The 207,880-nt window shown below is 48.0% G+C and overlaps 12 protein-coding genes across 28 annotated transcripts; 7 read left to right on the forward strand and 5 right to left on the reverse strand.

Moving 5' to 3' along the window:
* The first annotated feature begins 298 nt into the window (after positions 1 to 298).
* LOC125323519 (epoxide hydrolase 1-like) lies at positions 299 to 9,721 on the forward strand. Its single transcript, XM_048298575.1, has 10 exons — positions 299 to 447; positions 1,780 to 1,803; positions 2,674 to 2,887; positions 3,685 to 3,865; positions 4,670 to 4,900; positions 5,266 to 5,395; positions 5,720 to 5,934; positions 7,792 to 7,900; positions 8,235 to 8,360; positions 9,325 to 9,721. Exons 1-10 carry the CDS (start codon positions 419 to 421, stop codon positions 9,524 to 9,526), a joined length of 1,461 nt encoding a protein of 486 aa, XP_048154532.1. The 5' UTR covers positions 299 to 418; the 3' UTR covers positions 9,527 to 9,721.
* Positions 9,722 to 11,356: 1,635 nt separating this feature from the next.
* On the reverse strand, positions 11,357 to 12,981 carry LOC125323520 (MAD2L1 binding protein). Its single transcript, XM_048298576.1, has 2 exons — positions 12,634 to 12,981; positions 11,357 to 11,979 (listed from the first exon to the last, which is right to left on the reverse strand). The coding sequence occupies exons 1-2, from the start codon at positions 12,817 to 12,819 to the stop codon at positions 11,449 to 11,451; spliced, it is 717 nt and encodes a 238-aa protein (XP_048154533.1). The 5' UTR covers positions 12,820 to 12,981; the 3' UTR covers positions 11,357 to 11,448.
* Positions 12,982 to 14,026: 1,045 nt separating this feature from the next.
* On the forward strand, positions 14,027 to 24,916 carry GTPBP2 (GTP binding protein 2). Its single transcript, XM_048298573.1, has 12 exons — positions 14,027 to 14,286; positions 16,512 to 16,538; positions 17,144 to 17,328; positions 17,631 to 17,739; positions 18,287 to 18,484; positions 18,766 to 18,940; positions 19,573 to 19,792; positions 20,220 to 20,355; positions 20,767 to 20,825; positions 21,565 to 21,736; positions 22,015 to 22,179; positions 22,686 to 24,916. Exons 1-12 carry the CDS (start codon positions 14,104 to 14,106, stop codon positions 22,881 to 22,883), a joined length of 1,827 nt encoding a protein of 608 aa, XP_048154530.1. The 5' UTR covers positions 14,027 to 14,103; the 3' UTR covers positions 22,884 to 24,916.
* Positions 24,917 to 26,989: 2,073 nt separating this feature from the next.
* POLH (DNA polymerase eta) lies at positions 26,990 to 36,533 on the reverse strand. 2 transcript variants are annotated; one of them, XM_048298571.1, is made up of 10 exons: positions 36,314 to 36,533; positions 36,081 to 36,215; positions 35,750 to 35,991; positions 35,317 to 35,486; positions 31,984 to 32,087; positions 30,995 to 31,114; positions 30,253 to 30,376; positions 29,542 to 29,607; positions 28,758 to 28,921; positions 26,990 to 27,984 (listed from the first exon to the last, which is right to left on the reverse strand). In XM_048298571.1, the coding sequence occupies exons 1-10, from the start codon at positions 36,448 to 36,450 to the stop codon at positions 27,129 to 27,131; spliced, it is 2,118 nt and encodes a 705-aa protein (XP_048154528.1). In that variant the 5' UTR covers positions 36,451 to 36,533; the 3' UTR covers positions 26,990 to 27,128. The 2 variants fall into 2 exon arrangements, with proteins under 2 accessions (XP_048154528.1, XP_048154529.1); XM_048298572.1 differs by having other exon boundaries at positions 35,679 to 35,991; positions 36,081 to 36,406.
* Positions 36,534 to 36,679: 146 nt separating this feature from the next.
* XPO5 (exportin 5) lies at positions 36,680 to 65,656 on the forward strand. Of its 7 annotated transcripts, none has more exons than XM_048298563.1 (33): positions 36,680 to 36,861; positions 37,131 to 37,252; positions 37,870 to 37,942; positions 38,516 to 38,653; positions 38,971 to 39,153; positions 40,179 to 40,220; positions 41,063 to 41,089; positions 41,384 to 41,569; positions 42,238 to 42,314; positions 42,758 to 42,857; positions 44,290 to 44,373; positions 44,771 to 44,896; positions 45,142 to 45,232; positions 46,615 to 46,743; positions 47,475 to 47,590; positions 48,379 to 48,534; positions 48,953 to 48,994; positions 49,607 to 49,714; positions 50,182 to 50,381; positions 51,021 to 51,120; positions 52,028 to 52,209; positions 57,030 to 57,130; positions 58,218 to 58,314; positions 58,846 to 58,982; positions 59,575 to 59,672; positions 60,120 to 60,166; positions 60,362 to 60,456; positions 61,311 to 61,373; positions 61,860 to 61,942; positions 62,670 to 62,777; positions 62,958 to 63,095; positions 63,260 to 63,424; positions 63,978 to 65,656. In XM_048298563.1, the coding sequence occupies exons 1-33, from the start codon at positions 36,757 to 36,759 to the stop codon at positions 64,116 to 64,118; spliced, it is 3,660 nt and encodes a 1,219-aa protein (XP_048154520.1). In that variant the 5' UTR covers positions 36,680 to 36,756; the 3' UTR covers positions 64,119 to 65,656. The 7 variants fall into 7 exon arrangements, with proteins under 7 accessions (XP_048154520.1, XP_048154523.1, XP_048154522.1 ...); XM_048298566.1 differs by having other exon boundaries at positions 49,625 to 49,714; XM_048298565.1 differs by having other exon boundaries at positions 41,066 to 41,089.
* Positions 65,657 to 66,848: 1,192 nt separating this feature from the next.
* POLR1C (RNA polymerase I and III subunit C) lies at positions 66,849 to 70,155 on the reverse strand. 2 transcript variants are annotated; one of them, XM_048298822.1, is made up of 9 exons: positions 70,046 to 70,155; positions 69,892 to 69,963; positions 69,695 to 69,802; positions 69,029 to 69,161; positions 68,814 to 68,933; positions 68,452 to 68,547; positions 68,132 to 68,281; positions 67,482 to 67,598; positions 66,849 to 67,169 (listed from the first exon to the last, which is right to left on the reverse strand). In XM_048298822.1, the coding sequence occupies exons 1-9, from the start codon at positions 70,112 to 70,114 to the stop codon at positions 67,051 to 67,053; spliced, it is 984 nt and encodes a 327-aa protein (XP_048154779.1). In that variant the 5' UTR covers positions 70,115 to 70,155; the 3' UTR covers positions 66,849 to 67,050. The 2 variants fall into 2 exon arrangements, with proteins under 2 accessions (XP_048154779.1, XP_048154778.1); XM_048298821.1 differs by having other exon boundaries at positions 68,452 to 68,604.
* Positions 70,156 to 70,189: 34 nt separating this feature from the next.
* On the forward strand, positions 70,190 to 75,424 carry YIPF3 (Yip1 domain family member 3). The gene is made up of 9 exons (XM_048298823.1): positions 70,190 to 70,300; positions 70,449 to 70,655; positions 70,738 to 70,844; positions 71,454 to 71,499; positions 71,794 to 71,886; positions 72,224 to 72,355; positions 72,874 to 72,987; positions 73,384 to 73,507; positions 74,919 to 75,424. The coding sequence occupies exons 1-9, from the start codon at positions 70,220 to 70,222 to the stop codon at positions 75,038 to 75,040; spliced, it is 1,026 nt and encodes a 341-aa protein (XP_048154780.1). The 5' UTR covers positions 70,190 to 70,219; the 3' UTR covers positions 75,041 to 75,424.
* A 5,366-nt stretch (positions 75,425 to 80,790) lies between these two features.
* LRRC73 (leucine rich repeat containing 73) lies at positions 80,791 to 86,971 on the forward strand. The gene is made up of 6 exons (XM_048299483.1): positions 80,791 to 81,142; positions 81,613 to 81,773; positions 82,811 to 82,933; positions 84,147 to 84,247; positions 84,793 to 84,976; positions 86,532 to 86,971. The coding sequence occupies exons 1-6, from the start codon at positions 80,871 to 80,873 to the stop codon at positions 86,600 to 86,602; spliced, it is 912 nt and encodes a 303-aa protein (XP_048155440.1). The 5' UTR covers positions 80,791 to 80,870; the 3' UTR covers positions 86,603 to 86,971.
* A 1,337-nt stretch (positions 86,972 to 88,308) lies between these two features.
* TJAP1 (tight junction associated protein 1) lies at positions 88,309 to 128,753 on the reverse strand. 5 transcript variants are annotated; one of them, XM_048298281.1, is made up of 12 exons: positions 128,655 to 128,753; positions 127,530 to 127,604; positions 105,522 to 105,616; positions 103,394 to 103,447; positions 99,832 to 101,316; positions 98,069 to 98,097; positions 97,234 to 97,395; positions 96,559 to 96,625; positions 96,060 to 96,089; positions 94,749 to 94,856; positions 93,972 to 94,055; positions 88,309 to 92,279 (listed from the first exon to the last, which is right to left on the reverse strand). In XM_048298281.1, exons 5-12 carry the CDS (start codon positions 101,281 to 101,283, stop codon positions 90,963 to 90,965), a joined length of 3,249 nt encoding a protein of 1,082 aa, XP_048154238.1. In that variant the 5' UTR covers positions 101,284 to 101,316; positions 103,394 to 103,447; positions 105,522 to 105,616; positions 127,530 to 127,604; positions 128,655 to 128,753; the 3' UTR covers positions 88,309 to 90,962. The 5 variants fall into 5 exon arrangements, with proteins under 5 accessions (XP_048154238.1, XP_048154241.1, XP_048154240.1 ...); XM_048298284.1 differs by having other exon boundaries at positions 101,158 to 101,316; positions 128,655 to 128,751; XM_048298283.1 differs by lacking the exon at positions 96,060 to 96,089.
* Positions 128,754 to 139,892: 11,139 nt separating this feature from the next.
* Positions 139,893 to 149,297, forward strand: DLK2 (delta like non-canonical Notch ligand 2). 3 transcript variants are annotated; one of them, XM_048298876.1, is made up of 6 exons: positions 139,893 to 139,909; positions 142,359 to 142,460; positions 144,027 to 144,090; positions 146,453 to 146,583; positions 147,180 to 147,324; positions 147,896 to 149,297. In XM_048298876.1, the coding sequence occupies exons 2-6, from the start codon at positions 142,388 to 142,390 to the stop codon at positions 148,656 to 148,658; spliced, it is 1,176 nt and encodes a 391-aa protein (XP_048154833.1). In that variant the 5' UTR covers positions 139,893 to 139,909; positions 142,359 to 142,387; the 3' UTR covers positions 148,659 to 149,297. The 3 variants fall into 3 exon arrangements, with proteins under 3 accessions (XP_048154833.1, XP_048154831.1, XP_048154830.1); XM_048298874.1 differs by lacking the exon at positions 139,893 to 139,909 and adding an exon at positions 140,154 to 140,207; XM_048298873.1 differs by lacking the exon at positions 139,893 to 139,909 and adding an exon at positions 141,949 to 142,018.
* A 1,514-nt stretch (positions 149,298 to 150,811) lies between these two features.
* On the reverse strand, positions 150,812 to 172,324 carry ABCC10 (ATP binding cassette subfamily C member 10). 2 transcript variants are annotated; one of them, XM_048298871.1, is made up of 22 exons: positions 172,248 to 172,324; positions 165,651 to 165,847; positions 163,330 to 164,698; positions 162,924 to 163,151; positions 162,571 to 162,727; positions 161,720 to 161,859; positions 161,167 to 161,246; positions 160,848 to 161,019; positions 159,748 to 159,846; positions 159,330 to 159,519; positions 158,891 to 158,968; positions 158,315 to 158,506; positions 157,756 to 157,891; positions 157,182 to 157,377; positions 156,101 to 156,444; positions 155,773 to 155,942; positions 155,309 to 155,469; positions 154,637 to 154,890; positions 154,181 to 154,326; positions 153,613 to 153,710; positions 153,302 to 153,414; positions 150,812 to 151,323 (listed from the first exon to the last, which is right to left on the reverse strand). In XM_048298871.1, exons 2-22 carry the CDS (start codon positions 165,809 to 165,811, stop codon positions 151,188 to 151,190), a joined length of 4,620 nt encoding a protein of 1,539 aa, XP_048154828.1. In that variant the 5' UTR covers positions 165,812 to 165,847; positions 172,248 to 172,324; the 3' UTR covers positions 150,812 to 151,187. The 2 variants fall into 2 exon arrangements, with proteins under 2 accessions (XP_048154828.1, XP_048154829.1); XM_048298872.1 differs by lacking the exon at positions 172,248 to 172,324 and adding an exon at positions 166,401 to 166,561.
* Positions 171,808 to 199,262, forward strand: ZNF318 (zinc finger protein 318). Of its 2 annotated transcripts, XR_007202618.1 has the most exons (11): positions 171,808 to 172,841; positions 177,831 to 177,976; positions 182,824 to 183,457; positions 184,631 to 186,055; positions 188,893 to 188,992; positions 189,758 to 190,044; positions 193,205 to 193,408; positions 193,880 to 193,979; positions 194,998 to 195,116; positions 195,485 to 198,901; positions 199,018 to 199,262. XR_007202618.1 is itself a non-coding variant. In XM_048298870.1 (10 exons), exons 1-10 carry the CDS (start codon positions 172,113 to 172,115, stop codon positions 198,230 to 198,232), a joined length of 6,492 nt encoding a protein of 2,163 aa, XP_048154827.1. In that variant the 5' UTR covers positions 171,808 to 172,112; the 3' UTR covers positions 198,233 to 199,262. The 2 variants fall into 2 exon arrangements, 1 of the variants encoding a protein (XP_048154827.1); XM_048298870.1 differs by having other exon boundaries at positions 195,485 to 199,262.
* The last annotated feature ends 8,618 nt before the right edge of the window (positions 199,263 to 207,880 follow it).

The following is a 207,880-nucleotide window of genomic DNA, read 5'->3' on the forward strand; positions in this document are numbered from 1 at the left end:
TCTGTGAATACCGAGTTTTTTAACGATTCAAAGAGAGTGAAGAATCCCTTCCCTCAGGCTGCTGGCTGAGGTTCCCGCTATAGGGCCCTGTATGGGCTGTATAACCCAGCTGGCCTCTGCTGTAAGGACACGGTGTTGTCACAGCCTGACCTCAGGCCAGCCCCTGCAGGGTTGTTTTCTGTGCATTTGGCATCCAGTCTCTGCTGGTGCACAGGGCTATTCCTGCTGCACGCAGGACTTTGCCCTTGCCTCTGTCGAGCTCCGTTTGCAGCTGCACACTCAGGCAATAGGTGGCACTGATGGACGATGTAGTTTGCGTTGTCCCCGGGAAAACGTCACTGCGAAAGAGAAAGCCAGCAGAGGAGAAACTGGGATTGTGTCCTCACTCGGAGCAGCGGCCAGGCAAGGACAAGCAGACATGTGGCGAGAGATGCTTCCAAACGCATGGTGAGATCTCTTCGGCACAGGGAGGAGGGACTCCAGACTGGGCTCCCTGGGGTTGGGGGTGGGAGAAAGCCTCGGGAGGGTCAGCAGGCCACTGGAGAGTGGGAGCAGGCAGCTGAGTTCTCCTGAGCATGAGTGCGGAGGAGGTGCTGATCGACTGAGCCTTGTTTTGTGTCGCTCAGAGAGCTGCTTCTGGGACAGGCTTGCTTTGTTAGCAGTGCAGAGTTTGTGCTATTGCTTTGATGACTGGTTTCATTCCTCTGAGCTCCAGGATGTAAGTGCAGGGGGATATTCCTACCTGTTTAATAAGCTATTTGTTCTTAGGAGGCCTGTTCTTCCATGGCTGGAAGTGATTCAAGGAAAAAAATCCAACATAGGCTGTCTCAGCAATTGTTACCAAATTGCCTTGGAGGCTACTGGGATACCCAGCACAGGCTCCAGGTTTTGCATTTCAGACAGCACAGGGAAACAATTCTAGGTGATAACAAACACCCTGTGGAGTTGATTTTTCATGGATTATCAAGTCTTTTTCTTTTTTGGCATTTGTTTTGTTTGTTTTGTCAAAGTACTGTAATTACGACACCAAAGAGCTCCCTAATGTCGCTGCGTTCCACAAGGCAGAGTAACAAGACTTTCTCTTGTTGCTTCTATTGTTGCTAGATTTTAGACTGCGTTGTTGTACCGGACTCTGCTAGTCTTAAAGGGAGCCTAGGAGGATACTTTCTTTTCCTAGCACGAAGGGGAGACCTAAAGGCTTGATATCCAGTCAGGAGTAGCTAGAAGTGTCAAAGGTACAGCAGCTCATTAAACTCTGAACACGGAAGGGTCCCACAATACTCTTCTGGTGCCAGCCCTGCGGCATGATGGACACAGCGTGGCTGGCAGCAGCATAACCCTGGAGCTCGGAATTGCCCTGCCATGGCTGTGCACCTATTGCAACACAGCAGTCAAAATAAACAATTTTCCTGGCTGAAGTTACACAGCTGGTCACGGGATGAAACACTGCAAGAACACCTATGCAGTTGTTTGCTGCCTTTTATCTAAATTGTTCGGAAGGACGGAATATTATGGCAACAAATTATCTAGCTGAAGCACAGCCCAGGAACACTGTCTCTTTGTACAGAGGCAGTGCTTTGTGAGCACCTCTCTGTCCATCGTATGCAAAGAGTCGGAGAAATAATGGCAGATGTTGCCAGGTGGCTAAACAGCCTGTGATCACATGCGTGGGCAATGAGTGGTACTGGCAGGGGACATTCTTTGCACCATCAACATGGCTTGGTATGGGACAACACTTTCAGACTGTTAAGGATCTTTCTGGTTTTTCCCCTTTTGTAGGGAGACCGTCTTGTCCCAGATCAGGTGAGTGAAAGAGCTGTTCTGTGCTGAGACCTCCTCTTTTGGTGAGCGCCCTGGCTGGGGCACAGCATCGTCCCTTCCATACTCTGGATGATGACAGCAACGAAATTTTCACTCACAGCCCCCTTGCAGCCCCATGCAGGAGCCCCAGACACCTCTACTAATCCGCAGGGGAAACTGGAGAACTTGAAGCACAGGTCAGAGGGGTGGGAAGGTACACTACATTTAGGACTGCATGTCTGTCAAATCCAGCTCTGGTAACTTAGTTCCCACACCTCAAGTCTGAACTTGCTGTTTAGAACAGAAACAGGGGCATCAACAGACATACCTTACTGGAAAGCTATGGGGGAGAGCCAGGATTGCCCTAAGAGATGATTGAATCTGTAGGGGAGCTATCGATAAAGCACTGGCAAGAGGAGCATGTCCAGCACATCCAGCTCTCTTCAGCAGCTGAAGACTTTTGTCTCTCTTCCTGTTCCTCAGCCCACTCTGCCCATGCACTTTTTGTTGCTGGACAAGTTCAGCTGCTATTGTCTCATTCACTGCAGTACCTGCCTCAAAGTAGATTGGCCCATATCCTATTGAACCTTGTCTCCCTGGGCACCCTGGTTCACAAGGAAAGGGACAAGGAAGCCTTGTGATTAGCAAGTCCTGATCAGCAAGGACTTGAGAGCCCTAAGAAGCCTTGGTAGATAGAACCCTGACCCAAATCTTGCCCATGATCTTAAAAAAATTATAGAAGTGCCCAGTCCCTGCTGACTGCCTTGGATTTATAGGCATTTGTCCCTTCTCAGTCCCAGTGCATGTGAATACAAGCCTCAGCACAGTCCCTTTGACACTGCTGTCATTGAACACAATTTCATGCCTCCCCAGGTCTTTTGAATATTCTCAGAAGAATGCGGTGCTGGTCCCTGCGGCCGCCCTGGGGGTTGGAGGGATGCTGCTTTACTGGCTCAGATCTGGACGCAAGTTCAAGACTATTGACATGGGCGATGGGTGGTGGGGCTCAGGTGAAAGACCCCTCCGAGGGAAAGAAGATGAAAGCATCCGTCCCTTCAAGATTGAAACATCTGACAAAGAAATCGAGGTACCACTCACTGGGTGGTAAGGAGGGGCAGAAATTTGCAAGGGGTGAGTCCATCACCCACCTCACTGCTTCAAGGGGATGTCTTGGGGATGACAGCAGGGCACTTCCATGTGCCAGGGCAGCTACCCAGCTCCTTGGATGATGCTCTGGTTCACCATTCTTTATGAAGGGGATTTGAGCTCTGGGCCATTGCAATGTCCCCTGAAGACTTTCTGAGACAACAGCCCCTCTGTGCAAGCTGAGGCTTCTGCAGAAAGGCCACACTTTGAGCAGCAGACTTTGACAGTGGTCTGTAGATGCCAGAGCAGGGCGGGAGGGCATTGGAACAGCAGTGGCACCAGTAGGGCAGTACTGAGGAGCTTCCACAGAGGAAAGGGCTGTAAGGCTGAAGAGGGATGGGGCCTGGCTTGAGTCATAGCTCCTCTGTCCCTGCATGCCTGTCCCTAGTTATCTGGCCAAGTAGCAGCCAGCAGCTCAAGGTGAGATTCTTATTCTCCCCACCAGCAGTGCTGCCAAGCTCCTAGTGCCAAAGACCCTGAAGTGAGTTAGTAGCAAGCCAAGAGTAGGACCCAGTACTCCTGGGTGCCCATGGGGGACTCGTAACCTTTAGAAAATTGTATTCCCCACATAAAAATTCAGGCAGTCATGCAGCGTATGGCACTTCTTCAGGAGGGCTTGTGGTGTCCCAGAGAGCAATACAAAAGCCAGCAGAGCCAGGAGAGCCTGTCTGTGCCTGCCCTGGCATAGGGGACATGCCAGCAGCTGGCCAGCCTGGCAAGAAGGGCTCCCTTCCACAGGATCTACACCGGCGCCTGGATAACTTCCGCTTCACACCACATGTGGAAGGGGCCGCCTTCCACTATGGCTTCAACTCCAGCTACCTGCAGAAGGTGGTGGCCTACTGGAGGAATCAGTTTGACTGGCGCAAGCAAGTGGAAGTGCTGAACAAATACCCCCACTTCCACACCACCATTGAAGGTGAGGGGGCCTCTGTGGCTTGAGCAGGTCTCACTTGGAATCGCACAGCAAGAAGGGGGAGATGTAAGAAGTGACAATATTTGAGATAACTGTATGTGTAACAGCTTAGTGATATGAGTGAAATCACTGGTGGAGGCTCTATTATTAATAACCTTATAGGGATTAAGACCATTACACAGTGTCAATAATATGAGGTCTGCTTCAAGATGCGCTTCATCTGGCTCTGAACCCGTGCTAACTAACAATGAGGTGCTCTTCAGCAATTGCCTTGAAGCCGCCTTTGAAAACTGCGAAATTTAGCCAGACTGAGGCTGGAATATTCCTCCCCACCACCCAGTAGTTTAGCCAGGTGAGCTTAGCCAGACTTTACATAAATGATGTCTTGATGGGTTAGCCAGACTTTACATAAGTGATCTCTAGGTTAGACTTCTATAATGCCTTTTTTCATGTTTCTCTTTTAATTATTGTAATGTTTTTGCATGTGTCTTACCCACATTATGCTATTCATTCAAGTGCAGCTCTACTTATATACTCTGAGACCAGTTTCTCAGGAGATGGATGCTAATCTCCATGTGACCCCCGTATCTGGAGCTGGGGTCAATATCTCTGTCTTTGTGTAAAAGACAAGACACAGATACAATACCAGACATCCCCTTTCAGCCAGGCATGTTCTTGCAGTAGGCCGATTGTAGAACTTCTGCTCCAGATGCTAATTACAATTTTGCCACCCTCCTTCTTCAGAATCCAGAGCAGAAACTGTGACGGTACCAGAGCTTTAATTTTATTTTCTTGGATCTGTGGCAGGGATTGATATCCATTTTATCCATGTGAAGCCATCCTATGTTCCTCATGGTCGAGCTGTTCAACCTCTGCTGATGGTCCATGGCTGGCCTGGCTCCTTCTACGAGTTCTACAAGATCATCCCTCTGCTCACAGAGCCAGCCAGGCATGGCCTGAATGAGGGTGATGTGGTGTTTGAGGTCATCTGCCCCTCCATCCCAGGTTATGGCTTCTCAGAGGCCCCTCACCAGAAAGGTAAGCTATGAAAAGGCTCTGTTGGAATTGCAGATTTTGGAGTAAGACCTCAACCATCCCTGGCACCCCTGGGCACTGCAGTTTGTGAATGCAGATGCCTGGCTCTTCACTCAGGCCCATGCGGCTGAGGCTTTTGGGCTGGCTGTGGAGATTTGGAACACAATAGTAACTGGACGTCAGCTCTTCACTTTTCACTGAATTTCTTTCATCTTGTGTTCACTTTCTTTCCAAGCAGTGAGGCAGAGCAGCATTGCACACTGTGCCTTCCCACATCCCTACACACACGTGCCTCGGTCAGGTCACAGTCTTTGGCCAGGGGAGGAACACTAGGACAAACAGATCTCCTTTGTTTCTTTTACCTACAGGCTTTGACTCCATTGCAACTGCTCGGATATTTCATAAGCTGATGAACAGACTGGGCTTCAAGGAATACTACCTACAGGGAGGAGACTGGGGATCTCGTATTACCACAAACATGGCCCAGATGCTGCCACAGTAAGTAGCAAAGGAAATCAGTGCAGAAAACCTGCCTCCAGTTCCCACCCTGCCTTCTTGCTCCATAGTCCTACCTTCTGTTTGCCTTGCCTCTCATCCCCTTCTGCTTTATTTCCTTTGGGGATAACCCAACCCTCCATATTCAATTGCATTTATATGCTTTGAATTGAAAAGATTTTTTTTGAATCATGATGAACCTGAAGGGCTTTGTGTATTTGATTCAGTCCAGTGCTTCTCTCACAGTTGCAGTCAGACTTGTTTTCTAGAAAACTTGGAGACAGAAAATTGCTTGATTTAACCTTCTATTCCTTAACTTACTTTTAGATCTGTGAAAGGGCTTCATCTGAATTGTGTTTTCATCAGCAAACAAGGTTTGGGAAGGTTGATTAGTATAATGCTTGGGGCTTATGTACCATGGCTCGTAGGCCTCAGTAGGGAAGATGCTCGACGTTTCTACCCTTTCATGCAGAAGAATGTATACGATGTCCTGCGAGAGTCTGGATACTTACACATCCAAGGCACCAAACCAGACACTGCAGGTAATGCACCTTCTCTGTATCCCTGTGAACACAGTATTCAAATACCATGAGTGATCAGTGTACAAAGGCCAGCCAAATTTGAGAAGCAATGAGTTCTGGTGACTGAGTGCAAGACCCATGTGGGCAATGAGTTCATGGGGACAAGAACTATGTAAAAGGCAGTTAAAAGGAACCACTCAAAAATAGATGGAGATTTCAAGTACCACTTTTCAAGGTCTTTTACATAGCATGCCACTTCTCTTGGGCAAGAACCCCTTTCCAAAAACTCTCTTAAAATAAAACACAGGGTCCTGAAATTGAAGCTTTGAGAAGTAAATGGGGCTGAAAACAAGAAAAGTATCACAAGCAAGTAAGCGCAATGTGAAAGTTGCAGAGAGGTAGACACAGCTCAAACACCTGAAAACATCCTGGGGCCAGTGGATAAGGAATATGAAGAAACATATGGCCATTTCATAATGCTTAAAGGAATTCTTTGTATCAGTCCCCACTAGAGAGGATTCTGGGGTATTATTTTATTGAAATAATGCCTCATCAGGAAAGACAGCTGGGCTGTATGAGGCTGGTGTCAGATGTGGAGACCAGAGAACAAACAACCCCCCATCCTGGCAATTCACTGAAGGAGAAGAAGCTCAAACTGGAATGTCAGCTAATGCCTAGCCTATTGCTTGAAGTGATCACAAACCCAAAGAAATAAAAGGAGATAGACAATATACCAGGTGGGAGGGAGTTATGGTGGTGGTGGTGTTTCTGATTGTCTTGGTCTTTTTAAGGGTCAAAAGGTGAAGGCATCCACAGAAAAATGAAGATTAGTATGTCTAGTCTGTGATGATAAATCTGACAGAATTGTTTAAACAAGGAGAATTGATTTACAGGGGATAATGTCACAGGGAAATCATGCTTCAAAAATCAGAGCTCAGGCAGAATCAAACAGCTGTAGACCCCCTAACAGAATTTATATAATTTCCAAAAATATTTTGTTGAGACTCCTCCCCCAGCACTCATAAGAAATTGAACTGCCTTAAGAAAAGAATTAATACTAGTTAACATGAGAATCCGAGCATAAGAATAAATAAGCAGGTTCCAGAGGAGGGAGAGTATCACAAAAATCTGTGCTGACACCTATACACTTCAACAAGATCCTAACTTCTCTATGAATAAAAGTTAATGTTTAGGTGTAAAATTGACAGCTATCCAAGCTTTGGTTTATAAGTAACTGGTTGATAAAACTAGCCAAGAAAAACTGATATCAACAAAGTTCAAAGCAATTTAAGTGGAGGAAGAAAATCACAGTGGGCTCAAGTTTTGCTGCTGCCATACGAGCGAATCCATGAATCAAGGACAGTGCTTTCAAACACCAGCCAACTCAGAGATAAAAGCACTTTTGCAAACTCTTAAAAAAGTGAAAAGAAAAAGCACAGATTCCATTATATTCATGACATTCTGAATCAGTTGCATTCCTGTTAGCCCTGTTTCATAAATATATTTTAGTTTCAGAAGAATATGTCCCATCCTAAGCAGGGCAGAGCTTCCAAATATTTTATCTCAAATTTCTTTTCAGAGTGTCATCTCTTTATTTGCTCCTTCTGCCACACATCACCAAGAATCCAGTGGGACTTCCTTAGGTCTCAGCTTCTTTTGTATAGGAATTACCTAAGTTTGTCGTGCCCTCAGTTACAGTCAGAATTCCTTTGCAGGGAATTTATCACAAATAAAAGTACTATCAGGGGTAGATGAATACAGACTCTCTACTGAATTCTCCTGGAAAACTCTGAACTCTTCATGAAAGTCCAGTTTAACTTGCACTGAAGTATTGCAATGCCAGGCAGCTGCAACAGCTCTTCTCTTCTCCTGAGTTAGGTTGTGGACTGAATGACTCCCCGGTGGGGCTTGCTGCATATATCTTGGAGAAATTCTCAACCTGGACAAACAAATCATTTCTGTATAAAGATGATGGAGGCTTGGAAAGGTAAGAAAACAGATGTTATTCCATGAGAAGTCTCATTAAAAGACTGACAGGTGGGAACTAATAGGAGGATACAGGTAAAACACTGGCCAGTCAAAGCTGGAATTTAAGGATGAACAGTTGCACATGACAAGCAGTAGTTTAAACTTACAGCAGACTGCCTGCACACTACTGCTTCAGCACCAGGCAGTTTTGCTCTAGGCACACAGGTGCCACTTAATTTGCTGCTTGAAAACAAGTGGAGATTAAGAGGAACAGCAGTTCTCCAGGACATGAGCCCAGTATGGACCACTGCGGAACAGCTTCCAGTTAAATTTCTTCCTCTCTCTCTCAACAGCAAATACTCTCTTGATGAGCTTTTGACCAATGTGATGATTTATTGGGTGACATCCTCCATTGTATCTTCAATGCGATACTACAAGGAAAACCTTTCCAAGGACCCTAGTCTAAATGCTTATAGCAGGTAATTATGTGGCTAGTTGCAAGGCAGATTTGCAAATGAGGTTGAAACATTAGTCTGTATAAACATTTAGATCACTTAAACCAGCAAATTTATTAGTTCTAAGAAAAATAAAAGTCCAAATTCTTATTTGCTTTTGATAAATATAGTTAAAGGTCACTTTTCTTTTGAACCTGTAACTCACACAAGGTAGCTTGCAGCCAAAACAATGCAGAAGACTTACCAAAGCACCAAACTCAGCCTTGTGTTCAAAATACAGGTCTATATACTTATTCACCAAACAAATGTGACTTGTAACTCAGTTCAGTGAAAACATAACAGAAGATCATGGGCACATCTAAGAGAGAAGTTTAAACTGAATTAGGAAGGCTATGGCTTGCTGGAGGATAAGCTAAGAACTACAACAGTTAAGCACAAACTTGGGCTAGCAATTTGGAGAGCAGTACTTGAAACCCAGCACCTTGTGACAGCTAGTGCATTAAGATGATTCTAAGAGAGGCTGAGCATAATGTTGCTGAGCAGACTTCTCCAAGCAACTGATCATCCAAACAAATGGGAAGTCTTTTCCTATACGGACTGAACCAGCCCACCTTTTCTCTCCAGAGGTGTTTGTTATGCATTTGGTACCAAATTCTAAAGCAAGCAGGAACCAGCCCATTTCTCAGAGGTGTGGTATCTTGTCATGTAGCACAACACTGCAGCTTACAAAAGTTAAACTCAAAGATGGAAAACGTTTCAATATCAAGCTGTGTGCAAAGTTGGCTCTACTTTACACCTCTACGGGTGTAATGTTCTTAAACTCGAGGATACCTAATTAGAAATGAAGTTCCTCAGCGGAGTGCAGACCACAAAGTGCACTGCACAGAGCGGGGAAACTTCTCCAGCTGAATGTGTTACCAAAGTCAGAGGTTTTTATAGACTTCCCCCACGACTTGTTTCATCAATGCAATTAACTTATGTCTTCTAGGTATGGCATATATGTTCCCACAGGGATTGCAGATTTTCCTCAGGAAATTTTACACACACCACGTGTCTGGGCAAAGGACGTCTACAAGAACATCATCACTTACTCTTACATGCCACGTGGAGGGCATTTTGCTGCCTTTGAGGAACCAAAGCTTCTGGCACAAGACATCATCCAGTTTGTCAGGAAAGTGGAACAGCTGTGAGACTGCAGTTGAAATACATGCATAGAATGGAAGCAAGTTGTTCTACCAGAGGCAGAACCTGTAGATTGGATTTGTTTAATCCCTCAGAGTAATCACATATAGAAACCAGCATATTATTTTGATAATAATTACAGTACAGAATTTTTAAATCAAGCTCTATATGTTTTCATAAGAAAAAAAACAAATTTAAAAATCCCCAAAGCATCTTGTGTTCTTTTCATTACTAGCACCCTATCATTGCTGCATTCATAGTTCAAGTATAACAGAAAATGTAAACAGTTTATTGCAGTAACATTGCACTCATCTGAGGAAGAGAGGCGAAAGGAACTGGCCCAGGCTTCTGTTCAAATGCTTCTTTAAACACTAGGACAATCTTAAACGTGTTACAAGCAGCTTTGGTGGAAGCATAAAGGGTTTTGATCTCCTGAGCACAAACACTCCTACATTCAAGTTATATTTCCTTCAAGAGACCTGGGATTTCATATTCAAGTGTGAAGCTGCACATAAGGCAGCTTTCTTCACTTTAACAGTTTTTCCCCTAGAGCAAGTTTAAGAATCAGCTGCAGCACATTGTAAACAGATATTAACGGATAATACAGCAGAGAGAGCACTCTAGTGCTCTCCAAGCTCAACAACATCAAATTAAGTTCCTGCTACTTCTGTCATCTCATTCCATTCCAAAAGGACAAAGTTAAAATAGGCGCCAAGTGTAGAGGGTTACTTCAACCTTTACCCTCTTGTACAAATGATTTTTTACCACCCCATTCTGCATTTTTGACTAGTAACAGCAAGTACCCTCACTACCAGTAGGCTCAAGTTTCTCTTCAAATGGGAGGGACTTCTATGCATTTCAGAAAGGTTTAAGTCTAAGAGTAAGTTTCTTCCTCAAGTGAGGATAATCTACCATTATTAGAGCACCACTCCTAACTTTCTCTGAAGAGGGTTAGAGAAGAAACTGCTTACTTTTAATCTTATAGCTAACTGATTGTCAGGGCTGTTAGATAAAGATCAGTAAAAAAATAATAAATTGCTTATTGCTACCCTGCCTCCACCAAACTGGTCTCTTTCCATCTTGAGGACAGCATTAGCTACAAGACTTTCCAGTTGCTGAGAAGTCTTACTTTGGCATGTTAAGGAACAGAAAGTGAGTTAGGGGGATGTCTGATTTTATAAAATAGATGGGCAAACACTTGAGTACTCAAGTGGGACACTACCACTGCAACTGAGGCAGTGCCAGGAGCTCTGGCTGCTGCTTGCTGGGATAGCAGGGGGCCCCTGGAAGCAGTTCTGCTGTCTCCACCAGCTCCCCAGCACCCCTGGCGGCTGCAGCCCTTTGTAGAGGAGCTGCCTTCACGCTGGTAGCATTCTTTATCAGCCAGAAATAAATCCCTCCTCTGCAACAATATTACCTCGTGTCCTGCTCCCGTTTTGCTCTCTGGTTTTCTTGCTAGGGGGAGCCTTTTAAGGACTGCACAACGTCTTCCTCCCAGAGAGTTATTTTGCAGGAAGTAATTTCACTTAAGATAGCCTATGGGTAACCTGGCAAAGGCAGGGTCAGAAAATGGCCACATTAGAACTCAGGAGAAGACTGTATGTATCCAGCATTTGCCAGTTCGCCAAGCACACAGCAGGGGAGTTTTACCCCCAACAGATTAATTAATCCCATTTCACAGATCAGTCCCCTAAGGAATCACTGAACCTGTGTGCAACTGTGCCTTAAAGTGGATTTGCCTTTGACAACTCGGGAAATAAGGACAACAGACGAGCACAGCCAAGGTACAGGAAAGCAGTAGATGCCATGGAGGAAAAAAAAAATTCATACAGACATGGTTCAAAAATACATGGTTACATTTGCTGAAATTATTAACACTTGAAGAAAAAAAAAGTAATCAATATTCCAGTTAAATTTTTACAGAAACCATTCATTCACTAAATCCTTTGAGGGTCACTGGTGCTTGGAACCAGACATAGTCCTCCCAGGTGGGTGCTGTGTGCTGTGGAGGTGAGGCACTAAGGTGGAGGTCTCCATCACAGGACAACGTAACAGTCAGCTTCCTCCCTCGGGCTGGAACTTGGTAGTTGAGCTTGGGCCGGAACCATTCAACACCACAGTCACGGTGTCCCTGGACCAGGACAAGGGTGCCTGTGACAGGGAGAGCCTTAAGTTCACTGAAGACATCAGCAACAAACAGGCGGTGAAAGAGCTGGCGAACACAGGGCGCAGTCTGGAGGCTCTCCTCAGCAGTGCCCTCACAGAACCCTTCCAAGTTCAGCTCATAGAGCTCCTTGGGGTTCATGACATTGCCTCCAAGTAGGAAAAGAACCCGAGGAACCAGTGTCAGACTAAACATGACCTCCAGGTGCTGGAACAAACCCTCCAGCTCCATCAGCACCTGCTGGCACTTTTTGCTTGCCAGACCCAGGGAGAGTGGCTTCTCAATTCCATCTCCATCCTGGAAAACAAAAATTCAGATTAGTACATTCAGTTATGAAGATATATTTGTTCTAATGTACTCTGCAGAAAGCATGGCCCACCCCATCTCAGAGAGTCAAGGAACAAGAGGTTTGTGTTCGTTTTGAGAGCTATAGGTACCCACATCGAGAAGATGTACATCTCTCCATATCAAGCGATGAGAGAGGAACACAAAAGCACAATCCATAGCTATTCGGTTTGAATCACACTACTGATGAATTCCAATAGGAATTAGAAGTCCATCTTTCAAAGATCAGCCACCACTCTGAAATTACTTATTAGAATTTTTTTTTTTTTTTTTTTTTTTGCTTAGAGGTATTCCAGTAACAAACAAAGCAGTGACACTCTTTGAGCGTAAAGTAGGAAACAATCAATTAAGAGCAATTTGTCGAGACCTTCAGCAGCCTGAACGTCACGTTGCCTTTGCCTCGTTTTTAAAGGAAGAGGTAACATTTAGGGATGCAGCTACAACACGCGCTTTACTTTAAAAGCGGCAACACATTGTTGTGCGAGTCACCGAGCGAGAACACGAGCTCACAAGCGAAAACCTCAAACACCACAGCCCCCCCTAAGCTCCCCGTCCCGGGGGCCGCCTCCGAGCACGGGGGTGCCCCCCGCGGCCACCGCCCCTCACCTGGGCCGCCCGCCGGCAGAAGTAGGCGAGCTGCTCGTAGGGCAGCGGGAGCTGGTTCCGCTGGTGCAGGACGTGCTTCAGGAGCTCGCAGGCGAAACGGTAGCCGCTGCCCCGGCACACGGCTCCTGGGAACTCCACGGCCACGGCGGGGCTGCCCGATACCGACCTGTTCCCCTGGGACCTCATCCCGTCGCCGCCACCAGCACGATGCAGACCCGCCAGCAGCTGGGAAGGAAGGAGCAGTGACGCAGTCCCAACGGCCGCCGCGGGTTTAAATGCCGCCCCGCCGCGGAGCCTCACGGGAGTGGCGCACGAGCCGCACCGCACGCCCTCCGGCGGCGGAGACCCCGCGGTTGGTGGGCGCGGTGGGAGGCGGGGCCTCGGTGTAGCCCCGCCCGCGGAGGCGTGGTCACAAGAGCTGGGCCCGCCCCTCCGCTCCCGATCCCCTCGCGGCACCGCCCGGCTGAGGCGATGCCGCGAGCTGTGGCTGCTTTTTGCAGAGCTATCCGGGGAAGGCCGCAGGAAGCGGCTCCGCTGGCCTCGGCCCCGCTCCCGGCAGCCCTGGCGGCTCCGGTGTCTTGCGGAGGAACTGCCTTCGCGCCGCCGCGGGGAGGCGGAGAGCGTGCAGGGAGTGCCGTGTTTGGAAACATTGCGCTCGCCGCCCCATTGGGTGCCGCTTCCAGCGCACGGCGAGGGGAGGGCGGGACGGCGAGAGAAGTCGCGCCGAGGCTGCTTTACAGGAACAGCGGCCGCCTGTGCGTAGCGTCACAAAGGGTGTCAGTTGTACACAAACACTGATCCAGCGCCGCCCTCCCCAGGGGATGCGGCGGGGAAGGAGAAGGCGCAGTGGCCGTAGAACTGGAGACTGGGAAGACACTGAGTGAGGGGATGCGGCGCACAGCTGGAGGATGTTTTGCTGTTCCCGCCGCCTCCCCCCCGTAGGAGCTTAATGCGTCCTATGGGATCGCTCTGTACCGGGCTGCTGTTTCTGCGTAGTCGTGAAGTACCTCCAATGCCAAACAGCTTCGAAAGTGCCCCAGTTTGCCGAAGCCAGTCGGACTGATCGCTCAGTGTCAATAACCAGGGAATCCGGGGCTGTGAACTGCCAAAGGGGCAACCCGCGGGCGCCCACAGATCCCGGCGAGCAGGGCCCAGGGAGCGGCGGCATCCTGCGCGTTGTCCGCCGCTGCCGATAGGCGACGCCCCTCCCTCGGACTCCAACTCCCATCCGCCCCCGCGGATGGAACCCGCACGGGAGCGAGCGGATCGCCCTGCGGGGCACGCCGGGAGGTGTAGTTTTGAGCGGGAGGCGCGCGGTGCGTTCTCGGCGTTGTAGGCGGGCGGGACTCGCTTTCCCGGGGCGCCGCGCGGCGGTCGGTGACGCCGGGGCCGGAGCCGGGCCGGCGGGGCCGGGCCGAGCGGGGAACGGAGCGGGTGCTGCAGCGGGGCGGCGGAGCCGCGCTGTCCGCCATGGACTCGCGGGTGTCAGAGCTGTTCGGGGGCTGCTGTCGGCCGGCGGGCGGCGGGGCAGGCGCAGCGCTGCGCGGGCGCGGAGGGGCCGCGCCCGGCGGCGGCGGTGGCTCGAAGGCGAAGAAGAAGAACGGGCGGAGCCGCGGAGGAAAGGCCAACAATCCTCCGTACCTGCCGCCCGAGGTGAGCTCTACGGCCGTCGCGTCCCGTCAGCCGCGGAGGCAGCGGGGCCAGGCCCCGGGGCGGGGGGCGCCGCCGCTGAGGGGCGGGAGGGGCGGAGGGCCGGTGTCCCCCCCAGAGCGGGTCGGTGCCACGCCCGGACCCCGCAGGTTGGGTGGCGGGTCCGGCTGGAGGTGCCGGCGGTGCTGCTGCGGGGCCGTGCCGGGGTCGCGCTGACAGCAGCCGTAGGAGCGGTCCTGCAGCCCCGGCCCCGCGAGCCGTGTGCCCGCCTGCCCCGGTCTCTCCTCCGGCTGTGCTCCTGTCCCCGGTGCCAGCGAGTTCCTTGTGGGGTCCACCGGAGTAGTATCGCACTGCCTGGCGTCTGTCTGTGGGCGCTTTGCCGCCTGCGATCGAAATAGCTTCGGAAATAAAGCTTTGCTCGCCTCGTAGTCCCAAAGATCCCGTTCGCATCTCTCTCCCCGAGAGATGATCTGGTGGGTCTGAGCCACTTTGCAGTTGCCAAGCTCAGCAGGTTCTAGTGACTCCCTTCCCAGCTAATTTGACAGCTGTTTTCTTACATGGGGCTGCAGGTGATATGGACAGAGTGTGAGGCACTTGTCCCTTGCAGCAGGGAGAAGTGGCATTGGTAGTACGTGTGTGTGTGGTCAGCTGGGGCAGTTGTCACTGCTCTTATAGAACTGTCACTGTGGGGAGAGTTGAGGTGGCCCGGACTCAATTGCTCAGCCCCAGTAAGGGAGCTTTCTGTAAAATATATAATAGCCTGTCCTGGGAGGGAGCAGTTCCTCCACAAGGCAGGGCTGGGACTCTTGGCAAGATGGGAAGACAGCGCTTCGCTACTGATAGATCTTCTCCACAGGCAGGACTGTGCCCTGCAGCCGTAGTTTAGTTCTTGTTCCTTTCAGCTGGAGGCTGGACAGACCCCTGTAGTTTCAACACAGCTTCCTGTCCCTGGCTACCCTGTGCAGTGTGTGCCCCAGCAAGTCTAGGCTTGTTGCTTTTCTGGTCTCAAGTGCCTTGAAGGGGACCCACTCCCTTATTTAGATGACAGTGCCGTAGGTGAATGGTTTTTTCTTAAAATTGGAAAGCTGGTAGATGGCAGGAGAGGAAAGCCTTCCACAAGTTCCCTTTTCTCACTGTATATCTCTGCTGCCAAAGAACTGAGCTGACAATTGAGAACTTCTCTTGGCCTTCTGCCACTGTAAGCACCGCTGTGGTTAAGAGCTGAGCTGGAAGGCAAGGAGAGGGCTGTTGCCTCTCCTGACATGCAAATAGGTGTCCAGAGGAAAAAGAAGTGCTTACTGTTGCCAGCCCCATTTAGTCTGACAGAGTATGTGGCTTCCTGCAGGCTCCAGCCCTTTCTCAGTGGTCCTTATACTGAATCAATGGGAAAAATTACTTCAGTGTTGTCTAGATATTCTATATGGAAAGCTGGAGCCTGTTGTGGTTGAAGTGAGCTTGATGAATACCTGGGCCTTTCTGTTACAACCCCGTATGGCTTCAGCCCTTGCTGAGGAAGCTCTTCTGAGCACATTGTGTACAGACAGTCCCAATCAGGTCTGGTTCTCCAGAACTGTCTGGCCAGTGACTAGCTGGCAAAGGAGTCATTGCCTTGCTTCCTTATGTCTGTAGTCCTTCCTTGTTGAGAGAAGATACATAAGGATATAGAAAGGAGTCAATGAAAAACTAGTTGAGTGAGGGAGAGTATCACTGAGCAGGAGAGGAGGCAGAAGCTTTTGATCTCAGGCCCCTGTTTCTGTGCACATTGGATGGATGGAAGCTGCTGGATAGGGTGGGAGTGGGATGCTGTGGGTGGCATTTTGTGGGTCATGGATGGGTGAGGGGGGAGACTGTAAATCATACGCTGGCCTGTGCCTTTTTGAAACTGGAACTCTCTGTCTCTCTCTCTGTGACTGTTAGGCTGGCCCTATTCTTTACTGTCAAGAAAAAAACTCCCCCCTGGACAATATTACCCTTGTGTCCCACTCTAGTTTTGTCCTCTGGTGTTCATGATGTGGGATGCAAACAGCACAAACAAACCATAAGGAGAGTTCTAGTTGAGTGTAGGAAAGAATGGCAGAAGGCTGGGACTTAACACAGTCTCTTTCTGCCCCTTTCCCTCTCTCTGAAATCCTCAGCACCAGCTTCAGAATATCTAGGCATCAGGTGCCTGTAGAAGTCCCTGTGGGCACAGCATCTAACTCTTCTGTCTTGTTTCATTCTCTGACCAGGCAGAAGATGGAAACATCGAGTACAAGGTGAGTCTTTTGAGGTTGCAGAAGGAGGTCTTCCTCCCAGAGGGTTAGAGGGTTATTTTGCAGTAAGTAACTTTACCAAAGACAGCCTATGGGTAACATGGCCAAGGAAAGGACAGAAAAGTGGACACTGCCCTAAGGAACTACCATTCATCTTCAGTGTCTCTGTGCCAAGCATTACCCAGTATGCAGAGCTGGAAAACTTGCTCTCAGTACTCATTTTTAGGAATCTTTTTTAGTATATGATACCCACTGTGTTTTTCTTGAGAGAGAGATGCAGATATCCCTGAAAACGATTTGCCACTTTCTTGTGGCTGCTCTGCCATTTGCACTTACTGGCTCCTGGATCACAGATTGGTCCCAGAGTGCTGTCTTTAACCCTGCAGCAGGCAGGGTACGGATCCCTTTGTCACGAGGTGGGAAAGTTCTTCTACCTTTGTGAAACCCTTTCTCACCTGTCCCATGGCTTCTGTTCAGACACTAATACAGGCTGTACTTTCTAGAGGTGGGTCAGAGTTGGGAGCATTGCTTCACAGGAGTTGCTGGCTTGGGCAATGGGATTGCCTCTGCATGCAGGCTGTGACTAGAACTACCCCTCTGTTAAACAGCTAAAGCTGGTGAACCCCTCGCAATACCGCTTTGAGCACCTGGTGACACAGATGAAGTGGCGACTACAGGAGGGCCGAGGTGAGGCTGTCTATCAGATCGGCGTGGAGGACAATGGGCTGCTGGTGGGCCTCTCGGAGGAGGAGATGCGAGCCTCGCTCAAGACACTGCGCCGTATGGCGGAGAAGTAAGTGCTCCTCTTCGTCTGCAGGGCCCACGAGCATCAACAGCCTCTGGTACAGAGGCTCCCTCCCTGGACTCCCCTGAGCAGCTGGCTTCATCCTACAAAGCCCCTGTATGACTGACATCCCTTCAGTCCTGAGGCTCTAGAAACATGAGGAAAGTTACAGGGCTTTTGTCTGGAAGCGCGAGGATCCTTCCTTGCTATCCCCAGCTTTCATCCCCTTCACTTTGTCAGCTGTTATTGTAGAGGTGCAAGAGCTGTCAAGTACAAGTGTGTCTCACGCCTTCCTTTTGTCTTTGTGGCAGGGTTGGGGCTGACATTACAGTGCTGCGGGAGAGGGAGGTCGATTACGACAGTGATGTTCCAAGGAAGATAACGGAGGTGCTTGTCCGAAAGGTGCCTGACAACCAGCAGGTAGGGACCTGTGATTTGGCAGTCTTCTCCTGCTGGAGACTTAGAGGCTTCATACAAGCAGCTTCCTTTTGGGTTGGGAGCCCACACCCTAGAGGCACTTTGTCATACATTGGCCCATAGCAGATGTTTTAAAGGGCTGCCAGAGGGAGGCTTGATGATAACGCTTCTTATCTCCAAGACTGTGATTGAGGCAGATGTCAGTGTGGGAGATTGCCTGGATCAGAGGTGAAAAATTATTTCGCTTCTATGGCAGCAGTTCTGATGCAGACCAGTGTGCAAACAAGGAAGGATTTAGAGGTCTGCTGCAGCAAATGGCCTGTTTTGTGATACCAAAGCCTAATGTGTCACATCTCAACTCTAGAGAGCGTATCACGACTGCTCGGCAGTGGTTTGCTGGGAGCAGGAGCAGAATCTGAGCAAGATTAAACTGCACAGTGTCCCTGATGCAGGGAAGCTCTCTGAGCTGCATCTCCACTGCCCAATAGTGCTCATGCACTCAGCACAGTAGTGCTTAAGTTTAATGATTTCTTTGTTCTTTTTCCTGTAGTTCTTAGACCTTCGAGTAGCTGTCCTAGGGAATGTGGACTCAGGGAAGTCAACGCTGTTGGGTGTCCTAACGCAAGGAGAGCTGGACAACGGGCGGGGCAGAGCACGCCTTAACCTCTTCCGGCATCTCCATGAAATCCAGTCAGGAAGAACATCAAGCATCAGCTTTGAGATCCTTGGCTTCAACAGCAAAGGAGAGGTAAGAGAGTGGGTTGCTGAACTCAGAAAGCTGGAGGAGAATAGGACTACCCTTCTGTTAGAACTGTGAGTGGGACAGGAGGGAAGAGAGGTGGCACAGTTCTGTGTCCTTTTAGGTGAACCTGAGTGCTGCTTGTCTGTTTGCAACAGACACTGTTTCCTGCACCCATGGTGGATGATCTCTACTTACTAATTCTGAGATCAAAGTGGATAGATAAGAGCTGGGTTTTCTTTACTTGCCTGCTGGGGCTGCCTCTCTCACAAGCTCCTTATGTTCCTTAGGTGGTAAATTATAGTGACTCCCGGACAGCAGAAGAGATCTGTGAGAGTTCTTCCAAAATGATCACTTTCATTGACCTGGCTGGCCACCACAAGTATCTGAAAACAACCATCTTTGGCCTCACCAGCTACTGCCCAGACTTTGCCATGCTGGTGGTTAGTGCCAACACTGGCATTGGTGAGTGTTGCCCTGCCTGCATGGATTGACTGCAACATGTGAAGAGAAATGGAGAGTGGGGGAATGGGTCCTTATCAGCTGTGAATGGTTGTCAGAAGAGTTTATTAACCTGTAACCTTCTACTGATATCTTGTAAGCCAGTGCCTATGAGTGCCTGGGAGGGGAGTAGAGCTGGGATCCTCTTACCAGCTGTAGACCGCATTAAAGTACCCTGGACAGAGAGGCTTTGTTTGGGATTTGGGGCTGTGTTTGTCAGAAAAGAAAACAACTTTGACGTATTCTTAGGGCTGCTGAATCCCAAAGCCTTGTAAAAAGGCATCTGGAGTTCTCCCACATCTATCTCTGACATTTTTGTGGCTGTTCTCTGGCAAACTTTAGCCAAAGTATGAAAACTACTGCATCTTTCTGAAGCAGACAGATCAGTCACAAAAATTCTTGGTGGTTTTTATTTTTCTGGACTGATGTTTGGTTTTGTTTAAAAGAATAATTTTGCTTTTTCATTGTATGATGAACTAAGCAGTTACGGTGAAATCTCTAGAGTGGGCCTGTGGGATAGCCAGGAGACACAGCTGTCGGCATAAACAAGCTACAGTGGTGACTGCTGCACCTACACTCTCACTTGTCTCCTGCAGCGGGCACAACACGAGAGCACTTGGGCTTGGCCATGGCCCTCAAGGTCCCCTTCTTCATTGTCATCAGCAAAGTTGATTTGTGTTCAAAAGCCACCGTGGAACGGACAGTGAAGCAGCTGGAGCGAATCCTGAAGCAGCCAGGCTGCAACAAGCTCCCCCTGCTTGTGAATTCAGACGACGATGCTGTTACAGCAGCACAACAGTTTGCACAATCTCCCAAGTAAGGAACCATTCCTTTCTTCTGTTGGGAGCAGCAGGCAGTTCAGGCTGGGCTGGCATGCAGAGCTGGGGAAGGGTAATCACAGGGGAGGTGACCACGTGTTGAACATCTCTGCTCCTCATCAAGTTTCCTATCTCTCTGCATTCTCCAAGAGGGCATTTTCCCCTCCCAAACTTTTCTGGGCTATGGGAGCAAAAGGCTGCATTAGTTACTTCTCCATGAGAAAAATGTATGTGGACAAGGGATTGGTGCCTTGACCAAACATTGAGGCAAGGGTTACTGTGGCGTTGTACCTAGCCTTCCTGCTTTAGCCACTTACTGGTGTAGGATCCATCTTCCTGCAGGTCTCAGTAGATTCAGAATCCCAGAAACCTTCTGGAGCTGCACTCAGGCCTTCTGCTTATTTCTGTCTGTTTGTGTCTGACAGCATCACCCCAATCTTCACACTGTCCAGTGTTTCTGGGGAGAACCTGGATCTCTTGAAAGTCTTCCTCAACATCCTCCCTCCACTGACCAACAGTAAAGAGCAGGAAGAATTAATGCAGCAACTTACAGAATTTCAGGTGCATAAGGGTAGTTTGTTTCCAGTTCTGATACCGGACTCATTGCTGTGCCATGGGAGGGACGTTTGGGGAATTTGGACACCACAGGTAGAGACATGGTGAATTCCTGGACTACTGAGAGACATTAAAAAAAGGACTTGGTCCTTGAGAAAAGCCTGATAGGCTGGATATGTCCTAACCATGAGATGTCTGTCTTGGGGATAAGATCATTTCTCTGGTTGCTATTTAAAAGGCAGAGATTCGTTCCTCTAATGGGAAGGTAGTGGGAGCTGGTGAAGCTCTGACATGGTGTCTGATGACCACCAGAGAGCTCACCTCCTTCCTCACAAGGGGCGGGCTCTTTGTCCTCATTCTGGAGTGCTGTTTCACAGCTGTCTGTCTGAGCAGCTTATTCTTGTTGACTTGCTGCAGGTTGATGAAATTTATACGGTGCCAGAGGTGGGGACTGTTGTGGGAGGAACTCTGTCAAGGTAAGTGATGCCAGGCAGATGAGTGTGGATGTGAATGGTTGCTGGAGCTCCCACGAGGTTAGAGTCACCTGCTGCAGAAGTGTAAGCTGTGTGAGGCTCAGTCCTGACTGCTGCCAGATGACTGAGCCAAGTGAGAGTAGAGCCCTACAGGGTGTTGGGAGGTGACGTGAGCAGACCATTGGTCATATGGTGGCAAGCAGACAGTCTGCTCTAAAGTTGCTGGATTAGGAATGTGTCCTGAAGCATGCTGAAAGAAGGCATGCTGGAATCTAGAGTTGGCAGTTGTTAGGCATGATCCCAAGGAGTTGCTTTCTTCCTTCCTCAAGTAGGGGGAGGCAATGTAAAAGGTAGATCCTCTGATTCCAGCAGGGGTTAACTGCACACTACCCCATGAAAAGGCAGCTGTCCCTCCGTGTTCAGGAGCGATCAGAGCAGTTTGACCATCAGCACATCCACACTGAACGAGCATCATCTGAGGTCTCTCCACCAGAAACAATGCAGTGTGGCAGAGCACTGGTGGTGCAATGGCCCCTGTCTGTACCTGGGATTCTTAAGAGTGATAGTGTGGCTTTCACTCCTGCTGTAAGAAATCCGGTTCTCAGCAGCTTTGTATCCCTGTCAGTTGGTCCAGGGTAAGAGTCCGAAGACTTGGCCCTGCAGAATTTGTTCAGGTTAATCTTGGAGGGTGAAATGTCTTTGTCTCCTTATGAACTGTGTCCTGCTCTTCTACCCTGGGCAGTGGGATCTGCCGAGAAGGGGAGAACTTGGTGGTTGGTCCCACTGACGATGGGAAGTTCCTCCGGCTGAAAGTGTGCAGTATTCAACGGAACCGCTCTGCCTGCCGCGTGCTGCGGGCTGGGCAGGCAGCCACCCTGGCCCTTGGACCCTTCGACCGCTCCCTGCTGCGCAAGGTTGGTCCCGCTGTTGCCTGGTTGTTCACTGGTCCAGTGAGCAGGGCTGGAGGCCTCCCTGGAGATCCCCCATTGATAGGGTGGGAATGAAATAGAGATGTTTGCAGGAAACTTGCTGGAAGGGGAGGAAATGGCCAAGTTACAAAGTACAATGAGGGCAAGGCTGAGAATGAGATGCAAGCCCAAGTCATGGAGTGGAGGTGTATTTGTGGTTTTGGGGGCTGTTCAGAAGCAAGGGGACTGGCCCTAACTGGTCTGAACCTTGGGTTGTTCTGCAGGGCATGGTCATGGTGAGCCCAGAAATGAACCCCACCATCTGCTCAGTGTTTGAAGCCGAGATCGTGCTGTTATTCCATGCCACAACTTTCCGGAAGGGGTTTCAGGTGACAGTGCACGTGGGGAATGTGCGACAGACAGCTATCGTAGAGAAGATCCATGGAAAGGTAGGCCATGGAAAGAAAGGGGAGGAAGATGGACCTCCCTGTGGGGTTTGTTGGGATTCCACCATGCCCTCTAGTAAAGCTGGGGGCTGATGGTATTTTGAGTAGCCGTGTCCCTTCCTAGGAGCAGACTCCATCCCTTTATCCTGCCCAATGGTTGCTTTTCCTCCAAACATGTTAAAGAAGAGAGGTGAACTCTCCATTCTTCAGAGCTTGTGTCTTCCTGTCTCTTCTTATGTATACAATAATGGGAAGGGCTCAAGCCATGCGGTCTGAAGAATGCTGCTTATTTGCCTCATCTTGTTACTATCTTGTTGCTATCCACATGTTGATAACAATGTTATCTCAAGTCATTCTGCAGCACATCCTTCTGGGCAGAGGATGGAAGAGGCCATGCTACCCACAGCAGGGGCTTGGCTGAACCTCTCAGAATGCATTCAGGACACTTTTTAACCTCTTCATGCATCAGCTTGGGAGATGGGTCTAAGCTCTCCCATTTTTCTTTTCAGGACAAGCTGCGGACAGGAGAGAAGGCGGTTGTCTGTTTCAGGTTCATCAAGCATCCTGAATACTTGAAGATTGGAGCCAAACTGCTTTTCCGTGAAGGAGTCACCAAAGGCATTGGGCATGTCACTGACCTCCAAGCCATCACCACCAAAGAAAACGGCCTGGAGGAGTCCCTGGGGCCTGGACAGCTGAGCTTCTGACTACCAGTAGGTCAGAGAAATCTCCACTCACCAGCACCTGGGGAGAAGGATGGAAGCTCCTGTGGCTTTCTGAGCAATGCCTGGAGCTGCTGCTGTCCCGTTCCAGTGTGGATGTCCCTCCTTTGCACTGTGAGATGGAGCCTGGGAGAATTTCTTGCATTCAGTGCCGTACGTGGGACAAGTTAAGCATGTCTCCACATCGCCTGCAGCTTTCATTATCCTGCCCTCCTTCAGAATAGATCAGAGGTACCTGCAGACCTGGGCAGGCAAGTTCTGGCTTTGTTTACTGTTTGAAAATTGCTGGTTGGGAGGCACAGAGCCCTTGAAGACAAGCAGTGAAGGGATGTTTTTCCATCTCTGACACAAGATCTGGTCCCATTTCTGCTCTCTGAGCACTGGGTTGATAACAATGTTCTCTCAAGTCATCCTGCAGCACATCCTTCTGGGCAGGGGATGGAAGAGGCCATGCTACCCACAGCAGGGGCTTGGCTGAACCTCTCAGAATGCATTCAGGACACTTTCTAACTGTTTGAATCTTGGTTGGCTTTAATCTGCTGTGTGTCCATTTGTGCACTGGTTTTGCGTTACTCCAATCTGAGTGTCTTACTGTTGGACAGATATCCTGTTCCCCACTCACATGTACGCATTTCTTCAGCATCCTGCTTTCTGACTCCCAGGAAGCTGTGGCTGCTGTGAGTGGCACAGCCTCCTGACATAACATCATGAAGACAGAGTTTGTACTTGCATCTGTTCCTTGCAGCAGCTGGACAGGAGGCCATTCTGTGGAGCAGAGCAGGGCCCGGGCCTGTGCTGGTGTGAGCAGGTTGTTTCCATGGATGTTCACCTGGTGTTCAATCTGCACATTGGTAGCAGTGGTTTCCAGTGGGCTCCCTGGTGTGGCCGTTCCCAGCCCACCTTGTTCCTCACACGCTTGCCTTAATGCGTGAGGAGAACAGGCTGTGTTACCTATACACGACCAAGTAACTTCTGTTTTGACAATGGCATGATTTTATTTGTTTCTCTTGGAGAAAGAATTCCTTTCTTTCCATTGCCACTGGGGTTTGTTGTCAGAGGAAAGCTGATGTTGCCAGCAAGGACTCTGTACATAGAGTGGAGCACTCTCTCACACTCTGTCATGCAGCTCTGCTGTGTAGCCTGGAGGGTGCAGCAGGGTCTGTAAAGCTGTACATAGGCTTTTGGTTTTATTGTTGACTGTTAGACCAAATGTGTCTGCCATGAGCAAAAGGCCTTCAGCAAGCCCTGCTGGTTGGATTGGTGGCCTGCTAGCCCTGACTGAAGAGAGAAGGGCGAGGGCCTGTGATAGCACTTGGACACGCAAATGGCCCTTCTGCCATCCTGAGAGCAGGTTCTGCTGCTGGGCCACTGGCACACGTGGTGCTGCGGGGCTGTGGCTCTCTGTGCTAGGCTGGGCCCTTGTGGGGCAGGAAGGTGGGGGCTGCAGCCTGCCAAGAGCGTGCTGAGGCGGGCGGAAGCCTGTGAAGTGGCATAACTGAAGAGAAGGCAGCTCAAGAGTGGCAGGAGTGACCTGTCCCTTGGAGGGAGCACTGATCCGGCTGAAAACTGCTGCATCCCCATCAGCCCAGCAGTGAGAAAGGAGCTGCTGGCTCAGGGTCACTGCTCAAGCAGGATCCCTTTGACTCCCATTCTGGCAGTGGGCTGGGTATTCCAATGACACAGTCTTTTCACCAATGCCTGCAAGAAGGACAGGCCCCAGCTGCCAACAGGCTCTTCCCTTTGGTGCTAGTGGGTCACAAAGAAAGCTGCCTGGGGGTGGGGGACTCCAGCTCTTTGCAGCAGCACTGGTGTTTTCTGCCCCAAATGGGGGTGCTGTGACCTCTTCTGAAACAGCCAGTGGCTGGTCTCACCTCATCCCTGCCATCTGTGGCATGACTGTTCTTGGTGCCATTCTCTTCATAATTGCTGTTTTGTTGTCTTGAATTTTTCTAATGCTGGGGATTGTCCCTGTTCCCCAAGCACATATATAAATGTACAGAATAAAGATGTTTTATTGAGCTTGCTGGCTGAATTGTACAATGAGCGAGGGTGGAGCTGGGCTCTTCCCCTGCTGCCCTTGGAGCTGGGTCATGGGTGGAGATAGCTACCCTTCACCCGTTCCTAAGCTTCCTGCATTCAGCCCTATAAATACCACGCCGTGGTGTGGAAAGAATGTACGCACTGCTGTTTACAACCTCGAGCTCCCAGCTTATCTGAGTAAGCCTGGGTGTGCAGCCTCAGGTGACAGGCAGCCACGTCACCCTGAGCACAGCATTTTCAGCTGTTGTGGGCGGAACAGGCTGCGGCGAGAGCTTCCTCAGTCATAAATTCCCCCAGAGTGTAATTAAAGAGACGCTTTCTAGGGCACACATCTAACCGGTAGTTTGTTTTTAAAATAGCTTCAACCTTATCAAGGGGTTTGTGACTGCCTTGTCTCCAAGAGAACGGGTTGTTGCCTTTGGACAAGCAGAGTCAGAAAGGTTTCCCTGTGGAGATGACTTATGACCAAAAGGATTTGCCTCTTCTAAACTTGTTTTTGTGTCAGATAGTGGCATCTGCAGAGTCCAGTCCTGCCAGACACTTAGGAAGTGAGTGAGATGTGCCACTGTCACAGGAGATGAGGCTAATCCTGACAAACTGGTTGTGTTTCTCTTTGCGTGAGGACTTTGGGAGACTTGTCACTTTGCAATGTTAGGATTGTCATTATTGGGAGTGACTCCATAATTCCTTCCTCTGGTGATTACCAGAGCTGCATGCACCAGAATGAGCTTCTTGTGCTTCTTGAAATCTCACAACTGTGTTGTCAAGTATTAGACTCCACTGACAGTAATGTAGCAGTTTCCCAGCACAGGCTGTCTGCTGGAAGGAGAAAGCAGCTCAATAGCTGCAATTAGGATGGTGCAGTTCAGAAAGTAGCACATACAAATAAGAGCTGCCTTTTGCATCATTATCTGCTGCCTGAAAGGCTCTCTCCCCTCCTGCCCACAGAAGGGAAGCCTGCAGCTGATGAAATTCCCTGCAATGCGTTTCCTTAACCCCACCCAGTGCTGCCTTGACGTGGCACATTCCTTCCCCCTGCCCTAAGAGCCAAGCTCCAATTATTGGCAGCAGGGCTTCTGGCAGGTTCCGGGCAGCTCGCAGTGTAGCAGAGCTGAGCCCTGCCAGGCAGCTCAGGGCAAGCACTTCTCTTGTCCTGGAGCCAGTCTCACCCTCTCTCAGTGCCTGCTTGTCCCCTCCATGGTATTCTGCTTTGTTGGCTGTTGTAATCTGTGGAGCTCTGGAGTGGCCACTTTACTGTGGCCCAAAGAGCTGAACAAGTCATTGGCAGAGCACACTCAGAACAGCTACCTGTCAGCAAGTTGTATCTAGTATCACTCAAGAGTCTGGGAGAGAGGAAAAATGTGGTTATGCACTCTACAACAGACAAAAGCTTTCAGAGTGGGCTTTGTGACTCTTGGCATGTTTTCCATCCCTTCCATAGACTAGCAGTACACTATTTATGTGTCAATAGCAATTATTATGGATTAATGCCAAGATTTCAAAAAGCCCACCAAAAAGTATGCCCATGCAGCTACTGCTTCCTCAAATATTATATGACAGGAGCAGTCTTGTGTGCTCCTGAGCTGCTGATAAGCATCATGCAATGGACTGCTACACAGAGGGAACTGGCAAACCATCTGTAACAAAAATCCTGGGGAGCGGGAGGGTGGGAATAAAAATCAGTGTCTTCCAGGTGGAGAGGAGAGAAGGAACAACAGGGATAAGCTACCACATACAAATTACACTAAGGGCAAGGCCTGCAACTGCAGCCAGAGTAGAACCACGAGTTGAAGGTTTCATACTGAGTAACTGGACAGCGGTTCAAGTCAAGGCTTAGTTGGAGATTCCCTGGGATGAGCTGCTGCACTTGCAGTGGCTGCTTTTATAGGAGGCACAGAACTACTGAGTAGTGATGCCATGGAAATACCTATGGCAAGATGTGTAGGTGACAGTACTGTGCAGCTTCTAGTAAGACCAGGCAGGCAGAGGCAGGCCTAGCTGCCACCAGCTAAACTGGCTACATCTACACAATTCATGAGTTCCAGTTCCTCTTAAACTTGGGGTGGAGATAATTTATTAGACTTTTCAGCATTAAAACCTGACAGGCACTATAAAAACTTTTAACTGTATTTAAAAACAGTGATTCTTTAAAAACACCAATTCTTTAAAAACACCCAGTGTGGCTGGGAGTTAAGGAGGTAAGGGCTTAAAGAAAAAATCTAAAGTTCTTGTCACACCTTCTTTGGGTCGTTTTGCACTAGATCCTGCTGGAGTCTTGGGCTTGTTCTTTGCCTTGGCAGGAGACCTGGAAGCCACAGCCTTTGCATTGGGAGCTGCTTCTGGAGCCATGGGAGCACTGGGCTCCAGGAAAGAGCTTTGCAGCTCCAGAGCAAAGTGATAGTCCATGTGCTCTGGGAACTCCCACACCAGCACGAGCTGGCCACACTTCTCACAGTGCTGCTGGTCCCCTGGAGAGGCAGGAGGCAGCAGGGTGAGCTCAGGAGAGGGTGGCAAATTCTGCTCATTTCCCTCCATAGCTGGTTGTAACTTCAGAAGGGTCCTGGAGCTGGGTGGAGTTGAGGATGTTTGTGTAGCATCTGATGGCAACTTCTCCCAGGAACTGCTCTTGTAAGGAGAAGTAGGGCTGGCATTGCTGGGACTCCGCTTCACAGGGGACTCCAGGTCACACTGCACAGAGGCAAGTCCAACGCCAGCTCTCTCTCGGTGCTCTGGGGAGCTGGGCACAGGAGACTCTGCAGTGGCAGCAGTGGGCAGGCTGGTTGCTGCCGCTGCCTGTGACGGCTGCCGTTCTACTGCCTTTTGGAAGAATGACTCAATGGCATTAGCTGGCTTCTGCCGAAGCTCTTTGCTTGGGCTCCTAAAGAACTTGACCCTGGCCCTCCCACAAGATGTGGCATTTTGACTAGTGGTGGCTGTGCCATCAGGCTGGGTTTCACCTGTCAGGAAGGTGGCAATGCCTGTAGAGAGGGTGACAGGCTCTGAGAACTTGCTTGCCAAGAGTTGCACCGAAGTCAGTGGTGGAGACCTGCAAAGGACAGACCAACATCAGCTCAGACACCAGCCTGGAAAGCAAGAAATCTTCTGAGGTAAGACTTCAGACAAAACATTCACAGACAAGGGAACTGCAGTATCTGGCAAGGGGTGGGAGGAATGTTTGCTCTGACAAAGTTAGTATTGCTACCTCCAGAACAGACATAGCAGGCTCTGTTGGGAAAAGCAGAACCCCTCTTTCCAAAGCAGCAATTCCCAAAGGAAGGGCACTGGAGCAGGAGCAGCCTACTGCCAGCCTGGACTTTCAGTCACTAGAGGCTGAAGCTGCTGTGAGATGAGAGAGCCCTAAGGGAGCAGTAGCCTTGTCAGAGTTTAACAGACAGGACCTTCTTGCCTTCACTGCAGAGCAAAAGGAAGGAGGGAAGGAAATGCTGAAGACAGGAGCTGTACACTCATTTTTCCTCCTGCCCCAAAGGCTTCCTCCCAAAAAATTTTGTCCCTAGGGTAGGACAACAAGGCTTAGCTAGCTTCTCCAGCCCAGCAGGGCCAGGACAGCCTCGCTCCACCTGGGCACACCCCAGCCAGTAGCAAACCTCAGCTCCAAGTACAGAAGTGTCTCAGGGCTCAGAAGAGACCAGGCTATCCTAGTGCGAGAATGTCACTGCACTCTACTTTGAGGGTGCTGGGAATCACTTCTTCTGCCACTCAGCATCAACTTGAGTTTCTTTCCAACAGACCTCTGGCTCATCCAGTACCTCCCACATTAGAACGAGTTCTGACAGATGATCCACCTTGTCCCACACTCACCATGCTGCCTGGTGGGCCCCAGCCACGTTGCAGTTTTGGATGAGGGTGAAGGCATCGTTGCACATTTTCTGTGCGTCATAGCGGGACAGGGCGCACAGACGTGACACGCGGGTGTCCCCTTGCTGGCGGATCACCACCATCAGCTGCCGGGCCACGCGGTGGTTCTGCCGGGAGAGTAGAGCTGTGCTTCCAGCGACTCCTGCAGGAAGGGGCAGGAACAGCCAAGGGGACCGTTCCCTGCCCGGAGCCCTCCCCAGCCCACCACCCCCCTGCCATCTCCCAATAGTGGGGTGGGATACACAACACCAAAGTGCTTGCACAGCTGTGCCACACAGGATGGGATGCACTTAATCTTTGCTTTCCCTCAAAGGCAGCTCCACACATTTTCTGGCCCCGCTGCAGTGCCAAAGCTGGTGGTTTGCTCCCAACCCTGGCCTGGAGACTACCATCCAGATAGGAGCACAGCACTTCCTCTCACAGCCCACGGGCACCACGCCTGTGTCAGCAGAGGGCTTTTGCAAGGGAGCAGCAGTGGCTTTCAGGTCCCTGCATCCTAAAGCATGGGACAAGGATCGTTCTAAACCCTGCCATGTTCTGGGGCAAAACCATCCTTCCTGGCCGTGCTCCTGCACACCTCTCTGCTTGGGACACCTCAGCACACAGGCACACCCCTGTGGTCAGCAGACTTCCTCCCATGCCACACACCACCCTCAGCCTCCTGCAAACCACTCATGGTGCAAATGCACTATGTGCCTCCTCGTGTCCCTGTGCCTTCCCTCCTTACCTGGCTCCTGTCCTTGTTCAGTCTGGATTCCAGCTCCAAGGCCATCTGCAGGAGCCAGTGTTGCACCTGGACAAAGCAGGGATAACAGGTTGAACCTCTGCTCACAGCAATACCACAGCACAAGAGCAGTGCTCTGCACACTGGGGAATGCTGGTGGGGGATCAGACTGGAATGGACAGGCTATTGTAAGGCCCCATATCTGTAGCAGTCCTGGAGAAATCAGTCCAGCTGAGGATTCAACAAGGACATTGTAGATACCACACAAGCCCTGCAGCATTACTACTACACTTTGCCAAGTAATCTAGGTTTCCTGTCATGGACTTCTCTTTCCATCTTCCTACAGCTCACCGGGAACCTCGCCCCAGCTAATAGCTAAAGCGCATCCTCCCTCTTTCTTTGGGCTAGTTACCTTCTTTCTAGCAACCATGCTCTTGAAGCTTGGCACTGTGAATAACTTTCAAACAGCACAGGCCCACAGTTTTGCTCATGGAAATTACAACAAGGTTGGACATATTTGTGCATGAGTTTGTAAATGCATTTCTGACAAATGGGGATTTCTAGGGCTCAAATCACCTCCCACTGAGCCCCTAGTCTGAGTTTCAGGGCTTAACTGTGCAGAAAAGAAGCAGTTCTGCAAGCTAGTCTCAGGTTTTAGTATTATCTTCTCCACAGTGAAAGCCAAGCCTTATGCTAGATATAGGCTTCTCCTACCGCCTTCTGTGTGGCCAGGGCTGTCTTCCCAGGGAAGTTCTTGCTGCAGCCAATAGACTGGGGCAGGTACCGGTTTTTGACAGGTTCCTCTTCAATTCCTCTGCACAAGTCATAGAGCCAAGACCTGAAAATCACAGGGAAAGCTTGAGGTTAAGGCAGCTACAGACAGGCAGGCATCACTGGACAGCACGTCAGTGTCCTGCTGAGCCCTGCTTTCAACTCAGTGCAAGCTGTGACTGTCTCATCTCCAGTTCTGCAGTTGCTGAACAGGTAGGATTCCTTCAGGACACAACTGCCTGTCAGCACAACTCTTCCGCCTCTTCTCCTTAAGTGGCAACAGTTCATCAGTCTGCAGGGCACTCCAACCGCTATTCTGGCCCCAGTTGTGTTTCAGGCTCCAGTCCAGCCTTGTCATTTCTTCTGTGATGAGACTGTCAAGACTGCCCTCTTCCCAGCCTGCAGAGAACCAGCCCTTCCACAGCTTGGCCCCATCCTTGGATGCTGTAGAGAAAGGCTGAGGCACTGGCTGACAAGCAAAATACTATTCTGGGGAGGGTACCTGGGAGCAGGCAAGACTGGAAACCTGTTGTGGGCCCGATAGATCAATGCTTCCCAAAGATGTCACTGAAGTTTTACCTTCCAACCTTCCTAATCACAGCAGAACAACCTAAAAGGTTCTGTGACTGAAAGGAAGTCTCAGTTCCTGCCAAGGGCCAAGTTGTGGTGAATGGTTTATCATTACCCAGTTTTGTCTCCAAAGTGAGTCTGGAGCTCAGTCTCGCTGAACTGTGTCAGCTCCCCAATGTACTCTACTCCCAGGATGTCTGTGATAGCAGTGCCAAGCTTGCCTCCCAGGTTACGGCTACGGCAGAGAAATGAAGAAAAAGAGAAAACACAAATGAAGCATCATGTGGAGACTATGACAAGTCTTGTTGCAGCAGCTGTTCCTAGATGAGGACAGCTAGAAGCTGCTAGGGACTAGCAGGACAAAAGGAACACTTGGCACATAAAGCTCTTCTGCTCATAGTACAAGGACACAGAGGAGTTGATGTAAAACTGCTCCTTGGGTCCCCCAATTTTAGCACTTCTCCCTCAGCTCCATCTAATCCCAAACCACGCTCTGAAGAATGCCTCACACATGCCCTGCTTCCTCCTACTTAGGACCCTTTCCCACACACATCCCTCTCCATTCCTTGCAAGACACTGAAGGGAGAGAACAGCAGTGCAGGTCTGGAGAGCAGGATTAGGGATTCATTCCTCTGGAGCAGCGGTGCTGGTAAACACTTCCCTATATAAGGAAAAGTACTTATGCACAGTGTGGATGCTCAAAACCAAACCACATCTGCTCTCTGTGAGCACAGCTGTCACTCACACTGGGGAACAGCTATGGCCTCCCTGCCCACAGTTGCTCCTGGCTTACACCTGTACACCCCAGCAGTCATCCTGAGCACAGCCTTACCCAGGGAAAGGATGCCCACAGGCTGCTAGTGGGCTTTTGGATTGTGGTCCCTTCACCAGCAGGGCTGCAACTCCCAAGCACAGTCCTCCTCAAGTGTGCTCACAGCTGCAAGGGATCACTGGCAGGATTGCCTCTATTTAGGAGCATTAAGGAGCAGTTACTGTGGAGCTGAGAGCCTCTGCTGCCTGCTATCAGTGAGCATCAAATTGCTGTGCTGAGGTGGCCAGGAACAGCCCCAGGCTGCACTGAAGCAGCAGCTCCCTGGTACTTACATGCTGCTGACGGGCAGTTGGCTGAAGAGCTGCGGCACAAATCGTGCAGATACCAGTGTCTGGCGGTTGGGCTTGTTCAACCCACAGGCCAGTTTTGCCAGTGTCTGTAACACAGAAGAGGGTGGAAACCCTGTTATTACACACCGTGCACTGGCCTAATGGGACTCTACCTAACAGCTTGTGCTGCATCACCTCTAAAAGCTGCCTTTGGAATAGTTGCTAGGAAGATGTGCAAGGTGCACCACTGGTTGTTCCTAGGCAGTATCCACCTCAGGACTTTACATGCACTAGCCAGGTACTCTGAAAGCAAAGCTGTTTCCAGACTTTAGTTCTGTGAAGTGCTGGACTCCTACTCCAGGCAGCTTAGGGGATCTCAGTCTATCATCGGTTGTGGTTGCCATAGTTTTCCACCAGGCAAGCATGCTAGAGCTTCCACTGCATGCCCATAGTCCTCCCCAGGCTATGTCTCTCACTACGTCTTCCTCTTTCATTGTCTGTATTTGTCTTGCATTTTCTTAGTGTCATTATTTTAATCTTCTGTGAGGTCTGCAGCAGCATAGTGCTGCAAAAGGAAACCTGCAAAATGCAGACTGGCTAGCCTGGAAGGCACGTTCTCCTGTACAGCTTCCCTTCCCACTCTAAGCTACCACAGGGTCAAGAACACACAGACCAGTTTGAAATACGTTTAGCTGGGTGTTTGAGGTTTTTTTGAACAAGTCTGATAACTTCCTCTTTCACTGCTTTGCCACACATCCTGTAACTAAGCAAAATTTCTTGCCTGCCTATTGAGCTAAGACCTTTATTAACAGCTCATTTTACAGGCTTACATACATTTGGACTCTTTTCTAGACAAAGTAGATCCCTTTTCAGATGTCCAGTTACTGTTTTTTCTTGTTTGGCTGGAGACTTCCAAGTTTATCCACCTCATAAAGTGACATGCTGCAAGCGAAACAAATCACTGAGACTTCATGGGGAGAAATCATTTACTTTTTCTGACACCTTCTGTAAACTGCACATGCTGAAACAGGATTTGGCATTTCTACAAGAGCATTTTTATTACTGACTCATCCTGCTGCTTCTCCACAACAACTCCAGGCTACTTCCTGACTTACTGTGACTTAGCCAAAATCCTGCTGGTTGGTTTTTTTTCTATAAACCACAGAAACAATTGGTGAGCATAGGAGAAGCAGAAGAAGCGCTGGTTGGTGATTTCAGACTGATTCTAGGCTTTTTCAAGCTTAGAATTTTCAACTCTAATTTCATCTCAGAACTTTCAGAGCCCAGGCTCTGAGCCCCATCTATGCTTAGCAACACCTGAATTCATACAGCTGTTCCCTCTCTGTAGGTTTCAGTGAAAATATTGGCTCTTAGCAGACCTCAGACAGATCCCCCCAGGATCCCACTCTAAACATCCCAATTTGAGTGCAACTGACTGAACAAAATCATTATGGGAAACAGTAATATTTTCTTCAGCTAGATGCATGCCCTTCAGACAGCCTCAGTCATGTTGTCCACTACCATGTCATCATCAGGTTATTCAGCTCAGGGTGAGTTGTGTTAGAAACCTGAAGGCTGACACCTTGCAACTGTAGTCTTCCCTGCACATTTGGCCACTTGTGCTGTCAAAGAGGGCATGTAAATGTGTGGTTCTTGAGAAAACTATGCTGTTATTCTCCAGGCGCTTCCAAATTGTTTGGTCTCATTCATCATCTGTGTTCTTGGTGTACTCTAACAAGGTACTTCATTGGGAAGAACAGTTCCTTGGGAGAGTTTTCTGTAGAAAAAATACAAGCATAAAGCAGGTAATCTTCACCTTGAGTTTCAGGCAACAGCCACTGTAGCCAGAGAATGGTTTTTACTGACACAAATTCCCAGCGACTCAGAGGCAGAACAACACCAGATTGGGGCACTGAGGTGAACTGGGTTGCTTTTCCTCTTTCTGGTGAGTCAGTGTTTAGGCTGCCAGCTGCACTTCGGGTGATGTTCAGCCAGCTGCTGAGATCAGCTACAGGAGCACTTGGTGCATGACAGCAGCTGCAGAAACAAACGGACTTTGATGACGTTGATGCTGCAGCTACAGAGGGTTTCCTGCCAGGTGAAAGGGGGGGTGGTTTATTGAGAGCACCCCTTTTATTCTGCAGAAAAGGTTTGTACCCACAGAGGTGAGATGGCTGTGGAAGCACAGTACAGTGTTCTGCACAGCCACAAGTAGGCTGTGGTGATCTCTGCACTGTGCTTACTGCTACAGATACACAGTTCTTCAGGGATAGTACAGTACATCATAATGTCCTTACTCCCTCAAAAAAAAAAATGCTGGCATAGAAAATGGAAGCTGGGAGAACCTGCTAGGAATATCAGGGAAGTTCTCTGTTATTCTTGATTAAAGAAAACAAAAAGGCAAATTGAACATCCCTTCCACTGGAAATTTTTACAGTGACCTTTCTCAGCTAGCTCATTTCTGCCTCACAGCCTGCTCTAGCTTTAAACTGAGCCAGTGCAGAACCAGCTCCAGTCCCTGAGTACAGCTAGCAATAGTTCCAGCTGTTTCTGCAGCAGTCTAAGATGAAATTCATCTTCCTTGAACTCCAAAGCATCCACTTAGTCTTCAGTCTTCTTTTTTCTTTTTTTTTTTCACTCAGAAACTGCCTTTATGAAGTCATACCTGTATAAATAAGCCCCTCTTCTGCAAAACGGAAGGGGTGCTCTCAGTAAACCACCCTGCATTTCATCTGGCAGGAAACCCTCTGTAGCTGCAGTACCAAAGTCATCAGAGTCTGTTTGTTTCTGCAGCTGCTGTCATGCACCAAATGCTCCTGTGGATGCTCTCAGCAGCTGGCTGAGCATCACCCAAATCCCTGCAGCCAGCAGCCTAAACACTGACTCACCAGAAAGAGGAAAAGCAACCCAGTTCACCTCAGTGCCCCAGCCTGGTGTTCTTCTGCCTCCGAGTCACTGGGAATTTGTGTCAGTAGAACTGGCTACAGTGGCTGTTGCCTGAAACTCAAGGTGAAGATTACCTGGTTTATGTTTGTGGTTTTTCTACAGAACACGCTTCTGGTGGACTGAAACCCCTTTTGTTCCTAGTGAGCTCACTCATTAGGGTATACCAGGAATCCAGGCAGTAAATTGCTGACTGCCCAGGCCACAGCTCTGGGGAAACAACTCTCATTTCCAGATGTTTTGTAATTTCTCTGAAGGTGTGATCACACATGGCTGCATTCCCACCTCGGTTCATCTTCTCCAGGAGACTTGTAAGTATGTATAGGAGAGCATCTACAGCATATTCTGACTCTGCTACTCAGAAGAAATCAGGCTGATGCATTATGCACGTACCTTGTTGTGCGAGATGCCAGCTGAACACCTGAATCCAGTGGCTGCTTCCACAGCCACCCTGATTTCTTCCACAATTACTGCGCCCATGGTCAACTGCAGATCAGGACAATCGGGGTTATCGAAAGACAGCGATGCCAGCCACTCGTCCAAACCACGTTGCCGCAGCTCCTCTAGAAAAGGGACACAAAGGGGGTCACAAGGGGATATGATGTGGCACTTCTTGCTGAGCCCAGCAAAGGGACCCGCAGCATCAGCCAGATCCAGCCAGCAGCCACAGGCTTCTGTAGGCGCATTCCAGCCACACGGAGGAGAAGCAGGCACCTTAAAAGCCATTCACTGCGGAAAACACAGACCCCATTTACCACGCTCTTGATTCAGGGGAGACAAAGCCGGCGGGGCGGACCCTTCCCGGGGGTCGGGGGTCGGTGCGTACCCTTCCCGCCGGGCTCGGCTCGGTGCGTGCCCTTCCCGCCGGGCTCGGGGCCGGGCTCTGCGGGCAGTCCCTGCACGAAGGTGCTGGGCAGCAGCGCAGCCGGCAGGGGGCGGCCGCGCAACTCGCGCAGCCGGTGGCGCGCGCTGCCCGTCAGGTCCAGGTACGCCTCGTCGATGCTCGCGCGCTCGATGGCGGCGAAGCGCGACAGCACCTGCATCACCTCCGCGCTGGCCTCCCGGTACCTGCCGGGCGGCGGGCACGGGCTCAGCCCCCGCCCCGCGACAAGGGGAGGGCCCGCGCTGCCGCCGCCACCCTCGGCCCCCGCTCTCACCGTGTGAGGTCCGCCTTGCCCCGCGCCTGCGGCACCCGGGCCAGCGCCAGCTCGGGGCACAGCGCCCGCGCCTCCGACGCCCACATCCCGCGGGACACGCCGAAGGCGCGCGCCTCGTAGCTCACAGCGATGATCCTGCCAAGACATGAAGGTGAAGTGCAGGGCGGGCCAGGCCCCGCGGGGAGCGGGGTGGGACGAGGAGCCGGGATCGCCAAGCCGGCTCGCCTACCTACCCTCCGCCCTGCCACTCGGTGTACTGCACCACGGCGCAGGGGCGGCCGCGCAGCTGCGGGTCGAGGCGCTGCTCCACCTGCATGAAGAAGCAGTCCATGTCTACCAGGGCCACCACCCGCTCCCGGCCCCGCGACATTCCGCCGCCGCCACCGGCTACCGCCCGACTGAGTGAATGATTGAATAACCGCCCGCTCGGTGGGGCGGAGAGCCCCGCCTTGCTCCGCCGCTTTGCGGCACCCGTAGTTTCCGCGTGGGGCACGTCGGGAGTCGTAGTTCGCCGGGGTGTGGTGGGGCGTGCGCGTGTCCCCGCCGCGGCGGTGCGCGGCGCCCGCGTTCTCCCCGTGTCCCCGTCCCCCCCAAGGCGCATGCGCGGAGCTGCGTCCCGGCCGCCCCGCTCGTCCCGCCCGTGGGTGGCCGGTGGCGCGCGCCCGCCGCCGCCGCCATGTCCGCCGAGCAGGTGAGCGGCCTCTGCGAGCAGCTGGTGAAGGCGGTGACCGTCATCATGGACCCGGCGTCCACACAGCGGTACCGCCTGGAGGCCCTCAAGGTACCGCCCGGCGGGGGAGGAAGGGAGAGAGGGACGGAGGGAGGGAGGGCGCCGGGCTCCGGCCACGCGGCGCCCCGTCCGCATGGCCCCGGGTGGGGCGAGAGCCCGGTGGGCAGGTCCCGGGCGTCCCCTGGGGTGCTGGGAGCCGTCAGCAGGCGGGGGGGTTCGGGCGGCCGCGTGTCCCCCGGCGTGCTTCGCCAGGGATGGGGCTGCCACCTCCCGTCCCAGCGTGTAACTGCGTGTGCGTGTCCCGGCCCTCCCTCCCCTAGTTCTGCGAGGAGTTCAAGGAGAAGTGCCCCATCTGCGTGCCCTGCGGGCTGAAGCTGGCGGAGAAGACGCAGACGGCCATCGTCCGGCACTTCGGCCTGCAGATCCTGGAGCATGTGGTCAAGTAAGGCAGCTCGTCCCGAGCCGGGGAAGGGTCCCGGCCTGCCGCCACCCAGCGTTGGCGTGAGACCTGCGCCCATTCCAGCGCTTCCCGCCCCAGGGAGGCACTTTCAGGACGCAGGGAGTTTGTTCTGCAGCAGAGGGCAGTTGCAGTCCTGCTCTGGATTTTTTTCGTTCTCTGTAAAAGAAGGAGAGAAGAGAATGGCTTTCAGGCAGGTTGGGAAGGTGAATACACTGAGCTCTAAGACACGTTGACATCACAAGATGAAAATAAGTACAGTGGGTTACCAGTAGGTCTTTGCAGTGTTCTGTCCTTGGCCCCCTGCTAACAAAGAGGCTTTGTATTAGTTCAGTTCTGAGATTCCTTTCTCTGCCGCCTCTACAGACCTGATGCTTTGTGCTTTTGCTGCTACTTCTGGTGTCTGTTGACTTCGGTGGGGCACATCCATTTGCCAGCAAGAGTTTTAACTCAGCCTTTTCTTTCTGGGATTGGGTGCTGGCAGAGGCAGGAACTGTAGTGTGTCTAGGTAAAGAAGTGATGGATCGTTGAGGATCAAGTCAGAGATCTTTACAAATGTTTTGACTTGGTGTCCTTTTTGTTTGTTTGTTTATTTTTAACAGATACCGCTGGAACAATATGCCTCGCCTAGAAAAAGTTTACCTAAAGAACAATGTTATGGGCCTCATATCCAGTGTAAGTACCTCCTGCGCCAGGCTATTCTCTGAAATGTGAGAGCAAAAGGAAAAATACTCCAGTTAATTAGCACGGAGGATCCAAATTCAGTTTTGCATTTCATTGCTTTCTCACTTTGCGTCTCTGGTTGTTTCAGTGCTTTTCTCTGTCTTGTCAGGTGAATAGCCATGTTACCTCACATGGCAGGAAGTTGTGAGGCTTGTATAACATATATAAGGTACTTTTTCTTGTCTTAGGAGGCAATTCAGTAACTATGGATGTTCTTATCCTTTGCAAAAACACTAAAGTCATTATCTTAGTTGTGTTTTCTCTGTTGTTGTGATTGCTCTCATGACCAAGTGACCTTCTTTTGAGAAGAATCCTTGTCGTTCCCAGAGTTTATTAGCTATGGATGCTTGGGAGTGTAGGAGTGTCATCTAAGGTAGCTGCAATGAAGAGCTGCCCAATGTTGTGTTTTGTTTTGGTTTTAGTTTCTGTGGTTTAGAATGTTTGCAAACACTGCGTTTCCCAGGTCAGAGTTACAAATGCCTGAGGCTTGCTGTTTTGTGTAACTCTGCCCCCTTCCTGTTACAGGGAACTCAAAGTATCCTGGAGGAGGAAAGTCACATTAAGGATGTGCTGTCTCGCATTGTGGTAGAGATGATCAAGCGTGAGTGGCCTCAGCACTGGCCTGACATGCTAAAGGAGCTGGATACCCTCTCCAAGCAAGGGGTATGAAACACAGCTGTCTGTTCTCTTTTGCTTGCTTGTAGTATGGGGTTCAGTCAGTCTTCTGTCATCCCGCAGAAAATCTAACTCCCTCATGGTCAGGTGAGACAGGCTGGTGATGGACTCAAAAATCCCTGTAAGATTAAGGTATTCTGAGATGGCTCTATCAGAGAGAGAGGGCCATCCTCCTGTCTTATTTTCCCAACATGTGACCTATGTCTTCATGCATGGTTGCTTTCTCTCCACATCTTTGAGCTAGTCTCTAGAGATTTTAGTGTTTGGACTATGCTGATGGAGTGTATTTCGCTTTGGGACATCAGGAAACTCAGACAGAACTGGTGATGTTCATCCTCCTACGTTTGGCAGAGGATGTGGTGACTTTTCAAACTCTGCCTACCCAGCGGCGACGAGATATCCAGCAAACCCTCACCCAGAACATGGAAAAAATCTTCAGCTTCCTACTGACTGCCCTGCAGCAGAATGTCAGCACGTACAGACGCATGGTGAGAGTCTCCTTCCCTTGGGTTTAGTCTGTTTAGTCCTAAATGCCGGAGGCATTTAGGAATTGGGATGCAGCTCCCAAATTGTTGGGGAAGCAAGTGCAGAAACTGAAATCTCTGTTGCTGCCGCTCTGAGGTAGGGATCTGCTGCGGCCTGGGAAGCTGGTGCTGATCAGAGAGACTGAATGCACAAGGCTGACAGTGTTAGTGTTGATACTTTGATTTTGCTAGTGTAAATGGCTTGAGTGGGTGCGTGCTTCATCCGTACTGTTGGAGTGCCTGCTGGCACGAGGGGTGTACAGTTTAGCAAAATGTAGGTGTGGTTGTGGCAGAAACAGGTAATTTGGGGTAGTTTATGTAACACACAGTGGTTAAGAGATGCCATCCAGGAGTCGTGTCTGCTCTCTCATGCTGCAGAGCTACATTTGAGGTGATGCACCAAAATGTGTGAGTTTCTGATGTGTCAACATGCATCTGGACCTCTGGTCCTTTTCTCCAAGAGCTCAAGTCAGGAAGCCCTTTTTTTGTCAAGTTTTAGTGAAGAATGTGCTTCTGTTTTTGTGTAATGAGACTTTTTTCCTGAACTATTACTTAGAAGCAGAGATGTGCAGGTCAGTCACAATGGATGGTGAAGGGGAGTCTACCCCAGTCTGTTCCTGTGAAAAGGAAGTGGATTTGAGAGTGAAGCACAGTTGAGAAACAAAACTAGAAACAAGTTGCTTAGTTATATCTCATATTCTTTTTTTCCATTAATTAAAATCTAGAGTTATACTAAATGTGAAACTGGGAAGGAATGAAGAAGCCTTTCCTACCTGACTTCTGTACACTTTTCTGATGCACTGTCAGGCTGAACAGCCCCACTCTGTAGAGCAGCCAGTTTTCTGTGCAGTTCATGGTGGTGGGAGGGTGACCCTGGTGTGTTTTGTAGTCTGGTTGAAATGCATTTCTAGGTAAGGTTTGCATTGCAATGCTTGAGGCTCTGAAGTGTGGCTGCTTCTGCTAATGGTGGAATCTTTCTGATTGGCAAGGTTGGAGCACCCCAGGAACAAGAAGTCCTCGCCACTCCACAGGTTAGCAGATCTTTGGGATATATGTGAACAGGGTCAAATCTGAGGGTTGGATGTTCACCTGTCTGCACACAGACTGGGGGAGATGATGGGCAGGTCCCCAGGACCATTATTATGTGCTATGCTTCTCAGTATGATGGATTAATAGACAAACATGTTTATAAGGTGGGTCATTTATGAAGTGTTTGGGACAAAGGCTGATTAACTTAAAATCACTGCAATGAATAGTCCAAACCAAATCTTTGCAGTGGAAAGAAATGCTTGTGGTGTCTTTGCATCTGAAAAACAAATCAAACCCGAGTGTCTGAGGGACTTGTTTGCATTAGGCAAAAAGATGGTACACGTAGTGCATTGTTTCTGTTAAGTGTCCTAGGCCTAGGAGTCAGGCTGTAAGTTGTTGCTCCAGCTCTCTGCAGCTGCCTTTCTGACCGTGAGCAAATCATCCTTGCAGACCTGAATGTTTAAAGCCACCAGCATCTTTTCAGAGTCTGGCTTTTGGGTGTAAGGTGCTCTTAAAAAGTCAAAAGTTTCTTCCCTGGAAACCTTCAGGAAGTACCGAAATGCCTTTCCTTCTTGTCCCCTGGGTCTCCCTGGTACCTGCTGACTGGAGTGTTACCTTTTGGATGAGAAGAGAATTGTTGGCTTAACTTGCAATGTAGAGTCCTGGTTTCTTACCTGTCTGGGGGTGCAGAGGTGACTTTGTTGGCTGCAGCAATGTCCTGAGTGGGAGACTGTGATACAGCCTCTTTTTTGGCTGCATCCTTGAGGAGAACCCTGTGCAGCCGTGGCTGGGTGGAAGTGTGTGCTGTAGCTGTTCGCTTACCCTCTTTTGTTTTCTTTTTCAGAAGACTGATTTGGCTCAGGAGCCAAAGGTGAGTGGAGCTATGTGGGAGTTAGCTCTTTGGTACTTCTTAGGAGGAAGGTTACTTAGAACTAGGCTATTCCCAGGCTTTCAAGTCTATTGCCTGCAGTTTCATACAGATGGATTTGTTCACTCATAGTACAAGCCCCTTGAGAAGAGAGAAGTGAGGAGTGGCAGCAGAAGGGTCCAAGTCTCTCACTTTGTCAGGGAGTTCTTGGTGCTGTTATTCCAGGGAGTGGGCGGCTTTAGATGGGAATTGATGTTTTTCTCTGGTTCTGACCTCATGCCTCCTCTCTGTTCACAGGCCCAGGCAAACTGTCGTGTGGGGATAGCAGCACTCAACACTTTGGCTGGCTACATTGACTGGGTAGCCCTAAGCCATATCACAGCAGACAACTGCAAGCTCTTGGAGATGTTGTGTCTGCTCCTAAATGAGCCTGAACTCCAAGTTGGAGCAGCAGAGTGTCTCCTGATTGCTGTCAGCAGGAAAGTGAGTTCTTCCTCCCCAGTTCTTCTGGCTCCCCTTTATTTTTCTCCTATTCTCCTATATAATTCTTCAGATTGAGCAACGCTATCTTTGCCCTTTTATCTAAGAATCAAAATCAAATTTGGCTGATTCTGTTAATGATATTTGGTGTGAATATCATGCCAGCACAATACATAGAGTAGCTGTTGGAACCCTCTCCAAATACTGTGCTTGCGTCTCCTTGCAGTTTGAACTTGGAGGTCCCCACTGACTTTTTTCCCTCCCACTTCCTACAACTGTGAAGTGGAAAATAGTGTCATCAGCTGTGTCACTTGGCAGCTCAGAGAAGTGACAGCAGGATCTAAACAGGTGATTTGACCCATTCATTCACAAGCAGCTGAGTGTCAAGGCTGTTCATCAGCTGCCTGTAAGTAACTAGCCAGTCTTCTGTGAATATGTCTCAGGGTCAGTTTTGCTGTTGAAAGTTCTTGTGGTGGGATTGCTTGGAGAAAATTTTTTAGATACCTTGGAATTTTTGGAAAGTTTGTACTTAAATCGTATGTAAGCCCCTTCCCAGGTGGAAGAAAAACTGTGACTCTCCTGATTTTGCTTGCAGATGGAAATAAATATTTATGTAAATGGGAATAAATAGTTATGTTCTAACTGAGGCATGTGGTGTGTTTTGTGCATAGGGTAAGCTGGAGGATCGGAAACCTCTGATGGTCTTGTTTGGAGACATTGCCATGCACTGCATCCTCTCTGCTGCCCAGTGAGTACCATGGTGCTGCTGTGATTTCACACAAAACTGCATACAAATGGCTTTGTAGGTGCAGAAGATACTGTTGCTTAACCAAAGGAAGCAGGAACTGGATAGGAGAGAACAAAACCACCATTTCTTTTGCAAAACTTGGAAAACCAGGGTTTTTTTTTCAAAACCCATAATTGAAGGACAAAGAGATGTAAATATCACAGCTTCCCTGGCTTTCTCTTTTAGCCTGAAACTGATCAGGAGGAAGGACTCTTTCAGAGAGGCAATTTCAGAGGTTTTAGATGCCAATAAAGCAGTACTTCTTGATAATAGCAAAGAAAATCCCACTGAGATAAAATCAAACTGCTCTAGTCCTCTTTATCTACAAGATAGCCAGCAGTGTGCCTGTCACCTACAGCATGAGTAACTGTGATCCTGTTTTTCCCCCCTTCCCTCATTCCCAGGACAGCAGATGGAGAAGGCCTGGTGGAGAAGCACTATGTTTTCTTGAAGAGACTTTGCCAAGTTTTGTGCGCATTGGGCAGCCAGCTATGTGCGTTGCTAGTAAGTCTTTACTAATACCAACAGCAACCCTGGCAAGGCTAGTTTTTAGGGCTGGGGCTTGAGGCAACCCTGATCTAAGGTAGGACCAGGGTTCTCTCTGCACATTTGGCAGCTGTAGGGTTCTCTCCATGCATTTCGTAAAGGCAGTAATGGCTCTGCTTTTAAGTGGGATGACTGTATCCTGCTGAGTCAATAGGAATGTAGACTGGAGGGACCCCTGACTGATGCCAGGGCTTTGCTGTCATCAAGAACCATTTCCTATAACCTCTGTAAAATGCTGAGCTTCACTGAAAATTGGTCAGGTTTTTAGCTGACTACTGCTACAGAAAATCTAGTCCAGGAAATTACTCTTCTATTGGAAGCCTTTTAAATTTCCCAGTAAAAATAATTCAGAGAGTATACCTGTCTGTTCTTCCACCAAGACTCTCTCAAGCTCAAGGAAGAAACGGGTTTTGTTCCTACTGTTCATCTTTGTAATGTTTTGTGTCAATGTTGAGATGAAGATGCAAATTCATACTGTTCATGCCATGCCAGTGCTGAATTCCCACTCCCTCCCTTCAGCTCAGTGCTTCTAGGATAGAGAGGGCAGGCTTGTTGAGAGATGCTGTTGGTGGGGAGATTGAAGCAACGAGCCTGTAAAAGTGATAGAGCAAAGTAAAGTCTCACAGGGAGGGGAAGAAAAAACCAAAACCAACCTTTGAGAATTCACCTCTAAAAAGAATGGACAGGAACCAGAGTGCATTACTACTTCCAGTGACTCCACTTGCTGTTAGGCAGTAGGAGCTGTTAATCCATAATGAAGTAATGAGATGGAGCTCACTTACTCAGATTCGCTTGGGAGAGGCAGCACTGAGCTGTACAATTTTGGGGATCTTGAGGGCACCAGGTCATGTTACAGTTTGTGAGAAGCAGCAAAACCTTGAATTTATGGCTCCAGGCAAAACTTACTTTCCTGACAAACTTCCAAGAAAGTTACTGGTCATGGATACCCATATGTTAAATACAGGAAACATTTGGAGAAATCGAGTGAAATTACCTGGGTTTATTTTCTTGTGAAATTCTTCAGTTTGAATTGCACTACTTTGGTACAGCTGAGTGGGTTTGACCCAATAGGAGTAAAATTGTGATTCACAGCAGCAGCAGTGGTTGTGAATTTAGTTTTAATGGAACTCCACTATCTGAGAAGTCACCCTGTACTCTTGAATGAGGGTGGTGGTGTCTTCAGCACCTCCAGGCTGGTCAGCAGAACTTGATGCTCCTTGGGCTATACTGGATTCAGAAAAAAATCAGTTGTTCAGTGTTTCTGTCTCTGCTCCTTTACAGTCTATGGCCTTGGATGTAGTGCTCCTGCTTTACCCTGAAACATACCATTTGTGAGCCCAGCCTGCCATAAAGTTAGTATTTTGTCTGAAATACTTCATGTTCCTCATAGGGCTCAGATTGTGATGTGGAAACACCAGCCAACTTTGGAAAATACCTTGAGTCATTTTTAGCCTTCACAACTCATCCCAGCCAGGTATGTAAAGGGCTGAAAGTCTCACATGTATCTGTGTGTGAATGTATAATTGAGCTAGCCTGCAGAAGACTGCAGAACTTCAGCTGCTAAGTATTGTTCTCTAGGCGCTCCATTTCAGCTGAAGGCCTGGAAGGCAGTGTTTTCTACTCCCATTACCACCCCATCAAGAGCCATGCCTGATACAGAGATACTGAGTAGAAAATGTAGAATTTGCAATCAGCCCTAGTATTAGAGATTTTTGGCTTTCTGGAAATTTGGGATGTGCCTTCAAGGTGCCTTGGCCTTAACTTTATAGTCAGTATAATTTGCCTTTGCTTTCTGATAGCAGCACTTAATAGTGGTAATTCCAGCACTGAAACCCTCCTCTGCTCCTCTCTTTTCTCTCTTCTCCCCGCAGTTTCTGCGCTCGTCCACCCAGATCACATGGGGAGCCCTATTTCGGCATGAAGTTCTGTCTCATGACCCTTTGTTGCTGGCTGTCGTTCCCAAGTATCTCCGTGCATCTATGACCAACCTAGTGAAGGTATGTGGGAATCACAACTTGTTGGGTGTGAGAAGGTGCCTGGGTGAACGTGGCCTGTGGGTCATGGGGGAGAAACTACATTTTTGTTGTGTCATGGCCAGACAGGATCTCCAGGCTGCTGAGCACACAGTTGTATCTCGGTTTTATTGTCTGCTCCTTGCCTCCAGCCTTCATGTTCTTGAAGCTGGTGTTAGCTGTGATGGGTGACTTCTCTTCCTTCCTGACCTTTTCCACTTTGTTTCCAGGTGGGCTTTCCTTCCAAAGCAGACAGCCCCAGCTGTGAATACTCCCGCTTTGATTTTGACAGTGATGAGGACTTCAATGCCTTCTTCAACTGTAAGTTGCCATACCCTTTGTGCATTCTGTTTGTGCCTTTCTTCCTACTTCCAGTTGCTGGCCAAGCTTGGAGCCTACCACATTGGCTTGGCAGCTTCCATTTGTGTCTCAAGTTTTTCAGCCTGGATCTTGGAGTAAATTAAGTTAGGATTTTCCTGTGGCAGCTCATGTGTTTAATTTTACTATTTGCTGTTGTTTTGCTTGCCGGTCAGGTAGGTGGCCTAATAGCATTCTGGTGTCAAAGAAAATGTGTCTTTTGGTCGCCTAGAGGAGGAAATCAAACAACCTCAAGTCATGTTCAGGTTAGGAGAGGAAGGCACCTTACAAAAGACTTTAGATGCCATTCCAGAAAGAAAATCTGTGTTGGCCCTGGTAAGAAGCTTCTGGTTTAGTACCAATCGCTAGAGTTGAGAATTAAAATAGCAAAATTTAATCATGATATTAAACCAGCACTTGATATTAATGATTTTACTTTCATTTTGTATTTTTCTTCCCAAAACTGAAGTTGGTTCTCATTGGCTGGTGTAGTTTGGTACTTACTGGGTGGATGGGAGGATACATTGAATAAATTACATAAATTTTTACTTTTTACATTTCTGTCTGAAGATTTTAAGGGTTGCAGTTTTTGTTGCTTATTAGATAGTTTATTTTTTACTTACTGTAATAAATCTGTTTGGATAGAAACTATAAAGTAGCTAAATGCACGAGGCCTGAATCTGAAATAGTCTTACAGGGTTAAGTTATATTGAAGACATTACATATATAAGAAAATAAACTAATTTGAAGCACAAAATAAAATTGCTTGGCAAAACAACTTTATTAATGCAAGTTGCATTTGTAGTCAGCAGAACTGATTGTTTTGTGTGGTCGTGCACTGGAATATTTTGGAACAAATTAAATTCCTGTTCTGTACTTTGCTTTTAGTATCTTCGAAATTAAAAACAAGGCAGCTGGGTTTTTGAGTTCACATTTGTTTGTCATTAGTTGAATAATCTAGGAAAAGTGTGTTCAGCTGAAGGAAGTAGTAGTTATCTAATGCTGGTATTTTATCTCAGTATCCCAAGATGCTTTGTAAGCAGCAAACGTTTATAGTTTGAAGAACATTTTAAATGAAGACTAGAGGCCTAATTGTAGTAAATCTAGTTTAGCATAAATTTTCATAATTCATGCTGCATTTTAATTGCACTTTTTAAAATGTTAGTCCATTATGTTTTCGTCCACTTAAATCACTTCAAAAATTGCTCATTCTGTTGTACTTGCTGCACTGTTTGTGTATTTGTGCCCACTACACAGCTATTGCCAAAGCAAAAGTCCATAATGTTCATGGGTCTGAAAAATTTAGAGCATCAGCTGTTTTCATGGTGTCTGATTTTTCCCTGCAGCTTTCCGAGCCCAGCAAGGAGAGGTGATGAGGATGGCTTGTCGTCTGGACCCTCTAACTGGCTTCCAAATGGCTGGGGAATGGCTGAAGTACCAACTCACAGCTCCTGTTGATACTGGACCCATGAACTGTAGGTCACCTGAAAAAAAATGGGGATATGGGATTTGTCTTTTAATTAAAGCCAAAAAGAAACTTCTTGGCCTTTTTTTGGTTGATGTTGTTGGAATTTTTTAAGCAGTAGCCAAGACTCCATGCTAGATTTTCAGGCTTTAAGGTCTTTGCAAGTTAAAAGCAAAACTGAGTCAAACCCACCCCTTCCCTAATTTATCCCTTTAGAGTCTACATATGGAATAACTGATGTAAAGCCCCTGGCTCCTCCTTTCCTTCCCCCAAATCTCTCTGCAGAACAGATACAGCTGTCCCTCTGATACAATTTTACAATTATTTGGGTCTTTTTATTTCTGTAATATATTGATTATTTTTGTTAGGGAAGTTGTGCCTCTCTGGCAAATCCCTTGTCATTCACCTTGCTTTCCTACTGTGAAGGAAGGTTCGTTGGTGCTCTGCAAAGTCACACTGAGGGCAGTCTTGCCTGCAGTGCTGAGTCTGGGCATGTGGTCTCTCTTCTTTTCCCTTCTGTGATTTGTTAATATTGCTCTGCATAGTACCTCAAAGACTTATGTCTCAGGAGCCTTCACTTGAATGAAGCAAATCACCTTAATTGCTCCCAGTGCATCCCTGCGAGGCATCTGCAGGGAGAGCTGTGTGGCCAAAATACTTGTGAGTGCTAAGATGTTGCAGCACAGGAGCTTCTCAGGTTGCTGTTGAGGATGGTTGAGCATGGTGTTCTCTTCCTTTCAGCTAAGACAGGCGAAGGTCTCTGCTCCATCTTCTCTCCATCCTTTGTGCAGTGGGATGCCATGACCTTCTTCTCGGAGAGCGTCATCAGCCAGATGTTCCGAACCATGGATAAAGATGTACGTGTATCCCAAGCTCTTGCCTTCTCTCCTGGCTTCTTCTGGGTCGGCAGTTCTTCTGGGTTTTTGCAGTTATGTTATCCTTAAGCAGTTTGTAGTAACTGGTTACCTCCATGCAAAACCCAGTTTGTTTGGTGAGCCATTCTCATGAGGAGTAATGACCCTTCTTTAGATGAGGGCATGTCTTAATTCTGGGCACTATGGGATGAGAAGTCACTGGAGAGTGCTCAAGTGACATGCTTTAAGATAGTGCCTTGCTAGAGGAGAAGAGACTGCTTAAGGAAAAATTTCTTGAGTTTATTTAATTATCCTCTTATTAGATTTTTTTAAAATTTTTTTTCACTTCTAACTAAGTGAGAGGAACTTACGCCCAGAGAGCAGATCAGAAGCATTTTCTCTCTGCCTTTTGTTCAACAGCAGGCGAATCAGAAGGATCAGTTTGATGTCAACTGACTTGAATTTTTTATTACATTAAGCTGCTCATGCACTCATCAGTCTAATCACAGTAGAATAATTATATGGGTCGTTACAGTTGGTTAAGCATGGAATCTGTTGGACAAAGTCAAGAGGAGAATTGGGAGACAGAGAGGAAATTTGCCTATCCCAGAGGTGCCAGCAAAAGTACGGGGACTAGAGACTGATGTCTCAAGACTGCCCTGTCAACAGTGGCGAAGGCACTGTCCTTTTTCCCCCAGCCTTTTTCCTAGGTTTTGTAGGAAGTGTACTGTAGGTTGAAGTATTGAGTGTTGCCTCTCTTTTTCTTTCTTTTTTTTTCACTACCTTTGTAGGAAATCCCAGTGAATGATGGCATAGATCTGTTGCAGCTTGTCCTTAATTTTGAAACAAAAGATCCTCTCATCCTGTCCTGTGTGCTCACCAATGTCTCTGCTCTCTTTCCGTTTGTCACTTACCGACCAGAATACCTCCCACAAGTACTTTCCAAGGTAGGTATGTGCAGACCCTGCTAAAATCACATCAGCTTTTTGTGGTGCAGGGCTCTTGTACTAAACTGCAGGAGTCAATCCTCTTAGTGTTGCTGTCAAGAAAGGACTATCCTTCATGTTAAAGATGGGAGAAACTGAGACTGAGGCTTGTCACAAGAACAGTAATGTCAATTAACCCAAATTTTGCAGTTCATAGCCTTAAACTTAACGTTAAGTGCATGCTCTGTCCAGTAAACAACCATGTTTTCTTTCAAGGCCTTGCTGTATTGATGATACATCTTTCAACTTACTCAGGGGTTCTTCACTGACTTCAATGAAATTGCACTAAAATCTTTATTGCCTATTCCTTAAACAGATATGAGTGCTAAATATTAACAAATGATACGAGTTTTTTGATTTTTCCTCCCTTTTCTCACAGTTGTTTGCTTCAGTTACCTTTGAAGTTGTAGAGGAAAGTAAGGTATGTCTGAATTATTATCTACTAATGAGCTGTAACAGTTGGATCAAATAATGTTCTAGTGGAGAGAGCATCCTGAGTCTGAAGACTATTGTAGTAGGCTTCTCAAGTATAGTTCTGCTCCTAGGAAAGCTGGGGAGTCCAGATACTGCTGATCTCTGTGGCTGGCATAGCCCACTAAGCTTTGGCTCACAAGCTTAGAAGGCTGCAGACGTGCTGTAAGGCCAGTACACTTAGTTCCCCAGGCGGTGCTGGCCTTCCCGAGAGTGAAATCTCTTCATTAGCTCTGGGTATTCTTTCAGTACTTGGTATACATGGCTCTGAAAGATGGCTGTAAACCCCCTAGTTACCTAAGGAGTGTTTGGAGTCTTGAAATAGTGAGGAAGAGTCATAGCATCCTCACTCCTGAAGTACAGCTTGTTTGAATATGGATTTCTTGAGTTGACTACTGCTTCAGAGGAAATTTGGTTGCTGCATGATTGTTTGGAGGGAGCAGGGAGGCATGGAAATGTTTTTTTTTAATCTGTGCTCAACACTGCAGAAAACTATATATAATGAATTTGTCTCTTGAAGATGCCCTGCATTTGGCTGAACTTTTGTTTTGTTGCATTGAAGTTTGTTGTGTCTGTCCAGGCTCCTAGAACTCGAGCAGTGAAGAATGTGAGAAGGCATGCGTGCTCCTCAATCATTAAGATGTGCCGGGATTACCCTCAGCTTGTGCTGGTAGGTAAACGCAACTCTGTCATGATGAGTCTTGCCTCAATTTTAGTTGGATTTTGTGGGATCTTCAGCTTCCTTGGCTACAGTCTCTGCTTTTCTTACAAGAAACATTCCTGCTGCACAAATGGCAAAGTGGTTCATTCCCTGTACCTCTCTTCTTCCCCACTGAAAAATTTTCTGCCTCAGAAATTGAACTGTAAATTGATGAGTTAAACGTAAAAGGGATGAGGAGGAGGATACAAGCAGCACAAGTAAAATGGATGCTAATGATAGAGGGGTAGGGAAGAATGGAAGTTCTCTTAGACTGAACATTCAGAGAAACTTGAGTGTGAGGAGGAGATGGCTGTGTTGAGAAAAGGTAACAGAAATGTACCTTCTCCAGCTGAACAGTACACCCCTCCTCTGCCTCCCCCAGTGGCCCTCCTCCATACCAAATGCATGATGCTTTTCCACTTGGATGTGTTTTCTAGCCAAACTTTGAGATGTTGTACAACCATGTGAAACAGCTGCTTTCCAATGAGCTACTTCTGACGCAGATGGAGAAGTGTGCTCTTATGGAGGCCCTTGTCCTCATCAGCAACCAGTTTAAGGACTATGAGCGACAGAAAGCTTTCCTGGAGGAGCTCATGGCTCCTGTTGCTGGCTTATGGCTCTCCCCAGAGATGCAGAGGTATGGGTCATTTTTCTTTTTATGGGTCATTTCTTCTCCAGCTTTGAGCTGGAGGTGTTGAGGAGGTAATGCCGTGCCCAGTAAGGGAACACACAAGCCGTATGAGGGTGATGGGCTGCCTCTTGACCTCGTGTGCTCCAGGCAGTTGTTGTGATTATAGCTCTCCTACAGTTCAGAAACTGCTAGCAGTCTAAATGCTGTTGGCTGAAAATTGCTGGGTAAGAGTCATTTAAGGTAATAAAGGAACATTCCCCAGCATGCTCAAAGCATTTGCAGGAAATGAGAAATCAAAGATGTCTTTGCTCATTCCCAGGAGAAGGTAGGAAGCTGAGTTCTTGTTACTAAAGCTGGGATGTCTTGCAGCTCTGGGTTGCTGGGCATGCACAAGAGCGTTCCCAGCAGGGCTATCTTCATAAGAGATTTGAATCTTTTAGATCCCCACAGCCCAAGAGAACTGATGATATTTTGAGAGTGTACACATCTCTGGTGCTTTTAAATCATGTTCCCATGTACAGGATGGAGCACTGCCTAGCCTCTCTAGCCTGCTTGGTTTTTGGTAGATGTTTATTACCAGTGCAAAGCTCTGCTCAAATTCCCTGGTACAAACAATAATCCATTTCTGTCTTTTGCTGCTGCCAGAGTCCTCTCAGATCCTGAAGCCTTTATATCCTACGTGGGTGCAGACAACAAAATTGCCGATCCAGTCTTGGAAGATCCTAGTGGCCTGAACCGGTCTAGAGTGAGTATCATTACCAGGAGAGGTGTAATCGTTAGTGAAATGAGACCTGCCTCCTTCAATCCCCCACTTCTCCTGTGATTACACACAAGGTCTCCTGATCATGTACTTCTTCAGAGTATGCATCAACAGGTTTTTCAGATTGCAGAATAACAGGCTGGCCTTTGCTCTTTAAGCTACGGTAAAGAGCATGTAGGCCTTGTAAACCACATTATTTATCAGAGTGAAGCACACTGTTTCCTACTCTCTGTTCAACAGAGTTTGCTTTTGGATAAGCAATTGGTGTACATGATTTTTGGATATATGGCGCAGTGAATCATGCTTTTTAAACCAGGCTATATGGAAAAAACATCATGCTCAGACTGCAGCACAGAATATAATTAAAATTCATCTGAGAAGATTTGTGTTATTTGAGTTGTTAGTGTAAAGTCTTCACTCGGACTGCAAATGGAGTTGCTGTCTTTAGATCTGTAGAGTACACTGAAATGCAGTCCACAGAGTTATGCTTATGATTTGGGGCTAATGCAGTTTGACCGCTGTGTCATCTGGGATCTCTGCATCTGTCCCAGCACATGAAGGACATGAGGAACTGATGGTCTAGAGCCTTACTTTTAGCAGCCTGCCTGGCTGCTTGCATACTCTTGAGACCATATGTATTGATGCTTTGTCTGATAGTGAATTCCTAGGCCATCCTGCCATGGCTAGGGCTCTCTCAAGGTTATGGAATATAGCATGATCGTTTGTTGCATTTTGCTGGCAGCAATCTCAGCAGAGTTTTGTTCCTATCAACAGGTTAGGCTCACTGTAGTACATTCTCTTTGTGATGGGATGATGATGTGTTTCTCTGAAAACCTATTGATTCAGACTGTGATCCGGCTAAGAAACACTTTCTCCACATCTCTTGCTGCAGATAAGCTTTTGTGTGTACACCATTCTGGGAGTTGTGAAACGAGCTCGTTGGCCTGCTGCTACTGAAGAGGCAAAAGCTGGAGGGTTCTTTTTGGGATACCTGCCCAGTGGAACTCCAATGTACCGTAATCCCTGCACTGAGCAGGTCCTGAAGCTTTTTGACAATTTACTTGCTCTCATAAGGTGGGTCAAGTTGACTTGAAATCATTTATGTTGACTTACAAATCTCTGAAAGCCAAACTGTGATAAATACATGGAATGCTCAGAGCATGTTTGCCCAGTGAAGCCAGTGGGAACACAGGCTGGTGCAGGTGCCCAAGTACTGTTCCTGACTGTTCACAGTGGGGAATGGCACTGGGGAAACTGGAGCCTTCTGAATGTTCACTGGTCTGGCCTACAAGAGGCCATCAAAGCTAATGGGAGCTTGTGCTGGGGTTGCCTCCCCTACCTCCAGTGCTGTAGTTCTGCCCCTCAGTTAATGATTTCTTAACTAACATCTCTGCTCTGCCCTCAGCCCCTACAAGGCCACCTCTCCTGTCTCCACCAGGGCAGTCCCAGCTCTCATCGCATCTTGTTTGTGTTGTTCTCTCTTCAGTGTTAAATTAAGCTGGCTTTGCTGAACATGAGCAGCAGCCCCCTGAAGCAGTCTGCTATTGAAATCAGTGGATGCATACTCTTGGGCCGTTGCTACCATGCAGTGCCTCTCTGTGTGTCACTGGTGTTGTGTAGGTCTGGGGCAGCCAGGGGAGGGAGCAGGAGAAGGCAGAAAATGGAAATCCTGAATAACACAGTTCCCAGAATTATAAAGGAGAAGTCTCTCTTGGGGTAACTCCTGACACTGGGATTTTGCCAGACTTACAGAACAGTTTTGTGGGATAACTCTACACGTTACATATTTGAAAACCTGACACTCTGTCCTTGGCAGGGGCATGTTGAGAAAGAGAATTTTCAGATGCACTTAGATTTTTCAGCTCCCAGGTTTGTAAGGGAAGGGACCCTATTACCTGAGTGCTGTATAGTCAGGTATGTTTGGTAGTCACTGAGCTCAGGAATGTGCTGCTTCCAGAGAAAAGCAACATGCTGGACTGTTGTGACAAGCACATGCTGTCTTGGCCCACATGAGCGGTGTTTCTCATTGCTAAGCTCTGCATAGCACAGTGTGTGGTACTTTGGCCAGCGAGCAGGTTTCTGCAGAATTGTGCTTGAACTGCTTTTGCCTTTTATCCTGGAAGGCTGAAGATCCTGTTGATGAGCTTTTGGGAGAGGTTAGGTAGAGTAGAGTTGCCTTGATTAGGTAGTAGCCTCATTCCATTTCTCCAATGCCTGCCACATGTCATATTGTGTGAGACCAACTAAACCAGTGCCCAAGGCCTGAGCAGGCTGCAGCAGACACTTTTTCCTCATGCAATCACTATTCCTACCAGAACTTGTACATTTTTAGTAAAATCACGTGGGGTCTCTGTTACAAGCAGCTAGGGAAACTGTCATCCAACTTCTGTCACTACTTCACTTCTGTGCAGAAGCAGAAACTCTGTGCCTGGCTGTTTACCACCTCCAAGAAAACCCATGAGCTATGTTCCATATCCAGTATGTAGAAGAAGAGGCTTCGTGGCTGGTTTGAGCTTTTTTATTGAGATAGGGCATCTGTGTTGTTCACGCATCTCACCTGCAGACTGAAATATTTTCTGAGTACATGGTAGTAACATACATGGAGAAACCTGTACTTCACTCAGAGTTATCTGGGCTTTTCTTAAGGCTGAATGCTCCAACAAGAACTAATGAATGATGTATTAAGAACAGTAGATCTTCATGCTTCATATTTTTCCATTGCTGCTGCTGGATATATAGGCCTCTGACAACTGCAAGCTCATAGTTGTTCAGTGCAAGTGTTGATGGTGCTTATGTCTTCTTGGCAAAGCTGGATCTTGTGCTAGGAGGAAGGAACTCCTTCTTTGCTTGACTCAGGTGCCTTTTCCATGCTTGTCTCCCTCAGGCCCTCGTTAATATGGATCACACAGGAGAATATGGAATCTGTAGCAGCCTGTCAGCAGGCAGAAAGTATGGGGCTGTGAGGAAGGCTACCTGGCAGGAAAGCTGCCTGTGTTGAGGATGCCTTCAGGAACGTTGTTGCATTACTACTTGGAGATGGATGCCATTAGGCAGCTCTCTGTAGGGATAAGCAACATCCAGTGTTGCCATGTGCTTATGTGGGACAGAGATGTGGAAGTCCTGCAGGCTGTGCTGGTTTTTGTGTGAGCAGATCTGCAAGTAGCAGCAGTGTGGATCTTGCTGAGCAGCTGAACTGAGCACCAAGACAGGCACCAGTGTGCTAAAAAAGGGGGTTTTGCAGGCTGAGCAGGTGGGTCTGCTGCTCTCTGGGATAGTGTGTGGCATTCTGCTGCTGTGTTAGCAGACAAGCAGCGAAGCTGTTAAGCCATTGGGCCTTTGCCAGGGTGGTAAGTAGCTTGGAGGTAGGTCATGGCTGGGATCAAAGAACTGAGAAGAATGAGGTAGTCCAGTTAATGGAAAAATAAGGTAGTTTTGAGTAGCATCTTACTGTGCCTGCCTGTATTTGTGTTGGTAGCTGTATTTATGGAATTGTATTGAGGTTGCTTTATTAATCACTGCTTGCAGCTTTTAGAGTAATGATTCTCCTGTCCTCTGTAGTACCTCATTTCATTTAGGTGTTTTCTAGCTTCTGGCTTAAAATGTTCACTCCTGAATTTAAACCTAAATCATGATTTTCAGCCACCTTGGTGCATTTCTGCAGTCAGTAGCTGCATGACCTGATTGGTGCAGAGCCTTTATTGTGCTGGGATTTGCTCATGTTTTGTTACAAATTAAATGCTCAGGCTCAGCAAATGCTTTGCTTAGACAAAGGCTTTTTTGGAACTCCTGATGACGAGATGCTGACATTGCCAAAGCATTAATGCTGGTGAGAGAATTCTTGGGTAGACATGGATGCTGTAGGCATTTTCATTGTAGACAGCTCCTGCTTTGGAAAAAGATTCTTCAGTCATGGACTGTCCTAAAGGACTTATCTTCTGGTTTACAAGCCCTTCTGTCTAGGCATCAGATACTCTTTCTAGCGGAGCCATGACCATCACTGAAAATCCCCCAATTCCTGCCATATCCTTTGCTTGTCTTTTCTCAAGCATAAATGTCTCTTGAGATTAGTTTTACCATGCATCCCTTTGTGTAGGGTACCCAGGAGTGCTGATAGTCTCTGCTGGAATATGCCAAGGGGCTACATCATCATATATGAGAGCTGTTGGATGCCTTTTTAACTCCTGTGGGAAGTAGGCGGTTGGCCATTTTCTCTCCATTCCCACTGGGAACTTGCTAAAGTGTTAAGAGAACTTGGCCTGTAAATGAACATCTGCCTCCCAACTCTCAGACTTAAGAAAATGCTTCAAGGACTCCAAAACAACTAAGGACCATGACCACATCTTCAGCATATGACTGTCTGGCCCATCCTGCTGGAGTTAGTGCAGTGGGATTTCAGGGTTCACCTTTGCAATTCCACAGTCCTTGGGTTGCCCCACTGACTTTCTGCCCAGCAAAGCCAAAGCTGGCATGGAAAGGGCAGGAAACATACAAGAGATTATTTTAGTAGCTGGGTTTCAGGATAGCCTCAAGCAGAAATGTACAGCTTTTTGAGTCAGTGGGGCAATATTAAACAAATCTGAGTAGAAGCTGGGCTGTTACCTGGCCCTTCTTGGCAAAGTAGAATCAGCTTGTGCCCCTTTGAGGCCTGTTGCATGGTGTTAGATCCAGCCCAGAATGAGAGTATGAGTCATTAAGTAGACATTTGTGTAGCTCTTTCTTACGAAGTTCACATACTTGCCTTCCTCACGTGCAGTGAGCAGGGAAGTATTTAACACTTGCAGAGAGAAACAGGATAGTTGCAGTTTTGGAGCTTTCTGCAAATGCAGGCAGACATCACTGCATCAGGGTTGCCAGAATTATGAACATGGACCTTAAAAAAAAAACAAACAAAACCAATCATTAATACATGAGTGAAAGCTGAGACTCTGGAGAACATCCTTAGGTTTGTCCACGCTCCCTTCCCCCAGCCATTCCCATGTACCCCCTGCTTTGGGAAATGCTGCTCGAGGGGAAGATACTGAGTTGCCCTTGATCACCTCTAGCAGCAGGTACAATGGCATTGCAGTTTTGGAGGAGGCTGCAGGATTTGTGCTGTGTGCAGCTGGCGACACCCAGAGTGGAGGTCTGAGGTCTCAAAGGAGAGAGGTAGGTGAGAGAGACACCCCTGCCGAGTCCAGCTCTGAGTGTCAGTACCCCAGCTAAGAGAGGGGACCCATTTTGGCCTGGATGGAAAGAACAGCCACCCATGGCTGAATTGGTGTCCCTTGCAGAGAGCTGACAGTGGCCACCTCCTATGATGCAGAGTTGTTCCCAGCTGGATGTGTTGTCCAGGGGGCGCGTGTGCCTGCCATGAGTAACATCTGATCGGACGGATGTTCTCACTAGAGTCCCTCCAATGCCACCTGCCATTCTGGGGACTGTGACTCATCCCTGATGGGCAGTGCGTGTATTTTGGAGCTGAAACAGCCCCTCCCTCTGCAGGGGCCTTAGGTGCAGAAGATCTTTTGCAATGACAGAATCCATGTCTTGTCAGTTTTAAAAATACATCTCTGATCCCTTTGGCCAAGCTAGTAAGTTGTTCCCAGCATCATCTGGAGAATTGCTGGGAGTTTTTACTGCCATTGCTTGCAACGGGTGGGATGAACTGAAATAAGTGGAAGGGGCAGCCAGGAGATTCAGGACATGAGGTGGAGTCACTCCATGTCTCTGTTGGGTCAGCTTCCCCAGTATTTTTGCAGGTGTGGAAGGGGGATCCCATGCACACGTGCTTGGTCTCACCTTCCTCATCATCTGCCTCAGAAGAGTTGTCCACAAGCTGAAGGAGAGGATCCCACTATCAAGGGCAAAAAGGAATTGACTTACATGAGTATAAACCAAGTGCTCTTCTGTTTCAGGACTCACAACAACCTCTACATGCCAGAGATGGTGGCTAGGCTGGGGGATACATTTGCAAAAGCCTTGGACATGCTGGAGGTGGAGAAGAATGCCATTCTAGGTAAGAGGCTTCTCTTCGGGAGGAATGTGTGGGCAGATACTTAGAGGTATTTGAGTTCATGATCTGTCTGTAACAGTGGAAGTGAAACAGGGCTGGAGGACCAGCTTCTTCATAGTATTTGCAGCTCAGCTGTGAGTTGAACATGCTGAAACTAAGGTGTTAAGTAAGTTATTGGTCTCAGACACATTGGTTTCTTCTGCATGAAGTGAAGGGTACCCTACCAAACCGCTTATCCCATCTGGGTGGTGGTCTCTGCAACATGGCACTTCAGGCTGCAGAGTGCTGTAATTGTCTGCCATTGAGCAGAATTAGTGCACAGCAGGAGCCCTGACTGCTGGTGCAGAGACCTGTCCTGAAGGGCAAGAGCCAAGTTGTGCAGTGTGGCCCTGGCATTTGTTTCTAGACAGCGTATTAGAAAGAGGCCTTTGGAACCTTCTTAAAACAGGTTTGAGATTGTGAACACAGAAGCCTTTCCAGCCAAGCACGAGTGGGTGGCCTTGTAGATAAAGTGTGGATCATGACTTTGGAAATTGAGGTTTAATTTCAGGTTCTGACAAACAGTGAAATATTTTGGGGAAGTTGCTTTGTCTTTCTTTCTCTATTTCCTCTGTAAAATGAGGACATGCTTCCTTTACCTGTTCTCTGTGACTTTAAACTCTCTGTCTGTGAACCCCTGCACATAAAGCAGCAGGGCCTTGATCTCTGCTCTAAACTTTTTAATATCATAGTTCAACAGTAGCTTGTGTCCTGGCAGAGAATACAAACCTGAAGGGATGAGCTATTAGAGGAGCTGCAACAAATGTGAGCTTTGCTGCTGACTGGGTTCTGATAGCTCAAGTAAGTTCTACTTTGGAGAAATGAGGCGGCTACAACCTCAGTAGAAACACTTCTGCTCAGGGTGCAACCAACCTGAACTTGGCTGACCTCTAAGGGAGGTTTCTGCCCCAGGGTTGCTGCACCTCTTCTCATTTGGCTCTTGCCAAGAGCTTCCCTTGCTGCCATCAAGCTGGCTGGCGCCTGCCCAGCATGCTCTGAAGGTGCACCGTGCTCTTGAATTAATGTAACTGAAGCTTATTCCTTCCCACAGGTCTCCCTCAGCCTTTGTTGGAGCTTTATGACTCCCCTGTTTACAAAACAGTCTTAGAAAGGATGCAGGGCTTCTTTTGTACCCTCTACGACAACTGGTAAGAGCACCAGATCTCTCACCACAATCCAGCATTGCACAGCTGGAGCAGCAGGTTACAGTGGGGTCCTGACTTCCTTTAGACTTCTGATGTGAGCTGTATTCTGTAATATCCAAGTACAAGCTGCAGTGGTGGCTTATATTCAGTGGTTGTAACCTGTCACACAGACACGGAACAGTCTGGAAAAAGTACCTCAAAATGGGGATCTGCTTTTAGTTCTTCCACAATTAGGTAGACAGATTGGAGCACTTATCTGATAGCCTGATCTAGTTTGTCTCTTGCCACTTCTCATTATGTGTCAGGGTATACCAGCACTTGAAAGTAACTTGTAGTGCTTAAATGCTTAATTCATTGTCCTTCTGCAGGTATCCCAGAAAAAAAAGAGATGCTGTGCTAAAAGTCCTCTATAGTATTTGTTTAGGAATGTGACAGCTATGTAATCTCAAGATGGTAGAACTTGTAGCCTTTGCAGAGCAGTGACATGGTACTTGTTATCTAGCAGACTTGTAACTGACTTGTTTTTTGTTGAAGTTTTCACATCCTGGGAAATGCAGGCCCCTCCATGCAACAGGATTTCTACACTGTTGAGGGTCTCGCCACCCAGCTCCTCAGCTCTGCTTTCAACAACCTCAACAACATTCCTGATTACAGACTGCGTCCCATGCTCCGTATCCTTCCATCACTGTCTCAGGGAGGCTCAGAACACATACATTGAAATCCTGCATTGTTTTCAGTATGGCCAAGACAAAGAAGGGTGATTGAGGAGGTAAACAAACAGGAATACACCTGGTGTGGACGAGGTGTGAGCCTAAGAGGGCACAAACAGAAACAGCAGTGCATGGGGTCAGAAGAAATGCAAGGGATTTGTGTGGTTCTGGAGGCACTGTGAGAGGTTAGTAGTGCCTTCCGAGGGGCAAGGGGGCTTGGATAGTGAGGAGCTTGACATTAGGATGTGCTTCTCTGGGAGATCATGTGGGTTTCCCAACCTACTTTCCAGGGCTGGACATTCAGTCTCACAGCTAGGAAATGGGTGCTAAGCACCCTTAGCTTTCTCATCTGAACTGCCAGGAGAAAGAGCTGAATAACTCATGTTCTTGCTGTATAGGGATGCCACTTGTTAATTCAGGGCTGTGGGAAGGTGGGTTTCCAGGTGCCTGTCCCTTGGCCTCCCAGTGGAATGGGCTGGCTTGGGCACTCTCCTGCAGCCTCCCTTGCAGCTGGCCTTATGTGTTGGATCTCTTCCTTAACTGGTCTGTGCAGGTGTGTTTGTGAAGCCCTTGGTACTTTCCTGCCCCTCAGAATACTACGAAACCCTTGTCTGCCCCATGCTGGGACCACTCTTCACCTATCTGCACATGGTAAGAAAACAGCTTCTTTGATGCCAGTTCCTTGACAGCCCAGGCTCCCTGCAGCAGCTGGCAGCAGCATTTGGGAATGTCTGTCTCTACAGAGCCAGCAGAGAAAAGGGCCTTGATGCTTAATGATTTTGATGATGTTCAGGGAGGGCTTTTGAGGTGCATTGAACCCTGGTTGTTGCACAGCACCCCTTGCTGTGAATTCAAACCTGCAGACACAAACTCCTCCAACTGCAGCCCTGAGAATTTTGGAGTTTGGTTTTTTTTTTCCTTGTGTCCTCTCATTTTCATAACAGCTCATTCCAGCACAGTTGGTAGCAGTTCTCCTGCCATTCAAAATGGGTCTTGGTGTGAGAGCTCTGTTTAACGCTCTTTTGCTTCTGCCAGCAGCTATTGCTTGGGTCTCCTTGCATTGTGTCCAGATTGAGTCTTTCCTTTTGTCTTGAACAGAGGTTGTCTCAGAAATGGCAGGTGATCAACCAGCGAAGCATGCTCTGGTAAGCTTCCATCCCTTGGTATGAAGGGGGAAGTGGGGAGTGGGATGGAGGTTGGGTCTTTTACATGGCCCTTTGCCCAGGAACAGCCCTGCTAGCAAGGGCTGGAAAACACACTGGTGACTCATTCCCTGTGTTTGGGCAGAGGGGGTATTTGAAGGCATTGGCTCCCTTCAAACTAAAACCTGTTCTCCTCAGTGAGGATGATGCTGCAGATGACAACCCCGAGTCTCAGGAGATGCTTGAGGAACAGCTGGTCAGGCTGCTGACTCGAGAAGTCATGGATCTCGCCAGTAAGTGAAATCAGGCTAGATCTCCTGAGATATTTGGGAAGTTTTCCCTGGAGAGGACAACAGGAATTCCCAGTGTGCAGTAGAACTTAATTGTAACGGTCAGTAGTATTTAACATAACCCTGAGAAGGCAGGTGTGAGACAGCTCTGCCAAAATCTTAGCTAAAACCTAGTAAGAGATCATTTTAAACCTTCAGAAGAGAGTTTCTTCCTTTTGTTAGCTTTTAGGGCTCCATGGTTTTGGTACTGTTCCTGTAGGAATCCAGTCCTACAGGGAATTGGGTTCTCCCATTCTGTGCTTTGGAACCCAGTATGGGACATGGATTTGTGGACAAGCCAAGCACAATCAGTTTTGTTGCTGGTAATTGCTGTCTCTAACCAGACATAAGGGAAGAGTCCCTCTCCCAAAGCAGTCTCCCTTGTGTTCCCCTTCTCCGACATCATTTTTTTGTCAGCATGGCTTTGTGCAGGGAGGCTGGGGAAATTGATTCCACATAGAGATTACAGATCTCAATTTTCTATCTCCTTTCTCGATTGGCCTTTTTGCTTTAAATCAGTGTTCTTCTTGGCTTATGGGCTTCAGATGATTTTGCACATTCCTGGTTCTCAGTAGTTTGAAGCAGCCACTGTGCAGCAGGTTCCACTGTGGGAAAGTGCCGTGGGTGGGGTGTTAGAGCCTTCCAGGTAGTGCGGTACTGGGCTTTTATTCTGGGCTTTCTGATTCTTCAGATTCTCTGTAAGAGCTGGGGGAGCTTGAAGCAGCTATGAGCCCATCAGAGTCTGTAGGATAATCTCTGCATGTTTTGCAGTAGCATCTTCCCTTTTCTGCTCCTCTGACCTGCAACTGTTTTTGCAGCTGTTTGCTGTGTTTCTAAGAAAGGTGTTGAACAGAACACTACTGCTGCTGTAGATGGAGATGGTGAGTAAATGCCTACCTTTGCCTTTCCTGCCCTTGGTGTACACAAGCACTTTTCCTGGTTCTTGAGGGGGAGGCTGGGCTGATGTTGGAAGTTCTGTGTGAGGGGTATAGGTTTGGTAAGAAGCCTTCAGCTCTGTCCTGCTCAGTGTGTCTGGGGGCCACAGAAAAACCCAGTCTAGCCTGAAAACTAATGTGCTGTAGGGTTCACAGGTGGCATCTTGGAGCAACTGGTTCTTAAGGTTCTTAAGCTGAGGAGAAGAGGGGGATGTGCACAGTTTCCCAAGAACTGAAGGTAGCCAGTTGCATGCCCTTCCTGCCCTACAAAGGGTGGGTGCTTTTTGCTTGAAAAGAGATGTTCAGGGTAAGCTATGCCAGGACACTGATTCTGTGTGCTGTCTCCTGGCTCCCAGCTTAGTTCTTGCAGCCTCCCCATGTCCCCCTCAGTCCTTGGGAGGCCTCATTGACAGTGCTGCCTTTGCTCTGCAGATGATGAGGCGATGGCCACGGAGGTGACTCCCCCTGCCAACGCAGAGCTCACCGAGCTCGGCAAGTGTCTGATGAAGCAAGAGGTGAGTGTGTGCTCTGACTGCCACCATCCTTTCTCTGTACTCTTTGTCACACTTGTCTGCTCAGCAGCCAGACACTGCTGCAGAGACCTAGGCTGCTGGAGCGTTTCCCATGTGAGAATCACCTCTTGGCAATGTGCATGGCTTGGAAGGGCCTTGCAGAAGCCACAAAGCAAATGGGGGTTGGGATCCAATATAAAATGCAGCTACAGAGCTTCAGCTGTTCTGGGGAAGAGGCCCTGGGTATTCAGCCCCCAGGGTGCTCCCTGGCTCTGCCTTCATCCTGGGCTCCAGTCTTCATGAGGAAGAACTTCATCCAGCTTTTTCTTCTATGTAAAATCTGCCTGACCTGGTACAGGAGCCACAGTGCTAATACCACCCACTGTGCAGAGTACCTTTATCCTGATGTTTCTGTACTGTCTGCTGTGGATGCCTCAGAAGCTCTTGTAGAAGCTTTTGCAGTGACTTGAGAGTAGCAGCTGAGGGAAGTCCGTGAGTGCTCCAGGGCCTTTCCCAGGGAGATGAAGGGAGCAGGTTAACTTAACACTGGTCTCTCATGGTTATGATGCTGCACACTGGGTGAACACCTTCCACTGGAGCAACAGTGACATGCAGGATTCTCAGAAGCTCCTGCAGATTCTCTGGATTGCATCTTGGCTCCCATCAGGTTTGAATGCTGGAAGTAGGAAATAGCTCCTCTGACTGGTTTTTCTCTCTGACTCCTTTTCAGGATGTTTGCACTGCAGTGCTGATCACTGCCTACACATCCCTCTCCTGGAAGGACACCTTGTCCTGCCAAAGAACCACAACACAGCTTTGCTGGCCACTGCTCAAACAGGTACCTCTGGGAGGAAGAAGGGATTAGTTCTGGCAGGGTTGGAAGAGGAAGCTCTGAATGTTGTGAGAAGCGTGGCTGCTTCACCTCTGGGCACCTTTTCCCTCAGGAAGAGCAGGCTGTTGCAGAAAGGTGGTTATGTACCAGTATCTTGCTTCAGTGCTGACAGTGCCTCTTCCCCAGGTGCTTCCAGGAAACCTCCTTCCCGATGCTGTGTCCTGGTTTTTCACAAGTGTGCTGAAGGGCTTGCAGGTACATGGGCAGCACGATGGCTGCATGGCAGCTCTCGTCCACCTGGCTTTCCAGATCTACGAGGCCTTGGTGAGAAATTCTGTTCTTCGTCCAAATGTGAGGTTGAGGAATGTGAGGGGAATGGTGAAAACTAATCCCATGCTCAATGAGTAGGGGCAGAGGAGCTAATGGCCCCCAAGGAGGGCAAGGCAGTTCCTCTAGCAGAGCTGTGTTAATCGTACTTCTCCGTGCAGCGCCCTCGCTATGCTGAGCTGAAGGCAGTGATGGAGCAGATCCCAGATATCCAGCTGGACTCTTTGGAGCAGTTTGATTCAAAGCTTCTCAACCCAACACTGCAGAAAGTGGCAGACAAGCGCCGGAAGGATCACTTCAAGCGCCTCATCTCAGGTTGCATTGGGGTAAGTGATATCCTGGAGGAAAATTTCACACCCGTATGCTGCAGAAGTGATGGGGTGGCCAGCCTGCCTGTCCCTTACCAACCACTCCCCTTCCCAGCTGGGAGGCTGTTGCAGTGTATTCTTGGTGTTTGTTCTTCACCTTGTTCTTCCTCCTCTTCACCCTGGAGGTCCAGCAAGGCTGGCAGGACAGGCTGAGCAGCCCCTCCAGCAATGGCCTCTCACTGAGAGGCATGGAGTACCTTGCACAAGGCTGCCCAGGGAAACCGGGTGTTAAAATGTTTGATTGAAGCTGCTGGGTGGGCACTGGACCTCTGTGAGGATGGTGGTGGTGGAGCCTTGAATTAGAAGCTGGGGAGCTGGTATTCTGGTGGTTACCTCAGTGCTCTGGCACTTGGGAAAGGCCAGGCCTGAAATTCCTCAAAATGCAAGCACAGGGTCCAGGCCTAGGGATTGCTCAGAACCTGGGGTCTGCCTCTGATGAGCAAGCAAGCTGCCCCTGAGCTGAGTGGGGGTATGAAGACAGTAATGACTGATGCCTGTCTGTCCTCTGCAGAAGCCCATCGGGGAGCAGTTCCGCAAGGAGGTTCATATCCGGAACCTTCCATCTCTCTTCAAAAAAGTGAAGCCATCATTGGAGACAGATGCGCTAGAAAATGAGGATGGAGAGGGCTTCAATGTACTCTTTGAACCCTGAGCCTGGGATGCTGCAACCATCTCCTCCCCTACCTTATATTTTGTCTCTCCTCATAGTAAGCACATTAGATTCTCCTTGTCACCACCTTCACAAGCGTTCGTCTGAATAAAGCCCCTTACGGGTCCTGTCCCTGTTCCATACACTGGGATGGGGCCTGCGGTGGCATTTGAACCAGTCAATACTAAGCTTTTCCCCTGACTCCTTCTCCTCCATTGGATAAGCATCTTTAGACCTCTGCTTCTCTGCAAGGTGGGAGCCGAGTCCATAGATCTCTTTAGGGTAAAGCCTGATCATCTTGTAGCCTTGGGTCACTCTTGCTCCACCTCTTCGTCCCTTGGGGTTTAGGATTAATGTAAAAGGCAGAGTAGTGTGCCATGTGAAAAGAGGCTACCCTAATCTTCCTCTGGGTGCTAGTAGCCAGGCTTTGTAGGGAACACATTGGACACTCCTGTCATGCTTATCAGCACTCGTCCCTAGTGGACTGGTATTCTGCTGAATCCGTTTCCCTCCAGGATGCTGAGCCTTGGGCTGAGGGCTGCGTGCCAGGAAGCCTAGCAGTGCTCTAGGATCTCCTGTGAGATCAGCCTTTCTAAGGTGCAACTGCTCTCTAGAAAGAGGCAGACACTGTCATATATATACATATATATGTATAGATATGATCACACAGCTTGTTCTACCCAGAGCCAAATGGAAGGCTTTTACTTTGTGCCGGCCTTTCTTGGACATCTCTCAGGGGGAGCAGGACAGATTTTTTTTTTAATTTTTTTTTTCATTTTACCATGCCCTGTAGACTAGAATGTGGCCAGCGCAGGGTAAGTAAAATCTGGACCAATACCTGAAGCACCTGAAATCCAAAAGGGATCTCCTTGCCCTGTGGCAGTGGAGGTGACAGTAGCCCCTGTTTTTACCCAGTCTGGTACTCCTCAGAGAATTGCCTGGTGGGGCAGGAGGGGTGGGCTTTATACTGCAGTTTACAAGGGGGAGCCAGGTCAGAAACTGGGTTTTAGGTTAAGCCACTCTAGTCTGCAAAGCTGGTTCTTCTTACATGACAAATAGTTCACACAATCTATCCTAGTGTTAGCACAGGAGCTGGGAGGGTCTGTCCAGAGCTAGCTGGCAGTTTTGCCATCCAGAAGACAGAACAAGTAATAAACTGTGGTAGATGGAGAAGTGGTGTCTCCACACAGACAGACTGGACAAAAAGGCTGGGGCTGGGAGGCGTGGGAGTGCAGATAGGAAGAGCAGGCCTTGGGCATCCACTCACCCTCCTGCCCCTGCTGTTCCACCAGCACCCTTCTCTTTCTTCCTGGCCTCAAACTTTTTTAACCTCTGAGCTAACATGGCTCCTGGCTCTAGCAAAGGCTGGGTGTATTTATTGTGTTGTGATATTTTTAACATTCTGTGACTTCATGCTAGACACAAGGGGTTTTTGTAAAATGGATTTTAAACCTTTTTTGTAGGAATGTTTAAATCCGAAGCTGTCTCTGAACTGGTTGTGTTACACCTGAATGTCAGTAAAGCTATTCCAGTTTCATACACATGGTGTCCTGTTTCATTTTTATTTTATCTGTTTCAGTAAGATCTGAGGTCTTTGGTCTGGCCAGATTGCCTGCCTGGAGATTGCTCAGCATTCCTTATTCCAGCTACCAAAAAGGGAGCACCTCTGCTGGTGGTCAATACACTGTCAGGGAGGGGATGAACCATTCCAGACTCCATAGTTTAATTAGGTGAGGGGGAAATTGCATTTTTAAAGTATTTATATGTCACTTACTGCTATTTTATATTAATTCTAGGTCCCAGCTTACAGCTTGAGTGGTATGTGTTGCCAACGCAAAACCTGTAGGTTACTCCAGGGTATGTCCCATAAACATGTGAAGCAACAGCAGAGAGAAGTGTATATATATATATGATGATAATGTGTGATATACACGTGCAGCATATACCTGCAGCATGGCATGGGACAGGCTGGGGTTAGAGCCAGGATGCCAAGTGTACCTCCTCCCTTCAGCATGTTCACCTTACAAAGGATGTTTACACTGTAAGTAATTGTACCCCAGGCAAGCAGTACTTTGTCTCTACTTACTAAAGTCTAGCACTATAGTGTGCATTGCCTTAAGCAACTGGGACACACCAATACTCCCAGACATTTTCAGCTTTTAACACTCAACCACATTGCTCAATGCCCCATCCAACCTGGCCTTGGACACTTGCAGGGATGGGGCATTCACAACTCTGGGCAACATGAGACATGTTAGCCCTCATGATAAAAAAGGTCTGATGTTCAACCTGTCTACCTTCTTCCAGCTCAAAAGTGTTGCCCCTTAGCCTGTCACTGCAGACCCTGGTAAAGTCTTTCTTTATGCCCCCTTTACATACCGAAAGGCCAGAATAAGGTCTCCCTGGAGCTTTTTTGTTCTCCAGGCTGAACAGTCCCAGCTCTCTCAATTTCTTCATAGGAGAGGTGTTCCAGTCCTTTGACAGTACAGCCTTTTCTCTACCATCCATATTAACTATCCCAGAGCTGGTCTGAAACACCTGCCGAACAGGTTTCAGATACCAACTCGTTAAATCTCACTGACCTGCTGTGAAATGCTTTACTACCCTGCCCTATCAATCTTCCTCACTCCTCACTGCATACCATCTAAAAAAAATGCTGTTACTCATCTTTAGACCTGCTGCCACTTCCTTCTTCATGTATTAAAATTTCACAATTGTGAATGGCACAGGAGACAGCTTTAAAAAAAAAGCCTTTATTTTAGTGCATCTCCTCACTGAGGCTCATTACCAACAGAAAAATCCGAAGAGATGGTCCTTGGACTCTTGGCAAGCCCCTGTCAAGCCTCCTGCCTATGGAAGAGGAATCCCCCTTCCATGCAGGTATAGGAAGCCCAGAACAGCAGTGCAGGCATCTGCTTTCCCAGCTACAGCCTGGTCACTCCATAGGCACAGAGTCCAGCTCATTGAGGAAGCGCTGACACTTTCCCATCAGGATCTTGATGGCTTCGCTCACCAGCACATCTGGAGGCAAGATACCCGTTGACTCCACTGAAACTGCACAGAGACACAAGTCAGCACAGCCAGAAGGCAGCCTCAGCCTGCACCTGGCTCCAGGCTTCTGTCCCTTATCTTCCCTTACACCTCACTGCAACAAGCCAGATCTTCACAGCAAGAGAAGCAGCTACATTTGCCAGCAGGAAACACCAAGACATTCAATCCCAAAGCAGGTAGTTACCCACTGGATTCTGAATGTATGGATGCTGATGCTGAGGGTGGGGAGAGGCACAGAGCCAGCCATACATGCTGGCCAGTCTCTGCTTGTTCACACACACCACAGCAGGACTCTGTGGAAAACGGGGCACTTACAGATGTAATGGTTCCGCACTCTTGCCAGGCGCACAAGGTTTTTCAGACCCTCGTGACGGAAAACTTCTCTGCTGAATGTGTCCAACCGTGCATTGGCTACTCTCGCCACCTTTTTTCCTAGAGGGAAAAAGATGAAATGAGATGGGCAAATTGCAGCAGGTGGGTGCCTTATGGTCACAGCGGGTGCTTACCCCCCAAACAGGCACTTGCCCATCACCAAAGGCAGGGAAACCACCAATAAAAAGAATTAGCATATACCCAACATGAAACTCCAATCTGGCAGAACTAACCCAAACACAAAGCCTGCATGCACTCCTGGAAGGACACAAGAAGTCTCCTCCACACTCAGCTGCTGGAAAGAGCAAGCTCACTACCCAGTGTTACAAATGAACAGCACTGGAAGCAGCAGTCAGCAGCTGCAGAGCTCTGTGGACAGGTATCCAATGCCTTAGCATTTCAGGGATGTCCCAGTTCATCACCCAACACATCTGCACGGGGCAGCCACTCATCCATAAAACTGGGCTCAGAAAAGCATGAACCATTGATCAGCAATGCAACATAACAATGCAGTTTTGTCTCTACAAAGTTTGGCTCTAAGCTCAAATCAGTCTCTACTAAAGCTTGCAAGGAACAAGGCAGGAAAAAAGTACCATTGATATTCTGGATCTCAATGACTCCAGGGGAAAAGCACTTCTGCAACATCTCAGCTGCCTCATCCTCAACAGGCTGCAGAAGAGTAATGTCAGGAAGCAGTCGATAGCTGGCTGTGGCCACAGGAGAAAACTTGGCATGATCCTTACCTGTATGAAGAGTTAAGAGTCAAGGATGAGAGTAGGCCTCAGAGAACAAGGATGCTGGGGCCTAAAGCTCCAGGGGAAAAGCCAGTTCTCTACCCTTCCCCATCATACAGCAGTGCCCTAGTCCAAGCACTCACATTCCTTGTCCCGCTGTCCCAGGAGCCACAACTCACCTATGCCCTTGACACAGTGCATAAGCACATCTATTTCCTGTCCAGGTCGCAACAGTGCAATGAGGATGTCATCGTGAACAGGTCGGAAGTCAGCATCTGGAAAAAGGTCTGTCTGATTCCCCAAGGGCACCCATGTCATGTGTTTACTGTACACTGCAAAGAGAAGCCACAAGCATCAGGCAGCTGCTGCCTCAAAGCAGGTCACTCACCTGTATAAGACTGAAGACAGCAAAAAGAAAGTTTAGCAGAATGGAATCAACTCTCTTCCTGTGAGCACACAGGGCTGAGAGAACAGCCCAAATCCTGTCTTGCAAGACTGAAAAAAGGAAAAAAACAGCACCTATTTTTAGAAGAAATCTCACCTTTGTGATTGAAATATAGTTCATCAGGATCAGATGATTCCTTGGCAGCCTGAGGGTTCCGTTTGCACTTGATTTTCAGCTGAAACTGCAGAGTATCAATTTCTGTGCCTTCTTGATCTCCTGGGAAGAAGCACATGAAATTACACTTCTGCTCAGTTTACATGACCATGATTTCCTAGTTTGAGGAATAGTTCTATTCTATCCAAGAGTCTCACCTTGGTTTCTGTACTCAAAGAGACGAGGGTCAGCTCGGATAGGGATGAGGCCCAACCGATGAGCCAGAATTTCATCCTGCACAATGGATGTGTTGTTGTACACAAAGACCTTCTCTACGGCCATCGTTGGCACCTCAGGGAGACAAGAGATCAAGTCAGCCTAAAACAATAGTTGAACTACATGCCAAGAGATTATCCAGCTCAAGTGTCCCTCCTCTCCTACAAATAACTGCCATGCAGACTATTTTCAGTGGTATTTCTGCCAAATCAGGATAAGCAATATACCCTTACACTCCATCTACTCCCATGCCCATTTTTTTAAACAATCGCAAGAAGTGAAGGGCAGGAGAAAGGGCTTTGAGGCATCCTCAACCTTTTAGTACTTGGCAGCATTATGTGGCTTCTGTTGGGTTGGCAACACAACCGTGTCGAAAAGGCTGACCCACAGATGCTACCAACCGCATCCCTAAGAGCAGCAGGCGGTATCGCCCATGCTGCTAAAGCCCTCATTCTCTCTGGGCTCCTGGCACACGTGCGGAACGTGTGCTTCTCTTCCAAACCCTGCAGCTGTCCGCAAGGGCTGACACAAGGCTGAACGTTCCCCGCTCCCTGTTAAGAAAGGCTTAGGCCGGCACCCCCAGGTGAGCACCCCCGGAGCGGCGGTACCTCGGCGAGCAGGATGCGGCGGAAGGCATTGGCGACAGCGGCGTCGATGCCCACCATGTCGAACTCCAGGGTGTCCTCTTCCTCACGGATCACGTCCACGCGGAACGCCTGCGGGAGCCGCGCACCGCGGGTCACGCCGGCCGCGGGGCCCGATCCCCGCACACCCACAGCCCCGGCCGCCGGCGCCGCTCACCCACCTCCTCGAAGCGCCGCTGGTCCCAGGCGTCCTCGTAGCCGGGGTAGTTGCCGGGGAAGTCGGTGGTGTGGACCTGCGAGGAGAGGGCACAGACGGGGCCGTGAGGGGGTGCGGGTGCCGGCCGCCCCCCGTCCCTCCCCGCCGGGCTCGCTCACGTTGCGGACGCCGAACTCGCCCAGCACCACGCGGTCCCGCATCTCGTCCGCACCCCGCCGGGCCGCCATGGGTGCGATGGGCGGCGCTCCCGGGCGCTGGGAGTCGCTCCACGGCCGCCGTCACATCCGGCTCCCGCCCATCCGGGCCAGCGCGGCGGGGCCGGGACGGGTACCATGGCCGCGCCGGGGGCGGCGGGTGGCGGCAGGAGCGGCGCCCCCGGCGCCGAATGGGGCGGCTTCGAGGACAACATGCAGGTGGGCCGGGCCGCGGGCGGCAGCGGGGCGGCGGGGCCGGGCCGAGCCGAGCCGAGCCGAGCCGGGCCGGGCCGAGCCGAGCCGAGCCGAGCCGGGCCGGGCCGAGCCGAGCCGAGCGGGTGTTGACGCCGAGTCTGCCCTGGCGCAGGGTGGCGGCTCCGCCGTCATCGACATGGAGAACATGGACGACACGTCAGGCTCCAGCTTCGAGGACATGGGGGAGATGCACCAGCGTATGAAGGAGGAGGAGGAGGAGGAGGCGGAGGGCGAGGCGGGCGCCGGCGAGGAGGAGGACGGGGAGTTCCTGGGCATGAAAGGGCTGCGGGGGCAGCTGGGCCGGCAGGTCGCTGACCAGGTGAGCGCTGTCCCCCGGCCGGCCCCGGCCCCGGGGTGCCTGCCTGCCCGGCCGGCCGCTGCCCGCTCCCTTCTCTCCGCAGATGTGGCAGGTGGGGAAGAGACAAGCCTCCAGGGCCTTCAGCCTCTACGCCAACATCGACATCCTCCGGCCCTACTTCGATGTGGAGCCCGTCCAAGTGCGAGCCAGGTGGGCAGCCCCCGGCGCGGGGCACGGGGAGCCGGTGGCTCCGTGCCTGCAGGAGGCTGGCTGTCAGCTCCCAGAGAACGAGCAGGAGTGGGCTGTCAGCCCTGCGGGAAGACTCACGGATGAGGAAACACATTGTGTGTTGTCCCGCTCACCTTAGTGAGGTCCCATGGTTGGGCTGGCGGCCCTGTCACCCAGCATTGCTGCTCAGGGCAGGAGAAGGGGCTCTTTTCGTACTCGGCTACCTTATGTGACTTCTGTTGGGTTTGCAACACAGTTGTGTCCAACAAGGCAAAGTTTTGTGAGCCTTTATGAGGAAAGTTATCTTTCCTTCCTGCTGTTCCGTCAATGATCTCTCCTCCCTGAGTGGATCCCTAAGCATTTTCATTGAATCTGCCCCTCCCGAGCAAAGTTAGCCCACTGACAGTAAGGTTTTTCTTCTTTAGTGACCTTGACTCACCCTTTAGAAAGAATCTCTGTCCCCCAAGTCCTGTCAACACAACAGCAAACACTGGTAATGGGTGTTGGGATCTTTTACTTATGAAGCATTTTGTTAACCATTCTGTTGTCCTTCCTGCTCCTGTTGTCGTTCCCTGCTTTCCTGTGATGCAGACTGCTGGAGTCCATGATTCCTGTGAAGATGATTAATTTCCCACAGGTGAGTTCCCTTTTGCTGAATCAGACTCCATGGCCAAGTGACTGTCCCCCAGACACCTTGTAAAACTGTAATAATCCGTGTTATTAAGGACTGAGTTTGTTAGGTGTTCATCTCCCTGAAAATGTTGATGACTCCTTTCCATGGTTGTTCCAAACCTCAGTGTGCTCTCACCTAATCTCAGGTGATAACCTGGGTGATAAACACCATCCAGTGTACTTCTCACATCACTTGTGGTGGGGACCCTGGTGTTCAGGGGCTCTAACCAAACTTTCCCTCACCTGTCTCCTCCTGTAGAAGATTGCAGGCGAGCTGTACGGACCCCTCATGCTGGTTTTCACACTGGTGGCCATTCTTTTGCATGGAATGAAGACCTCAGATACCATCATTGTACGTCGAGTCTCAGTGATAAGTGGTGGTTTGACTGGGTTGCTGTAGGGACACTAGAAAATGAGAGGAAAGCTCTTCTATAACTGAATAAGTGTCTTGCTAAAAAGCAGATTGATTTGAGGAAAAACGTTTTGGTTTGGGGGTGGGAGGAAGGATGCACCAGAAAGTCTTGACACTCTGCTGCTGGGAGAAGTTGGGGTGTAGGTCCTGTGGCCCCCTGAATGCTGCTAGCCAGCTATTTGATAATGCCTGCAAAGGATCTGGACTCTCAGGGATTAATTTGGGTGCTGGCAGGTCAGTTCTTTGAGTTCTCTTCATCATGACACTGTCTCCACAGAGGGAAGGCACACTGATGGGCACAGCCATTGGCACCTGCTTCGGTTACTGGCTGGGCGTCTCATCTTTCATGTATTTCCTGGCATATCTGTGCAATGCCCAAATCACGATGGTGCAGATGCTGTCACTGTTGGTAGGTACTGATGGAGCTGCCCTGTGATGCACATTGGCTGCATGGTGTTCCAGAACAAGCTTTTCCCAAAGAACAGGAAAAGTCTTTGTAAGTTGCTGGTCCCAGGTAACTGCACTGGGACAACCTGGAATTCCAGGATGTTCTGCTGACCTGCCCCATCCCAGGCACAGTGATAGTACAAAGAGGCAGTTCCTTTGTGCAGGTCTCCTACTTTGCACTTCCTGATTTGAGAGCGTGGTGGTAAAAAGCCAGGAGACAGCAATTTCTCTGGGATTGGAGGATCTTTCCTCTGTTTCCCAGGTTGTCTCAATCTCTTACGTGCCTGTGAATCCTTCAGACATTATCTGTGTGTGAGCTGCTGTTAAAGTTGTCGTTCTGGTTGACTGTTTGGCAGTGAATGAGTGGTTTGTGAGGCTTTGCCATGGTGAAGTGTTGCAGGAATAGGCTGTTCATGCTCTTGATCAATGGCCCTTTGTGTGGGACTGGTCCTTGTAACATGGACATTTTTGTTTTGTCAGGGCTACGGTCTTTTCGGACACTGCATCACCCTCTTTGTCACCTATAATATCCACTTCCACTCCCTCTTCTATATCTTCTGGTTGGTTGTTGGTGGACTGTCTACACTACGAATGGTAAGGGACAGGCAGCCTGGGGTCCTCCTCTTCCTGGGACAAAAAAAGGGAGGGAAGTGTTTGCTTTCTGTTCCTTGGCCTGGTCAAGCTGCTGTGGAGAACAGCCCCATGCTCCTGCATAATTTGGGCACTGGTGTATGGAGTTGCTATTTGGATTAATATCCTCACCCGTTCTAACAGCTGCAGGAGGTTTATTTACCTGAGCATCCTGCAAGGACTGGGCAAGGTTCACCTACACAGAACAGTTTTGAATTGCTCTAAATTTGTCGGTGAAAACTGCGAAAAAGACTCAGTGCAGCGTTTCTGCAGATTCTCACTGCCTGACCTGTTCTTCTCTGTATTCCTGACTGCAGTGCCAGAGGCTCAGGCCTTCTCTGATCACCTCCTCTCTCCTAGGTTGCTGTGTTGGTGTCACGTACCGTGGGACATACCCAGCGGCTCATCCTGTGTGGGACTCTTGCTGCTCTGCATATGCTTTTCCTCCTCTATCTGCACTTTGCTTATCACAAGGTGGTAGAAGGTAAGCAAGGGAGATTTGAAGACATCGTGTTAGATCTGGGGGAAGAGAAGTTCTCTTTTCTCTCTCTGAGAGAAAGAATGGACAGTTTGAATCGGTCCTGAGGGCATCTGTGCCAATTTCCAACTCTAAAATGACCGCCACTAGCTTTTCTAGAAGAAGCTGTTCAAGTAGGGCAGCAGGTAAACATTGGGGTAGTTACTATGCACTGAGTTTTAGCACTTAAGACCCAGTTTGTGAGGCAGGACCCTTATTATTTCCCAAGTGAAGTGTAACAGCACTGACTGTTCTTGCATGCAGATGTCCAGCCCCTTCCTGAATATTGTTGAAGTCAGGTGGCTTTTCTCTGATCAGGAAATGTGTCATGAGTGTTTTTCCTTCTTTGTTCAACACCTTTTTTAATCTTGTGTTGTACAGCACAGATAGCAGAAGCTGTATCTTCCCCAGCTAGTACTGTTTGTTAACCAGGCCATGCATGGTCAGGTCCTCCTTCACATCTCTTCTTGTTTTCTCCTAACAAAGTCTCAACCTCCTTAAAAAATACAAAACCAAAATTCTTCTCTCACCCCATCTCTAGAGAGTTTCCAGATCCCTAAATATGCAATTCTGCAAGTCTCTGTATGAGTTTAGGCAGCCAGACCCATCGTGATATTTCTGATAAATCTGCATAATTAGGGGTTATAAATAGCATTACAAGTCCTTTTAGGTACAAATCTTGTTCTTTCCTGAATCTGTTCTAATGGCATAGGTTCTGATCTGCAGCTTCTTGGCAGAGAAATAGAATAAGATATACTCCAAGCAATTTCCTTCAAAGCACTCCAAAACTGATTATCAATCTTAAGAGGGTAGTTGACAGAGACTTGAGGATATTTGCATTGGTCTGTGTATTTCCTGCCAAGCATGGTCTGTTTGCACTGCAGTGACAAAAATTCCACATTGCAGCCCAGCTGCAGCTCCTGATATGGGTCTGCAAGTGTATCTCAGGATGAAAGCAAACAGAGAATCTTGGTCTAAGAGCAAGATCTGTGCTGGGATGAAGTAGGAACAGGATTTTATCAATTTCCCTCAGCAGAGCAACGTCTCTGGCAGTACCTGCATTCAGGTCGAGTGGCAGGGGACTGGATCTGACACCCTCAAAGCAAAAAGATCTGTGTTCCTCTTGGGAACATGCACAAGCTCTTCCTGCCCTGAGCACAAGGTCTGGTGTGTACCCTGTGTCTCTGGATGGAAGTGTTTACTCCTGTTCAGTCTTTGGGGCTAGATGTCTCCTCCCATTGCCTGCAAGTGCTTCGCCCGTTCTGGGCCCTGGCACCATCAACCCCTACCCGGACAGAGAAAAAGGCAAGAAGAAATGTGCCGTCTGCTATCATCTGAACTAACTCTTGCCTCTCTCCCCTTTTTTTTGTTCCTGCAGGTATCCTGGACACATTGGAAGGACCTAACATGCCACCCTTTCAGAGAGTTGCCCGAGACATTCCAGTTGTTTCCAATGCTGTAGTGAACACAACAGCCAAAGCCATTGCATTGACCCTGTAGTTTTACAGACTTGGACTTGCTTCCTTCACTACTTCGGGGGCTGCATAGGGCCACAGTAACCTGCTGCCTCTTAGGAACAGGACAGAACAGCAAGAAGACAACTTGGTTTTGTTTTCCTGGACCTGTCCTCTGCGTTATGGTTTTGGGCAGCTGAGTGGACTCAGCTGAGGTGAGTCGCACCTCAGTGACTCAGAAGAGCTACACTCTTCCCCCATCCAGGTCTGGGCTGTCTTGAGTAGAGTGGTTCTGTTGCCTGCATGTTTAGCTGGGATTTCCCAGCGCAGTTTGTCCCTTAGCTCTCTTTCCGCTTGCTGATGTAACTCCAGGAGTATCTGCCCTGTTCCTGTCCTGAAGAGGGAAGGATTAAATTGATGTTGGTGCTGAGTGATGTCTTATGCTTGAGCCTGTTTGTCTAATGGGAGCGTGGTGCTTGGGTCTCTGCACCTTCATCTGTCCTGCCCTAGACTCAAAGGGGGATTCTTTGCAATTTTCTGCTGTCCTTCTTCAAATATTCTGTGATACATGGCCTGTTTGGGGTACCGTTTTCAAAGGCACAGTAGTTCAAAAGGTGCGGGAACTTCACTTTCTCTGGCAATTTTCAGTTTTCAGCACAGTGTGTTTAACCACATGCTCTTTCTTGTCATGTTCCATATTGATCCCTCTCTCTTCACTTGGTCGAAGCTGCTATCTCACCTCACCATCCCTTCTGCTGTGTATATCAGAAATGTATCTGTCCCCATGTGTAGGAGCTTTGGGGTGGTTCGGACGGCGACGGGGACGGTGACGAGAGATCTCTATAGTCAGATCTTGGAACATGCGGTTTATTGCAAAGGGCGTGGGTACAGGGGCACTGCTTAGAGCTGCAGCTGGCAGCTCTGAGCAGGCCCAAGAGAGCAAGAGAGTAAGCGGGTAAGAGAGAGAGAGAGCGAGAGGAATGAGAGTGAAGAAGTGTGTGTGAAGAGAGAGTAAGAGTGTGTAAGAGTAAGAGAGAGAGTGAGAGTGGAATACTGAAGTCCTGGTTACAATACAATAAATCATCTTCTGTACTGAATATTCTAATTGTCACTAACCAATCTAATACAAGATACAAATCCTATAGCATTTACCTACAGCCTATAAGAGTTCTTATATTACCATAGAGTGTTACATCTTAACTTCTAAAAACTACTCTTTGGACCCCTTCTGCTGAGCTAGTAGGGTCTGCTCTGACCCTTGGACCTGCCTGCAAGCAGAGGGTATTGTTCCATCAAGAGGGGATTACCTTCAGTCGGCCATACCATTGTTTTCCAGTTGTTCAGTAACTAAGATTTGGTATTTCAAAAGTGGCTTTCATTTCGATGTTGCCTGTAGTTTTCATATTCCCAAAATCTTTTGTCAGGCAATCATATTTATAAGGCTTTCCTGTTTCATCTTCCCCAACACCCATGCTTTCACAGTGCCTCTTGTTCTTACTGCCCTTCTGCCCATGTTGCTCTGTGGGACATGCAGGGGCAGCATGTTTGTGCATGGTCTTCAGTGGATATTTCTGTTAAGAGGCCAGTTCAGCCCACCCTTGTGCTGCTGGCCTTCATGTCTCCCAGCCATGGGACTGTCACCTCTGGGCAGTGTTTCCATTTAACGAAGGGAGAAATAGGGGAGTGTGCAATGGAAATAGAGTTGGCATATTAATCTCCAGTGTATTGATGCAGGAAAGCTCCAGTAAGGATGGGTAAGCAGAGCAGCCTAGGCTTACCTGCACTGCAGTAACTCACAACTGAGTAGTCCAGCCTTCCCTCACTACTCTAACTTTTACTGGTCTGTGAGTGGAAGCTGTTAGCTGGTAACTGGCTTTCATCTTTTCTCTCCCTGTAGTTCTGGATGTCTGGGAGAGAGGAGCCACCCCTCAGAGAAGCTCATCTTTAAACTTGGGCAGAAAAACACCAGGATGTTGCCCTTTCTTGGTGTACCCACAAGTGCACAAGGCAGACAGTGTGTCAGAACTGCACTCTTTGGTCCCTTGTTTATATTAATGGGAGAGGATGCAGCTGTAGTGGCATTCAGACTAGTGCCAAGGTGCAATGAAAGAGAGGAAGATAGTGCCAGCTACTGTAATCAGGCTGGTCATCTGCTTCAGTTGAAAAAAATGTCACTAGACAGGACTTGAACATTTTCAGTCACAGACCTACTTTCCACTTAATATTTGCTTATTCCCACATTCATAATTTGTTCCCCTTTCAAGAGCTTGTCTGCTAACAATCACATGCGTAACAGACAGGTTCCCTCACTCTCTTCTCTCCTCCTGACCCCCTTTTCTGGGAAACATTTTGGCTGAAGAACAGAACTCGGAGCAAGCTACTTGGGAGAATTGGTAATTATTTGGGCTTGTAGTCTCCATGGGGTTTTTTGGACCAAATGAACCACTTTAAGCTCCTAGAATTTCTGTTACTTCAAAACTTGACAAAATTGAAGTGTTAGTTTGTAATGCTGCTTCTGGTATTACCCTCTTTATATCTCCATGGGAGGTTTGTTTCTAATTCCAAGTTCTTGCCCTGGCGGCCTAGAATGGATCTGTTTCTCTTGGTGCAAACTCTGGAAGTACAGGCAGGGGGAGGAAAAGAGAAAGACAATTGTCACTGGAGTAAGTTCATCTGAGAAGAAAAAATCATTCTGCACCAAACTTGTATCGGTGCTGATCTACAGACACAGTTGGAGAACAGCTGTGCTCTCTCCTGCACTGAGCCACTCAGCTGAACCAGAGGGGTGAAGCTGTGCCCTGTGTTTTCACTCAGAGCACAGAGGAGAGAAGTAAGCAAACTCCTCATGAACAGTAAGCAAAGCTCCCTGAGCAGCTTGTGTGCTGTCAGCTGAGGACATGATCGGGGTGACAACCAACCACCCTCTTGGAACCTGTGGGGCTTGCTCTGCTCCAGTTCTTCAGCCCTGATTAATTCTCTGTGCAGCAGCAGCTGGAAGCTGAACTGTTCTGTACTGCCAGAAATTCAGTCCTCGGCTGAGAGCTTCAGCATTGCCTTTCACTGACAGAGAAGGACACGTTTTTTCAGGGAAATGCATGCATGCTGCAATTCCAGGGAGCATGCTGAGCACACAGGCTTAATAAAGTCCTTGTGGGAGGGCATCTCAATGCTTACTCATGTCCTCTAGTTACCAGAACAAGCCTTACAAACCCTATCGTACTACACTATCTCTGCCTTTGTTTCCTGCCACAGCTCTTGCAGCAAATAACAAATAATTTTCCTTCTTCTCCCTTGCAACAAATCTGAAATAACCCCCTCATCACTTCCCCCTTTTGCGTAAGGGTAGCTCTGTGTTAATAAATAAAAATAGCCCCTCTTTAATAAATATGGAATAAACATAAAAAGCTGTCAGATTAGAAAGAGGAAGCTGTATATTAAAGCTAAAAATGTGTATTAAAACATCTATGACCTCCTCCTCTCCTGTGCAGTACCCGGGAGTCCAATTCTTCTTACAGTCCATCCTTGTTGCACTAATGGTCACCTTAGGTGTGATTTTGGGTTACAGGTAGGCTGTTTCTTCTCCCATTTGTTTTCCTTCCTGCGTCTACTCTCACTCTAGCTGCTATTCGTCCACTGCTTTTCTCTGTTTATTTGTGAACTCTTAATGGCATCACTCTTTCTGCCCCAGTAGGTAAACAATAAATGACCTTCCTCATACCTGCTGGGTAACTGCACATGACAAGGAAGAAATACCTAGTTCTACACAAAATAGTATTGCCAAAGTCCCTTCTGCATAGCCCTGCATTAGATTTCGTGAGCCAAAGCTTTGGACCACTAGTTCCTGTGCCACTTTTTTCAATGAATTGAGCATAAAGTAGGTGGGACAATTGTCTCTTCAATGTGCTCTTGCTCCTGACAACAGGCAGCAAGGAGGCACTAGGGCATCTTCATCAATGTTTCGGGACTGCTGCTGTCAATGGAAGTGGGACATGTCCCAGGGGCTCTCCTCCAAGCACCTCTCTAATAGTAGTCTGTTTAAAAAGTGTGGGTTGACTAGTGCATGGAGGTAATTGAGAGGTGAGTCTCAGTGTAGCTTTCTAGTTGACCTGCATGCAGTAGGAGTAGCTGGAATTTTCTTGGTCACCCCCTGCCCACAACTCTGAAATCCAGCCTTTTGTCCCTCACCATCCTACAATACATAGGATCCCCTTCTCACCTGGGTCTTTTAATGTGACCTTAGAGATAAGCTGCTCCTTTTCTGAAAGCCGCAGTACCACAGCTGTACCACAGCTGTACCACAGCTGGATGCTTGCAGCTGCTGCTCATATCCCTGCACAGATGAGTTGCCAGACCAGTGGTCTGTTCTTGGTGTATCTTGTAGAACAGTATCAAGGTCATGCATCTCTGTGCAACAGGGAAAGAAAGAGGGGGGTGTAGATACTCTAGAGAGCAGCAATGGATTACTCAAAGGGCATGGTGATGCCCACATTGGGAGTTAGATGCTGCAGCCAAAGTCTTAAAGCTGCTGATCCCCTTATCTCATTCAGGACCTAACATGCATCCTCAGCTCAGGTGATCTGCTCCTCCATTTCAATGGAGGAGAAGTGCTCCATATCCCCCTCCACACCCTATTTTTCTCTTCACTTTCCATCCCTTCTCCTGGGACTTGGCCTGCAAACCAAGCAGAGGAGCCTGGGTTTGTCCCAGTGTTACCCACTGGGCTGGAATTCACTTGAGCACTGCTATATGCAGCAGCCAGATTAGTTACGTGCAGAAAGCTGCCTACTTAGGCGGTTTAACCTAATTTCCACATCACTGCCTTCCTTTTTCAGCTCAGTGAAGTTGAAAACGCTGGGGCCCTGCTTCCTATTTCTCTCCAAGTACAGGATTACTCAACGGGAAGAGAGGGAACAAATCCCTCTGATCTATACCTGTGAATTAGGAGGTGGGGTGTGCCCTGCATACGAGGGCACAGGCTGTGTGCTCAGTGATAAGGAAATCTGTGGCCCTTCCCGAACCATCCAACTTTCACCTCCAAGCAGCTGCCTCCAAGCACCGGCTCTTGCAAGCTCTGGGCCATGAAGAGCAGCTCAGACTGACCTCGCCATTAAGTCATGGGTCGAGGTTTCAGGTTTAGCAGGTTTAAGCATTAAACGCCACAGAAGCCATGGAACACCACAGTTCCTCGGACCAAGCACCCAGAGTGCGCCAGGGCCCAATGGCTTTGGCTTCTTTCCCAGGTGGGAGCGGGGCTGGCACGGAGAGCCCTTCCCAGCTGCTTCTCCCACCCTCCTGCACCCCCAGTGTCGGGAACCCAGCCCCGGCATCTCCTCAGGGTAGCGGCCAGGTGCCAGCGGGCGCTGCCGACGTCCCTCGCGGGCTTTGAGTGGCATCGGGGCCCAAGATGCCGGGCGGGATGCCGGGGTGGGATGAAGGATGCCGGACCCCCTTCCACACCTACTCCGTTCCGCGGGGAGGTGCTGGCCGGGCGGGGAAGAGGGCCCGGAGCGATGGCCGGGGGAAGGCGGGGCGGCCCGGCAGGTGCGGGCGGAGCGGGGCGGGGACCCGCGGGGCTGCCCGGCCCCCTCCCGGCTCTGCGGGGCGGCGCGATCCCGCGCCCCGGTGCGGATCAGCCCCCGCCGATGGCTGCCCTGGGTCCCGCCGCCCCGCCGGCCGGAGCGGGGCGGCCCGGCGGCCGCCGGTGAAGCAGCGCGGTGCCGCCCCCGGGGCCGCGGTGGGCCGGGCCGGGACTGCCCGGCAGCGGCGGCGGCAGCAGCGGCGGCGGCGCCCGCCCCGGCCCGCAGCGCGCAGCGCGGCTTCCCCCGGCGCCCGGGCGGCGCGGCCCCGGGATCGACGGCGCTCCGAGCCGGGGGAAGATGCTGCCGGGGTCCATCCAGATCTCCGGGGAGACGCTGTCGGGGGCGGAGATCCGGGACATCTGCGAGAGCCTGCGGGAGAACTCGGTGCGGCTGCTGTCGCTGCGGGGCTGCCAGCTCTCCGAGCGGGACTTCGGGCACGTCTGCCGCGGGGTGGCCGAGTCCCGCTCCCTCGCCCAGCTCAACCTCAACCTGGGCATCGTCTCCAACATTAACCGCGTCAAGCAGCTGGCCGAGGCCCTGAAGACGAACCGCTCCGTCCAGTCCCTCTTGTGAGTACAGCGGGGCGGGGGCTGCCGGGGGGGCCAAGGCCCCCTCCCGGGGGGGACGGCTCTTTCGGGGGACTTGCAGCTCGGGGCCAGCCCCTGAATTCGAGTCTTGTCGGAGGGAAAATGCCCTTGGCGCTGCGGAGGATAAGCCCCTGCCCGTCACCTGGCTGGGAGGGAGCCACCTCTGCTCCCGCCAGCTGGGCACGGCCCTACCTCTCAGTCCCGGCCCTCCAGCCCCCAGTGGTGGGGCTGCCCCTTCACCGCTGGCATCCCCTGCACCCCTCGTCCCGGCCGGGAGAGGAGGGCCACCGTAGCGGCCAGCCGACCCTCGCGACAGAGGCTTCACAGAGCTTTTTGCCCACTTGGGGTTAGTATTTGTCATCCACCTAATTTTGTCTGCTTCTTCCTCCCCGTCAGGTTAGTTAGCCCCAAGGAAGAAGGCTCCGTAGTAATTTTCCCTTTTACCTGCACAGCCTCCATGGGAGTCCCCTGACAGATGCAGGCTTGGCCCTCCTCAACCCTGCTCTCTCCATCCACCCCTCGCTGGTGGCTCTGGATCTAGGAGACTGCATGCTGGGTGATGAAGGCATCAACCTTATCTGTGGGCTCCTGCCGCCTGATGGGGCCAAGTCTGGTAAGCACCAGGGGCTGTGGGCTGCTCAATGACTGGTGGAGCTTTCACGTAGATCAGATGCATGCAGCAGTAAATCTTCAGCCCTGGAGGAGGCAGGCTCTATGGTTTGCCAGGGCTGAGGAATTTCTTTCCCCCAACTTAAGAAAAGCAGAAAAGCCAAGTAATAGAGGAGTGGTTCCCTAGGGTAGGTTTGTGCTTTCTGCTACTGATCTGTCCCACTGGCAGTTTGGAGCTCAGGGACTAACAGGTTGCTTCTGGTTCATGTCAGCAGCATTTGAAACTGGAGGAGAGGACAGCTTGGACTTTGAATTTATTATTTTGCATTTGTATGTGGATAATGACCATAGATAATTATATTGTGTGCCCCTACCTCAGCACTTGGCTTTATTATCAGTGCCTGGGAGTTGTCCCTACTTGCAGGTACACTCCATGAGTGTGTAGTTGCATAGCCTTAGTGGCAAGACTCGGGTCTTTGCAGGGAATGATCTTTGGTGGTGTGAGGCCAGTGACCCAGTCAAGCTGAGAGCTGGCATGTGCTGAGCGAATATCACTTCTTTCTTCTGATTCTCGAAGTGCCTTCCACTTTTTCCCATCACCTTCTCCTCTGTGTGCACACAATGCCACTGATGCTGTTATCTCTGCTGGCCACCCCTCTCAGGTGCAGGCTTCAGAGCCTACTGTCCCCGTTACCCTCTCTCCAGACTGTCACCTCATGCCACCTTCTTCGCCCAGTCAGTTGTCTCACACACCCCTTAGTTTCCACTGTGTTTGCTATTTAGGGTAAGCAGGACACAGGTTGGGAGAGCAGATAAATGGGGCAGTTGCAGCACGGATAAATGAAGGGCCACAGCTGAAGGCAGTGAAATATTTCACTGGTCACTGAAATATGTGATGACAGTTGTCAGAGCAAACCAAGCCTTTAAGCCCAACAGAGTACAGGGGACACAACCCAAAGCTGTTCTGGTGAGCTGAACTAGTTCTCCCGTGACTGCTTTGGGTACCCTAAGGCTCTGGTTTGGCTTCTCTCTCTTCTCCAGGCCTCAAAGAGCTAACACTGAGTGCCAACCCAGGCATCACAAGCAAAGGCTGGGGACGCCTAGCCATTGCAGTGGCTCACAGCTCACAGCTCCGTGTGCTGAACCTGGACTACAACCCGCTAGGTAAGCTGGGGGCCAGGGAGGAGGAGCAGGGGATGCTGCACTCCTGTCTCTCAGTGTTTGGGCAGTTTGCACCAGTGGGTGGCCAGGGACCAAGCTCTGGAAAGGCAGTAGAGCATCAACAGTAGGATGGGGCAGTTCCTTGCATAGGTGTCCTCTGATCCCCAGCAGCAAGTTCACCCTGCCAGGCACCTACAGCTGTATGGGAAGCCACCCTTACTGCTCTGCCTGTGTGAGGTGGCCACATGCCCTGCAGGGAGGTGCAGGAAGGAGGCTGTGCCTTGCCCACTCCACCGCCTTTGTTGTCACATTTGACCCTCCATGTCTCCCTCGTTCCTGAAGCCCTGGGCGCCGAAGCTGGCTTGGCAGATGCAGTATGTCCCCGCACTCCCCCCTTCATCTTCCTGGAGGAGCAGGGAGGAGGAGGAGGAGAGCCTGGCACTCGTTGCCATAGAAACAAACTCTCTCCCGCTCTGCTGCAAGGTGGTGAGAAGATTGGGCCATGCCTCTTTGAGCATCAGGATGACACTCCCCTCCTCAACCTCCCTGCAAGCAGAGCCTCCCCCAGGCCCTCTGTCTGACCAGGTACCTCCTCTTGGACAGGAAAAGCCCCAGGCTGTTACTTGACAGCAGTCTGGGTTTTGTTCCAAGAGAGGTGTCACAGTTGTATGGCATCTTAGCACTCGACAGAGAATGTCAGAACATGCTGGAGTCTTGTCTCTTCACCAGCATCAATCTTTAATGCTCCTCATCCTGCTGCAACCCCCTCAAAGTCTATCCCCTTTCCAGGGAGGCAGTCTGTCACCTGGTGCAGAGTCCTCTCTCTGACTCCTGCCTTTTCCTAAACTGAAGTATTCAGCTCCTATTCTGTCTGGGATGTCTTACAGGGACTGTTAAAGGCCCTTGCCTCCTTGAGTAGGAAGGAGATTTGGGAAGATATGGTCCCTTGGGGAATAGAACAAATTTCACTGTGTTCCTTTGTGTTCCCCCTGAGAATCAGTGACTGCTCCCATAACCACAAAATGGTGCACCTTTCCTTGTCTCTCTTCTCAGTTAACAGTGTTTTTTTCCACCATGAGGTAACAGATTTGGAAGGTTGTCTGATGGCAGAAATACTCAGAGGATGTTCCCATGACAGCCCCAGGCGCATGAGGACATGTGGCATTACATGAGGGAAGGCAGGCACTGCTGACAGCCCTGGTTGCTCCTCCCACAGGTGACCAGGTAGCCGGAATGCTCGCAGTTGCTGTGGCCTCCAGTCGAACCCTTGAAGTGCTGGACTTGGAGGGAACAGGACTTACCAACCAGTCAGCTCAGGTATGGGAGCCCACAGTTACTCTACAGCATCACTGACCTCTCAAGGGTGCAGGTCTGGGAGGTCTACAGAGGCCCCAGGACCCACACCTGCCTTCAACCACATGCACACCCTTCCCTCCCTGCAACCAGGGGGGTTCTTGCTTTTCCCTGGCTGTTTTCTTGGAAAAAAATAAGGGGTTGGATTTTTGGCTGGGAATCAGAACTAAATCTCTGTGGACACAGGCCAAGGTTCAATTGCACAGACTCTCCTCTCAGATCTCCAGCTTCCAGTGGTAAGAGGGAATGAGCCTGGATATGTGAGAGCAACAGGGTGTAGAGCAGTCCCTTCTACTTTAGATAGAGTCAGGAAATCCTATCTCAGCTCTTCCTGCAGAAAGATGGGAACTCCTCAGTCTCTCACAAAGCCTGATGAAGGGAGGTCAAGGCCAAGGGAAGGAAGAAGTAAGGAGAGGAGGGCTGGAGTTCGCAGGGAGACAAAGCACTGACACTCTTTCTACTCAGCCTTTGTGCTGCTTGTCAGCCTTTTTATCTCGCTCTTCCCCCAGACCTTGCTGGACATGGTAGAGAATTACCCCACAGCCCTACGGACACTTATCCTGGCGGAGAACAACATCAGTCCCGAGCTGCAGCAGCAGATCTCTGATCTTCTCTCAGAGGGTGAGGAAGAGGAGGAGACGGAGGCCCATGAAGTCACAGCCAGGGAGAAGAACCCCTGGATCTGCCAGAACAGTAAGAGCTCTGGGAGTTGGGCTGGGGACAGGAACTGGGGTGTCTGGGGTGTCTCCAGTGCCACTGGCCTCTTGCAGTGGGGTCGGTGAATGGGTCTGTCCCTTCTCCCCATGAACGGGAATACATACAACCTCCATGGCATACATATACCTCCCGGCGTGACCTTCATGTTAAATAGCGTTGGGCTGAGCCGCTCTTGGAAAGGCAGCCTCCAAGGACAATGCGGCTGCTGCAAAGAGTGGAAACGGTACCTCTGAGGCATTTTTCCTGATGCTGCAGGAACAAAATCTCAAAGTATTAAAACTCAAGGGCAGGAATATTAAAGATCTCAGGAGCCCTTGCCAGATAATCTAGCCAAAACTTGTGTCATTCCTCACTGTTTCCAGAACCTCCCTGCAATCCACACAGCATCAGCTATTCCTATCTCTACATCCCAAACATGTGAAGGGTTAGCCAGGTGCCACAGGCTGTCTGTTGCTTGTGATGGAAAAAAGACATATTATGGAGATAGCAGTAGCCTCTTCTGTGTAGTTTGCATAGATGATACTGTATTTTGTCATGCCTACCTTGTGATTCAGCTGTTTGAGGATTTGCTTTTTTAACCTTCATTTGTCCTTCACCCCTCACAATTCTCCTATCAGACTACCAGCAGACAAGCACAACCAATCCTCTGAGCCTCAAAACATCTGGATCCTCATCCATTAAACCCATAAAAATAATTTAGTGACAGTTTGGCCAAGTTTTGGATCTAGTTTCCAGAAACTGATTCCTGAAATAGAGATCCCCTGCAATAGTTTTGAATGTGTAGGACTGCCACTAGAGATCTCCTCCCTCCCATCCAGGAAAAAAAGTCTTTTTTTCTGTTTAAAAATGTTTCTGGATGGGAAACTGGTAGCCTGCTAAGTTTCTTACTTGCTATGCAGGCCCATCCTCCTTGCAGTTGATTCACTTGCTGTGGGGAGAGTCGCAGTGTTCCTGGCTGGTGCTCTGAGCCATGGCCGAGCCAGCAAGCTGCCCTCACCTCCCCGAGGCAGGCAGGGGAGGGCTGCACAAACCCTCCATTCATGCAGTGCAGAAAGTCAGTATTTCCAGGCCTCTGCTGCTGTAAAATGGCTGATTGCCCACGGCATTCCCTGTCTTGGGAAGGCAACACCACCACTCTACGTGGTGTTGGTTGGCTTGCAGCCTGAAGCCTGCCCCACCTGGACACTGTCTCTCTAGCTGAAAAAACACTCGATGAGTGCAGATGTAGACGTCTGTGCAGGGCTGGGTAAGGGCATGGCTGGGCCAGCACAGCCAGGATCACCTGCATGTTGGGGGCACTCAGACCTGATGTTCCTCTGGCCTCTGCTTTCTCCCCCTCCCCAAAAATTGATTCCGTTCTGCTGTGTGGTCAGAGTAGGCCTAGTTCGTATTTAATCTCACACTTCTCTCAGCAGTTCTCTTCCCACCCTGCGGTGTTTTAATTCCTCATCCTCACACCTGCTTCTGGAGTACAGCCCTGCACTCTCTGGCAGCCCGAATGTCTCATGGTTTTCTCCCTCTCTCGACACAGATTCCAGCTCCCAGATGGTCCTGATGACGTCAGGCCTCGGTGACAGCCTCTTAGCAGAAACAGAAATGTAGCTGGGCTACCCTGCCTGCTTCTGCCGAGAAGAGCACCGTGCCCGCCGGGGCAGCGTGCACCCGCCAGCCCCAGCCTCCGGTGGGCTCCCCAGCCCTCTTCTCACACATTTCACCTCCTGTTGATGCCTCCCTCGGCTCTCTGAGCGCAGGAGCCTGGCCCGAGCGAATCTCTACACACGTCTCTGTGTCATCACACACGCCTCGTCGGCCGCTTGTGATTGTCCCCGTCGCCGCATGTGTAGCTTACGCCGCCCTGCCACCCCCACGCCCGGCTGTATTTATTCAGATGTGTATAAGAGATGTCCTTTCTATCGCTTGTACTGCTGTCGCGATGAGACTTTTATAAAGGTCACAGATGTGGTGGCACCACTCGGGAGCGTCCGCCTCCGCCACTGTGTGACCCCGGGAGGGTGGGCGCCGGCAGGTAGCGGCAGGTACGGGCAGGGACCGACAGATACGGGCAGGGCCGGGCAGGGACGGGCAGGGTCTGGTAGGTGCCCACAGGTACCGGCAGGGCCGGGCAGGGACGGGCAGGGTCTGGTAGGTGCCCACAGGTACCGGCAGGGCCGGGCAGGGACGGGCAGGGTCTGGTAGGTGCCCACAGGTACCGGCAGGGCCGGGCAGGTGTCAGGCGCGGGCAGGGGCTGGTAGGCTCCTCCAGGCCAGGGACGAGCAGCAGCCGCGGGCCCGGAGCGCCGGCAGGGGGCGCCAGCCCCTCGCCTGCCGCCTCACGGCTCCTCCTGCGCTTCCCGAGGCTCCACAACACGGGCCCGGCCCTGGGGACAGCCCAATTTTCTGTCCCCCAGGCCCTCTCTCGGGCCAGGAGGAAGCGGGTTGGATTAATCGGGCTCTGCAGGGAGCTTGGCACCAGCCGTGTACGCCCTGGTGAACGTGGGTTGCGCTGCTTGGCCAAGCGTCCCTTGCTGACAAGGAAGATCGTGTTTCAAGGCTCAAATTAGGCTAGAAGATTAAATTGTGGCAGCAGCTGCTACTCAAGGGAACAAGGAACAAAATCATTAATTACAGGGACAAAGAAACAAGACAGTCTTTCCAGTGTTAGGCTGTGCATGCAGCCAGGTCAGAAAGGCACAGGCAGTGTAACTTAAGAGATGGAGGAAAATTCATCACAGCCCTCTGACCTCTGCAGCACCCTTCAGCATGAAAAGGAAACACTTCCAAATGTCTGTATCAGCATCCTGCAGGAACTCCGTGGCTCATGTTTGGAGGGCTTCCTGTCTGGGGTATGTCCAGTTACCCCCTATCCTCCCTCCCCACATGGAATACTGACTCTAGCATTATAAACCCCCTAGGAACCCCAGCAAGGGGGTATGTTCTGAAGTGGGGAAGTGATACTCTCAGATGACTCCAAGAGCTGGGACTCCAAGGAAACCAACAACTATCAAAAGGATTAGCTATACCTTATCCTACACTAGATCAGCATGTGGAGGTCTACCAAGACAGATCAGCCAGGACAGCCAGCAAAATATGTGAAATGGGGTAGGCAGAATCTTACGAGTAACACAGGGGTGCTTATAGCACCAGCTTACAGGTCACAGGATCGCTCTCCCTGGAAGAGCCAATGGGTGGCACACACAGTTCAACAAACTTTGGACACTGTACCATGAGTAGCTCTGCACCCTCACATGCTCAGGCTCAGCCCAGTCCAGGTCTTATCTAGCATCAAGTACAATATAGCCATTGCCATCTACTTTTAAAATAGTTTATTTCTGGTCTTAAAATATACATCAGTTCGAAAATCTCAGAAAAAACCACATTAGTGACAGATTAACAGTCTGGAGTTGGGACACCGGAAGTGGGATGAGCTCAAAGCCCCACAGCCAATACTGCTGGAGGTGGGCAGGAGTACAGAGGACACAATGCCCACAGGGAAAGAGAGGGCTCTGCTGCTTGAGGCAACCACTCCCCCTCGACCTCTGCCAGCAGCCTAATGCTGCAAAGCACGAGTGTCAGGTGAGGCACTGGGCATCTCTTTGCCACCCCTCCACTTCCTCACTGTTTTGCTTTTCAGTCTACCTTGACCAAAAGCAGAAGGAGGCTGGCTCTGTTCAGCACCATCAGCACCAGCTGCCTCAGCAAAAGAGAGTTTTGTCCACTGACTAGCATGCCGGCATTCAGGGGAGATGGGGCTGAGCCCTGAGGGGCAATGTCACCCTCACTGCAGGCCACCAGCAGCCTCAGAGCCAGAGCAGCTCACTCAGTGAGCACCCAACCCCAGATGACATCCGTGAGGCAGGATCTGGCAGCTGCTGCAGATGCAAACCCTCAGCAATGCTGCAGAAGAACAAAAGAAATGCAGCAGTGGAGTGGCTGATGGCAGTAAACAGAAGAACCCCCCAATCCCCCACAACTGGGACAGGGGAGATAAATACACTGCAGGCTCAGAGGAGGCTCCCACTCTCAGCAGCAGCCTGTCTGCACAGCGAAATACTGCAGTGAAATACTGAGTCCCACCTCCCCACCAGAGGGTGGCATCCAGCTCCACGACTGTTCCAGGTGGGAAACAAGGTGAGTGTGTAGGCAGCAGCTCTGCCCAGGGTACATAAAACAACCTACACAGCTGCCAGAGAGGCCTCCAGCTCCCTTTCACTGGCCCTGAAGCCTCCAGGCTCAAGCTGAAACCCTGGCTGGCCCCAGCTACAAGCTGCAAGCCCTTTGCAGAGACAGGGGTTTGGGGAGGGGAGCAGAGCCCCCAGGCAGCTTTTGGCTGCAAATCTTGATGTAAGCATATGAACAGATGCTCCCTCCTGGAGAGAAGGATGCTCTCCTCCAGCCCAATGAAGAGCCCGCATTGTGTAGAGTGGGAGGACAACACAAACCCAACTCAAAAACCAGACAGCAAGCTGAGGGCAGGGTTTGAAGAGGGTATGGTGAAGGGAACTGGGCTGTTCTCTGCCCCGCACCCCCGTGGAAGCCAAAAAACACCAGACAGACATGGGCACAGGACAAAATTAAAACAGGAGGCCTGGGCTTCATAAGCCCTCAAAAAAATACCTACATCTACAGACCTCTCCCTTTCCCTCCCCCCCAACAAGACACTGAGCACACAAGACTGAGAACAAAAGTCACACAATATCACACTACGCTAGGAAAAACACACAGAGAGCCCTACGCAAAGAGGGAGGCCCCAGGGAGGCACCAGAGCCTGGAGCCCCCCAGAGAGAGAGGCGTGCAAGGAGACCCTGGTGAAGGGCTGCTGCCGAGCCATGAGGTAGTGCATCTGCAGGCAGCAGCTCCTCAGCATGCTGCCCTCACATCCCTGCTGGCCCTGCACCAAGCCCTGCCCAGAAAAGCCCGGTAGCATCCTTCACGCCTTGCTTGCCCAGGGCAAGACCTTGTTCTTGAGACTGGAGGGGTTTCTGCAGGCTGGAGGCCAGGATCAGAGGGAAGCGCAGCTCTCATAGCTGAGACTCCTCTACACACCCTCAGTGCAGGCATCAGACCGGCTGCCAACGGCTGTGTCTGTTTACACAGGGTGGGGAAAAGGAAAAACAATACACCCCAAAACCAAAGGCTTGGAAAGAAGAAAGAAGCCCACCCAAGAGCAAAGCATCAGCACCGTTCAAACAAAACAACAGCACAGAGAGCAGGGGGAAGAGGTGTGAGGGAGGAGACACACAAACAAAAACCCCAGCACCCAGCAGGCAGCACCCGTGTCCCACAGCACAAGCACCTGTGCATTGCCTCAGTGGGGACCAGGTGCTGAGCCCAATGCTGGAGACATGCAACAGCGACCTGCTGAGGCAGATTCTGGGGAACCACCCAGTGGGCAGCTGGGGAAAACAAAACCCAGCAGGAAAATGAGACACCAGCAATCCCAGCAAATCCCCACGGCACACAGCCATCTGCTGGGAGAGTCCTCGTGCCCCACTCACAGCCCCTGGGGCTCCCAGGGAATCAGACACCACCACACAGGCACTCTGCCCTGTTGGCACAAGTTAAAAGAGAGCAGAGCAGGTGTGGGGAAACAGCACGAGAGCACCCAGGGCCTCAGGTACCTGAGTGGGAAGGGGGATGAGAGCAAAAAGAGGCACAGGCACCAGGACAAGGGGTACCAAGAACTAGCTCTGGTACAGGCACCAGTGTGAGGCTGTGAAGAGAGCTGCAAGTGTGTTGGGACAGTGGGTGTGCTTCTGCACACTGTGTGCTAGTACTGTGGGTCTGAGTTGCCAGGGAAGGGAGACCCCACCTCTTCCAAGTAGCAAAAGAAGAGAATAAATATAAAATCTCAGAGCAGATTTCCCCCAGGTAGTACGGTACTAAAGGAGGCTTCTCCCTCAGGTGGACTGATGGAGGCATCCCACAGTGTGCTCTGCAGTGTGTGGCTGCTTCTCGCTCTGCCTCAGCTGAGAAGGTTGCCCTGTTCCTGGGCTTGTGTCAGACTGTCTTTGCGATGTAAGTGGTGCACCCCCATCCTCTTGGGGCTGCGGTGTGGCCGACTGAAAGGAGGCTTGACCCTGCCTTCTCCACTTTCCTCTTGGGCACCTCCTTGGCTGCTCTCCTTGTTTCCTTGGAGCAGCATTTCTCTCTCCTCAGCTGGGCTCTCAGGTAAGCCAAGATCTACATAGTCCTTGTGCTTCTCTGGTGAGGGGCTTTCAGGCTCAGCAGTGCCTCCGCTGCTTTCATGCAACAGCTTCTGGGCTTCATCCTGGGAGAAATCTGTACCATAGTCTGAGGAGAAATGGCTCCTGCGGGCTCTGGACTCGGTGCTGTCTGTGTCCACGCTTGAGTCCCGGCTCACGGTCCAGCTGCAGCTCTTAGCAGACTCCTCACCATCCGAGTAAGCTGAGGCTGCCCTACCCAGCTCCTGCATGGAGCGGCTGAACCTTTTCTGGAGCTCAGGGGCTGTGTCACGGCTGAAAGCAGTGCGGTTCATCAGCACTCGCTCTGAGGTGGGGGGTGCCTTATCCACAAACATACGCTGCCAGTTAGCCAGCAGGTCCTCCTCAGAGCTAGCAGAGCTGGCAAAGGCGCTCGGGATTTGGGGAGGGCTGCTGAATGGGCTGCTCTGGGAAGAGCCGTGAGCTCTGGCTGCTTTGGGGGACTGCTGACAGGAACAGCTGGAGGCTGAACGGCGCCCTTCTGAAGCAGGGCTGCTGGGGAGTGTCCGGTGCCTGTCGCAGCTCTCATCTTCACTCTGTACCAGGCTGAGAGAGATGGCCTGGCGCGTAGCATATGTACAGTTGGGCAGGGGGCTGTTCTTTGGGATCCTTACCTTGTCCTCAGAGAACTCAATCACTTTGCGCCCTGGGTACATAGGATGGGGAGGCGAGGGAGTAGGGTATGGGCTTAGCTTCTCAAAGGCAGGCACCTCCTCAGGCACACTTTCTACACTACTCTGCAGCTTGCAGCCACCATTCTGCTGTTTCCCCACATCTCCTCCCTCCTTCCCCGTCTGCCCTGTGCTGTTGCAGGCATCAGGAAGAGCTCCGCTCATGTCCACATGCACAAAGACATCCTCAGCCATGGGACAGTTGCCACTGCTAGACTTGGCTGAATTCAGAACCAGAGATTCTGGTTTCTCCAAGACTCTGGCGATGACAGACGTGGGCACAACATCAGATGGAGCCAAGGTGTGGGCTGCTTCTTGGCCAGGGCCTGCAGACTCCTGAGTGCTGTGCAAATGCTTATTCACCATGTCCTGCAGCTCATAGGGAAGCTAGGAAGAAGAAAAAGGACATTAAAAGGGGCTGCCACACAAGCCATTTAGTTCCACATAATCTGCCTTTTCCAACCAACCTACATGTGTATTTTGTACTCATTATCTTGACCCTAACATTCACCTACCTTCCCTTCGGAAGGGTATCTTTTTTCAAAGTAAACCTGCCCCATGAGCAACTAACAAGGCTCTCTAGCTATCACAGCAGTCATGCTCGTTCTAGGCCATGGTTCACAGGCCCCATTTGGCAAAGTGAGCAGGTAAAGACAGCATGTGGGCTCAGTCCCACATGCCTGTGAGCACAGAGATAAGGCCCATCCAGCACATGCCAGGAAGGGGTCAATTGATCTGTGGAAAATCAGCTGGTGGTTGCACTGAAGTGACTCTACAGCCCCCACTGCTGAGATCCACAGTGCTCCCTGAATGCGTAATTGCAGCCATGCTGCCTTGGCAGCCTGCCCGCAGACCAGGATCGATGCCTTCCCATGTTCCTACCAACTCCACCACGTCACCCCGCTTCCTCACTCTCTCAATTTCAGAGAGACAAACATTGGGCTTATTACCAAAGTTTTTGAACTGGGGTCTCACCAGCAGGTAAGCACTACCCCTTGTCCTGCAAATGGGCACTAATGCTCTCCCCATTACTCTGCCAAGCTGCCCTCATCTTGGTCACCCCACAGGCAAGTGCAGCATGAAGCGGAGAGCAGAGCTCCCCAGGCCACTCAGTGGCATAGCAACAACTGTCCCATCACAGCCAGAAGGAAACTGCACCCACATCTGGGCATGCAGGGTGCATTGCATAACAACAGCTGGCTGTGAGGCAGGCTGTCTGCACAGCTGGTCAGCACCAACCCCCCTCCAGTGGCAGCCATGTGGAACACAGCGCTCTGGGGGGCAGAATTCAAAGCTCCAGAGAGGGGGGGACAGCTGGGAGAGAGGTCAAGGTTACCCTAGCAGTAACTGATACACTGACCTCAAGAGTGCTAATTTGAGACACCGTGGGGGAGGGTGACATAGTGGTCACCTGCTAAGTTAAAAAAGACAAGCACGTAGTTTTGCTGAGAGGAACACAAAGAAGGGAAAGAGACTAGAGGTATGGGAAGGAGAGCTGGGGTAAGGGCCTGGATGATACTTTCAACCAAAGAACTGAAGCTACTAATGTGAAAGGAGATGAGAGTAGGATGAGCCGAACTGCCCCCATCTTCATTCCTCCCCACGAGGGGGAGCAAGTCGGTACCAGCCTCTCCCGTTCAGAAGGCCTAGAAAACACCCTGAATACCGCCTCACACATTTCTCCTCAGAGGAGTAAGTGACATCTGGTCAGACTACTGCTGCTTGACTTCTTATGAGGCAGTATGGCCCTTCCATGTGGCCAGGTGAGGAAGGGAAAAGGATGGAGGAGAGTAAGAGAGAGGTCTGTCCTCCTGCCAGCTACCAGCACACACCCAGCAGGCTATCAAGTTCAAGGTTATTGTGCTTTTTATAACAGCTCCTGGCTGAACTGTGAAATGGAGCTGTCATGAAAGAGGAGCTGGCAGAAGCTCTGTGCTGCCCTCTCAGTGGGAGTGGGAACAGGAGCCTCCCCCCACCTCCGAGGCTGAAGGATGAGAGGCCAGCAGCCCTGCAGAGAAAGCAAAATGCAGTCAAAGCCCATGAGCCCTTCTTCCCCACCTCAGCAGGATTACTACTCACATCAGCAAACTTGTGGTTCCTGAAGTGAGACTTGTTACACTTGAGCAGCTGTACTGCAAGGTTACAGTCCTGTCGATAGCGTTCCTGCAAGAGAGGGCACAAGTGTGTAACGCTGTCAAACTCGCCCAAACTCTTACCCAAAAAGGCACCACCAGACCAGATGCTGCTTGAACAGAAGCCAGAGGCGGCATCTGATGAATCGCTCATGAGGGCACTGCCATTCCTCCCTCCCCACACCTTCGTGTATTTCCTTACAACTCAGCCAAGGTGTCCCTTTCAACTCCAATCCTTGTTGCCATCATGTCCTCTGTCAGTGTATCAATCCCCTCTCCCTTTGGGGATTTTAATCATCCCCAAAAATCCCACCATATTTTCTCTCCCATCCCACAGTTCAGTCATATCTGATGATGCAGACAGACTGGAGGGAGTTGAGAGCAATTAATACAGTCAGGCACCAGATCCAGGAACTGCTACATTAATGGTGTAGAAAAGGCATCAGCTCCCTCCCAGCTCTGGAATGAATGACCCCTCCATAGATATAGCTCAGACTCAGGTCAAACCCTAAGTTCAAAAGAGTAAATACATCAAACTTGAAGATCCGTTCTCCCTGTTCAACCCCTCAGACCCTCTTCTGTTTGTCTGGCCCTATTATGTACAGCTCCCACACTTCCATACACACTGGAGTCATTCACGTGCTGCTTTACACTAATGACTTTGAACAAAAGGAAAAGCCCACACCTCACACACTTTCGCAGCCATTTGCAGACCAACACTTACATTGAGTTCCTCCAGCTTATTGATGGTGGTTTTGGCATCAAGCAATTTATTAGTGAGCTCTACAATCTCCCAGTCCAGCGTCTTGCGGTCCATTTCTGCCTTTTTAATCTGGGATGCAAGAACACCAGGTTTAAAACTCCCTAGCACAGAACTTGGCTTCACCACCCACCTCAGCCCAAGCATAGCACAATGACATGTTCAGCTGGGATACAAAAAACTTCCAGACAGACAGACAAGGAAGACAACCCTCTTCAAAAGAAGGTGATTCCAAAAGCCAAAGAGGACCAGCCACTCTGCTAGCTACAGAGACAACAGGTTGAGTTTGAACCTCCTTAATGCAGTATCTCTTGCAGCACCAGCATGTCTCCTCTCTGCCCCTGGTTCCCATGGTGCCTCATAAAAAGCTAGTGGTTTTGAGTGATCAGTCCCAACCTGCCACTGGTAGAAAAGACCTCTGAGCTTGTGAGCCCTCTTTCCTGGGGAAACCGAAACAAGAATACTGCCTGAAAAGATCCAGCAGTCAATACTGAATGGACAAAAGGGGGAAGGCACCATCTTGAAAGAGTTTAAGCCTTGCTCTAGAAAGTAAAAGGACCTGTAGCTTCATTTGAAGCTCAGCTAATGTCCTCTCTAAAGCAGGCAATCTTGCCTCTTTAGACTCCCTAACAGTTCAGGTGCAGGGCTGATAGAGACCCAGATGTAACAGCAAAGAGGGACAACTCAGAACAACTAAGCTATTGCTTTCTCAAGAAGTTCTTCCAAACTGCCCAAGGGTGTTGCGAGGCTGTGACCACCAGGGCCAACTGTGTGTCACAGGTACAGCACAGAGACAGGCAAGGGGATGGAGAGCCAGTACTTCCCCAGTATACGGTCTCTTCAGGCACCAGCACAATGAATAATTGGCAATGAATATTAACCCAAGAAATTCCACTTCTAGGACCAAAGAAATCTCACCCTGGGCAATCAGCACCTCAGCTATTTGACTTGCCTGCTCACAGATCAGAAGGGGAAGGAAAGGGAGCAAACGAGGCTCACAGCCATCCACATCTTGTGCGGTGCTGCAGCTTATGGGCACCACTTCCCAACACGCCATGCTCCAGCTGGCTCAGAGTCAAACACTCTTAAGATGGAGCCCTGCAAGCTAGGACCTGCTGCATCTGCGGGCAGCTGCTGGATACCAGGTGAGCCCTTGGCTGGACGAGGGCTGGGGCCCCTCCATCTGAGATGGTGTATGTGGGACTGACAATGAGAACAACAGGCTGAGACACGTAAAGAGGAAAAAGGAAAAACACACAAACGAAAAGACGCAACTGCAAAAATCCAGCTTTGGCTGAGAGAGGCCTGAGAGGTGAGTGCGCCCAGAGTGTGCCAGCGGCAGCGTGGGGAGGAGAAAGAGAAAGAGAGGGGGAGGGAGAGAAAAGAAACAGCCATGAGTGTTATGAATGCACACAACAGACATACACGCATATTGGCGCTGCTCTGACAGCCCCCATCCTCCCAGGATGACCACCCCAAGACTGGCTGACACATCCCTGGCATTTTGAGAGGGACTGAAGCAACATGACGGAATACCATGCAATTATGTTGTGAGGAACCAAAGCTCTCATATGTGACCAAGGAGGGGCTCAGTAAATCAAGAAAACCGCTCATGACACCAGCCAGAATGGGGAGTAGATGGTCATGCCCAGAATCTCACCCTTCACCCACTGCCACATCTGCTGGGTAAAGACAGGGCCCCTTCCCCCATCTGCTTCTAACACACACTGGTCTCTTCTACCTCATCTCTGTAGTGACTTAATAGGGCACTCACCAGGGCATGCAGCTTCTCCTCCAGGTCTTGGTTGGTTCTCTGGGAAGCAGTGTAGCTGTTCTGCAACCTACAGAAACACGATTGTATGCTTGGGAATGGATCTCAGGCACCTACTCAAGTTGTCTTCATAGGTGCCAAGAAAACCATCATATCCAGAACTCAGAAAGACTGCTACTAAGACAACCAGGCATACTAACTATGCCTCACCTCTGACACGATGGCTTTCAGACCCCAAGTTACTGGAGGCAAGATGAGGCTGGCTGGGTGAAAGGATCCTGCAGGAGAGGATGTAGATGACTTTGGAGGACTCCTCTGAGCTACGGCATGTCTAAGCACATGACCAGTGACTGGCACTGATTTTTAACTGAGGTACTTTTCAGGTAAAGCAATGATGTATTTTCTTGCAGCCACCAGTGGCTTTTTTTGCACACATGCTTACATCCAACAGATGAAGAATTCCCTGTCATCAGCCTTTCATGCTGGCAGCATTCCTACACTGTACTCGGGAAGAAATAATGGCTGCAGAGCCTTTATCTCCCCTAGAGTCTGGAGGTGCGCCTTATCAAGGATGCAGCATGCCTTTGATTTGCGCAACAGGGCACAGCCTGCTCATGCCAGCTGAGGGAGCCTTTGGTGTGAGGGATCTCTCTAACTCTACCCCTCTCATTTTCATACCTACGGAATTTGTCCTTGAACTTCTCCAGCTCCTCACGGTTCTGACCCAGTTCCATCTCCAGGTAGTCCTGACCTGACTCCAGTTCCCTCTCCATTGCCTCCATTTTGTTAGTCACATATGTCAGCCGTCGACGAAGCTCCTCATTCTCGTGCTGCAGTAGCCTGGGGCAGGAACAGGAACAAGGTAGCACTGAATGCACAAGGGGTATTCCACACCAGCACCCCCACCCCGCTGCCCTGCACTAGGGCCCAAGAGCCCTCAGAGGGGCCCCAGGAAGTCAGGAACTGAACTGACAGGAGACTTCAACACATGACGCAAGAGGTACATCTCGGTCAAGACAGACAGACAAACACGCTTGGAGCAGGGGCAAAGAAGCACATGCCAGCTGGCCAGCCATGGCTCCCAGCTCCCTCTCGGGTTACAGTGCTTGCATAAAGACAGATGAGCTGCACAGCTCCAGTGTCTCTCACCGATGAATGAAAACCAATCAATAATTTATCCCAGTCCAGGTTAGAAGAACAGAAAGGAAAAATCCTCTCTCCACCTGTATTAAAGACTTCACCTGCTTTTTTTCACACCCACCAACTCCTCTGCCTGCACCTGTACGGGGGGGGGGGGGGGGGGGGGTGGTCTATGTTCCCTCCTCCTCCAGTGGGCGGGACATGCAAGGCACAGACCAAAGATCTGCCCACACAGCCCCAGGACGACTGAAGACCTGAGAGGAGCCTGCAGGGCCAGTCAGCTTCACTGTGCAGGTGGCACAGGCAGGATGTGAGTAATCAGAACCTACACAGTTGCAGTATGACAGGCATAAAGGGGGAGCAGGACACTTACTTCATCCTTTCTGCATCCGTCAAGGGTTCCTGCACAGGGAAGAAAACAGCTGTGAGATTCTTTTAGAGGAGGAGTTGGTCTCTCACACTGTCCTAAAAGGCAGTTTTGGTTGCTAGACCCTAGCTGTGACTCTTCCTCCCCTGCTCTGACAGTTCATACCAGGCAAGCTTAGAGCTACAAGGATCTGTACACACTGCTCAGCTATCTGATACCAAAACACACTGTGTGTCCTGGTTCAGGGTAGAAGAGCTGGACCAGAATCCACCACACGAGTTAGGTAACTTTACCCTCCCCATGGAGCAATCTCAGCATCTCTTGTAACATCACCACCTTAGCTGGTGTTTCAGCTTCCTCCACATCCACAGCTGGTGGGCAGCAGGAATCTCACAGGCCAGCATACACAGGATTCACTTGTCACCGCAGCAATCACTTGTGAGGCTCCTGAAGCCCCACAAAAAGCACGAGACACAATCATTTGGGACCTGAAAATTATGGCTACCAATTATACCACCCAGATTGTGCCATGAAAAAGGTTTCTTTCTGCAGACCTGAAACCAGCCACTGTAACTATTCTAGGATAGCAGAAGAAACACAAAAGGTCAGAAAAGCCTGTAAAAGAAAATGTTATGGGCAAGATCCCCAGAGATGGCTGGAGCAGGGCCCTGCAGAACAAGGACACAGGGAGCAGACAGAGCATACAGTTCAGGTATTTTCACTTCCTTTGCACTCCCTGTGCTAACCCATGAGATGGTTGCTGCCTGACAAGATGGCTGGGAGATATTTAACTAGCACTAGAAACAACCGTATTTTCTGTGAAAGCCCAAGACTCGGACCACTCTCACAAAGCCCAAACCGCCCATGGATGATTTTTGGTGCTTCATACCAACAGCATTTCACAAACCCAAGTGCTGCCACACTTTAGAGAGTCCATTATGGGTCACAGTCAGCCCTGGGCTGAGAGACCAGGTCAGACAGCCATTGAGCTGCTAACAATTCCATAAGGTACACCATCTCAGTTCTGGCCTTAAGACATCAGGGGCTGCTTCCTTCATTAATTCACACTTTAAAACAATGGTCTTTACCACCTGCAGACACCATCCTGTTCCTAAAGGCAAAGCATCAATCCATTCTTTTCTTACCTCCTCACTCCACATGGCAATCAGTTAATTCACATGGAATTATCCAGCAACTGCCTCCCCTGCCCTCACAAATACACAAACAGCAGATGATAGTGACCAGGCAAAGGGGATAATGTGATTCTTATTAATACAAGGTAATGGCATTGCCTCAAAGCAGGCTAGAGAAAAGAGGAGAAAGCTTAAAGAACCTGAAACAGCCATCACACAAACACCCAGTACCCCAAGACAGCCAGGCACAGGGCATACACAAAGCACCAGGAACATCCCAGCACCTCCTGACAACAGAGCTGCCTCCCTCCAGCACACACCTACTGCCCAGCAGCCTGAAGGGCATCCAACCAGCAAACACCTGGGAAGTCTGCAGTGGGGAGAACAGCACCAGTTTCTACCTTCCTTAAGTCCTGGGCCAAAGGGAAGCTGGTTACTCCCTGGAGTAACCCAACCTGTAGCACAGCCATGAGTGGCACCCACAAGAGAGCACCTTCTGGTGATTAAGCACCCACAACATGAGGTCTGGGGGCCTGCTCTCGCTCTCTGCCCTGGCATTACAGACTAGATGACATCCAGGTAGGGGTTTGGCCTTTGAGAGAGCCCTGCCTGCAAGTTGGTGACCCTGGCACCTACCTTGTTTAGTGCCAGGTTGAAGGAAGGGGAGGATCTAGATGGGATAGGAGGTCCCTCCTCCCGACTCCAGCATGTTGGAGTGGAGCAGGATCCTTTCTCTGGGTAGTTCGGCTCCACTGCACGCTTCTGCCCAAGCTTAGCACACTGATGGTGTGGCTGTAAAAGCTGTGAACAGGGACTGCTTTCATCCCTTCTGCCCTCTGCACTGCTTTTCCATGAAGACAGTGAATGCTGCTGCCCAGAGGATGTCCCTGCCAGCCCCAGGTCTGCCAGCTGCTGCGGCTCATACTGACACAGATCTACTACCCTTCTCTCCAAGGAAAGTTTTCCCTTACTGTCCTTCCTCCCAAGGACAGGTTTCTTTCTTAGTCTGGAAACTCTCTCAGCTTCCTCAGCATACTTTCTCTGGCCCGAAGCCATTCCCAGCCCCTCACTTTTCTTTTCTGCTTTTCTTCTGCTTGGGCAGGGGGATCTTTCAGTTGCATGCTTGGTTTTGACCCCTTTCAGACGACCTTCCCCTTGGCCTGCTGGCACAGAGCTTCTGGGGAAAAGGGGAGAGTTCTGGTCTTGTTCTGCTCCCCTGGTCTCTCCCAGTGAGCGCAAGCGGTTGGGACTCAGCACCCGCTGGGTAATCTCATCCAGGAATTTGGAGAACTTCAGTTTTTCCTCTGTGATCTTCTCCCTGCGCTTGACAGAGTCAGCGGCCCTGCTGCTGCTGTGCTCCAGGGAGCGCTTCTCCCTAGGGCTGAGGCAGAGCTGAGGATCACTGTACTTGCGTGAACCACGACCACGGCAAAGTGTCTCTACTGAGCGGGACTTGCATAAGCTCTCAGGGCATGAGCCTGTCATGTTGGTCTGCTTCAAGATCCCTTTGAGAGGCAGGTGTGTAGAAGAGACACGAAACTTCCTCGGTGTCAGGACTTCGGGAGGCTCTTTAAATATAAGTGAGCGTTCCAGGCTTCTGCTCTTGAAAGAGCAAGTGGGATGGTGTCTTTCATCTCCAGACACCAGAACTGTCTCCATGCTACGGCTCACAAATTTGCTGTGGTGCCCACGACTGCGGTTTGAGCACTGCTTCCCACTTCGCTGCCCCATCTTCCCACCACGTGGAAGTGCTGGTGAGACAGTCTGGCTCTTGATGTTCAACTCTGCTCTGCACCCTGCCACTTCCTTCTCACTGCTGGACTCCAGGGACCACGATGAGGAGAAGTTCAGGTTGCAAACCTCAAACCCCTCTGCCTGCTCGAGCTGGCCTGCCTCGGTGTAACTAAACCCTGTTTGCTGGTGCAATGGTGTTAAGCCCTTTGTCACCCGGCAAGTTGTTACCTGACTCTGCTCAGCCAAGATCACTCCATCCTGGTCGTCACGAATGATGGGTACCTCATGTCGGATTTCGCGATGCTGCGGGGGCGCCTTGCGGTAAGGCTTCTTTGACGGGGCTGTGCTCGACATCCTCCCACCTGCGTGGCTCCGAAAGCGGGTTACCTACCAACAGCAGAAAGTGTACAGAAGACAGAGTCACGGCTGCTCCATTGAACCCTAGAAGTGACCCAGCAGGAATTCAGCTCCCCTGGAGTCCCAGAGCAGGTCCCCATGCAGAGTGCTAATAGAGCAGGGAAAGGATGTAGCCACAAGCCTTGAGCAGCAGCTGCAAGAGAGGGAGCAAAGTAAGAGGTAGCTGTGTCCTTCTCCCAGCCAGTGAGAGCAGAGGGCTGGCACATCCTCTCCCCCCTCTACACACGCTCACTCACGTAGTTGTGTGTGTCCAGATTATATATAGCAAATGAGAACAGACCTCACAGCAGCATATTGATTAGGCTCTTTAGGAAAGGCCTTTTTCAATATGGAAACTGCAAGCTTTACAGGCAGCAGTGACAGCTGGAGCAGGAGTTATTGATCATGTCCTGTCACTGTCAGGAAGGACTATGTGGGAGGAGACTTCAGCCATTAAAGAGCCCAGAACTTTTTGGCTTACACTGGGACCCTGGCGCAGCAGACCATGGGAGACTTGTCAGGAGAACTGATAACTCTGGCAAAAAAGACAAAGACAACCCCCAAATCACAGGTGGCATCAAATTAGGGAGCACTGTCACTGATGTTGGTACCTAAGGCCAGGTTTTGTAACATAGAATCATGGAATAGTTTGTGTTGGAAGGGACCTTAAAGATCATCTCATTCCAACCCCTCTGCCATGGGCAGGGCCACCTTCCACTAGACCAGGTTGCTCAGAGCCACATCCAGCCTGGCCTTGAACCTCCAGGGATGAAGAGTCTCTGGGCAACCTGTTCCGGTACCTCACCACCCTTAGAGTGAATAAGTGTACAATAAGTAGAAATGCAGCTGTACCACTAGTGGAAAGATTAGTTCCTTCATCCTACCCATGCTGGGATTCTTCCTGCTGCAGGAGCAGTACAAGAGCAAAAAATAGGGTAGAAGAAAAGCAGCTGTCTTGTACACATGGAAGAAACGCCCTCCTTTCCATCTTTTGAGTCTGCAGTGGAGGGCAGGAAGACTTCCCCACAAGCAGCCAGAATGTCAACAGCCTGTTGTACACAAGACAAGAAGTCTTGGAGATACTAAGCAGGTGCTGCAGAGCCCAATACCAGACTTTCCTCAGTGACAACATATGCATCATTGATAGTTGTCCTGTATTTGGATTAAGTGCCCAGTTCTCATTCTCCTTGCCCTTGCAGGACCCTTATACTCAGCAAGCCTAGCATCTCTGCAATCCTCAGCACCTGACCTGCAGCACTTCAAAGTGCAGGACCTGTGTTCTCTCAAACCATGCTCTCTCCCCACTTCTACAAGCAGGGCCACACAACTCCCATTTACACAGCTGCAGCTGACAGCTACCACTGGGCCCGTGACCCAGCAGACTTCACTTGCTTTGTGTGTTGGACAGTGACATTTTACATGGTAAGAGCCTGAATGGCACCCCAGGAGTTCTCTCCAATTCTTATCCACTCTCATGTAGCTGCCTCTTTTGACACCTAGACTGAGTCCCCTGAGAGAACTGGCAAGTGGGAGGTGTCAGCACCAAGCACAGAGTGGTCCCAAGACATAATAGGCTTTACACTTCACAGGTACATTTGCAAACTGTCCTTCACTCTGCTACAAACACAAGCTCACAAAGGTTTCTTGCACCTTTCCACAAACACGAACAACTTCCTAGGACTAACATGTAAATCTCCCCCATCAGAATGCTGGGAACTTTCCCTTGCTGCAGTCATTTCCTCAAGGTCCCTTCTCCTAAAAAGACTGAAGTAGGTGAAGAAATCTCTAATATTTTAGAAAAATTACATCCATGATACTGAATACACATTGCACTGCATCCCTAAGCAAAACAGATAGGTCTCATTTGCTGGGAAGACATTTCTCCTTTTTCAGAGAGAAAGGCTGAAAACCTGACCCAAAGCAGGTTTGTAAATGGCCCACTATCAAACAGGTGGTCTAAGAGACTCTTCTGTCAATTCTGCCAGGCAAAGGACAGGAGATGTGCATGAAGATATGCCCAGCTGAAATCACAATCATTACTCTAGTTCATAAGGACATGAGCACTTACCAGCCTGGGCTCAAATTCGAAGCCTCATGAAGCTAGGACACTCACAGAGATGACCTGAAGAAGAGAAACAAATAGCTTAGCATCCACCAAAACAGCCAGCTTGAAATCTCATCCCATAAGTACGTAATGCATAGGGAATATTTATAACCAAGGACAACTGGAATGGCCACCTCATTCCAGGCACCCACCTCAACCTACATCAGATCTTCTGAAAGTAAAGGAAATGAACTTAGAAATAGCTGGCCACATAGCCCAGCAAGAGCCGGAAAGGCACATGGCAAGGAAATGTTCAAGGCACTCAGGCAGCTGGAATCACATAAACTCAAAATTCATGAATCAATGGCTTCAAAGCAACATTGGTTCCAGGGAGGACTAAACAAACCTCCTTTAGAATAGGACCCTCCCAGCTAATCTTCCCTGCCACTGCAGAGGGATGCTAACTGTGAAGCCCTCAGTACAGAAGCTTGGTGATGCTAACAATTATCTCACTCATCCTTTTAAGTCAGTGCTTTTCACCCACAAATGAGCTGGCAATTATCAGGCTCTTGTTTGAGCCAAAACATTTGTGCCTAGAGCTGTGATAACCCAACACCTCCACAAGGGAGGAAGGTAAGCTACCCTCTGATTTCCATCAAGCAGCATATCATACTCTACCTTGCTGTTGACAGGCCTCTGTAAAATATCCAGCCAACCACGGATACAAAACAGGTTCAGAAATAACTTTCCTCTCTGGTCAAAGCCTGGGGTATTTTACGGGTTGTCTGGGATAGAGTTAATTTTCTTCCTAGTAGCTAGTAAGTGCTGTGCTTTGGATTCGGGATGAGAATAATGTTGATAACACACTGGTGTTTTAGATGTTGCTAAGCAGTGTTTACACAAAGGCAAAGATTTTTCAGCTTTTCACCCTATCAGGGAGTAGGCTGAGTGGCACAAGAAGCTGAGAGGGGACATGCCAGGACAGCTGACCCCCACTGTCCAAAGGGATATTCCATAGCATATGGCATTATGGTCAATACATAAACTAGGGGGAAAGCTGGCCAGGGACCACTGCTCAGGAATTAGCTGGGCATTGGTTAGCAGGTGGTGAGCAATTGCACTGTGCATCCCTTGCTTTGTACATTCTAATACTTTTATTATTAGCCCTTCCTTTTCTGTCCCATTAAACTGTCTGTATCTCAACCAACAAAATTTTACTTTTTTCCCAAATCTCTCCCCATTCCACTGAGGGGTGAGAAGTGAGCCAACAGCTGTTGATGCTTAGTTGGCAGCTGAAATCAAACCACAACATGTACCCCTCACTACAAGAAGAGAATTGGGTTAATCTGGGTTAGTCAGCTGTAAGAGAGTAGCTTTGTTGCCATCATTCCGCCACTGGCATGAAAGAGAATTCAGTAAAACCTTCCTTTCCCTGAAGCACTATTGATGTTGTGCTACTTTTCCCTTGTCAGTGGCACGAAGCCCTGGGAGGTGGGACAGGAGAGCAGGGTGTGGAGCAGTTATACACATGCAGGGAGAGTCAGATTCAAGGTGAATGGAACAAGCAGGCAACCAGGACCACGCAAAATCAAGCTTTGCCAAAACAAATTGAAGAGGTGCCCCAGTGCTGGCCCTGCCCCAACAAGCTGTCTGGCCCCTTTCCTTGCTATAATGCTGTAGTCGGGTCTCAACTAGCACGGGAAAAACAGCTTCACAACAGCATTAACTGCTCTGTGGGGCAAACTGTAAAGTATGAGGGGAGAAAGGGAGAACATGCACCTCCAGGAAGGATCAGGGCAGTATAGCTTGAATCTGCTTTTCCATTAACTCTCAGCAGGAGCTGGTTCAGCATCAAGGGATAACCACCAGCCACATGGCAGACAGACAGAGGCTTCCAGGAACAGCTGCACCCATGCATGTTTCCACTGCAGCTGTGCTCAGAACGAACATGCCAAAGGCCTCCTTGTCTCTCAGGCTCAAACAGAACTCTCCTGCTTCCTGCCCTAGAGGCAGCAACCATGCTACCTGCCATCTCAGCCCCACTTACCTGGAAAAGATACCAGGATTTGAAATCTACCCTCATGATCTGAGAATTTCCATACTCAAAAACTCACAGGGCTGCCAGGCAACTTTCCCTCAAACAAGGACTTACAGATCCCGAGTGACGACGTGTCCAAACATTTCTGGTCATTTGTCTCCGAATCAGCTTTCCCCTGTCAGCATTCAGCAGCATCTGGCCAACAGTTCCTGAAACATGAGAAAGGAAACTTGCTGTCACCTATCAGCACAAAACATGGAAACAACCAGGCATGCTCAGAGCAACCCATAGCCAAGTGCCAGGGCACAAGTCAACAGCAAACTGCTGTACCATTGCACTACTATCTAATGCCAGGTCACCATGGTAAAAAGCTCCATGTCTTCAATGTATCCCAGAAAGCAAAGGTCATTTAACCATCTCTCAACTGAGCAGGATGTCTGTGCAGACCAGTAACTGACCTCGGAAAGGCAGCTGTTTTTTCTACATGGCTCCAGGGGTCCCTGCTTCCCCACCTGCATTCCTGTCCAACATCAAGAATCCAGTCTCCATCATTCTGCTTCAATGACTCTGCCACACCAGCCCAACTTAGTTTTGCAGACATCCCTGCAGGGAACAGGACAGCAAAGGTCTCCTCATCTACAACACCTGAGCACCGCTTGCTACCACAGAGTGAGAATCCCAAGGCGGTTCAACTCACCACCCCTCTGTTCAGAGAGGAGCAGATACTCTCTGCAGAACAGATGGACCTCGTGCTCCAAAGCAGAAATGGATATAGGTAATATCCAGAAATAGAAGGCGGCACTAATTCTGCTCATCACACTATTCACAAGCCTCTCTTTGAAGGAGCTTGCTGTCAAGTCCACATTAAGACTATCCTGCAGAAGCTCAATTTTAGCCGGGAGCTACAGCAGGAGGCAGCTCTTCAGCTATTCTAATTAGCACTGTAATACAAGAGGAAACTTAACCTCCTAGTTCCTTTTGTCCATCCTTTCCACCTCTCATCAGTAATGTTCCTTAACATTTACAGTCCTCTTCCTAGCAGTCTATCACCTGCAGTAGGTCCAATTCTACTGTCTTCTAGCTATTATCCAATGTTGTGCCAGTCTTGATTTCTAAACTCACTGACAATTACAGCTTCACTGGAATGGCTTATTGAGGGCCACAAGGCTCACACTGATCAGCATAAGCAGTAGTCACATCTTCCAGGCAGACACACACAAATACACAAAGGGTCAGAAGACTGCAGTGTAAACCTAACAATTTGCTTTGTTCATGCAAAAAGCTGGGGATCCCTCAACCGCCTCACAAAGATGAAACACACACAGACTTTTTCTTCACAGGGACAGCATGTCCTGGTTACAGCTGGGACAGAGTTAATTCTCTTTCTGGTAGCTGGTACAGTGGTGTGTTTTGGATTTGGGATGAGAGTTATGTTGGTAACACACTGATGGTTTAGCTGTTCCTACGCAGTGCTTACTCAAGGACTTTTCAGTTTCTCATGCCATGGTGCACAAGAAGCTGGGAGGAGGCATAGTCAGGACAGCTGACCCAAACCAACCAAAGGAATATTCCATACTTAATGGCATCATGCTCAGTACATAAACGGGGGGGAGTTGCTGGGAATGGCCAACTGCTGCTCAGGGACAGGCTGGGCATTGGTAAGCGGGTGGTGACCAATTGCATTGTTCATCACTTGTTTTTCTTGGGTTTTATTCCTCTCCCTCTCTCCATTACAATTATTATTATATTTTACTTTATTTCAATTATTAAACTGTTCTAATCTCAACCCACAAGTTTTACTTTTTTCCAGTTCTCCTCCTCATCCCACTCAGAGCAGAGGGAAGAGTGACCAAGCGGCTGTGTGGTACTTGGTTACCAGCTGGGATTAACCATGACCCAGTGACAGAGTGCAGCTTACACAGGCAGCACACAAGCTTGACTCTAGCTGGTTTTACCAGAAAGCATCCCTCAGTGTAAAATCCACTTGCAAGGTAGCTCTGCTCTCTGTGTGATCAGAGAAAGGCAAAACCTTTACCACACACCAGAAACAGATGTCATCTCGCATTGAATTGCTTAAGACAGTTCTGTGGGCCCTGTACAGAACAAACAGCCACTTGGCATGCATACAAAACCACACCACCACCCATGAACATTGCTTCATCTCCAGTAACAAGAAAGAGGTCCCTAGCAGAGAAAAAAAAGTTCAAAAAGGAATGCTTTGAAAAAAGTGAAAGAACAAGAGAAAAAAAAAAAAGATAACATTTGTAGGCACCTAGTGTCTTCCTGATATCTGGCAAGTCTCTTGAGGTCTGAGGTAGCCAACACTTAATTTTAGTTCTAGGATGCACACAACTTCTGCCTGCTTGTGGTTGCAATAGCTGAACATTCCCTGCAAAGAAGCAGAGGACTTCTAGTCTTTTCTTCATCATCATCTTCTCTTGTGTTGCCTTTTCTGACCTTATAAAACAGTCTGCTTACCAGTGCTGAGGATCAGCACTTCCTCAAGAGAAATAGTGATTATGATGCAGATAAAGTTTCTTATTTCAGGTACTGCATCACCTTTCCAACTTTTTCCTCTTAAAAGCAGCATTTCTTTAGCATTGCTTTTTATTCAGAAAGATAAACTTACTGAAAAAATACATTCCATAACACAGTCACAATCACATTTGTTTCTAATGCGACACTACAGAATATTTTTTTTGTGGCTATCAGAGTCAGCACACTCTAAAAACTTGCAAGTACAATACCCACAAGGTAAGAAAACCAAATGTCTTGTGACACATAACTGATCACCACAGTTAACCTGGAATTTTTGCTCTCTGTGGGCCAACCTATATTCTGCATGCATATCTAATACAGGATATTGGCACATCCTGCTTTAGGAGGTATCAATATCTCCTGACTACCTTCATGAAAAGCAAACGCAAGAGAATCTTGTCCAGTTGCCTTCCTGTGCTTATGGATAGAGGAAACCTTAGCTTTCAAAAGTTTCAAGGCAGACTACCTGAAAAGCTGCTGCAGTAAGCCTGACCAAGACAACTAACCACTGAGATGGACGGTGCAATAACTGCACCAAGGGATGTCTGTCCAGGACAGAAAAATGAGCTGTGTGAAATTAAAAGCAGGACTTGTAGACTGCTGGTGCAAGTACAATTGAAAAGGACTGAAAGGTTATTAAAGGGCCCTTTAACATTTAATGAGAGAGATCTTTTCATTCAGAGAAGGCATCTCAAAAGAATGTTCAGATCCATTCTGCTGCTGGTTACACTGAAGCTCATTTTAAAATAAATTGATAACAGCTCCAAGTGCAGAGACTCACATCTCAGTTCTGCTTGTATGTTAATGCCCATGATTCAGATCTGAGTAATAGCATTATAGTGACTCTTGGATTAAAATCGAGTTTCAGGAGGATTATTGCTCATTCCTGCTTTTCCATACCAATTAACCTTGACTGTTAGGCAGAAACCTCTGTTCTCTGCATGGGAACAATTCCAAGAGCTATCAAGAAAAAGGGATCAGGCTAGCTGTTGAACAACAGTCCATGTAACAAGCCCTACTTAACACCTAACACATTTCCAGTGAAAATGAAATCCCTGGACTCCAGTGATACATAGTTCTTGTTGAATGGAAATACCACAGGACATATCACGTATCAGTCATATCCACCGCATCATGCAGAAATCTCTTAAAAATTATCAGAATCACACTTTTCTTACAGTCCCATTCTCTCTTTCCACAATACAAAGATCTCATTCCCTGTAATTCAGTTGCACTCCACACCCTTAAGTGTGCATTTTAGTATCTACTCTCTGCTGTGTTAAGAGTAGCTTACCTTCCCTAATTCTTTTATAGAAGCCAGGACTGGTCAACACTGACCAAGAAGCGCTAACATCACTAACACGTAACTGGAATAGAATGCAACAGCTGATTAACATCTGAACAGGAACAGGACAGGAAGCAAAGGACCAGAATTCAAACCTCAGAAGGAATGTTAATGGAGAATAAAAATACCCAGGGGAGATTTTGACCAGGAAATGAGCACCAGCTTTTTAATGCATATAAAGCATAGAACCACCTCTAATGGCTACACCTGAAATTGCACAAGAACCAGCTCAGCAAAAGGTCATTTACCAAGTTACCTTTAGCACAGACAGCTACATCAAGGGCTAGTGACAGCTTCTCATTCAGAACTGCTGACACACCAGAAGCGTGTTTAGTTTGTTCAGTGAACCTGCTAGCTTGATCTCTTTAGTTTGTTCAGTGATCCTTCCAACTCTCACAAGGTAGTTCAGGCTACAAACTTTCAGAGTCTCTTCATCTTTGCACCCTGGGTTCCATGTCCTTCCTCACTCTATCTTCTTATCTGTTCTTTTAAGATGTCCCACAGGAAGACTTCTGGAGTATATTGCTCAGAAATTTAAAGAAATACCAGAACATTAGACAAAAACTCATGGAGATTAGGAGAACTCTCACAAATTTCTGAAAGTGTCTGGACCCAACTAGAAAAGCAAATCTTGATAATCTAACAACATGTATCTGGATAAAGCTGATAGGTCAGAGGAGGGAAATTTGGGAGTCATGGTCTTAAACCTTCTCAAACACAAGCAAGGGAATGGCTACAACAAGCAAACATTTGAAGAGAAATGAAAGAGGGAGGTTTCTGTAGAAAATCAACATGCAGGAATTCCCTTCCCAGACCTTGGTCATATCCTGTGCTGTGTAGGACGGGAAGAAAAGGGGGAAAACCATACATTATCTTCCTAGAGCATAAAATCAAAAGGCATTTAATTAGGACAAGGTAGAAAGAGCTTAAATTTTTCAACTACTGAGAGTCAGACTCTCAGCCCCTGTAAGTACTCCCTAAGTCTCACACAACCCTCAGCAATTATTATCAGCGGTCCCTTGTTTCAAGCTTTGGTTCAGAAGTTCTGGGCAAACTGCAATCTCCATCTCTTCAGTGCCAGGGACTGAATATCACTGAGCTGTCCCCCTAGCAGAGATATAGTAATGCTAGAGAATGCTTCATTGCTGAAGCATTCAACTATACACTTGCCACAATCCACTCTCCAAAACAACCCCTCTGTCCGAGAGTCTCAGTGATGCACAGATGGCTGACACACTATGCAGTATCTACACAGTGGGACAATGGAGCAGAGCACATTATTTGCATTATTTACAGAGGACAGATGGACAAGTTGCTACAGTGACTTAGCTTACAGAGCATCTGCAATGTTGAGCAAGCGCTAAGTCCAGCCCTAATGCTTGCAGGTGCTGACAAAAACAAACCTCAAAAAATAAAGTGGCTGTTTACAGCAGTCAGCTTTATTCTGAAATGCTATCACTACAACCACACTTGCAGAGTAATTCACGTGCCAGTTTTGTTCCCATAGAGCCTTTACCAGCAAGTAGAAAACAAGATGTATTGACTAGATTTATCCTTTTCAACCAGAAAGAGAATTGACATCTGCAGTACTAACTTATTTCTTGGCCGTGAGTTTTGCATGTGTAAGTCACCATATATAGCAGGTGGCACATACTGTTGGGAGACACAGACCAGGAAGGAAACAGCAGCAAAATTGCATGACATTTATTTCAATCTATGGATGAAGAAAAGCAGCAAAATCCAGCTCAAACCTGCTCAGCCATCTGATTTTTTTTTTAACATTAAACATTTGTGCCAAGTTTTAAGATGTTGCTTTTGCTGCCTAAACAGGACATTAACCACCTCTGCAGGCACTTTTATTGGTAGGCTGAGGAGGAAACCTAAAATAACATTACAGGGGTCTCACATCTGTTCTAGACAGGAAAAAGCCTCATTTACAACGAGGATCAACCTACTTTAATTGAACGCTGTGGCTAAGAATGACCAAGTTGTACAAAGGCTCACAATGATCAGTTTGCCCATCCTCCACCAACATGCACCACAACAGGCCCTTTCATTCTATGATCACATGGCTGCAGCCAAACATGACAGACTGTTCAGCAAGTAATAAAAAGGATCAGCTTTTTCCCAAAGGTCTTGTCTACATATACACTGTATTAAATTAAATTGACTTCGAAAATAATAAAAAGCAGTATAACGCTTCTGGGCAAATGTTCTTAATTCAGTTTAAGAGCACTTTACATCTTAAGTTAAATAGATAGATACAAGACACAAACTAAATTAAGATGCCTATACATGAATGCTTCACTAATATAATCACAGCTGTCTCTAATCTGATTAAGTTAAATCAGTACAACTTCCCTGAAATGGTAAAATCCTTACCGTTATTGAAGTTAACCCTATTTTGCACTTTTCTACTTCCAGAGAAGGTTTTGCTGGGTTTGGTGTTTGGTTTGGCTTTTTTCCTTCCAAAAAAACCCAAACCCACAAAAATGCAGCCTCTCTCAGAACCAAAATAAGCTAACTACACTACACAAGGTATATTAAGTTACTAAAGGTATTGACATTTGTATGTTCTGAAAGGTTTATTAATCCTATGCCAAATAAACATCATAACAATGCTCAGACCAGCACAGCTTAACATTTTCTGTACTTTCCCCAGGCAGGATGGAAAGGGTGATCACAAATACTCGCACTGTACACTGTTTTCCATATACCCACACAGCTTTTGCTTGCTGATGTCCAACATACCTGGAGCAGTTCCGGGAAGACAATGTTCCCCACTTGTTCATTCCTAAGGGTATGGCTCACCAACAGTTTATCTGAGCAAACTGGAGTGTGGAGTTAGAGCATGTTATCTAACTGCCCCCAGGCACAGTCTTACTACTGACCCTCTTCTACCAAAATACGTTCTCCTGTTAACTGTGGGGTAAGCACATACACAAACCAAGTCCTAGGTCACAGAGCTAACATGCTACAAACCCACAGCATTTCCCCACAAAACATATTAGTCAAAATTAAATTTCAAAAATTCTAAAATTAGTGGTGTTCTTTCCATTCCTCATTAAAAACTATTCAAACTCTTCCTCCTCAATATCAAGATTACATTTATCTTCATTCTCTTGGCAGTCTTTCATCTCTACCTGCTTTCTCAATTGTGTCTCTTCAAGCTTACTAGTCTTCCTCATATCCATACCAGCAACACAACCATTTCTCTCTCCTCAGGGCCACCTTCTACTGTTGCCTCTGAGCTACCATGTGCAGAACTAACTTCCTCTTCAGTGCGTTTTCCAAGTCCAGCACAGAAAGACAATAACAAGAATCCTCTCAGAGCCCCTTAAAGAGAACTAAATCCCTCATTGGCCTTCAGAAACTCTGCCACAACTCTGAATAGAGTGGTGAGCTGTCACTTGAGTACCCACAGCAGCCCTGAAATCAACCTGAGTTGTAAGTTCTTCTTTTTTTTTTTTTTTGAAAGAGCTGTTTTGAAGCCCAGATCACGTGGCATCAAAGATTGTAGGTACACAAGAGTTTGGTTGCTAAGGGCACCACACTTCCACATTTTCTGTTTTATAAGATTTAACCTTCAACTCTCAAATGGCTGCAGATATATTTTTGCAATAAACTGTTTGGTCTTAAGTCTCAGATTCACACTGGTGCAACTATAAAGTTACGTGGCCCTGCACCAACTCTAGGATTCATTCTCACCATAAATACATGCAAAGAAGAAGGTAGGAACAATTTCCATTCCATAAGCAGAGAAATCGAGGCACTAGGAGAAAAAAAACAGCTTTGTGCACTGGTTTTGCATCAAATTGCAAGTTAAAGAAAAACAGACTCAGCTGTCATAAGAAAGGAACTGCACAAAAATTCAGCAAGACAGTCTTATTTCTTGCACCTAAGACAAGAATGATCTGGGATAGAAAAGAGAAAGGAAAGTGTGCATGAGCTAAACACCTACCTGACAGCAACTGAGCTGAATAGCCTGCAATTCTTTATAAGAACAAATAAAGCAGCAACGCTGATCCAGTAGTAGGAGAACAATATTTGTACTATACTCAATTTTTTCTGCTGCTGGGATTTAATCCCAGCAAGAATCGTTTTGGTTTAATTAGCTTTTCCCTAGCAGATGGTCAGATATGAGAGGCAGAGAATGGTACAGGCTTAACTGTTGGGCGATTGTGCAGCTGCATCTGTAGCTGAACAGTTAAGCATGTCCAGGGGTCCAGCTGTAGTTGCACGACACAGGCCGTCTCTGCCATTAGCCAAATGTCAGCTTCCTCTTTCTCCAGATTATCTATCAGTCAGAGGCACATCCATAGGCAGGCAAACAACCAACATGCAGTTTCACCACAATCTCAGACAAAACCCTCAAATCTTAATCAACAGAAAGTCCCTCTTTCTTTGGTGACAGAAGCACATTCAGAAGCATTGCCATGGAAACTTGAGACATCTTCTGTACTATTCATCAGAGAAGATCTAGCACAGAAATATTTTATGATCTCTACGGCACTGAATACATACAGCAGTCAGCACAATGAAGTAAAACTAGTGACACCAGAGTTGTGTGAGGATACCAGTGGGGTGTTCTTCAACCAAGCTGCCTGAACCTTACTTCACCTACAATGAGCAATAACTTGCTCTAAGTGGCAGGGAAAAGCAGAGTGGCACTGAGAGAAGCAAAGGGGAGTTTGAGGAATAAAACTATCCAGGTAAAGGGATGAAAGAGAAAAGGGGTGACCACAGCCTTTTCCTAAAGCTGATTATATCCTGCCACTTTCCCTTCCCAGAGGATACAAGTGGTGTTCCTACTGACTCCTTTGCAAAGGAGGATTCCTACCAGGCAGAGACATCTCCCAATTAACCCATGTCACAGCCACTGGCTCCTTAGGAGGCTACATCAAGTATTCCTCATTGACTTCCAGTCAGCCTCTGCACCCAGGCACGATACAGAGTGTTAGAGCATCCACTCCTGTACACACCGGCAGTAGTCATTTCAATAGACCACAAAGGCAGAACACGGAGATGGCTTTCAAAACCATGCTTTTGGCCTAGATTCAGAGCCCGAGCCAGGGGCAGAACAGGCACAAAACTTGTCTCAACTCTGTAAACAATTCAGCAGCATGGCTCCTGAAGCAGCATAGAGCACCTTCTCTCTTTTTTGTAGTTAATCTGCCTCAGTTTGCCTCATTTGCTTGGTTTGGGTTTTTTTGTTTTGCCTGGGGTTTTTTTCATGGTTCTCTTAGTCTTCAGCACCATTGAACTACTGAGAGATTTTATTTTGAGTTCAGTCACAGAAATATAACATGGCTTAATCCAGCTTAGGAAAAACAAATAGATCCACCCATCTATCTTTCACTGATGACCTGCGTAAAGCACGCAATTGACTACGGCTCCTCTCTCCCCCCTCCCCTGGGCTCCAGTCAGTCCTTTTAACAGCAGGATCCCAGCCACAGCAGACGGGACCCACTCTTCCACCCCCTGCCCTGCACAAGGAGGCTGCCTGTCACCAGCAGTCATGGGCTGCACTGCTTGTCCTTCTGTACATGCTGCATTGTACCTCCTAGATTCACCTTCCTCCCTTGGAGAGGGATAACCACAGATGCCCCACTTGTGACCAAGCTGGGTTGCTTCAGCTCTTCCCTCAGACACAACTGCTCTTCGTGGCAGATGAGTCGGCGAGAACTCTCATCAGCTACCTCCTTCCACATCTGTTATCATTGCTAGCACCAGTGCTGTTCTTCAGCTGGAGCTAATTATGAGCATCAATTGTCTCAAGGGGCATTTGCAGCAAAGGCCCATCACTTCAGTTTTACCACAAGGTCAGCTTCTCCAGACTACTTTACATCCCCTGCCTGGCACTGCTCTTGTAAAACTGAAATGCCTTTACCACTGTTGTCCTTTGGGATAGCATAAGTCCATTAATTATTCTAAGGTTGAGAAAAAACACTCCTTTTTAGTAATGCTAAATTAAATACAGAAGCTCTTCCCCTATACAGGGCTCCCTCCTGTAGATCCCCCGTAAGTAAACCCTATGCAGCTCTTCAGAGAGCAAGGAGGGAATGCGAGATAGTCGAGCTACCAGTGAAGTCACCTGTCCTCAAAGGGGCTCTAACTGAGGGCTAATAAACCCCAGGTATCTTAAAGAAAGCAAGCCACCACATTCCAGGTACCCTTTTTTTTTTTTTTTTGTCAAGTGTCAGACAACAACTCAAAGAGCTAGTAGCTCACTGCTCATCTAAGAGCAAAGACTGTGGAGGAATGCCAGCATATAGCCAGGCAGATGTTGCAAAGACAAGGTGTTTGCTCAGTACTGACAGTGAGCTGTTCACTCACGCCTTCAGCTTCATGCAGCTGCACGAGCTCGGCTCTGCTGAGTCTGTGACTCTGGACTAAGGAATGTCTCAACTGGACAAACACCACATCTGCTGCTGGCTCAAGGTGCCCCAGGATCAGACCAACTCCCAATTTTACCGTCCAGCCGTAGCCGTGCCTCCTGCTCTCTGGTCCACCAGGGGGAGATCTAGCCACTTGGGAGGGTTACAGCTCTAGACAGAGGAACACATTCCCCGGTCAGAGGTGGTTGGGACTGGATACAGGAGCACAGAGGTCTGGATTCCTACAGCCTTGAAGACCAGCAGGAAAGCTGAACCAAGGAGTAAGTGACTCTCTCTCCACAACATATCAAAACTCACTGACAGGTTGCAAAAAGGCCAATAATCAGCCCTACTTCCTCCTTGGCCAATGTCACATCCACTTCATTTTTATTCCCTCACTCCTTTCCTGGCAACTGGAAAGTGTCAGCAGAAGCAGCATGTAATCCAAAACAAGACCTCCATCTTTGCAGCCGTAGCTCATATCGCATGACAAAGCTGAAACACCCAGTACGACAGTGATTATACACAAATGTTCTATCAGTAACCAGCCACACAATCCGATTTTAGACTTACTTATATTTTGTTACCACCTCCTGTTGCTGCAGGGCATATTGTCCAGTCTGCCACTACAGAACAGAGGAAGGAAAATGAAGATTCAGGCAACACACTTTCTCAGCATCCAAGCCCTAACAGTCACGTGTGGAGTTGGTGGCAACTAGTTTGAAATAAAATGCAAAGATTACATGAAATCAAAAGAGAAGAGCACCCAACGTGAACAATTTCCAAATGTTTCACAATTCTAAGAGTCTTGGAACAAGTAACTTTCCCTTAATCACCTATCATTGAGATCCTGCTTTGAAAAGTGATACAAACTTCTGAAGAGAGGGTGGCATGGACCTGCTCATGGTAATGTGAGCTCTGCAGTGACTCATGCAGAGAGTGTGGCGACAGCTAAAAAGCAAAAACTAAGCTTTAAAGCCAGAGAACTTCTGAGAGCAAATTCTTTCACTCCCGCTACTGCCTAAGGATGGCAGTAGGGAGGTCTTCTACAGAAGGTTAACTTTAATATAGAAATGACTGGCAGGTCACAGAATTCCAGGCTACTAGAAATTACCAAAAGGGAAACTGCAAAGGATCCAAGCAAACTGGGTAATGAACAGCCCAAGGCTTACCCAGAACACAGAAGATGGTCTGCTGTTACTTCCACAAACCTTGCCTATGGGCTGCCCATAATGACACTACCAAACGGGATCACGTTTCCCTGTGCCAGGCAAATGAAAGACTTGTATAGAGGACAAGGATGGCTTGCATGACAGGTGCATAGAAAACTAGTGACCATTTCTCAGAACGGATATCATGTCAAGGATCCCAAAATAAGGTAGCTACATCCTGATCTGCCATCCTTCAGCAAGCTTCCTGTCCTCAGCTCTTGGGGTACCAGCTAGAAAAAGAAAGATTTTCCAGAAGAAGATGGAACAGAATGTTTACCCACCGACTGCGGGAAGCATTCCTGCCTGGGTTAAATCCCAGAGCCATTCCATCTCCAGGCAGACATCTCGTGCACAGTTTGTACTGAGCAGAGCTGGACGGCATGAAACCACTCAATCGTCTACTGATTGCAGAGAGCACACAGGCTGCAGGGGGGACGAGCCAACCTTAATTGGCCTTATCGGTGTAAATTAAACCGTACAACACACCCAAGCAAACAGTCAGTTCCTCTGGAGGAGCAGGCATGAGTTATTTTGCTGGAGCTATAAAGGAAACATTGCTGCTAGGACATGCCCCTGGAGTGACTGTGCCGCTCAGCTCTCCCGATGCATTCCTGGGGTTGTTTAGCATGGACTCGGCTCCAGCCTTTCCACAAGCAAGAAGTCTGAACCCTGAATGCCATCTGCAAACACAGCCAGACTCCACCTCCTGCATGCCTGCAGGCCACCAGGTGTGGCCAGGAATGGCACAAGCTACACACTAAATACACCTTTGATGTGGAGCTGAAAGCATGTAGCCACGGGGCACGAACAGCACGCCGCCCGCCGCCGTGCTGACTCCCACTGCAGGAATGCGGCTGCAACCACAGGCCAAGGAAGGCAAACACATTGCATTCCTCACCAGGCAGAGAAGGCAAACAAGTAGCAAGCCCACACACCCACCCTGCTGACACCCTCCACGCTCCCTCCCCATACATGATGGCCACTGTCAGGACCCCAACAACAGCTTCAACCCCAAATTCATTTGTGTGAGGGTCAAGTTCTCCAAGCAACTTCTTGAGCGCACGGCAAAAGAGAAACAGAGCAAGGCAGGAGAGTTCTCAGTTGGGCATGCAAGCTACAGGGAGAAGAGCTGCTGCCCGGGCTGTGAAGTAGCCACAGCCCAAGGCAGGAACAGCTCTGTGCACTAGCCTGGGAAGGGAATTTCCCTGACTTTTCCTATAAAACAAGTGGCAAATATAACACTGAGACCTCTTGAGTTGAGGGGGCAGGGCTGAATAAGAAGTTGTCTTTGGGCAACAGGGGTGCTTGCAAGGATCCAGGTCTTTTTCCAGCCCCAGGAAACCATTCTACCTTAAGTCAAGTAGCTTTTCTGGGACGCAGGCACTTCCTCATTAACCCAAAATCCTTCCGTAAACACTTGTCTTCACTGCCTACACACACAGATCTGACCTTCTCTGTACATCATTCTTCCACTACAGCACCGACAACGGGTTATTTCAGTGATCAAAAGAAGAAAAACTTAATGTACAAATACCTAAGACATCAGGTAACCTCTAATCTCAGAACCTCATAATTTTAGAGTTGCAGAGACTCTATGCTCTAGTCAGAAAAAACATTATTCCTCCTTCATGCGACACTCCTACAAATCCTAAAACTTTCCAAAGAATTCACATTCTCAAATATGAAGTTACTCTGAATGGAAAAAGATGAGGATGCCTCAGATGTGAAACTGTCAGCAGAATTCTCAAGTCTATATTGCCAACTCCCCACATTGTGAATCTGCACATACTCTGTGCAACATAACTAAACAACAACGCACTCCTAAAAAATCCATCGCCCAGTGCTACGGGCCAACTCTGAGACTCAATAGCCAGTGCTCTCTCAGCGCCAAACAGGAAAACCAACACTTTCAAGAGCACTGCAGAAAGAAAATATCGGACTTGAATGTAACAGACACAAAACAGTGTCAGGAAATTCAGAGGGAACCAATTAAGGGCTGAAACACTGTAATCTCTGGGAACCCTGAAAGGGGAAAGGTCAATGTAGCCATAAGCTCCAGAAACATACCGATGCATGTAGCAGGCTGCCGGAGCAGGGATGATTTATATGGCTTACAGCCCAGCTGCTCCACACCCCACGTGTGCATTTCAGGCCCTCACAGAGGGAAATGATCTGATATTAAGTAACAGGAACAGACCAGATGAGGTCCAGTAAACTTTCTCATGCCCGTTGAAATTCAAGGCCTCAGGCTACCTGCTCCCTTCAGTAAACTGCAGTAGCTCCAGTACTTGGAAGAATGAGGCATGAAAGGCCAAATTTACCAATAGATTTATATCCAAAGATAAAAATAGAAGCCTGGCAGGGTTTACAGATTAGGTGTCTAAATCACTGCATACAGGAGAATGGGCTTCTCCCCTTCTAACCACTCCATACCTCTCCAACCCCAGCCACCACAAGAAAACCCATTTCAGACAGGACGGAAGGCCCTGCTGTTCTATACATTGCCAAGGGCCATCCCTGTGCAATCCACTTCGATGGTGATGGCACCCAAACTCCACAAGTCTCAACAGTGCAACCTGCAATGGCTGCAGCTCTCACAGAATGTAGGTCTGCCTGTTTCCCAGAATAGGAACTGCCTCTTCAGCCTCTCATCTCCCTTCCCCCACTACATCTTTACTTTTCATAGACTTAATACTGTTTCAAGGTACCCTCATCCTGCCACCGGTGGGCGGATGAGTGGGGGAAAGGGGCCCTTTATAATTGTAGTGTTGCAATCTGCCAGCCCGGCCAGGCAGCCTGTTCCCGCCTGCACTGCATTAAATACCTTATAACTGATTACACCCCCATGGGGCATGATTAGCAGTCTTCAGAGAACAAAGTCTACTTTCATAAGAATAAGAACAGACACGTACTGCTAACCTACTACACAGCTGGGCAGGTGAGGAAACAGGGAAGAAAGGAGGGTGTGTGGGGGGGAAGAGTTAACTATACTAACTCTACGGCATCCCTCCCTATCCTGAGTTGAGATTTCCACTGCCTGAACAGTAGTACCCCTCAGACCTAGCCCACAAGACTGAGGTAACATAAGCTCATAAACAAACTGTTGCCTGTGGAAGTCAGGCAAAGTCCTAACCTGGAGAGGCAGGGCCTTGAGGCAAGTGGATTGAAGTTTGCTCTGGGTGACAGTAATTCCTTCACATCAGTTCCCAGGAAAAGGGAAGGGTGAATTCCAACTTCAGTATCAAAAACAAGGAGAAGGAGGGAAAGCTCAAAATAAGATCACATATCCACGTCCCTCTCCAACCTCTGTATACATCTGAAAAGTCTACATAAGTAACAGCAAAACATCTAATTCAATTTGGAGGTTAACAGCTCTCCAGGTGATTATTTTTTTCTTGTGGGGAGGGAGGAGGTAGCAAACAGGAGGAAAGCCCTCTGCATATGAGATAGGTAATAGGGATCCCCAAACACACACAGTCCATATGCATTGCTGCAACAAAGAACCAGCTTGATGGAAACTCAGCCAATCTGACATTAAATGACCTACAGCTCATTAGCAAAGTGCCTTCCAAATCTCAAAATGCCCACACAAACAGCCACAAATATATTTGGTGCTATCTGGCCTCCATCTCAGCAGAGTAGAAAGAATCAGACTGCCTTTTGCCAAAAGCCTTTCACCAAAAGCAGTAAGAAAAATGGTGGCAACTCTGAGACTGAAACAAGCCTTCCAGCTACTCTCTCCAAACCTACAACAGAAGAGAGCAGAGCAGAAAGCTCCATGAAAATGGGCTTATTTGAGAGAAAAGTCCATGCAGCAGCTTCAAAAAAATAGTAAGAGGTTTCCTAATTGTGTCATTTTGGAAACAAATCACATGCTTTACCCAGAGCCCACTGGCTTTGCCCATGGCCCCATGGATGCTCATGGTACAGTCTGGAAGCACTCATGCTCAGCTGATGCATCTTGAGGGGACACCTTGCTGACACATTCCACCTGGATTCTTAACCAACCCACCTCAGAAAGGATTTGTTAATGAGAAACCAACCCAGCTGAAAATGATCTACTTATATCTGTTTTACTCAGCAGCTGGTCCTTCAGCCAGTACACAGGAGATCTCTGAACTGTACTGTCTAGTCCCATTTGTACAGCAAAATCTGCATATTCTCTTTATTACAGGAAGACTTGAAGGTACCAATTGACTTCAGGCTCTGATGCACTTGCCATTGATATAAAGCATCAATACATTTAGAGTTACATTACCAAACAGATTGTGCTTTCAGGGTTTGGATAAATGGGAGCTTTCATCATAAACACAAGTTAGTCATTAGAAGCTCCAGGAGGCAATTTAAATTATCGCAGCCAGTACAAAAATAGTTTTACTTTGAGAGCTGAAGTTGCAAAGCTGTATTAAATCCAAGTGGCACAGTAAAACTTCTTATAAAAGCTCAAAATTAGTTGCGAAGCCCCAAATGGCCTTGCATATAATTTGATACTGCTACTGTGGGCTAGCAAAAGGGAAACCACTCTTCACACGGTAAAAAAAGACCCAAAAACTCTATCATCTTTCAGCTCCTAGGAGACAGAAGAGGTCGGCTTATATTTTGTGTCTCTACATATATGTGTAAAATACATAGAAATAATAAATATATAACTAAAATGTTAAACCCACAGAACTAACAATGACTTGTTCAATCCCACACAGTGCTGGGCAGCTATCAATCAGGCATTAGAGCTCAAACTGGAGCACTGCAATGCTCTCTCCTGGCTGCTGTACCCTCACAGATACCCTGCACCCACCCCCATTCCCAGAGTAAATTGCCTTCCACTGCTGAGAAGCACTCCTGCTATTCCGATGCTGGTATTCACCACCAGAGCAAGAGACCCTAATTTAGCCCCGCACGGGCCTTCTGCAAACTGCTAATCCCCACTACACAGCTGCTTTTCAAATGTACGGGCATGAGCAAACCGTAAACGATTTATGGCGCGTGGCAGGAAGACTCCTGGCTCCCTGTGTAGGCGGGGTTTGGGACAAGATCATGCTTGGACTAATGTTTATGTTGCAAATTGTCAGTCAGGCAGTAAATCATCTCTGGAGCTGCGCAGTAATACAGCCCCACCCAGCTGGGACCTTGACGACACTGAATTCTGTTATAGCCATTCCAGATACACCTGAGGACCTATTTGCAAAGGCATCAGCTAATCACGGAAAAATGAATACACTTATAAGTAGAATCTACCAGAATTCTGCAGCCCAGCAAGGGTGATTTGCTTTCAGGAATCAAACCAAACTGGTACGAGATGTTCGCCAAAAATGACTCTCCATATTAGTCCTAGAAGAAATTGGATTGAGTGCCTACACAGACATCTAATAACAGAGTATCTCTAGCAAAATGCAGTTACCTTAGAAAACCCTTCTGAGCAAAGTTTTCATTTCCCAGTGTTTACATAACTGTAGTGAAAGCAATGCTTAGAAATTAAATTCTAAAAGGGAAATAAATGTATTTTGCACACTTTAGTGCATGAGACACTTTCTGCTCAGAAAAATAAATGCACTTAAAGGTAGGATGTAAGCTTGAAGTCCATTCTCAAGAAAGGTTACTTAAAATAACTATAATTTTAAGCACAAAAATCCTATCATTTTCCATTTTATTCTTTTCCCCCATTTGAAAATGCTTTTCATACAATACACTGGGTATGAATCTCCCACAGATAAAACAGAAGGGAGAACAGTTCTCGATAATGAAAAAATTATAAATAAAAATAGCCAAGGAAAAAAACCCCAGCAGAGTAGCATTAACTGCAGTCACTATTCAGTTATGTGAGAGACACCAGATTTCGACTCATCTCCCTAGAATATTTTTAACCTTCCCGTTGGGCAGCAGCAGAGTCATCACTAATGAACACTAAAGCTGCAGGAAGAAATCTGATTTAGGAGACAGAGCAGCAAGGCAACTTTGGGAATTGCAGAGAGTTTGTGAAGCAAGACATATGCAGGTCTAAAACCAGCTACTCTGAGTAGCATATGCCAAAATAATGGTGAAAAACCTTACAGCCACAACGATTATCTAATTATTACCTTGGGAAAATAACTTATATTATTTTGAATCAAATGCTATAAAGTAAAACTCGCCTAAGGCTTTTTATGAGCCTATGTGTAATTCCTCAATAATCAGAGAGACTACTTCATCTGTCCCTTTTGATTTTAGAACATTTGAGCACAAGTGTTACATGAGTGCAGCTGGACAACTGAGACTTTAAACACAAGAGTAAGAAAATCCAGTTACGACTCCTACAACATTACCAAAGCCAGTTTCATCACAGAGCTAAAAGACAAATACAGAACTCAACCAAAGACATAGAAGTCACTGTGAGACTTCCAGTTCTGAATTTGCTGACCCTTAAGAAATCAAAAATTTAAAGCAGTTCTCTCTTGCCACCAGAAGCTGGTCAGATATTCTCAGCCTAAAAACCAGTCTAAGCCTTGCCAGAAAACTTACTTTCCAATTCTGACCCATTTCACTTTATCAGCAGCACAAAACTTCTACGAAACTCAGTAACCTTTTATTCAAAGCTGTTAGGCCTGCCACAAAAGGGTTAATTTGTGCCCTAAAGCACATGTTGTTCCCAGAGAAGCCCACAGGGCCCATACAGGGATCTTGAGGTTTACATATCCTGCTTCTGTCTCTGAAAAGACACATATAGACTATTTCCTTCAGTTCCCCTTGCATTTAGGCAAACATTACAAACACACAGCTTTTTATACATATCTTCATGCCACTGCTGCTTATCTTTATTAGTCTATGCATCAAATGGAATTTACACCTACTTGCAGCACTGATGATTCTCCTGATCCTCAACAGACTGGACATGAGCACAGGACACAGACTGTCTTCACAGACATTAGTACATTGAGGCTCATGCTACAACATACCGGAACTCACTTCAACAGCCTTAAAGCCCTGCCTTTCAGACTAAACTTTACAGACCTTACAGACTGAAGTCCACAACAAGACTGCAATGTGGAGAGGCCAAACTCCACATTCTTTTCCCTCTTACAAGCAGAAGAAAGAAGCACCAAATGCTTTGCCTGACCACTCAGCATGAAAAGACAATAGCTACATGTCTCCATGTCCATCAGTAAGACGGTCCTCCTCTATGAACTGCACTGTCTTTCCACAGTCCCTGCTCTTCACCAGTTTAAAATCCGCAACCTACCAGGACTAATCAGAGCAGCTGCAGTGCTTTGTGGATTTGTTCTTTGGTTGGTGATTTGGTTTTTTTTTTCCCCTAATGCAGTTACCACAAAAAGCAAGGTCAGCGAGCAACCTATCATAGCACGTAAGTGATTCAATACCTTGCCCCTGACATAGGCCAATTCATTAAGGTTGTTTAGTAGATGGAGCAAGAAGCTTCAGTGGACAATTATAGAACACACTGCCCTTTCTTCAAACCTTTACCTGTTAAGAGATTGGATTATGTCTGAAAAATACACCTTCTAAAACAAGTTCTTTAGCTAAAGCAAGTCTGAACATTTCTACTCCTAAGTGCTTGATCTTTTCTGAATCCCTCTCAGCTCTTAGCCTCAGTGCTATTATGTGGTAGTGAATTTCCACAGATTAGACATCATGTGAAAATACTTGAAAATCATTATTCAGTTTGATGCCTATCAGTTTCACTGAATTGCATTCACCTCAACTGAGGAATACATTCCTTCACCCCTGCACAGCAGTCTTCCTCAGGCTTGGCACCCAGCATTGTTGAAAAGCAGAAGAAAACTGAGCCCACCCAAGTGATGCTTATAGCGCATTCCAACCATTGCAAAGCTATTCTCACACTCCTACATGGTTTTCTATGCCATTTCCTTCCTAAGTGCAGCTCCCAGAAGGACACTCTGGAGAGGGTGGCTCATGTCATTCCAACTATGAAACATCCTGCAAGCTGCTGCTTTTGGCCCTCTCTGGCTGAGCATATTTGGAATAAAACCATACATTAAACAACCTGACAATGAAGAGAACAGTTTCCAAGTATGGAATAAACAAACAAGCAAAAAAGAGAAAATTGTCCTTGAAGTCAAAAAGATTCAGGCAAGGTTAGACATGTGAGCAAAACAAGCAAATAGCTCCTGGGAAGGCAAAAATGGTGAGGTCTTGGAGTGCCCACTTGCCTTGAACAAGGCAGGGCCTGACTTGCACTCCATAGTAATTTCACCATGCTAAATAATACACAGGACAATGGATCACACAGGGGTCTGCTTCATTCTGAAGTCACAGCTTGAAATATCCTTTTCACTTCTCCTCCACCGAGCTTTACTAAAGCATTCAACACCACAGTATCCAAGCATCCAGACACTTACGGGTTCATCCTCAAATCCCTAGTAACACTGGTGTTAATCATATTTTCCAACCAAAGAATGAAGAGTGAGAAACACTAATGATCTGAACACAATACATCTGTGGCAGAAATCAGGTATCTTTCTGACCATAACATCACCCTTCCCCTCCAAGCAGCTGTGAAGGTATTTCAACTTAAAAAGTAACATTCTTCCTACTACAGTTACAGACCCAGCCAATCTAGATCTAAGGAAAAGCCCTCAGGTAGGGGAACTGGCAGGGAAACAGGATGGATGATTTCATGCCCTAAGGCATTAGTCCTGTTTGCATAGGTTACACACATAGTTCCTCTGCAGTCCTGTGTAAAGTGAATCTCAGAGAGGATCATATTTACCCAGTTAGTAGTGATTTGAAATACACACAGCTGGCATGAATGCCAACAAGCATTCTCCCTCTGAAGCTCAGGGTGTCATACAGAAAGGAGGTATCTTCCCAACCAAAAGCCTTCAAGCAAGGAGATGAACATACCCAGTTTCAGGACCTTAAATTTACTCTCAAAGCATGAATCAAGTCAAATAGTCAAGAAAATCGGCTCTATTAGGACAATTCCAGATTCTGACAAGCCAAATAAAAAGAGCAAGATGAATCAAAAAGGTGTCAAGCCAGACCCTCATTTATTAGCAGAGGAATCCTACCCTCAATCTGTATCACATGCAGGCTCATTTGAGACCTCTACATGTTGTACTTCTCCCAGCAACACGTAAGGCACTCTGCTGTCATTCTTTGCTGGGGAAGCAAGACCCATGATAACAAATACACAACAAGTAAATTTGTCAGGATCTAACCTCCAGAACTGTTTCTCGGGTCTACACTGTAGATGTGGCGATACATGGAAATCTCAGAATCCAGTTTTCAGTGGATTCTCCATAAAACACAGCAGACTTTTTAACAGGTTAGGGAGCTCACCTTCAGAAAAACCATCAGACTCCAAAACTCACAAGCATGAAATCAACTACCAAAAAATACACTTTAGTAAAACTTGTTTATTTTGTTACTGCTCAAATAGCTTAGCTTTCTTCACCTTTTTAAAAACACTTTATATGCCACACCAGCTGCCACAAGCCCTTTCTCCAAGCCAGCTCTGGTACCATTCGTCCCATCTGACTTGATTTGTTCTGCTCTGGGACAAGAAGCAGGCAGACTTTCAAAAGACTACACCTTTTTCAAGGCTTTAGTCTATCTCCCTGACAAGCTACACCACGATTGTATTTAGAGTGGATGGCAGAGATAAGAATTGAGGGTTTGTTGGCTGCAAAGCAAGTGACTTAGCAGCAGCCAACAAACAACTTGAAACAGAGTGGAAAAGCACACAAGGTCATCTTTAGTTCAGAAAGCTGGTTTGGAGAGTGAAGAGGCAACAGGTCTTGGCAAGTAACTCATCCCCTCCTGACCCAATGCCTTGTTAATATTAAAGATGAAGATAGCCATGGGCTGCACTTTGGAACTCTGCTGGCCCTGCTGAAATGCATTCACAGGATTTCCAGAGCACTGCATGCCTGGGAAGGAATGAAAAACTCCTCTTGATACCACAGCTAAGACCTGATAGCTTAAATGCTGATTTAACACCCAGAAACTAAATCACACTGTATGCAAAGAACTGCTGGGATACAGGTGCTTTCTGCAGTGATACACTAGGAAGTGAAGAAGAGAGAAAGGAGTTGTTACAAAGGTGATGACCAAAAGACCAGCTGCTGGGTACCAAACAACTGCTCCTCTAAACTGGATCTCAACAGTGAGTTCAGGAGAGGACAGAAAGGTACACCTGCACCACCCATCACAGGAACAGTTAAAATTTGTGTGGAAAAAACAATGTGGTGGAACAAATAAACAGAGAACAGAAGGTCACTAGAATCACTGAAGTTTGATATTGCAATTATTCCAAGAGCACGATCATCAGAAAGGATTTCATTTGGATTATGGCTGGGCTGACCCCTTGTGAATTATACAGACAGCATGGCTACTTTGGCACTGGATCGAGCACTTTTAAGACTGCTTTCCCGGATTGCATGTCAAGAGCACTGGCTTACATCTTTAATGGAACTTTTCTCCTCAGAAGCCCTTGCTGAATTTCTCCAGGTCACTGCCATTTCACTGACACCCCTGGCCTCTCAACTCTGGCAACACAGGCCTACTATGATGCAGAGAACACCACAGAGAGGGACAGTTTTTCAGGTATGTGGTTCACATGTTCTCAAGAAATTTGAGTAGTGGTACCAAAAGAACACAGCCTGACTCAGCATCAGCTCATTCCTGGCTTTCTTACCTGCCGTCTGATGTTTCAGTAAGGATTCACTGCTTCATCTTATGTAGGCCCTTTATCCCGGTTTCTTCTCTGAATCTGTAAAACAGAAATGCATAGCTCTGAAAAGCTTTCACTGGCACAGAACTATCTATGTGTGATGGATGATTTTTTTCAGTGGACAAGATCCACCTGGCATCTCTCAGATCTAGGTCGCTCTCAGCCTTGCCAGATTTGTGTATCATTTGCACACCCTGATGCCTACCAGTGCAACCTCCTGCGCACCTAAAAATCTGTGTATTAGCACTCAGTCTTTTACTCTGCTCTATGCAGAGTGCTCAAGGTCAAAGCCAGAAGCAGTACAGTATTTACCATTCACCTGTTTTCCTTTAAAGTCTCCCCATGTTCCCAGAGGCTGCACACTAGTTCTATACGGGGAAGCACCCCTTGTCCTAGAGAGGATGTCCAGGCTGGTAGAGAATTTCCCATTAAACCCTGCCAGATCTGACACCAGGGGAATGCCGATTCTTCTTTTCCAACCCTGCCTCTGCCAGTTACACTCCGGTTCTTTAACACACATGCTGGCACAGACTTGTTCCACTTTGCAGCTCCTACTCCAGCAAGGCTCCCTGCACAGATACTGCTTTCTCATCCCCCACACCACGTAACTCTCTATTACACTACCTAACTCTCCATCACTCAGAAACGGCTACACCCTGCGTGGACCAGGTTCTGCCTGCCGAATCCGTGCCTGCGCTGCTCCCCGACACGGGTCTCTCCCCGGAAGGGAGAGCTCCGTAATGCCCTGATAGCTGAGGCAGTGGCACCACCACCCTTCCCCAGGAGGACCGTCCCTTCCCTGGGGCCGGGGCTGTGGCCGCACCACCCTCCCGCACCCGGTCCCCGCCCCACCTGGCTGACCCCCCCTGGCCACGGTGCGCCCCGCCCGGACCCGCTGTCCTCGGGGAACTCTACAATTCCTCGCCACACACGTGGACAGAAAGGCCCACCCCGCTCGCTGGGCGCCGCCCGAAGCCCGCCCGGGAAGGCCAGAGAGGCCTGGGGGCGTAGGGAGCCCCGCCCGGGGCTTGGTCCCCAGCCGGTCGCGTTCCCCGCTCCCCGCCCCCGGAGCCCCAGCCCGGCTCTGACCCGGTCGGGCTCGGCTCCACCGGGGGTCCCAGTGACTTTGCGGCCGGTTCGGCCCCGGTTCGGCCCCGCCTCGGGCCCGCCCCAAACTTTGCCCCCGCCCGGCCCCTGCCCCGCGCTCTCGCCTTAGGCCGCCATTTTGCCGCGGGGCACGCCGGGTAACCCGGCGGAATCCCCACGTCGCGGCGCGGTTGCGTCATCGGGCGGCACGCGCGGGGGGTGGGGTCGGGCGGTCCCGGCAGCGCGAGGGGCGGCGGGACGGCACCTGCCGGTGTCAGTGCCAGGCCCCGGGACCGGCTCCTGCCCCTTCCCACCTGCCGCGGGACCTGGGAACACCCTGAGGGGCGGCGGGACGGCACCTGCCGGTGTCAGTGCCAGGCTCCGGGACCGGCTCCTGCCCCTTCCCACCTGCCGCGGGACCTGGGAACACCCTGAGGGGCGGCGGGACGGCACCTGCCGGTGTCAGTGCCAGGCCCCGGGACCGGCTCCTGCCCCTTCCCACCTGCCGCGGGACCTGGGAACACCCTGAGGGGCGGCGGGACGGCACCTGCCGGTGTCAGTGCCAGGCCCCGGGACCGGCTCCTGCCCCTTCCCACCTGCCGCGGGACCTGGGAACACCCTGAGGGGCGGCGGGACGGCACCTGCCGGTGTCAGTGCCAGGCCCCGGGACCGGCTCCTGCCCCTTCCCACCTGCCGCGGGACCTGGGAACACCCTGAGGGGCGGCGGGACGGCACCTGCCGGTGTCAGTGCCAGGCTCCGGGACCGGCTCCTGCCCCTTCCCACCTGCCGCGGGACCTGGGAACACCCTGAGGGGCGGCGGGACGGCACCTGCCGGTGTCAGTGCCAGGCTCCGGGACCGGCTCTTGCCCCTTCCCACCTGCCCCGTGTTCTGAGAAACAACCCAACAGCCTGGGGCTTATCCCAGCCTGTCACTAGGGAAATACAAACCCAGCCGTGGGACCAGGTGGAGAGGGAGGGAGAAGGGTAGAGTAGTAAATGGAGAAATCCACCTGAAACCCCCCCAAGGACAACTGTCTGCTTCCTAAAGGAGAGGTGCTGAGGACAGCGTGTACCAGGCAAAAGCTAGTCAAACCCTGACACAATTTGGGAATGTGCTTTGGTATTCATTTGAAAAATCTTCCACTGTGTTGTTCTAGTTGTGGGTCTTTGAAAAGTCAGTACATTTTAATTTCTAACCAAATCACCCCATTTATTCAACTCTGAGCTCAGACAGGTACCTTTTCCATTGCTTCTCATGCCCAGTGCACTGACTTACTCCCTGCTTCCATTTCCTGTTATCCTTTCTTTCACAAACATTTCATGAACTGATGATTCACACAGTAAATAATGAAGCCTAGTTCAGAGGAAATTTGCCTGGTTCAGAAAAGTCCTGATAGAATTTACATGATGTTCTTCAATGTACTACTACATTTACAAAGCCTTCAGATTTACATTCAAGTAGTACCAGGCTCACAGTGCTGCAAACTCTGCCCAAATGGTCTCCTCTCTTACACAATAAAAGACAGGTGCTCAGCAGGACACCGCTTCCATGACCTTGGGAATATTGTGCAAAAACGTCTGCTGAGCGCCCAGCAAGTGCTGTCTGCACCACACCACGCGTCAGCCAGGGATATTTCAAGAAAGCCTTCGGTACTTGTGCCCCCATAAATTCTCCAAATCTTCCCTGTGCTGGAGTCAGATAACAAGCAGAAGGACAATGCCTCCAAGAATCCAGGCTGCCCATCTGCTCTGCACTTCCAGATTCTTGCTTCCACAGCGCCAGCTGATGAAATTTTCATAGCTGATGAGGTTTCTCATTTCCACCGGGCCTTGCTGCCCTGGAGCCTTCACAGTTGTGGTCTGTTCAGGTTTCCGAGGGTGAGCACTGATGGCAGCAAAGATTAGAGTACTTTGCTTTCTTTTAGTGACTTGTCAAGTAGGATCTTCAAGCTCTTTGCAAGTCTAGGTGAAATAAGCCATGCAGGAAGGACAGAGGCTGATTTTCAGATGGTCTCATCATTTACTGCTTCTATTAAACTCAACTCTTCTCAAAATCAGATCTCAAGGTCAGACTGCCAAAGGGAAGCAGGAACTCAACTTGGGCTGGCTGAGCACCAGTCACCTGCTCTGAGCGCCAAAAAACACTCTTTCCTCAGATCCCAAAGACCTTGATTTCCAATCCTTCTTCCTCTCCACATACATCCACCCTGCCTTTCCCCATATCCGGTATGCTTGTGAGCTGGACTGACCATTGCCCTGAGCCCAGAGATGTGACATGATGCGGAAGCATGACGTTAGGCTACATTATATTCATTTATATAACACCATTAATACCAAAGTGCAGCTCCCTGCTAGAGCCAGTTGCTCGCTAAAGCCTCTGAAGTTCAATTAACAAGCACCAGGTAATCTAACACTTAACTCCCAATAATCCTTTTATTTTAAGGGGCCTCTGGCGGATGTAAAGCCCTCAGCAAACAGTCCTGGAAGTACATTTGAGATTCTCTCAAATACCAGCTGAATTTATGACCCTTAGTGAAGAGCAGGGAGGAATCTCTTCAAAATACTTTCCAGCAGGCAGGACTTTATATAGGCCCTTGTAACTGAATAAAAGGAAACCCTGGAGGGGCAGGTGCCACCCTGTGGAGGGACAAATCCCTCTGAAGTGCCTATAGTCATGGCTAGCAAAAAAGGAGATGCCAGAAATAATGTCTCCCTACCAGAAGAAGGCAGTGCAGGCTTGGTCCTCTCAAGTTTTCCATCAAATCTGGTCAAGTGGGGAAGATGGCAGGTGCTGGACAAGCCCTGGTGGCTGACTTGGAGGCTGTCACTTGCCTGAGACTTGTATGAAGTCCCATTTTCTCCAACTTGGATGCTGCAGTGCTGAAGGGACTCTTAGGAAACACTTGCCTGCTCCACTACTTCTCTAACTCCAGTCGCACAGAGGATTCCCCAGTAGATATCAGCTGGGAAACCCCCAGAGGCAAAAGAGGTTTCATGGATGGGCTGAGTCCACCAAAACCAAAAGACCTGAGTCTTATTTTGAGCAAAGTTTTCACTCTGGGATGTGCCAATACAAGAGGAGCTCAGCACTCAAAACTAACAGCATTTCAGGAACAGTAAGATCAGTGAAATACTGCCAGCCTGTGACAGTCAAACAAGTCTGTGGATGCCGAATTGGACAGCCAAACACCTTCTGCCAGTATGCCTGGAGCATACACCTACCAGACAAATACAACCAACCCGCCAATAAAACAGTTGCTAACAACATACCCACGTGTATAGTTCAGTCCATCCCACTGTGTAAGAGTGAGGGCTGGGACTCAATTTTGAGTTTAATAGAGATTCAACACTCAAAAAAACACTGGAGTCTTTTCACAAGCAGACACATTCCCCAGCATTGGTGGCTGAAGAACAAAACAGTGCTGACCCATCCCAACCCAAAATGCTGTTTGTCTTATGGGACTGCCCAAAGGCATCCAGCATAGTTGAGATGTAGTTGTGCTGGGCACTGCACAGAAAAACAAGCAGATGCAATATCCTGCCCTCGAAGCTTGAATCTCTGAATCTCTCAAATCTCTCTCAAAGCACCTCTGGCAATATGAAATGGAAGATGAAAGCAGAACTGGGGAGCAACAACAAAAATTCACCATTGCAGCATCCTGGTGCTTGGCACAGCTTGGTGATTTCATGTCATCATGGGGTTTGAGCAGAGCATGACCTACAGCTCACACTGGTATTTCAGACATACATAGGGGCACTTTCCCCCAACCTATATGCTTGAAGAATACACTGCACATCAACACTTGCCCATTACAATTGCTGCCTGTGCATGTCTTCTATATATTTATAAATGCGTGTGTATAAAAATAGAATAAAATAAATATATATCAGTGACCCCTACTGGCCATTTCTAACTAGCCACAAAATTGTGCGGCAACAGTGAGCTCTTGCCTCTTGGCCAGGTGCAATATTTTGATGTAAGGTGCAGAGCGCAGAGCCTGGCAGTGGTGTATTTGTGCTCTTTGCACTCACTTTGTGCTGGCTGCATCACTCCTGGGGGCAGGCAGCTGAAATCAGGATTTTCTGACCTCAAACATTTCTTTGTGGCATCCCACTCATTTCTTTGCTCACCGCCAGCTCCATGCCACGATCCCAGCTCTTGCACTGAGCCCTGTACAGGTGCCTCCAACTCTTACTCTGCACAGTTCAAGGGCTCTGCAAGGGACACCGTATTCGGCTGTGCCCTTATACAGGGTATTTTTTCCCCAAAAATTCCGTTCCCAGCTGGGACCACACCACAGAAACTGCTGCTCCTTGAGGTCAGCTCTCTACAGAAGGAGCTGCCCCAGCACTGCACAGTTTCTCCTCCTAGCAGCCTCACTTGAGCCCTGCCAAAGCTCACTGTAAAGTCTTCACCCCACTGGGTGCTAAATCCAGCATGAGTGCTGCTGTGCAGCAGAGACTGAAGGGCCCTCCTATGCCAATGGTTTACCTTGGTGAAGGAGTGGAGAGAATATGCCTGACAGGAAGGATGGCTGCTCCAATGCAAGGCAAAACCCCATTGGAAGCAAAGCTGCAGTCACTGTGTCAGCCTCAGACCAAGACTCAAGGGGCTCTGCCTCCCTTCCCCTTCATCAAAACTTGTTTAGCTTGTCATGCTAATAAAGCATTTGAAATGAACTGCGTTAAAAGTATGTGCAGAGGAAGGGGGAGGATGTCTCACTGGAGCACGCATGGGGAGGTGGCAAAGGGTTAGGTGTGACACCAGCTCTCCTTGGCGTGTGCAGGCAGACAGGGCTTCATCCAGGTTTGGGCACAGCGCTCGCCCGCGTGCACAGGGAGGGCAGCACACGCTGGGGTGCGGGGGTTGGCACTTAGCCACGGTACACAAACGGGGCGGGAGTAGCTGATCCTCCAAGCCCTCTGAGGCAGAGCAGGGACTCGTGGGCTCTTTCACGTAGAAACACATGGCTGTGTGTTGTCTCCCAAAGAGCCTTTCTGCGTGCCTAGCACGCACCTCCAACTCACAGAGACCTCTTTTTTTCATGAAATCTGCAGCACTGCTCTCCCCATGCAGCTCCTGTTGTTTATAGGGACGGGTCCAGGCAGGCCGGGGAGGAATTACCTTTCCCTAGGACACGCTTGGTGCTTGGCTGAGCGCACCGCTTCTCTGCTTCACGGGAGCTGCTGAAGGCCAAGGAGACAGTCAGTCTACAATTAGCCTCCATCCCAACACGCATCCATATGCCCTGGGGCTGCTAATTATGGACTCCTCTGCAGCGGGGTTCAAGTCTTTCTAAGCCCAGGCCATAGTTTCATGAAATGACCTTGAAATTCTCTGCAACAAGCTCTCCTGCCAGGTTTCACTGCAAACACCAAGATATGCCATCCTCTGTAAACACCCAGGAGCAAGCTCAGAGGCAAGCACCGAAAAAGCACAAAAGATTTGCTTCAAGAGTCTCCCATTAAATGCTTGTGTGCTCCTGGTGAGATTAAGAGGTTTAGTTGCTAGAGCTGCCAGCTGGAAAGGCAAAGGGAGACCGCATAGCTGGAGATGGGCTTTGAGGCACCCATGGGTGTGTGCCAGCAAAGGGAAAGCCCGGCAGACATCTCCTTCCCACTCCAGTCCTTCCAGACCTCCTCCCGGCAGCAGGAGGCAGGTGGGGGCAACGGGTACACCCCCTGAATCGGTGCCCTTGGGAGAGCCCTGACATTAGCTGTTGTACATGCACACAGAGGGAAGCCAGAAATCACAGGGCAAAACAAGATCCTACACCTTCTCAGGAACTTACAGGGGTTCTTTGAAGGGGGTTTACTCAGCCTTTTGAGCTGTGGGGGCACAGGTAAAACCTCTTTTCTCTAACTGCCCTCCAGATATATATATCAATCTCTTTCCCCCCCCCCCTTCAAGTCTAAGTCTTTTTCCTCTAGAGTTTAATCTTTCTTTTTTAATTCTTTTTCCCCTGGTACCTTTGTCTTGTCTTGGATTGAAGTACTGAGGACGGATTCGAGGAATCTGTATCTCAAAATAACATGTGACTTAAGCTTACTTTTGCTGCTACTCAGAGCAGGTTTGAAGGCTGTCAGGTACTCAATTCAAGTCCATTACAAAGACACATGCAGTCTCCCACACTCAGAGGATCTGCTCTAGTGGAGCAGTCCAGCAGGCAGTCAGATTTTAGCTAGTCCCATGATGCCATGAAGATTTTTGCCTTTTCTTTTATACCACTGTTATACCTTTTTACAACTTCTGTATTCCTAGTGCTTTTTGCCTACATTATTGGACTTGTTTGTCAAGCTCAGAGACTAAATATTTTAGAAGCTTTGTAGCTAGGGATCAGTGTGCCCCAGACCCCAAGGTCCTCTCCAGAACACATTCTGTAAACCAAGATAGAACCATCCAGGGGAAGGTTCCTTGGGGAGGGGGGCTCACTTGAGCCTCTCATCGGGGAATCTTTGATAGATACGCTAATTAGTAAAACCTATAATGTTATACCCAATGTTGGGGGGGGAGACAGAGATAGACTCGGCGGGGTGCATCTCGATGCATATGACCTGGACATGTACACCTAAGGATCCTTAAAATAAATACCAAGGTAAAATCCCTTTTCCCCTTCTAACCATGTATGATTCTTGATTTTAAGACCAGGAAAAGGCATCACCCAACAGAGCAGCTGCCTGGAGGCCAGTGGAGAGTGCTGCTCAGGAAGCAGAAGCCCTGGTGATGAGGGACTCCCTGCAGCTGAGAGGAGGAGAAGGAAGCTGATGATCAGAGGCTTGGACGGAGGCTGACACTTGGATTTGAACACCCGGGAATTGCCTCTCCAGGACATCTCACAGGCACCACCGGGGCACCCCCCCAGTTCATCCCACCTTGGCCTTAGTGATGGTAAATGTGTGCAGTGGGTGTGTACAGAAGGTGCCTACCCATGTCCAGCATCCTTTGTCTCCCAGAGCTGGGTCTGCATGGCTCAGGGAAAGGTACAAACATTGCCCTGCACAAAATTGCTGAAGAACTTGTCCTTGTGGAAAGCTGCTCCTTATTCCATCGCCTAGAACTCATCTTCAGTGCCCTGGAGCAAGAGGGTTTAATAGTTCTTTGGAGTTCATTCCTATTTGTTCTCATTGTCTATATAAATGTCTAGTCAGGTTTTTTTTAATGGATGCCTTTTCTTGTTACCCAGTGGCAATGAGTTCCCTGGATCATCAGTGTTTAGGACAAAAGTAATCCTTCCTGTCATTCATTTGGATTGCACTTATTTCTCATTTTGCCTTATATCCTGGCAGGTCACAAAAGAAGCAAATGAAAGAAGCTCATGCCAAGTCTAGGCAGTATTCCCAGAGACTTTGGGGTCTCAGGGACTGGGACATTGGACTTGGGCAGCATTCCTGGAGGCTTTGGGAAAACACACCTTGGAGTAGCCCAGAGTGGCTACTCTTAGTAGTACTGGAACATAGGAAGGTGAATCCAAGGGCAACTCCCATTCACTGAGGCACCCCTTGCAGAGCCGCCAGGCTAGGGGAATTGGGTACTTCCCTCCCCAGTGGCACTTCTAGTGCTCTCAGCTACCAGACCTAGGAAGATTTTGAGAGTTTTTGGAGGCTTAACTGCACTTTTGCCACCAGAGAGCAAAACTTGGGGCACGCTAACACAGGATATACTCACCAAGACCACAGCTTGTCCTTTTCTCCATCATTCCCCAGATATGCCATTAGTTCTGCTGTTGAGTGCATGTTGTTGTCTGCCAGCCTGGCCATGCTCCACAGTGTGGCAGAGCATCAAGATGATGCAAAATGAGAGAAAAGAGCCAGGAGGTTTTCTACCTTCAACTTTCACCCCCTCCCTGCTTCTCTACTGCCTGCCCCCTCCACTTCCCCGCTGAAGGCACAAACACCTACTGCCCATGGAAGCTATTTCTAAGCAATCCCGGGCATCTGGGGAATGAGGCTCTGAACAAATATTGGAGCGTGTGTGTGTGCAGAGAGTGCACACACATGTACACACACACACGCACAGCCACGGTGCTGCTGCAAAGTCAAATATAGACCTTGTGGAAGGGGAACAATGGCTGGGGTTGGGTTACATGGCTGTAGGGCCAGCGAGCTGCTGTTTGTTGTGGGCTGGGGTGGAATTGGAAAAGCAAGGGGGGTGGGATGGGGGAGAACATTTGTTTTAACCTAGAGACCCTGGGCTGGTGCTGTGTGTAAGGCGGAGAGGGTGACCCGGAGCAAGAGCTGAAGAGAATGATCATTTGAGTCGGCAGCTCAGAGGTGTTTGCAGTCTTTCTCCAGCTTGTTTGTGCTGCTTTTCTGCCTTTCTTGAGGAATTAGAGTGAGCAGGAAGGGGTGAATTTCTCCGGGCTTCTGCATAGGGAAGAGTTTCTGCTCTGGAGAAGGCTTCTTGGTGAAGGAGAAGAAGCAACATTACCTGTTTTCTCAGCCCAGCATCTGCTTCTTGTCCCTGATGTCTGGCTGCCTCCAAGGTGCAGGTTTCAGACTCCGGAAGAAAAGGAAGCAGCTTCAGCTGGTTTTGACAGGTAATTCCTCCCTCTATCTGTGAGTGGTGGTGGTGTGTTGGGACAATGGCAGGGGAGGGAGTCTTCATCTGGCATGAATTGGAGGCAAAACCATGACAAGAGGTTGCTCCAATTCCCACTCCGGGTCCCTGCTTTGTGGGATTTCCTTCACTGGAGGGAAAAGCCATGGAGGGACTCTTATGGCTAGGAAAAAATCCTTCCTAATTCTGACCCAGCAGCTGTTCCATCTGAGACGCCTCTAGGGATGGGATGGCAGGGATCAGAGCCTAGTAGAGCAGGGTCTTAGCCAAGCACAGGAATCCCCTCAACGCCCATTTCTTGGGTCTGCAAATAGAGCTGCTCTGATTAAATAGTGCAGGGCAGTTCATGGCCTGACAGAGCAAGCCTGAGACTCAGGATTGTGCCTGGCAATGGGACAGGAGCCCTTCAGTGTGGAGGAAGGACTGCACCCAAGGTCCACATTGCATAAGTCCCTTCTCTCTCCTCTGTATTCCCCTGTTTTACTCCCATCCATCCCTGCCTGCTTCTGTCTGTGATACTCACATGCAAAGCCAAACCTCAAGCCACAAAACACATTTCCTCAGATATCCCACCTTCTGAAATCCCACCCTGGATTTTGTTCTTTATTCCCTTTTCTCGGAGCTCAGATCTTCAGCAACCAGCTTTACCTCCTCAGCCTGGGCAGCCCTCACTTGGCAGCACAGCTCTCACCTCCAAGAGAAGCAGCACAGGGAGAACCACGTGTCCCATTCTGCTGGCTGCAACCAAACCCCATCTCCCTCTCTCACCTTGCTTGTGCTGTGGACGCAGATATTTATGGATATCGGCATATGTAGGGGTCCCTCTGCAGGTCCCCTCCTATCTGCCCATTCAAATGTACGAACGGCATCCAGAAGGTTTTCTTAGGCACGTTAACCAAGTGAGGTTTAAGAGTTCCCGGGCATGGCTGTGCAATGACTTTGCAGTGCAGCGCGGTCAGGACCGGGGCAGATCCCAGCAGAGGAATGCGGGAGCAGGTGAGGATGTTGCAGGAAGTGGTGTTCTATCTGACACAGTTAGTGAAGGTGGTAGAATTTCAAGGAGGAAGTGAGGGTGAGGCTGAGCAGCCTACATTCAGTGCTGGAGGTGTTGCCAGTAAACGCATGGCCCCCAAGCATGAGTGGGAAAGAGTGCAAGGCAGGGTGCTGTGGGTGTCAGAGCAGAAAGGTGGATCCTTTCAGGTCCTAGAGCTGTGGTGACAGAAGGAGAGGCTGTCTGGTTTTAAACCATGTACCAGAAGCTGTGCTTCACCCTCAGCCTCCCCCTCTCCTTTTTGCTGTAAGCTCCAGACATGGTAGGAGTCAGGGCTCAAAAGCAGGCTGAGCTGGCTGTGAGGGATCGGGGGATGAGAATGGATATAGAATCACAGGAAGTATCTCAGGATAGAGCTGGTGCACACCTGTCTCCTGAATACCTGGAGAGCTGATGAAGCAACCTAAGCGGGAGGTTTGGACTTCTCTGTCCCTCAAGGGGGAATGGTTACATGGGGTGATAGAGACAGGAGGAGGAGGAGGGCAAGGAAAGGGACAGGGCTCCTGGCTGACAAGAGAGCAGGAAAGAGGCAGGAAGGAGGCAGCTCCTGCAGAGTTAGGCAGGGTGGTAGGCCCCCATTTTATCACTCAGTCATGTTGTGTTGTCCAGTCATGCCAAGGATGAGCAAGCAGGGGTCCACACTCAGAGCTGGCAGAGACCTTGGCTTTGATGGGGTTGCTGCCTGTTGGGCTGTCACAGGGTCCTGGGGCCTGCACAGCCACCCATGGCTGCCACAGGGTGCTGACAGGGCTGTCAGGAACTGCAGAGGGCCGGGGGGATTGGAGAAGGTGAGAGCAGGGCTGGATTGAGCTTTGTCTAGTGAGATGAGATGGAGTGTGAAAGCATCCACCAAGTGCCTGTAGGACATGGTTCTTCTTCCTTCCTGGTGAAAACCAGCAAACCATGTAGGATACAGGGCTAGAAAAGGGCTGACTGATGTGAACTTGTAATCTGATTAAGGATTGCTAGGACCTTTGAAGGTGACAGACACGATCTTGTCAAGTAGCAGAAAGGCCATGCAAGGTGAGGAGGAGAGTGGGCAGCTGTTCCTTCTGAATATGTGACAGCCCAGACCCTCTCCCACAGTTGCCTTATTGTTCCTTACTGTCCACTGAAGTGCTGGTGCCCACATCTTGTGAGTGGCAGCGAGAGAAACGCTAGAGACCACAGCTTCTCTGGATGGCTTATTTTTTCTGGGGTAACCATTACAAGTTGAACCTTTATTTTAAGGATGGGGCTTCTTAACCCTACAGTTTGCCAGTGGAGGTGTCTTAGTGGACCCCGGGGCCGTCAGGGAGGGGCTGCAGGAGGCGTTTTCACTTATTACTATTATTTCAGATAATCTGAGCAAAACGAAGGCTCAGATCATCGCGCACCTATTTCTGAGAGGCTCAGTGCCCCGCGGGACCGAGCCCCTGCCCCAAGCGAGGGCGGCGAGCGCTGCAGCCCCCTCCCGAGCCCGGGGCGGGGGTCCCTCCAGCAAGGCCGCGCCCTTGCGGAGGACTGCCAGCCCGGGACACCTCTCCATGCTCTGCGAGTCGGTGCCGGGGCCGGTGAGCCCTCGCAGCCGCAGCTGCCCCGGGGCGGTGGGGGACGGGCGGGGCCGTGCCGGGGTCCCCCCCGCCCCCGGCGGCGGGAGCAGGGCAGGGGTGAGCGGGCAGGGGTGAGCGGGCAGGGCGGGCCGGGTCGGGGGCTGCCTGCGGTTTGGGGCGGCGGGAGGCGGGATGTCCCGGGGAGGGAGCGGGGATGTGCAGGCACACGCAGCCGCTGGCAGGCGGCCGGGGCTGCACGGCAGCGGCGGCGGCGGGCGGAGCGGCGCGGCACACGCGGCGGCAGCAGCTCCCTCCGCAGCCCCGCGCCTCGCCAGCCCCGCCGCCGCCGCACCGGGCATGGCCGCCCCCCGCCGCCGCGCCCCGCGGTAGCCCCACGACCCGCCGCGTCGCCGAGGTGAGCAGGGGCCGGGGAACAGCGCACGGCGGGGACCCGGGCCCCCCCAGCCCCCCAGCCCGGCCGGCCCCCTTTCCTCGCCGCCGCCCCGGCCGCAGGGGGACCGGCGGGGCTCTGCGGAGAGTCCCCTCCGGGGACGGCCGTAGGGTGGGGTGGGGGAAAGGCGAGCACCCCCGTGGCCGTGCCTCTCCGGGGGGCACTGGGGCTTGGGGTGGTCCCAAACCCCGGGGGGAGGGGGGCGGGGGGACAGGCGCGGCGAGCCGCAGCGGCGCGGCATCCCCCGGGTTCCCACCCCTGCCCCCCGACCCCAGTCCGGAGGGGTCCCGATAGCCCTCAGACTAGGGGCAGTGCCTGATACTCCGCGTCCTGGGGATGTCCCTGGTAGTCCCCAGGCGCACAGAGGTCCCTAATACCCTCGAGAGGGAGGTTAATAGGCTCGGGGGGCGTCCTCGCAGCACCTGGAGGTCTGGTAGCCCCCAGCCCGGCCAGGCAGACGCGGAGGAGTGGGATGGAGGGAGTTCCCTCGCCCGTGTCCTTGCGACCCAAAGCCAGGCCTGCCCAGGTGGGAGCTGCTCACACCTCTCCTGGGCACCACCTGCAGCCCAGGATGCCGCGGTCCGGGGCGACCCCGGGGGTTCTGCTGGGAGTAGCACCCATGGGGTGACTACATCAGGAGGTCTGAGAGGCTGTGCCTCGAGTGGGGAGCTGTGGGGAAAAACAGCCTTTGCAATGACATGTGGTCAGAGCTTACGCTTCTCACAGTCCTGAAGGAACATGATACTCCCTCTCCAGCCCTAAATTATTTTTTAAGTTTCATAGCAATTGCTTCACCCTCCCCTGAAATGCAGCAGCTGTTTGCCACTGCCCGGTGTTTAGGGGCAGGAGGCGAAGGAGGGTCCTGCAAGCATGGTGTCAAAGGGGCTGTGAGGAGGGAGAATGCAGCAATCCATGGTGGGATTTGACTGGGGCAGTGACAATAACATCCTGTAGCCCCTCTGAAAATGCTGCATCCTTTGTCGGTGGTGGTTTGTTTGCTGGAGGGATGCTTCAAGCAATATCATTGCTTTTATGGGCTATTTTGTCTGGTCCAGGCAGGTGAAGCTCTTAGCAGGGACCCCAAAACCTCTTCCTGCAATGCATGTGTACGTGTAGGTGGGTGGGAGGACTTACATCCCCATCTTAGAAGTCTCTCACACAACTATGAACCAAACACAACCTTCCAGAGCTAAAGAGTCAAGCTGAAAGCAGAATGGCCCCTGTTCATCACACCCACGCAGCTGGATAGAGTCTGCTCCATACCTTCACCATTCTCCTAACAGAACTGTTTAACCCCTCCCATCTCATTACAGTAATATATTTATGATATCACCCTTGAATTTCCTGCCCTTAACAACCCCAGAAGGCTGGGAGGGAATGAAGCATTTTTGGAAAGTATTTAATGCTACTTCAAGAGGGCAAGAGGCGGTCGGAAAATAGATGGGTGCAGGAAGCTTGGGCTGACGGGGCTCTCTGCAGGACAGCTGAGGAAAAGGACCGCACCTACTGAGAGATGTGTGCTCGCCTTTCCTGCCGGGGGCTGCAGCCCAGCTCTAGTGCCTGTTGCTTCACTCTCTTGCTTGGCTGCTGTTTACTGCCTGCTCCTCTGCTAGATCTGCTGGACTGCCTCCTCTCCTGCAGCTGAAAAGCAGCCTGGGCACTGTAAAATACACTCAGCCTATCTATTCATTTGAATGTGCACAGGAGGACTTTATTTAACATGAAGCTGAAGCCTCCCAGATCTAGGGAGCGAAGATTAAGGTCCCCACAGCTGGGTTGGTATTTCTGGAGGTTTCTGCTCTCTTGACAGCAGCTACCAGGGGCGGGTGCTCTAAGATGTGGTGTAACAGCCTGAGCTATTACACACTCAGGATTGAGTGTGCACACTCGGTTCTCCTGTACACACATTTTCAAAAGCTTTTTAATTCTTAGTGCCCCAATGCTGACTTAGAGGAAGGAGTCTGGAAGGACAGAGGGGAGTGTGGTGACAAGTCTGTATAAAACTGGATGTTTCAATTCAAAAACTCACAGGTAGTGGAAAGAAAGAGATGTGTGAAATGAAATTGTGGTGTCAGCCAAAAGTTTTTGCTGAGCTTGCTCTTTTTCTCTCTGTAGGTGTTCATCTCGGTGGGGCCACACTGACCATGCTCAGGAGCTTCTGTCTCCAGCTCATGTCCTTGATTTGGATCCTCTTGGCCCATCACCAGCTTGTGCAAGGTGAGTCTCTGTAGACAGGGTCCTTCTCTTTCATATCCATCTTTCCAAACCTGTCCTTGGCATTGCTGAAGTCTCCTCAGTTTTCCACGCAAAATAGAAATGGTCTGACCTGGAAAAGCAGAAAATGCTGCCCAGTCATTAATCACTTGGGGTGTGACACTGGAGGCACCTTAGAAATCCTTGCCCACAGGGGTGGCAGTGCCTGAGCAGACTGGCAGTGAGACATCCCTGCTGCTCTGTCTCCCTCAGCGAGGGTGAATGGGTTCCCAAACCAATGAGCCTGTTCAGGGGGAAGAAGGTTCCAAAAGTGAACAGCTAATCCTGGATCCAGTCAGACAAAATCCTTTCCCAAAGATTAGTTTGCTCTATCCCTGCTCCAGATAAGCAATGAATTCCCAAAGCCATATGCCAGGAGAGATGGTTACAAATAGGAAAGGTGACAATACTCAGGCTTGGGCCTGAGCAGTCCCAGGATGCTGCTCCAGCTCCATAGTGACTTGTTTTAGGAGGCTCTCACCTGGTACAGTGGGACCTGCTGCCTCACTGCAGCAAAACTGCATGCCCAGGGGATTTCTTCCCCTGTTCGTTTTCCCAGGCAGCACAAAATGCTGCTTGGGAAAGCCTGAGAGCATCTCTAGGCATGGAGGCTTTAACCTGTTTTGGTCCAGGATGGAGGGGCTCAGGTAAGGACATTCACGTCCTGGGCCTGGCCTGGGGTTGCACAAGGCTTCTGGAGAAACCCCCTGCTTCTTGACATTTGCTCTAGTCCTACTGCTTGTGGAGCCAGAGTGAACCAGCTCCCCTGTGGAGCTAAGATGCGAGCAAGTGATGGGGGAGAGGGGAAGGTGGAGATGAAAGGGAACACCTGGCATGAAGGAGAGGAAGAGAAGTGGCACAGTGAGGCCATGGCTCAGTTACAGCTTCTGTGGCCTTTAAATAAATAAACAGAACTGGATACCTGGCCCCATGTGATGCCAAGTCCTGCTTCCCTGTGCTGGAAGGGGAGTGCTGGCAGCTGGGTCCTGGAAGAGTGCAGGAACTCCCATCAGACTGCTCTGGGCCAATAGCTGTCCTGGGGGATGATGGCATTCTGGGAGATAAAGAAGAACCATTCTTTCCATTTCCATCCTTGGTCCCTTTGTGCCCCTTGCAGTACCTGTCCCTGAGCTTTCCCACCATACTTGCTGCAAGACTGTGGGACCAAGGTCCCAGGTGGGTCAGTCCCTATTACACAAGTTGTCTTAATGCATGGGCAACACCAGCTCTTGCCCAGAAGGGCCAAAAATCTAAGGGAGGCAGCAGAGAGAAGGTGGGGAAGATGACCAGAGATCGGGTAGTTTTGAAGCAGAGCCCTATTCCTCAATAAAGACAGTGTTACTGCTGCTTGGGTTACTGTGAAATCCTCATTTCTTGTGTGGCATCCAGCCAATGAAAGGAAGGTCCCCCACATTACAGTTCTGAGGAAGGGTAGGCTGAGCACTTAAGGAAAAACCCAGGGCCATGGACATATCTGGAATCATCTATAGTCTCTGCTTAATCCAACTCCACATGTCTCTTGTCTTGTAGGGGATGACTGCAGTGAGCGCTGTAATCTTGCCCACGGCTGCTGTGACCAGGATGGGAAGTGCAGGTATGGCTTGTCTTTGGCTCTCTGCTGCTCCTGACTGTACTGCTCTCCCTCCCTTGATGCTGTATCCTTGGTGCCTACACCCCTGCCCAGAGCTGAAGCACTTCCTCCTCCACTCCCCCACACGTGGAATCAATGACTCTGCTCTCTTCTTACCTGACACCCTCTGGAGTGAGAGATTTTGATGCCTCAGCCTCTTGCTGGTTCCCTCTAGCCTTTGCTCCAGTGCTTCCAGGGTGCTCACCTTCACACACTGACCAGTGTTATTCCGCTGAGCCCTTTTTGTCTAGAGGGAAGCCTAGGACAGCCCAGTTGTGCCTGGGTGATGGGAAGCAGCCTTCAGGCTCAGATATGATGGGGGAAAGTCATCAGGCAGCAGGGCAGACATGAGGGTTGGCCAGCTTGCTTGGCCTCCTCGTTGATTGAGGTGGAGGTGCTCTCCCTGGGGCATGGAAGAGAAGACCTGCAGCATGCATATAACTGAGGGCCTCAAGGGTCCCCTCTCAGAAGCCTGAGCTGTAGTGGGGATCTTTGGATGTTTTCATAAAGGGTTTACCAGCAAGCTGTGAACTACTGCAGCAGAAGTGCTTATGTGGTACTTGGCATCCCAGCTCCAGCTGATGCCCAGATCCCGCAGGGTCAAAGCTCAGAGCCTGACCCTGCACTTCAGCCTGGGAAGCACCCATATAACTGCTCTGGGCTGCCACAGACCCACTGCCTATTGTCCCACTGTAGGACCATCTGGAGCCCCCATTCTGCAAGGCAGAACCAGGAGGCAAAGGCTGCTCAGGGCTGGCTGGGACACCTGTGGCTGCAAGGGGACAGACTACCCAATGTTCTCCTCCCCAGGGCATGGTCAGCCCCCTTTCACAGGACAGCCCCCAGTGTTACACCACACCTGGGCCACTTGTTCTTGCCAGGGAGTGTCTAGCTCTGGTTTTGCTGGGCCCCCCTTTGCAGCTGCATAGAGCTCCTCCCTGAGCCCTTTCAGCAGCTGTGGCTGGTTGGGTGCTGCCAAGCCCCGGTGAGAAAGGCCACATGTCACCATGTGGCAGGTGTTCCAGCTGCAGATCTTTCCACGTGAGTTGCTGCTGCCGATTTCAGGCCTCCAGAGTATTTGCTGAACCTTGCAGCTTGGCAGTACCTTAAAATCACCTCAAACTCAGGGAGACTTGGCTGCTTACCTGGCCCCCTCGCTGGCAATTTTTAGGTTGGCCAGCTCCCTTTTGGAGAAGTGGAAGGAGCTGATGACACCTGCTCCTTGCAGGTACTGGAGGGTAGGGGTGTCCACATCCCTCTGCTCAGGGCTGCCCAGGTATGAATGTATTTCCCCAGACTATATCAGGCACATGGTATCACCTCCATTCCCATCAAAAAGCCTCTAATTAACGTATTAATTAACATATACATATATATTTAACCATTTTTCTCATTCCTAATCTCTTTGGAACAACATACAGTGACAACAGCCAGCCCAGGTTTGAAAGGGCAGCCTTGGGCCAGCCCAAAAAAGCTGAAATGAGCCCCAGCCATCAAAATGAATCCCCTTCCTTACTCTAGAAACTGTGTTGTTTTTGTTAGGTTTAATTTCATGCTGGTTTGAGTATAGCTTTTGTTGTGGCTTGGTGCCACCTCCTCTCAGCTCTCATCTTGTTATCACTTGCTTTCCCCCTTGGAGCTGGCAGGTCTGAGGGATGCCTGCCACTGGAGCAATGCATCTTGGCTTTACTTAGTCATTGCCCCCGCCCTGCTCTTCTGGGGCCAGAAGGCTCGTTGTGTGCCCCAGGTTTTCCCATTGTACTGCCCTTGTGAGCCAGCTGATAAGTCTGTTCTGTGCACCAGCCATAGCAGGCAAGGTTTCACAGCTGGATTACAGTGCACTCCAGAGAAAAAATGACACACATTAGAATGCAGAGAGGAACAGTGAAACACACAGACCTCAGTGGCCTCTTGTCCCTTTCCCTCAAGAAGTTCAGGGTTAGGGACGGGCTTTTGTCTGCCTGTCAGAGTGGCTGCATGCTGTGGGAGGCGTGGGAATTGCTGAGCTAATGCAGTGGCGTATACAGAGCGGCTGGCTGGAGCAGAGGTATGAGGGCAGTGATAGTGAAGCTGCTGAGCTCTGTTGCTGTCCACTTACCCTTCCTGGCTGCAGAGGGTGAGTCTGCTCCTGCTCTGTCTGCTTGCTTCCTTGGATAGATGAGATGCCTGTACTTACCGCTGGAGGAGGGAGCCAGGAGGTCTATGGGGCCTTTGGGAGGGTTTCCAAGCACTGCTGTATTTGTGGGAACCCTGCACAGCACACAGCCAGCTTTTCTGCAGTCCCTGCTTGGATCTGATTATGCTGCTATGCCCTGTCCCCCTGCAGGTGCGATCCAGGCTGGGAGGGGGAGTACTGCGAGGAGTGCGTGCGTATGCCGGGATGTCTTCACGGGACGTGCCACCAGCCTTGGCAGTGCATCTGTCACACCGGCTGGGCTGGCAAGTTCTGTGACAAAGGTGAGTTGTGGGCTTGACATTCCGGCCTCTGGTGCTGAGGGCAGAAGCCCAGCACATCCTCATGGATATGTCAGCCAACATAGCCAACGTAGCCAGAAGCCACCTGGGTGATGCCGTTTTGGCTGCCTGGGAGATGGGATGTTGCCTGGCTGCCACAGCTGGGACCATTCCCTTCCTGCAAAAGAGGTCAGACTGCTGGTACTTGCTCCCTGGCTGCGTGGCAAGAGCTGGCATGATGCTGGCCAGCCTCAGGAAATGGAGCAGATGAACTCATTGCATTTCCCATGCTGCATCAGGACTCCAAGCAGCATCCCCTGCTTTCCCCAAGGCTTCCTGCCTTCAGCAGGTGGCTGGTGGACTCCCCTTCTCCAGCCCCAGAGACTGTTCTCTTTCATGGGGTCTCCACTGGTCGGACAGTTGGCATGCACAGCATCTTCACAACCACACAGGCACTGCACTTCTGTTGCTGCAAGTGCCCATTGGAGGGGAGAAGGGAGAGGCTCTTGCCATTTCTCCATCCCCAGGGGGTTTGGTGGGTTGTGTTTGCACTGAGTTGGCCTCCTTTCTCCCTAATTCACACTGTTTTTTCCCCTCAGACATACACATCTGCGAACACCAGTCCCCATGCCAGAATGGGGCACAGTGTATCTACGATCGAGATGGGGAGTATTCCTGCTTATGTCCAGAAGGTTTCCACGGGAAGGACTGTGAGATGAAGACAGGGCCATGCGAGAAGGCAGGGTGAGACACTGCAGTGAAATTACAAGACAGCATTAACTTCAGGTCCCACACTGCCAAGTGGAGGCCCAGCTTGGCTTGTTATCTGTGAATTTCCATACACTAATGGAGTTAAGCCAAAATCACCTCTGGCTTTGGTTAAGCAGCATGCAGTGCATGGTCCCACCGGGGCAAGGGTGTTGTTGCAACCTGAACAGATTCCTGTCCCTGCTCTAGGAGGACAGGAATCTGTTCATCTATTCATCATGCCTGGGACATCTCATCTCCCAGGCAGCCAAACTGCTGTAGGTGTGATGAGCTGACATCCATGATGCCTTTGGGGAACATCAGGAGGGCATGTTTCCTCTTTAGATCATTTGGCTGAAGACCTTCCCTGGTGGGTGGTGGGCCTGTGCACAGCCACAGCCTTTGAGGAGGCAAAAACTCCCACCCAGTCTTCTCCTTGAGATAGCTCCCCCCACGGAGAGAGCTGGACACACTGACCATGCAAGCAGCTCTGTGTGTGTACCTCCCTGGGGCGGCGGAAGCTGCTTGGTCACCAGGGCCATGACCTATCCTTGCTCTCTCCACACAGGTCTCCATGCAAAAATGGTGGGCAATGTCAAGATGAAAATGGCTTTGCCAGTAACTTCACCTGCCGGTGCCTCGCTGGCTTTGTGGGGGCTCTCTGTGAGCATGATGTGGACGACTGCCTGATGCGCCCCTGTGCCAATGGGGCCACCTGCCGCGACGGCGTTAACCGCTTCTCCTGCCAGTGCCAGGTGGGCTTTGAAGGGCGTTTCTGCACCATCAACATCAATGACTGCGCCAGCCAGCCGTGCAAAAATGGGGCAAAGTGCTATGATCGCATCAATGACTATGACTGCTTGTGTCCTGACCGTTTCTCTGGCAAAACCTGCGAGATCTCCGTCCCTGAACCCACCTGGTCTCCTCCCTACGAGAATGCCGGGGCTGTGAAAAGCACCACTAGTGAGATGCCGGGGGTGACACAGCCGGAGCCTGTCAGGACCGTGGTCACGGGGCGGCGTGTGGCCAACCACAGTGAGAAAGAGCCGGGGGGAGGGTTGTTGAAAATCTCTGTGAAGGAGGTGGTGACCCAAAGGGACTCAGGGCTGAGCGAAGCCCAGCTGGTGACAGTGCTGGTGTTCGGGGTGCTGACAGCAGTGCTGGTCCTCATCACTGTCCTGCTAATGCTGAGGAACTGGCAGAGAGGCCGTCAAAGGTCGAACTGGTGCCAAAGCCCTTCTCAGGCTGCAAGAAAGCTCCAAGACCAGGAGTGTCAGGTGGGCATGCTCAACACCATCTTGATTGAGCCAAGGAAGACCACAGAGCTGTGAGCTGCGAGGACTCTGAACCAGGCCACGGCAGGTCATCATGCTGGCAAACCCTTGGAACTGCACCCTGCGGAGCCACACCGGCACCGACTGGGCAGCAGGGAAGGGCTCCCAGGGCAACAAACATGTCACCAAAACCCTGGGTGTTGAGCATTGGTGTGATGGCCCTGCCTGGGTCTGAGCTGTCTCCTGTTTGGCTGGCTCAGCTGGCACCCACGGGCATCTGAAAGCAGGGCTGTGTTGGGCCAGCCCCGCAGGGGAGCAATGGCGTGCTGCTTGCAGCAGCCCGTGCCATGCAAGCATCGGTGTCATCTGACACAAGTGCTCAGAAACAGGACAGGTCGTGCTGAGGAGGGCACAGCCCTCTTGCAAGCCCAAATACTGCCAGGCCCTTTGTAACTCCTCTCTGTGACTACGGGAAGGGGCTTTATCCTCATTTCTGCTGGTGTTGGGATGCTTCTTCTGGGGCCTTTGGGACAGTTGTGGCTGCATGGGTCTCCCTGCCGCAGTACTGTATGGGGTAGTTCCTAGCTGTTTCTGGAAGCTGTCATTTCAGATGCCATGTCCCTAGGGAGTGAGCAAACACCCTTGTTCCCTGGCCTTGTGGTTCTGTGAGCCAGTTCAAAGAGACTTTGAAAATCATTGCAGGTCTCCTCATACCCTTCTTCTGCCCCGGCTGATGCACCCTCCTCTTGTAACCTGGGGGTTACCAACACGTTCTGTACTTTCCTCCTGATGATTATGGGGTCTTTTTTGACCCACTTACCAAGCCGTCCTTTCTGGTCTGGCCACAAATGACCAAGCTTCTTTGCCTCTGCAGTGCACACATCTGCCTCACTATTTGCTCTCCTCTGGGGTCCTCTGGGCCTAAGCTGGTCCTTCTCATATGTCCTCATAGGTGAAGCTGGAGATGGACAAGGCTGTACTGTGGCTGGTTCAGGAGCAATACAGGATCCAGGTCCTCCTTTCCTCTCCCATTCACCCTGAGGCAGGCAGCTGGCTCTAACTTCAAACCAGTCATTGCAGTGTTTCTCGATACAATAAAGGCTAAACTCCCCACAGTGGATGTGAGGACAGGCTACTGAGCCTGGGATGAACACAGAAAGCAGACACAAAACTGCCTTCTCCACTGTTGCTGAAGCATGGCTAAGAGGCAGTAGATGGTCAGGTCACTTAGCTTTTGTACTAGGTCTGTTCCTGCCAGTGCTGGTCTGGTGTGCAGCAAGCAGTGTCTCTCTCCCAGGACCAGGAATTTCTGTGCCTCCTCATGGGCATAGAGGGCTAAGCAGTGGGGCAAACCACCCTCAAGCCAAACTCTACTACTGGCTTGTAGGGTTGCAGAGCTGTGTTCAAGGTGGTGTAAAGAGAGCCAAGAAGTGACCACTCAGGCAGGAGGGAGAGCTGGGAGAGGGGACTGAAGCTTCATCAGAAAGATTATTTTTTTAATACACGAATGGATGATGTACCTTTATCAAATAAAACAAGTACAAGCCCAGAAACAGTGTATCAGAGCATCATAAAACAATTTAGGTTGCAAGGGACCTCTGAACACCAACCTTCTGCTCTCAGCAGATCCAAGTAGATCAGCAACTTGTTCTTCATGAGTCTCTCCATCACTTGCCTCAAGAATGCAAACCCAGACTGTGGCACAGGAGTTGTCCTGCCTTATTCTCCGTCTGCAGGGATGGGGATGGCTCCTACAGCCTCAGGGAAAGGAATGGCATGTATCTCAGGACAGCAGAGCAAAGGTGGGGGTTAGGCATTGCCTTACGAGTGTTGGGAAGAACGGCAAAACCCAAGACTGAGTCCAAGGTGCCCATGGCAAGAGCAAGATCCTAAAACTGAAAGCAGCTGTGGGTTTGTGCAGCTGGGAACATGGCAGGAGGGATAGAGAATTCCCCTTGAAGGAGTGGTCTTGAAATAAACTAGCCTTAGAGGCCTTTAATGCAATTGCATTCTGGCCCCTTCAGGGGAAGGCCTTCTCCACTGAAAACCAGAGGAAAAGCAGCAAGGTCCCTGGGTGCAACCTTCTGGGCTGGGAAAGGCCTTCTGGGAATAATAGAGAGTAGGTAGGTTGTCTTTGTGCAGAGCAGGCACCACTCTTGTATCTCACAAGGAAATACGTGTGTGGTGAGGAAAAGCGCCAAGGACCTGAATTAACAGCTTCACAAGGATATTTCCACTTTATTTTACATTGCCTATGTAAGACTAAGTCTCAAACTAGGAGTTACTGATTCTTCAGTGAGTAGAAAATCCCTCTGTAATCTCAAAGAGAAGCCTTGGAGGGGAGCAGGATCCCACCAACCAGGCCTGCATGACTCTAAACAGCAGTTTGCATCTTCACCGTTAAAGGAAAGGCCACAGTGCCATGCTCCCATCCCTAAGGACACACAGTTGCTGCTGCAGGCAGGAATAAGCCCATCCCTCACCTCAGCAGCTCCTGGCCCTGCAGGGACAGGACTAGTGTCTGAGGCAAGAGGAGAGCAAGGCACTGAGCCAGAAGGGCTGCCTGGGCTCAGTGCAGGAGGGAGGTCATTGCTGCCTGCTGTGCAGGAGATGCTGGAACAAGGAGCCATCTTTCTGGCTTAGGCGGGCGGGTGAATCCAGCTCTGCCACTCTCCCAGCTTGCATCACCAGCACGCGGTCCGAGTCCAGGATGGTGTTCAGCCTGTGGACAACAAATGCCAGGACACATGTTGGTGGATCTGAGGAGAAGCTCTGGATACTGCTTCCCCTGCTGTTAAGGGTGGCCCAAGACATGCCCAGCATTAGGAGCTGTGGAGGATCTCCCTCTGCACTCAGGGTCACAGTGCAGTGCAGCTCCCTAGAGAGCCTCTGCTCACTGCTGAAATGCAGCACCTCTTAGGAGAGCACCATGATGCCTTCCAGTTGCTGGGCATGGCAGGGCACTAGGAGTACAGAGGGAAGTTCTGTGGAGGGGAAGCTCAGAGCATGCCTGATTCTGGGGTTGCACAAAATGTCTCCATCCCCACAGAGGTTAGTGAGTTGCTTCCATTTGCCCCAACACCTCCTCACCTGCCACCTCCCGAGGGCAGCAGAAATGGACTTGTGCGTCAGCTGTTACTTGCAGTCTGGCATCTTTGCTTATGCTACCACCACCACTGGATTTGTAGTTGCCAGCCAGCCAACCACAGGACCCACTGCACACAAATGTGCCCAGGTCTGCCCAGACTGCCAGCAGAGCAGCAACCTCTGGCCCTGGGTAGGGAAGACAAGACAGCGGGAATGTCTTTGCACAGTCAGGCACTATTCACTGTGAAACTACAGCCCTACAGAGCTGCAAGTCACAAGGAAGACACAGCACAGGATTTGAGCTGGTAAAAGGCACTATGGAGTTCAGAACTCTGGTTACACATTCATCCCCAAGAGAGTGCAAGCTGCAGCACTGAAAATGACTTGGGAGGGCAAGAGACAAGTTCAGAGTCACTTCCCATCCTGGATTTCACACAAAGCTGAATGGTATGGAAGAACCATGGATACAAAACAACTCCATCATCACCTCTCTCTCCCTACTGCTCTCCCCCACTGCTCTTCATCCCAGTGGAAGCGGGGCTGGGACCATCTTCAACTCAGTCTTGCTGTTTTGCCTTCTGCCATTCCTTCCTCTGCTGTTTCTCCTCTTTAATTACTCCCCCATCAAAGGTGGCCTCCCCACACCCAACCCAAACACACACCTCAGCCCACAGTGCCCTTGCACTTCTACTCTATTTATGCCTAATATCCCTAGTGTATGAACCACATTCCCTTCACACTGTTCCTGCCTCCCTCCTACATGATGTATTTAACAAGACCCACTTGATTCACTTGCCAGGCCCAGCCCACCCTGCCTGTCATCCATCACTCCCACTTCTGTGCAGCAGGACACCAGCCCCTGCCACCTGCTCATTTGATTTTTATTTTTGTGGTAACCTCTGTGCTTTGAAAACACCCTCCATACGATTGTATAACCCTCCTCCAAATTCTCCTCCACTTGGCAAGAGTAAGAGCAGAGAACACCACCTAATGCTGATCCATCCCTTCTCTGCAGTATTCATGTTGTGCCCTCCTCCCTCTGGCTGCAACCATCCACTGACTCTACTCTTAATCTCTCAGATGTGGGGCAATCACTGTTGTCCTGTCCTGCCTGGGCGGTGTCTGTCTTGCTGGCATCAGGTGCAGGCTGGGACTAAAAGTCAGGATTTTGGAAGACAGAACTATCCAGAAGCTGGCTGCAGCCCTTCGCTGCCGGCTGTCCTGTACTGCCCTCTACTGAGCCAGGGACACCTGCTCCTCCCCGGTCTCCACACCGCCCTTTCCATATGATAGCTCTCCATTACTCCTAGCCCTAATTTGGCAGAACCACAGGTGGGATTCACCTGCCCTACAGATCCCAGCAGGCAGTGCTCAGGAAGAGAAATGTGTGATATGATGCGGCATTTTGCCCTTTGCTGACACCAACTTCTGGGTACAACATTTTCCCCTTTCCCAGCAGAAAAGGCAAAAGGCAAGGTCCAGCTTTGGCACTTGAAAAAGCTTATCACAGAGACCTCCCTGCTCAGCCTTGAGGCCCAGGCATGGCATGTGCAGCCACCTGTCCCTGTGAGTGGTAGGATGACTTTAGGCACAGAGTGCTGCTTCCTCCTTACCTGTGAGCAATCGTCAAAACAGTTTTGTCAGCGAAGCGCTGGCGGATGGTCTGCTGCAGCAGCTGGTCTGTCTTCTGATCCACACTGGCTGTAGCCTCATCGATGCACAGCACCTGCCGGGGACAGAGAGTGAAGGGAGCTCCCAGGCACCACAGCAGAGACCCCACTCCCTGCCTAGAGACAGCCTGAGGAGTTAGCACAGGATGTCTGTTCCCATTACACCTCCAATTCTGCAGTGCTCCCCTCTGCTGTCCCCAGACAGCTGCCAGCAGTTCACCCTTCCCCTGCTTCGATGGAGGCAGTGCACTCACCTTGGCCTGCGTCAGGAGGGCTCTGGCCAGACACACCAGCTGCCTCTGTCCCACAGACAGACTCTTTCCCCTCTCTCCCAGCTCACTGTCCAGTCCACCTGCAGGGATCAAGATCAGCAATCATCTGCATCACCTGCACAGGGCCGTAAACAGTTCCACCAGTCCAAGGTTTTCCCAGCAGCACAGAAAATCCCAACTCTGCTCAGGCCTAGGCCTTAGCAACTGGAGCCTTTACACTTAGACACAAGCAACATCTGGCACAGTTCCCTTAGAACTAAGGCCTGGCTTATCTCTCAGGTAGTCCTCTAACACCCACTGAGGCCTGGTCTTACCAGCAAGATTCTGCCACCCAATCCATCACCTGCCAGTCCATTTGCCTCTAAATATCACGGAATGCCACTGGGTCCCACTGACCTGTTCCTACACTGATCCTAGCGTGACTTTGCCTAACCCATTGCCTACTGCATCCACCTGGCCGCTTTTCCTCAGCTCCCTGCCTGAGCTAAGGCCTTCTCTCCTTTCCCAGAAACACCACTCATCAGCTGCTTCTCACTGGTTTCCAACTCACCCATCTGAGTAACAGCATCCCACAGGTGGCACTGCTCTAGCACCTCGCGGAGCTCAGCATCTGTCCATTTTCCCTGGGGGTCCAGGTTTTCTCTGATTGAGCCACTGAACAGAAATGGATCCTGGGGGATGATGGCCAGCCTAGATCTGCAAGCAAACAAGAGCTGAGGGCTCATGGGGTGGGTTCTGCAGAAAAGCAAAGGTCTGCTATTTCTTTTTTCATGGGGTGTCTTAGCTTGCTACAAATCTTAGAGGCACAGAGACATGGGTCACATATTCAGCCTGGTTTCCTTAGCACAACTGTTGAGAAACAACAGAGAAACTCATAAAAAGCTGCCACAATCAGAAAAGAGGGTGCTGTGACAGTGCATCCTTTGCTCCTGACTCTTTACTTTGGCATCCAGCCACTGACAGTTCTAGGTCACCATTAGCTACCCTTCACTCTGTTCAGCCATACCTCAGCTCCTCCAAGCCCACCAGCTGGCTGTCAACACCATCCAGGAGAATCCGGCCTGATTTCAGCTCCACCATATGGAAAAGGGCCAAGAAAAGGGTGGATTTCCCAGATCCTGTGCGACCCACAATCCCCAGCTTCTCTCCAGGGTAAACAGTGAAGCTCACACCATCAAGTGCATTAGGCAAGCCTGCTCTGTATGCCAGGACCACTTGCTGGAACTCCACAAGCCCCTGGCTTGGCCAGTCAGCAGAAACCTAAGAGGGATACACAGGTGAGAAAGGGTATGATAGTGATTGATTGTCATCTTCAGCATCAGCTCCCGCGAGTCCAAGCACCATCCCTCCCTGTAGATGGTTGCTTGGCTTCTGAGCAGAACCCACACACAGGCCAGTCCCACCTCCCGCCCACTCCTAGGCTTGTTTTTATGTCACAGCTTGTATCTAGCACCCGTTCTGCTTCCCTACTTCTTCCCATCACTTCAGCCTTCACCAGTTCCTGCCAGAGATTCATCCTCCCCAGGAGATATACTGGTAAAAGATGAGTGATCAAGGTGGTTTCTGTGGTGAGGGCCATCTACCCATTCAGTGGAACCCTGTGATCTCCCTAGGGGGCAAGTGCAGGGCACAGAGCCAGAAGATGGGCCAGTACCTGACAACACATTTGAGCTTTTACCTGGACCAATTTATCCTGAGGCTCCATGGGGATGTCTGTGGTATACTCCTCTGTCCGCTCCACACTCACCATCATGATCTCTGTGTGAGTGAAACTGGCAATGAGGCCTGAGAGTAGGTTTGTGACAGACAGGGCGTATGAGAGTGCCAGGCCCACAAGTCCTGTGAGGACAAAAGCATAAGTAAGAATATCACTGGCAGGGAAAGAGCTGGCATCTTGGTGGGCAGACAAAAACCCAAAGGAAAGGCAGGACTCTGGCGTCTGGGGTCACACTTGAGGTTGGAGACACACAGGAGCAGAGACAGGAGCTGAAGCACTACACTGTGGGTGACTTGCATAGGGACAGGGAGCAGGAGCTTTGGATCTTATCCCAGTGTAGGAAAATGTGTAGCTCTGGGCCGGGAGAGGAGGAACCCCTTGGCCACAGCCTAGGAGTAGACATAGATCAATCCCTGGCAGTCTACCTGGATTTCCCAGCTGCTTCTGGTGCTGGATGATGGCAATTCCTGCAATTGCAGTAACCACAGCAACCCCAATCATCTGCAAGCGGATGTCCAGCCACGCCATCACTGTGTTGCTGGCGAAGAGGCAGCGCTGGTTCTGCTCCAGATGCAGCTGATTCTCCAACTCAAACCTGTCAGGCACACAACAGAGGTTTGCACCACTCAAATTCCACTCCTGCTGTCCAGACCAAGGGCATTCCAGCCATGCTACAACCAGTCTCACACCAGGAAGGCCTTGGCCTATAAAGCCAAAGCTCTGTCTCTCTGGGTGCTCGTGCTTTCTGCTCACCTCTTTGTTGCCCGCATGGCTCTGATACTGCTCAGTCCCGAGAGGGTCTCTGAGAAGTGGGTGTAAATGGGAGACAGGGTGACACTGCACAGGCGCTTGAGCTCCCGGGATGTGCATCGGTAATAGTGCTGAATGAAGAAGTAGACTACAGCCAGAGGGAGTAAGACCAGACCAATCCAAGGGAGGCCATAGGTCATTATCACCAGCATACCCAAGAGCCCATAGATATTGGCCAGGAAGATGTTGAGGATAAATGGCAGGCTGTCATCCACACAGTACAGGTCTGAGGAGAAGCGGTTCAGGATCCGGCCTGTTGGTGTGCTGTCAAAGAAGGTGACTGTGGCCTGGCGATAAAGGAACCAGAAAGTAAGAGCCAGTCAGCTGCAGTGAGATCCAACCACAGAATAGTGTGCAGGAGAGCAGCACAAGGGGAGCAGATAAGGCCACAACACGGTAGCCACCACAACCCACTTCCTTACCTCAGCCTCCAAAGCCAGCATCCACTAGCAGCCAAACAACTCATGCTGTTTGCATGGTAGAAGGAAGCATTCCCTCTGTAGCAAATGGCAGACAGCTACTGAGACAGCAGGCACTCAGATGCCATACTAGCCCAACAGTAGCCAGGCAAATCTAGCCTCTAATCAAGACTTCCAATGCCCTAATCCTAACTCTAGCCTGAGGACCCAAGGAAGCTGAAGACATAAAGTTAACTGGCACATGCCAGCATCAGCCCTAGATCTTGCGTAATGACTCCTTCCACTCTCACCTGAACCTGAACTCACAATCCTGCAAAAGCTCCTTTGACTCAACTAGCCCTCATCTTGGCTATACATCTAAGCCTAATGAGTGAACAGATGCAGGTGGGAGCCATAAAACATCCTTCCATGGAATGAACAGGACACATCTTGAACCCCAGCTCATTGGCCCCTTCTACTGGCTGTGGTGCAGCCCTTTTTGAATACAGTCCTACCAGTCAATACCAACAGAAACCTTAATCTATCTCCTGCACCATTACTCCTAGCTATGAGAAGAATGTCAGCTTGCAGGAGCCTCAGCCTGCTCTGGACTTTTTGCCCATTACCTTTAGAACCCTTTGGAGCAGTCGGTTGTGAATGACAGCGGCAGCATGGAGAGCACCGTAAGCAAAGAGGAACGCCCGAACAATGGTGAAGAGGGAGTTGGCCCCTGCAATGCTCCCATAAACTATCAGGTAGAAATTCACATCCACTGAGCCATTGAAAGGGGCTGGGGTGTTGTCCAGATCTTGAATGGGGGAACTGGAAAAAACGAGGAGGAAGATTATGAATCTGCCAATGTCCTCCTGACAATAAACTCACAGACATGGCATGGGAACCCAAGAGCATATTCAAGGGGAAATCAGGCTACTTTAGCCTGATACTCCTGTTATACCCCTTTGGCATGTTGGGACAAATACTCCAATTACTATGCAGCTAGGGGTCCTCCATCAGCCCCAGGCAGAAGCCTTTTGGGCACGTCATCAGATCAAAGATTTTGATTCTCTTTGTCAAAGTGCACACACATCCCCTGAAGCAAGGTGGTCAGTTTATCTACCCCTGCTCTCCAGGATCTTCACGGGAAACGCACTTAAGGGCATTTCCAGCTTCCTTTGGCTCCTCCAGACCAGATTCACTTACACAAGTCCAGCAGTGGAGAAGAGAAGCAGCTCTGGGGAAGGCAAGGAAGCTGAGCAGGCCATCACAGAGGTATTTGCTGTCTGGGATATGCTGGAGATCCAGTATGACAGCCACCAATCTGAGATGTTTCTGGATGCTACAGAGAAAGACAGACTACATAAAGAGGAATTCAACTTTTGAATCAGCAAATATAAAACAGGAAAGCTGGAGGGGAAGCTGCTGGACAACTTTTGCATGGTCTCACTGCCCAGTCTAGTCTTCCCCCTGATAGCAGTAGAGCAGGAGCAAGGGAACAGCCTTGAGCTGCAGCAGCGACAGAGCACTGCCACAGAGGTACAGTAATGCAACTGCAGCAGCAAGAGGCCAGGTACAGTTCCCACATGTGCCTCCTCCCTAACAAAGTAGCTCCTTGAGCTACTTTAACTTAGGGAAAGTGGTCTTCCTGCTACAGGGTGTTTAAACACCTGGCGTCTTTCCTTCTGGACTCCATGCAACCAGGGAATGAGACAAGAGGAGAGGAATATCTAAAGAGAGATGTGCTGCTGGGTCACTGCCTCACCTTGCATCAGGAACAGTGAGAAGAGGATTGATATTGCCAAGCAGCTGCCCATTGCCAGCCAATAGGCCTTGTACACATGAAAAGCCACTGCCCCTTCTTTCTTCTCTTCCTCCTTGTGGATGAGATTATTATTTTGGGTTGATTCTTCTGCCTCTGTCTCTATGGCCTCTTCCTGTCCCTGTTCATTAGGGGCTGTGGGAATGGATGCAAAAGCAAAGGTCAGTGCAATGTTAAATTCTTCCTGCAGCTTCTCCTTACTGTGAACAGAGCAAGTCTAAACTATGAGGGAGACTTTTTCCCCTCCTCTCTCCTCTTTCAAGACAGGTGCACCAACTCTGGCAGTTCTTCATCCAAAACTGGACTACAAGTGGAACAACAGGTTCAAATACTGCTCTAGATCAATATCCAATGATATGTGGGCCTCCTGTCCCTCTGTGTATACACCACCCACATATACAGCAGAACAAGATAGTGGGAATTCTGCTCTAAGGCCAGCAGTCATCAGGTACCAGTTCTGTCTGGATGGTCAGCTAAGCTGTGCTGCCCCAGCCACATTCAAGCTCATCAGGGACAGACCTTTATCCTTATTCCCCTTGTCTGTAACCTTGAACTTGGGGAAGGCTTCAACAAGTGGCAGGATATCAGCTGGTGTGCCTGTGAAGAGAGATATGCAAATGCTTCAGCATCTGTGAGGAATAGGTGACAACTTGCCACCTTCCCTCTGCCTCTTGCTCTGAAATGACCCAGTTCTGTTCTCTCATAACATTCCCTATGTCATACAGCAACTGCACCCTTGAAGGCTTTGCTCCTGTTATGTTTTTCTGCCTCATCAGCTCCTCACATCTAGGGCTGTCCTGTTTTATCTGTACATCTGCACATTCTCTTCCACCCTATCTTTGCCCACATGCAGTGTCTCCAATGTCCTCTTTTATCACTGGGTTCCCCGCTAGTTAATCTTAATCCCCTTAAGCCATTCCAAGACACAAGTGAATGCCTGAGAAGACAGACAGTGTACCTGTCTTAATTATTTTGCCATTGTCCATCAACAACAAAGCGTCGGCCTTCTCCAAAAGCTCAGTCCTGTGAGTGCAAAGGACCCTGGTCTTATGTTTGAGAACTCCAAGAATGCATTTCTGCATAATATGGTTGGCTACATCTGCATCAACAGCAGCCAGGGGATCATCAAGAAGGTAAAGTTCTTTCTCCTGGGAGGGGGACAAAACATAAAAGGATACAGCTGCTGCCCTGCTGGAGCAGGCAGTGCTGTAGAGAAAAGTCCAAGTGCCTCCATGTTGGCAGCACCTTTAGGCTAGCACAATGTGCTTTAAAGACATGCTGCCAGAGCTCACTGTACAGCTGAGTGCTTCCAGCCTCTTCAGATGTGATTCAGCACTGGGCATGACCTGCCACACAGTAACTCCTTTGTTATTTACCTGGTAAATGGCTCTGGCAAGGGCTATTCGAGCCTTCTGTCCCCCACTGAGTGTCACACCATTTTCACCCACCTCTGTCTGGTCACCTGCTGGTAAAATCTGAAATATTCAAGAAAATCATTTAGAAAGGGACAGGAAACTGCTGGGGATTCAAAACCAGGACACAGGGGCACCTCTCCAGTCTCTGGCAGTAATTTCTAAGGCTGACACCTTACCAACAATTAAACACTGCAACAGTCTATACACTGGTTCTACAGATAACTGGCAAGCTTAATTAATGCAACGAAAATCTCTTATGCTCCAGAATAGGGTGGTCACATCTGAACTACCCATTGAGAGCAACTTCTGGTCCAAGATAATTGCATACAGTAATTTTCTGTGAGAACAAGAGCTGTGCCTGCATCAAAATTATGTCAGGGTCCTTCCAAACAGTGTAACAGTAAAAACTACCAAGTTTCAGTATCTGGAAATAAGTCTCCTCTCAGTTTGGTAGCATAGGTGTATTCTACTAAATCTCAAATAAAAATCTTGCCTTTACAGAGTATTCATAGCTCCAGCCGAAACAAACAGGAGCTGCTAAAGCTTGGCACTTCAGAAAACCAGGTATAGCTTATAAACTGGGAGAAGGCTAGTTTCCTACCATACATACAGCCAGGTTTATTGGCTAATAGTGTCATAAACCTCAAATTTAGAATATGCGTATTACTGATAGAAGCACTGGCTTAGCCCTTCCAGATTCCAAAGAAGTTGCTTCTGATCCCACCCCCCCAAAAAAAGCATCAGCTGCTGATAGATTCTGCCTGAAAAACCCAATTCAGCAGCCATTCAGCTCTGCAAGAAAAACTCCTCTCCCCAGGATGAAGAGCTTTTGGCTCAGCAGCAGAAGAAACCATCCAAAGTGCTACAAGAGTGTCTTCACACCTTAAAGTATGGGGATGCCGGGAATGGCGTGGGCTTGGTGATCAGAGGAACACTGTGTGATGGGACATTGGAAGAGCAGTCTATACCCTGAAAGAATAAAGACTGATCCCAATGAGGCTCAGGATGGATGCAAAAGCCTGCCAAAAAGGCCCAGGCAGGTTTACAGTCTAGGCACTCACATTCAGGTCCTCGGAGAGGGCACAAGCTTCCAGCACCTCCTTGTACAGCCTGGCATCATATTCCCGCCCAAAAAGAATGTTTTCTCGGACAGTGGTAAACTGTATCCATGGCTCCTGTGTGGCCAGACCAAATCCTTGCTCCAGGTCACAAACATACACTCGTCCACCTTGTCTGCAAGCACACCGAAGTGGGTGTAAAGGGCAACAAAGGAAAACTGTTGGCAAATCAAAATGGCCTACAAGCTGGGATAGTACTGGACAGTCCCCACCTGCGGTGGCATGGAGGGACCAGGCAGGGAAAAGTCTTTAGGCTACTTACTTAATGAGCTCTCCAGTGATGGCTGCAAGCAGAGAACTTTTGCCAGAGCCGACCTTCCCAACAACCCCAAGGAGCATTCCCTGCAAAGGGAAATGAAGAGAAACAACCTGATGTGCTAGTACAGGGTAGCTTGTCCAGATTTCTTGAGCCACACATGGTCCTAGCAGTCAGCTTCCTTACAGGCTATCTCACACATTTAGCAGTGCAGCTGGGTACATTTGTCAGGTAAACCAGACTCCTGATATGACAGGACACAGATTTGCAAGGAGTGTTAACTCCAGAGCCCTGCTCTGTTCCCTGTCCAGTTGTCTCCTGCAGTAATAGCAGAAGGCAGAGGGAACTAGTTCATCTCTTGTCTGTAAGCCATGGATGTTCTCTAGCACCTTTCAGCTCCGAGATGTAATATTTGTCCTGTGCCTCTTGACCAAGAGAAGGTTTTGATGCACAGCTCCTAAACTGAGGGAAACATGCCACCTCTGCTCCATTATTTCTAGGTTCCAGTATTTTTTCTCTAGTGCCATTTTTCTGTGCTACCTCCCATGTCCTTGCTCACCTTTCTCACTGACAGGTTCTCAATGTGCAGTTGCAGAGTGCCTGTGGATGAGGGCTGCCTGGTGCTTTCCTCCTCAAGTGGCACCCACGAGAAGGCTGCACATTGCATCTCCATGGCAGTAGCAGTATCTGAAGGGCTATCTACAAGTGAAAAGCAGAACAGCAAAGCACTGCTATGAGAAGACCAGAAAATTAAAGGCACCTGGCATCACAAATACTATCAGCTTTACTCTCAAATGCAGAGACCATGGATGAGGCACTGCATGATGCCCCTGACCCAACCACAGAATGAGACTCCTGCCTACTGACTTGCCCTTGAACTTATGCATCTCTTCATCCAACCCTTCTGTCTCCAGCTCACACCAGACACACACGGCTGTCAGGGAGACACTCTGAGGATGTAACTTGGTTTTATTATTGCTGAAGGTAAAAGAATGTCAGGGAGCCGGCAAAAGGCAATGAAAGAAGGAAAGGGAGCTAATATGGCTCAGGAGAGGGGCAGCCACTCAAGCCTTTCTGCCAGGTGAAGCCAAGTTTGTTGATGGGTTCAGTGTCAGAAGAATTTTGATCACAGGACAGAGCTGCTTGTTCTACTGCAACACTAATGGCTCTGTGGGGACAAGCAATGGCTTATGGTTGGTAAAGTGGAATGTTATAGCCTTGTCTCCTGCTTTCCACAGAAATTAAGAGAAATTAAGTGTATTCACTCTGCCTCCACCCAACTGAACATCTTGAATCACAGGGTGAGACCCAGCTGCCTTCCAGTAATGCCCCTGGGCCTCGCCCCTCAGCTCTCTGCTCTGAATGTCTGCTGACCAGAGTCTCAGGCCTGGCAGCTTCCTTAACCATTACCTAGGGCATAATAGGCTTCCAGGTCCTGGTCCATGAGTTCAAAGAATTGCTGGATTCGATCCAGGGAAACTTTGGCCTCCAAGATCGCATTCAACACCCATGGGAAGCTGTTGAGGGGTAGAATAAGCATCCCAACAAGGGCCAGTGCTGTGAACACCTGCATGGGTAAACAAACAGCCATGAGTTGGAGCCAGTACCTCCCTTGTATCCTCCAATCAGCTTCACCAGAGAGAGCCTGAAGAGCTGTGGAGAGATGGGCTGGGTTTATTTCCCAGAGAAGATGCCCGAGGACTGCAGTCCCACTGCAGACTGTGGTGTGCACAAGTTTGGAGCTCTCCCTACTACCTACTCACCTTTGTGGCAGTGAGCTGGTGACCCAACAGAACGTAGGTGATGAAGATGGTAATGGAGACGATAACAGGCAGTGCTGCCCACATGTACACGCACACGGCATCCAGGTAACTGACAGCCCGTGACTTCTGCAGCTCTTTAGCCCGGCAGGCATTTATCCTGGCGCTGAAGTGCTTCTCCCAGGCATAAAACTTGATCACACGAATGCCACTGAGGAACTCTGTCATTAGCTGCAGGCAATGAGGAAAAGAACATCACGCAAATGTGTGTGTGTGCCCCTTCTGGCATTTTTCTCAACAGCTGTGATTCAATTAATCTGCCTTGGATTATGACAAGCGGCCAAGAAGCCAGCGTTCTGGGACAAGCAGGGAGAAAATACAAACTCAGAGAGATACCACTGCCCCTCACCTTGACTCGTGTGTCCTTGTGTTTCAGCATCTCCTCGCTGTTCATCATGATGCAGTTAGCTATGATCTTGTTGATGGGCACAAGCAGCAGTGCCAGGGCCACACCTCCCAGAAAGGCTACCCCCACTTGCTGGTAGAGGAGGTAGAGGGTAATGGCAAGCTGGACAGGCAGGCTCCACAGCTCATGGAAGCTGAGGCAGAAGTTGACCAACCTACTGGTGTCTGTGCTCATGAAGTTGACAATTTCCCCCACAGTGAAGCGGGCAAGGCTGGTGCTGCTGACATGCAGAGCCTTGCGGTAGATGGCAGAGATGACAGAGGCCCGCACCATCAGTGTCATCTTGTTCATCTCGTAGCTGAACTGGTTCCGCAAGAGAGCGCCCAGGAAGGAGCCAGCAAAGAGCCCAAGGGCATACAGCACCCCGTGGCTCAGGGGCTCCTGCCGTGACTCCATGAAGTTCACCAGCAAGTTCAGAAGCAGAGGACCTGAAAAATCCAGCAGACTGCCAGCCAGCTTGAGAAGTCCAAGGGTGTAGAAACGAAGCCCAAAGGCCGCATGAAGGACCGACAAGAGGCACACAGCTTCCTGGGCATGGTGTGGGCTGTCTGGAGCATCACTGCTCCCATCACCTGCAGCAATGATTGGGCTGGTAAGAGACACTGTCTCCTCCTCTGCTTGGTGAAGAGCTGCCTTCTTCTGCCAGCAGGAGTAGAACTGGTCACAGACCCTGGCAGCCTGGAGCTGGCGAGGAAGCACACAGACATCCTGTGGATGGTTCAGCTTCTGCTGGTAGCCACGCTTCATTAGGGGGTTCATCCAAATGTAAAAGAAGCGTGAGAGCCAGCTCTCACCATCTTCTGCCACTCTCTGCTGGTCAGGCACTGGGATCCCTGGCTCTGAGATGGGCTGGTCTTGTTGCCAGGAGCGATTGATGGAGAGGAAGTCCTGCCTGCCAGCAGTGGGGAAGAGGTAGCTGACCACATAGGCAAGCAGAGAGGCCAGCTGCAGACAGAGAATGGCAAACCTGGAGGAGGCACCAGGGTGGGCAGGGGACCAAGCTGTCCCAGTCTGGCAGTACGACACCAGTGTGATGATGAAGGAAGGTAGGGGTAAGAGAGTGAGGAGAGCCAGGGCTGCAGGGCCCCTGGTAAAGCCATGAATGGACCTGCAGAGCATGAGAAGAGCGAAGCCATGCACCAGCCATGTCAGGGCAGCAGTGCCATTGGCCAGCACTTCAAGGTACATAGGGCCCAGCTCCTGCTGGGAAATGCTGGCTGGGATTGTGTCAGCAAGGAACAAGCCAGTAAGTACAAAGGAGGTAGCGATTCTCCATCCCCAGCTTAGCCTGCAAGGCACACTGGAGCCAGACCTTGAGGAGAAAGAGCGAAAGAGTGAAATAATTTACGGCTGAAATTCCACTACCTCTCAGTCAGTACTGTCCTTCTTCCTCTCCTCTTCCTGCTGTTTATACATCCACTCTTATTTAACCTTCTAGATACACCTCCTTCCAGATACACCTCCCTAGATTTGTAACTTTATGTGACTGTAGGCATTGCTAAACTACATCAGGTCAATACAGCCCACTCTTTGGTCAATACCAGAGATTTAGATGCTACCAAAGAATAGCTTTTTTTTACAGAAATTTGTTTGCATACTATGATATTTTGTGGTCAAATTAGACTCCAATCCTTGAGGATTAACAGCAAAAAAAATTATATTTAACCTCTTTAACACAAATTTTGGATGATGAAATTCTCTGTGTCACATCTCTGATCCTTGATTTCCTTGTCTGTGGGATATTTCTTCTAGAAACATTTTTTTAATCACTCTTAGTTTCAGTGATGTTGTGCTTGTAAAGTCTATAATCTATTGCCCATCAAAATACTTCAGTATCACTGGATTCTTTGTGGCCTTTCAGTATGAGTGAATGTTGTAATTTTTATGAATTTCAGAAGAGGGTAAACAGAAAAACAATTTTGGGTTTCTCTGAACTCCTTATTGCCTTACATACATCTTCTATGCCACCTTGGATTTATGTCCTTTCCCAGAATACTCCCAGTTTCCCCAGTCCTCATTCACTGAAATAGTTTTTAATTACTTTCTGTGATTTTATGCCCACAATCCCCTCTATTCTTTCTGGATTCCTTTCTGTACACTGTACTCTGAATTAAGACGGACGCTGACAAATACAATAGCATTATAATATTGTGTCCTTCCCTAATTACATATTCAGCACATTATAGGGAGAAATAATTTCAGCCTTTCCACCCCACCTCCAGTCCTGCATAATAATCAAGAGTCAGACAAGTCAGTTGTCATACCTCGGAGTGCCAAGGAAGCAGGCACTGACCACTGCAAGGATCACATGAGGAATCACATTCAATGTCAGCTGGTTAAAGCAATGGCCAATGCTGCCGCGAACCCACACAGGGAGTGGATCTTCTGGGCTGGTCCCACACAAACTAGCCAGGATGTTCTCCATCCTTTGTTGGTAATTCAGTGTGAGAGTCAGGATGTCCTAGGGTAAAGAAAAAGCAGCATGAGGTAAAAACCATGAGAACTACGGCTCCAGTCCAAGACGGAGTGTGATGAGTAATTAACATGGAGCTAGAAGCAACTTCCTGGGTCATAGTCCAAGCCCGGCTATTGTTCACTCACTATCATATTATCTACTTCATGAAATGATCAAGCTCCAGTTTAAATTATGTTGTTTGCTCCCTTAAATCACCCCGGGACTGCAATGCCCCGTGAATCTGAAGCTTATTTCCAGGCTGACTTTTTTTTCCCGTGACGAGTTTATCCTTTGTAAGTAGTATAAGGAAGTATTTTCCCTTCTGTACATCGGTATGAAAAATATTTTGAGCTGCTTAAACAATAACCTATTCATTGTATCTCCATGTTGACAACACTTCCCACCATGGTACTTCCCAAGGCAGGATGTAACACGAAACATTCCCCAGATGGTAAGGGAGGATGCTGGTGCGCATCCAGAGAAGCAGGCGGTACCCCTAAGCTACACAGGACTGGCGAACCAGCCCCCTCTGTGTGCCGCCCCGCGGACTGGAGCACACCTGGGAAGGCCTCGGCTTTACAAAGATTTCTGCTCGCACCAGCCCGTCCCATCTCCAGCCCGGGGCCGGCTGAGCGCCACGGGCCGGGCGCCGCACGGAGCTCGGCAGCAGGCGGGGGCACGGGCACTGCAGCACCGCGGCCGCCACCCCGTCCAGCGGCCCCCGGCAGCGGCCCGCGCCGGCGCCAGCCCGGGGACCTCCCAGCCGCGCCGGGGCGGGCGCAGCGGCCGCCACGTGCCGGTGACGGGCAGGCCCCGCCGCCCCCCGCCCCGCGGACCTCGGCTGCCCCGGCGGCGCATGCCCCGCGCGCCCCCTGGCGGCCGGGAGGACTCGCCGCAGCCCCGGCGGGGCGGGGCGGGGCCGGGCCGAGGGGGAGCCGGGCAGGAGCTGCGGCTGAGGCGAGGGGCGAGAGCAGGCCAGGGCAGCACGCACAGCGCGCTCAGACTTCTGCGTTCTGGTTAAAAAATACAAATTACCCGAACTAAAAACCAGCCGTGAACAACTGTGATGTTCCCCAAAATTCCTCTAGTTCCTTCCTGGTGATCTTATCCCTCCCCTCCTTCTGTGATATCTGGCTCACAGCATCCGAACTGTTTGTACACTGACTGACACCAGATGCACATCACAGACTTGCAGTGTCACCGTGTCAAACAGCACAGGAATAGTTATGGACCACTGTGTTATCCAAACATCAGCACCAACAGGTATAGCCCAGGCAGTGCTTCTACAAGTATAAATGTACTTCTACAGGTACAACATTCTTTGCTTGGAGACAGTACTACAAGATGAAAATGACATTACTGTAAGAGCACCTTGCCAATAACACATCAGCCTAGTCACAGTGGCAGAGCTCTCCTGGTGCAGTGAGAGATCATGATGTTAATCTAACACAGTCATCTGAGTAACACAGGGTAAACAAATCCTCTCTGTTTCAGTGCTGTGTTCAGTGACTATGTTTGTCTGGAGCATGAACACACACATGCAAGCAGCACCCCCAAATGTGACACTCATTCTTTACTATAAGAGTATGTTGCATTGGGGTAGGGGCAGTAAATGCACAGCTTTCCAGATGAGAGAAAACAAACCGGAGAGGACAGCCAGCCCCATCTGCTCTGAACTATTATACAGTAACAGAGGAATGCTGTAAATATCACCAACGCTACCTGGCAATTTTAGCTACTACTGGTGATTTTTACAGCAGATGTTCTGAATGCTTCAACTGTCCCAAACCCTCCCTCAGTACTCTCTTGCCAGGGAAAATAAGCATATCCCTGTAAATAACTCATCACAGGTAAAAAACTTTACTTTCAACATGCAGCTCACCAGAGATACAAAAAGCATTCTCTGAGCTTATGGGTGTTATCAGTGGGGTGCTGAAGAAAGAAAATATCAGTGACATTCCTGAGAAAGCAGAGCAATCTGGCTAAGAGAGTGTGGAACAGCAGAGATAAGAGCAAGAGCTCAGTGGCCACACTACTCTCTACTCAGTTTCCTTGAAAGGGGCAGGAGGGAAGAGTGCATTTTCTGCAAGTCTCTCTCTCTCTCTCCCCCTCCCCTCCTTGTTTAATAATCTTTTCTCACTGCAAAGCAATCTCAGTTTGTGTGTCAGAGCTGCAAGGTTGCCTTTTCATGACCAAGCTACTCATACTGTACACGGTGTGTATTCGGCCAGTCTACTCTTTTCCCCCACAGGTCGTCCAAAGGTTTCCAGACTAAACTTTCTGGAAGAGGCCTTGAGAGTAAGTTTTATGCCCTCTCTGCTCAGGGAAGCTTCCCTTCAAAGAAAATGGTGTGAAAGCAGCAAACTCTCAAAACAGCAAGTAGGAGTTGTGTGAGGTTGAAGCACTCAGCAGCACACAAATGAAGCTGATTTCAGATTTCATGGCTCTGATGTCCTATTTATTTCCAAATGAAAACAAACAAAGAAACCCAAACAACTAAAAAACGTCCAAAACCAAACACCCCCCCCCCAATATACCCATAACCCCAACCAAACAACCACTTCGCATGTCTTAATAAGATAGCAGAGTTGTTCTCGGATATCAACAAAGGACAACCTTTCTCTCTGGAGCTAATCACTCTCAGAGCTTTTCCATTCAGCCACACTGTATTTTAGCATTCTCTTTTTTCACATGCTGCTCATCATTTCATCCTGCTTACTCATCTCTCCTAACTTCTTCAGGTTCAAAGCCATGAACTTTATCACTTCAGCTGAAAGATGGACAACTTTCAGATGCCACAGGTTCCTTTTTGGTCCGGACAGCATTGCCTACACTCATATGGGAAAACAAGCACAAAGGGTATTAAAAAAGGAACTCCAGGAAAATACCAATCCACCCTAACTAATCTGAAATCACTTTGCCTGTTCTGCATAAGTGCATTTAAATAGCATCACAGCAAGAATTGAAGTTCATTGAAATGAACTCCTCATTTTCCGCTTCCTTTTGGCTATTTCCCCTGCTCCTGAATGCCACTTACTGCTATGTATTTGACTGATTTAAGATGTGCAGCACATGGAGTAGAGGCTGGTGGCTATATTGCTTACAAAGTACCTTGCACACTATAAATAATCATACACCTGGCAATTACAAAAAAGTCAGAGCATTCAAAATTTAAAAAAAACCCCACCAACATTGGGTTTAATTTAATCCACCCCCACTGGCCATGCAGGCCAGATTTTATTCGCTGTCTTCTATCCAGAGCCTGTTAGTCCTCTATATTGAAAAATCCCCAGCGAGGAAGCGCTGTCTGGCAAAGGGAGACTGCCCTCTCCTTCTCTGATGAGTTTGTTTTGTAACAGATTACTTAATACCAACCCCAGGACTCAGGGAATCAGTGCAGGCTGCATGCCCATTCCACTTCCCAGCAAAAAGTAAATATTGAGCTGAAACAGAAGCCAGCCTAGACAAGCCTTAAATTCAGAATTATCAACCTTGTAATTATAGATGTAAAATCTCTGAAAGCAATTGTCTGTTTGGATGTGTTTTCTGTGCTCCCAGCCAGGACTCTGCTATCAGCTGAACCATCCTCAAATTCCATGACGACACAGCCAAGGAAGGTTTGATTACTTGGCTCAGTCCAAAATTTTTCATGAACAGGCTGCTTTGCCTGGACCTGAAGACAGAAGATAGATATTGTGAGCTGTTTTCCAGGGAAAAAATTAATGCCAAGTTCAGGAGACAGGAGTATCTTCTACCACATCTCCTCATGAGAACACCAATTCTGCCATAAAAACACAGAAACTGTCTTTGGTGTTACTCATAGCCTAGCCATTCAACATTAGGTGGTTGTCTCATGCCCCTGGATCTAGTCTTGACTCAGACAAGGTAAAAAATTATAATTAAGGTATTACATTTTTCTCTGTTCTGCTTCTTAACCTGATGGTCCAACCTGAATTAATTCAATTCTGATTTCTGTTTACTTGTTTATACAAAGCTATTGCTAACCTTTCTTATTCTGTTCTTTCTGAATGTCATTTGCTCCCTTTTCTTATTTGGGGCCTGATGAGAATTCACAGACACCTTATTACCCCAACATTGCCCTCAGCATCCAATTAGCTACAGCCTCTCCAAGCAGTAGCTAATTGCGAGTTCAACTATGAGCCTTGGAATTTCAAAGAGGAGTTTAGAAGCTGAACTTCTAGCAAAACAGACTGACTGGCACCTCTGTCATCCAGTGAGAATCTAGAGCACCAGCTGCAGGGATGTTACAAAAACCTCTGCAAAGCAGGTAAGGGACCTTGCCTGACCTTTTCAATCCCTGAGACAAACTGTAGTGCTTCCTCTTCCAAAGATGTGAAAACTCTCAATTTGGTCTGCACCACTGGGCCCAGATTTCAGTACCAATTTTAGGAATAATTTAACTGGATCCCACTATGGATGCCCGGTCCCTTTAAAAACTTAACTTAGTAAGTCATGTGGTTAAACGATGACACTACATCTAGTTGAAAATGAGTTTATAAATTCCAATTATAAATCGTAAAGCAATGCTCAGTAAGATGACAGGGTGCTACAAAATGCTAATGAGCACTGGTCAGTCTCCAACAAATGGAATTTTTCTCTTATGAACTCTTTTGACATCACAACACATAGGGTATTTGCTTTCTTTTTATAATTTCTTCCATGAGAAGTTTTCTTATTGGTGTGCCGATAAGACATTTTAATGAACTTTCTCTTCAGTTTTTATTATCTGGATTCTTTCACCTTCCAAATGCCACCAAAATCTATGACCAAAACCCACCAGAACACCTCCTCTAGGCCTCCTTTGGACATAAGGCAAACAAGTTAGAAAAAAAAATTCCTTTTCTGACATTTTGCAAAGTTTTTAGGTATTAGATGTATAACTATTATAGAAAACTGATTTTAAAAATGTTTTGCTGCGTTTCTTGGGTTTGTGGCTTTTCACTTGTGTTTTGAAGCCAAATTATAGCTTAAAACTGATGCAAAGAAAGCAACAGCATGGAAGAGATGTCCAAAACCAAACAAGCCATTTTTCTCACTCTCTTTATTACACTCAGATATTTTTATTTACTTCAGTTGGTGAAGCTGAGTACGATGCAGGCACCTGACATTAACGCATGAAAACGTGTTCTTCCTTGAATAAAGAAACAGAACACATTTGGGATAACAGTATATTCCTTGTAGTGATAAATTACTTGAATGTGATCTACAATGAAAAACTAGAGGGAAAACTACTACATACATATCAATTTTGTGGTTATCTCGAAGTGTTTTGCTTCTCTGAGTGTTGCTGAGCCTGCTGCTTAGGGTACTTAATTGGAACAGATTAAGCATCCATTGCTCCTGCTAGAAGCAGATCCACAGTCTGCTGGGCATCCTCAAAGATGCAATTCTTATCCCAGGAATACCTACAACTGAATTAGGGTCGCTGATAAACACTGCAAGCCAGAGGACAGAAAGGTGAGGACAATGGTAACAGAAAATAAGTCTTTATATCGCTCATGCTTATTTTGATGATTGAGTGCATTTCCTGAGCCTGGGTGGTGATGCACTCATTCAGAAAACCTCAGAGCGGCTTGGTCTTAATACAGTTGTACTACACTACTCCCAGCATGATTATCTTGTTATCAGACAGATCACCATCCTGCTGCTCTTTGTTGCCACTACTCTTAAGTGGTACACTTCAAAATGGTGTGTATGTTTGAGCAAATACATTCCCAAACACACAGGCAAAATTTCATCCAAAAATCGACTGGCTCTTCAAATACAGGCCCTCACATGTCATCCAGCTAAAAGTAAATTACAAATCAAGATATAAAAGCTTGTAGATTTTGGAAACGAAGCTGAAGAGTTTTATGAGAACCTTAATTTCTCTGCTTTCATTTCTTTTGACCGCTAGCCTGTCTTAGTTAATTGGAAACCCTCCTCTTCTCCGGAGACAGTCCCCAGCACCAAGTAAGAGAAACGCTTCTGCAGCCGTCGCACGGGAACCGAAGCTGTCACAGCCACTCCCCCGCACTAAGCGCGGTCGGCAGCAGGTGGTCAGGTGAGGAGAGGGAGGAGGCGGGAAGCCATTTCCTACCCTGTCATCCCTGCTCCCGGCAGCCAAGAGAAATCGGTTCAGGAATTTTCTGCGCTGGAGGCTCAGCCTCAGCACCGTCTGATCGATCAGGCAAGGATCGCTTTCGAACACACTTCTGCTTGAGGACAACACCCGTACCGACCAGCTCCACAGCACAGTGCATGTGTGTGTATGGGGGAACAAAAAACAACACAAGCAAGCAAACAACAACAACAAAAGAACCCAAATAACAAAAAGCCATCAAAGCCAAGCGTGCCCCTGTCACGGCCGCCGGGGACCGAAGCGCGGAGGGAGGCAAAGACGCACCGCACAGTCGAACGCGGCAGCAGCCCCCGCTGCCACCACACCACACGTGACGGGGCCCCCGCGGCCGCCATTTTGTACGGGCGTCCCCAGGCACCGCCTCCCCGCCCGGAATCCCGCCTCCCCCGCCCGGCTCGGGAGCGCGCAGGGCGGCCGGGAGCGCGCACGCCGGTGGAGGTGGGGGGGGCCGGTCCGGAGGCGCCGCGGGACCCCCGGGCCGCCGGCGCCATCATGTACCGCTCCATCAGCGGCCGCTCCGGCCCCTCGTCCTCGTCCTCCTCCCACCGGCTGAAGGAGGGCGGCTCGTCGGCGTCTCGCGCCTCCCGCTTCAGCACATCGGGGCCGGGGCCAGGCCACGGCCGGCCTCCCCCGCCGATGCCCGCCGCCGCTTGCGCTGCCGCCTCGCCGCCGCGCTCCGCTTCGCCCCGTCCGCCGCCGCTTCGCCGCCACCGCTCCCCGTCGGGCCACCGCGGGCCCTGCCGCCGGTCCCCGTCGCCGCACCGCAGCCGGAGGTTGCCATCGCCGCCGGGAGGAGCGGGGCTTGGCGGGCCCCGGGGCCGCCGGGGCAGCGAGCACGGAGACGGCGGCAGCAGCCGGGTAAATACTGCCGTGCGCCGGGGGGTCTCGGTGCGGGTCCTGCCCCCTCTCCCGGGGGGCTGTCAGAGCCCCAGACTTGGCGCGGCGAGGTCCTTGCAAAATTACACCGGCCCCGGGCTCTCCCTGTGCGGAGGGAGAGCTGCAATGTCCCCCCTATTCCTTAGAGAGCCAAATGGGGAAAAAAAAAATCATTGATTTCCATTTTAAGTAGTATTTTCCCACTAGTTTCCATTGCATTTTTATTTTTCTTACCGTCTAGAGCCATTTTAGAGAAGGTTCAAAGATGATGCTGTCTTTTGCTAAGGCAGAGGATGTAACTAGTCATTTTCCTCCATTTAACACATTGGGTTATGTTAGTGCATAAATATAATTTAACTTAGGAGAATATAACTTTTTTGATAGCATGTTGAGTGAGTACTTTGAATTCTTCCTGCTGTCACGGCGAGCATACAAAGAGGACTGTTACTGATTTATATCTTTAAGAGGTATTTGATACGCACTGCTTTGTAGTTGGGGCTGTGCACAGGGTGTTCCAGTCTTCTCACTCTGGATCTGGCAAGATCTTGGCAAAATCTGATTTGGGCATGTAAAGCTCTGTTTTGGCATCTGAAGTGGATGGCACCTTGGATGCAGATACCTTCGTACTAAATCGAAGTGTGAACTTTTTTTTGCGTGAGTGGCATCCGCTCACTTAGGTTTTCTCTTGTTGCTCCTTGGTGCAGTGATTGTTTTGTCTGGTGACTCTAAGCTGTGGTATGTAATAAGTTCATTGTGCGTTTGTATTACCGTGAAAAAAAGAGATTTTCGTACTGGGGTATTCTAGGCAGTGGTTGCATGGTCACTCAATCCAGCACACATACAGCTGGAAAGAATGGTATACTTGCCTTTTGCTCTTGCTTTGCAGTATATTCTGCCCTCTCCCGTGTGCTCAGGCTTGGATTTGTGAGTTGCAGGGCGGGCTGTAGCTGGAAGTTCAACAAAAGTATGTTATGATTCATTGCCTGATGGGACCCCCTAAGAGAAAATGGGGGTCTCTTTTTCATGGTGATACAGGTTCTTACCGGATTTCTTTGGAGCTGCAGCCATAGAAGAGGTCACAGGTGATTGTAGTGGCATTAAAATTTAGGTATTGGTGTTACTTCTTTTTGAAAGGTGAGCTGTCCTGGAGACGCAGGAAGGTAATGTTGTCTTTGACAGTTAAGCCAAGACAGGCTAAGAAACTTGCCTCTGGCCATTTGTTTTTATGTGGTATTTCACCCTTATCTCCATCCTATTAAGTTTCCTGTATGGTGCCCTTGCAAATTGCATTACTAGTAACATCCATGTTGAAAATAAGTAGTTTTTTAAAAGGGAGTGTTTTTCTATCTGGTTCGTGTCAGTGTGTGTTGTGGCTTGATGGACAGTTGCATGTTCACAACTGATGGGTGGCAACCTGGGGTCCAGGACAGAACTTTCTTAAACTGACTTCACCATCACTGTCTCCCATTTCACTGCATCCATAATAGGCTGTGAACCTGTGCTGACTGTAACAAAACTTTCAGTGCTAACTGTGTTGGTGTTTCAGACTTGGGGAAATTTGGTCTAGAAGTTTTGACTTGAAGCCTCCCATTCTCCCTTTGATGGGGGGGGAAGGCCACCAAAAACATCCACTTTACACGAACATTATTGTTGATGAACACCGTTCTTCTAGTGTTATTTTGCACCCTCCTGGCTCAAGTTAAATCAGTCATCTCAGCAAATTGTTAGAGATTAATGATGTTCTTCTTGCCTGTTCTAACATCAGAGAAGGATTGAAAAACTATTACTCCTAGAAATTAGGTGTTAGCAGGCTAGCTAATGCTGAACTGATGAGCCAAATGGATTTTTTGTTTATTTACAGGATTACTGCATTTAAGGAAAGCCCTTCTGTAGGAAGCAATTGTCACAATAAGAGAGATCTTGAGACAATTAAATAGAGCTCTTCAACCTATATTGTGCTGACTCTTGCGTTTGCTAAAGCCCAGTGTAAGTAATCTTAGAGTGTAACATCCACATTTTTTCCATGGAAGCTTTTGTTCCCCAACAGGTGTTTGACAACTGACACTACTTCTTCAAAAGCGATGTTACAAAGCATAAAATACATATATAGGTTTATTTTAACTTTTTAAAAGTACTGTTTACAAAAGTGGCATTAATTAGAGAAAGATAAAAGCTGGGATTATGCTGGTGTTTTCCAAAGAGTCAGACTAAATGTGATGGAAACAAAGCAGACAGCAGATATGTTGGGTTGTCATGACTGGTTAGGGTAAAGTTTTAATAAATTTTTTAGGGCTTTATGACTTAAGATCCTCTCTCTTCAGAAGTCTGAGAATACAAAATGTGCAGATGTGGAGAGTTACACAAATATGTTAGTAAGTGGGATTTTGGAGCTGTCTCTGAAAGAACATGAACTTAGAAGCCTGAGGAAGAGGAATTTAAGTTGCAACAAGGAAAGAGGCCTTGGAACAGGGGAATATATGCATAAGGGTGGGAGATACAGTATGTAGGATGAAGACACTGATGAGATAAAGGCATGGGGTTGAAATGGAGAAAATGTTTGAGTACAAGCTCCAGGTTATTGTCCCTATCCTTCATATGAATTGGACTATGAAAGGAGCAGCCTTAGAGATTTCTTACTGCATTTTCTTGATTCTAGGAGGGTTTTCTTGTTTGTTTTGTTTGATTGGGGTTTTTTGTGATTTTTTTGTGTTTTTTTTTTTAATATTGTTTGTGAGATGGAGTACATGCAGTTCCAGGTAACAGCATTGTTGCTCATTTTGTTGTGCATAACTGGGATGCTGGTGGTGGAGCCACGTACTGGATGTTGTAAGTAGGTATGGTGTTAGTTTCTTAATAGCTGAGGAAAACTCTGTGGTGATTGGAAGAATGTGTAGGGACAGCAAAAGTTTGGGGTGAGTACTGAGAAATGTAATGGAGGAGAGGATCAGGGCTTTACAGTGAGAGATTTTGGCAGACTTTCATTTGTTCTTGCAAGGCTGACACGTGCTGCTTTTATTTATCCCTGCTGACCTGCGTGCTTGTTCTTTTTAAAGGTTTTGTTTTAGCTTCTTTGCTTTCTTGTAAGAAAATTGGCTGATTAGAGGACTGGAGCATGTGGGGTCAACAGAGAATGGAGAAATGACAAGCAGGTATGCAACCTGTTCAGTAATATGGCAGTGGTAACTGTGGTTTAGGTGACAGAACAGGAAGGGAGAAAAATGCAGTGCAGTGCACACGTAGGTATGACTAGTGGTGGTGTTCAGTGCTCCAAATACAAAAACCTTTTAAAACTGGAATTTCTCCAGTTTAAGAAGAAAAAAGTTCAGAAATCATGAAGTTCAAATATTTACTGCCCTAACTGCTGTCTCTGGGCAATCTGTATAGGTCAGTCATAGGCAATCCAAACGTTCTTAATGTAAACTATTTCTTTCCTTTGCCCGGAGTTTGTTCTGAGATGTAATCATCACTTCTCTGACTTCAGTGGAGGTGATTGTCATCTATATGCCCACAGTCTTGATGGCAAGAAGATGGCCTTGAAGATAGTAATTTCTTGAGGCAGCCCTCAAAATCCAGTGTTACCTTGGGCACTAGTGAGCCTTCAGAATGTGTTTGTATGAGACACATGTACCTTGAATATGTTGTATCTCAGCCAGGCTGTTGCAGGATCATATTGTGCTGGACAAGACAGTTGGTCTTAGAAAGTAATTAAAGTGCGTTCTGTTAAATGCTGGGATTCAGCTTAATGGAGCAAAACAGAAATCACTAATATGTTATCATAGAATAAAGCTATATGTACAGTGGATTTTAGTACAGATTTGTACTGCAAGTGAACTTCGTTAGGTAAACCTGTGAGGGAATTCTTTTGCTTTCTGTTGGAGATTATGTACTGTTCTTTTGGTCTCTTGGAGGACTGAGCTGAATCTGCTGCATGTTCCCAGAGTGGGTGCAGACAATTCAGTGCACGTGCTGCTTGCTACTGCAATTTTCAGCAGTAAAAGTGGTGTGCAATGCATGGCTGGTTTGGCAGAACTGAAGCTGGTTCACTGCTTCCTGTTAAGCAGAATCTAAATTGTGTTGATTTAAAAAAGCAAATCAAGTATGTCTGTCTTTAGACGTCTCATCTGTTTTTTATGGAACTCCTCGTAACTCTGATCATTCCTGTATTCCAGTGCTGTATTTCAGAATAATGTGAGGTGTAACTAGTTAAGTGTAACTTACCACTGATGTTTTGTGCACTGTGTATGTGTACAAAGGAAGGTCTGTGCAGAGGCAATGAGCTCAAGTCTTCTCTGCTATAGATTTTTCAGAGGCAAATGTATTTAGTTTACTCTGGTTTATCTCTACAAGTAATAAATAATGGTAATGGGAATTCTACTATAGAAGGTCTTTCGAGTGTCATTGATGTTTTTAGTATTATGTTGTGCTTATCTGCTGAAAGCAGCATGAGGTGAGGAAAACTGCTAAAAACATCACTGCTAGAAAAATCTTTGTTTACGCTGGTTTATACTTTGGTTCATGTTGTTACTGAAGTTGTAAAGGGCCAGAAATCCAGACACTTTATTAAGAAATTTCTGGCACTGTTTTTTATGCAGTGTTTATTTAGCTGCTTCTTCTCTGCAAAGAAAGGAGGACAGCAGCAAATTTGAGATTTTGTGACTTTCTCTTTGGTTTTACATCTTCCAAAATGGTGCTTTATGAAATGTATTTTTGAGTTGAAAATTTTTAGATAATTTAAATATAGAGCATGTTATTAGCACCTGGGATGAGAAGCTAAATGCAGTCAATACCTTCCCCTTTTTTTAGTAACTAAGTAGAATTGAAGTATTTGGAGCAGTTGTTCTTCTGGTTTGATTTTTGAATTGGTCCATCCCCCACAAGTCGCACTTATTAAGCAGAGCAGAATCACTTTCCTTTCTGTAGCTGAGATTAAAATCCCGATTGATGGGCTTGCACTCTTTCTTCAATTTACAGAGGCGTTCACCGAGTCTGCGCTCCGAGTCTTCACTGGAACACAGCTTGCGGATCACTGTTGGTAATGACCGGTATTGCATTGGCACGCCAGAGCGAAGGAGGCTGCCTGATAGACTGAGCTCACCAGCTGATAACCTGAGTGACAGGTACGGTCCTCTGCACGTGGGGATTCACGTGGGTGAAACAGTGTGGGAATGGGAATGGCTCTGCTGCATGAGACCAAACATCTCATTAGCCCACTGAATGCCTAGGGAGTGAGGGTAGGCATGTAGTGATGCTTCCCGGCAATATTCCCCCCAGCCTCTCGCAGGCTGTGGTGCAGGGAATTCTTGAGCAAAAGTTTCTGCCTGTATAACTCTGAACAGGTATTTCTTCTCTAATTTTTGTCAGCTGCTTCTAAACCCCATATAAATTAAGCATGCACAGCATATATTGCAGGAGGGAGTGTGATGTCAAACCCTCTGGTGCTTCCTTCCCCTTAAGGGTGGGATGTCACATGGAGACACTTCATTTGACATTTCACTATTTCAGCCACCTTCTGTTTCCTATGAACCTACCTAGTCCTTACTGAAAGGAAGGTAGTTTAGTGTAAGGATAGTGTAAAGCTTCGACTTTCTCATTTATTGAGAGAAATTGTCTACTTTCCTGGTTTTTGAGACTAGTCTAGAAGAAAACTCTAGAGCAGCTTGAAGAAGATTATTATTTTGACTTTAAAAACCTTTGCAGAAGAGAATATAGTCAGACAGTCTCATACATTATAAAAGAAGTGTTAGAATTCTTAGGATGCCTTGATTGAAACTAGAGAGAAACAGTTAATGGAGAGAATTCTTTCGTGTTAAAAATACTGCTGTGGACAGTGAAGTGTAAATATTAGTAGATACAATTTGGAAATCTTTGCCTTCAGTAGGAGAACCAGTATAATCTGGCAAAAGAAAAAAAATCAGAAAACTGTGCAAATAATTCTCTTTGTCTTGAATTTCAAAGTTAAAGATGGCATAGCTTGTGCCCCGAAGCACACAGTTGCACTTTCAGGTCAGGGATAAGCATCCAGCACAAAAAAAGCACTACCACTTCCATTTTTGATGCAAATATCATCAACTGTTAAAAAAAAAAAAAAGAAGAAGAAAAAAAAGAGAGAGAAAGGGAAGTGAGCAGAATAAATGAATTTCCTGTCTTTCTCAGATGTAAAGTTAAGTTTCAGCAGGTGTACAATGAGAGTTTGGTTTTCGGTACTGTCACTTTTATGCCTTTACCTCAGTTCTCCTGGCATTAGTGTTTGATTTGTAAATCCCCTATGCAGTCTGCAATCTTCTGAGTGAAATGAGTGCATATGCTCAGGGAGAGTAGAGTGGTTGGAAGGAGAAGGAAGTGGTATGTATGAGAACTGGCACTTCTTTGGCAAGTTAGGAACATTTGAGGGCAGGGAGTGATGGTGTCTGTCCCATTGCTTCATTTTCTCAGGTGAGATTTTAGATTTTACCTGTTCTGTGGTGCTGATGCATGGTTAGAAGTAACATCAGGTATAGTGGAGTTTATCTGACATAAGAGTGAGAAATCACAAAAGTTGACTTCTCTGTTACAGAACCCATAGATGCGAAAAAGAATGGTAAGAATAGACTCCAGAGGAGGTTTAAAAGTGACAGATGAGTTAGAATGAGAAGGAGATAAAGTGAGACCATGTAGACTTTAATCTTTAAGTGACTTCCTCTGTACTTGTAGTGTAAGTATGCAAGAACTTCATGTTGTTACATTTACTCTTTTTTTTTTTTTGTCTAATCTGTGCTGGCTGCACTTTTCTGAGTGATGCCCATTGTCCAGAAGCTTAAAGTATGTGACGACCAAGTCACCTGTCAGCTTTTCCTAAATCATCCAGGTACCACTTCTGAATTCTAAATTTCTTCACTGCCAGCCATTTTGGTTGTTTTCAAAAGACACTTGGTATTTGGTTAAGGACATTATTTATCAAGTACTTTTCATCATGTATTTTTTTCCTCCTCTCTGAGAGGCTGCCCTGGTACCAGGACACTGACTTTATTTCTGTCTCTGTTCTCTCTCTCTTATTTCTATCTCTGTTACTGGTCATATCACATTTTTATTTGGCATGTGGTATGTTCTCATTCTAATTAAAAAAAAAAAAAAGGCAAAAGAAAAAAGTGTTTCCTGAAGATGTCTCTTCAAATCCTGAAGTAATTGGAGCAAATAATTCTGAATTTAGTTATTCTCTGCTCTTTTTGCTAACTACTTCTGTATTTCAAGCAATCGCTTTGACACATTATTCTCTGTAATTTGTAGGGCCTTGGGATGGTAGAGAGGTTCATTAGCCTGTAAAGGAAATAAAATACCGAAGGATGGAAGTCAGGGAGGCTTTTAGAGTCTCCTGCAGCAGTGGGTTTTCAGGATGCCCAAGGAGGGTTTCTCAGGGTTCGTGTTCACATGCAGGTCCATCCCAAAACATCTGTAAGAGCTTGCCCCAAGTTTCTAGGGCAGCTGGTCTCCTGCACATGTAGGCATACTGAATGCTGCTGGACTGTGTCTTCAAGGTCACCTAAGCAGCTTCAGTCTCCTACTTTGACCAATAAGTATGTTTTTGTCTTCCAGAATCTCAATCTGTCAAAGTGAAAAATAAATCTTTTCCCTCTCCCTGTCTTCCATCTCTCCAGCTCTCAGTATTTTTAAGACATTCTACTACTATCTGGCATGAACTATAGAGAGCATCCCACCAATTCTTTCATCTGAGGTTAATACAAAAGATAGACCATATCACTGCAGAGACTTGGTCTGCGTTAAGCTGTGTTCTGAAATAGCATTTTTGGCATAATATCAAGAGTAACAGTTGGCTTGAATATGAACAGCTCATCTGACTCCCTCTTCAAAGACGGTGTATTAAAGTGGAGTTCTGTTGGTTGCTCTCAGCAGAATACCACTATTTATTTCTCTTTCTCTGTATGTGAATAAATATGCCAAAAAGTAAATTACCTTATACTAGTTGTAGGTCTCTGAGGCATCATGTGTGTAGCCTGTGGTCTGTTTTCTGTCTTTGAAACTGCAAATTCCTGTGATTAATGGATTATCTGTTGGTGAAGGAATTGGGATGGTCACAGTGGTACCACCTTGTGTTCTCTCTCAGGGATGCAGTAGCCAGTAGTGGACATTACTGGCTGAAAGCATCCAAACCAATTAAGAGAGACATATCTCTATTGGACTGTATGCACAGAAAACATGTTTCAAAGAATCCTGTAAGGCAAGTAATCATTTTTCTCACACCAATATTTAATCTTCAGGTTTTAAATTTGCATCTTAGCTGTTCAGAGTGTATTTGGAATGTCTTTCTGGTTGTAAATACAGTAGGTTTGCTGCTCCTTTCTTTCTGAAGTATGATTAAAAATTCCTCTGCTTTGTCACTGCAGTCAGAGTGTTTGAATTGTAGGTGACAGCTGCTAGACATGCATCTAAATAATTTTATTTGCACAAAAGTCAGCCAAAGGTATATGGTGAAACACATCTGTTACTCCATAAGGTTTGTTCATGCAGCTTGTTCAGGTTTAGCAGGCTCTCAGAAGATGTGACACTGGGAGCAGACATACCTTTATGTAGGTTGTGACAACAACATTTATTTATGAAATTTAACTTAGCTATTTTTAGATATTTTTGTGCCTTTGGAGGAGGTGGATATGCGTAGTTTGCTGAAAACTGGAAAGATACCGTGTAATACAATGGATACAGGTGCATGCCAGATTTGCTCTGTGAGATGTGTTGGACTGATAAAGTACTAAATGCTTAGCAATGATGCAAGGTAAAGTGAAGTTTTGTGTTGGTTTTGTTCTTAAATATGCATATGTGAACTATGAAAATACTCAAGAAAAAGACCTTGTCTGTGCATCTCTGTTACTCTTTAGTCTGATGTGAAAAACTGGGGCTGTAATTTATTTGCAGATTTTTTGAAGATGTCTTCTGTCGTGACTTGATTTGTCCCTTCTCAAATCTATGGAGGGACCTTTTTGAGGAGGAGGAGGTAATTTTTGAGGATTCAGGCCATTAAATGTAGTTTATCTCAAATTGATTCACTCAGGAAAGAGTTTTCTCTCTCATTGATTTCACTTAAGGAGCACATTTTCTTTCTTGGACGATCTTGATAGATTTTGAAATATCAATGAGTAAAACCAGCAGCTGGTAACTTTTAAAGTGGTTTGATTTGTTTCTGCCTTATCTAAAGAAAAGTCCCAGAATGGTTTTTAGGCATGGAGGAAAAGGCCTTAGTTAAAACAGTACTCCTAATTGGAGGTGTGTGTAGGAATTGGTCCAAAAGAAGATACTCAAGAGAAGAAGCTGGTTATTCTGACACTGAGAGAGTTGCGCATCCACTGCGTGTAATAATGCAGGGGCTGGCGCAGAGGAACAATACCATTGCACTTGATCTCCCTGGTTTATAGGTATCAGAAACTTTGCTTCTTTTTGGGTATGGCGTTAATGTGATTAGCGACAGTGCTGTCTACATATCCGTTGCAAAAGAAAGTGTTGTTAGAATTTGTGGTCCTTGTCCACAACTGAAGATAAAAAGAGGATCTGGTTGCATTTGCCAGTGTGAAACTGAATAACACTTTGAATAATTCATACGAAATCTGATCTTGGCATCTTGCTGGGAGAGGCAAGGAAGGGGATTGTTGTCTGAAATATGATAGTAAGGTTTTTTTTAAAACATGTAGTCTCTCACATTCACAGCAATGAATCCATCCTATCAATTTTTCAAGGCTCTTATTCTTCAGTATAAGTTGAATTGTTCACATCGCTGTGTTTGAGGGTAACTTCCTAGGAGGGATGTACAGTACCATTAAAAATAAGTCTCCCTCTCTACCCTGCCTTTTAAGTAAATAAAATGTTGGTTCTATTTAGTGAGGGAGTTTTGAAACTGATTTGGAAATTTCTTACCCCTAAGTAGGAGTAAGACTTACTCTGATTCAAGTACTTGTATTTATTCTGTGTTTCTCTTACACAGGGATGATATGGCTGATGGTCCAATATTCACTAGAGGCCTCACATGTCCTCGAGGCCTTGAGAGATACCCCGCGCATGAAGATCAGCCTTCAAGTCCCTTCGTTCCGAGGCATGATGAAGACTACCGCAACAGAGACGTTTTCCTCCACCGTTCCGATTACAGTCCACACTATGGCCGTCGGGAGGAGCTGCCTCGTGGATCTGACAGCGTTGGTGACAAACTGAGGAGATCCCCCTACCCACTGAGGGCAGAGGAGAGGGGACGAGAAATAAAGCGTCCACGGTATGAAAAGGATGAGAAGATGCATGGTGTGAGTGGAGAGCATCAGGGTTTCTCATCAGGAACACGAAACTATCGCAGACGAAGCCGCAGCCGTAGTAGGAGCCTGAGCCCATCATACCCGAATGAAGAATTCCGAGAGCTTGACCGTGCAAGGAGGAAAAGAGAAGAAGAAGAGCGCAGTAGAAACTTGAATCATGATGTTTCAGGCAGTGGCTATGTGATCCCTGGCTTGACTAACACACTACAGACTTCTGAGCCTCGGTATACATATAAACCTGAAGAAATCCCACCCATGCCCAAAAAATCTATTTTGAAGAAACGAATAGAGATGGAAGTAGAGTCTGCTGTTCAGGTTTGGTCTCTGTGCTTCTGTCTATGTGCTTGTACTTTCCAAAACAGTTACTTCATGATACAGAATGTTTGTTTGATTTCCAAAATAGAAAAGCCAAATCTTTGCTTCCCTGTCTTTAAGAGAATAGGTATCTTTTTGCAGGCCTGTATGAGTTAGAATTGCATTAGAAACTTTAAATGGTTATGGCATTTAATCAGGAATCATATATATATATATACACACATATATACATATATATATATATATATATATATATATATATATATATAATCTGAGACAGAATAAAATGTCTTTGTGGAAATTCAATCCAGGATGCAGAGATCTGGGCCAGCTTTTATAGAAAAGCTGACTCTTGTAGTACCACAGGCAGTCAGGATATTGATTGAATTTCTTCCCCTGTCGCAGTGTCTCTTTCTTGTTTCTTTATAGGCTTAGAGAGCTGCCTAATGCATTCTCAGTACCTCTGTTTGAAAATGTCTTTTAAATTTCCTTATTTTTTTCCCTTTGGACTGTAGGCTGGGATCAGCCCTACTTAATTTGTACCAAACCTATACCAATTGAGTCTCAAAATTAGAGCAATGGACAGATAAGTGGCTGTGACAACTGTGATAAATTGACTTTTTGTGTTATAAGACATCACTTTGATTTGCCTGTTGCACTGATCAGTGTTGGTTTGACAGTGACATGTTTATCTCAGGAGTGCTCCGATACTGAGGATCCCGTTCCTATTTCCTGTTACTGGAAATGCTATTTAATACGGCATTAATTATGAATATCTGACAAAGTGACTGGGAATAACCCCAATGCAGTAGTTTTTACCTGAATTAACGTATTGAAATCCTATTTGACTATGACTAAACTCAAAGCATATCCAAAATTATGCAACAGGATTTCAATTTTAAAATTTCAGTTCTTACGCTTGCAAAAAATTTGTGAAATATAATTGTGACTTTGTGTGTTCTCTGAGATAAGCATTCATTGTTGGACATGACATTCCAGAATCAACAGGCAACTTGGTTTGTTATCGTCTGTGTTCTCTTTGAACTGTATATTGGCTCTTCTAACACTTTTATTCAGCTATGAACTCAAGGAGAAATGAACATGTTCCTTTGTTCTGTGAGGTGCATGGTGCCTTAGAAGGCCTTGTTGTAAATAGTATCTTCTCTCTTTCAGCCCGAGGGCTTTTCAAGCAGTCCAGCCCCCAGCAAGGATCTTCCTCTTCTTTCTAGTCAGTCATCTTTGCCCCAGAGCAACAACATGGCTCCTTTTGCCTCTGAAGTGGAAAACTTTCTCAAACGGTTTAACAAAGAGTCTCTTGCGGAGTCTGCAAACAAGGAGTTGCGTGAAGGTTTATATGAGTGGAACCAGCTCTCTGGACCTCCCAAAGACACTTTGGCGTTTGAAGAGAAGTTTGGAAGCTTCTTAAGTCACAAAGAAAAGGTGGAACCCAAGGCAGAGCCCGCTGATCGCCATACTGACTTCCTGCTGCCTCACGAGAGGGCCAGTCAGGATGGCAGTGGTTTCTCCCGAATTCTGGGCATGATGGCTGATTCTGTCAGTGCTCAGGAGAAGAGGAGGCGTAGCTTTCCTGACATTGAGGATGAAGAGAAATTTCTTTATGGTGATGAGGATGAAGAGACCAAAATTGAATCTCTCCCCATCGAGAAGCCCCCAGTGAGTTGTAGCAATGAGATAATAATCCAAAAAATGAGCCCACCTCCTTCTCCTGCTCCAGCTGTCAAGATGGATCCTTTAGAAGAGCCAAATGCAGAGTATGCAAAAATCCATGACTTACTCAAAACCATTGGGCTTGACATTGGTGTTGCTGAAATTGGAAAACTGGCTGTTCGTACCCAGGAGCGCCTTCATGGCAAAAAGCTGGCCTCTCGTTCTCCAGATCGCCGCTCTTCAGACACTCGCAGACTGGATGCTTGGGACCTGCGCCGCAGCCGGAGTGACACTCGTTCTCCCGAGTCAGGCCAGCCGCGCTCAGCGTCACCTCCGGGCTCTTTCCAGCAGCCTAAAGATGCGTCCTCTCTTCAGAAACCAGAATATACTAAGAGCAGTCCAGTGGGACAGGAGATACCTCCACATGCACCAGACCAACCTCTTCCTTCTGTCTCTCTCATTCCTTCAATTCCACCAACTCCTCCTAGTTTGCCACCTACACCTACTTCTGTTTCCCAATACCAAATTCCCAACTATTCCCACTACACTGCTGCTCAAATGCCCCAAAACTATCCACCTCCCACAATGGCTCCTCCAGGATACGATGCGTATGGGCACTATATGGCATATGCAGCCCCTGGATGGCCCATGTACCCTCCTGCCCAGCAGCCTAATCCTACGCTTCCAGAAGCTCATGGTCTTCTTACTATGGCCATGTCGGCGAACCCCACACGTCCCAATCTCCGAGTGATTGAGACAGTCTCTCTGGGAAAGGATGTCCCTGATGTAAAAAGAGATGGTTCTGTGCTCGTTCAAGTCCCTACCACTCCTTCTCATTCCAAAGCACCCCTTCGTCTGTCTTCACACGCTCTCAAAAATGCCACAGAAAGGATGTCAGATGAAAAAAATCGGGCAGCTCAAAAGCAGAAGGTATGTTAGGTATTCAGAATGTGTTGGATTATGTGGTTGGTGAGGTGGAAAGTTTTTCTCTTCGGGTGCACCTTTTTTTTCCTGAATTACTCCAGTTTAAAAATGGTTTGACCTAGTTTACTTTTGTTAAAGATTTCTAAGGATTTGTCTGTATTAATCTGTGACACTTTTGAAAAATGCATTTCAAATCCCCTGATGCCTTGATGGGGCTACCTAAAAACAGACGCTAGACAAAATTAAGAGGATAAAAGCAGCAATTTACTGAAGTGCCTTCAAGGTACATGTTGGGCAGTCAAAAGCCTTCAAAGAGGCTACACCCAAAATGGACGACTGGGTCACGGGTTTTCATACTTTTATAAGTTTTGTCCATTTGCCTATCTGGATTAATTCTCCAATTACAATTTCAGGTAATGAAGTCATTACCCCAAGTTTGTTCTCCCCCCTCCCCTTAAGCCACTTTGTCAGTGTATTTCAGGGCCTGAGACAATAAGGTGTCCTTGAAGTTCAGGCCTTGAGAGGATTTGTTTTGTCTGACCAGAATGGGAGAACAGTAGCTAACAGGCTATATGGAGTCTTAGAGTTACACACTAAGGCATTACAGGATATGAAAAATATAAAAGCTAAAATCCTAAGGCCTCACCCTCAAAGTTGTATGCCATTGCCTATGGCAGAACAGATGAAATCAAAAACAAAGTTGAAGTTCTTTGGACCATCCAAAATCTTACAGAGAAAACACATGGTGACTGCAGCTTGGCTTTATTCTGCTGAGCTTTAGATATTGAAATACCTGAAGATATGTGGAGATATGTAAATATCTGAAGGGACAGTGTTAAGAAAATAAAATGGCTTTTTTCACTGATGTCCAGTGGCAGAACAAGAGGCAAGAGGCACAAACTGAAACATGGGAGACTCCATCTGAACATGCTACATTGTACAATAATACCATGGTTATACCTGTATTAGACATTCTTAAATACAAACTAAAGGATATTGGCATTCACATCACATGCAATCTTCTCTCTACATTTATATTAATTCTCTTACAAAGATCACAAAATGAGAAGATTGTAAGGGAAACTACTTGGAGACTCTGACACCAGGTTATGGGTGTTAATGTTTTCCTCTTCTAATTACCTTGGTTTGTACAATAATTAGAGTGTAGTGGGGAAGAATGTATTTTAATATAGGAAACTGTAGTTACACAACTGTCAAAGAACTGGAAGATTCCCAGAAGTTGTTTGAGTTTTCAGACTGGTGTCCACTTGGTCTTTGTTATTAAAGTAGAATTATATGGGTTGGAGGGGACAATTAAAGATCAGCTAGTTACAACCCCACTGCCATGGACAGGGACACCTTCTGCTAGACCTGGTTGCTCAAAGCCCCATCCAACCTGGCCTTGAACACTTCAGGGTTGGAGAGTCAGAATCTCTATGGGCAACCTGTCCCAGTGCCTCACCATCCTCATTGTAAAAAAAATCTTCCTTTATATCTAACTTAAATCTACCCTCTTTTAGTTTGAAACTGTTGCCACTTTTCCTGTGACTGCAGACCCAGGTAAAATATCTATACCCATTTTTCTTCCACATCCCCTTTAAGTATTGAGGCTGCAATAAGGTATTTTATTATAAGAGCCTTTTCTTCACTTGCATGAAGTGCTACATCAGCGAATACGTGAGCTTCCACTGCTTGCAGAAATAATAATTTCTTCAGCTGACACAGCTGAAATTTTGTTCTTAATGAAATTAGTACTTTTGTAGTAGTTTTCTTGGCTAAAGGTCTGTGGTTTTCTCCTGCCCTGACACACCCTGCTACCTCATATGTGCATCTCGGTAGAACTTCCAAGGCTTTGTATGCACTACAGACGTCTTTGACTTGGGCTTAGTCCACTGGGTTTTTTTTGCTGGGATGGCTTGGAGTATAAAAATTTGCATGCTCCAGTTGATGCCCCATGCTGCAGAAAACTCAGGAGAGAATGGTGCTTTGGTGATAAAAAAATAGCACACAAAACCAAAATAATAATTTTAAAAACCCTTATGGTGTTTAAGATGTGGCTTAACTGTGTTGGTAGAACTACTTCAGGAAGGATTCAGGGATCCAGCCAACATTTACGGTGCCATTGTAGAAGTGATTGTCTAGGGAAGTCAGGATCACTTGTTTCTTAAGGGAGGGGTCTAGTAAATTTTAAGAGCCTTGTGAAGATAATAAAAAAATTGGGATTTGTCTCTTGAAAAATGAAGCTGGAAATGAAACTGAAAGAACTTTTCAGGTTTCATTTTAGCATATTGCTTTGTTTCCTTCTATGAGAATCAATGAAAATCTGGAAAAAGGATTTGTGAGCTCCTCATGCCGCAGTTTACCTTATTGAACAAGAAACAAATTTCATCCTGATGTTTCATGTCAGATTGAAGCAAAATCTAACTAATAGCTAAAATGGGCCAGAGTCAAAGCAGGAGGCAAGGTGAAGGGCTGTGAAGGCTACATGCTAGCTGTAGAGATACTGCATGAGTTTTGATTACCCATTTGGCATTGGTCTTGATTAGCCCTCTAGAAGACAGTCAGCTGAGCCTAAGGGCCTTGGGAAGTGGTGCAACAAACAGAGCAGTTTAGAGGAATACACTGCCCAAAAGAAAAAAAATTGCCTACCAACAGGTTTGAAGTGTGACCACACAATACAGTTACCTTCAGATGCAGAGAGAGGTGTATTTATTGCATTAAAATACTCAAGAACGTTTTGGGAATTGCGAGCAGTGTGTCTGGAAGGCTGAGGTCTTCCTGTGATTCTTGCAAGACTTGTGTTGGGAAGAGAAGAAAATCCAGACACCTTCCAATTTATTTAGGTGATAGAAGAGAGAGAAAAACTGAAGAATGATCGAGAAGCACGGCAGAAGAAGCTTTACTATCTCAAGACTGAATTGGACAGGCTTCGTAAACAGCAAGGTAAAGTATATTATTCCCCCACACCTCAGCCCCTGCTTCTTTTTTTTCCCCAATTGGGGTGTGTCACAAGTCTTGGTACCTAATAGGAGAAGGGAGGACCAAAATAATAATAGTCCATAACAGTATTTTCATACTCCTGGCAATGCAAAACTCTTCAGAAAACAGTGACCTAGTTACTATATTAAAATCAATTACATCAAAGTTTGGCTGTTACACTGAAGCAAACAGTTGCTCTTGCATCTTCTTTGGCAGCCTGATAAGCTAAAGGAATTGTACTTTATGCATTTTAGTGCTTCTTTAGAAGAAGTGAGAAATAGTAACTGAAGATGTTATTGTGCCTTTCAATTGTTCATGAGTATCATCTGGAGCTGGAAAAGTCCTCTCTCAACAGAGCTGATTTTTGTATCTTAAAACTTGTTTGGTTCAAGTAAATACTTATTTCCCTCACCTTCGGAAAATAATACTTTCAGGTTAGAATATGCAATTCAACTTTTGCTCATTTGGTCACAGGGAGATAGTGATTATTAAATTCATGCTCTGGAGGATTGTGATGCCTCTCTTAGGTTGTGTATTATGGCAGTCCCTATAGAGGCAGATCATGCAGATTTAGTGATGCTGTACCTGAGAGTTCCATCTTTACAGCTTTGTAGTCAAGATTTAGCCGTAATATTTTATATTAGAATTTTACTTGTTGCTGGAATTATTGTACAGATCTAAAGTAAATTTTCCTGTTGCATTTCTGACTCTTCTGCTTCCTTGTTGCAGGAGAGATGTTGAGGAAAAAACGTCGTGAAAAGGACGGACACAAAGACCCCTTGTTGATTGAGGTGAACAGACTACAAGAGAATATTATGAAGGAGATTGCAGAGCTGCATAAAGAATCTGATGCAGCTGACAAGAAGCAGTCTGAGCTTGACAAAGTAGCACAAATCCTGGGGATTAACATATTTGAAAAACCTCGGAAACCATCTGTGGAAACTAAAGACTCCTCGGAAAAGAGCAGCAAGTCAGAAAATGCAAAAGGTGTAGAGAAAACGTCTTCCTCCAACAAGGTAAAGTCTTATAGTTTGTGTGCTAATGATTTTCCCACTAAGAGAAGAGGGCACTGGGGAGACAGCTGGTCCCAAACATTTACTAAAGGATCATTTATATCATTTATTACCACATCTCATACACTGGCTTTGATGGTGCATGCAGGTGAGAGTCAATGTATCAGTATATATAATGTCCCTCAGGTTTTGTGCTGTTCAGCACCACTCGCTGTTTTTTATCTTGGTTTTGCTGAGGTGTTGGTTGGATTGAACAGTATCATGAGTGTTTGTAGCTGTTTGGTCTCAATACTTTACCAGGAGGACAGACTTTTTTTTTCTCTACAAAATTTCCGGCATGGCCTTTCAGGGCGGAGTGTTTGTAGCAGCAAAGCTCTCTGAAAGCTGGGAGCATGTTGGTCTTCTCACTGGGTAATGATAGTAACAAATCACAAGACTTACATGTGATTGTCAGCTTAACATGATTTTTATGTACATGAGTTCTCTCTTAGGAAATGTCAGCATGCATCAGTATGGTCTGTACTGCTCTGTGCTGGGTGTACCAGAACAGGCTCACTGCATTCCAGAAGATAGTTTTTAGTTTGAAAGTAGTATGGATACTACCATCTGAAAGGTTATGCATGTGTTCAGAAAATCAATTATCCTGCTTCTCAGATGTTTATTCAAATATGTAACAGAAATAGCTAATGGGAAATTGTAGGTGAATTTTGTATAGATCTTAGCATATATAATTTTTGCAGAGAGGAAAACGTTAGTAGGGTAAGAGGTATAAGGACAACTGGGAGGGGACCTCATCAATGTATCTCAAGGGAGGGTCTGAAGAGGATGGAGCCAGGTTCTTCTCGGTGGTGCCGAGCAATGGGACAGGAGGCAATGGGCAGAAACTGATGCACAGGAAGTTCCACCTGAACATGAGGAAGAATCTCTTTACTGTGTGGGTGACTGAGCACTGGAACAGATTGCCCAGAGAGGTTGTGGAGTCTTCCTCACTGGAGATATTCCAGTACCATCTGGACACAGTCCTGTACCATGTGCTCTGGGATGACCCTGCTTGAGCGGGGAGATTGGACCAGGTGACCCCCTGTGGTCCCTTCCAACCGTACCTGTTTTGTGATTCTGTATTTTCTACAAGGTCACTCAAATGTGTTTATCCTGTAAAATTTTCTTTATGCTTTATTGTGGTTTGAGAATCATTAGGTATCTTTAATTTAAAGGCTTGCTTTTGTTATTGTTGTTTCTCAAAACATCTCTGAAGTTTACTGTCCGCTTTAATAAATCGTTTGCTTCAGTCACCACTTCATAAAGAAGGCAGAAATGTTTGTTAAGTCCTACATTGCATTAAGTTATATTGCTTTCTTTTCTTGAGATATGGCATCTGTGAATATACTTTTCATTATTTTAATTTGCATTGTCTGTATTGTCCAAACCCATAATGACTTGATCTCTTTTTCATAGTTCCTTATTTTAATGTGGAAAGTTGTGAGTTCTGGACAGGAATATTTAATATTTTCATACATATGTAGGCACATAGGACATGGCCTTCAGCCTCTAAAATTCACCTTGTAATTCTGATTGTTAACTTTTTTTTCATTAAAGAAAGATGATGCAGGCCTTTCAACACTGAGATTGGTTGACTCTGCCAACCTGAGGGCAAGAGCCTTTGCCTTTCTGCTTATTTGCAACGTGCCTTGTGGACCCTTGCTGCTGAACCTGTGTCTGTGTGTTGTAGTTACACAGTCAGTGCAGAGGTGAAGCCAGTGTTAATGTGCTAAACAGATAGATCACCCCGTCTGGGCTCTAAATAGTAGCAAATTATAAAGACTTTCTGAGCTGGGGTAATGCACAAACTGGAGTTAAGAGTGGGCTGTCACCTGTCTATCTGAGAAGCATTATCTCTTTAAAGTTCAGATAAAGATAGTATTTTTATAGGTGTTATGTCTATAAATAGCATAACCATTGATGCTTGTGTGACATTGTGAACATCCTTCCATGCACCTCCTGCAGATCATAAGTTGATCTCATTGTTTAAGAGAATGTCTGCTATGTTCTTGCAGACAGAGTGCATGCAAATATTCATTGGGTCACTTCTTATTCTGCTACCAAGAACTAAATTATATTGGGATATGGATATCTGGGGGGTGCATAGTGGCCTGGCTGTCTCTTTGTTCTTTGATTTACAATGCATGTTGTGTGGGGTGGTGTCAAGGAATTTAAAATAAGGCAGATGTTATTTAACAATTTTGAATCTGCTTAAATAAATATGTTGAGTTGTTGGTAGTGAATAACTTGGAAATCATGCGACCAACTCAAGTCTGCTAAGTTAACGTGCTGTTCTTTCCAGACTGCCGTGCAAAAGGATAACATGATGGACTTTAAGCCATTGAAAATGTACTCAAAACTCAAAATACGTCTAGTACTATCATAATCTAAGTTGCCAGGGCTCATTCGTGATATATTTCTGATAATATTTGTTTTGCTACAAGTGTTAGTTTAGTCTTAATTTTGGATAGAGTCTTGAAATGTCTGTATATTACTATATGGCGTCTTTCTGTACAGATTAATGTAAGTGCAAACACCACATGTTTAAAGTACATGATCCTTCACCTTATATGCTTAGGTAATTATCAAAACACCATCTTTCTTTTATTATTAAGCAACAGATTTTCTGGAGAATTCAGGAACACTCAAATAATCTGATAAAACTGATGGAGTTAAATACTTTTAGTCAACTTCCTTTTCCATTCTGCTTTCATCCAAGCTACTTTTACAAAAGTAATTTCTGAATGACTCTAGGGGAACCATTTTAGGTCTTCTGGGCACTGTTTGGCTAGTATGGTAAATTGGATCTCTTATGTGAAACCAGTGAAGTGGGAAAGGTGCATGCCACAGGGAATTTGTTCATTTGGTTCCTTGATTACCTACAACCATCCAGCCATTACATCTGGGAGCCTTATTGGAAACTCTTCACTGCAGCCTCACAGCGTCTTAGTCGGCAATACCAGCTCTCTGAAACAGTGGAATTAACCTGGGCGCTGAAAAGCAGGTGATATATTTTTTTTTTTTTTTGGTGTGTATGGCTTCTGCTGGAGGCAGGTTCTGAGTTCTAGAGCATTATGTCTGTCCTGCCTTGTCTTAGAGAAGTGTTTCCTTTTGTTCAATTTAGGAATCAAAAACTACTAATGAGAAATCGAGAGGTAGAAGCCCGAAGCCAGCAGAATCCTCTTCACAGTCCTCCAAACATCCTTTCCAGTTGGCCAATATTTATGAATATTATGATGCAGGGAACCACTGGTGCAAAGACTGCAATACCATCTGCGGGACCATGTTTGACTTTTTCACACACATGCATAATAAGAAACACAGACAGGTATGTTGCAGGCTTCCTTCACTAAGTGCATTTCATACTGCTATGAATATTAACACTAAAACATACATCGCAGAACTACATTTTACAAGAGAACCTGAAGTAATAATGAACCCAAGAAGTAGCTTATCGAACTGTTTTCCCCTAATACTGGACTTGAGCAGTTGTACAGCTACCGGTGTATTCCAAATAGTGTAAATGGGGCCTCTGTTCAGTTTGCTCGGGTTTGCCACTTGTGTTTCATGTTTACCTGTTCTTCGCGATCATTTACATGTTACACTTTTCACAGGCTATTTTGTCATTGTAAATTGCAAAATGGGAGGGAAAAGAGAGGAAAATTAGTTCTTGTAAATATTTGCACGTTGATTTTAATGTTCAGTGTTCAAAAAGGATATTAAAAAGGAAAAAAGACAAGTGTACTTGCCTTGCTAGTGTAATATATGAGCCTATATACCTCTGTCACTGTGCAAATAGACCCTGGATCCTTACAACAGACCTTGGGCTTCGAAGACTCAGAGTGAGACCAAACAAGACTCCATAAAACGCATTGATAAGATAACGGTTCCTGCCAAAGGTATGTTAATTTTTATTAACTTGGCTATCATCCCTCCTTGCCCTCCAGCAGCCTCCATTTGCTCAGAGAAAGGAATTTTCAAAACTTTACCTTGGTATAGGAGCACATATAGATAACTGTATCATTAGGTAAAAGGAAAATTATTTAGTTTCTTGGTTGTTCTTGTGGAAAAGGTCATAACGCAAGAGTGTAGGAAAAGGTTGTGGTTTCTTCTCTTCTTTTTAGAGATCAGTTTTTTATTTTGAATACCAGTTGACTTTCTCCAGTGCAGTTCTGAAATAATTTTTGCCAACATATTAGAATTCAGAGCATGACCACAAGAGTTGGCAGTGTTTGGGCAGATCTTGCACAGTATTCCACATAGTCTTGTAGTAGACTTTTCCATTCAGTACATTTTTAGCAGAGGTCTCCCTGAAAATTGACCAATGAGTACTTGTTATAGTGCAGATACAGAGAATCTGAGACAGACATCTAGAAGGAGCTGTAAGTGATTTGAAAATTAATATATGGTTTAAAATCTGAATGTTGAAAAGGCCTGCCAGTGATTAACTCATCAATCTGTTACATATTTCTAGTAGTGCCCACTAAAGAGGAATCTGCAGTGTCTTAGATAACTGTAGCTGGTTCTGTAGGCACAAGGATGCAGTCTTGCTGAACTTCAAAGAAAATATCTGTGTTCTGTTTATAAACCAGGTGTTTAGTATTTGAGCAGACTATACCAGAATGATGGAAAACAGATCAAGGCTGTAGGAAATGTTAACCTACTTGAATACTCAATTACCTTAATACTATGGAGAGCACTTAAATAATTTCTTGAACCATATTAATGAAACTTCTTCACTTTACATGTTTGTTCCTGGTAGTGGTGGTTCCTATACAGTAACTGAAAGGAGAGCAGTATTAACTGTTCCAAAAAGAACATTACTGGAGGTTTTGCTGTTGTTCTTTGACCGACTTTGTTAAGAGCTTGGCATTTATTAAGTTTTGTTTCTCTGATAATTTTCTTTGGCCTTTTCAGGCTCTGAGTTTCTGATTCCCATCACTGGATATTATTGCCAGCTCTGTCATGAATTTTTTGGAGACCAAATCTCAGCAGAGCAGCATGTGAAAAGTCATCCCCACAATGAGAAATATAAGGTTGGTAATTGGTGTCCTAGGAAAGAGACATTCCCTGTGTTAGCTTCCGCTTGTTCTGTCTTCCTTTCCTGAAGAATGACATTTAACTCCTTGGAGTATATGTATTTGGTTATTTTCACTACATTCTACTGAACTAAATAAGCAGATCCTCCCACTACATCAGTACATAGAGACTGATATTTTATCTGCATGAGGCTGAAACAGTGTCTACTATAAAGTATTTGTAGTACCTCAGTTTCTTGGTAGGAAAAAGTTCTCTGTTCTCTTAGTGTTGAGATGGCACTTACTGAACAAGTCAAAATTATCAGAGAGCTGCATTTTTTTTTTCATGGAAACAGTGGCTAAAATGTTGCTGTTTATTTCCACAGAAATACATTGATGAAAATCCACTCTATGAAGAGAGGAGAAATCTAGACCGTCAGGCTGGATTGGCTGTAGTTCTGGAAACAGAGCGCAGGCGGCAAAATGAGCTGAAACGGAAACTGGTTGAGAAACAGAAAGAAGAGAAGGATGAGAAAACCCCAAAAATAATGAAGAAGGAGGAAGTAAAGAGCATCGCAGAGTCTGGAGAAGGGAGTAATGAAACTCAAGGCAAAATAGATTCTTCTGGGCGAAAAATGGGTATCATGGTAAAGCTGAAGAAGGAAGAGAAGACAGAGGAGAAGAAAGAAGAAAAGAAAGAGGAGTCTAAAAAGGAATCACCAAGCCAGACGTCCTTTGGGAAATTCAGCTGGAAAAAGACTGAGAGAGAGGATAAAACCCCAGGAGCTATTACAAAGGAAGAGAACACAGAAGGAAACAAAGAGGAGAGCAAGTGTCAGTCTGTGAAATCCCATATCAAGCCCATTGAAATCAAGCTGTCTGGGAAAACTGTTATTCCACATACTAGCCCATGGATACCAGTTGTTTCCACACCGACACCAACAAAAATTCTCCCCAATCTACCAGTCCCCACCATGATTTTCAGGAAGTCTAATACTGCAACAGTTAGTAAACCACCACCTTTGAACACCTTTTTATCCATAAAATCCTCTGGAGCTACCACCAAACCACTGCCAGTGGTAAAAGAAACAAATGCAGATCTTCTACTGCCTCCAGATATCATATCAAAAGCTTTTGGAGGAGAAGAAGTAATTTTAAAAGGGTCAGAGGAGGATTTGAAAGCAGTAGAGAAAAATGAGCCTTCTCAGACTTCAGATAGACTACCTCCACCCCATCCTCCACCAGCAGTCCAGCCGGCAGCTCTCATCCCTGCAGACGAAGTAGCTCCAGGTGTGTCTGAAAGTGAACAGACAATGTTGGCAATGCCTGTGAGACCACCACCACCTTCAACTGCTTTCAGTGAACAAGCAAAAAAGATAGAGAAACGAAATTCTTGCTTGGCCACAGCCAATGCTAAAGATCTCTATGATATTTTCTACAGTAGTGGTGGAAAGAGTTCAGGTGACAGCAAGCTTGCAAGTTCTGCACTTCCAAATGGAGAAAACTCTAACCTAACAAAACCTGCAGATTTATCTGCAAACCACAGAACAAATTGTAGCTCATCCTTGTTGAAAGAGGATTCTCAGAATGTGGATTCCTCACAGTGTAATAATCAAGTAACAGGGAGTTTGGTTCCTGTTGAAAATCAGGCTGAATTGAACAAATCACTTCAGCCTCACCTGTCAGAAATGTCAGTCACAGAATTACCAGAAAAAAAACGTGTTTCTGGTATCCAGATGCCTGCAGAAATTGGATTTGTTAATACAGGAGGTAGAGAGCAGGCAGGCAGTCTGGAATTCTGTGATCTACAGAAAACTAAGGTCCAAGAGAAGGTTGGACAGGAAGATGGAAATAAAACCCCAGTTACAAACACAAATGTTTCTGGTACCTTGGAGAAAGACACAAAGACAAAAGATTGGGAAATAAAAGCAGTAAAGCCTAAGCATAGCCTACACCCAAAGACTTTGTTACCTGAAACACAGAATGAAATTCAAAGTTTGGGAAATTCCCATTTGGTAGAGGAAAGGTTAAATGATAACTGTAGAACTCACTCAGAAACTGGTAATCCAGAGTTGCTCTGGGGCACTTCCAGAACTAATAATGGAAAAGGACAGATAGTCACAACTCATTCTGAAAGTGGTTGGGATCTATCAAATACTCCAAATGCAGAAATAAAATCTGGTTCCAATGGGGCTAATACTTCAGAATTGACAGAGGAACAGGCAGAAACTAGAAGTACCCTATTAGAAGCTCAAGGAGAAGTTCAACCTAAACCTTCAGGCCATACAGTGTTAGATAACCAGACCCAGAGGCAGGGAGTGGAACAGTTAGTCAATACCTGCTCGAACACTGTTGAACTCAGATCCAGTCTAGAATTGGTAGCTGAAAATGAAAAAAAATCATTAGGACATACTGGATCTGATGCAAAATTGGATAATTTTCTTTTCAAGAGACCATCAGAAGATGTGAAACACATGAAGACTCCCTCCCAGAAAGCAGAGCTTGAGTTGAAAAGCACTGATTTCAGTTTGGGAGACAATAAGATAAAACATGAATGTTTCAGCATCCTTTCAGCAGGACTTTTAAATGAAAATACAGAAGAAGTCACAAAACTAGAAACTGTTGCGTCCATTAGGCTGGAGTCCAGTAAACTTAAGAAACTGGGCATTGAAAGAACTGTGAATGAAACAGAGATTACTGATTTTGCTACATTGACTTCTGGTAGTTGTGAAGATAAAATTTGCACACGGATTTCTCAAAAACCTATGCTGCAGCCTGGATCACAGACCTCAAATAATGGCACCACAGAAGTGGTCATGCCAGTTCTAGAAATGCAGGGCATTTCTCCCACATCTGAGATACTTCTGCAAGTGGAGGAGAGCAAAGGTGGCACTGTTGAAATGCCACCACTGAGTTGTGATGGAGGCAGCACAGAAAGTCAGGCTTCTGGGTGTGCAGAAACTTTAATTCCTGGGCTCAAAGAAACACACGGAAAGGTGGGTGGCTCAGGAGGCAAGGGAGTGGGCACCATCCAGAGCAAGAAGACTGAGCAAACAGAAGCTGCTGACAGTAGTGTGGAAGTTACAGTGAATTCAGGAATTGCTGAAAGCGTAGCAGGAAGCCCAGTGGGTTGAAGTAAACCCAGCCAGTCCCAATATTTGAGGAGCCAGAGCTGGGATTATGTATATGTTCTTTGTTTTTCTTTTTGTTCCAGCTGAGAGTTTTGGGTGTATTTTGCATTCTGTGGTAGGACTTGACTAAAGTGAAACCTAAATCATCAGAAGGCAGTCACATACTTTATTCTGTACATAATTAGTTGTGTAAAATGTTTTTTCATGTGAATTTTTTTGCCAATTTCTTTTCTACACTCTGCTATTAAAATGGAATCTCGTTTATAATGTGTGCGTCTTCTTTATTTTGGGGGCTTTTATTCTTTGACCGTTCCCGGGTGATTTCCAGCTCACCCAGTTTGTGTCAGTAGTACCGTGAGTAGCCCAGCTGCTGAGACAAGCTCAAGAACAGCAATTTAGAACTTGAGGAAAAGGAGACTTGCAGAAGAACTAAAACTGAAAATTTCTTTGAACTGTAATGCATGAGTTTGTTTACTTTTGTTGTTTGAAATGCAAGAATGTGTTTAGAGTTGATTTTTTTGTTTACCAGTCTCTGTGATTTGTAATTACTGTTGTACTACATCTGTACTTAAGGTGTTTCATTGTATTGTATAAGCACATGTATGGATGCCACATCACTAAGCAAGGGGAGAAAATCTGTCCCGACTGGCTTTTGGAGAAGAAAACTAATCGGTAAGGCTCTGTGGCCTGACACCTGGACCAGACATATTGAGGTCACTTACGTGATTTGAAATGGGCTTTCTTTCATTTTATTGTGATCCAGTAACTATTTGTGTTAAATCATTTAGCAGCTGACCAGCTCTGAAGAAGTAGAAGATCAGAACCCTGGTGTCAGGAATTGGACTCGCTTCATGTGATACAGACACATGCATGCCTACCCTGAATGGTCCTTGAGCTATCAAAAGCTCTAGTGTGATGGTTCTCATTTGTATAGCTTGTTAAAGACTAAAGTATTAAATGTGTTTACTTAGATAAATATAACATTTTTATTTGTAAATTGTTTTAAAAAATAAACTTATGGAGGTCAACAAGGCTTTCTTCTCGGTTTTCTTCTTTCCCTTAACTCAGTGAAAGTTTTATTTCAATTAGTTTCTGACTCCTGTAGTAGTTGATAAAATTGAGAAACTGTAGAGGATGAAGATACTCAACTGCTCAGTAAAAACCAGTTTGTTCCCAGCTGAAGTCAATGGAAGAGCTACTGTCAACATCATCAGTGGAAGTTTGTTTGAAGTCCTGAACCGTGTGCGAAACCAGAGGTGGGGCGTCAGGGAGGGACCCCAGCAGAGCTTGAATTTCTGTAATCACTGCCTGCACATGGACCTCTGGAGAGGGCAAAATCACCATTTGTCTTCGTTTGCCATGACTATGTGTGAAGAAGGTATGAAACATTTCTGAGAGTCTTATGGTGGTTTTCATACAAGACCTGTAAGAACTGTCTAAGCTGAATTTGGAAATTTAGTATATGGTCAAGTCAACAGTAAAAAGGTAATTAAGAAGGGAAGAGAGTTTTGGGAAAGTCTCTTTGAGCTGGTTTTATGATGTCAAGCAGTTACTGCATTGAATATAGGAAATCTTTGTTAGTATCATTGCCTTACTTTCATCAGATAGCTGATTTGCTGTCAAAACCAAAGAAAGCAAGATTTGACGTGCTTTGGTAGTTTTAAAATGGCGTTGGGCAATGAGTAGGGATTGCTTAAATCCTGGTTTATAAAAAAGTCCTTTGTAGTTGCTTCTTGGTTTTCTTCTGTATTTTTTATTATATACCTGATTTTGTTTGTTTACATTTGACAGATAAATTTTTCCCCCGATTTTCTTTCAAAATTTTTCTGTGAAGTGCCTGGTCTCTCATAAATCCACAGAAGAAGAGGGAAAGTGATTTTCTCTACCTGCCTTGTATTGAGAGATATAAGTGCAGGGAAGGGAAATATTCAAAGGAAGGCTGAATTTTTCTAGAGTTCTGCATTTTAGATGGTGCTGTTTTAGAATACACACATGCTTTCTGGTTAGTTTCCTTCTGCAGATTGGTTTTCATGAAGGTCTCAGTGGCAAACGGAGTAATCTGGACAGTCTTTTTCAGACAACCCTATTCAATGCTGTATTATCTGTGTGGAACTTCATTAAAAAAATTAACTTGACTTTTGGGGAAAGGACAATATAATTCCATTATCCTTGTTCTGTGCTCTACAGTTGCTTCTACGAGTAGTGGTCTTGGTCAGTGCTAAACCTGGCTGGCCATGAATGGAGAAGCTAGCACCAAGGGCAAGCAAGAGCTTTGCAAAGGAGAAACTGGGAGTTGTTAACCCATATTTGTCTAAAGCTTTCCAGAATCTGAACTTTCCTGTGGTATAAATGAAATACTACTTCTCTTTCTGCCCTTTATTCTATCTCTGAGAGGACAGAGGGCTCTTTACTCCTGGAAGGAAGATTAACTTGCTCTCTTTTGGGGAAGGAGTAAAAGGTCCTCCTTGAACCTCTCTAATGGACAAGAACATAATGGGCGGTGTAGGTAATAACATCTAGGCAGACTGACAGACAAGAGGCATTAACACTGTAATTTCATGAAATGGCAAGTATTTTTATTTATGTGTTTTTTCTTTTTTTTCTTTCTTTTTTTCCTTTTTTTTTTTCCTGTGGTTTCCAGAGGCTTGCAGTAAATGATTTATCCACTGTACTCATTCCCTGTGCTGGTAGAGCTGTAGCATAGTGCACTGACTGGGAAGCCTAATTTCTAGGCTGGCCTTGGAGTCTTCCAGATCCTCAAGAGGAGGGGTAAGTTAATGGGGATTTACTTGTCTGTTTGAATGGTGCAATAAAATGTTACCTCTCCTTCCTGACACAGTTCTCTAAAAACTGCATAAAGCATAAAAAGTTACCTTTTTCCTGGGTTTTTAGAAAGCTGCTGATAGGAAGGAAACAAACATAGTTTGAATGTTTCTATCTTTACTTCAAACCAGGCATAAATACCTAGTAAATTCAAAGAATGATGGATTAACTCTTAAGTCTTCATTTGATGCTGTAACCTTTAATTTGTCATGATGGGGGCTGGCACATCTTTTCTCTTGGATGAAGTTTGTTGCAAAACCAAGCTTGATGAAGAAGCAGTGGAAGAAGAGACATAGAAAAGCTGCGGTCATCGTCAATCTCTTTTAAGGCCAGGTGGGTTTTTAATGCTTCTTCCAGTCTCTTTGAATGTACATTTGGAAAGGAGAAGAAACCTTCAAATGTTTTAGGCAAAACACAGTAATTTTTCCTGGGGTAGTCTGTTGGGTAGGTAAATCTTGCTACTAGCTCCCTGGAATCTTGTCTTTGACTAAGTTGTAACTAAGCAGCAGATAGGCTTTCAGGGGGATTGTTTGTTTTAGAATTTTAAATGGCGTGTGAGCAGGGAAGAAATGTAGCAACCATCATTCTGTTAGTAATTTTTTTCTAAATGCATTTGTGACCTGGTGGTAAAAGTACAAGCAGTTGATTAAGATATAAGGTCTCTGCTGTTTGGCAGAGATTTTCCAGAATCATCATCCCTGGAAGTGTTCACAAGATGGGTGGATGTGGCACTTAAGGACACGGGTTAGTGGTGAACACAGTGGTGCTGAGTTGATGGTTGGATTCAATGGTCTTAGAAGTCTTTTCCAATCGTAGTGATTTTGTGATTCCTTAATTTTTACCAAGGGTGGAAACAAATGTGTAATTCTTATCTAAGAGAAACTTCACAGCTTAAATTTTCTCATTGAAACAGTAGGAAAAGTGGGCAAAGGTCAATTATTTTTTTATCCTGGTAAATCCCAAACAGTTTTCAGAAATACTTATTGAAAGTAAGTGATGATAGGAGAAGATTTTTTTTTTTAAAAAACAAACCCACAACCATCCACCAAACCAGTGCATCTCAAAGCTTGACCAAACTGTATTTTTTTAGTGCAGAGGGCAAGAGAAATCACCTGAGGCAGGTTTTCCTATGGCACCTGATGTAATACTGTGTTGGTTTATTGTTCTCTCAGAACATTACAAAAGGTTAAAGGGAGCAAAATCATTCTCTGAGACAGAACTCAGTCCTTTTCTGCCTGCTGCACAGTTATGTGCAAACAGCCTGTGTGCCAGCAGTGTGGGAGTATAAAGCAGCCATAAAATTTATTTTACTTGACTCCTCTGCTTCTGCCTGGCATGAAGAAGAAGAGAGAGATGAAAGGTATGGTTGCTAGACTATCCTTTCTCTCAGCTGTTTTCAGGCAATACAGATGTATTCATGTTTGTAACCAACTTGAACAGAATAACGCAGCTGCAGACTGTCCTATTCTGCCTTAGAGCAGAAATCCAAGGCTCCATAGTTAGAATTAGTTTCTGGGTTTTGTTTTCTGATCCCACCTCCACCACTTCTTGGGCTGTCATCTTGCTTGTGATGAGAAGGCTGACTGCCATATGTTAGCAGTTCTAGGCTCTGGTAAAATGAGTCAAGCTGCTGTTACAGTTCCCATGAAGCTGTCCATCAACTGGGGATGGAGAGAGCAGAGCCATTAGAATTGTTGGGGCAGGTGGTGGAGAGCAGTTGAACACCTGCAGGAAATAAAATCTGCATCAGAGCTGCTTCAAGGCAAACAGCATTCCCTTTTCCAGCAGCCTGTCTGAAGAGTCTTCATTTTACAGGCAGTAGAGCACTCACACAAGGTAATGTTTTCAATCCATCATCAAATACAGTTTTTCTTCAAGAAGCTGCTTTTGTGGGGGCGTTTCAGCCAGAACGTAAGCAACGCTGAAATACTACAAAAGTTTGTGTTACCACCTTGTTTAATTTGCTTACAAACTTTAGATGAATGTAGATACAAAATAACACTTTAGGAGCCACAGTAGCTGTGATGGATGAAAAGCCCTGTAACAGCTATCTGGTAAAGAAATCACAGGGATGGTCTTCATAGCAGATCTTGCATTAGGCTGTATTCATATCTTGTCAGAGATAAAAAAAACAGGAGTTAAATGTAAATGCCAATATTAGATGAGAGGAGTCTTGTAGCTAGGTACCTGCAAGATGGGTATTTAAACATGCTTTATGAGTGGGGAAAAAAATAAAAAGTCCACTAGCAAAGGAATATCAATGACTGCATTTTCTCTTAAGAACTGAAGGCTTAATGCAATTAAACCCATTTAATGTGGTGCTTTCCAGGTACTGTTTAAGTTTCATGTCCTCTGCTAGTTAGTTTCACACGTTATATTGCTTTACCAAGGTGAGAGAATGGTTCAAAATCAGTGTATCTCTGTTGTGTCCAAGCTAGGGTTACAAAAGTAATTCACCCTTGTATTTTGTGTATTCAGTGCAATGAAGTTGTGCAATGGATTCAGTTTTGGCTGGGTGAAAAAAACATCCCATATTTGCATTCGCTATAGTCATGGACAACCTGCCTCAAGCTGCCTACAATGTCTACAGAAGAGAGATCATCCAAGATAGTAAATGATGTGTAATTATTTCTCCAAGAGTTGAATTTATGTTTCAGAATGCAAGAAAGACTTACAGGTTGAAGGTGTATTTCAGGTTTGTAAGATGAAACCTTATGCTTTATATGGTTAGCATCCTAGACCAAAGCATCAAATACATGGCTTTTAGTTATCCTACTTCTTACAAATCCCTTCTCCTAGTGAACTCTCTACATTCACAGTGTGTTCATTAACAGCTGTTTTCATTTTGTATTATGCTTGTGTTACAACCCACCCCTGAAGGTGGGGTAACTGAGGTTCTTGTTAATAATACATCCCTTGGGGTGGAGTAGAGTGAAACAACACTAAATGGCCGGTGTTTATGAATATATATATTCTGGGTTTATTTCAAAACAATTTGGTTGCAAAGGATAGGAGGTATGTAGCCGGTTTGATTATTATCTGTAGAAATATAACAACACAGAAGCATAAAAATAACATTTAAGAAAATGTATAAAGACGAAAGAAAGGATAGGTGAAAGGCCTCAGAAATTAGTTTGAGGGCACTTTGGGCGTCTTTGTGGTTTATGACACCTTCTAAGACGTGACAGCTGCCTTTCAGGACAGCATAGTTTAGCCAGTTATGCCCCCATTAGAAGGAAAGGGATGAGCACCTTCAGGCCTCCATGTGAATACCCCAATGCCTCCCCACCTATCCCACTTCCAAAGGGTCTTTTTATCGACCTTCTCCCTTATCTGGCACAAGCCCCAGCTGTAGCCCGTGGTGCTGGCTGTAAGCCCCCTCTGCAGCTGGGCTGCTGCTTTTGCAAGTGGCCGATTGCTTGAGTCACTAGCCATTAACATTCCAGTCAAACAGCTTGACAAATTCTTTCCAGATTAGCTGTTTAGCTATTGAAAGGTTTTGATGCAGGGGAGAGGGAAACAATTAAAAGGGCCTAAAATTTGGGATTGTAACAGTCAAACCCACTAGAAGCTCCAGCAAGTGAGATTTTAGGGTGAACATAGTTGGCTCTGAAAAGTATTTGTCTTTGCTGGCTCTTGATTACTTTCCACAGGAGGTAAGAAAATGTTATCTGGAATTGCCAGACTTCTGCAAACCTGTTCTGAGAAGGTGAGTGCAGATTTGCATGACTGGAATGGTATCTTTTGCTCCTCTCTTTGTATGAGGGCACATTCTTTTCGTTATTATTAATGTGATTAATCAGTGAGGCTTTCTCTGTATTCTTACTGGTTAAACCTGCTGGTCATGGGTATGTCTCTAATTTAAGGTCTTTTGCCAGCATCCAAAAAGACTCTTACGTGTGGATTCCTTTCTCTCGATTAAATAGTGTTATTTTAAAAGCACACATTAAACTTTTATGAAATTATACTGATTCCTGAGTGTTGTTTGTTTAAAAATTGTTCTCTAAAGAGGATTTAAAAAGTGCAGGCTACTATGAGGTATTAATAGTGGCAAGAGAGGGCACTGGATTCTGAAGCTTTTTGATTCATAGGGCCTTTACAGGCCTTTCTGTATCCTTTGGAAGAGCTGCTTAAAGTAGGGGAAAAGGCTTTTTAAAGCTCTTGTCTCTATACTTAATTTGGAATCTTGCAGCTATTCTTAAACTCAGCTACCCTGTTAAATTATTCATGCAAACTACTTTGTCATGTGTTCACAGAAGTGCCTTGTTAACTCTTCTCACAAGTATTTCATCTCAAGGGAAGTGGTGCTGTGTTTCCCCAACAAAAATGTCTTGACAGCAGCTGCCAAGCATGCAGAAGAAAAAAGACAGGCTGTGCTTTTTTTTTTCCCCCCCCCAAAGATTTATCATAGCTGTTGATTATTCTCAAAAATAATGTCTGAGAGATGGCTATTCCATGTGTAGATAGGCTCATCCTGCTTTATATATGATAAAAACCCACAAACTAGTTTATTGCTGCTGCTCAGAATTTTAGAAATTCTTATTTTCCCCAAACTTCACGCAATAAGTCATACCCATCAGTATAATCTTAACTATTGAATTGTCAACTCTTAGCTTGTTCTTGTGTTATAGATCCACTTTCCCTTTCTCCTTCCTTAATTGCTACTGCAGAGGCTGACTGGTGAACTAATTACCATAGCACCGACATCCTTTGGCTAACAGAGGTGTAATCCAGGGATGGATTCTAACAGCCTGCCTAGAAGGGATGGCCTGTACTTTAATCGTTACCAGAGCATCACAGCAGCAGAGATCCAGCTGCTCCAGAAAATATTCAGAAACATGGTCTGTACAGCTAGTGAAAAAATTACCTGTCACACAAAGGCTGCATTTTAACTGTGTTCTTTAGCAGAAATTACCTCCTGCCTGCAGTGGAAGTGTTGGCTGGAGTTGGTAAACCTAGTAGCCTCACAGAAGAGAAGCTGCTTGCATCTTTTTTCTCACCAGGTCCAGACAGCATCAAGGCTGAGTGTGTACTCCCAGTAAGCACACAACACATCTATGTGTGTGCACATGGTCAGCCACACAGATAAACACATACAAAACCAGAAAACAGCACTTCTGCAAATGAAAACAGGACCAACACCATAATCCTCTTTCTCTCTGGAATGAAGGTCTGTAGTGGAACATACAGAGAGACATACAGCATGGGCCTCCTTAGTAACAGGACAGATGCTCATTTATCTAGTAGCCAGCCCTGGATCCTTGTTCCCTCCAGCTGCAGATACTGATCATGGCAAGACCTCAAGGCTCACTGCCCCACTCAGTGTGCTGGCACCCACAAACAGTCACCCAGAGTCTGTGGATCCCCTCAATAACTGGCCACTGGCAGTCAGCTGTCAGGGCAGTCAGCTCGCCCTGGTACCCTCTCATTGCTAATCCTCTCAGGCAGAACCTGATGGCACAGCAGTAAGGACTGAAGAAAGTCCGGAGAGCTGAAAGTAGTCAGAAGCTCGGTGAATAGTAGGGGAAGTGCCATATGTCATTGTCCTGCTCTTGATCTTTCGTAGTATCTGGTTTCATTTAGTACTACCAATAGGCCATTTGGCTAACCAGAGCATGCTCTTGAGCCAGAACTGACATTTCTAGACACCTGGCAAATCCAGCTGTATGTCTGGCAGACAGTGAGCTGCAGTACAGTGGCTGGATTCTGTTGCATCCGGACATGGAAGAAGCTGCAGCATCCTCAAAGAAATTAGTAAAACAATTGATTTTGATATAAAAGTGCTTAGCAGCACTTTACCCCTCTGCACCTGGTAACACTCAAGTGTGTTTCATGCTGTTCTGCAAGTGCAGATTTCATATTTCATGCTGCTGTCATGGGGATTTTTGACAACCACAGAGCCAACAGGCAAGACCTGAGGTGGGGGTGGTGTAAACACTGTGAAAATAAATTTGTCTGTAATGAAATAAAGCCTGCCTTAAGGTTGTTGTCTTTGGCTAGCTTTTGTATGGAAGTGAGGTTTAAACCATCAGGGTGTGTCTTCAGTGACCTGGGCAAGTTCAACAAGTCTCCACCACGCTGGCGACAGGTTCTTTTGATGCAAAGCTGAAGGAGGGGTACAGCCTTACTTTATTAGCTGTGAGAGAATATGCTCAGGAGGAAGTCATTTATCTTCAGTCAGAGCTCACAGCATCCCAGACACCAAAACCAATCAATCACAAAAGGCAAGTACACAGGAAACAAATTGTCTTTGTTTAATGACAACTGGCATCTAATCCATCACACCTCTCACAATAAATATTTTTGGGCTGCAGTGCCTCAGGCCATGCATGGGCTGCCAACTTCCTTAACCTGTATGTAACAGCCTGGGAGCACCTGACCGATACCCACCACACACATCCCCATCTCTCCCGCGCTAAGGGGGTCAGGAGGGGTTTACAGGGGTCCCTTGAAGAGGACAGCAGCAGCCTGGGCTGGTTTGCTTCTTGCCATAGGAGAAATCAGTATTACATGACTTTTCTAGCAGTGGCACAGTGTAGGGAGTCATGTATGGCTCCAGCCAGGACGTTGCAGTCAAGCTGCCTGGGGGACACACTGGACTCCCAGTCCTACAGCTCTCTGTGAGTGAGGGCGGGAAGGGAAGCAGGCGTAACAAACCTACCCCAGGGAGAGAACAAACACGAGGAGAGCTGAGCTCAGTTCTGCAGGCTGACAAGTCCATAGCACCTTGTGTAGCCCAGGGAAATGTACCCCAGTTACCAACCTTCCATGAGCCAAAAGCCCAAGTGGCTGCTGCTCCCAGAAGTAACCTGTCTGTAGAGCTCTGTA

This window comes from Corvus hawaiiensis, chromosome 3 (genome assembly GCF_020740725.1).
Source record: "Corvus hawaiiensis isolate bCorHaw1 chromosome 3, bCorHaw1.pri.cur, whole genome shotgun sequence".
Classification (NCBI taxonomy): domain Eukaryota; kingdom Metazoa; phylum Chordata; class Aves; order Passeriformes; family Corvidae; genus Corvus; species Corvus hawaiiensis.

Excerpts from the sequence above, each read along its gene's own strand:
- LOC125323519 (XM_048298575.1), top strand. The coding sequence starts at position 419 with ATGTGGCGAGAGATGCTTCCAAACGCATG. Across the intron at positions 2,888-3,684 it reads CATCTGACAAAGAAATCGAG|GATCTACACCGGCGCCTGGA; the intron begins GTACCACTCACT and ends TCCCTTCCACAG. Across the intron at positions 5,935-7,791 it reads CACCAAACCAGACACTGCAG|GTTGTGGACTGAATGACTCC; the intron begins GTAATGCACCTT and ends CTCCTGAGTTAG.
- LOC125323520 (XM_048298576.1), bottom strand. The coding sequence starts at position 12,819 with ATGAGGTCCCAGGGGAACAGGTCGGTATCGGGCAGCCCCGCCGTGGCC. Across the intron at positions 11,980-12,633 it reads TCTGCCGGCGGGCGGCCCAG|GATGGAGATGGAATTGAGAA; the intron begins GTGAGGGGCGGT and ends TTTGTTTTCCAG.
- GTPBP2 (XM_048298573.1), top strand. The coding sequence starts at position 14,104 with ATGGACTCGCGGGTGTCAGAGCTGTTCGGGGGCTGCTGTCGGCCGGCG. Across the intron at positions 18,485-18,765 it reads GCTTCAACAGCAAAGGAGAG|GTGGTAAATTATAGTGACTC; the intron begins GTAAGAGAGTGG and ends TATGTTCCTTAG. Across the intron at positions 21,737-22,014 it reads ACCGCTCCCTGCTGCGCAAG|GGCATGGTCATGGTGAGCCC; the intron begins GTTGGTCCCGCT and ends GTTGTTCTGCAG.
- POLH (XM_048298571.1), bottom strand. The coding sequence starts at position 36,450 with ATGTCGCGGGGCCGGGAGCGGGTGGTGGCCCTGGTAGACATGGACTGC. Across the intron at positions 35,992-36,080 it reads GGCAAGGCGGACCTCACACG|GTACCGGGAGGCCAGCGCGG; the intron begins GTGAGAGCGGGG and ends GCCGCCCGGCAG. Across the intron at positions 30,377-30,994 it reads CACTTTGGAGACAAAACTGG|GTCTTGGCTCTATGACTTGT; the intron begins GTAATGATAAAC and ends TGTGATTTTCAG.
- XPO5 (XM_048298563.1), top strand. The coding sequence starts at position 36,757 with ATGTCCGCCGAGCAGGTGAGCGGCCTCTGCGAGCAGCTGGTGAAGGCG. Across the intron at positions 38,654-38,970 it reads ATACCCTCTCCAAGCAAGGG|GAAACTCAGACAGAACTGGT; the intron begins GTATGAAACACA and ends TTGGGACATCAG. Across the intron at positions 44,897-45,141 it reads CTATGACCAACCTAGTGAAG|GTGGGCTTTCCTTCCAAAGC; the intron begins GTATGTGGGAAT and ends CTTTGTTTCCAG.
- POLR1C (XM_048298821.1), bottom strand. The coding sequence starts at position 70,114 with ATGGCGGCCCGGCGGGGTGCGGACGAGATGCGGGACCGCGTGGTGCTG. Across the intron at positions 69,964-70,045 it reads GCGAGTTCGGCGTCCGCAAC|GTCCACACCACCGACTTCCC; the intron begins GTGAGCGAGCCC and ends CTCTCCTCGCAG. Across the intron at positions 68,605-68,813 it reads ACTATATTTCAATCACAAAG|TGTACAGTAAACACATGACA; the intron begins GTGAGATTTCTT and ends TTCTCTTTGCAG.
- YIPF3 (XM_048298823.1), top strand. The coding sequence starts at position 70,220 with ATGGCCGCGCCGGGGGCGGCGGGTGGCGGCAGGAGCGGCGCCCCCGGC. Across the intron at positions 70,301-70,448 it reads GCTTCGAGGACAACATGCAG|GGTGGCGGCTCCGCCGTCAT; the intron begins GTGGGCCGGGCC and ends GCCCTGGCGCAG. Across the intron at positions 73,508-74,918 it reads TTATCACAAGGTGGTAGAAG|GTATCCTGGACACATTGGAA; the intron begins GTAAGCAAGGGA and ends TTGTTCCTGCAG.
- LRRC73 (XM_048299483.1), top strand. The coding sequence starts at position 80,871 with ATGCTGCCGGGGTCCATCCAGATCTCCGGGGAGACGCTGTCGGGGGCG. Across the intron at positions 81,143-81,612 it reads CGCTCCGTCCAGTCCCTCTT|CCTCCATGGGAGTCCCCTGA; the intron begins GTGAGTACAGCG and ends TTACCTGCACAG. Across the intron at positions 82,934-84,146 it reads CCTGGACTACAACCCGCTAG|GTGACCAGGTAGCCGGAATG; the intron begins GTAAGCTGGGGG and ends CTCCTCCCACAG.
- TJAP1 (XM_048298281.1), bottom strand. The coding sequence starts at position 101,283 with ATGTCGAGCACAGCCCCGTCAAAGAAGCCTTACCGCAAGGCGCCCCCG. Across the intron at positions 96,090-96,558 it reads AGGAGAAGCTGCATGCCCTG|GCCTCTCTCAGCCAAAGCTG; the intron begins GTGAGTGCCCTA and ends CTCACCTCTCAG. Across the intron at positions 94,857-96,059 it reads GCCAAAGCTGGATTTTTGCA|ATTAAAAAGGCAGAAATGGA; the intron begins GTTGCGTCTTTT and ends CTTGCATCCCAG.
- DLK2 (XM_048298873.1), top strand. The coding sequence starts at position 141,964 with ATGAAGCTGAAGCCTCCCAGATCTAGGGAGCGAAGATTAAGGTCCCCA. Across the intron at positions 142,019-142,358 it reads ATTAAGGTCCCCACAGCTGG|GTGTTCATCTCGGTGGGGCC; the intron begins GTTGGTATTTCT and ends TTCTCTCTGTAG. Across the intron at positions 147,325-147,895 it reads GGGCCATGCGAGAAGGCAGG|GTCTCCATGCAAAAATGGTG; the intron begins GTGAGACACTGC and ends CTCTCCACACAG.
- ABCC10 (XM_048298871.1), bottom strand. The coding sequence starts at position 165,811 with ATGGAGAACATCCTGGCTAGTTTGTGTGGGACCAGCCCAGAAGATCCA. Across the intron at positions 163,152-163,329 it reads ACAAGGACACACGAGTCAAG|CTAATGACAGAGTTCCTCAG; the intron begins GTGAGGGGCAGT and ends CATTGCCTGCAG. Across the intron at positions 162,728-162,923 it reads ACCAGCTCACTGCCACAAAG|GTGTTCACAGCACTGGCCCT; the intron begins GTGAGTAGGTAG and ends TTACCCATGCAG.
- ZNF318 (XM_048298870.1), top strand. The coding sequence starts at position 172,113 with ATGGGGGAACAAAAAACAACACAAGCAAGCAAACAACAACAACAAAAG. Across the intron at positions 183,458-184,630 it reads AAGTAGAGTCTGCTGTTCAG|CCCGAGGGCTTTTCAAGCAG; the intron begins GTTTGGTCTCTG and ends TCTCTCTTTCAG. Across the intron at positions 193,980-194,997 it reads GATAACGGTTCCTGCCAAAG|GCTCTGAGTTTCTGATTCCC; the intron begins GTATGTTAATTT and ends TGGCCTTTTCAG.